At 34.3% G+C, this 288,358-nt stretch overlaps 2 protein-coding genes across 2 annotated transcripts; both read right to left on the bottom strand.

Moving 5' to 3' along the window:
* Positions 1–67,760: 67,760 nt before the first annotated feature.
* Alx1 (ALX homeobox 1) lies at positions 67,761–90,643 on the bottom strand. Its single transcript, XM_048358656.1, has 5 exons — positions 90,257–90,643; positions 89,703–89,979; positions 86,555–86,859; positions 83,631–83,759; positions 67,761–69,682 (listed from the first exon to the last, which is right to left on the bottom strand). The coding sequence occupies exons 2-5, from the start codon at positions 89,926–89,928 to the stop codon at positions 69,362–69,364; spliced, it is 981 nt and encodes a 326-aa protein (XP_048214613.1). The 5' UTR covers positions 89,929–89,979; positions 90,257–90,643; the 3' UTR covers positions 67,761–69,361.
* Positions 90,644–106,731: 16,088 nt separating this feature from the next.
* Positions 106,732–232,037, bottom strand: Lrriq1 (leucine rich repeats and IQ motif containing 1). Its single transcript, XM_048358662.1, has 29 exons — positions 231,902–232,037; positions 230,239–230,449; positions 227,954–228,113; positions 226,320–226,431; positions 223,532–223,623; positions 221,962–222,079; positions 221,207–221,430; positions 219,066–219,140; positions 215,385–217,085; positions 213,223–213,375; positions 211,850–212,000; positions 207,027–207,220; positions 205,952–206,079; positions 201,634–201,707; positions 200,594–200,687; positions 194,991–195,170; positions 191,919–192,356; positions 189,653–189,854; positions 184,975–185,094; positions 176,958–177,047; positions 176,158–176,279; positions 175,583–175,678; positions 175,281–175,363; positions 167,640–167,741; positions 160,093–160,161; positions 132,309–132,441; positions 130,154–130,214; positions 123,685–123,805; positions 106,732–107,236 (listed from the first exon to the last, which is right to left on the bottom strand). The coding sequence occupies exons 3-29, from the start codon at positions 228,089–228,091 to the stop codon at positions 107,094–107,096; spliced, it is 5,214 nt and encodes a 1,737-aa protein (XP_048214619.1). The 5' UTR covers positions 228,092–228,113; positions 230,239–230,449; positions 231,902–232,037; the 3' UTR covers positions 106,732–107,093.
* Positions 232,038–288,358: the final 56,321 nt, after the last annotated feature.

Here is a 288,358-nt window from a genome sequence, read left to right on the forward strand (position 1 = left end):
TTTTCTCTGAACACAAAATTTAGGGAGAATATGAGATCAGAGGAATATACTATGGAAAATCTTATTTTCATAGGCTATTTTTTGCTTAAAATAAGAATGAACTTGTTCTTAAAGACTAGTTTGCATTCAGAAAAAAAAAGAGATGTATAAATGAACTTGGAGAAATAATTTAGAAAGTAGACTATAATGTAAAACTTTCAATGAGTAGAACTAAGGGAAATGGATATGGAGAAAGCAAGGTGAACAAAATCACCTCAGTGATTTTATCTTAACCATGTTTCTTCAACCCAATTCATGGCTTCCTTTCTTTTTTTCTTTTTTTTTTTTTTTTTGCCAGTCCTGGGCCTTGGACTCAGGGCCTGAGCACTGTCCCTGGCTTTTCTTTTGCTCAAGGCTAGCACTCTACCTCTTGAGCCACAGCGCCACTTCTGGCCATTTTCTATATATGTGGTGCTGGGGAATCGAACCCAGGGCTTCATGTATAGGAGGCAAGCTCTCGCCACTAGGCCATATTTCCAGCCCCCATCTTCAACCGCATAAGACATATAACTAGGTTCTACACACAGTAAAAGATCAAGCAGATAAAGCATGTGTGCTAAAGGAACTTTGGATCAAGTAACTCTGATAAATCTTGGAAAGAAATTTAAAAATCAGTGGGTGGGTATGCAGCAAATTCAATTTTTATGTATTTTGAGAGGTAATGGAACTCAACAAAGGTGCCATGTGAGCTAAGCCTTGAATACATAAGGTAGTGAAAAATGTAGAGTCATTCCTTGTGGGGAGTGGGAAAAAGAAGGGTGCATTCATGGAAGAATACCTTTTCCTCTTTGATGTATTTGTGCACATGCATAGGAGAAGTTAGAAATAGAGCTATATGCAATAGTCTGCTGGTAATGGATTCACAAACATTTCTTTAAACAAGTATTCGTGGATATATGTGTGTATATACATATATGAAATTAATTTACATTTTAATACATTATTTGATGGTTAACATGTATAACATTAATATGTAATAAAATATACTATACTTTTATTAAAATTTTATATAGCCAAATAATTCTCACAGAGACCTTTTGTATTATAATGTGCTTTGATTTTTGTTTTACTGATTACTTTGAATTCCACACTGATCACTTTAAATATTTTTCATACATTGTACTTTGGATAGTTTTTGCTTACATTAATGAGGGAGATAAAAGTAAAAAAAAAGTACTGTTGGACTTTTATTCTTCCCACTGTGCTGTAAGAAACTTCTTGTTGAATCAAGTAATAGTTTTGATCACTAAAATAATACTACTCCCAAATTTTGTCCTCATACTTTAGAGCTACTTACATACCATATCTTTAAATATGATCTCTAATATTAACATTGTTGTCGATGACTTTGATAAGTCAAGCCAGTGGTCAACAAACTATAATCCTTGAATCAGATGTGGCTCTCTACCAGTATCTTACAAATAAAGTTTTACTAAACATTTAATGGCTGTTTCTATCATTCTTTGGTTAGTTTCCCCTTGTAATTGTCTACAAACTTTTCTTTAATGGGCCAGAGAGGAAATGTTTTATATCTGGGAGCCACTACCTCTTGCAAAATAATTCTATTCTGTCATTACATTGAAAAAAGCAAACAGTAAGTAAAAAGCCTGGATAAATTCCAATATAAAATCAGGCAGGTAGCCCATAGCCATCCATACTTTACCAGTTTGGCCTCTAGAATAGCAACAAAACAATTATTTTAATTCCTGATATCTAATGTCTTCCCCTTTGATATAAATACTTCAGCTATAATATCCATTTACCAAGGTCACATATTGAATGAACGCTACCATTATGATGTGCTTGTTTGTTTGTTTTTACTATTAATATTGTAAGCTAACTTAATTGACTAAATTAGGATAATTGGAATATTTTTGAATTATTAACTTTAAGCTCCCTAAATAAAACTGTTAACCATGAGAAGTTCTAGATTCCATCAAGAATCCTAGTTTATATATAAATTACACCCTGTACACACAATGTCTCAATTTTATGATGAACTTTATCTTACTCATTGACCTTTCTTGATGGTTATTTACTATTTCTGGATATTTATTACTGTTTGTTTCTAGAATTTAACTTTTTGTGTGTGTGTGTGAATTTGTCATTCATTTTTTCCAAAGAATATAGTTTGGCTTTTTGTCAGTTCCTTTGTACATTTGTTTTTAATTTTACATATTATATGATTTCTTTTTAGATGCAACATGGAAATATATAAAAGTAAATTATTGATCATAATTCATCCTTCAGTTGTGAGTAGTTTATAAAGAACACTTTTGTTGGTGTGTATGTGTGAATTTGTCATTCATTTTTTTCCAATGAATATAGTTTGGCTTTTTGTCAGTTCCTTTGTACATTTGTTTTTAAATTTGCATATTATGTGATTTCTTTTTAGATGCAACATGAAAATATATAAAAGTAAAATTATTGATCATAATTCATCCTTCAGTTATGAGTACTTTATAAAGAAAAAAGAATACCCATAGAAATCATTCCTTATTAATTATGAGTCATATATGTAAAAGTGTATAGTGAAACCTAACAAGAGACTACATTTCTCAAACAAGTTCTCAAGAAAATACCTACAGTCAAGTCTCCATTACACAGTTTTTTTCCTTAAATAATGAATCTGTGCAGTTCAGTGGCTCAAAAAATAAGTTTATAAGAGTAAATGACATGTTAATCACTAAAATGGGAAGCTCAACATATCCTTCTTGAATAGTATCAGCTCCTAAAGTAGTAATACAAAAGGAACAGAAGAGTCTCTTAAAAACTAAAGAACTTGGCTTTAACTCTACAATTTGGGGTGTGTGGGGGGGGGGAGTAGGAGAAAAATGAGCGAGGGGGTAACATTCAGACAAGAAATCTACTCACTACCTTATGTATGTAACTGTAACACTTTTGTGCATTAGCTTGATGATAAAATTTAATTTAATTTAAAAAATACTAAAGAACTTAGGAGCTGACTAGAAAATTCCTAAAGGCTACTAAGAGAAACATTTGATAGAGAAGTCAAAATAGAAATAATAAAGTCCACAAGACTCTCTAATTAACCAGCCAGAAACCAGAAGCAGAGATGTAGCTCAAATAATAGCTAACAATTTTGAGATGAAAAGCCAAGCAAGAGCATGCAGCCTTTATTTCAAGCCCCAGTACTACCACAAAAATATACAAGGAACTATAACATAGATGAACAAGTAAAGGAAAGATACTTCAAAAGAACAAAAAGCGTACAGTGAGGAATGTTGTATGGTCTAATAATATATTGTAAGGAATTCTTCCTGCTGACAGTGACTTCAGATTGAGTCAAGCTTTCTGCTTGGATGACTTGTCACCTTTTACTTCATTACAACGTTTCCTCACTTTATTTTTATCAAAATATGGGTTTTCCAGTCTCTTTCTCAATGCCTAGATCACTCCTTTAATAACTTACTGACATACAACAATTTTGAACTATTTGACTCATTTCTATGTGGCTAGACCCTCCCTGTGCAAGAACTACACACTCCTAGTAACGACTATCTTCTATGTATGAAGACAAGATTAGACACAAAGAACAAAAAGTATAAGAGGAGCTTTGCAATGATGGACAGAATAGTATAAGCCACATGCCAAGGGAATGTGAAAAGAGAATGTTTTCAAATGTTTATTATTATTGTTATTATTACACTGCGAAGTTCAAATCTTCTAATTTTTACAAGTCACCTCTCTGTTAAATTCCAAGGTATGAATACGTGTGATATAAATTGAGATGAACAGAAAACAATCCTTGACTAAGGATTTAGAGTATTGTCAGGCAAAGCGATAGAAATAGGGAGAACAGATTTAATAAAGACAGATAAAAATCATATGGGCAAATGAATGACATTTATTCCAAGTGCTGAGGTCAACTTAAATGGTGAAACCATGGGAGCTGTGGGTCGCCTCCACCCAGTGAGTTTCAGAGGGAAAGGTGAAGAATGGCAAGCTCCCAGATGGCTTCAGTTTGGTTTGGCTCTGAAACACAAACACAATTTTCTTAAAGGGAAAACAGTCTTCAGCATTTCTGTTCCCATGAAAAGAAAAATGGAACACTTGTAAATCTTTAAGAGGAAGTTCATTTTCACCAAGCTTTTAGTTTCAATTCCAAAAAGAGCAAAAATCAATCCATTGATGTTTGTATAAACACTTATGAGTATTTCAGTTCTCAACACATGGGAAAGCATTTGAAAGAGGTTTTTTTTTTAAGCTTGAAGATTTGTCTTTAAGGATTATGTAAATATGACAATTATATCTTAAGCAAATTGGGAAAATAAAGTACCTATGGCCTATAAACTAGATAATGCTTTCTTTCTCTTTGAACTGCCAAATCTAAAATCTCGTTCACAAATTCCCCCAAATTTCTTAAAGTACATGCTGGAAGATGTGTCTAAAAAATTGGCTTCAGTATTTCTAGTTGATGAACAAGAATTACCAATAAATATCCTGTACCTCAATGTACCTAGATGATATCCTTCACTAAGTATGTGGCTACACAATATTCTGCTTACTCTCATCTCACCAATATTTTTCCTAGAGCATAAATTACTTTTAAATTCTTTTCTCTGGTAATAAGCAGCTTGCGATAATAAACGCTCATCTTTTGCTTTTCTAACCCAGGTAAATTGGATGAGATCTTTAAACTCATTGAACCTTTCTTTCATTCATAATATATAAATTGCAATGCTTACCTCCTAAGGTTGTTGTAAGTATTAAAAGCTTGTGAGAAAAAAAATTTAAATACCCAAATGGAAACTCAGGTCCTCTTAGCAATGTCAAAAGCATTGTGGAAAGATAATACAAAGATATACCAGAGATCGTTCCTCAATTTAGAAATACAAAATTTAGCAATGTCCCAAACAGAATCAAATTTAAATTTCTGGTAGAGAACTGGAATAGCAAAAATTTAAATGATTTTATGAGATATCATTATTTCCTATTGGTGTAAAATAGGACTGGGCAAATTTTTAGACCCAAGTAAGAATTCACTATTAAAGTGATTATGCATAAGTATTTACTTATTTTAAAGTAAATGATCTTGGCATTTAAATTCAGCAAAAATGGGCTTTCTCACCTGAGATAATTTGCTATGAAAGAAAAGTATGTAATTCTTGTTTCATTTTTTTTGTTCCTTCAGCCTCCTAATACTTTTTTTTTTATTGTCAAAGTGTGATACAGAGGGGTCACATATTCATATGGAAGGTAGTGAGTACATTTCTTGTTCTACTTGTTTCCTCCTCCCTCATTTCCCCCCTCTCTCCTTGCCCTTTCCCTCTCCCCCCAAGAGTTGTGCAGTTGGTTTACACCAAATGGTTGCTAAGTGTTGCTTTGTGAGTGGTTTGTCTTTTTGTTCTTTGCCAATGAAACTCATTATTCAATGTTCTGAATTATTACACTATTATTTTCTGATTGACTCAAAGTTTAAAGTGATATTGTTATTATTAATTAGACAATTTTTGCTGGAACCATCAGGAATCAATGTGGATACTAATTAGTGAATTTTGGACAGAGAGGATATTCAAACAAGAAGAATTGTTATTCTTAATTTGGTACTTTCAAGAATTGGTAGACATTGGTTGCACATTTTTATCATGTTTTGTTTTTTCAAAAGATTAACTGTCAATTAGATAGCAACTAAACCGAACACAATGTGGATTGGAGGTTTTAGCCAGTATCTCAGCTAATGAGACTTCCTGCTGTGTTGTCCTGAGTACTCTGCTGAAGATGGTGTCAAATATTTGTCTTCCAAGGCTAGTCTCAACTATCACTAAAGTTTGTGGACTCTGTAGCAGGATTAAAGTCAGAGTATCATTGATTCTTAATTCTCTAAGAAAACATTGGAAAGTGGTTTCTAATTAGCTTCATGGGCAGAGATTGCTTCACGGAATGGGCAGAGATTAAGCAAAGGGGGGGGGGAGGAGATGTATTTAGACAAGAAAAGTACTGAAATTAGTTGAATCTAAGACTTCCTGCAAGGATAGCTGTGAGATTTTTTTAAATGAAGGAACAGCTTCCCACTTAACAGACTCTTTATAGAAATTACACCTAGCCCCTGTGAGTGGTTGTGTGTGTGTGTGTGTGTGTGTGTGTTTTATTAGTGTGTACAGAGAAAACAGCACTATCAATAGTTTAGTCTGTTCTACATTCTCTCTACTAGGTATAATTGAATGACCATGACATTTTGATATTTGCACTATATCTTAGTTCTGAATGGACTACCACTCATTCATTATTTTAGCCAAGACTCGTTAGCTCTAAGCCAAGCACACGAAGAAGAAGCATGAAAGTGATGATAAGATATTTAAGAAGTCTAAATAAAAAAAGGAAAATATAGGGAGAAAAAATATATTGGATTTGGATAAATAATAATAAAAGTATGGGAATAAAGAAGTGAATGTCCCAAATATCACAGATGGGAAGTTAAATGTTTACATGAAGGTAGGGAGCTGAAATAGCACTGCATAAGAAACTTTGCTACTTTCCTCTGTAGTGTCCTCAGAACTCAAAATTCTTCTAAAATAAAATCTATGTTTTAAAAGACACCAGAAGTAGAACTGTCTTTTCAGTACACTACCTCAACTATTGTCCCACATCTTTTCCTTTAATCGCTACTCTATACCTGTCCTGGACTGAAATATGCTATCAAATCAAGTGTTTCTTGAAATTATAGAGAGTGGCACAAAAAACAAAACAAAACCCAAAGCAATATTGAACTCAGGAAAGAAATCGTAAGAGTAAAGGTAAGTGAGTTCAGTCACCACTAAAAACAACAAATTCTTTCACACTCATACCAGATCATTCTTTTCTACTTACCTCTTAAACATAATGAAGCACTGAATGGAAGATGTGGGTAGAAATGAAAGTGATGAGAAAACCAAGATTTTAGGGGCTAAAATAGTCTGACAAAAGCATATTGCCAGCAGTGGTAGACAATAAATCAGAACACATATCTCTGATTCCAAATTCAATATTTTTGGCTACATTGCATGGCACAATATTCTTATAAATTTACAGTGTAAGTGATTTTGGCTTAAAAATGAAAATTCTATATTGTCAGTTGAAGTGACAACCTTAAGTTTGCATGTTTAGACTAGTGAAAGAATGGTCATGTTTTCTGTGTATATCAATGAATGCATTGCTGCACAAAATGCAACTCTTTCATTATTATTCTTGTATCCAGCTGGCAAAACGTTCTGTTGGCTGACAGAAAGATAAGATTGGCAATGGGAAGTTTATTTCAGAATACTGTATAGACAGATGAGTCATCATTCTCAGTTACCACTAATCTCTTGATATTTTGCCACATGGGCTCAATCATCTATAAAGAACTAAGAAAAACTTAGGGAAGAATAATGTTGAGAAGGACTGAGAGTCCTTCTTTTTAAATATTAATACAACAACAAATTCACTTTAGTTTTTCTTTCTTCATATACAGATCAAAACTGCTATAAAATCCTCTTTATTGAAAAGGTAGCTTACAATTTTAGAGAAACTATAATGTTTGATTTCTAATCTTTGCTCTTGAAGAAGTTAAACCATCAGAATAAATCTAAAACTTTTAAAACTAGATTTTTGAACAAGTCACATCCCCTTATGTCTATAAATAGAAACACATGACTATGATAGTTAAGCAAAAGAAATAATAGATACGTTTGTTCTGTGTTAAAAGCAAAAGTTGAGGCTGGGAATATGGCCAAGTGGCAAGAGTGTTTGCCTCATATACATGAAGCCCTAGGTTTGATTCCTCAGCACCACAGATATAGAAAAAGCTAGAAGTGGTGCTGTGGCTCAAGTGGCAGAGTGCTATCCTTGAGCAAAAAGTAGCCAGGAACAGTGCTCAGGCCCTGAGTCCAAGCCCAAGGACTGGCAAAAAAAATAAAAAATAAAAGTAGAAGTTGTTTCCTGAGCTTTCAGCATTGGTGATATACTCACAGAACTTGTGCTGAGTATAAATGTTACTAGAGAAACACAGATCTACTGCCTGGTTTGTGTTATTCCATTGAATTTAGAGGAGGTGGTCTGAGGAGACTCTTTTAATCAGCATATTTTCAATATTTTATCTTTCATGAGAAAGGGAATGAGGAAAAATGAACCAAGGGGAAGTGAAAAATGTCATCGCCTAGATGGTACATGAATGTGAATTATTCAACACATCCAAGTACAATCACAATTAGAGAGGGCTGCCAAACTACCAAGAATGTTCTCCATAATGAGGACCTAGACTTTTCCAGATGTTCTTCTCAGAGGTTTGTTTCCCCCCCCCCCTTTTTCTTTTTCCCCTGATAACCTTTATTTTCTTTCTTAAACTCCTACTTGTACTCACCCATACTTCCCCATTCCAGTGACCAAACATGTCAGCAGTTCTGTCTACTTCCCTCCTGGTGAACCAGTATTTTCCCTGGGAAAACTTTTGGTTAATAAATATGCATGGTTTTAGCATCTCTACTAGAGACCATTTTTGTTTATCAAATGAAATGCCAATATATCTCCATTGGAAACAAATCATATTCGTTTTCAGCTAAAATTCTCTTTTCAGATCATGTGAAACCAAAGTCAGATTTGGCCAATGTGTAGAAGGACTAGATCTCTTAAACCTAAAATATGTAGTAGTTGAATTCCACAAAAGGATTTGGCAATGCAGCAATATGCTCCTAACCAGGGCCTAATTTCTTGTTATTACCCGTGGTTTATGGTTAAAGTATTATAGTCAGCACATTATAAAAGACATTTGGGAGAGAAGCTTGTTATGGGCCAAAGTAAAATTAGGATTTCATTCCTGGTAGCCTATCTGCAAACATTCATCTTGAAAGGCATCCTCATTCCTGCCCTGTAATAAACAAAGGCAAAGGGGGAACCAGACAAAAGAAAGAATCTGCATTGGTGGTTTGTTTCTGAAACTTACTGTTCTCTCTTTTTGTCTCTGTGTGTCTCTCTCCCTCTCTCCAGCTCTCCCTCTCTTCTTCTCCCTCTGCTTCTCCCTGTCCCTCCCTCCCTCTCTGCATCTCCCTCTTCCTCTCCCTCTCCCTCTCCCTCCCTTTCCCTCCCCCCCCCCTTCAAATTAGATAGAATATGTGGTGCCCAGAGAAAGGAGTGGAATTTAAGCTACCTTACAGCGCGCAGTGGGCTCAAATGATTTATACTATGGGACCAGTCATGTCAGGATTCTGCCTTTCCTTTTATTTTCTAGTTTCCAGAGCCCAGTAGGCCCATGTCTCTCATGTTCCATCAGTGCTGGTGTTTATTTTGTAAGCATTTATATGGAGAGCCTATCATCTAACAGTTACTGTGCTAGACAACATAAAGATGAATCCATTGTGATTCTCCACCACAGGCACATAGTATCAGTTTAGGAAGGAAATAATGGGAAGATCCAGAGTGTGATAACTGCCCTGATACAAAGAAACAGGGAGTACCAGGAGGAGTGTGGAGTAAATGTACAAATCTGGTCTATGGAGACAAAGAAAGCTTCCTATAAAGTAGACGTAAGTCTTGAACAGAAAGTAAAATAATACACAGGAAATATTCCAACAGCTAGGACCTATTATTATTATTACTATCACTATGATTGTTATTAACTCTCATGAGAAAAAGTTAATCATTTCTAATCACAACCATTATTTTATTACAGATGACAGATGGTACCTTTCCTGGATACACACTGTTTTTCTTTTTTCTGGAAATTACCAAATAGAAGATGTAGAAGAACAGATAATAAATTGTCCCACCCTAATTAATGGTCTCATGAAGCTACTACTGTCACAATGAAATTCTTCTTCCTTATATCAAGGAAGGATATCTTGAGGGAGAAAATAGACTACTTGAATTTTTGCCATGATGTTACAAAGTAAGTTTGGGTCAAACAAGAATTATTTTGTTCCTGTCATGTTATCCTTTTATTAAAAATGTGTCAATCCTGGTTAAAAAAAAGTAATCCAGAATCATAGTGCAAAATATTAAAACCAAGGTCCTAAAGTATGTCTTAATGGTCAAGTGAAACTTGCAGCCCATCATTGTAAATAAAGCTTTATTGGAACACAGGCCTATTCATGTCATGATTCTTTATGACTAGCTATATAGTGTAAAGGAAGAACTGAGTAGTTGGGACAGAATCCTTATGGGCTCCAAAGCCTTAAAATACTTACTTGCTGTCCTTCTGAAAAGTTTTCTGGACCCCCTATTAGACTATCAAAGCAAGTAACTGCTGGTTACACCTTGGAATTATTTTTTTAATTCATCTGGGGGGCAGAAAGGAGAATTATCTCTGAAGTATTTATCTCTGAAGTGTTTGAGTGCAAGGGGCATATTTGAAGTTATTATTTGAGTTATTTTATGTTTTCCTTGAGTTTAGTTTTTTATGTTATAATAATCCTTTTCCTGTTATGATAAGTTTGTTTAATAATTTATTATTCATAAACCTGTCAGAAAGTATAATATCATTCAAAGCCAATCCTTTTGTAAATTTTATAACCTCCTTTTTGCCCTGTAAAATTTAGTGCTATCTTAAATACAATCTTTATTGCGCATGGGAGAAAAGTGCTTAGTGAAATGCTTGCAACAAATCGTGGCTAATAAGAATCAAGACCAAATTAGTATGTATGGAAAAGAGAATTACTGGTTTATTTGTAAGGTAGAATTGTGGTTGTTTTCAGAGTAGAAACCAAATAATATAGTTAACTCTTTAAATACCTTCTCTCTGGGAAGAAATATGAAGGGAATAGAGGCTGTGTTTCATAAGACTTGAGGTTGTTGTGCTATCAGGATGCAACATGATGACACTTGGATAGATGAAAGGCAGAACTCTGTGACTTACACTTCAAAGTGTTAGAAAAGACCTTTGAGGATTACTCCCTGAGAAAGAGTAAAAGTAAATTGGAGTTGGAGGAAAAGCTTATATAAAGTGAGTGGCAAGTGAGAAAAGATTGACTAGGTTTCTTGAGTGTGGACTGGGTAGGTTTACTGATGTAAACTCACTTATCTTAATAATTCTAGTGTTCAGTCAACTGGACTGATTCTAGTTCTCTGATATTTGTCCCTGGATGACTAAGTTGTTGCTTAGCAGCCCGGAGTATGAGAACCTGAAAGGAAAAATAACTAGAGCATGGATTTAAATCTATGTCGTCTTTTAAAGAAAGTAAACTGACTACACTCTAAGTCAATGCCTCAAAACTGAATTAAGACTCAATTGAAAAAATCAAAACAAGTATAAATGCTCATTGTATGTTGGAGTCATACTGATTTGATTTAAATCTGATTCCAAGTACTTGCTGAAGATTGATGCGTAAAATTATTCTGTCAATTTAAGACTGTGTTTCTAGATCTTTAACAAAGAAAGAGCCAGGCACTGGTGGCTCACACCTGTAATCATATCTATTTAGGAGGCTGACACCTGAGGATGATGACTCAAAGCCAGCCAAGGCAGGAAAGTCTGTGAGACACTATCTCCAATTATTCACCAGAAGTGGCACTATGGCTCAAAGTGATAAAGTGCTATCCTTGAGCAGAAAAGCTCTGGGACACAGGCCAAGCCCTTAGTTCAAGCCTCACAACTGACTAAATAAATACATAATTACATAAATACATACATAAATAAAAATATTTTAAAAGAAAGAAAAGGATCATCAACCTTTCACAACTGTTACATGGTGAATTGAGTGATTTTTTTTTCAAGTGTTTGACAGAGCTTCTGGACCCTAGTGAGGACTTCGTAGATAATCTGCATTACTATTATAACGAATTTTCTATAAGCCCAAACTGGACTTACAGTATTATGATTGATCAACTCAGAAAAGATTATTTCATAAAATGGGCTACAATAGACTTTTTCATTATTATTATATTCTTCTTTCCATGTTAGAGACCAGATACATATACAAACTATTTGTAATGCCTAAATTCATTTCTCTTTCTTATAGATGTTCAGGTAAAGCTATTCTGCTAACTATATTCTGTTCAACACAGAGGTTGTTGCACAATGAATCTAAGTCAGTTGGTTCTATAATTTTGAAAATCACCTCTCAAATAAAATTGCCTTTTATTGATTCTTTAAAATATTAAAATGGAATCATGTAATGCAACTCTTTTGCAGTAGCCATAATCATCTACAATGTAAAATGGTACATAGTAGAATCTTTTTAAACTTAGAAAAGATATATTGATTTTTTTCATTGTTCTTTTACTGCAAGAAGAAAATAGAGACTTTGAATGTAAGTAAAATATCATCTGGGAATTCAGCAAATGAGAGACATACTCTTATCAATTCTTCCTGTATTTTCTAAATGGTCAATGTTACATTCCCATACTTACATTATTTAGCCATACTAAAAATTATGTTTTTTATAGAATGTTAAATATTTGTCAGAGAAATAAAGCCTAGAGTTAATAATGTATAAGAAAAAATTTAAAGGTATGAAATATTCTAATATTATTTTATTTAATGAGGTTATTGCTAGCTTTGATTTTGACATTCTTACAGCATCAGTCTTCATCATTGCCACTCCCACTCATATCTTCATGTTTTTCCTTGTTTTTTAGTACCAGTGATTGAACTCTGGACCTCACACTTGCTAGGCAAGTGCTCCAACATGTCAACTAATCATCTAGTCTCTTTTTGCTTTTGGTATTTTTGAGATAGGGTCTTGCTTCATGTCTAGGTCAGTCTGGGCTATGATCCTCCTGTTTTTATTGTTGGAAATGACATCCAAGTATGACTATGAACATACAACCATGGTTTGAGATGGAGTCAGATACACTTTTATGCCCTACTGACCTCGAGCCATGATCCTTTAGTCTCCACTTTCCCAAGTAGCTAGGAAATCAGGTGTAAGCCTACATGCTCGGCTTTATTGGTTCTTTTTAAAATTTCTACCTGGGCTCAGTACCAGTAATTCATGCCTGTAATCCCAGCTGCTCTAGAAACTCTTATCTAGAGGACTGTGTTTTGATGCCTTCGGAGTCAGAAAAACCTGAAAGACTTCATTTACCATTAACCAACAAAATGTTGTTCAGACAGTATGGCTCAAATGGTACGGTGCCAGTAATGAATAAATCAGAAAGTGTGAGGTACGCACTCCAAGCCACAAAATTAACAATCAATCAATCAATAAATAAAATATTCTACAGAGAAAAAACAAGTGTAGACTAGCAATATTTTATGCAATGTAGACAAACATAATAACTTGATTTGTAAGCTTTTGCCTGCACCAGTTGACTGAGCACATAGGCTTTGTATAATATTGCTAAACACATTTTAAATGAAAATAAGTTGTTTTGACCTATGGAACACTCCATCAAAAATGTTAGCATCATGAATATACAACATCTGGGATCATAAACATTTTTCCTTAAACATTTTATTGAATAATACCTTATGAGCATAAATGCCTAAAGCTATTGAAGAATTAAGATTGCCACATTCACTAGTAGTTCCAATTTTAAGTTAACATCTCTAATAAAATGTAAACATTATATGGTATGACTTAGCTGTTTAAAATACATAAGCCAATCTTACAACACAAAAGTAAAGAGTATAAGAATCACCAGGTAAGGGATCCAATCTTAAAGTGTCACTGTTATGAATCTGTGGCATTCGAGGTCTAGGTATGGTGATAGGTTTAAGGCAGTTTTTAAACTGCAGAGAGAAGTGAACTTAGCTCATACAAGTAATATTATCTTCTCAGGAGGCTCAGACCCAGAAGGTAGTTGTTCAAGGCCAATCTGGGTAGAAAAGACCAAGAAATTCAATCTTTAAGCCCATGAGCAAAAAGCTGGGCTGGAATGTGGCTCAAGTTATAAAGCACCAGCTGAGCAAAAAAGCTAAGCAAGTGTGAGTGTGAGGCCCTGAGTTCAAATCCTAGTACAAGTAATAATAATAAAAAATAATAATAACAATGAAATCCAGAGAGATATGTAAGACCAGAGAAATATAAACCACTTGTACATACAGGCTTGACAGTCATCCCATTTTCTTATTTTGATTTCTGAATTTTTATAGAATTAGATCTGATTTAAAATTTCCCAAACTTGAAAGATTTTTTTTATATAATTTCATAGGATAAACACTGGGATGAAGGAGAATCTCAGATTTCATCATAAACATTATGCTTGCAGGAAGAAAAGCTAAGATCAGATCCATGTTGGTTCTCTGGAAAAACACTTCAGGGGGAATGACCAGAATCAAAATGTGTTACTGCTTCATGACCCATATGTTGGCCTTATATCTGCATTGGATGCAAATCCAGATGATTACTCATTCTCAGGGAAGAATGAACTTTTCATTTTAATGTAACATTTCTGTTGGTTGGGAAATTATAAAAAAGGGGTGTGATGAAATTAGGTTTCTTTTGCACTAGTTACATTTTTGAAATGTAGTTTCATTACTGAAAACATACTTTTTTTTTCTGGCCAGTCCTAGGCCATGAACTCAGGGCCTGAGCACTGTCCCTGGCTTCTTTTTTGCTCAAGGCTAGCACTCTGCCACTTGAGCCACTGTGCCACCTCTGGCCATTTTCTGTATATGTGGTGCTGAGGAATTGAACCCAGGGCCTCATGTATACGAGGCAAGCACTCTTGCCACTAGGCCATACTCCCAGCCCTGAAAACATATTTTTGATATATTAGATAAATAGCATTAGTCCAACAGCAATAATCACAGCATATTCCAAAATAACAATGCAGAAGACTATTTGAAGTATGTTTGACTCTTCCTTGCTCTTTGATTTTAGTTGTATTTCAGACAGCTTAATATGTCTCCTCCTTTGTTCAGTGGAATAAGTTGAATAAGTAGTTTTACCTTCTCATAAGAGAAAGGAACACAGATTTCAAAGTCATTTGCCATGTGCTATGTAAAGTCCATTTTTGGCTCATTTCCCCATTGTTTACATATAGGAACTTCAATTTGAACATGCTCTGGTTTGCCACACAGAACGCTGAAATTCTACCAAATTCCTGATACAACAGCTGGAACTTTTTTGAAAGAAGTCACTCAGATGGCTTTTCTATTAACAAAATTTTGCTACTGTATAAAACATCAGGTCTGGTTCCTTTCGAGTTTTTTTTTAAGGGTTATGTAATTGAATTGGATAGATAATAGTGCATTCAGCACATCACATAGATGCTTGTTTTTGCAATTGACAGTAGACTGGGCACCGAGTCAGACTTATTGGGAGATTCATTTGAAATTTGGAACTTTCAGCAAAAAGCAAGAGAATTTAATTGATTTGTACTAACATAGATAAAGAAGCTTTTGTATACTTGAGCACTAGTGAAAGCAAATTTGTCTATGCATGAAACACAGAATGCCTGAGTAATATTGCAATATGAGTCAAAAAGGAGTATTTCCTGTTTTGACATTTCATAGAATACATGGTAAAATGAGCAACTGATAGGAACCTAAACTTCTGAACAACTATTTATTAATCATGTGACTTTTCGAAGGTTTTAAAAAATATTTTGGGCTTCTCATTTTTCAACAGTAGAATTAGGATAATCATGTTTAATCTGCTTCATTTGAAGTTACTTGGTAACTTCATGAGAAAATGATGGAGAACATACTTTGGAAACTATTTATACATATTATTGTAAAAGTAAACCATCATATTGAATCAGCTCCTCAAGTAATATTTACTAAGCTGAAATCATCCAAGTTAAAGGATACTGTGCAAAAGAAGATCATAAAAATCACTGAAATATTTCTATAAGAGCCTAGTGAAGCTAACAGAGTCAAAGGGTATATAAATCACCTCCCACCTACACCATCACTGGCTCTTCTCATGTTGACTTTGGAACTGGCAAGGTTGCCCCATCACTGGGGAAAGTTTTTCTCTGAGATATAAGACAGATGAAGCAGGTTATCAGCAGCTAGTTTGCAGAGGCCAGTTTATAACTTTTCACTTTATGGCAGGATCTTTGCAAATTCCATTACAAATATGAACAGATGTATTTCATATAACTCTACTTTCCTCATATAGCTTCTATTTTCAAGCATCTGTATGAAGTGGGAAGTAAAGTTTACATATACTATTCCATACTATATTGTGGCTATTTGTACCCACTGGGGGCTAAAAGAACAACATATGCTGCAATCAAGACTGTATAAAAATGTGGTCCCAAAAGTAAAACACAAATAATTTTCACATATCTTTTCTGATGTGACCTAGGTTCTTGTTTTTTTCCCAATGATGAGGGGCAGTTCTAACTCCTAAAATACTATAAGCAATTGAATGTTACCCTTCCATCTGGGGTTAAAGTTGTGACCTTAGTGCTGGCAGGAATGGAAAAATCATGTCAAGTTTTAACAGGTTACTCACATGGTAGATTTTACAAAGAAATAAATGCACATATAATTCTGATGACCTCATGTGAGATATAAAGGTGTTACATTATAGCAGAAGACCAGCATGTTTTCACTTGAAATCTTTTTCATGCAGAGTGCTAAAGATATTTCCCACACTATATAAATTATCTCGGGTTACCATAATGTATAAGAACCTGCTTTTCACTAAAGTTGAAGCTATCATAGCTTGCTGCATAAAAAGCAAGGCATGAATAGTGACTTGGCTGAAGGGAACACACTACACACACACACACACACACACACACACACACACATTTGTCTTTATTACATGAATTTATAGTGTTTCTTTGTCAACAAATAGTTGATTAAGCATTTTGAAGACAAAGTAGATATGTAAAAGACAAATAATGGTTTCATACAAGGAAAAATTATTCAGAGTAATGTAATAATAAGCCACCTCAAAAAGGCTTTTCTAGCATAGATGTAAGCAATGGTAAAAGTCTGGAAGCATGCTAGTTTTACTCTCAATGAATTCTTACAATGACTATTCTGAAATCATTCCTTGAGTTAAAAGATATAATCCTGAAACTCATATTCCAATTTTAAACAACCAGCTTCCTCCAAATGTCTAAGCAGTTAAGTGAATTAAAAGTCACTTTGAGTCTACAGCCATACCACCCTGAACGCACCCGATCTCATCTGAAAATTCACTTTGAGGGTCAGGCATTGTGGTATACATTTGTAATCTTGGTTTCATAGGAAGGAGTGATAAGAAAATTGCAGTACCAAGGCTGACCCCCAGCAAAAGTATGAGACTCTATCTTTACCAACAAGTATAGGACCCTGTGTTCAAACCCCAATGCTTACAAAGCTTATAAATGCTTACAAAGAACAAAAATTTTTTTTATGTATACCACAGATGGATGCCAAAAAAAAATGTGAAAAGCCATCAGTAGCATTTCTTTGTAAGTAGCTAATTCACGCATCAGATTGGTCCTGTGTTGTCAATGCTTTATGTAATAGCCCATACATAGTTCCTTTTGGAATTTTTACAATAAAACTAATACTATTTTTAGAAAGAGAACATTCAAATAGACAAAAATCATTTTGAAAAATAGCTATACATATTAAGAAAGCAATGACAAAACTTGTCTGTGGAAAATGGTGATTAGCATACATTTCAAGAGATTTTTTTCTTCTTGTTTTTCTATTTCATTTTATTTTTATTTCCAAGGTGATGTACAGAAGGATTACAGTTACATACATTAGGTAGTGAGTGCATTGCTTGTCGAACTTATTACCTTCACCCTCATTTTTCTCCCAACTTCCCTCCTCCTCAATCACTCCCCCAAAATTGTACAGTTTGTTTACAACATACTGTTTGTAAGTATTGCTGCTGTATTGATTAGCCTTTTACCCCTGGTCTCAGCATTTTGATGTTCTCCTTCCCTTCCCTAATTCTGATAAACATATACAAAATACCCAGGGTACTAAAATCAAATACAGTGACAACAGGCGCTAAACCATAGGAACAAAAAAACAAAGGAAAAAGTCATAATTTCACATGGTACATTGAAAATAACAACAACCCTGATAAACCAGTTATTTCCATAACTTGGAGTTCATTTCACTTAGCATCATCTTATGTGGTTATATGCACATACCTATTGAGCTATAGTGATCATTTGTTAGGGCCATCCTAGGCATTTACTAATTATTACCAATGAGGAAAACTATAGAGTCTATGTTTCTTTGGCTCTGGCTCACTTCACTTAGTATGATTTTTTTCCCAAAGCTTTCCATTTCCTTACAAATGGAGCAATGTCATTTTTTTCTGGTAGAAGCATAGAATTCCATTGTGTATATACACCACAATATTTTGATCCACTCATCTACTGAGGGGCATCTGGGTTGGTCCTATATTTTAGCCATGATAAATAGTACTGCAATGAACTTGGTTGTACTGGTAGCTTTAGTATGGTCTTGCTATGATCCTTTGGGTAAATGCCCAAAAGTGGTGTTGCTGGGTCATAGGGGATCTCTATGTTTAGCCTATTGAGGAATCTCCATACTGCTTTCCAGCATGGTTGAACAAGTTTACACTCCCACTAATGGTGTAGTAGGATTCCCTTTTGGGCAAATCCCTATCAGCATCTGTTGTTACTAGTTTTCTTGATAATGGCCATTCTTACTGGGGTGAGATGGAATCTTAATGTTGTTTTGATTTGCATTACTTTTATGGCCAATGATGTTGAACACTTGTTCATGTGTCTCTTCATCATTCTCATTTCCTCTTCAGAGAAGTCTCCCATGAGATATTTTTGAAAAAATAGCTTCAAGACAAAGACCTTGAAATATTTTTACATTATTGTTCATGGAAATGAATCATAATTATCTCTCTGTTACCTGAGAAAAACAAACAAAAAAGAATAAGCTCTCTTACTGTATTTAAAATGTTATTTTGTTTTAAATTATGGAGGAATAAAGCATTTGCTTTGACCTTGCTTTGCTTTTCTATTTTAAGCGGTGTTATCAGAGCAAAGTAATACTGGGCAATGCACCTGGAAGATCTTGTTTGTGTTCTTGGTTCTCCACTGTAGGCTTTCTGTCTCGATGCATTTCATGACATTGAGCTTCAACTAATTCCCCTCATATTTATTCCAGTTTGTTGGAAACTTAGGCCACTAATTATGCCATCCCTCACCTTTGTCTTCAAAATCTTTCCACTATTTTTCTCGTGTGCTGTTATAAAAAATTCAGATGATTCTTTCTCTGGAAATACACACACACACACACACACACACACACACACACACATACCAGCTGTTAAACTTTCTAAGATATTTTACTCTGTCATCCTATATCTCTCTATTTTAATAATTCTAAAACCATTATGACACTGACTCTATAGGTAAAATCATTTGATATTGGATGACACTGCTAAACGCATTCATATGCAATAATTCAGAATTCAGTTCTTTGGTAAGCACCACAGAACATTTTTTCACAATTGTGCAACAAGTAACATAGAACTATGCTTAAACCTTTATTGTTTTTACAGCAAAATCCAAATGTCCAGTAAATGAATGTGTAAGTTTTAATATCTTCTACATCAGACAACTGTATAACAATGAAAATTAATTTACTTCAGCCATAAGAATCAACATTTTTCACTGAAAGTTCCATGTTAAGTAGAAAAAAAGGAAAAAAAATCCATAAAATAACATTTAAATAAAATTCAAGAACAAAATTTAATAATATATGAATCAAAGGCATATGCACTTAATAATGTAAAACAAGATATAAAATAAACAAAGTAATAATATTGAGCAAGCATTATCTTCATAATGATACAAGTTATAAGGATATATATATTAAATGAATATATAACAAACATACATAAATTCCAGTACATACATTGATTAATGTAAGAAGGATACATAGTATCCTTGAAAAATATTAGTAATGTTCAACTTTGGGGGATTACAATTTACTTTAAAATTTAAAAGTTGTATACATTGGGGGCTGGGAATGTGGCCTAGCGGTAGAATGCTTGCCTAGCAAGCAAGAAGCCTTGGGTTTGATTCCTCAGCACTACATACACAGAAAAAGCCAGAAGTGGCACTGTGGCTCAAGAGGTAGAGTGCTAGCTTTGAGCAAAAATAATCTCAGGGACAGTGTCCAGGCCCTGAGTTCAAGCCCCATGACTGGCAAAAACAAAAACAAAAACAAAAAAACAACAAAAAAGTTGTATACTTTGCTTAATTTACATGACATTGAATAATCCTTGGTACATAACCTATTTTCCCCTGCTTTATTGCTATAATAACATTGCCAAGAGTAATTACCATAAAATCTAACAAATCTTTTAACAAAATTTTGGCTGTAAAGGCACCTTGAATGCTATAGAGTTTCACTTAGGCAGATAGTGATGTTCTTTTCTTTCTCCCTGTCCTTTCACCAATCTTAACCAGCTGACTTACAGTCATTGCCAGACTAGATTTAGCTGTCTTTTCATGAGACCTTTATTATTCACTGCCATTTCCATTGTTTACACCACTTTGTCTTTAATCTCTCTTTACATTCAGTTTACCACCAACTGACTGTTTTCTCCACTGATTTCTAAGCTCCACTCAGAAGCATAGTGCTTAACATGGACTCTCACAAAATAAACGATCAATAAGTAATTCTGAAAGCATTCCCTTTCTGACCAAAATTCTTACAAGGGCGTTTTACCGGACACATAAAAGCTCTCCCACTTCCATGACTCCTCCTTGTTGTAAACTATGACTTCTGCCCCCACATGTCCATTGTGTTTACTTTCACAGAAGCCACCAGTGACCTCAATAATTGCTTTCCGTTATTGTAAGTCCTTAACCACTTTGACCTTTGAGATATTTGATACTCCTGAAAAGAACATTTGCTAATTTGTTTAACGTTATTGAGCCTTTTCTATGGTTACAAAGTGTGAAAATGCTCCCCTTAGATTACATCACTTCAGAGCTCCTCATCTTTTTTTTTTCCCCCTCTCTCTTCCCTTGTTTAACCAAGGATTGTTTTTGTCCTCTGATTCTTCCTTTTCTATGGGTTATTCTTGTGCTCTGATAAATTAAACTGTTTATCATCCTGCTTAGTCATCTCAAAACTTCACAGTGTGTGTATCTTACCTTTTCTTGCCCAAAAGAAATGGTTTACATGGAATTTTGAATAAACCAGTAATTTTATCAGATTGGTCAAGCTTCTCTAATTTCTAATTGTAAGACTTCGTCATCTAGATGAAAATTATAGACATTTCCAACTAATTCTTCAGGAGATATATATGTGAACAACACTACAAACAACACTTGCTTATAAATAACTTATGAGGTGTGATGAGAAACATATATAGTGTGTATGTGTATTTTCAATAAAAGCATGCTATAAATAATCTATTCCAATAAAACATAAGAGATAGTGATTATGGTTTTACTGTGTTGGATGTCAGCAGCTCTGTAAGGGATGGACTTCATTTTCTTTGGGGCAAATACAATATTTGGATGGCTCCAGGTAGTGGTAAGCATACATTCTGAATTTCTCAAAGAGGTCTCTTTTCTACACTTTTCAGGCAGCAGTTTGGAGAAAATGTCCTTAATGCCAAGGGACTAAATACATTTAAGAAGAATTGTGCTCCAGGCAACAGTGACTCATGCCTGTAATCCTAGCTACTCAGTAGGCTGAGGCCTGAGGATCAAGGTTTGAAGCCAGTCTGGGCAGGAAAGTCCTTTAGTCTCTTATCTCCAATAAATGACTTAGAAAAAGGCAGATATGATATTGTGGCTCAAGAGGTAAGCACTAGCCTTGAGCACCAAGAGGCTCAGGAACAATGCTTAGGCCCTGAGTTCAAGTTCCAGGACTGGCCAAAACAAGAAAAAAATGAACAAAAAAAAGAAAAAGAAAGAAAGAGAGAAATGTCCTCATCCATGAACGAATATTTGGGGGATTTTATCCAATATGTAAAGAAAATACTAACTCTCTAACCTGAAGTATGAAATTCAGTTTTTATGTCATATTTCATGTTTTATTGACTACTAGGTATAAAAAAATCCATTTATATTATATGTGGTGAAAATTCAAAGCTAGATAGGAAATAGGAAATTTTCCAAGGAAAATACGATATTCTTATTTCTCTAACATAATCTCTAAGATAACTGCAAATAGTAGAAAACAGAGAAAACAAATATATGATATTCTGATATATTATTCAATTATATATGTTATATCACGATAATTCTATATTACTTAGTATGCTATTTAAAATATATATGCATTGAAGTTATTTTGGCCAAATACTTTTCTATTAATTGGACTTGGGATTTTAAGCAAGCTTATTGCAAAGCAGTTATTTGAAAAAGCACACATTTTAAACAGCGTATTAGCAAAATGCAAGTCAATATATAAAAATCTGTATTATTGATTTCTTGCCATAATTTTTACAGAAAATTACCATTTTTTCTGATTACAACTATTATTCTCTGTGAGGCCTTACTGAAATGTTTTTATGTGTGAGATATGTTAAATCTCTGTTAAAACACTTAGTCAATTATAGATAATCCATTGGCTAAATGAGGTTTTTATTATTGGGCTAACATGGTAGCTCCTTGAAATATAATTGTAGATTGAATCTACTCAAGAAAATTGTTCCCTATTGACTGGCACTTAAAGAAGCTGATAATTTTGCTTTCATTCAGAAGCCACACTAGTATCCTAAAACTCCACTTGAACCATCTTTTATTAGTTTTTTTCACAAGGGAGCAAAAGTGTTACTTCCTTGTAACTGCTGGACAATTTTCAAGGATTACTTTAAGTGTGAATTGTCAAGTATTTCTTCCAGCTGCCTCCTATCACAGAATAATCCCACCCTGAGCCTCGCCAGAGATCACTGAGCTCTTGACTAATGCACTTCATTAGAGGAGGAAAGTAGAATGTCACTCACCACCCATGGAAGCAGACATTCAGCAGAGCTGGGCATTTTAAGAAGTCACACTGAACTTTAAGATCCATGAGGTTTTAACATTTTGAGTACATTGTAAAGTATTCTGATCAAAATATACTGTATCTAATATTTACAACCACTTGATGCTATGGTTTAGTATCTGATTAACTTTCTAAATTAAATTCAAATGATTGACTATGTTAGATAAATTCTTAATAACAAAAAAATAGTTGTTCCAAATAACCTATTTGTTTTTAATAATTGCCCCTTCAAATAAATTTTTTGTTTTACATTTTCAACTTTCTCTTACTGGATAACAGTTATTTCACTCTTTGAAATTTCTCCTGCTGGAAAGTTATTTGCTTTCAAAAAAGGCAGAAACTTTGAAATGGTGATAATTCCAGTTCTTATAGCTGAGAATCTTAGTTATTGCTGTTATTGTATTCTATAATTATAGGAACACTCTTGGAAGACTGATCTTATAGGCATCAAACACAGTAAGAACGGTTATTTACATTGCCAAATTTAAATATTATTAAATTCAAAGTGGGGAATATAACATTACTAAACTATTTTATTTAAATTAATACAGACATTGCTACATGAGAATCAATTATTTTAATAATATAATCAAAACTTTTAATTATGGCTTTCAGAATTACAAAATAGTAAAGAACTATAGTGAATAACTATAGAGTGAAATAACAGTATCTTACAATCATACACTTTTCAGTAATAAATGTGTTATCATTTTGGGAAACCCTTCTTTCAGGAAATTATGCATTCATAACAAATAATTACAGATATGTGTAATACAGATAGGATTTATTTATAAACATAGGTGGCTATTTATGCACCCATGTAAAAATATAAATGTACAAGCACATAGGAAAAACATGACATGAATCCTGGAATATGCACAGTCTGTCTCATACACACCCTCCAATCATGCAGGAATGCTCTCTGTTATAATTCTACCTTCAATGTGAAATAAAATGCCAATCCAGTATGGTCCATAAATCCCAGGAAAATATTACCTTTTGCCATGACCTAGGAAATAGTTCTTAGAATCAGCCTAATCTCTCTCTCTCTCTCTCTCTCTCTCTCTCTCGCTCGCTCTCCCTCTCCCTCTCCCTCTCCCTCTCTCTGTCTCTCTCTCTCTCTCTCCCCACTCTCTTCCCCCCCTCTCTCTCTGTGGGGGCGGGTTGGGAGGGGTGGGGGAGGATCTTTTCCCTTCAAGGAAAACACACATCTTCTGACCAGTCTGGGTTGTTTGTTAGTGCTAATGGTGCATGAGCTAGTCCCCTAGTCCATCACCTGCTGAGTACAAGCTTTCATACTGCTTATATGCCATGTAGTGATTTAAGATGGCACCAGGTTGGATGATCAGTCCCGAGAGAATTTAATAGATCTTTGAAGTTTAGCTGATCTAAAACTCCTGAGAAAAGGCCACAGTCCCTACACTTTTTGTCTTCATTGAGCAATGGACAACAAACCCAGGGATAGAAATTTATGTGTGTTTAATGAAAAAAAAAGAAATTTATGTGTGTATATGTGTATAAAATGCATACACATATGAATATGGATATGTTTTTATCTGATAAATATATCGGATATATCTGAACTATATGTATATAATACATAGATATATATACATCTGATATGTTTGTAAATAACTCTGAGATGTGTGTATATATATAAATCTGATACTTATACAATGATGTATAAATATAACTGATACATAGGCGTATTGATATATATATATAATAAATATAGGTGTAAATCTGATATATATAACTCTAAGATATATACATACATAGACACAAAACTCTGAGCATAAGAAAATATTGCCAAATTTTGAGATAAATGTTTAAGTGCAAATGTATTTCCTCATTTATCTGAAATGACTTGGGATTACATTTTTTATGAAAAAGTTTAATTGATTTCACATCTGTCATTAGGAATTATCCTAGTAGAAGCTAGATTCCTACTTTTGTGGGACTGATTTTGCACAAATGGATCTTTTACAGAAGTGAATGCATTAGTATTTTGTCACTTTTACTTTTATTTATTTATTTAGACCAGTCCCGGGCCTTGGACTCAGGGCCTGAGCACTGACCCTGGCTTCTTTTTGCTGAAGGCTACCACTCTGCCACTTGAGCCACAGCTCTACTTCTGGTCATTTACTACATATGTGGTGCTGGGGAATCGAACCTAGGGCTTCATGTAAATGAGGCAAGCACTCTTGCCACTAGGGCATATTCCCAGCCCTCTCACATTTAATTTTTAACCTCATATTTTATTCATCTTCTCATAGAAATGTTATCTTATTCTCCTTTTCTCTATATTTCCTAACATAGTGGCCAAAAAATGTTTAATAACTTGCAAATATAACACACTATTAATACAAGTCATAGTGCAGACTTAATCTAGCTCTTTCACCCTTTCACCCATATTAATTGCATTCCCAGAAGAAACTGAGAAGTGTGTAATTATTTCTTAACCAGGTTTTATAACTGATTTACTGAACCAGAGCTTAAAATAAGATACTTTATTTTCTCATAATTACTTGAAGTTCTTTTAACTTCAGAGAAAGCCATTAGCTCTAGCGTTGAGTTTTCCTAAAAGCATTTAAAAAATATTTTAAATACTCATCGACACTCATGTAGAGAGAAAATTATTTTGCAACATTCTGATATTTGTCATCACACTTGGCAATAACCTGCAGGACCTCCATGACAGTGGAACTGGATATTTTCATTGGAAATCCCCAGGCTTCAAATTATGGGTTAGAATAAATTCTTCTCAACAGAAGGATCATGAGTCTGAATTTTAATTAAGAGTGTTCAGTGTCTGAAATTTTCTCAGTATTCCTTCTTTCATTTGCATCAAATGAAATTTTATTTCAAAGAAACTATTTACTATTTAACATCACAATTTTTAAACAAGTCAATACTTAAAACTAATGGTTACCCATAGTAAAATGCAGAAGGTAAAATGTAGTATCTTATTACAAACCTGAAAATTACTTGTACTGCAATTTGTATCTAGGTGTGACTGGAATAGAAAGGGAACAAAATGACAAAAGAGGTGAAACTGATCAAGATTAATTGTGCACCTTGACTAGTGACTGTTGAATTGAAATCCTTTGTACAACTACTTAAAGATATTTTTAAATGTGGTCTTGATTGCACTTGAGAGTAATCTTCATGGAAATAATCCAGAGATTCTTTGGTAGACATCCACATATAAAATAACTATTAATAAATCACAAAGAAAAGTTGAAACTTTAAATGTATTTCCTGTCTTACTAGAAGATGAACACACTCTTCTGTTAGAAGCAAATGAACAAGAAACTGTACTGTGAATACTGAGGAAAGTAGAGATATTCTCATGTTCCACAAGCAGAAAAGAAAACACAAAAGCCCAGCAAAAAGCAGCTTCCAGATGCTTCCAAATGCTTCCGGCATTTCAATAGCTGTTACATGAAAATATGTTATCATCTTCTGTGTGATACCCACATATAAAGCAGTAGTAATAAGGATAATTAAGAGAAGTAGACATTTTAAATAATCTCTGAAGCTGTGAACTTCCTGTGGTGGAGAAAGTTAATTGTTGTCACTTAATGGTCCAAGGAAACAATTCATTAGTAAGTCACCAAACTTCTGTTATCAGTGGGAACAAGCTTAATGTATATTAATACTATTTACAATTCTAGAATTCCTTGTTTCTGTTATGTGATTTGTGAAACTCTGCTAACAATGATAAGTTGGAAAAAATATGGCTTGGTGGGGCCTGCTATTTTTTCTTTTTAGAAATATTATTTTTCTAAGACAGAGAATGAAAAAATCCTTGTAATTAAATAACTAGTACATGAAAGAATACATAAATCTTTAGTACATAAACAAATTTTAAGAATACATTTTATGAGAAATTTCAAAATAAATTGTAAAATTTCACACATTTTGGCATTTTAAAATACCATACTTCACTATTTCATTTCTCCTGTTCCTTTATTTTTTTCAGGCTGGAAATGTGAATATTGAAAGTGGATATGGAATATTTTCATCTACCTGCAAGCAAGAGGGGATCTATGGTTGATGATTGATGGCAAACTTATTATCAGTTTTCTCAAAAAATACAGAAAAATATCTGTATATTTCTAATTTCAAAATACCTGTTAACATGTTATGATACTTTGTTTTAACTTGATATATTAAAAAGATGATGGTGAAGTTTAACAACAGATTAATTTATCATTAGTGAGCTTTCTATTTCAGTGAGCATTTCTCAGTTTAGGACCCATGGTTTTCTTCATAATTACTTTTTGTTGGTCATGGGGCGTGAACTCTGTGTCTAGGCCCTGTCTCTGAGCTCTTCAGCTCAAGTCTAGTGCTCTACCACTTGAGCCACAGTGCCACTTCTTTCCATAAATTTAGTACAGGCAAGAAACTTTTGGAAGGAACATGAGGCCTTAGAGTATTATATGTGCATTCATTCAGGCATTGAAAAGAGCAGTCACTTTGAAATAATCAACTAACCCCTGCACATCACTTTTTCAGCCATAAATGGGGTCATTAATACCAATCTACCAGGTTTTTCTAAGAAAAAATATATAAATAACTTACATACATATATTATATGTAATTTACTTAAATATCACTATCCACCCACCTATTCCATCCATTCACCATGTACTTTAGGGACTAGTTTGAAAAAGATATATCACCGGTAACCGGTGGCTCATGACTATAATCCTAGCTACTAAGGAGGCTGAGATATGAGGATCACGATTCGAAGCCAGCCTTGGCAGGAAAGTCCATAAGACTGTTATGTCCCATAAATCACTCAGAAAAAAGCTGGAATGTGGTTCAAATGGTAGAGTGCTTGTCTTGAGCACAAAGAATCTGAGGGTCAGTACCCAGACCCTAAATTCAAGCCCCAGGCAAAATACATACATACATGCATAAATAAATAAAGGTATATCTCTACATACATAAAACTATGATTTATGGAAGTAAATGAATGAACCATATTAGCAATGTAACTTTGAAGGTGAGAATAAGGAAATAAATAATGGATCCTATTGGCAAAATGTTTTGAAATTTTAAATTAGTGCTCAGTTTAAATTCCAAAACTATTCAGTCGCTTTATTAAATGAGATTACTGTAGAAAAAATATACTTTAGAGTAGAACATGTGTGAAATGCATGTTCATGTCATGTGATATTAAGTCCTCATGGAACAACCTAATTTGTGGTATATGTGATTTAAACAAGACCATCTCATACTACTTTATTTAAAAGTAAAACAATCACATCTGATAGTCATTGAGAGTTTACTGTGTACCAGACAATATCCTAAGAACTTTACATATATAACTTATACAATCCTAACAATGGATCACTGAATGAGGTCCTCCCATGCGATATGCATTATAGGCTCTGAACTTTAATCCCCCAACATATTCTTACAGATCTACTCTAATCTTATGACTTTATGACCTTAATTGTTATTTTTTGGCTGAAATCTCTGATTATTTACCACATTGCTTTGAATATAAAATGTTTTTCAAATCACTGAGTTGACATTATCTTGACTATGTTATTTCAATCCTTATAAGCACTAGATCCACAAAGCCTATGATTTCTACTTCCAATAATGTGTCCTTACAATTGCTACCACCTAACCAAGTCCCATCTTAAATTTGTGGCAATTATTTTTTCAATGATCTCCTGAGTAGCCTCCTGCCTTTATGCTTTCCCCACTTTATTCTTATAATACCTGTCAAAACATAAGTCAGAACAAGTCAGTGAAAATAAAATCAAAGTCCTGGAAATTCTTCATCTTATTCCATTACTCTCTTGCTCCTCTATGGTTTTCTTCTTAGCAGGCTCTATTTTTTATATTTTTTTCTCCTTAAGGTCTTTTCTCTATTTCTTCTTTCTTGGTGAGACCTTCCTAGCACCTCTGATGAAATTCCAAATCCATGAACATTTCCTGTTTCTCTTCTACTTTTTCCTCAGAGAGTTTTATTGTATGACCCTCTTCACATTTTTGTTATTGTTGTCTACTATCTGTCTTCTATTATTAGAATAGAAGCTCCATGATGGAAGGAATTTTTTTCTGCACTGTTTCTCATCTTTCCATGAGTAGTTAATAGGGTGTCTGGAATACATTAGGCACTTTAGGAATACTTTGGTTATGTTGGAAAAGCTTGCATTACACACTAAGGGGAGGAGGGATACCAGAGATGAAATTTAGAGAGCCTGGATCCATATTATGTATTCACATTTCTTGTTCTACATTAGGGATAATATCTCAATAATGATGAATAATGACTCAATCTTTCTATCACCTCCAGCACTCAGAACAACTTTCTAGTACTTCTTTGATACTGTGACTGGTGACACAGGCAAATCAAATTATCAAATGAGGAATACTATGGCTAAATAAAAATTATTTTTAAGAGTAGATATATTCCTGGAGGTATTTTGAGCCTTTAGAGTGATACTCTGTCAAAGTGTGTCAAACTGTATAGAGTTCTTCAGTCTGTAGGAGTGTGTGCCTCCTTAAAGACAGCCAGTAAATTCAGCACTTCTATAGACTATCTTTCCATGTACAATGGCCAACTTACTACACTATACACTATGCTGGCACCAATGTTCCATAATATTATGCACTCTAATCAGAGACACACCTGTGTAAGATAGTATCAAAGCCAAGTTGACAGCATGTTTTATGCGTACTGGCTCATTCCTTGGCAAAGATGTGTTTGCTGTCAAGGAGACCTGGCTTTAGAGCTGTTTCTAATGTAACATAATAGAATACATATAGCGAGTACTCAGCCAGTTTAAGAACCAGTATATTGAACACCTTCTTTGTCCAAGAGCAATGAGGTTAGAAAGGATCAGACATTGTGGTGGACAGAAATTTATAATTTGTACACAAGAGACAGAATGCAAACGTAAATAATCAGAGAACCAGCAAAAAAAATTTTGAAATGTTGGAGATAATGAAGATAAAGGGAAACAAAAACAAGGAACCAGTAGTTCAGCAATGCTCTTGAATGAACTAAAACAATGCTTAGAAAGCTCCTTTCCCATACCAGGTGCTTTGCATACCTTGCCTCACATAATCATTGTAACCACATGGGGTCTGAACTATTATGTTACTTTTATAGGTAAGGAAATTGCATTGCGGTCAGTCCAATAAGCATGTACTGAAATATCTTAGCAATACACTTATAGTAAACTTGTATTAGCAAGCTTAGTAACATTCCTGGAGGAAGACACAAAATTATTATTTTATACGTTAGGTAACATTTCACTTTTAATTGCAGAAAATGGTAACAAAATAGGTGTATATAATTTCCATATAATGTTGGAACCTACTTCACGAATCAGCCTATTTTATGAGGGAAAAAGAGAAAGCTTTCTCCCAAAAAAAACATAGGCCCTAAGTTCTTGAGTTTTTGGGGTTTTTTTCTGGAGGACACAGTATCCTTGGCTCAATGCCTAAGGATGACAACGCTGAAACTCCCCTAAGAGAGAAAGGGCTGAAAGATTAAAGTCAGGGCTCCAGTTCTGTATAACACTTGTGTTAGTCAAAGTCATGCTAACTATTGGAACAAAGAAATCCCAAAATGTATTTGGGCTCTACACTAATAGAAGTGATTTTTTTTCTTGTATTTACAGTGTCAAAATGAGTTATCTTGATTTTTAATTCCCCACCCCCCCCCTGGAATTATAGTTCAAGAACCCAGGATACTTTTATCTGTGTCCCTTCATTGTCAATGTGTGAATTTCATGGGTTTCAATTTTTAGCATCAGATTAGTAGAAGGGAGAGAATACAGCTATTCATGTATGTGAAGCTTCTATACACCATTCCTGCAGATAATTTTGCTTCTACTTGCCTAGAACACTGCACAACCATCTGCAAGAGAGGCTAAGAAACTAAATGTATCTTTTTATATAGAAACATAAGAAATTGTTTGAATAAGTACTACTGAGATTATAGCAAGCATGATGCATTTGAAAAACGAAGACTAAAAGCAAACACAGGGAAACCTTTGACCTAAAACTGGCCAGCATTAATTCATTAAAATGGAAAAGCAGAGAGGGAAAATTTACAAAAATGTAAAGAATGGACAGAGAGTAATTAGTGATTTCTAGAAGTTTTTATAGTTATTGTATAAATGATATGCAGAGGGGTCAGAGTCACATATAAGTCAGACAATGAGTATATTTATTTTTGAACAGTGTCCCTCTTCCTCATTTTTTCCCAGATTTTCCCTCCCAAATCCCCTCATCCACAAGGTGTGTAGTTTATTTTCACCATAATAGCTAGTGACTATCAGCACTTCATGTGTTCACCCTTTGTCCCACCTTTCTGTGCTCCTCTTACCCTCTGTAAGGCAGATAAACTTACACACAAGACCAATGGTACAGAAATCACAAACTGGGACAAAGGAAAAAATGAAAAGAAAAATTAAAAGCAACAAGGAGGGAGGGGGGTATGAGGGACAAGGTAACAAACAGTACAAGAAATGTATCCAAAGCCTAACGTATGAAACTGTAACCTCTCTGTACATCAGTTTGATAATAAAAATTTGAAAAAAAATTAAAAGCAACAAACAAAAAAAACCCTCTAATTTCCATTTGTTGGAATTAATTTCAATAACCATCATTTAATATGATCATATGCACATAGCTATTGAGCCTTTGTGGCTCTCTCCTAAGAATATCTCTCTTTGGTCTCATTGTGCAAACGTCTAGCATCCTATATAATTTATTATGTCTAAATGTATTTTTTGTCTATCTTTTGTGTGTAAATGTACCACCTAGTGTTTATTTGTGGATACATATGCTTATTCTGGTTACAACAAATGAGCAAAACTCTGCAACTTGTGTTTCTTTGGGTATGGCCTACTTCGCTTTATATATTTTTTTTATTTGAATGACATGATGACTTTGCCACCAAATAACATACAGAATATAACAAAGATTGAGCTCATGACATAGCATACTATGGTAAATTTGACAAGCTGACTTTGAAATGCCTGTGAAATGTCTTGATCAGAATTACAGATATTAGGTAGACTAAAAAATGGACACCCAAAGATGTCCACATTCTAATCCTTGAAACTTCTTTTGTAGTAAATGGAACTATCATACATGATATTACAAATTAAAAGAGACTTTGAAGGACCAATTAAAGATGTGTGGATAAGAAATGGCCAGGCAAGTTTAATGTAATGCTGACAGTCCTGTAAGACAATGACAGGATGAATAGTAGAGAGAGAAGGCATGAAGGTGAACGCTAAAATCAGAGGACATGTTTGAAGTAGGGAAAGTGAGGATAATGATTTTCTGCTATAATCTAGTGAAGAAACCAGTATTGCCATGAGTTTGACTTCAGCTCAATGAAACTGATTTTATAATTCTTACCACTGGAAATGTAGAAGAATAAAATTGCATTTTGTAAAGCCAATATATTTGTATCTCAGAGTAATAGAAAACTGACATACAAGTTCCCTTTTAAAGAAGGAACATGTAGGCAACTGATAGGTAAAACAAAGAAGATAGGTGTAATCATTCAGAAAAAAGAGGGAAATAGAGAATAAAAATATTGGGAGTTACAAAAAGTTAAAGTATAATCAGAAGAATGATATCTTAGGGGGCAAACCAAGAATAAACATACAAAGGCTAGAAAGTGCAGCACCATGGAACTAATGTTATAAACAGAAGCAGGAAGGAAGTGAGTGGTTAAAAGATTCAAATGTACATTCAAATGTCTTCATAACTTAATGGAAATAAACCAATTGAATGATACACTGAGCAGTTCTACCATGGTAGAGAAATGACAAAAATGCAACCTAATTCTTGCTTTTACCATTTCAATGCCTTTTGTAGTTATTGACCATTAGATATAGAAAATGATTTCTATTTTATGTATCATAATATATATGTGTGCCTGTGTGTATTTGTGTAAAAGCTGGTTCATATATGGCACTATGTTCAATAATTTAGTATTGTATGATCGTTCTGGACCATATATTCTATAAATGCTATAATTATATAAAGTATGCTGAATGTAATGAAAATTCCGATTTCAATATTTCTTAAATATCCCATACTTATTTCTAAATGAAGTGTTTCCTCCACAAATGTAAACTGTTTTATTTATTCCCCCATGTTTTCCTCATTGCAGAGATTTTTCTGCATTTTCACTTCAAGTATTGATATGACTGCAGCTGTGGGTTTTGAGGAGGTGTTTACATCCTTTTTGTTCAGCATTCTCCGTCATATGCTGAAAAACATATTTTAATGATTAAAATACAGAAGAGGAATTGCAAATTGCATTTGTCCTCAGATAGAACTTGAGCGGTTGCAACATACATGAGGAAAAATTGAGGTTAACTAAACCTATATCCAAATAGGAGGGATGTGTCTGTGTAACCACTTGTAAAAATAAACACAATGCTGTTGAAGATTTGAATTCTCAGAGTAACATAACATTGGGTATGGGCACTGTATTGAAAAGTCATTACTGGACAGGGAAAATGTAGAAACAAAATGATTTACTTCTCTTTCCATAAATCACTGTTCTCAGTGAACTGACATTCCCAAATCTTATCTTCTGTCTCCAAAAAATGTTTTTACAACACAGAATTGTTCATTGCTATTGCTTCCCCAAGAACAACATGAAAATGGTTTTATTACTGCTTCTGAAAATTCTTCATGATGGGCCTTGGATTTTTTCCACGATTTATTTTACTTGCATGTGCTCTGAAGGAATAACCATCAGACTTACCATCATCAAACATTTCACATGTAATCACACATCAGTTCACACTGTCCCTGTGCATAATGCCAGTAAGACAAGAAAAAAAACAATCAATTAAAGTCAATCAAAATTGCTTATCATACCGCCTGTGCCTGTAAGTCATGCATCAAAGGCCAGCTCTGATGCTGTCTCTTTCTGAAGCCTTGCTATTTAGCACAGACCTAGCTGTTCTTTCTCCTCTGTATTTCTTCCTTGCTCTCATCAAATCTCCAATGAGGTATAACTTGTACTTCATTGAATGTCTTTGGCTGTATGCCTGAATTTCTCATTGGACTAACTCATATTATTCTTCAAATCTTTAAGTTTCAACATTCTACTGCTAACTTTTATTCCATATCTGACAAAGTCATATTGGCATTCAATATTATGTTAGTTTAGAGAAAGAGTGTGGTGTCTATTATGTATAATGTATAAGACCACAAGTGGGTTTCTGACACTGAAATCTGTAATTACCATAATCTTATTTTTGCAGTGACACATAATTTGGTAACCATTAGTGCAATATACCACAATTTTCCAGTTCTTTCTCCTACCAGACACACAGGAGTTGTGGTTTAGGAGAAGCCCTGTAACTAGTTCTGATGGTGAGGGACTGAAGTACATATTATTTTATCTTGTTAAGTCTTAATTGTTAATACAAAATTCTTCATAGTACCCTCCATTCCTCCTGTGTGACACAAAACACTCAAGATGAGATGAGATGGGTATCAAACTAGTTTCTGGAGTATCTATGTCAAACCACAGTGGACTTGTTTTAAGCCACACTATGTTGAGGAGCTATTGTCACTCCAGTATAACCTAATTCATTCTGACATATACATGCATATAAACATGTGTACCAAACAGAACAGAGGAAATGATTATAATTATCATGTCATTTCAGATCAAGCTTGTAATCAGAAGGGACTTTTGGTTATATTTAGCTTTTCTTCCAAGAATTTACAATATACTCAAGTTTTAGAGATTTTAGAGTTTTGAAAACATCTCTTTGTGCCCTCATCTGTCAAACTAGCAGCCAGCCAGGTACAGGCAGACAGTAGTCAAATGTTTTCTGAGGTGAAGAGGATTCTTCCTATAAACAGGACCATGAGTGTTTTTATATTTTGTGTATTTGTTTTCTAAAAGTTACATATTTAAATAGAAGAAAAAATGAAAAATTAGCAATACTAATATTAGCTTCAGTTTTATTGCTATACTTTTCAATACCATAAAATAATGATAACAGATTTATATGTGATATACAATGAGAAAATTTTCTTACAATTTTCATTCCAATTTCTGTTTTCTGTTTTGTTTTGTTTTTGGCCAGTCCTGGGGCTTGGACTCGGGGTCTGAGCACTGTCCCTGGCTTCTTTTTGCGCAAGGCTAGCACTCTACCTCTTGAGCCACAGTAGTACTTCTGGCTTTTTCTGGTGCTGAGGAATTGAACCCAGGGCTTCGTGCATGCTAGGCAAGCACTCTACTGCTAAGTCACATTCCCAGCCCCCTCATTCCAATTTCTGTACATGAAAATATGAAAATACAAATCTTTGTCCTGTCTATATAGTTGTATTAAGAAAATTTTGGACAACTTAATATGTGCAGACACTATTTTAAACACTTTAAAATGTATTAACATATGGATGAATAAAATCCTTTTATCTGATATAATAGGCACATTTTACAATACTAGACTATGAAATGTATGCAAACAGAAAAGTAACTTGGAAAATCATAGAATTTGTACTTAGATTGTTACATCCAGACAGCCTGACCTTGAAACGTATAATCTTATTGACTATAGCATAGGAAGTTGGCAGCAACTCTGGAACAAAGGAAACAAAAGTACTCAGTAACATATCTTTTACTTCACATATCCTGAGCCTTCAAATTCTTTGATCTGTGTAAGTTCCAAAATTTACTTTAAAAAAAAAGATTCACATTGACATATTGGTATTGTCCCTTAAAACATAATTTCTATGTTGCTCACATATATTAAGTTTACATTTCCCAAAACATGACAAAAATACTTATTTTTTCCACTTAAAAATGCCTCTTTCAGCATACTCCTAAGAGGGAAGTAAAACCAGATATTTTTCATTGAACATGTAATATAGGATGAATGAATCACTGCCATTTCTCATTTTTATTCTGTCATTCTGCCCAATAATTTTTCAACCATTATCTCACAGATGAGGAAATAGATTCAGCACAAATTTAGCAACTTACTTCGAAATATAACTAGTCTTCTGAAGATCAGCCTTTCTTCAAAACTTTTTCTCTTTATTCCATAGCAATAAGTAAATACAAAAATAATTCAGCATAAAAGATTTGAGGGGCTGGGAATATGGCCTAGTAGCCAGAGCGCTTGCCTCCTACACATGAAGCTCTCGGTTCGATTCCCCAGCACCACATATATGGAAAATGGCCAGCAGGGGCGCTGTGGCTCAGGTGGCAGAGTGCTAGCCTTGAGCGGGAAGAAGCCAGGGACAGTGCTCAGGCCCTGAGTCCAAGGCCCAGGACTGGCCAAAAAAAAAAAAAAAAGATTTGAGATTGTTCTTGCTTCTCTGTCTCTCTTGAAAAAGTGCCAGAATAATTGATGTGAAAAATATGTGTTCTGATATTTGTTGGGTAAAATACAGTATACAAGTTCTAGCCAGTCAAGTCAGTTTACAAGGCAGGGTGGTAATTTTTTTACATTAACCTGGAAACTGAAGTTTGGTTTCTTTAGAAGTTTATTTTGTACAATTTAATTTGACAGTGAATCATCTCAAAGAGGTACAGTCATTTCTTCATCTACTTGTATTTCAAAATATAGCCCACATTGGTGTTCTCACTACAAAGAAACATGATCTTTGTGCTTATTTGGTGAGTATATCCTAATCGTTGTTTTCTGTGGTTGATCAGCATCCACTAGCACAATGCATTTGGCACTTTAAAGAGCCTTGAAGACCTTAAGTTTCACATTATTTCTTTTAATTACACATCATTCAGATGTGAAAATAGTTTCGTGGGAAATATGATAGCATTTATGTCAAGAAATATGGAAAATCTAATTTTAATAAATTGTGGTGATTATTTATTACCAGACACTACCTCGTTTCTCTTAGAAATAATCCTTTTTAAGCAACAGCTTCAGAGAAGTTCATGTCTGAGAGAGAAAACCAGAGCTGCATAAAGCCCCTAAAAGAGCAATAAAATAACTTTGCCATCAAACCAAACCCAGATTCCATAGCATAATTCAGGCAGCATAGCCCATCATAAACAAAAATTCATTATGCCTGCCGTGTGGAAAAATGTTAAGCAAGAAGAAATAAACAGAGAATGTTTTAACAAATCATATTAGCCAAAAGAAAAAAAGAGGATAAAGCCACAGTTCTCAACAAGACTGCCAATAAAGCTTAAAACTGAGCCAGGATTTGGGAGAAATCTAAACATCACCAGACCAAGTCTAAGTCTTTCTATGATATTTTATTCTGGGTTTTTCCTTTCAACTATTTCCTTTAGGTTTAGAGGAAAACCTTAACCAGATCTAGGGATGTGATATTAAATGAACACAGGCTGTTTCCAAACCTAAACAGAAGACACAACTGAGGGAAATTTAGAAGCAAAAGAACAGAGAGAGCATCATCCCTTTATAGGAATTATATAGTATAGCAAGAGGGGATAAAAATGTTTATCTATGAATGGTCATTTACAATTTCCTCCAACATTAATATACAGAGCTATGAGTAAATGCACAAACTCTCTCAGAAGCCTAACTGCATATTGAACTTTGTTATGATCATGCAATACAATACCCTTCTGTGTAACCAGATTCAACTCAAATGCTTTCTTATTTGACATAACAAAATAAGTAACTGCTTGAGAAAATCCTAAGAAAAATTGAAATGTTTATCATAAAATAAAATCTGCTATTTTGTAATGAGGTAGTCTTAGTTCTTTTTTTAACAGTTACATTAGATGGACTCTCTCTGACTAAAGAAATTGGGCAAATATAAACTGAAAGCCCAGATTCTTTCATAAGGCTTAGAAAGTCTTCTTCATGTCTCTGTTATCTTGAGAGAGAAGGATTTAAAAAATTAAGATAAAAGAAAGAGAACATAACTTATAGAAGTCAGTAGATTTCAATTGCCTACCTAACCTATGCTATAGATATTATGGGGCTCAGAATATATTTCCTTCTAGGAAAATGTCTCTTATATGTGGAATATAAGACATAGCCAGGGTGTAGAATTAGACTAAATGATAAATAAGCTCTGATGAGTCATCCTGAAATCAAAGCTTCTGTCTTCTATATTGTTTGATTTAGGACAACATTGAGTTCCTATCAAGCCAATCTAGATCTTCTTAAAGCCTCATAACTTTTTTCCTGAATAATTGTTTATTTATTGTCAAAGTGATGTACAGAGGGATTACAGTTTCATATGTAAGGCAGTGGGTACATTTCTCATACAATTTGTTATCTTGTCCCTCATTCCCCCTCCCCCATTTCCCTCTCCCCCCATAAGTTGTTCAGTTGGTTTACACCAAATGGTTTTGTAAGTATTACTTTTGGAGTCATTTGTCTTTTTGTCCTTTGTCTCTCAATTTTGATATTCCCTTTCCCTACTACTAATACTAGTATCCAGGTTACTCAGATGAGAAACAGTGAGAGTGCGGCACAAACACAGGAAGCGGATACAAAAGAATCAACAATAGCAACAACAGAAAAGCTACAGTTTCACATGGCATGTTGAAAATAATTACAACAGTGATATAACACTCATTTCCATAGAATGGAGTTCATTTCGCTTAGCATCATCTGATGTGTTCATAAGGGCATAGCTACTGGGCTCTTGTGATCTTCTGCTGTGACTAGCTTAAACCTGTACTAATTATTCCCTATGAGGGAAATCACAGAGTCCATGTTTCCTTGGGTCTGGTTCACTTCACTTAGTATAATTTTTTCCAAGTTCTTCCATTTCCTTATGGAAGGGGCAATGTCATTCTTTCTGATAGAGGCATAAAATTCCATTGTGTGTATGTACCACATTTTCTCGATCCACTCATCTACTGAGGGGAAAATGGATTGGTTCCATATTTTAGCAATGACAAATTGTGCTGCCATGAACATTGTTGTGCTGGTGGCTTTAGTGTGTTCTTGTTTGTAATTTTTTGGATAGGTGTCCAAGAGTGGGGCTTCTGAGACGTAGGAAAGATCTATGTTTAGCCTTCTGAGTGATCTCCATGCTGCTTTCCTTGTATATCACCCTGCACCAAAATCAATCCAAATGGATCAAAGACCTTGAAATAAAAGCAGATACCCTGAAAACACTATAAGAAGGAGTAGGAGAAACACTTGGGCTCCTTGGCACAGGACAAAACTTCCTAACAAAGGCCCAGAAATGCAACCAATCAAAAATAGGTTGGACAAATGGGACTGCATCAAACTGCAGAGCTTCTGCAGGGCAAAGGGCATAGCTTGTAAGATAACCAGGAAGCCCACAGACTGGAAGAAGATTTTTACTGGCCATACAACAGACAAAGACCTCATATCTAAAATATATGCAGGACTGAAAAAAAAAGAAAAATTCCTCCAAAACAAATGGTCAAAGAACCAACAGCCCCCTCAATAAAAGGGCTAAAGACCTAAAAAGAGACTTCTCTGAAGAGGTAATAAGAATGGCCAAGAGACACATGAAGAAGTGCTTTACATCACTGGCCATAAAAGAAATGCAAATCAAAACAACATTGAGATTCCACCTCACTCTAGTAAGAATGTCCATTATCAGGAAAACTAACAATAACAAATGCTGGAGGGGATGTGGCCAAAAGGGAACCCTACTTCATTGTTGGTGGGATTGTAAACTGGTTCAGCCACTCTGGAAAGCCATATTTGTGGGATACTTAGATAGAATGGAAAGTGTTGAAATATTACCAGTGTACTGACCAAAAATAATACTCACTACTGAGACATCTCAAAGGACTAAAAGAGATTATTCATGTGGAGTAAGTAATTTATTGTGTGATAATGCATTATCTCTTTCTCTTTTATTTTGAACCAAACACTGTACTGTGAGGAACCCTGTTTTCCCTTTTCTTTACACACACACATACACACACATATATATGTATGTATATACATATATATATATACAGGTATATATATTCACCCAGGTGATCCTAAAGAAAGGAGGTGAAAGATGATAGATTAAAAAAGATGTTAGATAGATAGGTAGATAGATGATATAGATGACCAAGTAAGAAGATTATAGACAGGTTAACCATCAATGGAACTCACAAAATAATGAGATAGTACTTCTAGTAAGTACTAATAAGATAGTATTTCTATTAAGCAGTAATATGATATCCATGTTCTATATATATGTGTGTGTATATGTTATGACTTTAATCTCATGTTTGGAGGTAGATAACATTAACTAGTTGATTTTTGATACTAATATTTAATTACTAATCCCTGTTTTTGATAAGTAGAAAGTTGAATTTTTTTAGTGTTCTTTCATCACCAGAAATACTAAAGTATTGAAAAAAGGATTTAAAAATCATTTATCTTATGCCCCTACAATGAGTATATTTACATGTATAAAAGGTCTGAGAGACACAAGATGATTACAACCAACAATAAAACTAAGAAAATTAAGCTCAGAAAAGATGATATATATTTAATTCATAGATATCATGGGATATGGTTTATAGGCATTTTTTTATATAATGACGTCTAGTCCTGTCTTCATACAAAAGTTTGAGGATCGTGGGCTGGGAATATGGCCTAGTGGCAAAGAGTACTTGCCTCATATACATGAAGCCCTGGGTTCGATTCCTCAGCACCACATATATAGAAAAGGCCAGAAGTGGTGCTGTGGCTCAAGTGGCAGAGTGCTAGCCTTGAGCAAAAAGAAGCCAGGGACAGTGCTCAGGCCCTGAGTTCAAGCCCTAGGAATGGAAAAAAAAAACTCACATAAAAAGTTTGAAGATCGTTAAATTCAGTTTAGAAAACTAGTTAATAATTCCAGTTATTGAACAAGTATTGTTCAATTTGACTCATTATTATTGTCATTATCATAATTATTATTTGGCTGGTACTGAGGCTTGAACTCAGGGCCTGTCCTCTGTCCCTAAGCCTCTTTTGCTGGAGGCTAGCACTATACCAATTAAGCCACAGAGCTACTTCTGGCTTTTTCTGTTTCTGTGGTACTGAGGAATCTATACCAGGACTTAATGCATACTAGGCAAAGCACTCTACCACTAAGCCACATTCCCAGCCCTTGCCTCAACTTTTGAAAACATTTTTGCTTTGGAAAAAGCTAAAAGAAATGCACTCACTAATATAAAGCAAAGGCTAAGTTTTCCTTTTCAAGCCTTAAAATACAAAAACACATAGAAAATAAGCAGAGGGCTATTTATTTTTGACAACTACTATTTCATATCCTGTAAATGTTATAGGAATAAAAATTGTAGCCATGAATCTGATTCAGGCTAATGGCAAAGTCATCCAGTTTAAATAGATATCCTTTCTTCTATGTATTTTTCAACAAAAGCTTTCCTTGTATCCTTCTCAAGGCTGACAGCATCTATTTAATTTACTAAAGCTGAAATATTCATATTTACATCATCAATAAATCATTTTTGCTTCCATAGGCCCAGGAATAAATATTTTGCTGTATGATTACATACATTTAGGAGTCACAACTTTCAAAAAACTACAGATTTAAATGATGTTCTTTGCAAGCAAATATTACCAGGAACTATGAGCAAAAATAAAAGGCTTAATAAAAATTTAACATTAGAAAGGTCACTCCTTGGAGAAATTATTTTACTAAATAATCTATATTACTTTAAACTTTTAAGTGTTTTATTTTGGGAAAATATTTCATGTTTTTCCTTTGAGAATTTATATTCAATGCTATTCTTTTGACATGTGACACCAAATCAGTTGTCAGAAGATGTAATTATCCTGTCTGAGTAAAGTTTTATACAATAAAATCTCTTAAGTTTTCTCTTTTGTTCAGTTCAAATTACACTTATATTACAGGTACTAAATTGTTTTTGAAGATTATAATCTGGGCTGGTAACATACATCAAATAATTATTCCAATTAGATACATATTTTAGATAGCAAATGCAACTATTTTAAGCTCATTAGCAATGTGAAAAGCACTTATTACAATTTGACTAATATGTTTGTACTTGATCAAAACTCAAACTTATATGAATTATGTAATTTATCATTGTTGTTAACATTCTAATTGTAATCTTTTCTACTTTTGGTAGCAAAAAATATACTCATTTTTTAAAATTGAATCACATACATAAGCAGGAAGCATTTTAGTCAGAGATGAGATAGGCAGGGAGACATGGGAAATGAGATATAAATATACAGATGTAGTTATTTATATATTACAACATTCACAGATCCACCAAGAATCGCACTTACAGAACACGAATGACTTCACAATGCCTACTCTCACAGGAACATTTCTCTCCTATTTTTTCTCTTCTTCCTTGTTCATTTTTTTCCCTTTACCTGCAAATGTGTATGCCTGATATAGAAAAACATATGTAAATACATTGTCAACATTTTTATGGTTAAAGTCAGAGAATAAAAAACAGAAAAAGATGATTTGTATTATTTTTATATTTTTATCCATAAGTATATTGTGTACACATTCATATTTATAGACATAGAACATATGTTGCCAATTAAAAGTTACATAAACTTGAATCTAAAGAAATGCTTCAAAGCACACATTGCTTGTAATTCCATGAAAAAGAATATTTTCCATAAATAAGCACAAGAATTCTGTTTTTCTTTTTCCTGTAAGTCTATGGAGCAAGGGAGGGCAATAGATAAACGTGAAATATTTCCAATTTTTATTAAATATGTTTCAATAGAAGATCTAACAGTATAGTAGCTATTTCTGAAATCATGTGGCATATTTCTCATTTCCATTTTGGTGTTTATAATCAAATTTTAGTACAGTAATAACTGAAAATTTTACTTTTAAAATTTGCAATGCCTTCACCCATTAATAGAATATATACATAAGACATTTCAAAAAGAAATGTACTCATCTCCTGACATATGTAACTATAACTCTTCTGCACACCACTTTTACTATAAAAATAAGTTTTAAAAATAGACTATATACATAGAGATTTACTAAGTAGAAGGAACTTTATAATTTCCTAAAAATATACAAAACTTTCCTGTCAGGAGTTCACTGTCTAGTAGCCGAGACAATTGCATTTTATGTCAACTATACTGCCTGAAGTTAAGGGGATGTGATCAAAGAGACTGACAAGTTCCAACTGGGTGCTTGAAAAACTGAAGATTCCACAGATATCTTTCAAAAGAAACAGTAGCAGTAGATTTCAAAGAAAATGTCATGAGTTGATTTTTTTTTAAAAAGAAGCCATTTCATGTCATAACAAACAAGACATAAGCCATATAAACCAGACTGATGTTTAGATGACATAATCTATTAGCATCAGGGCAAAAGTAAAAAAAGCAAAACAACAACAAAAGAGGGCTTATTCGGTGATTGACAATTTAATCACACTTGTTTTTGTGTGTAAAGAACTGGCATGTATGTGTGTACACATAAAACAAGTAAAAATAAAGACAGAGAACTGAGATACCCAGAGAAGACAACTATTCAATGATTAACTTCTTTAAACTACAATAAGTCTAGAGAAGAATAAAGTAACAATAGAGAGAGATGTCAGTTCTACTAGAGAAATAGAATTGAGTGAAAAGACATGATTTAAAATATCTGTGTAGATTAACTACCTGTAACTGAGATGTATTATAAAATAAGCTAAAAAAATGTACTTTGTCAGACAGTGTAAGTACTAAAAGGCAAAGTAGGACAAGTAGAGAAACAAATTGCTCTTACTGATATTTACCAAGTACCTACACAATTCCAGCTATCATGATCGCATACTTGTTGAATAAATGAATAAATGAATGAATGGGGCGGTCGCATTTCCAAAATGTTTCAGACACTTTGTGATAATAGAGTGAGGAGATGGGTATTTGCAATAGCAACTACAATATATTGTGATCATTGATATAATTGAAAGCTTGAAGGGACTAAGGGGACAATGAGCCCAAAGACCTGAGTCAATATCAACACAAGATGAGAAAAGGCCTGAAACAAGCAATGTTTAATTTAGAGTCAAAGATGAAAAGACTATTAGACAGAAAGAGACATTATTGTTCCTTCATTAGTGATAATAGGAAAGGCTCGTATCCCAATGAGTGTATAGTACACACAGGAGTAGAACGAGGTTTAGCCTCTATCGATCAAGTCGGGAGGTGACAGCTGATGCCATATCTTGGATGCCCTCCATAACAGGTTTCAGGGGGTTGACTTGACTGAAAGCACCAGAAAATATTGAAAAGAGTTTTACCGGGTTCTAATTGTTTGCGCCTATAATCCTAGCTACTCAGTAGGCTATGATCTGAGGATCCAGCCGGAATAGGAAATTCCTTGATACTCATTTCCAATTAACTACCAAAAAGCCAGAAGTGAAGATGTCTTTCAAATGGTAAGGCACTAGCCCTAAACAAGAAAAGCTCCGTGATCAGGAAAGACAAAGGAGAGGAGAGACACAAAAAGAGAGAGATAAAGGAAAGAGGAAGGAAGGAAGGAAGGAAGGAAGGAAGGAAGGAAGGAAGGAAGGAAGGAAGGAAGGAAGGAAGGAAGGAAGGAAGGAAGGAAGGAAGGAAGGAAGGAAGGAAGGAATTAAACAAAGACGTGACTAGGTTACATGTTTTACACTCTTTATTTTAGAATGAGATATTGACTGCAATAAAGAAGATTAGAGATAGAGTGGCACACTATCACTATATTATATGTAGGTGGAATTTATATTCCAACATAGATAAATTTCACTTTTTATCTTGATTTGCATGGCATATTTAGAATCAGGGTTTTTTTTTTCAAATTATTACTGGTAAATAATTCATGACAAAAACGTATCTAGTATAGTCTGAGAGCATGACAATCTATGTCCTATTCTCTTTCCCTCATACTCACATGCACACACAAGCAAACACAGGTTACATTGAGATGTATTTTAAATAGCTGCTGTTACAACTAGAGAATTCATCTACAAGAATATACCAACACAGATTATTTAGTAATGAAATTTTAGTTTCTTCATAGCTATATGAGGATTTCCAACAACTGAATATCACACTTTCATCATTGAAAATCCAATACATATTGTTTGGTCATGTTTTTATTTTCTTTCGACACTCAAGGTTAATGGAATGGATATCACAGAAGAGTGGTTTTCAAACCTAAAATGTAATCACAGTAAAAGTATCATCCCTAGAGAACCTGCTTTAAGTATGTATTCTAGTATCATCCATGATTCTTGAGATACTGTCTACCACCAAGTATATATTCATATTTTATCATTGGCCATGTTGTTCATACAGCCATTTGAATTAGTTCAATAAATTTTGTATTGGATACTTCCTAGCTGTTATTTATTATGTTATATATCACTGATCACTAGAAATTGCCAGTAAACACACACACACACACACACACACACACACACGTTTTCTACAGATTTGAATTTGTCATACCTGTATCAACAGGTATGTTGATCCGATCAACAGAACTGTGTTAATTATTTTATCAAGATGGAATTCTAACTCACAGAGGTGACTTCCCAGGAGGTGATTTTAGGTAGCATATCAACTGAAAGCAAACACTATTCTAGCATAAATGGAAGCTGTCCTTTCTTTTTCCTAGTTTTTTTTGTTGTTGTTGTTTCCATTTTCTTTCTTCACAACCACTTTATATATCGTGCTTCTCCATGATTTGTCCAGGATCCTAGGCTCTGGTGGCTCAGACTCTAAAGCTCTGTCATGAGGTGTCTCAGCTGGCGATAATCCCCCAGAGGGCTCTCAGAGTTTCCACATCCCCCTCCCTCCCCCCTCCATGAAAACTTGAGACCAGTATTTTGGAAAAGTATTTCTGGAAGACTGCCATAATCTTCCCTGGCCATTAGTGAGCCTTGTTTTTCATTCCATTCATGTAACTTATTTCTCCTGAAAAAAAAAATGGAGTTTTTTTGCTTTGTTTTCCAGAGGTGGAATATTAGTAGGAAAGACAATAGAAGAAAGAATTAAATTTATTTAGCAGATGCCAAAGGAGAAGGTGAAATAATCCAATGTGTTTAACACTCACTCTTCTTTTCCTTGGGGAGTTGTTTCACGTGTGTTTATAATTAATTGTACATTTACTCTTTTAGATTGCTCCACAGTAAAAGATTCTCTTTCCAGGAAACAACCCTTTACACTTTGCTTTATGTTTTTTATGTCATTCTCCTATCATGTTAGCTATTTCATTATCCTTTCATCTCTCATTCCTTATGCCCTTAGATGACAGAAATATCAGCGCACAATAGTTGAATTCAATGTGAACTACCCTAGAAACTGCCCCAGCACCAGTGGGCCTTTCTGGGTCTGAGCCTTTTGAATGGTTCAGGATATCCAGGGTTTCTAAAATACAATAACCACTTCATCCCTGCGAGTTCACAGAGCTTACACAACCTATTTTCCATCAGGTACTAAGGCCTCATAATTCATTCGGTTGCTGAATGAGAGGACCACTTAACACAGCTTGAATGAAGTTTCCTGGACAATGCCAGTGAGCAACTTTCTGTGAGCCATCAAGGCAACTTTAATGTTTAGATTCAAAGTTTAAGAAAAAAAAGGTAATTAAAGGCTTAAAGACAGTAAGTTTCTTAGAAACTTGTGCGCAAACAGCCATGGAAATCAACATGGTCAGCACTTCAAAACATATGTTAAAAGTGAAAGGTTAGTCGAGGGTCAAGAGGGGGGTGACAATTTGCCTCATGTCCTTCCAATGCGGTTCACAGGCAAAAGCACCTTGTTCTCGAGGTGACCTAAGTTTCTTCCTTTATCTACAGAATCAAAAGTAATAATCCAGAGAAGATCTCTTCCTCCTCTAGTCAGGAAGCTTCCACACCATGCCACTCATGTATTCCTTGCAATTGATTAAGATTTCCTTAGATGTGGGGAAGCTGTTTCTGATCCCCTTATCACTGTGTAAAGTAAAACATGCTTGACTGGTTAATAAAAATGGAAGATGGAGTTACAAAGAGGAAAAAAGTTCACTTAAAAATCTTCAAAGATTAAAGTCCCTTGGTCACACCCAAAAAAGTCAGATGTGCACACATTTTAGTAATAGGAGGCTTAAGGGTCTTTTGCAATATTTTTCTAATTTACTATTAATTATAAATATGACTAAGAAAAAGGACACTTCGTGCTAGACTCCTGAATTCAAATACCCAAATAAAAACAAACAAACAAAAATGTTTCGATTTTCAGTGAGGTCTACGTATGCGACTGCCAAAGACAGAATCTGCAAAAGCAATTTTTTCCATGTACAGCACAACACTAAATGAGTTCACTGTATTTCAGAGGTTATTAATATGTATGATCTTAACTTCCCCCTTTCATAAATCATTCATTCTTTCTAGTTTTTTCCATTTATAGTATAATCCATTTTGGACACTGAACAAGTAGTCACTTCTCTATGGTTTGCAATAACAATTAGAGACAGTCATAAAGCATTTAACATTCAATGGGTTTTAGGAGCCAGGTAGATTGACTCCTCATTTTCCAGAACAGGAATTGAAAATAAATAAAAAAAAATAAATGTTATGGAAGAGTCAGAACTGGATTTCCCATCATGCTTTTTCCACAAGAGATAGTGTGTTGCATAGTAACTACAAATGCTACTTGTGGGATTATGGATATGCCTAGAAGTAGAGTGCTTGCCCACCATTTGCAAGGCCCTTGAATGCACTCCTCAGGACAACTAAAAAAAAAAGGAAGGATGGCAGGAAGATTAAATTGAAAGTAGGGAGAGAATGGAGGAGGAAAGGAAGGAAAGAATAAAGGAGGGAGGAAAACATGAGAATGTGGAAGGAAGGAAGGAAGGAAGGAAGGAAGGAAGGAAGGAAGGAAGGAAGGAAGGAAGGAAGGAAGGAAGGAAAGAAGGCAAGTTGTGGAATAAGACTGGCGGGGTTTGAGTGTTACCTGTACCTGTATAGACTGAGGGTTTCTGTAATGGTTGATGAACTATTTATTCTCCCCTAGTCTGCAGAAAGGTATAGTAAGAAAGAGTATTTCCCAGAATGCTTTCCTAAGTGACTGTTGAAGTATTTAGTAGAATAATAATTTACTATATCAACCTTGTAATATACAAATGGATATTAATAATGCTATTCCATTTGCTCTGTAACCAATAAAAATAATATTTTTTTCTTGGGGAAATTTGCTTGAAAGGAAACACTTGAAATTAAACAACCACCAGATATATTTCTTGGTTTCTGTACTCCAAGGCCTCTCAACAGCCATGTGTGATGTCATTCTATATCAGTTCTTATTAATATCAATCTACATAGTCACTCAAAAAGATATTGCAGAAAGAATCAAGAGGTCTGTAGTCAAGTGGAATTTATGTGAAAATAGCAAAGATAAATAACAGTAAAGGTGAATACAACTGGATGTATTCCATGTATGTAAGTGAAAATGTAATTTAAAAAAGTAATTTAAAGGGCTGGGGATATGGCCTAGTGGCAAGAGTGCTTGCCTCCTATACATGAGGCCCTGGGTTCACTTCCCCAGCACCACATATACAGAAAATGGCCAGAAGTGGCGCTGTGACTCAAGTGGTAGAGTCCTGCCTTGAGCAAAAAAAAAGCCAGGGACAGTGCTCAGGCACTGAGTCCAAGCCCCAGGACTGGCCAAAAAAAGAAAAAAAAAAAAGTAATTTAAAAATTTTATCTGCTAACACCTATCCTGTGCTTGTTGAGTAACCTTGAATATACTTTCCTAAAGCACATCCTGTCTATGGTTGACAAGGTAGAAAGAAGTTCCTTTTCTTTCTCCATCTTTCTGTGAATAACCATCTCAACACTGTACTGAGTACTTTAAGGAGACTGGGTAATATGGTTCCTTTTAGTGCTTGGAAATTCTTCATGGTGTTACCCTGAACTCAAGCAGTCTATATCCTAATTCTTTTAGCATTAGGAAAAATGATCACATTAGTGAAATTTCACATTAGTGAAAACCATCACATTCTGTTTAAACCTTTACAAGCAACGACATAGAATTTGGAAAGCATCATCTGTAGCAATCAGAATTTATCTTTAAATGTCTGCAACAGATCTGCTGGGAAGGTGAATCTGCTCTTTGGGGTTCCTTCTATAGCCAAATTGGATGTTCTTCTTACTCAGGACTCATGTTAGAGGTCCTGCTGACTCTGGCAGTTTTCCAAAATGAATATCTGTTTCTCCACAGTGAATCCTATGCTCTTATTCCCTCAAGATCTTGGGCAAAGTGAGTTTATATTCTAAGCCTATTTGCTCTATGACAAAAGGTGTTAGAACACCTGCTTCAGTGTTATGCTCAGAATATCTCAATTTGGAAACGACAATAGTGTTGTGGTGTTTTAAGAATGTGCACTAAAGATCAGATTGAGATAATTCCAATCCTGTACTATGCCTGTTTAGTAAATCAATCAAGAGTTCTTATTCTTCCTGTAATCTTCTGTAAAATGCATACAATAGGAGATCTAATTCAAAGGGTTATTATGGAAATTAAGTGAAATATGCAAATGAAGATCTTAATAGTGTATGTAGCACTGTAAGTGATGATAAATGGTGACCACAGTCATTTTTACATGACATGACCCCACAGAATTGGGCATAAGTGGTTGAAAACTTGGTAGCTACTAGCAAATATAACAGTAATTAACCTTTAGGTATTGATAACAGTGTGCCATCTTCTATAAGCAATAGCATATATACATATATATATGCATGTTCTTGTGACATGCATACTTATTCAGTGATGGTGCTAGATAGGACTTAGAAGGCAGATAAATGATTCAGGTCTTCCCACTGCTGCTCGCAGGTGGCCATGTACTCTGATCACACATCAGACCTGCCTTGAATGGTCCCTGTAGGGGCTTCAGGCATGCCACATGTGCTTTCCATTAGTGACAATTGTATTTTATCTTTGAAGTTTTTGTTTTAAAATCCAATAATACCAAATGTTCAGCACTCACACTTATATATAACCACTCAAGGATTTTTACACACTTCCTATGGGTTTAATAATTTCTGTGTGGAACACAAACTCTTTTAACGTTTACTAAATTTCAAGGACCTTTATTTTGGAAACTTTGTGTTGTAGCATGACTTAATAGAGTAGGTTGTTTAAATGAATTGTATAATTGCATCTGAGTAAAGCATTAAAGCAAACCTGTATTCCACAATAAAAATCTGATTAATAGACATACCTACCCCAAAATCCTCAATATATATGGATTTTTCAAGTTAACTGTTAAGTAAGGGGAAGAATTTGTGGTTACTTAGACACAGAAATCTTTCATACACAACTTACTGGAGTTTCAGTAAACAGATTAAAACATGCTAAAATTTCTGAGAATTTCTACAGAAGTTTTCTAAATTATTTTGCCTAGCTGATAAATACTCTTACAATGTGTTTCCTTTGGTGAACACCTGTTTTCAGTTTAGGAATTAATATGCTTCAAAATATATTGTGGGGGAGGGGAGGATACTAGTCTAGATGACTAACACCAGAAACATTCTGGTTCTCCTCCATCCCAGTTTAAATAGATGAGCAATGCTTATCATTTTATCTGGCATTTAGGGTCCCTAGGAGTGAGAGAAACCCAGCCTTTTGTTATAGTCTAGGAAAGTGACATGCTTAACAGACTACAATTGAATTTTGCATAGTTTAAAAATTGTACTCAGGGGGCTGGGGATGTGGCCTAGTGGCAAGAGTGCTTGCCTCGTATACATGAGGCCCTGGGTTCAATTCCCCAGCACCACATATACAGAAAATGGCCAGAAGTGGCGCTGTGGCTCAAGTGGCAGAGTGCTAGCCTTGAGCAAAGAGAAGCCAGGGACAGTGCTCAGGCCCTGAGTCCACGCCCCAGGATTGGCCAAAAAAAAAAGGGGGGGGGGGGCTGGGGATATAGCCTAGTGGCAAGAGTGCCTGCCTCGGATACACGAGGCCCTAGGTTCGATTCCCCAGCACCACATATACAGAAAACAGCCAGAAGCAGCGCTGTGGCTCAAGTGGCGGAGTGCTAGCCTTGAGCGGGAAGAAGCCAGGGACAGTGCTCAGGCCCGGAGTCCAAGGCCCAGGACTGGCCAAAAAAAAAAAAAAAAAAAAAAAAAATTGTACTCAGAGGAACTATGGTATGATGCATACATTGAACAAAGGGTGAAACAATGTAACAGTGAAATTCACAAAAAAATATGTTGAAGTTAACTGTACAACTTGGGGGGTTGAGGGGAAAGTGGGAGAAAAATAAGGGGGAACTAATGAGTTTGACAAGAAATGTCCTCACTACCTTATATTTGTAATTGTAACCCCTCTGTACATCACCTTGACAATAAAATTAATTTTTTTAAATATATTACCCATGGGCTGGGAATATGGCCTAGTGGCAAGAGTGCTTGCCTCGTATACATGAGGCCCTGGGTTCAATTCCCCAGCACCACATATACAGAAAATGGCCAGAAGTGGCGCTGTGGCTTAAGTGGCAGAATGCTAGCCTTGAGCAAAAAAGAAGCCAGGGACAGTGCTCAGGCCCTGAGTCCAAGCCCCAGGACTGGCAAAAAAAAAAAAAATATATATATATATATATATATATATATATATATATATATATATATATATATATATATATATCCCATAAAAAAGAAAGTAGTCCTTTAGTAGATAATTAGGTCATAATGGTGGAGTTTTCAAAAATAGGATTAGCTCCTTAATAAAACACTAAAAAGACCAGAGTTTCTTGTCTTCAAAAAAAAAATAAGGAAGTATCACATATAAACCAGGAAGACTATTATCACTAGGTTCCAAGTCTGCCCTGCCTATAATTTGATGTTGCACTCCCCACTTTACAGACCTGGGAAAAATTCATATTTGATCTTTATAAGTTATCTATTTTGTGTGCATGTAATCTACTTTCTTGGTGTAACTACCTGAACAAATTTAGACTACATTCCAGCACTGGTGGCTCCAGCATGTAATCCTAGCTATTCAGGAGGCTAAGATCTGAGAACCACAGTTCCAAGCCAGGCTAGGCAGAAAAGTCCATGAGAATCTCAGCTCCAATTAGCAACAAGTAAACCAGATGTAGTGCAATGGCTCAAAGTGGTAAAGCATGAATCTTGAACTTAAAACTCAGGCACAACACATAGGCCCCAAGATTGACAAAAAGGAAAAAAAATCTAGCCAGGAAATATTTGAGGATAACCTATATTGTTTCAAAAATAATAAATATATCAAGAACTTAAAAAGTTAGTATGAAAATATTTGTTACTAAACACAGAGAACTGATGTATGAAACCCATATAAATAGCACATCTAGTCATAACCAAAATGGCTAAGAGTTAAAATCAAAGATACTTAATCTTTATATTAAAACAACATAATAAATATTTACTGAATATAAAATATTGAGTTTCGGGGGCTGGGGATATGTCCTAGTGGCAAGAGTGCTTGCCTCCCATACATGAAGCCCTAGGTTCAATTCCCCAGCACCACGTATACAGAAAATGGCCAGAAGTGGCGCTGTGGCTCAAGTGTCAGAGTGCTAGCCTAGAGCAAAAAGAAGCCAGGGACAGTGCTCAAGCCCTGAGTCCCAAGGCCCAGGACCGGCCAAAAAACAAACAAACAAAGAAACTTGAGTTTCGGTATGCCATATACATGTTGCTAAACAGATCCTTTTTTCTCTCTAAGTAAGTAATGATAGAAGAGATAGATGTTTCATAGGAACTGCAGATAAATATGTGAATGTTGGATGGCATATATGTAGGTTGCTATGGGAGCAGACAGAGAGGCATTAGACACATTTTAGGAGATGAGACTTCAGGGATAACTCCCATGAGACTGGTTTGCCAAATAAAACAGAGGATGCCTATTTACATTTGATTTTCATAAACAATGAGTAGTCTCAATCTGATATTTTAAAATAACTTTTTGTATTTTTTTGCTCAGTATAGCAAGTCTACTAGAACATAATATTCAAAATGCAATCTGAAGGAAAAGGATGAGCTGTTGAAGAGGCAGAGAAAAATCAATAAAGGAAAATCTAAGTGTATAAAGAGCCCAATTTAAACATGGACATGGTGTTTAAATAACAAAGTATGAGCAGATAGTTATGGTAGCAAGAAAGGTATGGGTCAAGAGGACTTTTTTGAAAATATTGGGTTATGTGGATCTGTAAGGTGAGTCTTTGTTCAGTAATAACAGATTTGTGCTTTAAAAAGACCTATTTGGAGTGATAATGTACTGGACACAAGAAACACACATAATTTTTTTCATTGCTAATCTTAGTGAGGAGTGAGAATGCCTGGTAATTAATAGTGCCAATGAATATGAAGATATTTTTAAAACTTCAAAATTACTTTTACGGATAACTGCAATGTTTGAAAGTTTTACTCCAATTGCTCTGCCACTTATGAGTTCTGTGAGATAATACATGACAAAGGTTAAGAAATAAGTTGTTTGCAGTCTATTTTTGTAAGTTAAATCAATCCGCAAGCCCCAGTTCAACTTAATGTGGACGTAGTTGAAAACAAAATTGTTGTGGTATGAACATAAACAGTCCATTGGTAATGTTTAGCATTTAGGACTTTGTAGCAGCATGACCATGAGGAAGAACTAACTGGTTTAAGTAAAGAGTATTCCTCAGAATTCCATTAGGGAATTCAGAACAAAAGGGAATGAAGTGGTAGATTCATTCAAAAGCACACATAGTTTGACAAGAGAAAAGAGGAAATACAAGGGGAAAAGAATAACTTTCTCAACAAGCATTTCTGAATAATTGGACATCCTCATGCAAAAGAAAAGAATTCAGACATGGGCTTTATGTTCTTCAATGAAATCAACTAAACTTGTGCCAAAGATCTATATGGAAATCATAAACCCACAATACTACTAGAAACTTACCTATGAGCAAATCTAAATGGCCAGTGTATGATAATATAATACTAAAAGCAGATACATGAAAGAAAAAATGAGTCAATTGGATTTTACTAAATTTAGCTTTTGACTCTATGAAAGGTATGTTTAGAATAAAAAGACAAGCCATAGAATATGGAAAATTAAAAAAAATGACAAATGACTTCTACCTAAAATGCACATGGATCTCCTAAACTCAATAATAATAACAAAACAAAAACATAATTTTAAAAGTGGACAAAATAGCTAGTCACTCCATCCAACAAGATAGGATGATGGACCAGAGACGGATCAGTGCCATATTATTAGAGAATCAAAAATTAACACAAGACTGTGATACTACCACAAACCTTGAAGAGTGTCTAATGTTTAGAGCACCAATACGCCAAATGTTGAAGAAGATGTAGAACAACTGGGACTCTCTCTTTGCTAAGGAGAATGTAAACCTGATACGATCATTTGGAGGATAGTTTGGTAGTTTCTTACAAAATTAAACATACTCTTACAACATAATCTAGATAATATGCTCTTTAGTATTTACCCAAGTAAGTTGAAAAGTTACGTTCATGAAAGAACTTGCAATGAATACTTATAGTACCTTTCTTTAGAGTTACCCAAACTTTGAGAAACATAGATTTTTTTTAAATATAATAAACATCCTTCCAGACAATTGAAGATTTTTACTGACAATATAAATGAGCTATTAAATCCTGGAAAGATGCAGAGAACTTAACTGATACTAAGAAATCAATCTGGAAAGGCCACATACTTTATGACTGCAACTGTGGGACATGTTGGAAAACTCATAATACAGAGTATTTGTGGGGCAGCAAAAAGGTAAGTGATTGTAAGAGGTTCAAGGGAAAAGAGACAGTGGTGAATTGGTATAATCCAGAAGACTTTTCAGCAAATAAAATTATGCTGTATGCTTTTATCACGATGGTCCTATGCCATTATATATCAAAACTTACTAAATTTACAGCATGAAGAGTGAACACTGATGAAAACTATACATATTGGTTAACAATAATGTATCCATGTTGGCTCTTAAAATGTATCTTAATCCAAGATGTTCATTGGTTGGAGGGAGTATATAAGGACTCTGTATTTCCCAATAAAAGATTCTCTCATATTCCCTTCCAGTGGTTTTACATCTGCTATCACTGTATCTGATCTTAGTACCCTGGATACTGTATATATGTGTATTAGAACTAGGGAAGGCAAAGGGAATGACAAAATCAAGAGACAAGGGATCAAAAGCCAAACTATTCCAAAAGCAATACTTGAAAAACCAATTGGTGTAAACAATTGTACAACTCATGGAGTGGGGGTGGGGGGAGGGAAGAAGAAAGGGGGAGGGGCAAAAATTAGGGCGGAGGTAACAAATTGGATAAGAAATGTCTTCACTGCCTTACATATGAAACTGTAATCACTATGTATTTCACTTTGACAATAAAGAAAATATATATACAGAAAAAATATTCTTTTAATGTAAAAGTGTATACGGATTTTCTTTATTTTCCAATAAAAGATTCTTTAAACATAAAACTGCTCCACAAATGAAATGTATTGATTATACTTAGTAATCTGAAGGTAATTAGATAAATATTGTTCTTCACAAAAGAGGTCTGAGGTGAGATTTAGAACACAAGAATTGCAACAAAATCTCCCATTTAAAATAAATATACGAAGTAAAAAAAGGAAAAAGTACTGACAAACTGTTCGGCCATGGAAGATGAACAGATTGTGGAGAAGTTAGAGACGGAAGAGAGTATCTAGGAGAATGTGTGCCATTGAAACAGATGCAAGAATCTACCTGGAGGAGGACGAAGAAGTGGAAGCCCAAAGAATTATTTGGTTCTCAGAATTTGTACAGTGTTAGTTTCTTTGGCTGCTCTGACAAAGTACCACAAAAAGATAAATAGGGAACTTCCTAATCAAATATAATTTTATATTAAGTTTACTAAACCGACAAAGACTCTATTTTTGAAGAAAAAGAAATTTCATGCAATCGTGATACTTACAAGACAATTTGTTGTAAACTAATTGTACAACTGTGGGGAGGACTGGGAAGTGGGAAGAAAAATGAAAGAGGAGGTAACAAGATTGACAAGAGATGTACTCATGCCCTTATGTATGTGACTGTAACCTCTCTGTAGGTCACCTTGACAATAAAATTAAATTTTAAAAAAAGTTCACATTCATGGATACTGGAGTTTTTCTTCAAAAAATCTTTTGCAAGATCACAATACAAGTCAATATCGAACACAAAAGTGACCAACAGATTTAGATTGATGGTATTTTGAAAAGGAGGGGGAAGGTTTTCTATGGATTTGCATGACCTGAGCCCTCTTATAGAGGTTTTAGATATAAGTGGGAAGGCAAGACTGAAGACAGGAATGTGGATTCCTGAAGTACAGAGGATGCATTCAGGAAGATGGCGGCAGGAAGGGGGGGAATCATAGTAGTGCAGAGGCAAGATGATTCTTTTTTTCACATTCATCATTGCTTCTTTTAAATAAAATTGCATAAATGGTTGAAAGGGTAAGTTGGATAGAGAAGTTAAGCAGTGTGATAGAGGTGAAATTGATTGGAATGCAGTTTAACATATGTGGAGACTTAACAATGAATTCACCTCCCATATAACTAATATAAGACAAAAAGAATAAGCTTAGGGCTGGAAATGTGGCTTAGCAGGAGAGTGCTTGCCTAGCATGCATGAAGCCCTGGATTTAATTCTTCAACACAACATAAATAGAAAAAGCCAGAAGTGGTACTGTGGCTCAAGTGGTAGAGTGCTAGACTTGAGCAAAAGGAAGCCAGAGACAGCTCTCAGACCCTGAGTCCCAAGTGGCAGTACTGGCAAAATAAAAATAAATAAAAATAAATAAATATATATATATATGAGCTTAAACACAAAAGAGATGCCACAGAACTCTGAAGGCATGTAAAAGCTGTAATACACATCATGGATTAAAACTAGAAGAGAAAGGAGAAAACATTGATAAAGAAGAAGGAAGAAGATATAATGTGCTGGGTATAGGTTATTCATAGATAGCGTGGCAGAGTAAATTTAGGATATTTCTTGATTTGTGTGAAGATGGATGGTGTGTTGGGGAGCATTAAGTAAGACACCTGAAGAATGAAGAGAAAAAAAAACTTTGAAATGTTTATAAAACAGGAAGGAGAAATAACTGAAAGGCATTCAGAGTCCCTTCAGACACTTACAACTCACATGTTTAGTGGCATTGAAAATAAAAGTTCTTTCCAGGTGCTAATGGCTCACACCTGTAATCCCAGCTTCTCAGGAGACTAAGATCTGAGGATCATGGTTCAAAGCCAGCCAGGGAGGAAATTGCTAAGACTCTTACCTCCAATTAACAACCAGACAACCAGAAGTGGCACTGTAGCTCAATGTGGTAGAGCTCTAGCCTTGAACAAAAGAGCTCACAGACAGCACCCAGGTCCTAAGTTCAGGCCTAATGATCAAGAATACTCTTTTAGGGGGAGTCATCTACACTGAAAGGACAGGTCCTGGCCATCTCAGAGGAACATGCTGAGATAATCACAGACAAGAGAAGAAGGTTCATAAGGAGGTTTATTAGTGGGGTCATAGTTCCCATGGGAGAGGGAACTACATGGCAGCTTCTCTCTTGGGGGTAAAGGGGAATAGGTAGGTAGTGAGAAGGAGTGGCTCATTAGGTATGGGTGGATCTGGGGCTAGTGGGAGGAGCTGAGGAGCTGAGGCTAGGGAAATGCTAACATACACACTTTACTGAGTTTTTGCTTGTCTACTTGGTTGTTGTAATAATTTTCAGTATCCTGGATGGAAATAAGTGTAATAAGTGGTGAACAGCAAACATAGGAGATGAATTCTAAAATTTTCACATGAATAGTTGGAAGAGTGAGTTGTGATGTTTAGGCTGGATGGCAAGGGAAGTAGTGACTAAAAAGAATGTCAGAGAGAATACTTAGAGTCCAATCATCTAGAAGATTTGATGAGATTATGTAATAGGTACGCCAAGGCAATGTGTAGTACTGCTAGATAATAGAAACTTCCAATATATCACCATTCGAGGTCAACTGAAATGCAAGTGTATTATCAAAAGGGATACAGATGTCTAATTTCTGGGGCAGCTAAGAGTGATGCAAGACATTTAACATGTTATAATCTGTGTACCAAATGTTAAACTAACATATTTTAAGGGAGACAAAATTTGAAATGTAGTAGAACAGCTTCATGAGTACATTTGTTTTAAAGAAATTCAACAGCCTGTACTTTAAGTTCTGATCTGGTGGCTTTTCTTTCAAAATATTTTCTTCCATTTTAGCATTTGCTTACTGCTCCTCCTTTCACACATACTCTCCCTCTTATGGACATTTTCTTGCTTTCTTTGCCATTATCCTCATGCTTCTAGAACATCTCTGCTTTTCTGTATGTTCAGTATACCTGTATTAATACTTCAGATCTTCAGATCAGCTCTTTTAAGAACATTGGCTTGATGAGCAAAGATTCACTTTGGTGAATTGAGAAGAAGCAAGGCAGAAATAGCCCAGACTTGATCACATTCTTATACATAATTCTAGACTAGTCCTCACTAACTAGATGCTATGAAGGGATCCTAACCAATATATAGTTCAATTTCTTACCTATGAATGAGAATCAGAAGATGTATGCACTTAGCCATTACAGTTAAGCTCTGCTTAAGCAATTGGTAAATAAATTATGGTTATGATTCTCGAATACAATTTAATTGTTAGACCTATCTCTAGGAAGAGAATTTCACAGTTGTCATTATAGTTGATGATTCTCTGATTCTCAAATCACATTGAGCATTCAAATATTGCTTTTAAATGTACATTGCCATCTACTGGTAAAATATTTATATAAAAGTGGAATTAATATCTCCCTCATTAATAATAAATTTTCAGTAGCTTCAGAATTTTTAAAACTATGTTCAAATTACCAATTTCTTTTGGCTAGGCTGATATATCTCTACCATCTTTTTTGTTTGTTTTTGTAAAGGTTAGACATTATTAGATTGTAAAGTGAATTAATATATCCACATTCAAAAACAATCAAAAACGGTTGTCTTTTTGATAGCCTTGAAGTGACTAGATTATTTGGGGTATAAAATAATCACTTCTAATCTTAATCTGAATTCTAAATTGTTTATTACATCCTTAGTTAGAATGACAAAAGAAAGAGCCAAGACTAAAGTACTACATCTTTGGGAGATGAATAGCTGCCAGTGGCTTATCAGCTGGATTGATTGAGATCATGCCCATCAGTTTAATGGCATTAGCTAAACAAAGACCTTAGAGAACATAAGAAATCTACTTATTTACTGTTATTGTGTTAACCAGGACTTGGCCCTTGCTGTTTCCTTGAACACCAGGAAAGAATTGTAGAATGGGCTTCACCTAAGTACAGAGTCCAAAACAGGATATAGTAGATTACAAGATTAACAAACAAACATGAAATAGATAAGTAGTAGAAAACCCTATTGAAGACATATACTTATGCAGAAGATAAATACATTAAAGAATCTCATACAGTCAGTATGAAGACAAATCATTATATAGAAGATAAATACATTAAAGAATACCAAACAATGAGTATGACTGTTGAGTATAATATACTTTATTAGGTACTATAAAACTCTCAAGTTGTTTTCATCATTGCATAACTACTCTAATCTCGATGTCTACTTTTGTTTTTCATAGTGGTTTCATGACTTCTTTAAAAGTTTCCTTTACTAAAAGATATTTTGTTAGTACATATTGTCATGCAAAGGTGAGGGCTCATTGTGACAATCTTATGTAATAGCATATCCTGATCAAAACACCTCTATCTCTCTTCCTTAGCTCCTTTCCACTTCTAAAATGTCCACAGGTGTTATTGATGCTTCCATATATGTAGATAAAATATTTTGATATATTCATCCTCATTCTACCTTTACTAACAACTAACCATGTTTTCACATAGTAGTGGAGGATAAAACCCATATGATATGGGCTTTTAATTTTTTTTCAAGTTCTCTTCAGAGAAAAGTTAAATTGTAGGTGAAATTTGGATTTAGAATCGCACATCCACAGGTTTATCAGCACCACCACAATCCAATCTTAAAATAATATGTATTAAAAAAAAAAAAGACCAAAAGAAATATTCCGTTAGAAGACCAGGAAAAAGGCGATCTGCCCAAAGGGGTTTGTTTGTTAATTGCTTTGGTCTACTTTACAAGGTCAAATCCATTCTCCTAATGACGAATCTCATCTGTTCAGGCAAAGAAAGAAATGTTTTCTTTCACTTCTACGTGTGGCAAGAGCTCATTCATCTCAGTAAGTTCTGAGGGGAAAAATCGAGCTACATCAGAGAGAGGAGTATTCAAAGGGCAACTGATGGCCAGGAAGATATATGGAATTCACTTTCCTGAGACAGACATTCAAATGGTAACAAGTGATAGAAAACAGCTCTATATTTCAGCATGATGTGTGTTCGCTCCTGATGATTAAGCCCCTGTGAGCCATCTGTGTTTAATGGGTTAGAACTACTTTGTAGCTGCAGCTTTTTCCTTCCACTGCTTTCTTATTTATTTGAGGGGAGACTGATCTCCACTCTTTAAAAGTTAAGCATGTAAGAAACCCTGCCAAGAGAATCAGAAAGAAAAGGCAAATTTATAGCTTTCTGTTGTTTTAAGCATTTAGTAGTATAAATAAGAAGTGTAGATAAATGTGTACAAGTTAGACGCATAAGTGACCCTCTGTTTATCTCAGTTACATTATTTGCCTACATTCCAGGGCAGAATTAACCCAATTAGTTTATATAATGGCTAATGCTCTTCCTCAGCTAAGCTATTAGAGATCAGCATACCTAACACTAGAATGGGGCATGGTACCCTACAAGGAAACTTTGCATCTACAATTTGTATGGAATGATTTCTACAGATAAAAATCAGACCCCAGTGTGGAAATGATTGTACCTTAAAGCAAGGTACACGATTGGTGTTATTAATGCAATTGAATTGAATTTGTGTTTTAAAATGGCAGTGATCCTAATGGCTTTCTGTATATGTGGCTGTCTTACTCGAGACATGTCACATTTTACTAACATCTCATTACTTTTCCCAGACTTAGGAAAGTCGGCAGCTATAAGCACTCAATAAATATTTGCTGAATTGAATTGAACTCTGAGAACTGGGAGGTGAGATGGGACTGATTGTCTCATCTGGGATAAGAATCTTGATTCTTTTCTGCCAAATCATTAATGATCTTAGTCACAGCCAATGACATGAAATAATTTTTGTAACATTTTCACACAGCTACAGATGCTAATCCAGGCCATACAACTATGTCAGACTATCAGGTTCTCACTTATTAATTTTCATTCAGAACCCATTGACCAATGTCAAACATTTTTCCCCTCTTAAGAACACTTAATTATCTTCTAACATCTTTAAATTTTTATATAAGGTATTTCCACAAGTAATTTTTTTTTTTTTGGTTTAAAAGAGGAAGCTCCTTAGAGCTTTTAAAACATCAATCAATTTCACAGCTGGGAAGGGAAAGATCTAGATAAGAGAAGAATTCCTCCATGCATAACTTTTAGATAACAGTTTTATATAAAGTGAGACAAACATTGGCCATACAGAGACAAAGAGGTAAAGTCCCAAAGCACCCAACATCCAGTTCTCTTTTCTTCCTAAATCCTGAAGTAGAGAATATTTTCTTTTTCTGGAATAATTTTAGAACCTTCTCTCTCTTTGTCTGGTTATAGATAAACATATTATGGGGTGAAAACTCCTTATTACACATTTGCATCAGTACACTACAGATGGTTTATTTTTTATATCTGTACTTATACTTTTCTTTCATTTAATTTTATTTAGATTACATTATAATGTTAAAAATATTTTCACATCACAACAGTTTCAGCAACTATCAACCATGGAACACAATTACTTTTTGAAGACAAATGCCAGTACTTAAGTTTATTCATAATTCAAGTTGCTGTCATAGCTCATAGTGTTATGAATTTAACACATGTTCATTGAATTATTTGATAGTAGAAGGTTTTAAAACATAGTGAGTGAAATATTTTTATTTTGAACCTGAGAACTCTATGCTGATTCACAAACATAATCATATCAAAATAAGGAAACAAAATATTTAAAATTGGACAAAAGTTGTGAATGAGGAAATTAAATTAAGAAGCACAAATAACTAATATGTATATTGCATTTCAAATTTTGCTTGGGTTCTGTTTCCAAGATAAAGAGGTAGAAAGTTATTTCTGTAAGTTCCCATTCATCTTTTAAGGTCAAGCTCAAATGTCACCTCTTCGCTGTAGTCTTCCATGAAGTATGAGGGCCTTAATTAATTGCTGTCTTACCTGAATTCCTTTGGTATTTTGTTTGAGACATTTCCAGGTTGTATTATAATTATTTCTTTTATTCTTTCCTTTCCCTAACCACTCATATTAGGTCTTATCACAAACAGGGTTTTCAGTCAATGTTTCAAAAATAAAATTCAATGTAGAGATTTACAAACAAAGAGAACAAATATCTAACAATGATTCAATAGCAGAAAAAATTAGAACTTATCTTTTTAAAAAATAGCATGTACTTCACATACTAGAATAAAAGAATTGTCTTACTATTTTTTCCTTTTATGAGAAAAGTGATGCAGACATAAATTGTTCTTCCTTTGTAACTTAAGAACATTTTTCCTTTGTAACTTAGAAGAGAACTATTTTTATATCATCTCATCATAAGTTTCCTTATTTGTAAAAATTATAAGTATATCCACTGACTTTCAAAATCTTGAAAATCAAATGAGAAAATAAACATTACAGTGCTGTGGCAAAACTTTGTACCATTGTTTTGATTTGTTTTTCAATTATTGATTTAAAAAACTATGCCTTTAAGGGACTGAATGACCTTCCTAAAGTTTTATGTCCCAAAGATGGCCAACCTGTGATTCTTATAACCTTATTCCAGTGAGATACTGCCCAGACCATTTCTCTTCAACCTTAACGCTCAACCCCCACTTCTACTCCTTGTGTGCAGGCTCATTCATTCAGATGAATGGGTTTGAGATATCTTCATTCTCTTTTATCCCTACATTCTTCGGGTAAAAGATAATCTAATAAATTACATATATTTCTACTTTTATAACATGAGGATCCTATCGTGAGCAAATACTCAATCGGAAGATATGCTTTTATGTGGGTTTCTTAATGACCCGGACCTCTAGCCGTTTGCAGAAGTGTGTGTATTTTTTTTTTCATTTCTTTATTGTAAAAATGATGTACAGAGGAGTTACAGTTGCTTATGTAAGGCAGTGAGTACAATTCTTATCCAACTTATCTCCTCCCTCATTTCCCTTTCTCCCCTCCCTCCCCCATGAGTTGTATAGTTGGTTTACACCTTTGTAAGTACTGCTGATGCATTGGTTTGTCTCTCCATTTTGGTATTCCCTTTCCCTTCCCTAGCTCTAATACATGTATGTACAATATCCAGGGTACTAAAATCAGTTGCAGTGATATCAGGAGTAAAACGGCAGGAAAAAACGTCAAAAGAAAAAGGGCATAATTTCACATGGTATGTTGAAAATAACAACAATGATAAACCACTTGCTCCCATAACTTAGATGATGTTTGTTTCTTTTTGTCTTCTGTTACTGGAGTCCCATGCTTGCTAAGTACTTTACCACTTGAGCCATACCCTCAGCCTTATTAGACCATTTTTTTAATACAGTGGATGAAAATGTAGAGGCTTAAGATGGAAACAATTTTTACTGAAAAATAGGCATCCACAAATTTGCAAATTTAGGTTAGAATAAAACAATATCTGTACATCCTTGCAGGCACTTACAGACAAGCTAACTAATTTAAACTAGGGATTTAACTAATGGGATTTCACTGAACTAAAACCTTCCCTAATTTTTAAGGTAGCTTGAAAACTATCTCAATCAATTATTTGTAGTTTTGTTGTAGCTATTTGAAGAACTCTCTTTCCTTTCCTTTCTTTATTGCCAGTGCTGGGGCTTGAACTCAAGGCCTGAAAGCTATCCTTGAGCCTCCTTGTGCTCAAGGCCTCAGCTTTACCACTTGAGCCACAGTGCCATTTCTAGCTTTTTTTTTTTTTTTTTTTGAGTAGTTAACTGGAACTGAGTATCATGGACTTCCTGCCCCAGGATGGCTTCAAACCAGGATCCTCAGATCTCAGAATGCTGAGTAGCTAGGATTATAGACGTGAGCCACCAGCACCCAGATTTCAAGAGCTCTTAAGTAACAGAATAATGAAAATATCTGTCCTATTATGACAAAGTCACACATACTGTTAATACTAGAGTGAGTAGTTCCTGGGTATTCCAAGTGAGTTTGCTCTAGGATCTAGATTGTCATCAAAATTTAAGGATGTTTCTCTTCCTCTCTCTCTCTCCCCCTTCTCTTTCTCTCATACTGGCCCTTGGGCTTGAACTCAGGCCCTGGATATCTCTCTGTCTCTCTCTGTCTTTCTGTCTCTCTCTGTGTGTCTCTGTCTCTGTCTCTCTGTCTCTGTCTCTCGCTCTATCACTTGCTCACTACTTCTTGGGCTTGAACTCAGGGTCTGAATCCTGTCCTTGAGTGTTTTTTGCTAAAGTCTAGCACTCTGCCACTTGAGCCACATTTCTTTCTTTTATGCTGGTCAACTGTTGATTGGAGTTTCACAGACTTTCCTGTCAGGGCTGGTTCAATTTGTAATCCTCAGGTCTCAGCCTACTGGGTAGCTAGGATTACAAGCATGAACCACTAGCTCCTGGCTCCTTTCTTCTATAAAATAGTATGGTATTTTCATATAACTAAGGCACAACCTCTTCTCCAACTTTAAGTAATCTCTAGATAACTTTTAATACCTAAAAAATGTAAATAATGCATAAATGGTTGCAATACAGTGTTACCAGAACCCACAAAACAAGAGGGCTTGTGGTAATGAGCTCTACTTTCCACATTCATAAATGGAAGAAAGTGCTATGTCTCATTCTAAAAGTTAGTGGAGACTAAGACTAATTATTTTTCCTTCTAGTTTATGGGCATTTTGAATGATTATCAGAGCTGTACCTTCCTCATTCTATACTGTATGCTAAATAACTCTGCTCTAGTAAAAGTGAGATGTTTTGAGCATTTAAATATTTTCATACCTACCAAATCAAGACTGTGTAAGCTACCTGTAGGGGGCCTCTTTTGTCTTATACTGAAAGGTTATGTTACCAGTGTTGTCAAGTAATCTGGATTATTCTCTTAAATCTTTAAAGTACATATCCAGGTAGATAAGTGGGAATACTACATGTAAACACTACATGAAGTGGTATGAAAAGAAAATCCAGTATATAGAGCTTCATTTTAAATTCAAAGATGTTGTATAAATAGTATTGTGATTGTGATGAAATTCTCAGGTGAAGGCATTCATTTGCCCCTTGGACTTAGAACATTCATGATGTGCATTTTATTTCAAGGGCTTCAGCTCTCTACTATTTTACTGAGTAAAACTGAAAAATTCGGGCTGGGGATATGGCCTAGTGGCAAGAGAGCTTGCCTCGTATACATGAGGCCCTGGGTTCGATTCCCCAGCATCACATATACAGAAAACGGCCAGAAGTGGCGCTGTGGCTCAAGTGGCAGAGTGCTAGCCTTGAGCAAAAAGGAAGCTAGGGACAGTGCTCAGGCCCTGAGTCCAAGGCCCAGGACTGGCCAAAAAAAAAAAAAAAAAACTGAAAAATTCACAAGCTCTATTATGTAGCCTTATCCAGTATATTTGCAATACATTTTCAGGATAAATGATAACAATGTTCATTTTAAAAAGAGTTACTAAAACTAAAAAAAGCATTTACTATATTACGTACAACATCACATTTTGGAAGTACTGTTTCATAAACAGGGTTCTACTGCTTGGCATTTGATTCTGGCCTCTTTTTCATTTGGATCATTTGTTATTACCTGGATTTTTATAGAATGCATACAATATGACTTAGAGGCTGAGAACAAAATACTAGTTAATATTACATTACATTAAATAGATCCTGTTAACATACATTGTTCAATAGAGATATGAATAGCTAGTGCCTTTAATCCTAGTTATTAGGAAGCTGAGATCAAATGATTGAGGTTCAAAGCCAGCCAAGGCAGAAAAGTCCATAAGACTCCACATCCAATTACTCGCCAAAAAATGAAGCTGGAGAAGAAAGGGAAGAAAGGAAGGGAAGGAAAGGAAAGGGAGGAGGAAGGAAGGAAGGAAGGAAGGAAGGAAGGAAGGAAGGAAGGAAGGAAGGAAGGAAGGAAGGAAGGAAGGAAGGAAGGAAGTTAGAAAAGAAGGAGGGAGACTTTTATGACTATAAAATATGCAAGGGTAATAGTGATGCGTATGTAACAATATGAACTTGAAAATTCCAAATATACTTTTTAATATCTTCATTGGTCATGTTTCTCTTTTTTTTAACCATTCAACAAATAAGTTTAAGAATACAATGAATTTTGCTAAAAAATGAATAGCTATCAGGAAAGAATATGTGTTAGAATACTAATGTCTAGTCTCCTCTAGCAGAGATATGTTCAAGATAGCAATTGTGATTTAAGTAATAACAGTGTGTTTCTATATTCCTACTTGATATTTAAACCTAAGGTTATTACTATCTCCTAAAATAGTAGGTAAAAGTGATTATTTTTTAAAAATATTGCAGATATTATATCAATAGAGTGTCATTTCTACTCTCATTTAAGGTGAATGAAACCAGCAATAAACTGACCACATTTTCAAAATGTATATGTCCAGTTTCCATGAGTTTCTACAAGTTTAAACAAGTAATTCTATCATTCTTTTGAGATATGTTTTCAAGAATAAAGGTAGGTGTTTCAATTGCTTTATTTTGTACTTCCATACCATGATATACAAAAAGAAAATTTTGTTTTGCATCCATGAAAAAAAATCAAATACCTGCTAAAACTACAAGAAAGCTATAGAAATATCATTTTATAATTTAGATACTGCAAATCTTACCTAATTCTCTCATGTATTTCTCTTTTATCATGTCCAATCCCTAATCAAATAGCTCAAAAGGGCTCATAATTTTTAAAACCATTCTTACAAGAAAAATAGTAGAAAGGGCAAAAGAGATTGATATAGTCATGAGAACAAATGAATATAAATAAGCCACCTATTGTGCCAAAACACCCCAAAATTCATACTGTCAATAAAAAGCATAAATAAAAGTTTGAAAATACTCGTTAGGTATATAATTTCTGATATATATGTATATGCATACCTACATGTGCACCATTTCTGTGAGTGAATAATTCTATTATAGGAAGTTTAACCAAAATTAAGAAAAATCGAGATACATGTTATGCACTCTTTATTTTTGCCATCTTTTATCCTATTGCATCCAAAGTTCATTTTATTTCATTTGAACCAGTATATAATAAAATAAATATTTCAGTAAATAAAAATGTTTACAGGTTTTAACACACACAAAAATAATTGAACATTTCTTTCTGTCCTCATGAATGTTATGTACTTATTGAAGAAGATAGTGAGTGAGTGTATTCTGTATTTTATTATTTTAGATAGTTTTTCACACTTTGTCAGTATTAAAAACTTTCTGATGAAATTATATTTATACAGAGGACATCAGATGTAAAAACCTTATCTAGAAAAGTATTTTGAATTTGAAAAGGCTGAACAGCAGAAGCTTCACTGAATTATGAAATATGAGGTATAAATGTAAAAGCACAAAAAATAAGAAATAAGGTAGAATTCAAATTTCATGATTTTTTCTTTTAAAAATACAACATTAGCTAATAAAATTTAAATAATGAAAGCAGAAAACACAAAAATCGTATTATGAAATTTGTGAAATCTTGAAAGACTGAAATTTACATTTCCATTATAAGTTTTAATTCACAGATTGCTACAAACCGTGTATAATAATATATTTAAAGAACATACTGAACAGCTTTCTACAATCTTTTATTAAGAGTTCCTGCCTGTAAGCATAATGCTCAAGGTCAAAGTTGAAGAAATTTTTTCTTGGGAGCAAAACTAAGAAGAAAGAACAGAAAAGCAATAAAGAATAGAGTTATTACAAGTCAGGGAATGTTAACTTAGGACATCACTCATCTCCATCATCTGTTTGATTTAAAATTTTTATTACAAATGATATCTAATTGCTGTAAATATTTTCCCACTGAGAGGAGACTAAAACAGATAAAAGTAATTTTCCTGAAATTTAATTTTCACAATTCATCTATTCCTGTCATTTAACCATTTGGGCCTTTTGAGCAGATCCCTGAAGTCTGGGAAACCATAAGAATATTCCAAAAGAACAAAGAGCAGCCCTTTGCTCTGATCCCCTCCATGGAAGTCATCTTCATTTCAATTAATTTACTTTGCCTTTATGAACTTAAGAGACTTTCAAGGAGGCTGACATTTCACTCATCTGAAAAAGTTTGGAATGTGACAGGGGAAAGGGAGGAGAAGTAAATCAAAGGAGTTAGCAATTTTCCAGATGCAATGGATTTTTCTTCTCTTTATTCCAAACAGAAATTTTAGGCATCATAATTCTTTATGCAAAACCACAGTAGCAAATACTGCTTAAGGCTTGATATGTCAAGAAACAAACCCTCATACAAGAAATAAACCCTCATACATACATCAGGACATGTATGTTCCTCAAAATAAATACAACTTTAAAATAGATGTGCCTGTCACTGAAAATGTCACTTTCATTGTATTTACTAGGTATTTTATGGGTGCAGGTCAATGAATACAATTTCAGTTTTAGATGTTGGGTAATGTTTTCCTTTTATTTTGGTTTTATATGCCTTGTTTATTTTAACTAAGTCATTGAATGCATTCATGCCAGCTTTTTCATTAAAACATAGTATTTATTAAGACTGTCCTCATGAGTATAATTTCAACCACACCGGAATATTTGAGTTATCGCCTTCAGCCTCGTGGTTTCAGGAAACTATGCCCAGATATTTCACGCAAATGCTGCTGGTCATTTCAGAAGAGATCTTCTTTCACTAAGTGGAAATTCACTAAAACATATAAAAGTTTTTTTAAAAATCTTTGAGGCTTGAAGATAAATTCTCAGCAACAGGGAATATGATCATTGCTTCTGGGAGCCAGAAACAGAAATGGCAGTTAGTGCCACAAAACACTCCGGGTCAATATTTCCCTGACAGCTTTGGTATCTTGACATTTTCCTCAGTGTATTTCCTCCTTTATCAGGTATCATTTTACAAGGGATTTCTTGTTAAACAGAACTAACATAAATCAATCTAGAACAGAGGAATTTGTTTAATACATTTATTCTTTTAAGAAGTTGCATGACCATATTTCATTGACTGGTACAATAGGGGAGGAAAAAGTCATACTACTAAAACAGAGTTTCTGGAACCTGGTGCATGGTAAACCTATTTAGTTTCTTCAGAGTTTCATTCTTAGATTTTAATGTTAAATAATAACAACTATTCATATAAGCCGGTCTCACTGTATATCCTGACCTTTAGCAAATCCACACACAGCAGCTTATTGTGGTATCCTTTAAATATGAGAAATAAGAACGATTTACTTTGCTATGAAAAAAAATAAAAGAGTACTGTATGTTACATGGCCCATGAAATATTGGCAGTGTGCTCTTTGGCTTTCATTCGAAGAACTGCGATACTAGAAGACCTCCTTTCAAACTCTGGCTTTGTTTCAAATGCATGTCCATTGGTAGCCCCAGTAAGAAGAGAGTCAGTGAAGAAGTTGTTGAGGGGCATGTGGCTGAACTGATTCTGGTGGTTTGAAAACCCTGTGTAACTGGAATCTGTCCGAGGCGAGTGAGAGTAAGGCGTCATGCAGGAAGACGTGTCACGTGGTAACATGCATGACGTAACCACAGAACCACCACTTGCATTTCCTGCCCACAAATTGTTCTGAATCTGGAATAGATAAAAAACAATAAGTATTACATTCGCACTTTCTCACTTGTGTCTTCTGTCTTAAATGCAATTTACTAGGACGGGTAAGCTACTCATTACTCGTCCTCATTCAATAGTCTGTAATTACAATCTAAATACATAAAACTGTGACTGAAAAATAATTATTCAAGAGATTTTGCTGTCTGTGTACTGGAATAGATCATCAAAGACCACATACCACATAAAACACTCAAAATACCACGTCGAACTCTTCTATATTCTATTTACAGTCATGATTTTTAAACGAACCTGGAAGATTTAGTCAATTTAATTAGATTTCTGAGTTCAGAAAAGGGGGGTCTAAAATGTGGCTTTAAGTCGAAGGATCATGTGCACTTTTCTAAACAAGATGTATTTTTTGCAGGTTCTCAAGTTGGACTCTTGGTGCAGCAGTTTTATTGGAAATAGCTGAAATTAGGCCGCTTAGTCTGTAAAGACATTTCTGATTAAATTCATTTTGGAAAAGATTTGCTCTCTGATTTTTTTTATATCCTATGGACTTAAATTGTTCTGAGATTATGACAAAAATAACTATGGGTTTTAAGCATTTATTTTATTATTCATATATGACACAGTGAATTTGAAACAGACGTTTGACATGTAAAACAAACTTAAATTCTAAAACATAGACATTAGCAAATGTTGAATGTGTAACTGCAAAAAATAGCAACAATACGATATCAGATGAGAATAATTTAAAAACACATTCTAGAACACATTCTAGAAAACACAATATATGTGCTGTGAAACTTAGAAAGTTATTTCCCCCAAATTCTCAGTTCATACTATTAAGTCTTCATAGAAAATAATTTCATATAGTATTATCACTAAATACAATTTCTCATAAATTAGCTCATAAAAGCAAAATTCAGTAGAATTTAGAGGATATGAGCTTTATATAGACAGTATCCCAAACAAAAACTCTGACCACCAGTATTACTAAAAAGCACAGAGAAAATAATGACAAGTGGCAGGAACTGTCAAAGGGGAAAAAGGAGGAAATGTAGCATGGAACAGCAATTCAGAATGATATAGCCTTAGGTAATGAAATAAAATTGTATGTTTTAAACTTTGGTTTTATGTTTACTTTTGGGTTTGAGATCTTACTAAGTACCCTAGGCTGGTCATCAACTGACTACCTTTCTGCCTTATCTTCCTCAAAGCTAGGATTACATGCATATCCCACCATACCAGAAGACATGTTTTCTACATCCTGATTATAATACATTTCAATTAGAATATGATAGTAATACATATGTTTCAAGTTCATAAAAACAAAACTGGATTCAGAATTTTGACTACTAGGTATGTTTTCTTAAAATGGATTTTTCTTAATGACTTCAGGGTAATGGAATCGCTGATGCAGTCATACAAAACCCAAATTTAATCTGCACTGGTGGTGATACCTTGTCTTTCATTTATAGTGCAAAATATGTTGGTAAATCTAACAATGATAGAGGTCATTCTGTCACTCAAAAAGGATGGTTTCACCAGTTTCAAAGCACAACAGGAAGCATAAACAAACCATATGTGTGTATGTACATGTATGTATGTGTGTGTCACAGTATGTTTGCCAACTATAGGAAAAAACAAAACAGGAAAATAGAGTTGAGGAAAACAATCCATTAATGCACATAAACAAAATTTTCTATCAAGAAAGAACATTACTGATCAGTAAACTGAAAAAAAATATTATAGAGTCTACTGTATTGAAGCATTTAAGGGGCAAAGAAATATTTTAATCTAAACTTCTTATCTGTATTTGATCAAGCATTTGATGAAAGAATTTCTAAGACATGAAAATGTTTTCTAACCATAGCAGATTGAATCTCATAGGTAGAAGATCTGGTACATATTTAGTAATATGTTCTGTATCTGTAATATCTCTTTCTCCCTCCATCCTTTAATCCCTTCATCTCCCTCTCTCTTTTCCCACCCTTCATCCCCTCAATATCTTTCATTTTAAAATGTTTGACTTGCTTTCAATGGACTTCAGCGACCTAGTAAATTTCCATAGGTTTAGATGCAAATGCTAAGACAGTTTAACCAATGAATTGTAATTTTAGCTCCTTTCAAACAATTGTTTTGGATATCGAAACATTTGATGAAGATGATTTTTATTATGCATATAACAATTGTCATCAACACTGCAAGTCAAACCTGATCCTGGAAATATAAAGAAATTGTGTACTACCATACACAGTTCTATGAGTTGCAATTGCTTTTTTATCTAATTAAAATCCCCTCTGTGTAAATGGTGGCAGGATCTACTGTGGAAACAAACTCATGATTAGTAATCACAACTCTTCCCTTTACTGGAGGGCTAAGAGAACACACAGGTACTGAATGAAATCTACAGAATAACTGATAAATCCATGAAAATATGAAATTTGGACAGATATATTTTACATCAATAGTCAAAATTTCATGGGAAATTTATGCCAAGGTACCTACAGTTAGTGACATAATTTCAACTCTAGAATTGCTGTGCTAACAGAAATAGACCCTGCTGTGTCTATTTATCTGGATAGCTTTTACTTTCTCTATCAAAACACATTCCCCATCATAGATTTTTTTTTTTACTTTATATTTTTTATGATTCACTAGGTCAGCTTGGGGACTATATACCAAAATGATGATGGTGGTGGTGGTGATAAAAATAATGATAACAATAATACTACAGGCAATCTTGAAATCTACTGCAAGGAGGAAATATTTTCTATGGCCTCTCTTCCAAATGTAAAAATCTTCTACTACACCTATCATTGTATTTACTTCCCATGATAAGAAGCAATAGTGTTTACTATAGTGCTTAAAAAGAAAGAAACAAAAAAGCAACATTCCATTTTTTTCTGGAGAGCTCTATAAAGGTGAACTATCTTACTCATGTGACTTTATTTCCTTAAACAAATGATCTCTTTCAAGCATGTGAACATATGAAAATCTTTTCAGGCAGCAAAATCTTCATGTCTCATTACTCCAGATACACCTCTTTATTCTTTTAAACTGTATGATATGACTTCTGAGCTCCATAATTCATGCCATGTCCCTCTAGCTATACTTGAGTCCTCAACTTTCACCCTTGTCAACACATGGTATCTATAATAAATCATCAGTGTAGAAAAATGTGGCAGGTATTATCTTTGCTGTAGATCACCTGCTTCTATTAACATTCGAAGGAAATACCGGATTAACAAAAAAAGTTGTTTTCTTTAAGCTTAAGTTGATGATGGCAGGTTCTCTCCTGCTACATTTTATTCTAGGTATGCATATGGAAGAGTAGTAGAGAGCAAGTTTTCAGTTAACCTGCATGCAAGCTTTAACAAATTGCACTAGGCAAAACTACAAATTACTTCTCAAAAGGTAAGCCCATGAAAATCTCACACTCTGAACTCAGTCAAAAAAATATTCCTGTTTCGGGGTGTTTTATAGATACTACAAGGTTAGTACCAAACAACAAAAGATTTTTTTTTGAACTCTGAAACTGTACAATATTCAGGTTCCTTACAACCACATCTTTCCCTTGTGTGTTCTAAAAAGAAAAAGTAGGGAAAATAGCCTTCAAATTTTTTCTTTTGTTGTGTTTAAAAGAAATGAAGAACTTAAATAAAACATTTCATTTATTAATGTGCTTCACAACATTTTTTTTTAAGTTCTAGGGGAATGTTCAAAGCACTGTCCAGGGAACTTGGCCAAATACCACCCATTAGCATGAATGGAAGTTAGCTGACTCACTCCCCTCCACTTTGAACATGTGCTCCTCAGAGTTTTCCTAAGCAAATAAAAAACGGAACCCTTCACTATCCTATAATTTGGGGATTGGTGTGGAGGGTGTTTTTTATTTCATTTTTTCAAGCTGAATTCATTGACGTTTTATTTTTCTTCAAGAGATTGAAAGCAAGAGAAAAAAGGAGAGAAAAAATACACGTATCTTTTAAGAGTTCCTCATGCTGCGCTAGATTCCCCAGCACCACATATACAGAAAACGGCCAGAAGTGGCGCTGTGGCTCAAGTGGCAGAGTGCTAGCCTTGAGCAACAAGAAGCCAGGGACAGTGCTCAGGCCCTGAGTTCAAGGCCCAGGACTGGCCAAAAAAAAAAATAATAATAATAAATAAAATAAAATAAAAATGAATTGAAATATTATGATAAATCATGGCTATGAAATGATACAGCTCATTTATCTTAGAAACTTGTTATGAATATGTTCTTTATGACCAAACTGCATTAGTATCCTAAACATGGTGTACATTTCTAATATGTCTGTTTACTTTAAGTGTAGTGGTTTTTAATACTTTTTAAAAGCTTTTAAAAGAAATATGAGTTGTTTGTCTTAGTTGTAATGTAGTATGGCGTAAACTACAAATCAAATAGTTTTATGATAAGATTTTATATTTTACATCCTAATATTAGTACTATGTAGAAGATACTAGCCTTTTGTATTTACTACAAATAATAAACACCATGAAACTATGTGCCAAACAAGCTTTTCTAATTTTAAAGCATCTACAAAAATTATTGCTTACTAAAATTAATTTATTTAATATGAATGCTCAATTAAAAAGACAAAGTTTGGGGACTTAAAAAGAGGTACTTGTAAAAAACAAAATTTATGGACTGTAAAAGAGGTACTTTTGATAACCTTGTAGCAATATCTTATTTACACTAAAATTCAAAAGTTGATTTGTTTTTCCTCTTTGACAATGTTTACATTGACCACGCTATATTGTTCAAAATTTACCATATACATTAATTTCTACATAATCACTATGTAATTTATGTATCAGAGATGGTACAATCTCTTAACAATTCAAAGCATTGATACTTATATTAGCAGAATAATTTTTAATGAAATTATTATATACTTTACTATCAAGTCCCTTAAAAGTTTTAGGGTGGAAAAATATGAATAAGAATCAGATGCTTAGTAAGTTTCAGATATTTTTACTCATTGGCTGACTTTAGAATCTTACCACCTTTTCTCATTACTACATTCATGAGTTGCTAGCAAGAAGAAAAAGTCTACATAGTGAATTTGCTACCAGTGACTAACATACACTGGGTTAGTTTAATTTATAATTTTTATTTTTAGATACCACTTCTCATAAAAATGAGATCAATTCAGTATCTCTACATATCAGGCCTTTTTTTGGTCAAAAATACTTAAAATGGTATGTGAACTATAAGGATTTTAAAGTCAATTTACATTTCAAAAATTACTGAGGTAATTTTTCAGTAAAAAGTATAAAACTGAAATGATTAGAAAGCTTGGAAGAGAAAGATCTTATAATAACTACAGATTGTCACTTAAAAATTCATTTTAGGAATATATTGAGAAATTTGAAACAGGGAAGAATGTTTTTTTGTTTAATTTAAAATATCACTACTAGATGTAAGAGTCATAGGAGAATGACAATTTAAGAATAAAACTACTTAACAGAAAAGAAAAATCACTTCTGTTAAAGCAAAACTAAATCTGTTTCGTGGGAAATGAAAATACCTGGAAATTTTCAAAATAACATCATATAACCTTCTGTAAGTGTTTATTAGTCAAATAGTACTTGAAGGATCCTCTAAGTCAAAGCTGTAAGACCATTAGTACATTTTTTTCTTTTCTTTTACTGTTGAATGCATTCTTTACTTTCATAGTAATTGTCATCATTAAAATGATTCTTTTACAGGAAATCTCATCAGATAGACTTTGAAAGAAATCTTCCCAAGTGAACTTATTTCAGAGGGAATAAAATAACAACACCCAGTCTTTGCTATTTTATTACTATGAAGCAACAAGGTTCGTGTGGAATGTTTTCCAGACATGTGTGACATTGTTTTTTAGGCATTTTAATATGTGCATGATAACAACTGCTGATTCATCAGTGCTGGGTACATTACTAATGACAGCTTCCCAATTACAATAAATCCAAGCATACAAGAAAAATATTTAAAAATATAAATACATAGTTTTGTGTTGTACATTCAAAATGGACAGTGCCTAACCCATATGAAAATACATTAATTTGCAGAAAATAATTTAATCTCAGCATTCCTACTTAGAGTTACACATTAGCTCTGAACTTTATCATAATATCCTGCCTAAAGCTATTGATTTTATTCATCTTCAAATTATATTAGCTGCAAAGTTGGAATTTTACTTTTCTGAGTTTTTACAAATCAATTGCATTTGTATAAAAGATTGTTTATTTAAAATTCAATATTTGTCAATAAATATATCAAAATGACTCGTATGTTCCAGACTGAGCAGCATATCAGAGGGGAGGCCGATGAATTCTGGAGTAAGCAACATAGTGAAATCTCATCTCAAAAGTAAATAACTAAATAAAAATTACAAAGAAGTATGAGGTATGTAAAATTCTTGATTAAAGGATCTCATAAGTTCATACTAACAAGAGGCATGGGAACTGCAGAATTTAACGTGTGTGTGTGTGTGTGTGTGTGTGTTCACTGACTTGCTTCCTTTAACGTCTTTATCTTGTATCGGACTCTTCTCAGTTCCCTCAAGATGTAGCTCTTATATTCATGTTAACCTTGGCATTGTGTAATAATTTATTTTTATACCTCCTTTCATTATTTTTAATCATCTGTTTCAGTTATTGCTTTACTTTCCTCTTAAAACATAAGATGAATTTTCAATGAATTACAAAAAAACCCCAAAATATTTATAAAGATGTAATGAATCCAGAGCTTTAACTGAAATCACCCATTATAAGCAAAGAAAGAAAAAAATTTAAAGATGCTACTGCTGGGTACTTGTGGCTCACGCCTGTAATCTTAGCTAATAGGGGGACTGAAAACTGAGGATTGGGTTTCAAAGCCAGTAGAGGCAAGAAAGTCCATGAGACTCTTATCTCTAATTATATTAAACACCAGAAAACTGAAAGTAGAGTTGTGGCTCACAGTGGTAGAGGGCTAGTATTGCACAAAAGAGCTCAAAGACAATGTCTAGGCCCAGAGTTCAAGCCCCACATCTGTGTAACAACAACAAAGAAAGCTGACACTGTGTACATAATTAGGTAACATTAAATTAGAATATGTTCTTTAAAAAAAAACCTTAAGTTTAATTATTTCAAAATCTTCCCTAGAATATTCTTTACATCTTTAAAGTTATAGGGGCAAGATATGCCAATGTTGAAAACGCTGATCAAGATGCACTGTATAAACCTACATAAAACTTTCATATAATATGATTGGAGAGACTGTTGAAAATTGCCTTTCTTTTAGGGGAAATAAGAAAACACAAGAGCAGCATTGGTACGACAGCTGTGTCTCATCCAACTAAATGAATTATTACAATGGAAATATTAATAGTATAAAAATGTGTAATTGTAGTAAATAAAAAATTAAATTTCAAAAAAATAAAAAAGCTCAATGCTCAATGTATTTAGGAGTGCCTGCACTTACTGGATGCTGAGCAAATGCCTCATACACTCTGCTTAGTTTTAACATTTATACACATATGTAAGATTTCTTTGTTTGCTGTTCAGTACAAGATTGTTAACGTGATAGGTAAACATTCTACATCCTCAGCTGAAATATTCTTTCTTCATATCCATATCAAATATGTATATTTTGTACATTTAGTTCAAATGTATGCAAGCACAAAAATCATCTTAATTGAGGAATGCAGATTCTCTTAAATTTTTCTATGACTTTATGTACTTTTATTTACAATTAGTTACAGACTGTGTCAAAGCAAAATAATTTAACTAAATTGTAGTAACATTTTTATTCCTTCATCCAACAAAGGAGATATATCATGTGACCACCTCATAAGTCACATTCATTACTCAGTGTACCAATTATTGCTATATTATTAATAATTTTTAAGCCAAACTTGTGCTTATTTGTTTATTTAAATATTTTGGAGAAGTGGGAACCAGTAGCTCATGCCTGTTACCCTAGGTACTTAGGAGGCTGAGATCTGAAGATTGTGGTTCAAATCCAATCCATGTAGAAAAGTCTAAAAGACTCTTACCTACAATTAGCCATCAGGAAACCATAAGTGGAGCTGTGACTCATAGTGGTAGAGCATTAGCCTTGAGCAACAAAGATCAGGGACAGGGTCAAGGCCCAGACTCTTAGTTGAAATCCTATGACTGATGAGAAAATTAAAGTATGTATGTGTATATATATATATATATATATATATATATACATGTATATGAAAAAGAATAAAAATAATTTGCAAAATGTTCTCCTCCAGTCCTTAAACTGTTACAATGTAAGGGTGAAATGTGATATGTTCTGCATTTCTTATTCCTTCATTTGTCTTTATGCAAATGTAATTTTGAAGATTAATACATAAATGGAAGAAAGGTAGGGAGGGGTGGCTCCTACCACAATCATATGGAAACTAACTTCATTTTTAAAAATTATACAATTTCAATTTTTGGAATATTTTACCTACTCATGACATTGAGTTTTAGTGTGTTTTAAATTATTCCAATGACTTACAAAATATATATATAACTTGAATCTTCCTCTTGATATATTCAAGCTCCAAATGGGATATAGTTCTATGTATAAAACCATGAGTAAAACAACTGGAAACAAGATACTGTGTTAGTCCCTCTACACATTTGGATTTAGTGATGATTCTGTGTGTACTGAGTAAAACTCTCTTCAAAATTCAAGTGAGAAAAACATTTAACCTCTTCTCTGAAACTTCTGGAGCAAATATTTTTTATTGTGACAATATAACTCTGGTGACTTGTAACTATACCCAAGATACTTAAGGTTGACCTAATCTAACCTTCAAAGTCAAATTTGACCTTTTTATAGATTCTTAAATAGTGAATTTATTCAGATGAAATGAGTTTAAGTGCTACAATATAACATAATATTTAAACTACATATCTACGGAGATGTAGATAGAATTAATTAAGACTAATAGATATGATATAATAATCACTTTTTATTGAATACTAGTGTACAAGGTAAAGTCCTTTGAACTTTGCAGAAGTTATTTTGTAGAGTACAAACATCATGTGAATTTTCATCCCCACAATTCTCATCACATTTCCACAAATGAAAAGTGCTATTCCAAGAAATTAATTCATTTGCCAAAAATCTGAAAGCTAAAGTGGCAGAAACATATTTGAACCATCTATCACACTATGAATCCTAGAGCTAGGAGCTTCCAGAAGCTCCTAGACCTTATGTTAATGCCAGGCTTTCCTCAAACCTCATGACTCATCTACATAGACTTTAAATACAGGTCTTTTTCATGCAGATATATTTCTAATCCTCACAACAGAAAAAAATATTACCATCTCCATCAACAACATTCAATTACCATTTTACAAATAATGAATCTAAAAAGTCACAAAGCCAAAGGACTTATCCAAAGCCACTTAGCTAGTACAAAATAAAATTAATGTTCTTTAATCCAAACCTAGCCTAACAGCATGGAAACAGTAATCATTATCAGAATGAAAGCTGTTTATTATTTTCCAGAATTACAGGTTAACAGAAAGTTTTTCTCACCAAAAATAGTTTAAGATTTGGTTTTCCTTTTATTATCTTATAAATGAGTATCAAATGTAACATACTTTCTTTTGCTTTTTTTAAATTCATAGCTAAAATCATTTCTCTCAGTAAGACTGGTCTAGTTTGATCAAGGAAGTGGGCACAGAATTGAGTATAAAAATTACCTAATTTGTGATCTATTTACAAAGCAGAAGGTTTTCCTTGGATGTTTTATATCTTCTGATCCAAAATCAAAATCTAGCAAATATTTATTGATAAAATAAAAACAATATTTAAAGAAAATAAAATTACACTGAAAAGAATCTGCAAAAATCTGTCAGAGAAGGCAAACTTAATTGCTTTCGCTCACAAGGCTGGTTATAAGAGTAACTCAGCTGTTTATTGAAAATTGATTGTTTTTGCTGTGTAACATACAAGTGAAGAAGTGTTTGAAGTAAATTTATGCTTTTGTTTGCATTTATTCAGTAGTTATGTAAGTCACTTAAAACTGCAGTGATTCGAGGGTGGCTAAGAACACTTCACATTGTAAATAGAAGGAAGAAGTCGTGGGAAACCTAATGCAACACCGTTGAGAAAATGATGGGCTGACTGAGGAAGGAACAAGAAACTCTGAAGAGAATATATGGGTTGGGCATGGATAGCTTTAGCACAAGCAACTAATGTACTGTTAAAATGTCATTTAAAAAAATATTACTTCAGTGCTAGGAATTGAACTCATGGCCTCATACATGAGAAGCAGGTATCTGTAGACTATATTTCAGCCCGAAGTTAGTGTTTCTTTTTCCACAGCACTGGAAATTGAGGTCAGGATTTTTCACTTGCTAGGCAAGTGTTAGTCCACTTGTGCTATATATCCCAAGACTCCAAATAAGTAAATAAATAAGTAAAAATCCCATGTGCTGTGCAACAGTGGATCCTCTGATTTAGCTGAACCATAATGCTGCCTCAAATGGCAAGTCATATCTTGAATGCATCAAAATTTGCAACCTTAAAGTATCTCATATATTTATCTATTTGCTATCTAAAATGAGCAGAGTTCAAAAAGTCTAAGAAGTACCAACACTTAAAATACTTTTATACATTTTAAAAATGGAAGCAGTTTTGCATCCTAAAATGATGCAATGTTTTGGGGGTCAAAATTAAATTGTTTCATTAAATGTGGAAATAAGAGGCAAAATGGCATGAAGAGTTGTTGACTATGGGACTTAGAAAACCTGTGCCTCAGAAGAAGTGGAGTAATTGCCTGCCTTGAAATAAATACCCAGTTGCTAGCTGTTGTTTTACTGTTATTATTTCAGTGCTGTTGTTACTACAGTATAATGAAAAACAGTTGAAACAAAATATTTTAAACATGTTATGAGCATTAATCAATGTTCCTAAACAAACATGTGTTGTATACATACACCTTTATGTGAGGTACCACAGTTGCTTATAGCGATTGGGATTGAGGAGAACATATTCTAAACCTCTGTTTTTCATGAAGTTCTGTGTATGTTTTTGTTTTACTGCCAAATCGTTAATTCTTTATTTCTGTCCTGCCTCCAACGTTTTCTAGTTTCCAACTTTTCTGTAGTTAATAATTTTCTTCTGTAATTAGTAACAGTAACCAAATTCAATGTCTTAATGCTCTGAGTTGTTGGATTCTATTTCAGTTCCTAATTCTCCCATTATACTTTTCTATTTTCAAGCCACATGACAAAAAACAAAAAAGAATCAGTTTCTCTAGGCTGAAGCCTAGGAGACATAATCTTGATGTAATTATATTTTTCAAACAATCTAAAAAGTTTGCCACATATTTTTAAGTTAAAGGAGGATTCTCTCCTGGATTTATCCAGTATCAACAGCAAGATATTGGACACAGTCAATTTCAGAATTTTTGGCAAGCAAACAAAATGATTTACCAATATAGAAGAGTCCTATTGTCTTTTCAGTATTCATTTTATGACCATTTGTGAATTTCACTGTCAAAAATAAATTCAACATAATTTCTCTATATTTCCACATTTTGATATAGAACTGATGGTCATGAATTATAGGGAAGACTTAAGGAAAATTGATTCAAAATTCCTATACTTTGTGGGAGGAAATGTTTAAATGAATCATTTGTTAGAGTAAAGACACTATCAATGTATAATTTAAGGTACCATTTCTTTTCTGTTTAGCTACTAAGCTGTTTCATTTTTTTCAACTATTTTTTAAAACTGTGAGGCAAAGTAACAGAATGACAAAATAATCCTAGAAAACAGTGATCACTAGTCAGCTTGTGTGAGACTTACATAGATACTAATTAGTGCCAGACCCTACTTTAAATGTTTTATTAAACATTGAAGAAAGACAAGTCAGAGGTAAAACAATGAATATCTCAGAACACAGGAGTAGAAACCAAAAACAGGATTGAAAGGAAAGGAAGAAAGACTGAAATATAAGGAAAAACAACATGACATATCATAGCCAAATGCTATTCATTGAACTTACTGTTGGGACTGATGGAAATTCATTTCAAAAGAGCTCATAATTTGTTGTATTGTTTTTCCTGAAGTGACCACAATCAGTAGTTCAAAATGATGTGATTTACATACCTACTGTCTCAGGCATCTCATTCATTGTTTCACTGGCTATGGATATATTGTCTGCCCCTCTGAACAGAATTGTAGATTCAAATAATGCAATGCAAACAATGCAATTCAAGCCTTAAGCTTTTTTAAAATGTAACTGATTAGTGACTCAAATGTTTAAATATACTCACTGTGAAAAATTGTTTTATCTTACACATGGGAATCAAATTTGATTCTGTGCCTCAATTTCCTTATCTGAGAAATGAAGCTATCTAATCATGACATAACACATAAGATCATTTTTTTGGAGGTTTAATAAATTCTATGTGTAACCAGATCATGGGGGGAGGGGGTGACAACATTGTCCACAGCTTTAAGGCACTGCAATCCTTGTCCTCAGTGAGGACACAGGAGAAGATCCTTAAGGCAGTTTATTGAGAATTCAGCCAAATCACTGAACAGTATGGAATTAACAGATTTTCACTAGCCTTATAATAAGTAAGCAGAAGCATATTTGTGCTTTTAAATAGGAAAAAATAAGATGATTGCTTAAAGGTAAGTCTTAAAAGAGGAACAATGTTACAATCAGCATAATACACTTATTCAAATAGTTGGCTTAATGTTGATTCCTTGGGAAAGGCTCAGTGGTAAATGGTCTTTATACACCTCTACGGAAAGAATCACTGATGTGATCATAGAACCAGCTCTTAAGCTCAACTAGGCCTTGCTTTCCTAACTTAAAAAGAAAAGAAAAAAAAAGAACTTGAACAAGGTGCTCTCTAAAGACTCTTTCATATGTGAATTGCCTCAAGAAATTTGGTGAATTTATTTGGAAGAGTGAAGGTACCAAAATAATATTTTACGGAACACTAGAGACATAGAACACAGGAAATTAAAATATTAAAGCATTAAATTCAAACTTATGGACTCTAATTTACATTTTAAAAGATTATCTTTACAACTGGGTGATGTGGTTTCAAAGCTATCAACATATTTTGGCTAGCAAACAAATTTTCTTTGTGTTTTTAAAACAGTATCTTCAATTGCATAAAACATTGATAAAAGAGAAATAATGCACAATATACATGTTTCTACCCATGTATCCACCACACAGACATTTCTATCATTATTACATACCAGGAAAAATAACATAAAATACATCAGAAAGGCAACACACACACACACATACACACACACCACACATACACACACACTCACACACACATTAAGTTATGAAAAAGAAATTAAAATGAAATCAAATTAAAATGAAAAAATTAAAAGAAAAGAATTATTAGTGTTTCAATACAGGTAAGAGAATACTGTGAAGAGAAATCATTCTTATGCATGATTAATTTTTCAAATGTATACACATCATAAAAAAAACTAAATCCCTAAGCCAGAAAGCAGTATTAAGCCTGAAAATTTTTTAGTGGAAAAAGATATTCTTAAATAAAATTGATGGGCTAATGGCTCACATTTAACTATATTTTAGCAAAGTCCACACAACACTAGCTACAAAGGCCTTAACAGGCAACACAGTATTTATTTCTACAAGCGAATGAAAGAAGAGTCTAAATAATGTGTACAGTAAAATTTAAAAGAATTTTGTTATTAAATGATGCTACCTCATTAGTTCCAATACATACAACATCCAAAAATACTTTTTAAGTGAATGAGTCTGAAAGGAAAAATAAAACAAAGACTAGCAAAAATGCAAAAAATTGTCTGAACGTGAAAATCTTATTCTTGACTATTGTAGAAGGTATTAGGTACCCTGGGACTGTGCTAACCCTCCAGGCTTATACAAACCACACCTACTTTTCTGTATCAGCACTGTCATTTACCATACCTGTGGGTAGCTGTCAGTCCTTGGCAAAACTGAGATATCATAGGTGGCAGCAAAATGGCTTTTAGCTTGCTGTATTTGACCATAACGTTCCCTTTTTCTCCACTTGGCCCTTCGATTTTGAAACCAAACCTAATTTTGGGGAAAAAAAAAAGATAATTTTATCTGAGAAATACTTTAAGAAAGCAAAGGTAACCGTAAAGATTTCAAACCAGGTGGGAAAACCAGGTTAACAAAACAAGTTACAAACTTCATGTTAGAAAAGAATACCAAAATTTTATTCTCTCATACCTGATGTCCCGATGTGTCTATAAGGTAATATCATTTAGCAAACAGTCAAGAGACTTTCAGCAAACATATTAGATACATCAGTGTCTTTAACTATTTGTGGATAATGAAAATTATTTAGACTATATGGTCTCCCTTACATTTGCACATGATAATGGGTAATCCTTTCCTAATATAAAACCAAATTATGATCTGGGCCTATTAATAATTTTGAAACATAGCTCAAACACTTTTTTTCTGAATCATGCCTATATTTAAATAATAGCATAAAATTAAAATATTAAGGTTAGATGTAAGACATATGGCAGTAGATACTTATATCTTGACCATTGAGACATAGAAAAAATAAGATTCTATATTATATTGAGCCTGATAAGAATTAGGTAAAGTGACATCAGTGTGAAATTAATCTCTACTTTTTAAAATTCATAAATATAATGATGACATGAACTCTATCATATATGGAAAATGCTCAGATACTTTCACAATTATCCATCTAGTTTAAGTACTCATAATTAATGAAATAATTTAAAAACAAAAGTAATATTTTAAAATTACCAGGAATTCCTGGGGGCAGGGAGCACTATCAGTCCACTGAGCTGTTTTCTATAATTTCTCTAATTAATCTATTGGAAATATTGATCCTAAAAAATTTCTCAGAAGGTTCCTTAGTTCATACTTTTATTTCTCAAGAATCTCCACTGTAATGTTGTGACCTATTAAAAAGCACATACTGAGAACTATGTTCAATATGAAAAGTTTGATTTGTTTTCCATGAACATGATCCAAGCAGCTTTCAGAAATTATTTTAGCATTGTTTATACAACTATGTACCAACATAAAATGATTAGGGAAGAAACAGGTAATCAAGTATGAAAATGAGCTCAAAACTTGCATACACTGTTTCTCATATTTAAGTCTAACTTTACCTACATTACAGAACTTTAGTTACATTATTCCTACTCCGTATAAATCTATATTGAAAATTTGGGATGGAAACTTTTAAGAGTCTTAAGGAAAAACACAAGAGCTACCTGTTTAGTATGCACTCCTACTACTCTGCTGGCAATGAATAATATTTACACCCAGGACTTGAGGGGGCAAGCAAAGTAAAGCTGTTTCCAGAGACAGGCACCAAAAGCACACGAAGAGAATTTAGTAAGGATGGATTTTACCCTGTAGGTTATTATTTGTTTTTCACATTGACAACAAAGACTAAGAATCTCCTTAAAAAGAATGGTTACCTGCACTCTCATGTGAAACGCAGGATGGAGAACAAGCTGAGAAAATCAGATTTAGATTGGCTCTCTACACATGTCCTCAGATAAAAATTAATCAGGACATAAGAGGGAATATGCGTGGTGCATAGCTGATCACTATATGTAAACACATTTTTCTATGGTCACAAGTATAACTAATTTAAATAAATTTGCACAAGACAAAAATAACACATGCAGGACTGATGTTAATGTTGGACAGTTATAAAATTCTTCATTAGGACACACTACCTATATATTTACTTCCTGAACTAAGATAAAATAACCATTTGCTTCTACAAACTCTAGCAAAGATCTGCTGCTTGTTAACTCTGAACCACCAGATGTTGTTTTTAATGACACACGGGCCTTATGATGGCATGATCTTAAAAAAGGAATAGTTATTACACTTGGAAGAGCATTTGTCACCTTTTATTCATTTTTCTCTCTTGGCTTTTTAGTATTTTCCTAGAGTAATAAAAATAATCCCTAAAAATAGGCCATTCATTCTTTTACTTCTTACTGTTGCATTTGACACTCTTCTAATAAACTAAAATAAAGGTCAAGAATATCAAACCTATCCAAAATAAAATATTCTTGTAAAAATATTCTTACAAGAATATTTTATTTTTACCTTGTAAGGGAGAATTTTATACAGTATATTTTCATTTTTCAGTTCTTTTTAAAAATCTAAGTACATTGCACCTTATTTGACAATTTGACTACTTTTCATAAATGATTGAATATATGAAATAATTACTTTGGGCATCACTTGGAAAAACTAAAAATTTACCTATAACTTAGAAAATAAAACAGGACAGTATGTAGTGACAAAAGCTGAGAACAGAAAATTACAAATGATCTATTTAGTGTTACTTGTACTACATTTATGAAGGTATCTTTTGATTTTGATATACAGAACGATCGAAAGTTTTTTTTTCTTTTGTTAACTCCTCAACCTAAATAAAACTATGTATGCACTACTAGACAAATAATTTCAAATACCTGGTATATAACCTCAAAAATCTCCCAGCAGTTGAAAAACTGTTTAATTTAATGTCATGATTACCGTATAAATTTGGTTTTGACCTCTTGGAAGTTTCTTTTTGAGACCAGAACTATGTTATTACTTCTGTTTCTTTGTAAATGACTTTTAAGCTTTAAAGTTACATAATGTGACTAGACTTATTACGCTTTGTGAAAGTTGTTAAAATTTTTACTAATAAAAAGGAATTTTGATAGCCCTACAAACATATACATTCAGTTGTTCTATGCATTCGGTGGGGAATCAGATTCTTCCTTGATGACCCATTGCAACTAATAATTTACTAAGTCCTGCCATCTTTCCACACCACCCATCCAGAACTTCATTTGGCGCCCTACCTGCACCCTGGCTTCAGTGAGTTCTGTTCGCAGTGCGAGTTGTTCTCTGACATACACATCCGGGTAGTGGGTTTTCTGAAAGACCTTCTCCAGCTCCTCTAGCTGCAGGCTGGTGAAGGTTGTTCGGTGTCTTCGCTTTTTACTACTGGATACATTGCTGTCACACTTATCCCCAAGTTCATCCAGGTCGCCTTTCTCTGGCATCCCTTTCACGGGCGACATCCGGAGGCTGGTGCAGTTGTCCATAGCTCTGTTCAATTCGGTGTGAAGAGGCTGTCCCTCTACTTTGGTGATCCCATAGTTCACTGCACCCAGAGGGGGAAAGAGTGGTGCTCAGAATTGTGAAAAACATTTCAAGAAAAGAATCGTGTAGAAGCAATTTAGAGCATAAAGAAATAGATCTGCTAAGGATTGACTGTGCTAGTGTAAAAGCGGCCATCAGAGTACACAGAATGTACTATTATTTATTTACTGTGAAACAGCCTTAAAATAATTTTAAAATGTGTACATCCAACTGGTAATTTGTCAACATCCACAGTATGACTAATGTATAGTATATTCACATAACATATAATCATCTAGTCTTAAGAAAGTAAACTAAGTGATCATGACATTTGAAAATGAATGAAACATAACGTGTCATATAAAAGACAAAACTAATCGACTCATGTGGCTCAAAATATATATTTCAACTTTAAATACTACCTGTACACCAATATCTTCATCTTCCACTCAAAAGCTATTAACTAAATCTATGTGGGACATTATTTTGTTACAATTTTAATATTTTTAATTGAGAACTGTCAGAATTCATAAATTCCTTGAAAAAGCCACATATTAAATTAAAAAATGAATCTCATCAATTTCTCGAAGTGTTTTTTAATAGAAAAGAATACTTTTTTAAACAAACTACTTTTTAACTCATCTCGCAGATCTTTAATTATTTCATTTCTGTGTAACTCAGAAATTTTAGGAAAGAAAGTTTTAGTGTTTACATTATGAACGCATAGAAATTAAAGCATCGATTAAAACGTTACAAAGGCTGACATCTGGCGTTGTGTTAAAAGGTGTTTTAATTTTGGTAATTTCCTTCAGATTTGATTGCATGCTTGCAACATGATATAAAACAAAAATGAATCCTACACGCACATGAATACACACACACACACACACACACACACACACACACACACACACACACACACACACATGGTTATATACAATGAAACCGAAGTCATTTTTGTTTTGTAACAAAGTAAAGTCAGTCTTGTCAAACCAACAATTTTCGGCAGAGGGATCGTACTTGTACTTTTGTTTTCATTTGCCTCTGCTTTGTAAATCAGTCCCCGGAACATATTTTAAGAACCCGTTGATGGACAAACATGTTCAGCTTCTTGTCTATACAACGCGAAGTCCTTGAAGCTTGCTTGTAAAGGAAGGTGCTATGCAAAAAATAAATATAAAGAAGGAGCGGGGCTTAACAATACGGGCTTGTCTCTGGACGGAGTCACCCCGGGAAGTGCGGCAATTAGGAGTGGGGGAGGGGATGCCGTGGAGCCGCAGAGGGCATCCCAGGAGAAAGACTGGATCTTTCTACAGGAAATAGGACGTTTGTCCTAGGGCACACAATTCAATCCCTCCCGGTTTAAAAAAAAAAAAAATCAATCCTAAGCGTGTGATATTTGCTCAAACGTTAATAGAAGTTGATGGTAAATAGAATCACTCATTTCTCTTCTCACTTCGGGTTTCCGACAATTTAAAATAGGACTAAAGTCCATCTAGCCGGTACAGCAGGTCATTAAAAATCCATTAAAGATCCCCCCTTCTAATGACTTTATACATACACTTGAAAAAATCCCAAAAATACGACACTGTGGTCTCAAAGGCAGCAAGAAAGTCCAAAATTTAGAGTACTGAAAAATTAATGGATCCACTTTTCTAATTAAATGATTGATAAAATAACTGCTTGTCGCTCGCGTCTTTGATACAGTATTAGTGTTACAAAGGTAACTTTGCTACTCGGAATGAAGTAAAATATGAGCTGAATTTGAAGCTTCTATAGGACTTTTTTTAGTAAACAAACTCTTTCCCACAAAGCAAGAGTGTTTGGCAAGTTGTTGTTTTTTTAAAAAAAACTTCCATTAAAATAGGGGGTGGGAGCTTGTTGTAAATACTTCACACTTAATTCGTTTGTTATTTTAAAGCAGTCCGCTCCTTACAGCTTAACTGTAGAATATATACAATGATAAGGAAAAGGACTCTTGAAATTGTAAACGTGCTTTAGCTGTCGAGATCTGAAATAATAGGTTTGTATTGAATTACAAGATAGAAAAGATAGATGGTTTGTTTTGATGACATTTGGACTTTGAGATACTTCGGCATTCAACGTTGAAGATTTCACCCTGAAGCCTTCTGAAAGGCTTAATAGACGACTTTTAATGTGGAGTGAGGAAAAGACGCGGCAGAATCCGAAAGTGACTGATTGCCTCGGAGATTCTTTGCCCCCTACGCAATTGAAACTAATTGGTGGAGTTTTCAACAAAACTTCAGGTGTTTTGTTGGAAACTCAACCATAACAACAAAAGAAAGCAGAAATCACAAATACAAACTATCCAGCAATACGTCCAACTTCAAAATTTGAAAGAGCGTCAGTCCTCGGACAATTAATTTTTTTTTCACCTAAAACACTCAGATTTCTTTCTTCCCCCCCCCCCCCCCAGATGCTAGGGACTTCTAATATGGACACCCCAGGTTCCCCCGCCCCGGGCGTCTCGCTCGCTGCGGGTGGACACGCGCCCTCCGCAGCCCACAGTCTTCGATTTAGCGCTTATCAGTTTCCCCCGGAGTCCTAATTACAGCTTTCCTATCTTGACTGCGAAATAAGAATCGCGCTGTAGCCACTGTGTTCAGGATCTTTCCTTTGCACCCCACCCTCCAACCCATCGCCGCCCCCCCCCACACCCCGCAAGTCCACTACAGGGGTAAAGATCGCCCTACTGTGGCACCGTTCCGCGGCCTCTCTCTGCCCAGCTCCAGCCCCTCTGGCTCCCGCTTTGCTTCCTCCCGCACCCGCTAACGACACTGAGCTGTGAGAAGTTCTAGAGCGTGGAAAGGGCTGCGTGGCGGGGCCGGGCTTCTGGGGACTCACCACTGTTGTCCTGACAGGGCGAGGTCCTCTCCAGGCGCACGTGATGCTCCGCTCTCGGCAGCGGCCCGAAGGCCTGCACGCATTTGCCGGCCGACGCTTTGCTGTAAAAGGACTCATTGTCCAGCGTCTCCATAACGTGCTCCAACGCGCCGCCTGTGCCCATGTAGAAGTCACTCGTTTTACTTGGCGGACTCTTAAGGGCAAACTTCTCGCTCAGAAACTCCATAATCCTGGATGGCTTGTCTGGGAGTTGTCCCGGCGAGGAGTGGAGAGTTCACTGGAGGGGGGGGCGAGTGGGCGGGAGGAGGGAGGGCCACGGAGGAGGGAAGGGGAAGCGAGCTTGAGCTGGGCGACGCCGGGAGCTGCCCGGCTCCGAGCTCCTTAATACGTCCCGGCTGGAAAAGGGGGCACCCGAAGTTGCTTTTATATCTTGAAACTCAGCTGGGCTCCTCGGGCAACCTCCCAGTTCTAATGAATATGAAAATAGGCAGTCGACTTAACTCCACCCCGGGGCCCCCCTCCGCCCCCACCCCACCCCCATCTCCCCCACTTACCCAGGCAGGGTGCGTCCAGGCCTAGGTTAGACAGACAGTTCCATTTCAGACAAATGCCAGGAGAGACAAGGCCCCGACGCCCAGAAACATTGTCGCCTCAAACAGCGGATTGGCATTTTGGAAGACTTTTGGTGAGATCGCAGCGCAGTGAACCCTCCACTCCCGGCTCCGTGCGCCCGCCGGGGGCACCCGCCCCACACCCCATGTCCACCCCGCCCCCAAGCCAGGCACTCACCACCAGAAAGATTTACAGAGGTATCTTAAGAACTTGAAAGGAAGTATTGGTGCAAACGGCTTTTATTTCATCTGTAGATGGTTTACGTGGAGCATCCACATTAATCCGAAGCCCAAAGAAGCCGGATCCGTCCATTGTGAAGGAGAACGGCAGGCTTTATAAAGGGACAGAGCTTCGCCTTCTAAGACAAACCAGCGCCCGGGGTCCGCGCCATGTCAGCGCCTAAAGAGGCCAGGCAGGGCCTTTTCCTTTCTCTCTAGAATGCGGCAGCGTGGGGACATCGTGGGCATGGGTGGGTGGGAAAGGGAAATAGAGCAAGAGCCACTGAAATGATTGGATTATTCCACTACCAAACTGTTTCCCCGACTCCTCTCCACTTTTCCTCTTGGGCCACGATTTTGATCATCAGACCCATGTTATTTTAAGACAAATCTCTTGTGACAAGTGCCTCGGAAAAGCCAGAGGAAGATTCCTTCCACAACCAGGTTTAGGGAAGAGGTTGGGCCTTCAGCTTGCTTGGTGAAGGGGACAACCGTTGTACTTGGAGAGTGTCGCAGCGCAGTGACATTGCAAAGCGCTGTCGGGGTGCGGGGGCGGGCGGGGGCGGGCAGGGACGTCTTGTGCAGGGGACAGACAGGGAAGGGCAGGGGCTGGTGGCACAGGACTTCGGAATTGAAAGGTCTGGGTTTAGGGTGACCTCCAGCTTCCAAGGAGCCGCTGGCGCATACCCGAACAGCTTTCATTGCCTTGGGCGCGCGAAAGCAGTCCTTGGCAATGAGCCCTTTAACCGACAGATTTGATGAAAACCCCACAGGTTGTGTGCCCGGGAGGTCTCGGCGCGTGTGTCCTGACACAGCGTTTCTTTGCCCTGCGGGGACCGCCCCCCCCCTTCTCCAAGCAACCTGGCAATTACACGTGATCGCTGACATGCTGGGTATCCCAGATTTGGGAGACGGGAAAGCCAAGTCTAACACAAGCGGGCATCCATTTGGGTTCGAAAATTTCACTACTTTTCCGCGTCTTGGCTGATCCGCTCTCCACCTAGTAGATTCCTCTTTGAGACTCACCCTGGCCACAGCCTAGGGAGGAAGAACAATTCAGGAGGCAAAGCATACCCCACAGCCGCAGCTTAGCACTGCCCTTGAAGGCGGGGCCGACGAGAAAACGCAGATCCCAAGAGTGAACTGAGCGGAAGGGCCAGCAAACAACAGCCCTGTGAGCGATCCAAGATCCACCCGAGACCGTCGTCCTGAAAAGCGGCGCAAGCTCACTTCCCGTGAGTCTTGTTTGGCGTGGCCTTGAGCGCTCCTGCTCCGACGAGTTGAAGTTGTCCCTGGCTTTGCATTGCTGTATTATTAATGGGAGCAGGACAGCTAACACCAATAAGAGAATTGTCCCATTTCAAGACCGTGCGGGAGGGAGAGGGAGAAAAGTGTTGGGGGTGTGCCTGTATGGGGCCTGGGCTCCTTGAAGGGGAAACGGATAGCCTCTCTTCTTTGAGGATAGACCTCTTCCTTTCACCTTTCAAAAGGCTTGGGGCAGGCAGTTGGCAGGGTACCCCTCCATCCCAGAGCCGAGCTGCTAAGTTCTTAGGAGACACTTTCTAGCCGATTCCTGCGCAAGCTGTGTGGGAACTTTGGGGTGGACTTTGACTCTCAAATCTTGGATGGCTTGGTGATTTTTCAATACTCTCCCATCATCCTTCCTATTTGTGTTACTTTCAGGTATTCTGAAACACTGACCTTCTCGAATAGACACAGGAAGAAACCAGAGAACTAGTCATTTAATAGGCTTTTCAAAAATTGACAGCAGCAAGAACTCCTTTTGCTCAGTGAAGGAGACATACAGAGAATTCCTCTCTACATACTAAGTTATGTCGTAGAGTTCTGTCCGCTTGTTTATAAATATGCGTTTTAAGAGCCATAAATTCCTTGAAAAACATTCGATGTCTTCTAAATGAAAGACATATGATGCAAGCTCTAGAGTACTTGTATGCCAATAAAGACAAGACTAGGAGGAAACTGCAGGAAAGCAGCTGCCTTATAAGCCCATTTCTACTCCATTACCCCAACTCACTTTTGATGGTAGTGGTTATAGGGACGGGGTTCAAGGTATCACCAGCCCCTCTTAATATCCTAAAGCCCCTTGGAAATGCAAATCTATTTACATGGAATCTCTTGTGCATTGTGACATGTAACCACATATGCCCATTACAGAGGGAACAGCTAATGGCAGACTCCCATAGCAAATGTTTAATCTGCAGATTTTGGCAAGAAGCTAAGACTGGTTGCCAAGAGCTGCATTAAAAGGACTTTGAGAGGTTGAGATAGAGTTTATAGTAATGACACAGCTCTAGTCATTGGAACATTAAGAGTAAGTTAAAAATAATACTAATTAAAACAGTAATAAACGATTTCTGAAAGTCAGAGAAAGGAGAAAAAATCAAATTGGAAGGGCATCTCACCTTTCCTGGGATCTACCTGTGCCTTTTCTGCTTGATGGTTTGGAGATAACCTTGTTAATCAACCATAACACTCTGGTAACTGCTTTCAGCTACCCTACTCAGATCTATTATGGAGTTTAACTACTTGGCAGATTTTTAAAACTGTTCATATGGGTCTTGTCTGACTCCTTCTCTGATTCTAACCAATCTGCCCCTTCAGCACAAAGGGTGATTTGTTGGCAAGGAGAAATAAGTAAGCTTCTAGTTGGGATTTCATCTCTGCTGGATCAGCTGGTCAGTTACAGGTTATCAGTTCTTCCTTTGCTCCTCCTTTCAATTTTATCATTCAGTCATATTCAATGATTTTCATACTTGAAATGTAAACCCAGTATTCAGGTTGCTTTCCACTTCAGCCAATAGTTATACATGAAATAAGTTGCTCCATCTCCTGTTGTGATGTGCTTTCTTCATATCTGAATTTTTTTAGTTATGGTCACTAGCACCTACAGTTGGTGGTCCAAGTGAAAGCAGGGGATTAGGAAAGGTGGGGAGCCACTCAGTAAAGCCTTAACACACTTGGGGCATCCTTGAGTTCCAGCCCTTTGGACTTTCTGAGGGCTCTGATGTGTCTTTTCACATCTTGATGGGAATGAAGTGCAGTGACTCCGGAGGTCATCAAAGAAGGAAGAGTGACCTCTCTGTACATCCGTTTGATAATAAAAATTTGAAGAAAAAAAAAAAAGAAGGAAGAGTGAAGGGTAAAGCCTAAGGAGACCTATTTCAGTTTAGATCTCTTCTGCTTTTTCCTTTAACAATTTAGATGTGTTGGAGTGAACTACGTCATTCCTCTGGCACCATCGGATACTAAGACTAGAAAGGCTATTTTGTGAAGATGACTGGTATTCTTCTCTGAAGATACATCTAACATTATTTCCACAGTGGTGGTTTTGGTTAGGTGTCAGTTCCCCAAAACAGTGATTTATGGTGTTTAAAATTTTTTATTTAGTAATATTTAGACCACAAGATTAAAATAATTCAGTAAGTTAAAACTATTTGAAACATCCATTGAAATGGCTATTTGACTATTTTGACTATTTGATTATTTTCCCTTACCTCTCCCAAAGGTTCATTGAAAGTAATATTCAGGTAAGAGTTGAACAGTCCAGGACATCTTGACTCAGTTTACATGAAAAATATATTCTCATGGACTAGAATGTGCTTTTCGTGCTCCTTTCATGATGGCAAAAGTATCTGGGAAATGAAAAATATTTCTATTTCTAAATCAGAATAACAGTCGCAGCAATGTGTACATAACTTTCTAGTTTCTTTTCCTCTCAACTTATTGAAAGGAGGGTCACATTTGTATAGCAAGGTAAAAATACCAACACAGGATTCTAGTTTTAGTACATTTTCTTCAGGGATTTGGGAAGTTATTGTTAGAAAATCTAGAGGGGAAAATGCATGGTGACTTAAGAAATGTATGCCAATGGAGAAAGTCAGTGGCGTTCTGGTGAGGGGAGGAGGAACTGTTAGAGGGAAACTTTCATGAAAAAGCACTAAAATAATTGAAAGTCATGTATCATGGCAAAGAGCCAGGTGGTCTCGTTTCTGGCTTTCCCTCCCTGGCTACAACTATCTCATGCTCTGCAGACATAGCACATACAGAACTATTTTTTACCAAAGCAGTTCCAGCAGAATATACATATATATATATATGATTAAAATATATATGTCCCAAGCCGTCGTCATCTACAGACTAATATGCAGATAAAAGTTTGACTTGTTCAATATTTGTAAAGATTCTTTCCAAAAACAATCACTTCAGTGTTAAGTGAACGTGTCCTACCACAAGATTCTCAAGTGTAATGGATTAAATTTACCTTGATTTCAACAATACTATTTTAATATTCCCAAACCTCTAGATTCATCTTTTTTCCAAAAAGATATATTTTTGAGTTACAAACTTGGTACAGTAACTTTTCCACTTAGTGAGCTTTTGCACAAAAAAAGAAATAGATTTGACTTTGGTTCTTCAACCTATAGGGTTTAAATGTAAATACCTAAGGTCATTATTTGCCTGGGTACACGTATTTCTTTCTACTTATTTAGCTATCAATCTCTGTAGGTATCATTTAATTCATCAAAATGTATTTTATTAAAAATATAAAAATAATCCTTATCTATGATAATTTATTAACTTTTACTACCTAAGGGTATTTACACTGTTTCAGAGGAGTTTCAAGCATAGTTCTTCTATGACATGTATACCTTTAGATAGTCCATAATCATGCCAAACCATACTCAATTCTTAAATCCAGATTTCACTATTGTTAATCATTTATCTAAAGCGCTAATATTCTATCTGCTAAGAGAGTGGTTAAAAGCTTTATATATTTGAATATACTTCCTCCCATTCCTCTCTCTCAAAGACAGAGCTGTTTAAAGATGTGCCCCCGTATCCTGCCTTGAGCTTTCGAGTTTCAAGGGAAGACTTCCTTAATGAGAATATCAGAGTAGGCAAGAAGGCGAAGTGACAGATATTTCTCCCTTGGACTCGAATTATGCAACTTTAACAGTAAAGTCCTAGGACATGCAAATAAAAGCCACTTAGGTAGGACAGCAGACAAAATCAGGGCAGTTCCGTCAGGGAAAAAGATCCCTTCTCTCCTCACCTCGGTGCCTCACCCTCATCCATCACCCTTTAACTGGAAAAGAGAGGATGGAGTTTGTGAGCTGGGATGGTGCGAGTCGTGGGCTTGAAAACGAGCCCAAATGTTCCTTAACTTCTTTGCCTTGGCGCTTATAATTTCAACAGGAAATAGAAAAATCGCAAACACAATTATTGTATGAAGGATTATTCAGGGGAGAATAAAGAACAACTTCTTTATTTCGAAGAATCATTGAAGAACATTAGAGAAGAGTAAAGATTAATATGCACTCCATTTACCCTTCAACCTGACCTGGCACAGCTCAGTAGATTCCTGATGTGAAATACGATAAGCAAATTTCACGTGCAAAGTGTCCTAAGCAGACCCGTGGAACAAAAGGCATTGTGCGTCCTCAGAGGCAAGCCCAGCGGGGTGCAGGACCCAGAGTTGCCAGTTGAACCCTAGTCTGCGCTGAATGCAACCGGTTACAAGCCCAATTAAACGACTCATGGTTTTTCTAGTCAGTAACTTCGGGACAGTCTGAGTTGAGAGCCACCTTCCGTGGCGCAAGAAGGCGCGCCCCTTGGCTTTGTTGGATCATGACCTGGCGCGCCCCTTGACGGAGGAACACTCCCGGTTGCCAGCGTCAGGAGCCTCGCGCCCCGCCGGGCTGGGAATCTAGGTTGGGGCTCCGTGTCCAAATCCTGCATACATGATCTCAACACGCTAGATAAAGAGACCCACAGCCAGAGACTCCACTGTGTTTAAGGGAGCCTAGGAAGAGGAGTCTATTCTGAGCAAAGAGAACGAAGTTTCACTTCGAATGCAAGCTTGAAAGAGCCTGGGCGAACACAGAAAAGAAGTTAGTGGTTAACCGATTAGCTCTAATATTTCATCAGTGGTGCTTGCTTCCTTTTAAAGTCTAACTCTTGGAAAAACAACATATTTTAAGCTTTCCATCCAAATATTGATGTTGGCAAATAGATCGTCGATCCCTTCCCTTGGTCAAACACAGTGGCCTTTTTGTTTGACAGGTTGGGAATCAGAATTATTCCATATCACAAATAACTGCGGATTTTGAAGAGCAAAGCAGGAGGTTTTTTTTTTCTTCTTTTTTTAACAACAACGCCCGTGTGTGTGTGTGTGTGTGTGTGTGTGTGTGTGTGTGTGTGTGTGCCCTCGCGCCTGTGTGGGAGCAGGATCTGTATAATGTGAAAAAGCTCTCATTCACAATTACCTGTCCACAACAGCGAATGATCCGCACCCCCTCCCCCCCCCCGTGTTTGAGTGTCTGTGTGTGTGTGTGTGTGTGTGTGTTGAGAGTAGGGTAGGGGCCAGGTTTCAGTGTGACTGGAAGATATTCCTAAAGGGTTTGTTAAACACCCTGCCACATACCCCTCTCTTCAAAGATCTTGCTCCAAAGTAAAAATTCCTTCACCTTCACTGAATTTTTATGTGTTTAATCCAACAAATCAGGGACGCTCTATCTTCCTTTAATTGCACCCACCCCACTGGAAGGCTTCTACCAAAAAAGCATGGCTTCAGGACCTGAGGGGACTATCACCTTTCAAATCTCATCTTTGTAGATTCTCAGGGACAGATGTTTGGAAATGACAGTTGCTATAAAGTCAACATTCAACACCTCTTACTTTCTCAGTGGCTATAAAAAGAAATCACAAAACTTTGTGAAAACATGTATTTTTTAAAGAAGGTTCAGATGTAGTCAGCAATTAAAACACTTGCTGTTACTTTGCCAACAGTAAAGTGAGGATTTTTAAGATAAAGAGAATGAAGCAACGTCATTTACACCACTCATTTATTGCAGCTTGGATGGGGTGCAAACACATGTGCAACATACAATAATTATAATAAGCTAAGGATTTAAAGTGGATATTGTTTGAGGTTTGAGAGGACTTTGTTTTGGAGAGAAACCTCTTTAATGAAGTAAGTTGTAAGGAATCTAAATAACTCCTATAATGTGCTTTTCTGATTGATGTTCCTGAAATTTGCTTTTTCATACAGTATTTGATTCATATGTGCTACTTTTGGAGGAGGGAGAAGTAGAGTTATTCTTTCTCTGCATTAGGGATTGCTCAATAATTGAATTGAATTAAGCAAAAATCTAAGTAACTCATTATTGTATTTTGAGAAAGACTGCCCTTTAATCTTGCATTCTTTCTAATGCTAATAAAACTCTGAATACTGCCTTACAATCTACAAAGAAATGTAAATCTTGGGAAATGAATTAAAGGAAGAAAGTTCATTAGAGTAATTCTATTTCTTTGTGGAATAGTGAAGACATGTGGGTCATGTCTCCTTTAAACTATCTCAGTTTCTCTGGGTATCTCTAGCTGCTGGCTGTATCACAAATGAGACAAATCATATAGACTGTAAGGATATCACTACAGTACAGACAACATATAATTCTTTAGCTCCACAAGTAACAGGGGAATCCTCCAAATCATTGATAAATCTGTCATCCAGTATTATTCATTAAAAATAGACTTTATTCAGTATTTTCACACTACTGAAATGTGGACCAAATTTTTGTACAAAAAGTCCTATTGCTAAGGATTTACAAATTATGCCTTCTTAGAGAATTAGTTAAAATTTTAAAATTCTGCAAAATTGAAATGCAAATACCTTTAGAAAAGAGGCAATGAAGGGAATAATTAATGGATATAAACATGAAGCCATAAATTAAGTTTGCAAAGTATACCAGGGGAGGGGAACAGAGCTGTGAGTGCTTTTATTGAATGGTATTGGCTTCTACTGTTTTAGTTGCTAAGGAAGCTTAGGCAAGTTTAGATTTCAGCATATTAACATAAACAAAATACTAGTGTTAAAGAAAGATATGACTTACTATACATTGTACCTTGCACAAATTTTGAGAACTGATCAGGGCTTTTCTTGTAAACTTTCTTTTTGCCCTTCATACCTTTTATCGCAGATTTAACTTCAACTCACTGTGGGACTCTGGCTGAGATTGAACTTGTGACCTTGTTTGCTTTAGCCTTCCAGGTGCTAGAATTACAGGTGGGTACCACCATAACTAGCTTAGATATTATCTGGACTGAGAGAAAACAACAACAACAACAGTCTTGAGCCTTTCTAGTGTTTAGTGGTTGAATCAAAAAGAATTTGGAAATCATATGAAGTGAAGCATGGTTAGGAGTTAGTGATTTTTAGCTAAGAGACTGTAAAAACAAGGAAGTTTATTTAGTTTAGGCCCAGAGGTGGAAATGGATTGGGTCAGAAAATGGGTTTTGCATCCTAACGGCAAGGTTTTTAATATTGAAACTTGTCTATAATTAAAGTGGACTGATTAAAAAAACTGCCTGCTTATTGGTCAAGAGATATTACAGATGAAAACTCTGTCCATGAAGTCATTCAAATAGAAGCATCCAAATGGTGTCTTTATGTTTAAAAGAGTTCACACCTCTTGTTTCCTTCACAAGATTAAAAGAAGAGTAAGAAAGAATAATAGTGCAGATGGATATGATAAAAATGTACTACATGAGAATGAAGATACCAAAATTAAGAAGTACAATTGTATATTTAAAAATTAATCCAAAAATAAAGTTACAGTATTAGCATTTTCCAATTTAGGATTAATTTTCCTTAAAGATAAATAAATTTAATATATTTTGCCTTGAGATAAAATGAAGTAACAAACACTTAGTGTCTTCTATTAAATAACTATTTTATCATTCTACCCTGCCATTTTTTACATTTTATTATTACAGAAAATTTGGTAAACTTCATAAACTTCACAAGTAACTTTTATCACAATAAAGATTTTATATACATCTACTACATCTTTGTAATAACATATAGATCTCTAGACTCACTAGTGTTTAAGCCTATTTCTACCTTCTATTAGCTGTTGTATGGTTGAGAAAGGATATAAAATGTATGATTTAGTATCACCAGTACACAGAGGATCAGAAACAATACCAAGCCCGGGGGGTGAAAATTAATGTGAAGAGAATTAAAATATCTAACATATTTAGGGTAACACCTGGTCATAAAACATATGCATTGTTATAATTTTTAAATTTCATATTGGAAAAGCATATAACAATGTTATGGTGATAGGAAGAATAAACTAATATTCTAAGAAATGAAAAGTGGCTAATAAACAGAAAATTTTCAACTATCAATATAAGGAAATGGAAACAAATTATGATTAGTTAAGAAATGGGGAGAAAAGAAAAAAGGATCACATCTGGAAACAAATCTCCCTGAGGATTCTAGATCCTGAGGTCTGTGTACTAATTTAAGTTAAAGGTACATACCCTTGATTGCTTTTCAGTTAAATTACACATATAAATCTTTCCTCTAGCATATATATTATTTCATTATTAAGAAGTTGTATAAAGGGGTTACAATTCCATAAGTCAGGTAAATAAGTACAGTGCTTCTTAGACAACATTATCCCTTCCTTTCCTTCCCTCCATTTCCCCCTCCCGTCCCTACCCATATGTTGCATATTCATTTAACATATATTTTCAAAGACTTTTGAACCTGAGACAACTATGGATGTATTCCTAGCTTTGCCATCACCTATTGATAGAACCTACAACAAATACAGTTGCCTTTTCCAAACTCAGTGTCTACCGTTAAAATGTCATTTAAAAAAGACAACATTAGAGTCTTTAAGTAGTAGTATTAATTCCATTTTATGATTTTAAAAGGTTGCTCTGGGCTGAATGTGCCTCTCTTGCATGGACACATTCAAGTTTGGAAGGAACTGAAATCACAACAAAATAGCAGGTGAGGTGGTATTTAGTGGGAAATTGAGGTTAGATTATGTCAGGATGGTGTGGGCCTTGTGATGGGATTAGTGACCTTGACAGGTGCTGCAGAGATAGGAGCTGTCCCTTCACCAGGTGTGAAGAGTGGCCAGGAAACCAGGGAGAGGGGCCTACTCAAAAACCAAGTCTCACTGCTACCCTAATTCTCAATCCAGCCACTAGCAATAAGAAATCTTGGCTGTTTAAGCCAATTTACAGTTTTCTGTATTTGCATATTGTAGATTAAGACACACTTCCCATTCTTGCAATTACTATTGGAAGTTCTGGCTTCTTTCAGCCATTACTTGACTTAGAGGGCTCAGCATGCTGATAATGATAATGACACTGTGTAGGCCTGGAAGTAATTTACATGATTCAAGATGCAACAGAATGTATAAAAGTCAACTGTCAACAGACTCTTAAAGATAACGTCTCTTCAGGTCATTTGTGTTTTCCGAAACAAACAAAAAAGACCCACAAATCTGTATACCCATTAAGTATGGCATTTCAGTATACATAACTTTTCATTATAATTTCATATCTGAATTAAATGAACATATTCCTCAATGTCTACTTTTATTTCAAAAATATCTTCACAAATACTTGTTATTAACATTATCTGAGTTGCACAACATTTCTGGTTTTGAAAATTACTACTGAGAGGCTTCACAAAAGACCTAAAGTTTACTGCCTGGATGGATCTCAAGATGTTTTATCTGATTCTAATTCCCAGCTATATTTCCCACTCATTCTCTATCCCTCTCAACAGGCTCTCAGCCATACCCAACCAGTGTTTAGCTCTACTCTCCATTCCTTGGATATGCCACTTTTTTTGTTTCAGGTATTTATTCCAACTGCAGCTTTTGTCTGTCCATTCTCATTTAAAATTAGTCATCCCATCCACAAATATTTTTAATCCACTGTCACATATTAGAATAAAACTTCCCTATAGTATCGATTATTGGGTATAAGGTAATATTTATATATTGCTTATGAGAATAATGAGGTTTCATTTTGTTTTGTTCATAATAGGGAAGATAAATGAAAAACTTAAACACTGAAAAAATTAGGAAAATTAAGAGTGAGGGATGAGTTCTTTCCTTGGGGTGCTTAGAGAGATTAGCCAATATTTCTACTTGAAAGGGGGTAAAAATCAGAGGATCTGAGTCAGACAACTCCATTAACTAGCACACTCTTTGGGACAGTGGTGGTGGAAATAATTTATGGGCATAGTTTGGGACATAATGTATTTATTATCTACAGAGCTGTGGTGCTAATGTTCCCACCTATACTCTAGAAATATATAACTTATTTCCTCCTGGTTAAAAAAATAAGTTAGTGAACTATCTGAAATGCATATATCTTAATAAATTTCAAAAGTGTAAAAACCCTCACATGGTGTATAGTCAAGATATATTTACTCTAATCATTGAATTCTATAGTTAATCTCAGGACAAATCTGCAATAGTCAGTTCCAAAACTTGTTTTCCCATCATTCCATGGAAATAGTTCCTAGATAAGATATGAAAAATCAATCTAGTTTTAACCTGCTGACAAATATTTTGGTTAAATTTTGGAAGATTGTTCATGAAAGGTTTACTGTGTCAAGTTACTATTTATTGAGTGTTTATGACACATCCCTAAGATATTGAGCCTGGGGCTGACTTCTCATACCCTTTGCTATTTGACTTCCCAGCATTCCTACACATTACACTCTTAATATAATGCCAGACAAACAGTTTCAGGGAGTTTGTCATTTTGTTTAAGATGACTCATTAAAGTGAGGATTATAACACCGGACAGTAACATTACAAAAACCATGTTCTTGTCACTTTTTTCCATATGCTTCCTACTAAAACATGTAGTTATCAGAATTCAATTGCTGGGTTGATTTCTTTCTGGGTTCTCCATATCATATTGAGTTATTTTCAACATTGGTTTCATTTTGAAGTTCAGAGAAAATCCATGGTTAGACTGAATCTGAACAATGAAGAGATGAGAAACAGACCCAGACTTACTTTGTCTTCTAGTAACTTTCTGTTGATTCATGAACACTGGTAGAGAAATCTTGAATTCAGTAAGAGAAAAGAAAGCTCAAACCCATATCAAGATTTAAAATGGTAAAGTTATATTTTCTTTTATAAATGTGTTGTTATACTTTTGTCTCAAAGTTATGGAGTATTCAAGACCAATTTAACAGCTGTTTTTCCTTTTAAGAAAATACCCTTAAAATTCTCTTTGTTAAAGGAAATAAAGCTATCATTCCATACATCTAGAACTGTCATATATAGAGTTTATTTAGAGAACAAGAGCATCTGATTTTATCAGCAGTAAGGTCCTACACACAATCCCTTGAAAATATGAAGAAAAAATAAATATATCAGATAGTTGAAAGAAAATAAAATATTAGATGAAGTTTACCTATTTATTTTTACATTTTTAGCATGGCTACAAGAAACTTTAAAATTACAAAATTACATGCATATATATGACAATATATTTTGAATATACAGTAGGATATAGATCAACTCTAGAAGTTTCTCTAACTAAGCCTTAGTAGCAAAAAATACATTATACTAATTCCAGGTATATGCATATGTTTAAACACTTTATATCTATTGGCCTATTTCCTGCTGGCAAAGATATCAAGCCTCCATAAGGAAAATTATGGCCTTACAGTGGGTTCTTGTCTCAGTGCATTGCAATGTGGAAGAGATTATTATAACATCTCTTAAAATATGAGGGTGTTAATGAGGACATTATTCTTTCAGTAATGGCAAATATAAGCCACAGAATATTAGGAAGATGTTTTCTGTTATTAATTGATTTGGTTCATGTTTCTCAAAATTTCATAGAAAAGATTTCTGTAGCACTTTGGCTAGCTACTAACATAAAGAGAAGATGACAAGCAGGCCTTAGAAGGCCTTACTCACACTGACCTTGCTGTGATATAGCAGACATTGTTAACTGTGTATCTCTTTCAGATATTCCTGTGCAGTTCTTTACTGAGTTTAACCAGGTCTCTTTATTCTGTCCTACAATTCCAGATTTTGTAGTGAAGGCTCTTGAAATGCATTTGTTTCTGGCCCTAAAGAGCCAGAATGTTCATGACATTCCTTATAAGAGATTTGCTATATTATTACATTATAAGGAAAAGTTTTAATCTTCACTTTGATTTCTGAAACATTCTGGCACTTAGGAATGGGGATAAAAAATACATTTGGAAAAGAAAGAGTAATAATGGCTAGCTGGAAGTATCACACAAGGCACAGGTTGATGAAAGCTTGTTCCGAAATTAAGACATTACATTTATAGTCATTTCAAATGTATTATATTCATTTATGTGACTGTGTTTAGGCTATATGTACATATTGAATTAAACTAGATTTATGATGTATTAGGTTGTTAACCTGAATTCTTACTAGAATTCACTTATATCACATATGCCTCACCTATGTAAAGCTGAGATAACAAAGAGTATAAAGAGATTGCTAATCCTTTCTCAGCAGCAACAAGGTGAAGGGCTTCAATATGACTTCATTAGATCATCTCTGATTAAAGTAAACTAAATTTAAGTAAATATGAAAGTTGAATTCTATTATGGCAAAGATAAATTCAGATCCCTCAAAATCTACAAACACAAGTGTTATCTCGCCCTTTCATTTCAACATACCCTCCATGTCTACCAGAATCAAAGTTCTCTTCTTTAATGAAATAATTTTACTTATTAAAGTACTTTAACAAAGTAATTCATTAAGAAAGTAAAATTTGGGTATTATAACCTCTATTCTTCCTGTAATTCCATCATTTATTTCCTTCGTCAAAACCCAACTTGAATCTATGTATAGAGCCCCCCCAAATCCACGATACCCAAGTGAAATATGTAACATTAATTATAAATGTAATACAAAACTTTTTGGTACTCATATTGAAGAAAGTAAAAGTAAACTAAGTAGTCTTATCTTAATATAATCAACATAAAATTATAAAATGATTTACATTATTTTTCCATATTAAGTCTTTGAAAATTTGTGTGAATATATGTGTTCATATACATACTATATATGTCAATACCATAACCACTTTCAGTGCACTCTGTAAGTGCATTTTGTTAGTACAATATTTATCCCAAATAGACATTATATTTCTTGATCTGCTCATAACATTTCTCTAAATCTCATACTCATTAATGAAAAAAGCAGTTCTATCTATGTAAATAAAATAACATGAAGGTTATAGATTTTATCATAAGCACCAGTGCCTAACAATGTCTTTTGGTATGTTCTTCTGTCTTTTCTGTCTTTCAAGTGAGAGAGGTGGATTTCTAATTTACAAACACAACAAGAAAAGAGAATTCTCATCTTGTAGTGGGTGCAAAATGCTTTGCAACACACAAAATGAGATCTGTACATTACACACTATGTGGACAAAGATAGTGGGTGGTAGATCAAAATAGCTGATCCTCATATCAAAACTCTCTGCTGTCTCCAAACAGAAATTCTAGTACTTCTGTAAAAATATTACTATTTCTCTCTTTCTCTCTGTGAGTGTGTGTGTGTGTGTGTGTGTGTGTGTGTGTGTGTGTGTGTGTGTGATTAATGACCCATCTTACTATTGTTACTCAAATAGACTAGTGGTAGCAGTCTGTTATGGCCTGGGGTGGGCATGAAAGTGTAAACTGAGTTGAATAGGAGTTGGAAATAGGACACAGTGTGTAGAGAAGAACAAGAAGTTATCTGGGGCCAGGCATTTGAATTGCCCAGTTGCCTCAGTCATCACTGTCAATATAAATTTCATGTCAACTAAATGACAAGAAAGACTCCATATTTGCATCTTCCTAAATCCTACATACAAGGAATTCTTAAAATGTTCCCTCAAGAGGAAAAAAAAAAGAGAAATACATTTCTTGGTTTGAATTCTTTTGTTTAAGTTAGTTTAGTTTAGGTTTTTTTTTTTTTCAATTTAGTTTTTCTGTTTCACAAACCAAAATGTACTAGTACTGCAAAATGACTGACTTCAGCATGGATTATTTCTTGAGATGATTCTTTGAGGCTCAAAACAATAAACATCACTACAAAGAACTTTCCATTCAAACTATAATTAGAGTACAGTTTTATTCAGGCGTATATCAGTCATCATTTTTAAATTTAGGAGAATCAACATCATGTTTTTCTTCACAGTTTTATCAAACAATTACACAGGTTACAGAACAAGCAAACTATAAAGTTATATTTACACAATCAGAGTTTAATCATAAGCATTTCCATCCTTATACTGGCCTTTCTACTCCAAATATTTTAGTACATGAACCATAAAATCCAGTGAATATCATCTGTAAAATGGTTTTCTACTACAGAGATGACAATAGGTGACATACAATATTACATTATATTGATTTGTGGATGTTAGTGAAAAATGACATAACTGTGTTCATAAAACTTCTACTACACATGCAGCTCAATTTCTGTGCCGAAACATTTGAATCTCATATTTTCATTATAGATTGACAGTTCAAGGCTCATTAACATTTCTATCTCAATTAAGTTAAAAAGAGATTTGCAGGTTTGAAATGCAATAGGATTCCAAAAGCAGATGGGGGCCAAACATTGGGGAAAAATGTAACTCTTAAATCTGTTTAGTCATCTCTAGAAGAAATATTTCAGTCAAGTGGAGGAAAAACAAAAGGAATATCTGAAGTTCACTGGATCCTATTACATAGTAACTCAGCTAAGGAAAGTCACTAGAGAACCATGAGTTTAACTTTGTGAAAAAAGTGCCAGATTCTGGAAACCCACAGATCCTTTGTGCATCATGTTAAATGGAACATATTGCACATTCACATTTTGTAAATACAAAAGAAAAATTGAACTGTCTCCAATTAAAGAAAAATCATACTAATCTTAGATAATAACAGAATAGAGCCCAGAATTAAGTTCTCAGCTTAACATTTAAAATGACTAAATCCTTTTGAATCAGTGGAATAGTGGAATAGTGTTAATGAACCAAATTTAGCATCTACCTTTTTTGTTTTTTGAAGAAGAAGAATAAGAGACACTGGGATGAAACATTACAGATAAATATTCAACTTATTAGGGTGACAATTATTTAAGTTGTATTTCACTTTCTCTTAAACTGAATCTATATTTTCTTATAAAATTGCTAATCACATTTAAAATTTTAAAGGAAAATTATATTTTCATGTTTACTTTGAATTCTCTTATGTATTAGTTTAACTTTGAAATAGCTAGCAAGCTATTACTTAACTATTACTTGAGTAAATAGTCCAGATAAATTCAAGTTTATGAACGTATTAATCATTCTTCGATATTACATTAAATAATGCCAAAAAGTTATATTCTTTTGTTTCAGTGAGTAGAATTGAAATCTTTACTGGTAAGTAGAATCACCTTGAACCCATGTGTCATAAACCTGTAAACTAAGTTAGAAGAGCTCTATAAAAATTCCATCTCAATATTTCAAGTATTTTATGGAGATCATTCCATAGGAATACAGGAAGAATTTCAAAGTCCACTTTATAGAAGAGAAATAAGATGCTTGCATAAGACATCAAAATTGTGAAATATGTAAAACTCTATAAATTATTAAATACAGTACTCAAAAATCTTGTGCCCAGTTGGTAACATGACCAGACATCCACAGATTTCTTTTGAATGAAACATTTTGCCACCTGTTTTGAATGCTGAAGCTTGAAGGATTACTTGGAAGTTTTTGACTTCTTTTTGCCACCTCCCCATCCACCACTGAGCTGTACAGGATTGTCACGGAATGATATGCGTTCTCTTTTAGAAGGTCTTGTATTTGTTATCACTGGTGCACATACTCCCTTAATTGAATGACCTAGACAGTGACATCAAATGTACACTTTCACTTAACATGACCCAAGTAAAACAATATTTTAAAGCAAGAAATATACTTAAATCAACAGCTTGCATTTGAAAACTCTACCATCTCTAAGTTTAACACAAGTATCTTGGTTGAGTTTTTGTTTGCAAAGTAATATAATCAAAGCGTGGCCTTTACAAGTGGAACAAAACAAACTGATTTAAAAAATCAACTAACTATAACAGTTTCCTTTCACTACAGATAGATCAAAATGCGATGTTATAAAGACTACCAAATGATAAAACATTTTAATATATTTATATTTATCTTTTTTTTTTTTTTGACCAGTCCTGGGCCTTGGACTCAGGGCCTGAGCACTGTCCCTGGCTTCTTCCAGCTCAAGGCTAGCACTCTGCCACCTGAGCCACAGCGCCCCTTCTGGCCATTTTCCACATATGTGGTGCTGGGGAATGGAACAGAGAGCTTCATGTGTAGGAGGCAAGCGCTCTTGCCACTAGGCCATATGCCCAGCCCTATATTTATCTTTTCAATAGGCTATTTTAAATAATTATTTATTTAAAATAAAGCATACCACACATATTTGTTTTAGAAATAGTTTTACTGAATTATTTAATTAAAGCCTTTAAGAGAAAAAGTAATTTGGGTAAAATGAAAAAAAATACTTTAGATGTACAATGTATTATGCAGAGCCTTAGTTTTATAAATGGAGTTATGTAAGTGCATTATAGACCCTTGTAAAGATAGCCTTTATGGTTGTATTACAATGACAGCAAGATTTGAGAAGTTTTGTAGTATGAGAGGGGAAAAAAAGTACTCTTTATTATGAATGAAGTTAGAAATTATCCATAGAAAATTAACAAAAACTATTAGTGGCTAGTGGGTTGGAGTGTTTTGCACATCAAGACCGCAAGTTGCCATACTACAATTAGTATTAAAGAATTATTCTCATCTGCCTCAAATCTCCTAAGAATGAAGCAAAAGCACAGGGCTCTCTGTGGGGAAATGGTCTGAAAAGGAGCAGAGTGAGGTATTACAGGGCTTCCCTAGAACTGGCTTCAGGCAAAGGTTCAAACCACATGCCTATTATGATGCTTTTGTGCTTCAGTTTAGAGAAGAAGAAAAAAGCCTCCTTAGATTAATGTATGTCCATCTAAAATTTAAATATGAAAAAATGTATCAGAACAGAGAAGTAAGCAAACGTTAAACCATTTGCCTGTGATTTTTAAATTTGTTTTAACATGATGATGAAGATGGGTTGGAGGGGTTTATTTTCTGTTTTAAATCTACACAAACAAAATACTGCATTGTTTTTCAGGCTTAAAACCGATTAAGAAAACAAATCTAAAGGAGTTCAGGAGCCCGCATAAAGGGAGTGTACTTTGTCATTTAGTCTACAAAGAGATCCTGACTGAAAAGTAGGAAAAAGTTAAAAGCTATCACTTTAGGAATGGGCATGTAGGAAAGAAAGAGGCAACTGTCCATGGCTCCAGGCCGAAGTCTGTTGTATTGGAGTGGAATAGAGAAGAGGAGTTTGGAAACATTTGCCACTGGAACGAATGAATGCGATCTTCATAGAGAAGCTAACAGCCTAGACAAATGACAGCTGATGGTGGATTCCTCCTCTGGCCAGACTTACCCTACATTGAGCCACTCTCTTATTAGTCAATGAAGGGAACTGCCAAGCTGCAAGAACTCTTAAAAGCAAAAGGCATGTGACTGGACACAAATCAAGAACTAGAAGATAGTCAGTGGCCTAAAAAGCATTAATGAAGCTTCCTGAAAGTTTATCTTCCTCTGACTATTTACATATTGAAAAAAACAACCTAATTTCTTTCTTTTTTTTTTTTTTTTGCCCAAATAGTAGCATGAAATGGCTAGTTTGGTCTGTTGAATAAAACAACAACAAATTGTCACTGATGAACAAATGTTTATGAGAACATGGTACAAGGGAAAACACTAGAGCTGAGGGTAGAAGAGCAGAATGTCTCAGAAGCAGTGATCTGTTATGATATCTTTATGTTAATACATACCTGTTCCAGATGAAAAGAGTTCAGTAAGAGTAAGTAGATTGTCACAAATGGATAGCACAAATATTTAGTTGTGACAGAGAAAGCTGAGTTTTATGTGCAAGCAATATTCAGGGTAGTAAGTTGAAGTCAATATGTATGAATTTAAAGTTCATTCAATAAAGTCCTTTATTGGTTAATATTGCTAGTGAAACTATCTTAATATAAAATGTATTACTTAAAGACTCTGTTCTTAATATAAGTTTTTGATCAGAGATGACAAGTAACTTGTGTGTGGGATAGCACTTTCTGGACACAGTATTGAAATATTCAGTGATAAATCACATATTTCTAAAATAATTACTTGAAATTAAATAGATTGCAGGTCCTAAAACAGCCTGAAAATTAAATATTAAACTCTAACTTTTAATACTGTTTCTGCATTCTGACTGGTTTCCCTACTGACTAGAAATTCACCATATAGTATATTTTCCCCCTAATTGCATTTTGTAGTTTTGTTAGTTTGGAGCTGCTGAGAAATCCTCAAATCTTATTTGTACTTATCCACAGTATACATCTATATTTAAAAAGGCAGTGTGTAAAATTTTACTTGTCTAGTACAGTTTCTTTAATAAATAATAATAATTTTTAAAATTACATATTACAAGACAGCTTTATGGCAATTTTTGAAGTATATTCTCAGTGGAATTAAAGTCCTATAGGAAATTATTCTTTGAGATAGCAAACACATAAGTCATTACACAGTATACATACAGTGCTTTGGCTAGAACCAAATTTAGATGCGAATAAAACCTTTAGTTTTATTCTTTTGCTATTTGTAAATAAACAATTTTGATCAGCAATCAATATAGGGTATTCTCTCATTGCCTTAGTGAGAGTCTTTTTATTTTCATATAAGCTCTCAAATCACTAGACCTAGAAAACCAATTGGGGAGTAAAACAACATATCTATTAAGGAACCATATATTGGCGTTTTTTGTAAAGTCATTACTTTGTTCTATGATTACTCTAAAAATGAAAAAAGAAAATTAAAAGCAATTTAATACAATCGATATATAATCATTCTAAAATTACCCACATGAAAATAAAATAACAAGAGACTCTTACTTCAAAAATGATATTAGTGTTAAATCTACTGATGAATTTCTTAAAAAGAAAAAATATTACAACCAAAGGAACTTTGACAACGAGTGTTTTCTTTTCTTCCTGCAACATCGTTATAGACTAAAACAAACAACAATTTTCTGTTTGTTTGCAGGTTATCACAGAAATGAAGCAATTGGACTCATCCATTTGTGCTGAAAGTATGACTATTCTCCTTTTTCTAAGAAGTCACTTATTCCTCTACATAATCTATGTTCTGCTCAAGATTTGTTCTGGTCCCGTAAAAAAAAATGTTTTTACCCCTTTAAGGCCTTGGTCCTTTAGCAAATGTCAAGGTCTATATAGGCTGTGTTTGGATAAGTAATTTAATATGCAAAATGCTTTGAATGACTTGAATGACTCTCCTGTTATGTATAAAAAAACCTGTTAAACAGGTCAAAATAGAAATCTCATGATGTATAGTAGGGAATACGTCATTGGATTTTCATCAGTGTACCCAACACTATGTGTCTGGATATAAAAACTATTTCAAAGGACTTCCCATATTGTATTACTTAGCAGCAGATACAGAATAAGTAAAGCATGGAAGAAAAAAATCCAACATTTTAATGAAAGTGACCAGAACAAATTTTTAGCAGCAAAGCATTTACATCAATTTAAGTGCTATGAATTAGTTGCATTGGGCAAATTTGGGGTTGAGGTAGATAGTACAATATTTAAAAAGCAGTCACTTTATAAGACCACTTCTGTATTCAACCTTGAAGCAAAAACACCATTTAGAATGAATATCATATGGATTATTTAAAAATCTAACATTAAGAGCAAAAGTAAAATAACCCATAGGCTGTTGGAACTATATTTAGATTTCCTCAATGTAATTTGTTTGTTCATGAGATTTTTTACTTTTTGTAAGTTATAAAAATATTAATAAAATAAAAAATGCTAATAAATATAAAATATTCAAAATGATAGTGCTCACTGTTCAATTGAGATTGAAATTGAAGTGACAATTGCAATTGCTTTTCTTAGCATCTATGAGGCAAATAAATGAGAAAAATTGTTGTTTTACTTTATCCTAAAATATCCACAATATTTGTTATCAGTGTTAGTAATTGAGGTGTCTATTTTTAGTTTAGTTTTCATTTTAATATTCAATTGTGTTTATTAAAAAAACCTAACACATATAACATATCTGATGACGCACATTTATTTAAAAAAAATCCTAATGAGCATAAAAGCTAAAACATACCATATAGAATTGGGAATTCATTTTGCTAGACAGTATACTGATTTTTACTCTTCTATTTTGTCTTTTTTGACCTTGTATAATAGCTACCATTTATATTTGATCTATACTCCTTGATGCAATTATGCTCCCAGGTTTATTATTTGTAACACACTCATACTGATTAGTTAAGATACCTGTGGTTCGGCTGGTACAGACAAGACTGTGTCTTAAAAGAGTGTTCTGCTAAAAGTACTATCCTGTTCCTATAAATTCTGTGGTTTGTACAACTGATATTGTTCAGCATTTTTTGTGATTTGTTTGGGGTTACATAAATCAAAATGTATTTTATCATTTGTTTTAAAACTATGCTGCCCTTCTCTAATGTGGCCTTTCTGCTGAAAGTTATATGAAACTGACGGTTGTGGCTTTCTGAGCTCTTGGTGATACACAGTTTCTGGGCATTTAAAATTTGTTGTCAGTTCTTCCAATACTTTGTTTTAAAGATCCTCTTTCTATACCATTTCACTGTACAAACAACTAAGTGTTCAAAAGCATCTGTAATGAAGGAACAATGGCATAAATAAAAGCATTTTTTAACCCTAGAGTGATTTGCACATTCATTTGAAACAGCGTAGTTGTGACAAAACACAGCATTTCAACTTTTAATTATCCCCTCTCTCCTTTTGTTCCTTGTCAGTTAATTTTGCCAAAGTAAAATGTTAGCAAAACTGTATATTTGAAAGAAATTCTAAAATGTTTATCACATCCATTAAAATGTAAACATTTAAAACCCAAATTGGATTTTCAAGATCACTTGGTGTTTTTGAAAATTTTAGTTTGTACTATTCTTTTTATTCCCATAGTCATTCATCATGTATTTTTTTGTACCTATTATATGGCAGGCACAAGTCTTTTTCTTTCCTTCAATGGAGCTATCTTGTCAATTTTCTTCAGTGAGCCAAAATAGTATTAGTGACTGTCATACAACAGTTACTTTCCATGTGATTCTACTCACTAGATTCCATCTTTACAGTCCTCATATGGAACTTGTATAAAACAAATACTTATTTCCACATTCCCAGATAGTGAAGACTTGTGGATAGACTTCCCAAATTTTTTCATGGAAACTTTCATTATCCCTTTTCATGCTTATTAATTCTTAGCAGGGAGACATTTGGCAACAATAAACATGACTAGCCTGAGGATTTATTACATTATTATACTTCAGTTTCATTCATTTGACAAATGCATTTCACATTTGACCATACCCATTTATTTTTGCACCACATTATTAGCTAGTGTAAGAAGTTGGTTTGAAAGCAACAATAACAACAACCAAAATTGTTTTCAAAAAGTCAAAATAAAGCACTTTATTTAAAAAGGAAAATGGTCATGAAGGAAAGGGGCAAGAACTAATAAAATATCACTACAGTTAGAAACATGTTGATTTAATCTATTATCAATAGAGCATGCATATATGCTGTCCTCATAAATTTTAATTTTGATTTTTAAAAAATAAATGTAGCTGGCATACGTACAACTAGTTCTCATTTATACAGACAAAAAATTGTCCTCTGAATGTCAGTTACTGTTGAAGCTATTATTTTAAATCTGTAAACACTATTCTTTTTTTTTTTACTTTTTTCCACCCATTTTTTTTTTTACTTATTTATTGTCAAAGTGATGTACAGAGAGGTTACAGTTTCATATGTTAGGCCTTGGGGGGAGAGGGAGAGGGGGAAGGAGGAATGAGGGAGGAGGTAACAAACAGGACAAACAGTACAAGAAATGTAAACACTATTTTGTGGTTACTAATAAATGTTATATTTAACCGTGCCTGAAATCATGGTTGTTTCATTAAAATATCTCATTTAAATCAATAACTATTTATTACAGGAGGCTACAAGCCACATTAATGTGATATTAGTGTGATTGCAATTAATATATATCATCAAGCTTTAATCACTAGACTATTTTAAGGAAATAATGGTTAAGATTTGCTTGTTAAAGTTTGTTAAAGTCCCTGGCCAGTAACTTTAGACCAAGAAAAATTGCACTTAATAGTTTAAGCAATAATACAAAAGTCTTAAAGTTCTCATTCTACATTGTAAGAGATGAACTTTTGTTAACCAAAAGCTAATGTAATAATCCAATGAGACTTTGATGTTATTATTTAACTACTGTGCTCTATCAAATTGAATACCTCAGACAAAGAGAATGAGATTTTATAATTTTGCCTTGGCTACAATTTTTTTCTTTTTCTCTTTTCAATCTCAGGGAAAATATAATTTCTATAGTGGATTGAAGTTTCAAATTCTGTGTGTGTGGGGGGCGGGGGAACGTTGAATACAGGGTGTGGGTGCAGTTTCTGAGCTTGTCCTAAAGCCTGGCCCTCTACCACCATTTGAGTCACAACTCCACTTTGGCTTTTTTTTTTTTTTTAAAGTTAATTAGAAGATAAGAGTTTCATGGATATTCCTGGCTGGGTTAGCTTCGAACCAAGATCCTCAGATATCAGCCTCCTGAATAGCTAGGATTAGAGGCATGAGCCACTGGATCCTGACTTACTGGTTTCTGGCTGAACTTATAACTTTAATTGGAAAATATGAAAGTTAATTTTTTTTTTTTTTGGCAGTCCTGGGGCTTGGACTCAGGGCCTGAGCACTGTCCCTGGCTTCTTTTTGCTCAAGGCTAGCACTCTGCCACGTGAGCCATAGCACCACTTCTGGCCATTTTCTCTATATGTGGTGCTGAGGAATCGAACCCAGGGCTTCATGTATGCGAGGCGAGCACTCTACCACTAGGCCATATCCCCAGCCCCTGAAAGTTAATTTTGACTTCTACAATGTAGGAGAATTGAAATTGTTTTTTGAATTGCAATTATCATAGATGGCAAATATTAAGCAATTGTCCCCATAGAAGATTTTGTAGACTACCACTTGCAAATGTGCCATGAATTTAAAATATTATGGTATATATCCATATACACATACAATGTACATATATGTATACACATATATGTATATACCATAATCAATTGTTTTTGCATACTTTTTGTATAGCTTATATTTTCTTATGATAAATTTAATCTTCAATTCTCTGCCAATGTCATTTCACATAACTACTAACAATATCGCAACAAAATAATACTAGAAACTGGAGAGTTTGTTTATTCTAAGCTGAGACTACCATTTTATATTCACTATGGTTTTGGTGTTCTAACAATTTTGCAGAAAATAGATCACAACTCTCAGTTTAAACCTGAAGAAAACTGAGTACAACATAATATTTTTATAACATGAATTATTTGCCGTAAGCCAAGAAAAAAATAACACAACTAAAATTTGGCCTATCTTTGAACATAGACATGCATATCTCTCATCCTGGCTACTCAGGAGGTGGAGGCAGGAGGGCAGAAGGTTTAAGACCACCTAAGTCAAGTTATAAAGATTGTCTTGAAAACAAAATAAAAAAAAGCTCGGAGTGAAAAAAAATGGTAGAGCACTTGGCCTACAAGCTCGAGGCTCTGGGTTCAATTTGCAGTTCTGCAGGAAAAAATCCTTGTGGCTTTGCATGAGTAGAATTTGTCTTATTGAGGACAGCATCTTATTTAATAGTTAGGCATATAATAGTTTTACAAAAAAACTTGGCCTTCAAAAGTAAAAATGAATACAAGGTATCAATTTTAAAGGCAAACAATTTCCTTTAATGTATTTCTCCCTTCTCTTTCTCTCTCTCTTCCTTTCTCTCTCATAGTCTTAAACGCAAAGTTTTAAATCTAGGAATTATTTCACCTACAGCCTTTTTGAAGCTGGGTGCAGATGGTTCACACCTGTAATCCTACCTACTCAGGAGGTTGTAATCTGAAAATCACAGTTCAAAGCCAGCAAGAACAGGAAAGTCTGTGAGGCTCTTATCTCCAAATAACCATCAGAAAACTAGAAGTGATGCTGTGGCTCAAAGTGATAAGCGCTGGCCTTGAAAGTAAAAGCTCAGAGAAAGCTCTTAGGCCCTGAGTTCAAGCACCATGACTGACAAAAAAAAAAAAATCCCTTTTAAACCAGGCTCAGTGGGTTCACTCCTGTAATTCTAGCCACTCAAGAGACAGAAATAAGGCTTACTGAAACCAACCTGGGCAGACAAATCCAAGTGACTCCTATCTCCAATTAACTAACAAAAAGCCAGGCTTGAAGGTACGGGCTCCAGTGGTGGAGTATGAGCCTTGAGCAACAAAGCTCAAGGAAAACACCCAGAACCTGAGTTCAAGCCTTAGAATCGACATAAAAGTAAGTAAGTAAGTAAGTAAATAAATAAATAAGACCTTTAGAGACTTAAATTACTTACCTCACAGGCTTTTTGTGTACCCTCAGCATATCTGTAAAATTGTTGTTGCTAGGAATTCTACAACTATTCAATGAATAATGCAATCTTTGAATGGAATGAGTTAATTTCTTTAAGATAATATTTGAGGAAACGGCATCAATTTAGAGTCTCACAGGGATTGGGTACAGGTAAAATATAGTATTAACCTATTTTTAAAAGCATGTAAGTATGGAAATGGTTAAGTATAACTTATCTTCACTTGAAATGTAATAGATTTCTAACATTCAAGAGAAAATAATTTATTTGTAAATTTAAGTTATGGAATTTAAGGAATCAGTAGGAAGTAGATGAGTTTTACAAATAAGATATTCAAATGTCAAAAATAAAGGATATTTTAAGAAAGATATATGCCTAGAAGAAGGAGGTGGAAAGCTTGTAGAGTCATGCTCCCTTAGTATACTATAATTTTCCACTACATATAGATCCTTTTCTCTAAATAAGTTTATGTTTCTAATTAATATTCTATGTAACTGTGAATCACATTTAAATTAAAAAAAAAACAAATCGCAAAGCCATCTTTCTTTCATACATTTCCATAAATTCAAAACCTGACATTTCTCTTAAAGAGGATGGTTATCTGTTATATTATTCCTTTCTTCCCATTGAAATATTTTATATTCGTACAATAATTCATAGACTTTAATAATTACTTCAGGATGACTTATTATTTAAATTACCTCATATTTATCAGTTTTAGCTAGATTTCTCTTTCATTTCTTTATAATTTATATTCAACTTCTTTCTAAGAAATTCACATCTAAGAATTCAGGTATAGATAATTTTTCATTTTATGAAATCTGGGATATCTTTTCAATAAGAAATAGTTTTTCTCTTTTCTTTGAACGTACATTGGGTCATTTACATGTCAACTACTAAATATGGTAGAATACTTTTCAACCAATACATTTCAGTGGATTGTACAGTTTGGTATCACTTCTAGCTTTCTAAAATTCAACTTGATTTTTTTTTTTTTTTTTTGGCCAGTCCTGGGCCTTGGACTCAGGGCCTGAGCACTGTCCCTGGCTTTTCTCAAGGCTAGCACTCTGCCACTTGAGCCACAGCGCCACTTCTGGCCGTTTTCTGTATATGCGGTGTTGGGGAATCGAACCCAGGGCCTCATGTATACGAGGCAAGCTCTCTTGCCACTAGGCCATATCCCCAGCCCTCAACTTGATTTTTATAAAATACCAGCTATTTCTCACAGATGGTAGAATTTTCTAATTCTATATCAGAAAATATTTGAAGAAAATATTTTATTTTTCCTCTCTACATTAATCATTTAAACAATATTTGAAGTCAGAGTCATTTAGACATATTCTTACATGGAGAAAAACTTTTAGTTATAAACACAATTTTTATGAAACATCACAATCACTTCTGTTACTTTTCTTTGGTTGAGCAGTTATCTTATGTAAAATGTTGCTTTTGTTGTAGAATAACTTAATTAGAAAACTATATGCATTTTTTTATCTCTGTCACACTTTATGATTTTTCCCTGTTCTCATCAGTCCCATATATATAAATATATACTTATGTGCATACACATATATATTTATCTAATTCTCACTGCAATATTTGCCTAAATCATAAAGCATACTTAAATATTTAACTTCACAAATATCATACATATGAGAAAAAGATTTCCCATTTAAATTGAGTTTACTCCTAATTTTCTGTATTCTAAGCTAAAGTGCTTTTGATCTCCTATATTAACATAGGAGTTGCAACTGGTTTAACAAAGATCACAGGCAGGCTGGTGAAGAGGCAAATACATATGATGTATTAGATTGCAAATAGATATTCTTACTGTGTTTATACTTTCACTGAGTTTAAAAATGAAATTGGCACATTAGTAATAAGTTACTTCTTTGTATGCCATCATTCCCATGAGATCATTAAGACATTCCTTACTTTATAGCATTTTTCAATTGATGACATGATTTAATGGGATGGAAATAACATTAAAAAATCCACAAAATTATCTGGGCATTGGTGGCTCTTGCCACCAGCTGATATCTGAGGATCACAGTTTGACAAGCCCATGATACTCTGACCTCCAATTAATCACTGAAAAAGCCAGAAGTGGCGCGGTGACTCAAGTTGACAGAGTGCTACCCCTAAGCAAAAAAGAGCTCAAGAACAGCACCCAAGCTTAGAGTTCCAACACCAGGACGGGAAAAACAACAACAAAATCAACAAAGATGGAACAATACGAATACTCTTTAGACAATTTCATTCAGTATGTTTGTGTGTTTGTGTGTGTGTCTGTGAGTGTGTGTGTGTGTGTGTGTGTTACTGGATTTTGAGCTGAGGACATTTTACTTGCTAGGAAGGTACTCTACCACTTGCACTATGTTCCCAGCTTTCAAGCATTCTTAGGTTTTCTCTGTTTCATTTAGACACATTTTATATTTTAAAATGAAATAAATAAAATGATACTAAAATTTCATTTACTTTCAATTACAAATCTCTCCTATAGAGGGGGAAATTAAATTAATTTTCCTGTAGTTATTTTTCAATATGTACTTCTGTAATTAATGAATACACATGTACACATTACTAGTGTATATATTATGATCAGAAAGCAGTTTAATAAATATAGGACTTAACCAGACTGGCTTTGAATGATAATTCTCAGATCTCAGCCTCCTGAATAGGTAGGATTACAGCAACTAGCTACAGGAGTCTGGCTGGTATCTATCTTTTGACTGGACTTAACCCACTATAGTATGTATTTATATAGGTTGAAAACTTCATGATGCTAGAAATACGGTGATGTTACTTGGTGTCCTCACCCTGCTTTATGTATTTATTTTTTTTCAAACTGATGTACAGAGAGGTTACAGTTTCATACGTTAGGCATTGGATACATTTCTTCTACTGTTTGTTACCTCCTCCCTCACCCTGTTCAGGGACAATGTCTAGGACCTGAGTTCAAGCCCCACATCTGGACAAAAAAAACAAAGAAGAAGAAACTCTGCTACTTATTACTGAATATATGCCAAATTTTCTAGTCTTCCTTCGGCTCATATTGCCTTCCACTAAGGAGTAAAAAACAGTCAAAAACATACTCTCTCTTTTCTATCTTTTATCCATCTAAAGGATGAAATTATCCTTCCTTCTTTCCTTTTTCCTTCCCTTCCCTTCCTTTCTCCTCTCCTTTCCTCCTCCCTCCTCTTTCCCTTCCTTCCTTCCTTCCTTCCTTCCTTCCTTCCTTCCTTCCTTCCTTCCTTCCCTTTTTTCCTCTCCCCTTTGTTTGTATTACACATGTATATGTATGTATACATACACACACACACGCACATTAAGTTCCCTGACCTTCTAGAAATTGTTGACTGAATTTCATCACAAGAGTGTTATTTCTAATGTATGACAGTCTTACTTTAACATCTGTAACCATTTATCAGTTTAAATCTCATATATGCAGTTTGGAAAGAAGGCCATAGAGAGTTAATGGAAATGGTCTTACTTGTTTTAGAGAATAGAATGACTATTAAAAAATCATTTGACTATATGACTTAGGAGTACCGAATAGTGGTTTATATAGTCATCTAGATTCTCTTAATGAAGTTTCTAGTATGTGTTGAGCACATACAAATCATCTTTTTGTTTTCCTAACCATTTGTAGCACACTGTGGACATGTGATTGCTTCCTATCTCTATGTATGATTCCTCAAAAAAAGGTGTGGTGATGAGCTTTATTAAGTTCAGAGACTTGTACTTATCAGACAAGTACTGTGGCACCTGAGCTGTGTGAATAGCACATTTTGATTTTACTAGGAGATAACAAAATACTCAGGCCACCCTTGACAATGATACTCTTATTTATGCTTGCCATATAGCTGTAATGACAGACAGAGACACCAAGCCTAGCTCTTTTACTAGTTAATTTGAGGTTTCATAAACTTTGAGCCTAGGTTGGCTTTGAAACATGATCTTTATGATCTCTACCTACCAAATAGCTAGGGATACAATCGTGATATATATGCTTCTTATAATAACCAAAGACATATACAATGACATTTAATTCTGAAAATACTAAACAAAAATGGATGAGCTGAATGTTCAATAAACTTGAATGAATGACAAAAGTGCATAACTTCATGTTTTACTCTTTTACTAAACTATGCTTAGAAGGGAAAAAAAAGCAATGAATCACTGGATTTGGAATAAAAGACAACGGATTTCCTTTGATAATTTGTGTGCATGTGTGAAAGACTAAATTCTTGAACTGTATCTAGAGTAACTAACTAAAAATAATCATAAATTCAAAGACAATTAAATATGATTTGTTATTAGTTCCTCCTGCAAAAATTCGTACTTTGAATTATTAAATGGGGAAAGTGACTGAACTCTTCCTTAAATATTATGTAAATGAGGAAATTTCTTTGCATTCAAGCATTGATAAGAATAAAACCTTGTCCATTACTTTGTAAAGCATATGATATATTAGAATTCTCCACAGTAGAAGACTGGTTTATAAGGGACTTAGTGAGAACTACAAGAAAAACATATACTAACTTAGAAAATTCTCTATGAAAGATATTACTGCTTGGCGCTGGGAATGTGGCTTAGTGATAGAGTAGTAGAGTGCTTGCCTAGCATGCATGAAGTTCTGGGAAAAAGCTGGAAGTGGTGCTATGGCTCAAATGGTACAGTGCGCTAGCCTTGAGCAAAAGAAGCTCAAGGACAGTGCCTTGTCCCTGAGTTTAAGTCCCAGTACTGGCATATATATATATATATATATATATATATATATATATATACTGGCATATATATATATATTACTGCATGAGATGGTTAGTGTTCTTAAAATATGTTGATTCTTGTTTTATTGACACAGAGAAAAGGAAGACAATTCTGCTTTGTGATTGTTCTAAAGTCATGTCACAAGAACCCAAAACATACAACAAAAAATGAAAACATATATTAATCTTTAAACTGTACAATATTCTAGATAATGTATCACAGACTCTATATTTATATTTTTTACTTATTACTTCCTCACTAATACCTCATGAGATAAACCTTATCATTCTTATTTTCGGGGAGATAATAAACTCATCCCTAAAGGTTAAGCAATTTACACAAGGTCACAAAACCTATCTAACTATGATGGTGGAACTAGGATTTTAATTTTGATTTTATCTGATTATAAAGAATACATGTTATAGCATTATAGCAACATTGAAAGAGAAATATCTGGAAAAGTTCAAAGGCTCACAGAGAATTTTACAGCTGTATCCCATAAACTAGTCTCTAGGTTTGGCTAGCAAAGCAAAAAAGAAATATTTTAGCTTTAACAAGGTGACAAGTTTTGAAAGAGAGAAAGCTAAAGGAAAAAGCTTTCAAAATTTCAAAGCTATAAGTGGTTGGCCTACAGCCATGGGAGTCTAGGATCTCAAACCTTTGAAGGTTAAAGGATTTCTATATACTAATAGGATAAACTAAGTATTTTTAGAGAGTAGGTTTCTTATAAGTTGAGCCAGTTAGCTTGCGTGCTTAGATACTTGGATCTTCAAATCTTTACTCAGCTGATCTATATTTGATTCCAACAGCAACTTTATAATGTATGTATTCATTTTTTCAGTACTTGGGTTTGAATTCATGGTCACTCACTAGCCTGGTACTCTACCATTTGAGCCATGCCTACACTCTTGCTTCTGCAGATGGAATCTAGCAATTTTCTGCCCAACCCTCTAGATCTCAGTCCCCTAAGAAGCTGGCACTTCACGTGTGAGCCACCAATGCCTAGCCATGGTAGTTTTTATCATTTCTTTTTTAAAGGAATGAGTCATGATTCATGTCAGCTCACACTCTTTAACATTATAGAGTGCTGATGTGACTGGCGTAAATAGTATTTTAAGCATAATCATTTGTTCTTGAAGAAAAACTATTTTTCTAAAGTGGCTTATCTTACATTGTCACTTACTAAACTTTTAGAGATCAGTAGTACTTGCAATGAAGCTATTTATTGATGACTAGTTGAAATTACATGTAGTTTGAGTTTCCTAGAGAGTTACCTAGAAATGAACTTTTTCTAATGATCTCATATACTTTAAAATATATGATTCAGTGTCATTTAAGTAGAATATAAAGCTTGCCTGTTGCCACATAGTTGTTGATTTACAAAGCTACTTACGTTGAAAGTTCAAGATAAGAGTTTACAAGCAGAGGCTTTTCATTTACTTGTTTTTGTAGTGTTAGGGAGGATTGAACGCAAGGCCTTGTGCATGCTAATCCAAGCCCTTGACCACTAATCTAACCCCAGAATCCTAAAAAGAAGTTTTTATATGTTGTATGGTGAAAGGACAATATTTTAATTGTTGTTTCTGCTTTGTTAATTCTTACCTAAAAGACTCCAAAGTTTCTAATATAGTTATAATATGCAATACATAGGAACTAAAAGGTGATTGCTAGTGTCATGGAATATATATTTGGAAAATTCATCTAAGAAACCATTATATCAACATTCTAAAATTGATATTAGTGAAATGATTTTATTTAGGGAAAGAAACCTAAAAAAACTCAAGTACTTCAAGATTTTTAAAGCCTAAGATGTATGTTTAAGTTAGATTAAGTATCTAAATAGCCCACTAAAATTGATTATAGAAGACTTACTCCTGTCAATGAATGTAAATGTCTGTACTGTAAATAAAAACAACACACAGTGCCCTGTACTTTAAACAGACAGCACCTTTGGATTACTAAACTTTTCATGTTCAATCAAATATTGATTTTGTATAATATAATTCTAATGTCAGTGAGTTAAAATTTTTGTCAAGTGTAAGTGAGTATAAAAAATGCCCATATGCTGACTTTTTAGTGTCATTTTAAATTGAGAAAATGAATAAAATATCGTATCAAAACACTTCTCACATTAATGTGCAGTTATGTTCTGGGAGATATTTCAAAATTCTAGGGTGGATACTAAATAAAACTTTGTAGAAAATTTGGTTTAATTTCCACAAATTCTTGTAAGATACATTTTTAAATGTTTATGTTCAGTTTATAATTTGAGTGCAATTTTGTAGAAGCATGTATGCGTGCATGTGTGTATGTGTGTGTACATGGGTGTGGAGGTGTCTATATACACACAAAAGAAAACTTTCCTCTCCTTAAATGAAAGATGGTAGATGTGGCAGGTTTATGAAAATGAAGTCACCATTAAGAAACAGAATCAAACTGTTATCTCTTCAACAGAAGTAGCTTTTAAAACCATGATTTTATCACATTACCAAAAAAATCTACCAGATTTTGATTTTTTTTCCCTTGAAAGACAAGTTTACCTACAACATCCTTAATGAGAAAAAAGCGAAACAATGCTAGTTTAATATATAAACCCAACTTAAAAAATTAGCTTAAAAATCCTTTTAGAAACAAATGATCAAAGAATTCAATATGATCCACAGGATGAAGTGGGTGGGGGCAGTGAGGACCACTGAATCGCAGAATATAATTAAATAAAAACTAATGCTGTTAATTTTAGAAATAATTTAATTTTCTCATATCAAAGGAGAAGACAATTAAAGAAAGAGAGAGAGAAAAAAAACAAACCCCGAGAAGCTGAATCCACAGTTTGGGGGCAGGTCTGGTGTCTGGCATCTTACCCCCTATCTGCAAAAGAATGCCTGCTGGCATTGGGGTCCATCAATTCATTTGTGATTTCTAAATTAATTCTGAAGGAAACCACAACTTACTTGAAGATCCTGCTGAGTGTTTGTGTGCCTGACTTTTTTTCTCTCTTTTCACAGACAAAGCACTTCCACTGGTCATAGAAAAAAGGTCTAAATCCGTGTCTTCTCTGCTTACAAGTCTTGCCTGGAAGCAATGGGAGAGAATGTATACAATCATGAAACAAAATATGGCATTTTCTGAATGCAGCTCACATTACCCCAAATAAACAAACAGGCTCTGTCAAACAACCTTCTTCAAAATGATACCACAATCCTTTACTGTTGCCCAGGCAGAACAAATGTACTATGTCAAAGGATTTTTTGCAAATAAGAGCCGATTTTAAAATTGAGGTTTGCTATTTGACTCTGTACAACAAAAGAAAACATTTTAGTACTGTAATTTTGATGAGAATCAATCTTAAAAGCAGCTGGTGAAACTTTAAACAGCTTAGCGTCACTTACTTACATATTATTTAATTTCGAATTGAATGTTAGAAGTGTCATATTAGATTTTCTGTCATATTTATATTGACCACTTGTATTAGTCTTATTAACAAAATTCCTTGAAATGCATTCTACACATTTATGTACTCTGAAGTCACAGATGATCACCACCTTTTCATTATAACTATTTGACAAATAAAATTATTATACTGGAGGTCTAATTTGGGAATAATGTTAAATGCTTAGAAATTTCAACATATATATTGTTTAGGACAAGGATTAAATAACTCATTTCATCTGAAATTATGTCTGCACTTTCATCACTGTTGTAGACAGAGACTGAGTTAAAAAAAGATTCATTCTTACTTACAAAATAATCTTGTTTTATAGAATGTCTAATATCATTATGCGAGGATTTATCAGAATTCAGTTCTCAAGTGGGGAAAAAATGTCATTATGGAAAGTAATACTGCCTCTAAGTGGTTGGGATTTAACCCAAACCACAGCATGCTTGAAATCCTGTGAAAAAAACGTTACCCTAAATGTTTGATGTGAGGAAAATTTAAATACAGCAAATGAAAGACATGAGCTACCACAGTGGTTACAAAGCTATGTCTATGTGATGAGATACAAAGACTCAAGCATCCTGACCCTAAAAGGCAACCTATCTGTAATTCAGATATTTGTTCTTTATATTTCTCTTCCCACCTCCTTTCTCCTCTCCTACAAAGGAATGAATAAATTAATTTGTATTCACCTTAATTATTATTTTAATGAGAGAAAAAATCAAATAGCTTCATAATGAACATCTTGAGTAGTTGAAATATGAATGGTATAACTTCTTATTTCTTATTTATTTATTGCCTGTTCTGAGGCTTGAATTGGGATCATGTGTTACTATGCTGCTTTCATGCTCACAGTTTGCACTCTACCTCTTGTGCCAGACTTGCAGTCTGGTGCTTGGATAGTTAAGATAGACTCTTCTGGAGGTTTCTGCCCAGCCTAGTACTGTACTACAATCCTTCAGGCTAAGTAGCTAGGATTATAGGCTTGATGCTTGGCTATTTATAATTTTTAAATAAGTGTTGTTATTGCTGAATTCAGAATAGAAACTTTTTTATATGTAGTGTGTGTGTGTATGTGTGTGTGTGTGTTGTATGCATGGTCTTAAAGCCTGAATTCAAGGTCTGAGTTCTGTCCTGAGCTTTTGTGCTCAAGGCTAATGCTCTACCCCCTGAACCATAGCTCCACTTAAGGCTTTTGGATGGTTAATTAAAAGTAAGAGTTTTATGGATTTTCCTGCCCAGGCTGACTTCTGACAGTGATCCTCAAATCTAAGTTTCCTAGGATTACAGGCATGAGCCACTAGTATCCACTCATGATGGTAGTTATTTTTAATGGAATTTATCAAATGCTGTAACTGTGTTGTCAAAGATAACTGTTTAAAACAAGATAAAAAATGAATGTTACAGATGATTTTTTTTATCAAAACCACTACTGATTCTTCTGAAGTTTTTTGAGTTAACAAGATATTAAATGTGTAATATATTCTCATTAGAATGGCTCTGTCAATGTTAAGACAGTAAAAACAAAAACAAGAGTAAAGCAATGCTTCGATTTAGGTGAAAATAGACAACTAATATGTACAAAACCTTAACTACATAGGAAACACTATGCTCACCAAGGAAAGTAGAATTTAGTACTTAATTAATGAGATTTATTCCTTCCAAGCTGATGGCATCCTATCACTATACCTATTAGAAAGTAGAAATCCCATCTTCCCTCAAATAGGATGGTAACGACGTTATTTCCAGAGCACACCTCTACTGACCCACTTGCTCCAAATAGGCTCCACTTCTTCACCACTTCACCTTATTTCCTAGTATTATGAATCCATTAAGGGGTTGATGTGTTGACAGTCACAGTCCTCAGTATCCAATCAGTTCCTCAAAATCCATCCTTTGGTAGCCAAGCCTACAAACCATGGGGCTTCTAGGAACATATTAACTTCAAATCATCACACACAGGGGATAATATTCACCAGCAAATTTAGGAGGAACACACGACTTCAAAATGATACCACCTTTCAGCTTAAATGAAAACTTGGACATTTTAGGGGGCTAATTATATGTCTATCAGTTCATCTGGTATAGCTATACACGTCCACATTAATATTCTATTAAAAAAAACTGGCTTTCAAGCTAGCATCGTACCTTTCTTATGGTTAACTAATTAAAATATTATCTTGTCTACTATATCATGGCTATGGGTTGCATATGAAGTGTCCAAACAAATGGCCTATGTGTTGAATGGTGTTGGGAGATCCAGTCTTCAGAAGTGACTGGATAATGAGGTCACTAAGCTAACCAATAGATTCATCTATGGACAGATTTATGATTGATGGCATTATTAGGAGTGGTGGAAACTTTTGGAGGGACTGGTTGGATGAAGTATTCCAGTAGGGACATGCATTTGGGGGATGAGTTTTGTCTTGGGCATCTTCTTTCTCTCAGTGTTTCCTTCCTACCAAGATATTAACAGCTTTCCTCTGCCATGATCTATTGTCTCATCATAGGCCCATGAACACAGGACCAAATAACCTCAAAATAAAGTATTGAAAATATGAGATGAAATAAATCTTTCTTGTTATAATTCATTCCTCTCAAGTACTTGTTGCACCACTTAAAAGTTAACAGAGATAATCCTACAAAAAGAAACCATTGTTTCTTGTGTCATTAGATTCTAGTTACTTCATGGTCACTGAGGGTGTTAAAGTCTCTTTTGTAAAATCACACAATATCTTTTTTTATTATTATCAAACTGAATTACAGGAAGGTTACAGTTTCATACCTTAGGCATTGGATACATTTCTTGTACTGTTTGTTACCTCGTCCCTCGTTCCCTCTCCCCCTACCCCCTTTCCTTCCCCCCCCACCATGAGCTGTTCAGTTCATTTACACCAGTTTTTCAAGTTTTGCTTTTGTAGTTGTTTGCCTTTTTTTTACCCTGTGTCTCTCGAATTTGGTATTCCCTTTCAATTTCCTAGTTCTAACACCAGTATACACGGTTTCCAATATACTCAGATAAGATACAGAGATAGTGTAGGTACAACCACAGGAGGGTTCAATAATTGAAGCTACAGTTACACATGGCACGTTGAAAGTAGTTACAACTGTGATATAACAATTGTTTCCATAACATGGGGTTCATTTCACTTAACATCATCTTATGTGTTCATAAGGGTATAGCTATTGGGCTCCTGTGATCCTCTGCTGTGACTTGCCTAAACCTGTGCTAATTATTCCCTATAAGGGAGACCATAGAGTCCATGTTTCTTCGGGTCTGGCTCACTTCACTTAGTATAATTTTTCCAAGTCCTTCCATTTCCTTACAATGTCATTCTTTCTGATAGAGGCATAATTCCATTGTGTATATGTACCACATTTTCCTGATCCATTCGTCTACTAAGGGGCATCTGGGTTGGTTCCAGATTCTAGCTATTACAAATTGTGCTGCAATGAACATTGTTGTGCTGGTGGCTTTAGTGTGAAAATCACACAATATCTTCTTGTAAAGTATACTCAATCATCTTTTCCACTTTAAATCATCTATACATTACTTACAACATCAAATATAACAAATACTATGTAAATAATTTTAGATCATATTGCATGGGTATTAATGACAAAAAAATTGCCAAATATCAATAAGACACATTTGTTTCATTTATCCTTTTTCCCTTTGGCTCTTCCTTCCTTCCATTTTCTTTCTTTCTCTTCCTCTCTTTCTTTCTTTCTCTTTCTCTCTCTTTCTTTCTTTCTTCCTTTTTCTTTCTTCCTTTCTCTTTCTCTCTCTCTTTCTTTCTTTCTTTCTCTCTTTTTCTTTCCTTCCTTCCTTCCTCCCTTCCTCTTTGTCCTTCCTTCCTTCTTCTTTCTTTACTTCCTCCCTCACTCTATCAAAATTTATTCTGATTATTTGGGCATTCTTTCTTTCCTTCCTTCCTGGTTCTTTTTAGTCCTTCCTTCATTTCTGCCTCCATCTCTCCTTCCTTCCTTTTCCTTCTCCTTTCATCCCTCTCTTCTTCCTTCCCGTCTTCCCTCCCTCTATCCCTTTTTTTCCCTACTACTGCTTGGGAAGCTTAAAGTTTCCAATTCAATCACCAGAAATGGACAAAAAGAGAAAAGAGTATAATGAATATGATGATTTTTTTTTTATTATCTAGTGGTCTCATAGCCATAACTGCTGCAAATGCATTGCTAATTTGTTTGTGGTGATGTAAGAAATTCAACTGTATTCTCTATCATATGAAAGTACAGCAATATGATTATGTACAGAACTTGACAATGTTAAGAAGATTATGATAGTTATTGCTTTATATATTTTCAAATCTATACCTTACAGCACTTTAGAATGAACTTCTATTTATAAAAATAGAGGCTTAGTGCCTCACTAGTGGCTCACGCCTGTATCCTAACTACTCAGGTGGCTGGATCTGAGGAACAAGGTTTAAAGCCAGCCCAGGAAGAAAATCCCTTGAGGCTTTTAAAGTGGCATTGTGGCTCAGGTTGTAGAGCACTAGCCTTGAGTGAAAAAGCTCAGGGACAGTGCTATGCCTTGAAGTTCAAGCCCTACCGTGACTGTCAAAACAAACAATATCAAACACACACACACACACACACACACACACACACACACACACAGACACACACACACAGAAGATTACTGTAAAACATTCAAGTGTCAAAATCTCAGAAGATATTTTCTGAATAACCTGAAATGAGACTCATGAGTTTTGGTAAATGTATTTAATTCAAGCAGAGTACAACTGTCTGTACCCTTGACTTGTATTCTGATATATTTTGGAATGCAATAGAAATGATGTTTTCCCATAATCATTTGACATGCTTTAGCTTCTGCAATACCATATTATTGTCCATTATTAATGAATAGGAAACAGTATTTTAATGGTATTAATATTTATCTTTGTTCTTATGAATAAAATTTATTGTCTTTTTAAACTACTTCTGATATGAAATCAGCTAAAAATCTACTTGTAGTTCTTTGGTATGTTACTTACTAATTTACTAACTCTTGTATGTAGTTTACATTTAAATGATAATTTTTATTTCTAGAATTTATGCTTTCTTCATTTGCAGACCATCTGGGCTTCATTCACATTTGATCATTTTTATTCCATGAAATTTTTTTCCTTTTGCTGGAGCCAGTGGCTCACCCTTACAATACTTGCTTCCTACTCAGAAGACTGAGATCTGAGGATTGAGGTGTGAAGCTAACCTCCACGAGAAAGAATGTGAGACTCTTATCTCCTATTAACCCTAAAAAGCTGGAATTGCAGCTGTTACTGAAGTGGTAAAGTTCCAGCCTTGATTAAACTAGCTCATGGTCAGCAGTCACCCACTGAGTTCATGCCACAGAATGGACATAAAAATATTCATCTTTTTAACATGGATATTGTTTGCAGAAATTGAAATCATTTGTGTTCATTTTTCTCCTTTAGTTAAGACCTGGTCCCAGCTGGGCAAATACCCAGGTCCACTTTCTTGGAGCAAATGAAGAAAATGGTACTTTTATTTTCTAATATCTTGTAAAAAACTTTCTCTGAGTCTCCAGTTAGCCAAGGCACTATATATTTCTTAGAATGGTTGAACTCAAATTAATATTATTTTTATTTGACAATTGGGAGGATACTTTGCTGCTTTCTGAAAATCATAGTCTACAAATTCTTCTCTGAAAAATTCCTTAAGCAATTTTCCATTCAGACTAACTTCATTTAAAAATGGTAGTATGCTATTATTTTTACATCTGTCAAATAAAATTAATGCTTTAAACACAATTTCATATTGTAAAGTTCTAGTATGAGTGAAGAAATGGTGTTCTTATTATAATGCATGATATTTTAAAAATTACCCTACAGAGACAGAGTTGTGATATTTTCATGGTTCAAATTAATGTAGCCATATATTAAAGTGCTACTTATTGAGCACTGGTGTCAACAACCTTTTTCAATAACTTTCAACACATTTCTTACCACAAGTTGAACTCTTCCACCATTTAGTACATCTGGGTCTAACTCAGGCAAGAAGTGATTGCTACACAGTGAAAAAAAACACATTATAATGTTAATGTGAAGGAATATAAAAAGATATGTTCAAAGGGAACAAATGAACTATTTATATAGTTCTTTATAAATTAGATTATATACAAGGCTAAGCAAAAATTCACATCTTTCCATAAACATCTACATAAGAATTTGATACACCTCCCCTTCGTTTTTTTGGTACTGGTCCTGGGCCTTCCTTCAACACAGAGCCTCCCCACTGTCCCTGTGATTTCTGGCTCAAGGCTAATGCTTTACCACTTGATCCACAGTGCCATTCCAAGCTTTTTTGGTGCTTAATAGGAAAAAAAGAATCTCATTGATTTTCAGGTCTAGGCTGGTTTTGAAACTCTATCCTCAGATCACAGCCTTCGGAGTACCTAGGATTATACAACTGAGTCAACAGCACAAACAATGCTATCCTTCTTTATGAAATATAACCATATCAAAGAAAATATGCTGCAAGATGTAACAATTACAGTTTTTAAATAGGAGAAATTTGGAATATTTCGCCTCTGCAAAATATTTGGGAAAGATAAAACTTCTTACTTTAAAAATAGCTCTAGGTTGTTAATTGCATTTAATGAATGTAATGAGCTCCTATTTAAAAACTGAATAGCGATATTTGACTTTTGTTTTTATTTTCTTTCATTTTATTTTTTTGCTGGTCCTGGGATTGCCTCTGAACCTCTTTGTGCTCAACACTAGCACTCTACCACTTGAGCCATAGCAGCACTTCTGGCTCTTTCTGAGTAGTTTATTGGAGATAAGAGTCTCACACACTTTTCTGCCCTGGCTGGCTTTGAACCTCCATCCTCAGACTCAACCTCCTGAGTAGTTACGATCCAGGCATGAGCCACTAGCACTGCTTATGGTATGTTTTAATGATGGTTAAAGTGTTACAAAGAGATGGGTATAGAATACATATAGAAGATGAGAAAGGATATATATATATACATACATATAATATTTAAGGAAGGAAAAATAAAATATAACCCTTAAAATTTACAGATTTTGATGAGCAGTTGAGCCCCAGATTAGAACTTTACCTATGCTTAATATATAGAAAATACCATTATAACAAGTGTAGTTTAGTTAAAAGCATCTCTGCCTTTTGTTGCAAAAAATGACATTTAACTATTAAAGAGCATCTTTTTTTTAAAAAACTTAAAAGAAATTAAAATCTATCCCTTAATTTATTATACATTCAAAATAGAAATTCTATGAACAAATGATTATTGTTCCATCAGTTCAAATACAGGATTCTTAGTAAGTGACATTGGTAAATGTTTGGGTGTATTTGAAATTGATAGTGAAAACTGTGATCTTATTTTTCATCATACTACATGTATACTTTTGGCTTTCTGCAGAAAACCTTATGGCTTAATATAGAAGCTTACTGATGAACTTTATAATATATGTTTATAGTTCTAAGGGTGATCTCCTTATGAATTTTAAGCTAAATTGCTAACTATCTACATAAAATAAATCATATTTGCATTAATTTGAATAAATAAAATTGTATAAATAAATAAATTAAATAAATAAAATTGTATATGAAAGTAAACATTCCCCAATACTAATGACTTTATTTCTACATTCTTTTTCAAAATAAAATAGGATATAATTCAGATTATAAAATGATACAATGCTATTTTTATTTTTGCTTTCATATTGTTCCCAACTTTTAAGAGGAGTCAAATGGATAGAGTTCATCATATATAAATGCATTAATCTAAAATTTTAACTGTTAAATTTATAAATAACAAAAACAAATTGAAATATAATACATGTATACACTTAGAAAAATTGAATAGTTATCACTTTTACTTTATAAATCAAAATAATATATGTAGCTCATCTTTTGGTTTTATGCATTACAGAAGTGAGCTCTTCTCAAATATTTCATGGTGAAAATACAAAGAACAATTAAATTGATTCTATGTGAAAAGCCTTTTTATAACGGCAATGTGGTGTATTTGCCTTTGGCTAAAAAGTCTTGTTTGTTTTAGCACAATTAACCTAGGTTTCATTTTTCAAGATATATTTACAATACAAAAATCTAATTTAAAGGAAATGACCTCACCATTTCATATTTCTAGAACTGGTTGTTCCATGAATCCCAACCTGTGTGTGAAGCCACTGGGATGTGTATTCTCTTCTCCGTTCTAATCTTTCATTTGCAGAGGTGTCCTTGTGAGTCAAGTCTTCTTCCTTAGCTGAGGAAGCAGTATGGTATATTTGTTATTTGAGGAGAGCAAACCTTCACTGACCCACTGGGGATAAAAATTTCATCCTAAGAAACTGACTAAATCATGGTGACTAAATCTGCCATAAGGAAAAGATTGTCAATCACTTCAAATTACTTTTCCTGCTTGAGTTTAAACCTAATTTGAAAAATGAAGGAAGTGACTCAATATAACCATCGTTTAAGAATTCTAGGGTTTTAGTTCTCACCTAGAAATGCAGTTATTTTGATAGACAGTAGAACTCTTCTCATATGAGAAATATATGTATATATATATATATACTCATTAGCATGTCTTTTTAGGCTAATCATAATGTTCACTGTTTAATTATCAGTCTTAATTAACTACATGTAGAATTTACAGATTTTATTGTATATATTTGAAACAGAATTTAAATTATACATACCATGAAGCTTGGTTTATGTAATGTAATAATGTAATATAAGGTATAGTTATTATTAGTAAACATTAATTATACAAAATAATGAGCTTCACTCTATGTCACTGTGGCATTTTCATATATGCCTAATACATGGGCATAATATATGTCACATTTTAGGGATCATTGCTTATGGTATGTTTTAATGACAGGAATAGTGTTACAAAGAGATGAGAATGGAATACATATAGAAGATGAGAAAAGACATATATATATATATACGTATTCATACTATATATAATATTTAAGGAAGGGAAAATAAAATATAACCCTTAAAGTTTACAGATTCTGATGAGCAGTTGAGCGCCAGATTAGAACTTTACCTATGCTTAATATATAGAAAATACCATTATAACAAGTGTAGTTTAGTTAAAAGCATCTCTGCCTTTTTGTTTTTCTTGGTTTTTTTTCTGCCAGTTCTGGGGCTTGAACTCAGGGCCTAAGCATTGTCCCTGGCTTCTTTTTGCTCAAGGCTAGCACTGTATCTCTTGAGCCACAGTGCCACTTGTGGCCTTTTCTACATACACGGTGCTAAAGAACTGAACCCAGGGCTTCATGTATACAAGGCAAGCACTTTACCACTAGGCCATATTCCCAGCCCCATCTCTGCCTTTTGTTTCAAAAACTAGTGGCATTTTCTACCAACAGTTACTTTTTAAAGCACTTGTGTTTTGTATATTTTCTTCAAGTCTACAATAACACTTCATAAGCCTTTCACATCAGAACTCAGACAACATACTGAACTAGTCCCAAAGTAAAGAGGAGAGATTCCACTATAAGAGTCCAATTCATATTAATAATTTTATCCCATAAAGCATAGATTGACGTGTTGGCAGAAGTTCAGTGTAAGAGACAGAACAAACATAGAGGTGATGCTGGCTAGATGCAAATGAGAATTTTTGGGGGAGGTAATGATATCACTGAAAAGGAGGAGTTCATGAAGAAGTCTTTCTGGCTTTGTGTGTAGGAAGAATACTGGAGACCTGGATTATTTGACAAATGTTCATTTAGTAAGGCTATCTAGTAAAGCTTTCCTTTCAATATTAAAGAAACCATCATTCAGTATGAAGACTGGTGAAGCCTTTACCTATGTCCTTTCCTCCTTCTCTGTTTCTTGCTTCTATTCCCTCAATCAGGAACCTGAGACAAAAGTCATGCTGTGTGTGTGCCTGTGAGTGTGTGTGTGTGTGTGTGTGTGTGTGTGTGTGTGTGTGTGTATAACATGCCAATATTAGGGCTTGAACAGGGCCTAAGCATTGTCCCACAGCTTTCTCACTCAAGACTTGAGCTCTGTCAGTTAAGTCACAACTCCACTTCCAGCTATTGGATGATTAATTGGAGGCAGAATCTCACAGATTTTCTATGTGGGCAGGCATTGAGCTGTGTGTGATCTTCAGATCTCAACCTTCTGAGTAACTAGGATTACATGATAAGCCACCAGCAAATGCCTTTCTTTGACTCTTGACATCTCTACTACAGTTTTCTTTATATATGCATGCTTCTTTATTTTAAAGCACACATTATTTATTTATAAGAAAGCAATTTTTTTCAAAACTTATTTTCCATATTTCTTAAACCCGAAAGACTCTTAACATCAATTAGTTGTACGAGGTGCTTCTATGTTGACACATCCATTTATCGTTACAATACATTTTGAGGTGAGCACTTTACCAGTAGGCCATATTCCCAGCTCCCATATACTATATATCTATATCTATATCTATATATCCTCAGTGCATCATTGTTTGTAGATGGTTGGATTATGAGGGCTCTAACCTCAATATTTGACTATTCCATTAATTGATTCAAGCTGATTGAACTATTAGTATGATTTGGAATCAGAGGAGGGAAGTTCTTGTGGGCTATCGAAGGCTGTATCTTGTCACTTCCTATTTGCTCTTTCTGCTTCCTGCCTGCCAGAAGGTAAGCTGCTTTGTTCAACTTCATGCTTTCCTCCATGATGTTTTGCCTGACTTTGTACCCAAATGAATGGACTGAAGTCTATGAATCTATAAGTCAAAACAATTTCTTCATCCTTTGCAATGATATTCTCAGAAATGTTGTCACAGTGATGCAAAATGACAAACATGGCTCTTCTCAATTCTTGAAGTCTCAGCTTCTCCAGAGGCTAGAATTTACAGATGTGAGACACTAGTACCACCAAGTTTAATATATGTTCTTGATAACACAATAGTGCTCAGCAAACATTGCTGAAATAAAGGGTCTGAATTGATTAAATCTCTTTGTATTCTTAGAAAAGTATGGCTAGGTAGTAGAGATTTTTAGCATGCAGACAACTCTGTATTATAGGTAATAACATGTCTAAATATTGTTAACTTACTTTTTTTTTTCTTAGTCAGTTTTTGGGCTTGAACTCAAGGTCTGGGGGCTTCCCTGAGCTCTTTTGCTCAAGGCTAGTGTTCTATTACTTTGAGTCTCGGCACCACTTCTGGTTTTGTGGTGGTTAATTGTAGGTAAGAGTCTCTTGGACTTTCCTGATGGCCTGGGTTTGCACCATGATCTTCATATCTCAGCCTACTGAGTAGCAAAGATTACAGGCGTGAGTCACTGGAGCCCAGTGATTAACTTACAAGCTTTAGTTTTTAAATTCTCAATTAGATTGGATAAACATGGAAAATTAAATGTAGCAAACTAAAATATAGAACAAAAAGACTATTTCTTCATAGGTCCACAGTGTACATCATCTTAGAGTTAGGCACATTAACTTTAAGAAGTTCACAAAAAAATGAAATAATTTTAAAGTTAATGAAAATGTTACTCTTTTCTTCATGAGAAGCAAAATAAAAGTATTCACTGAATCCATACCTTCAAATAGCTCATTTTACTAAATTTTAATGTAGCATAATATTCTATAATGAGGATGATTAAGATTTGATTCTCATTTAAGGCACACCAAAAATAAAGCTAAGTATTTATATTTTTAATACATATGCTAAATTTCCCACGACTATTTCCTTTTCCCCTAATGGCTTTTCTTAGTAATATAATTTTTAAGTATTTTTGATTTCATGGATAGAAATGAGTTAATTTCTTTATGAAAAGCTTTGGGAGGACATGCTTGTCGCTAAACAAAATGTGTCTTTATGTAAGGGAAATCTACATTTTAAGTTCTGATAAACGATTGAGTCTGTATCATAGGCTGGAAATACTAAAATTTAATTATAAAATATACATGATATAAATATGTTTATAAAAAGACATTATTGCATCATACCTCACAAATAAAAGCTCAAGTAAAACTGGAATTTGGCAAAAAAGTGATGCTAAGAGAATTTTAATTTATTAACATCTATATAAATACTTGTTGATAGGCTGTTTATGGCATCTTCCTTAATCATTCCAATCTGCTGCTGGAAAGTTGGCAGGCCTGGCAGGAAATCAATAATTCTCTGAGAGCCATTTGTGTGTGACAAGCAACATCCCTATTCTTTAAAAAATACATTTAAGTCTATGTGTAATTGACCACTGAGGAAAAATGACTTCATGTGTAAAAAGAGGACTGTCAGTACTAAAGTTTAAAAACAGAAAATTTGGGACTACAGCCAAAAGCTAGATGCAAGGTCAAAGGCTAATTTTAGCATTCATCATTTCTTTACATATTTCACTTTATTTTATGGCAGGGAGGATAAAGAAAGTAATAGAATGAAAAGGTTGGTTAGTTTTGACATTTGAATTATATTTTAAAAAGGTCTGTTTGGGGTGGAATAGTACACAATAGTACATGAAGGACCCTTAGGAAAGTAAAATAAATGTTAAGCTAGCAAATTATCTTTTAAAATATTTGGGTTGTGAAAGCTTATTTTCAGTATAAAATCCCTAGGTTTTCTTGGATTCCTCTGAAATAACAGGAATGTCCTTTAACAAAGTAGATGAAGTTGTGTTTATCCTGTAATTATAATGTGCTCTGTTGTGTGTATTTATACCTAAAAGGTAGTATCTTTTACCATTTTTTAAAGTTTGATTTGAGTTGTAGCTCTTTGTAAATATCTTCCTAGTATAACACAAGTAGTACTTCACATTCTCCCATGACAGTCACAAAATTCAGGAAAAAAATAAAATTTTAGGTTATTCAAATCATATGTAAATGAACATATCTCTATTCTTGCTGTCACCAAGTGGGACAAATGAGGCACTTGCTTTAGGAACAAAACTGAAGAGGGTGCCAAAGGACCCTGTGATGAAGACAAGTCTCCTATTTGACTGTAATGTTATCAAATCAAAATCAATGCAAAAATCCATGAGGAACAAAATACCAAAGTGAATCAAGACAGCAGCAGTAACAGTGTTGTGTCAAGCTTCATCAGAACCTTTAGACTCTACCCTAGTATGCATTCATTTGTAAGTAATGCTAAATAGCTAAAGTATCCACAGAATATGGGTTTTAGAATTACTCAGTAATCATAAACTATAAAATTGTTCTCTATTAAATCCTATGAATCTGTCACAACACTGATTTCCCATTATAAAAAGTTGAGAATAAGAAGTTTAAAACAAACTGACTTAGTCCATAAAAGGAGGTGCTTTACCTCATCCCTATTTGTATTGGCCTGGGAAATGACTTCCTAAGATAGGTTTTCACTCACAAGCTTTGTGATGTTACACAAAGTATTTGCCTTCCCGCTCTGTCCTACTCCTCTTATCTTCCAATAAATATAGCAATACTATGAAATAAAGAGATATAATACAGTATCTAATAACTGTAGTCTTTTTTATTCCTTTTAAGGAAAATGACATTTTCCTTTATGCCATCTCTCTTGGCACAGGCTAGCATTCAGTTTGTCTGAAGGAGAATCTATCTGTATGGGTAAACTGCAGTAAGCTCAAGAGTCTCAGCAATCACTGGCCTAGAGGGAACCATCACAGAATTAACCCCAAACCTAGGCAAAGCAGTTTTGTGAAGGTGAGTGTACAAAGATCCTAAATTTGGAACAGATACTTTTAAAATTGTATGCTGTTTCGTAATATATATGGAGTTTTGTATTTCTTCCATAAAGTAAAATCAGTTTCTAAGAGATACGACAAGTATATGGTCCTAATTGTCTTTATTTCCAATAAGCAATTGCTTACTAATAACCATGAAGGAGGTTTCTTTGACACGAGTCTCTCTTGTTTCACCTCTCAATTTAATTATCCTTGGAAAATAGTCCTCTGTCTAACCTAAACTCCCTCAGGGAGTGTTAATATGATGGGTCTTCCAAACTTGGGTCCACTCAACAAAATAATAGAGTGATGATGTGAGTACCTTGGTTATCAAAATATGGTCGCATAAATACCACTGCCATCCATTTTTTGTGCAGTTGTAAACATTATAATCCTGGCAAAATAATTTTAGCGTTATTGATTCTAGACTTTTTCTATTTTTCTTATAATATATATGCTTTTGCTATTGCATAATGTTTAAAATCCAGCCTGCTTTCTTCTATTTGATTTTTTCCAAGTGTGTTTTTTGTTTCCATCTGAATGAGGATTTTTTCCCCCATTTATCTAAGTGTCCTGCATTTGTACCATTAAATTCAGAAAATGCACTACACTAAATCTGAAATCCTTGGGAAAAATTTGAGACATGTTTTGTGGTCAGGGTAAGTTGAAGTTTGACAAGTGGTGTTTTTTTTTTGTTTTTTTTGTTTGTTTTTGTTTTGGTTTGGTTTTGCTTGAGATAGAAAGTGTTCAAGCCTATATCATTTTTAATATTTATTCTATAAATTACTAGAAGCAATGGTGTTAAAAATCTCCCTGTATAGATTTGGACATTTTTCTTCTCCTTGGTACACCATTAGTTTCTCTTCATATTATTTTTGAATCTGCCATACTACTTTGTAAGTATCAAAAGCATTTTATCATCATTGTAACAAAAATCCTGATATAAAAAATCTTTTCTTTAAAAATTTTAAACTTTTTGGTGTTATTGAAACTTGAATCCACTGTGCTTGTCACTCATTTGCAGCAAATGCTCTGCTACTTGAGACATGCCCCTGGTCTTTTTGCGTTGGGTATTATTATTATTAATCCACCTCCATTAATTAATTATTATGAATCCTCCTACATTTGTCTCCTGAGTACTGACATGAGCAACTCAAAGCAGGAAAGATACACTTTGGCTCATGGATCCAGTGTTCAGTCCATAGATGCTTGGCATATGTGGCTGGGAATAGTAACCGAGCATTGTCAACCAGTGACAGAGGCATTTCTTCACTTCATTTTTGTTTTTGTTTTGTTTTGTCTTTGCCAGTCCTGGGGCTTGAACTCAGGGCCTGAGCGCTGCCCCTGGCTTCTTTTTGCTCAGCTAATTCTTCAAGTTTCTACAACCTCCTCAAGTGGCACTACCAACTAGGGACCTAGAAATGAATACAGAAGCACGTGAGGATATTTAATTTTCAAAGCATAATATTCTGCATAGACCTTCCAAAGACTTAAGACTGTCTCATAATCCAGAATGAATCTCCCCAAGCTAAATTGACTTTTAACATTCTTCAAAACACCAAGTTACTCAGAGACAAGGCTGGGGCCTGTGTAAAAGAAAAAAACAACCAAACAAGGCTACATTTGTTCACATACATGACCTTTAGCATATGTTCCCATGGAACAAAAATAGGAAGAAATTACTGGACAAACTTAGATTGGCTCACTCCTATAGCTCATGTCTGACATCCAGAATGTGTAGTGCATGTGATGTGAAATCCAAAAGGCTGAAGAAGTCGTGCCATTATGCTTGCTGTTGGCTGCCCACAGGACCTCTCTCTTGTAGTCTGGGTACATTCATTGCCTATAGGTACCCTGAGCAAATATTCTCAGTTCCTGGCTTCACCAACATCTTGGCGCCTCTATAGCAACTTTGACTTCAGTCACCTTCAACATCATTCTCCCAGGAACTACTTTTGATTCTGACTCAGTCACACATTGCCTGGTCTCTCAGGCTTCCCTTTGAGTCTCAAAGACCCTTTAACTCTTAATTTTACAAGTTTAGAAATCCAACATGATTCCAAAAAAGGTGTTCTGTCAGCTACGGCAGTCAGTAGGCCCTCTCAGATAGTGGGCTGCAGTTTCTGCTCAGTCCTAGGAAAGCTGAATCAAGTGAAAGTAATTCTGGGAAATACCATCTCAGGCAACCCAGTGTGACCAGGACGGCCTGGAGGCTCTGTCTCCATACAGGAAAGTCTTTTCAATGAGTTTTCATTTTCATAGCCTCCAGCTGTCAAATCAGATGGTCTTCTATTAGTTGGTCTAGTTAATTCCTGAGGATTCTCTGTCTCTGTCTGTGTCTGTCTCTGTTTCCCACCTGTCCCCTCTCTTTCACTATTCTGTTGCTCTACAGTGGAGACATGTATGTAACCTATTTGTTTGCATTTTCTTTGGGGGATAGGATTTGTCGGGGCTGGTCTTAATTTAGGATTTCTTGTCTCCAACATCTGCCACACCACACAGAGCTTCTGCTCATTTACAGAACTGTAAACTTGGCTAAAGGCAGCCAGCAACAACTATTCAACCAGTAAAATATTGAACTGTCTCTAATGTTGGCCTTCACCAAATTAATTAAAACATTTCCTTTAGAGTCATCTCTTATTTGTTTGTTTACCATGCCAGTTTTGGGCTTGAACTCAAGACCTGGTCACTGTCCTTAGCTTTTTCCACTTGAGGCTGGTGCTCTACCAACTGAGCTATAGTTCCATTATGGCTTTTTGGTGGTTAATTGGAGATAAGAATCTCATGGATTTTCCAGCATGTGTTTTCTTTGAACTACTATCCTTCATGTCAACCGCTTTCAAAATTCAGGATAGACATAAAATACAGCCATTTTCTTTGCCAGCATGTAACGCAAATGGATATTCATCCAATTTCTGATTAATTCCTTCATCTCATCTGAAATCTCATGATCACAGTATTTCCTGTTAACATTTCTGTAATTTAGTTTCAGGAACTACCACTAGAATTACTAAGGTGAATATTCAGCATTCTAGGATAACCTGTGGTCCACATCCTAATACTTCCCAATTACTCATACAAACTAGCCGAAAGGCTTTAGACCCACATGGACAAGTTTAGTCACAGCGAAGAAAGGCTCTTTTCTCAGTATCAATATTCTCATTTACTTTTCTCATTGATGCAAATGAATAGGTGACAAAAACAACTTAAATGAGAAAAACAATTGATTTTGTCTTATGGTTTCAGAGAGTTAAGCCTGTAATCTCTTGATCCCATAGCTAGGGCAGACCATCATAGAAGCAGGAGATGTGAACAAGAGCTTCATTATCTCACTGTGCCTAGGAAGCAGAGAGAGGGGAAGGGACTGGGGATCAATGATAATTTTTGAAGTCATGTGATAGTCATTAAACATATTCACTTAATTTTTACCCTAAAAATTACAATGTACGTGTCAAACTTAAAAGAATCTAAAATTATCAACTTTCCCCTCTTTTTAGTGAAGGGCTCATAGAAAATCTAGACTCAACTCAGTTCCATCCTATTTATTATGTTAGTATTCTTCATATTGTTAGTGCATGCTTTATTTTACCAATGTATTTTCATCTCTATGAATTTTTCATTTTATAGCATTCCAGATCATCTATCTGTGATATTTTATAAACTAGAAACCTACTTATTGTTTTTTCTTTAACAAGGACCAGCTAGTAGCAAATACAGATTTTGTATTTTTTCTCCTTTTTCTCCCTTTTATCTACTTTTGTTACCATATCTAAGCATGAATTCCAAAATGAAATCTTATATCTATCTTATTATGTGCCCTTACTAGTTTTAATATTTAAATTATTTGCTTTATTTTTGGTATTTGCTGTCGCTGTTGGTTCTTTCCAATTCCACAAAGTATGTAGAGGTAACCCATGTTACAACATGCACAGACTGTTAATTTGTAAATTATACTTAGAACATAACGTTCCAATGAAGAATTGATCTTTTTGACAATACTGAGATTTGAAATAGAGATCTTGTCCTTGATAAATAGGTGCGCCACCACTTAAGCTACACATAATAATACTATTTTCTATTTTGTTATCTTTAAAAGAGGGTCTCACTAAACTAGTCTGGTCAAGTTCAGACCATGGTCCTCCTATTTCTGCCTTCCCTACTGCTCAGATAACAGGTATGTACCTTCATGTCTGGCTTTTTATTGGTTGAGATGAGGTCTTGCCCACATTTTACACAAGGTAGCCTCAACCTTCAATCTTCCCATTCTCTACTTCCTAAATAGCTAGGATTATAGGTATAAATTATTTTTAATCTATTCTAAAGTTGACTTTTCTGTTCAAATTAACCTTCCCATGTCAGAAAATTCATGTAGTATTCTTTTCCATATATTCTACATATTCAAAACATTTATTACTATATTTCTTCCTAGGGTAAGACTTGTCTATGCTGGTTCACATAATGCCTTCTTTAAAATCAGCCACTGGCAGAAAAAGTTAGAAACATCATTATAGTACTAAAATATTGTACATTCATATTATAAAAACATTTTGTAGTTGGTAATTATGTAACTATTGGCTACTAATACCATTCTATAAAATGAATCAACAAAAAGATGAGAACTAATGTACATTAGACTTCAAAAGGTTCCATAAAGCAAGAATGATTAATTGAAAGGTTGAATGAATTCACTTTACAAAGGTTTAATAAAAAGAGATATGTGTACTAGCATGGTGAGACTGTATCATAGACGGGAAACACTTTTCTTAGGGAATTCATATCTTTTATAATTTTCTGTAAGTGGATACACTTTTCAGTAGAGGAAAACATTGTATATATCACACTAACAATAAGCTACAAAGGATACACACTTATTTTTTAAGGCTTTCTGGAATATAGATCTTTTCAAAACATGTGGAGCTAGGGATACAGACTCAGGTGACAGCCAAAGAGAATTTTCTTCAATCCCTAATTATAGGGAAAATTTGAATTAAAAAAACAAACAAACAGGTGATTTCCGGCCCTAGGAATATGGCCTAGTGGAAAGAGTGCTTGCCTCGCACACATGAAGCCCTGGGTTTGATTCCCCAGTACCACATATATAGAAAAAAAAAAGTGATTTCCATGGATTAGGTTCAGTCCATACTAAGATATGTAACCACAATTAATGTAACCACAATTTTAAAGCTCATTTACGGTCTATGTTCTTGAATGTTCTTTATATAACAAATGATGAAAAAATATTTTCCTAATTTAAAAAGCAAACAAAAACCCATTACATAGAAGCATTTCCATTTAAGTTTTAAGAGGAGGAATCAAAAAGGGCAAAAATGTTCTATCTTTACGTCAAAAACTTTGTTTCATAATACTTTGCAACATAGAAACATATGTAGCCAAAATCTATTTTAGTTTGCACTGAATATTAACAAAACATATGCTCTGAATAGTCACAGATAGTTATTCTCTGAAATGTATGAAAAATCTGTTCTTCAGAAAGTACTTGCCATAGGAAAAGCACAGAATTATGGAACACTGTGGTTTCTAACTGGTTCACATGTAGTTTCCTATGGCTAGAGTGCTTATTGTGTTTTGTCATCCCCATAATTTAATGTCTGAATAAGTTTAGAAGAAATTGACAAAATCCTCTGAGACCAAATACAGAAAATTGTACCTCAAAATTATTCCATATTTTCCAAAGTTATCCACAGGAGAAAAAAGAAATTCTGTGTTATTTCTGCAGCTGGTATATTAAGTAAATTATAGAAGGTCATTCCTTTCCATGTTCAGAAATGCATTAAAGGGCATTTCATGGGAGAGTACAACTTCTTACTAAAGTAGAAACTCTTTGGACTTCAGAGTCAAAGAGATGGTGTAGGTTTCAAATTCTACTTATTCTTTCCCATACATTCAAAACCTCAGTTTCATTTTCCAAAAAATGATAACTATATTTTTCTCTCAGTGATGTTATGAACATACAGTGATATAGATAAAAATTTCTAAGTGGCATTCCATTTGCTCAACAAATGGCATCCCATGTTATTTTCTCTTGTAACAGCTACTCAACAAATTGAGAATAAACTTTGGAGGCCAGAGTCTGGTGGCTCATGCCTGTAATCCCAGCTACTTAGGAGGCTGAGAGTCTGGGCAGATAAGTCGAGATTCTTATCCTCAGTTAATCTTAAGGAAAACTGAAGATATAACTGTGACTCAAGTTGTAGACCACTAGCCTTGAGTGAAAAATCTCAGGGACAATGCCCAGGCCCTCAATTCAAACCCCAAGACTGGCATATAATATACACATACATGAGTGCATACAGAGGTATGTATTGTATTCCAACTTATCTACTAAGGCATCCAATGATACAGTTTAAATACCTCATTATGGTAGAGAACTTGATTTTGTACATTTACTATAGAGATTGTTACAAATTGCTATAATTTTCCAAATAAAGTGATAATATACAATTGTTTTCTTTTTTGAAATGAGAAAAACAAGATATAAAATTGAAATGATACATTCAAGTAGTCTGTTGCAAGTCAGAAACCATCTTCTGGATCTAAAAAATACATTTTTTTTTTTTAGAATGCTAAGGTGCCTGGAGAATTTAAGTTATTTGAGATTGTAACTGAAAAGTCTCTGTGCTTATAGGGGTAACAGATGTTTGTTTGTTAATGTATATATTTATTTATTGTTAGTTACTTGGCAAAATACAGGAAGAATTTCTTAAATCTCTGCAGAAAAATGTCAGTATTTTAGGTCAGGTAAGTAACAAGATTTTAATAAATAAAAAACAGTGTGTTGCCTCTGGAATGTTATATATCATATCACATAGTAACATATAACATCAGTAGACCAAGTTCTTTATTTTTATCAGTTTTCTTTATGCTGTCTGTTGAGTTTGAAATATCAATTATAGTCTTCATTTATTTACTGTTTGAAATTTCACAAATTTACCATACTTTTACTGCTACATTATATTTACCATCAAATGAAAGATATGGTTTATACATTATTTATCTGATAAACTCACTACCTTGGTATTCAATGAGAAGATAGAGGAATTATTTTTCTGTTGACTTTTTTCTCTGACTTGTTTCTGAGGTATTCAGTTACTACCTTACTGTTTCAGTTAATGTTTTAAAATCTGTATTAATGGAAAATTGTAGAGCAGTGAATTTGAACTCTTAATTAAGAAAGTTTTTTCTAGGTGGGAAATGTGGCTTAGTGGTACAGTTCTTGCCTAGCATGCATGAAGCCTTTGGTTCAATTCCTCAGTACCGCATAAACAGAAAAAGTCGAAAGTGGTTCTGTGATTCAAGTGGTAGAGTGCTAGCCTTGAGCAAAAATAATGTCAGGAACAGTGTACAGGTTCTGAGTTCAAGTCCCAGGACTTCCAAAAACAGGAAGAGGAGGAGGAGGAGGAGGGGGAAGAGGAGGAGAAAATGGAGGAGGAGGGGAAGGAGAAGGAGGAGGAGGGGGAAGGAGAGGGGGAAGGAAGAAGGAAGAAGGAAAAGAAGGAGGAGAAGAAAGGAGGAGAAGAAGAAAGAAGAAAGAAGAAAGAAGAAGAAGAAGAAGAAGAAGAAGAAGAAGAAGAAGAAGAAGAAGAAGAAGAAGAAGAAGAAGAAGAAGTCGTCTTTTATCTTTTTTCTTTTTATTAGGGTATATTTGAGGTTTCATTGTGATATTTCCATACATGGAGTACATGAGTATCTCCTCATCAAATTCATCCTCCCTCTCACTTTCCCTCATTCCTCACTTCCTTTTCTTAAATATTCAACAACCTTGGCCATAAAGGAAATGCAAACAACAATGTCTTCTCACTGGTTCTCCCAGGAACCCAAGTGCACATTTCTCCCTATAATGGATAAGTAACTCCTTAGCAATCCCCTTGCTACCACTGAGCAATAGTCCACAGCACACTCTACCCATATTTCCAGTTTTTCTGTTGTTCTAATTATCTGTTGTTAATGGGGTTCCAATTTATTGGGAAATTCTAGAAATAAATAAAATATAAATTTCAAATTGCATGTCATTGTGAGCAGTATGATGGAATCTCTCACTGTCCAGCTTTAACTCACCTAATTCATCCAAGACAGGAGTCATCTCATTGTCCAGTGTATTCAGGGAGTATACATTGCCCACTCATTATCTCTGTTACCGGTTAAATCTAGGGCCTTATTCTTGCTTGGTACTAAATTATTTTATAGATAAAGATAGAGATACAGAAGTAGAAGACAGAGATAGATGATGATGATGATGATGATGATGATGATGATGATGATGATAGATAGATAGATAGATAGATAGATAGATAGATAGATAGACAGAAAGATAGACAGGCAGACAGACAGATAGATGATGGAAATCAGTTTCTATCAGTTTTATTGTATTCTGTCAATCTGTTTCTATAACTTGGTTATTGTGAATAGTGCTGCAATCAATACATGTGCCCTTATTTTATCCTGACTTACACTCATTATGATAAGTGCCCAAGACAGCTAATACTGGATCATAGTTAATTGTCTTTTGTTTGTTTGCTTTAAGGAATTAGTTTACATTCCCACAAACATTTTATTAGGGTTACCTTTGACTTGCAACTTCACCAGTAGTTTTTGTTGCCTTACTCTTGAAGATGTTCATTATAACTAGAATGAGACGGAATCTCAAAGTTCTTTTTGGTTTGCATTTCCTTTATGGCCAGGGATGTTGAGTACATTTTTATTTTTTATATGTATATTATTATTTCTCTTAATTATCCATTGGTTTCTACTTACTTTTTATTCATTTTATATTTTCTCCAATTATACTTCTATTCTTTTCCCCCATTTATTCTTGCGTGTTTTCCTCAGTGAGAACAGTATGGCAATAAAAGAGATTGTATCTTTAAGACTAGAAAAGCAGCTTAGTTACAGTGTGTAAAAACATTTCTTCAGAAGGTCATTCCATTAAGAATGATGTCACTATTCAGAGAATAGAATATTTAATATGTGGCAGAGTATTCATTCCAACCATTTCGCTTTCCCTAGCTTTGGTGGTAGGCTACAAATGACTGGATGTGGACTATACTGATAACAGAAGTAGGCTTATTTTTGAAGCACTTGTGTTTTTACTTTTTCTGGAATTTCAGCTTACTTTACTTTTACATGATATTTTTAATCTTACAAATGCTGTGCCTATAATTGATTGAATTTGAGATTCTCTACCTTTCCCTTAAAATAGCAGTTGAGAGTGAGGTTCACACAACTGCATAGGTAACACTGCCTTCCTGAACCTAATTTATCTCTGAAACTTGGAGAGCCTAGCATTTCCTCTGGATCATCTCATTGTTGAATCAGATAAAGTTTTCTATGTAGAAGGGGATTCTACTTCAGAAAAAAAAACACAAAAACATTACATTTCATGACATGGTGACTGCTCAATCAGAAAGGCCAAAGGGTATTAAACTCAATGTCCCCTGCTGGACAGGGTATGACTTTTCTAGTATTCAATGTCACAAACTTGGGAGTGAGTTTCCAAGGGGGAAGCTCAAAAGACATAATTACAACCAATTACCAGATAAAAAATATTTTTTCAAGAGGGGTGCCATAGGCTTATGCCTATAATCCTAGCTACTCAGGAGGCTGCAATATGAGGGTTTGGTTTGAAGATAGCCCAGACAGGAAAGTTTGTGAGACTCTTCCTCTTCAATTAACCATGAAAAACTGGAAGTGGAGCTGTGGCTCAAGTGGTAGAGGGCTAGCCTTCAGCACAAAAACTCAGAGATAGCACTGAGGCCCAGAGTTCAAGCTCTGGGACCAGTAAAAACAAAACAAACAAAACAAAACCATTGTTCAGTAGATTAACCACTTTAGTTATACTTATCCATTTCAAGGATTTGTCTTTTTGTTGGGAATTACTGTAAGTAGTGAGAATCTTATGAATTTGAATGTGAGGTAACATATACAGAAAAGACATTTTAGTTAACAGCTACTAAACTTATAAAATTTGAATGTGATAAGCACTGAGGGTAGATATGTTGGCTCTAGATGCAATAAAAGATATAGGAAAGGGATTATTCTTTTGTAAAGTAATATTTGGCATATTGTTTTCTTTTGTTTGTTTTAGGACAGTAATGGGGATTAAACAGAGAGCCTTCTTAATTTCTTTGAGAAATTCCAATCTCATCAAGCTAGCTGATTATAATCCTTTTTTTCCTCTACTTTTGGTAGTACCGGGGATTGAACTCAGGGCTCAATGTTTGCCAAGCAAATGCCTTACCACTTGTGTCACATCCCTTCTTTATTATTTTAAGGTTTTTTTGTTTGTTTGTTTTGGAGATAGAGTCTCATGCTTTGACGGAGCCTCAGACTGAGAATCTCTATCTTCACTGCTTGAGTAGCTGGACTAAAAGTATGTGCTCAGCTCTAGGTTACATGGGATTTAAATTTTGCTTTATGATGTCACAGGAAGGATGACAAATTTACCCTAGGACTTGCTATGGGGAGTATCTTAGTGGTCATACCCACTTTCTGTATCAGAACACATTTGTTTTTATTAAATAATGTCACATTGAATTTTTGGTAATGTTTAATTCGAAAAAATACAAAAGGCTTCAGATAAAAGATAAAATTAAAAAATCTTGATCTGGTGGGCAGTAATAAATCTTAACATGAGAATACTTAAGTTTCCAGCACTAATGCCCATTTGTAAGTTGACCTCATATACATAGACTATATCTAAACACTCAGCTGCTAATATTCACACGATTCCAAGTTATCCTGATCACAGTCTCCACTTAAACTGAGAAAGAACTCTTATGTACATTATTGTTTTTTTAGGCTAGTGTGTATGGGACAGCAGTGCTAACTCCTTACTGTGATGGGAAGCATTCTGGAAAAATCTTATTTCTTTTGGTGTGTGAGTTGCCAATGTTTTTCTCACCTTTGGGTGGCAAGTAAAAAGAAAAAAAGTATGACTATAGATTAGATATAGATACAGATGTAGATATTATCAGAAGAGCAATTATAATATATGGTAAGAGGATATTAATCCAGTTGTTATAAAAACTGCAAATAGTTCTCTTGATTTTTCAAATGAGAAAACAAAGAGCAAACAATAGAACAGTTTGCTTCTGATGACAGTTGGAAAGCTTCAATCTGAAGCCAGCTTATGTTCACTATCCTCATCCAACTATGCCATGATATCTTTCTATATCATTCACTCTTTGACAGCTATGGTAGATTTAAGGTGATGGAAGATGGGAAGCAGCATAGACATCTGTGAGGTAAATTAAGTTATATAGGTAAGACCAACAAAACAGGAAACAGGTATTCAAAAGGGGAGGTGGAATCAAGGGAGGGATTGGATGAATGAAAGAGAGAAGGGAAGGAGAATGCAGTCTTATGACTGTTTATGTGTATCTACAAGACCATGAAAACTAGGAGTAGGGATGGGGTTTGGAGGGATAGAAAGAATGACGAAAGGGGTAACATTGACAAAGATGCATTGTCTTTATATACTTTGTTGAATGGTAACTCCTTTGTATGCACTCCTTAAAGATGAATCTAAAATAATGAAAATACATTTAGAAAAGAATGATGTTAAACTTGTTAGCACATCTCAACTTGTCAAATGTGCTCTAACAATAAAACAATTTTGTATGAAAAAAGGTGCTTGTCTATATTTCTCTAGGTGTAGGATGGCAGATGAAAGTACTCAGGGAGAATATATAATAGCCCAATACATGTCATGACAGAAGAGAGAGCATATGCAACTCTCACTGAGAGGACTGGCAGATCTGTGTAAGCAGACCCACCTTCCTGGCTAAGAATAGGAGTTACGCTTGTTACATGCAACTCTCAAGGGGCTGGTGCAATCAGAGGTCACAATCGAGGCAACAGAAGCAATGTCACCATATCAGAGAATGGGCCAATTCAGATCTAGTCCGTGACAGTCACTGAGGTCAAGGCTTGCAGCAAGTAATTGTATTAAATGGGAATATTCCCTGTATACTTTTAGAATTGTCATCTGAACAAACAGGCTCAGGTCATCTATAGGTGAAACCAGAGTCCTGTTCCTGGTACTTAAAAGTTTACTTTCCAGTCATAATCCCTCACAGGTTTTTACTTTTAGAACTGAAACTTGGTTGTGTCCAAGAAGGTGCTTCAGAAAGATGATGCAGTAGAAAATGAAACAAAATATTGTTATGTAAGGGTGTGCATTTGTCTTTTGAATGCATTTGTTACCATTCTCTAAATGATTTCTTAAAACATACCACACAGTAACCACTCTAAACTTACTGGCTTTGGTACATGATTACATTGTATTTAAAATAGTAAAGAAACAGTTTGTATAGTCAAACTCATGAAATTTTATCAACTAATAACCACTTATATATCATTGCATGCATTTTATTTCTATGTATTTATGTTTAGAAAACTAATTTTTGAAGAGATAAAACTTTCAAATATTATTTAATATGTAGAAAAGGTCTAAGAGTGGCTGAAATGTTATTTATGTCAACTTACAGTGATAGAATATATGTGGAAGAGAGTTGTACTTATATTTATGAGATTCATAATGCACAATATCTTCACATTTTTACCAAAACACCTTCCAATTTATTAATCATCACCACTACATTTTCAGAAACTTTAGATGTAAAACTACACTATATACTTTAACTATGAATATGTAAAGCATTCTACTATAATCTTATCTATTACTGGAATTTAAGTAGCAAAAACTTAAGATTATTATTTTTAGTATAGTATCCTTTATCAGTGCATAATTACCACAAATGGAGATTGAAATGGAAGACTTTCAAGGAGCTGTCTTTTACCCAAGAAGTAAAAAATATGAGTTTGATGACTGGGCATATTAATTTATATTTTATTTTTGAAAGTCCTTCAATTTATCACTCAAAGTAGACTTACATGCTCACAAACAATTCCATGAAATAGTACTCAATGAAGCATATAATAAACTAAATTAGAGCTTCTTAAATGATACTGAATATGAATGACTTTCTTTATTTTCCTCTCTTTAGTATTTTGGCAGTGATTTCTAGGAGTAATATGGTATCAAAAGTGACACTTTCTCACTGCTTAAACATCCCTTTGGTAACTACTAGTTTATTTTTAAAGTCATTATTTAGGATGTCTTACAGTAAAACTAAAACTTTCCTTTGATAAATTGTGATCCTTGTAAAAAGTGCAAACCTCTGCTTGAACAGTTTTAAGAGTGTCAGTTTCAGGTACTTTTAATATTTACTTAAAATAACTCTTTAATATTTAGTTCTAATATATTTTAATCTACAATTTTTATTAACAGTACAAGTAGTATCAATCATATGTTAAACATTAATACTGTTATTTTAAGGAAACATTTCTTGACCTCATTAAAATAATTAACATTTTCATAACATTCTATTTCACATCCAAAAAGCAAAAAAAAAATTATCAAAACAAACTGTAGTCCATTACATTTTCAAATCAGCAAAATGCGCGTGTAAGAGTCTTCCTTCTCCTAATCCAATTGCCAAAGATATTTTAAGAGCTCAAAGAGGTGGTTAGAAACTTGCCTGCCCCACTGTCTGAAATGTGCATGTTTTTTTTCTTGTTGCTATTATTGTTCTTTTACATCTTCCAACTTTCTGTAGTTACAAATATTAATAAAGACATATGAATTCATACACAAATGCATATACATTTATAACATCACCTGCAGGACCAATTGTTCTGGAAGTTATTTCAACAGCAATATAGTTATATGTGTTTTTTTAAACTTAATTATTTTATATTCTGAGTTACCTTTATTATGCTGCAAAAACCGGAACTTATAAGAAATCAGTTAGTATACATTTGAAATGCATGAGAATCTCATTGCAATTTTTTTTAAATTTTAAATTCAGTGTCTTTTGGGGATGAATCTGAATTCTCTTAATGGAATGAAAATGAATAATTGAACTCCCAGTTAATCATTTAGAAGTACCTGTTAGTCTATAGCCCTAATGACCTATAACTCCACTGATTTGGTAGTTTTAAACATTATAGGTAAATAGAAAGGACTATATATTCTTTTCCTACTTTTGTATTTAAGGCATGCAATTTCATTTTGAAGGGAAGAATTTTGCTCAAACTGCTTCTGCTTCTCTAAGGTATTTGACTTGTTTCTAAAATTATCTGGGTTTCTCACTCTAAGACCTGGGTCACAACCTTATTTAGGAACAGGAAATACTTATCAGGTCACCAAGTGGTCAAATGAAAAAGGATTTGAAATGCTTCAGCACTTAGGACCCTATTCATTGAAATGATTGACTTCTATGTTGTCTAAAGGTTGAAGTTTCTTTACTGAATCTAGCCAGTTTGTGCCTTTATGATTTCAGCAATATTCAGAAAAATCTATAGAAGTATATGAGCATACAGTAAGAAGATGAGTTTAAATGAAAGCTCTGTATGTCTATAAAAATCAATTCTTTGGGGACATGCACAGATACTTGAACAACTTATTGGAGTTAATTTACTTCTCAGTTGGGAGTATGAAGATTAGATGTATATATAACATGGACTCAACTTTATTTCTATATTCTGATTTTTTTTCTCAAGTAGATGGAAACTTGTCATGGTAATTTTATTTTCTTTCATCATAAAATCCTATAGAATTATTCTATCCTCACAATGATTCCCTTAAGCTCATGAAAGATTTTTTTTCCTGCTTTTCTATTCCTATGATATTATTTCAAGTAAATATAATCTATCTTTGAAGATGAAACTATGGAAAACATGGGTTGAGGCAAGGACAGGAAATATTTGAGTTGAGATATTTAACACTGGATGTTTCCTTGAAGTTCCTATCATTATTGATAATCAAAATTGTCTTCCTTCCCAGTCTCCAGGATATGTCTCAAGAATTTTATGTAAGAATAAACTCATAGCCCTGCATATTTTTGTAAGAACAAGTTCATGGCAATATTACCTCAAACACATGAACATATTGACTGGAAAACTGATCTTCCAATATTCAGGAGCATAAAAATAGAATAGTCTATCTAGGAAATGTGCCCTAGGTAAAGGTATGACAGTTATAAATACTTCTCTATCTAATCACTAAAACCTAAGAAATTGATGTTTTCTTCTACAAATGTAGAAGGCAGCCATCTTATCATTGATGGACAGACAGTTGGAAAATGAGGCCCAGATTTTATTTTTAAGTTTTATTTTATAATAAGAAACCGGGCCATTAAAACTATGTAACCAAAGCTGAAGTGCGTTCACTGGAAGGCCCCTGCAGTCTTTTACAACTTTTCAGAGGCCTCGGTTGTGAACTGGGCTTGCACTCTGCCAGCAGAACAGAGCTGACCCACGGAGAGCACTCTCAGATCAACACTGCCTCAGGCCTTTCTGCTTTCTCCAAGAAGTCTTACATTTCAGGCATCAAGTTGAATTTCTTCTGGAGATGATTAACCCAAACCCATGACAGATTTTTTCCAAGATATCCAACCCCTTATGTTTATTTTATCCTGGCTCTTTTTTGAATGTACTGGACACAAGTAACTTACTCATTTTACATGTTAAAGGGCTGGTGGAGAGCCATTAATTCCCTTCAAAAATGAGAAAAAATTTCAATATGCATGGCTCTATTGTGTGAGCTCATGTAAGCTCCATGATTTGGAACTTTAAGAAAGATATTTCTTCTCCACTATAGAATTTTTTAAAAGCATTTCATCACATCTTGAGATAGGGATCTTACACTTTTGGGGTAATGCATTCTTGTGATGTATTAAAAAATACAATGTTAGAAGGATCAATTACTGTTTCCATAAGCTTAGTTTGTAGGGGGTTTCAACTAATCTAAATCTTGGCACACATACTTTTAGTTAATAGTCAAATAAAAATATATGAAGAGTCTCTTCTCTTTCTAATATACTAGCTTGTGTCATTCTTCCTATTCTCCAAATTTATTCTTATTCTGGGTGAGCTGGATTGTCCCCTCAAAGCTAAATATTTTAAACTCAGAGATGACTAGATGAATTTGTTGGAACATAACTGTTAGTAATTTTAAACAAGAACACTATTTTCTTTGAGGAAACTCAGTATAAAAAATAAGATTTCTATAGATTTTTTTTTAGAACATATTCAAATCTTTTGGAAACTAAAATCCTAATAGCATGAGATTTATGAGGGGTGTGTGTGTGTGTGTGTGTGTGTGTGTGTGTGTGTGTGTGTGTGTGTGTGTGTGTAAGTCTGCTAGCCAGTCCTAGGCTTGAACTCAGGGCCTGGGCACTGTCCTTATTTTACTCAAGGTTAGCACTGAACCACATGAGCATGACTTTTTTTTTTTTTTGTAATTAAAATAGCAATAGAAGTCACACAGATTTTCCTGATAGCATTGAATCACGGTCTTCAAATCTCAGCCTCCTTAGTAGCCACATTTACAGTTGTGAGCCACCAGTGCCCAGTGGCAATGAAATTTATATTATAAACAATTGAGCTACTTATGATACTTTAATCATGAACGTACAACACAATAGGTATTAACAGTACAGTTAACAGAAATTATTACTGAATTTCAACATCTATTCTAATGTTAACAGAAATATATGAAAAGAAAGGTGAAAAGTAAACAATCTTCTAATGTGAAATCCCCAGATTTCATAGAGAACATAATGAATAGATAAACAAATTACGAAAGAGGTATAAATTCCAACTTAACATTAAATAGTAAGAATTCATTTAATTAGATGGAAGTATATGTGAATATATTTTATATACATATACACTACATATATGTATATATATGTAATTATACAAATATAAGAGAAATACAAAATGTGTATTCATCACAACACAAATAAGCCCATTTGAACATGCATGTCCTTCTTTGGTAAACTAGTTCTGAGAGATAAGTGACTCTGAGTGAATATCTGAGTGATGACACAAGTTGATTGTGTAATACATGCATATCAATTCATTTTAGTTCCTTTGTATTAAGTCCAATTTTTTTCTATAATGTTTTCACATAACTAGTCTTCAAAAGTATTTTGATACAATGTTTTCTTTTTAAGTAGTAGGATCTTGTATACAATTATCGATCACTGCTATAATAAAAACTACAAATGATATTTTCATCTATTCATAATATTACTACCTTAAAAATTATAAGTCTTAAAATTATAGGAATTACAGATAAGAAATTCACTACTCCTAAGAAACAATTCTAGAAGTGTTATTTTCTGTTTCAAATGATGTGGCATTGTAAAAATGAATAGAATGGCAACATAAATTTTCTCTTTATAAAACATATACCCATATCTGAATCAAAATATTTTATCTCCTAGTAAAGGATAAAAACTAAGTTAACTTTTTCTAATTAGATTTATTACTGGAATGTTTAAAGCTATCAGTTTCTCTTTTAGTTCCTGCTTCAATGGGCTACCTAAGTTCAAGATGTTATGCTGGGTAAAAGGAAGAAATGACAAGGGATACCATATATATTAGGGTTGGTAGGTTAATTCCAGGAGTTTGACTGATTGACTGATTGACATCACCTTAACAATGTGTACTAAAGCTGATATTCAATTTATCCAGATAAAATTTAGAGTAGAATCACAGTGACGAGTATCTGCATTTTGCCAATTCACACAGACTTGTGTTTACCAACACTTGAAAAAAGTCTTTTTCCACTAAAAACACAGGCTATACAAATACATTTTCAGAATGCACAACCACTTATACACATGCACTATATTTCAACATTTTTGACATTTCAAAATGTATCCATTTAATCCAAATTCTAAATGTTAGCACATTTCATTGAAAATGGTTACTGGTTCTGATAATTATAGTTAAAATGCGCTGACATTAGTATACCGCAGGTGTTGTTTCCAGTATTTTAACATGTGGGAACGCTTACTACACTCTGTTAATTATGCATTATTTTTTCTTATTATATCAATTTTTAGTAAAGAGGTAGACATAAAGATCTTATGGGTGGGGTGTCTGATTAAAGTCATATCCCTTAGCAAGGAGCAGAGTTGAGATTTAAATCTAGATAGTTTGACTGCATAGCAAACCCTCTTAACTATAAGGCTAAGGTTTCATATTTTTTAAATTAATATATCAATTTTGAAAAGAATCTTGCAGAAGTTAGTGAAGTTCTGTGGAAAACCCATGGGATCTTAGAGTTCAATTAAGATATTGTGAAATCTCCATAGAACAATTGAGTTTAAAAAACATAAAAACACACATTGATTATAGTCTTTTATCCACCTCTTTTCTTTCAGAAAATATTTCAAAAGTCATGAAACTTAATTTGAAGGGATAATGCTTGCAATGAGTTAGGTTTTCAGGATCTATAACCTTACAGCTGGTTGAGCTTCCATAGGAAATGATTAAATGAATTCCGAAGTTTGCATAACTCTATCTCAGGGGTTGCTGAGACAGTAGAACTTATAAATTGAATGTGAACACTGAATGAGTTGTAAGTTTAAGTTGGGAATAGGCCAATATCTGACTTTGAGTATTAGCAATTGGCAGGAAGAGTGTTTCTAAGAATCCAATGATTTTTAAAGTCAGAAAAGTTTGGCAATTCAACAAACATTTACTGAGTGCCTAGAGTAGATGAATCTAATGCTTTTGCTAGTTTCTAAAGTTGATAGGAAATGGATATGTGCCTAAGATTTGACCTCTCCCCTTGAAAAGGGTAACAGTGAGGGAGGAATTTGAAAATAACATATTTTCAAGGACAAAGTTACAGAGACATGGACAAAGACCTGTGGGTGGTAGGAGGGATGAATGACAGATGAAATACTACCTAGGAATCATAAATGATAAATGGCAGTCTGACACTAGAAAGGTGAGGGCATAGAGAAAAAGGAAAGAGAATAACGGCATGAAGATAAGGCTACATTTTTGTAAAGAAGTTCAGTATAGTTAGGGAATATACTATCCTGGTGTGTAGGGAAAGAATAGCAACAGATGATACTAGACAAGTCTGAGAACAGTAGGTGAAGGAATTTTATATGAAAGCCATTGAAATTTGTACTCAAGTTAAAAAGCATTTATTTTCAGTAATGAAGGACTCTATGCAGCTATGATGGAGCAGGGCAAAGTGTATAGATACATACTTGTAATACCAGTTCTTGAGAGGGTGAGACTGGAGAATCATGAATTCTGGGTCAGTTGGGCTACATAATGTACATAATAACACAGTGCCAAAAAGCAACTTACCACCCCAACGTAAAAAAAGCAAAAGAAAAGGAAAAAGAATTAAAGTTTAGAAAATCATTGCAGTGTAGCTATAGATGATAGCTTTTGTTATATAGAGAAGGCTTGAAGATTTAACTATTGTGATATTATAATATTTCTAAGTAAGATCCATGAATGTATTTTACAGAAACAATGAAATATAATTAGTTAATGCTTGCAATGAGGAAATGATACTAGAATTGTGAATAATTTGTATTTCTCTAATACAATGACTAGAGATAATAATAATATAATTGAGAGTAAGAAAAATCAGATGCATGTGCAGAATAAAATGGATATAATGCACTTCATAGTAGTAAACACCATGGGCTTAAAATTCCCTAGAAACTCAGACATGGTAGCTCATGCTTGTAACCTTAGCCACTTCGGAGACTTAGATATAAGGATATCTGTTCAATGCCAGCCCCAACAAGAAAGTCCTTAAGACTCTTACCTCCAATTAGCCACCAAAAAAGGCAGAAGTGAAATTGCCTCTAAAGTGGTAGAGTGTTAGTCTTGAGTGCAAAAGATCAGAGACTGCACCCAGGCTGGTCCTGAGTTCAAGTCCCTATAGTGCAAGTGCGAATGCATGCACACACACACACACATACACACACATGCACACACACACAATCAATGAGAAATAGAAGAAAGAGAATTGGTGTGGCTACCTAAAACTATGAATTACAGGACAAAATTACATAGTCTATCTTGATCTTCAGAAAATCCTCAGAGGGTATGTTAAAGTCATATCTCCTAGCAAGGAGCAGAGTTGAGATTTAAATCTAGATAGTTTGACTGTATAGCAAACTCTCTTAACTATAAGGCTGAGGTTTCATTTTTTAAATTAAAATATCAATTTTGAAAAAATCTTGCAGAAGGTAGTGAAGTTCTGTGGAAAACCCATGGGATCTTACAGTTCCATTAAGATACTATGAAATCTCCATAGAACAATTGCATTTAAAAACATAAAAACGTACATTGATTATAGTCTTTTCTTCACTTCTTTTCTTTCAGAAAAGATTTCAAAAGTCATGAAACTTAATATGAAGATGATACGTTCATCAGCATAACATCTGCTATGTTTTAGGTGTGGTTTGTTCCCTAAACTCTCACATTTTTTAAAGCCAGCTCATCAGTGTGGCAATGTAAGTGGTGGTGAAAATCTTAAGAGTTAGAGCCTTAGTGGGAGGCTGTTAGGTCATTGGGGGTAGTCTTTGGAAGGAGTTAATGTTGTCTCTCATAATAAATTAGTTCCTCAGTGGGTTGATAAGGCAAAGCAAGACCTGCCACCTCTTGCTCCTTCACTTTCTGTGCCTCCATGGCATCTCTTCTGCATATGTTCCCACCCACAATGAATTCCTCATCAGAGGTTGACCAGCTTGGACTTTTAGCCTCCAAATCTATAAGGTAAATAAACTTCTTTGCTTTACGAACACCTAAGGTAATTTGCTATAATAATAGAAAACAGATTAATAGAACATCTATAGCAAAGATAAAAAGTCTAGCTATGAAAAACAAGTTCATCTCATCAAAAGTAAAAGAAAGCTACAGGAAGTTTGGGATGTTAATAGAAATCAAAATAAGGATCACTGCCACATACTGATAACTATGAGGCAATATCTTACTCTTCACCGTGGCTCTGTGGAAAAGGGATTACTTTTCCCATTCAATAGATGAGATATAGTGGGTTTAAATAATATTCTGATTCATCTTTTATCAATTTTCTTTTTACCAAGTCATATTTAATTCAATTTACTCGATGATATTATATTGTATATATCATTTGCTTCAAATAGTTGATGAAGAAAATCAAGGTTAGGAAAGCAAAATAACTAAAGCAAAAGTATATAAGCTCAGCATGTAATTCAAACTAAATTCTATATAATTCTAATCTAGTGAAATGATTTTTGTTTCACAACTGGGGTAGAAATACTAAAGAAAGGAATTTAAAACTCATTCAAAACAAACAACATAAATAAAAATATACGGCTGGTGTTGGTAGCTTATGCCTGTAATCTTAGCTATTCAAGAGGGTGAGATCTGAGAATGATGATTCAAAGACAGCCTGGGTAGAAAAGCCTGTAAGACTCTTACCTTCAATAAAGTACTCAAAAAAGCTGGAAGTAGTGCTGTGGCTCAAGTGGTAGAGGGCTAGGTTTGAGTGCAAATAGACTCAGGTACTGTGCCCAGGCCCTGAGTTCAAGCCCCAGTACCGGCAAAAAAAGAAAAAGAAAAAAAATGTATATTCTATCTCCAGGTATATGTAAATTTGGTCCTAAGAAACAAAACAAACAAACAAAAACCACAAAACTTCTACTTTCATTATTAGCAGAGTCTAAAATTGTTTAGATCCTTTGTACTAAAAAGGCATAATATAGTATGCATATGGTATTCACATCCTTTTATACAGTTTTAATTACTCATAAGTTATATATTATACCTATAAAATAATTATTAAAGTATACTACTTAGGGAATAATGACAAGAAAACATTCTGTACATGTACAGTATTGCTACATACTTTAAGATACTTTGACATGTTTGACTGGAAAGATAGATACACAACCTACAGATATATGAAGATTACTGTTGATTATATGACAAGTGCTGATGGCTCATGCCTATAATTTTAGCTACTCAGGAGCCTGAGATCTGAGGATTGATGTTTGAATTCAGCCTCAACAGAAATGTCCTCAAGACTTTGTTTCTAGGAATATTATAAAATACCTTGCCTGGAGAAATATTATAAAATCTCCTGCCTGTAAAATATGGTGACAGGGACTAGAATCTGTGTCCTAATGAAGTACATATGCTGAAACTTTCATTCTCTATATGATGATTTTGGAATGGGGTTTCTAGGGTAGAACTTGTATTCAGTCTTGAAGGTGGGATCCCTCATAATGGGATTAGTGGCTGTATAAAATATATTCTCTTCCTTCACTCTCTTCCTGCTACCTAAGGTCTTATGCCAAGTAAAAAGCTTGTGCGGACATAGTAAGAAGTTGTCTACAAACCAGGCAGAAAGTCAGGGCCAGAAATGGAATGGACTGTAACTTTGATTGCAGATTTCCCAGTCTGTAAAACTGTGAGAAATAAGTTCATGTTAAGATATGCAGGCAGCAGCGTTTCTTCATGACATCAAGTGCTCACCAAGAAACATGATTATCAGCTAAGCATGGTGGTAGCAGCCCTGTTCTATCAGCTCCCTGGGAGACAGAGGTAAGAGGATCGTGGTCTGAAGTTGGCCCCAGAGGGAGAAACATGTGCAACATAACTATTTTTCAGGTATTTTTGACTGCCTGAAAAAATAAAGCAAAAATGGGCCATAAACATGGGGTTTAGTGATAAAACACCTGCCTAATAAACACAAGTTCCTGTGTTTAAGCCCCATCAGCCAAAACGAAAACAAAATCAAACCTCACTAAACCATGATTATCATTCTGCAGACTTGATATTTAATATTTAATATGTACACCTACGTACTCATCTTTCTCTAGAAAAGCATTAAGGATATTGAAAAAATAGTGTTTGTTGTCCAGAGATTTTATTTATTTAATTACCAGTGGCGCATGCCTATAATCCTAGCTATGCAAATGACAGGTCTAGAGGATCATAGTCTCTGAGGTCAGCCTAGGCAGAAACGTCTAGAAGATGTTTAGACTCTAGTACTAGCAGAAAACTTTTTTTGTGGTAGGTCTTGAACTCAGGGTCTAGGCACTGTCCCTGGTCTGTTTTGCCCAAGGCTACTACTCTAACACTTTGAGCCACTGAGCCACTTCTGGGTTTCTGGTGGTTAACTGGAGTGTCTCATGGGGACTTTACTGCCAGGGTTGGCTTTGTACCATGATCCTCAGATCTCAGCCTCCTTCGTAGGTAGGATTATAAACGTCAGCACTGGCAGTTCTAAGATCAACGTGCCTGCAGGTTTGTTTTGTTTTCTCCTGAAGTTTCTTATTCGCTTGCAGCTGGCTACTTTCTCCCTGTGTCCACCTTTGACCTTTCCATGGTGCATTTGGAGGAATCCTGAGATGTCTTCTTATTAGCTCTGTCTTCTCTCAGGGTTTCACTCTTCTGACCTAATTTAGGGCTAATTATCTCCTTAAATTTATGTCTTATTTTCAAGTACAGTCATTGTAGAGGTCAGTATTTAAATTCTGAAATTTGGGAAGATAAAAACCACTCTATAAATATTGTCTTCTAATATTCATTGTGTCTGTTAAGAAGTTAGCCTTATTTTTGTTGCTTCTTTGAGGATAATATGATTTTTTTCCTGTGGAGATTATTAAAATTTTTGTCTACAGTTATTAGCCATTTTTCTGTGTTGTTTTGATCATCTCTGTTGACATGGAGTTTCTTGTATCCATGGCATTACATTTTCCCCTTCACTGTTGGTAAATTTTCAACCACTAAATTATCAGGTGTTGATTCTTTAACACTCTAATATTCAACTTTTTTGTATAGACATATGGATTGACAAATTTCATTTTTCCCATATGTATCTTTTTCTCTTCTATATTTTCTATTTTCTCTCTCTTCATGTTCTATTTTGGATTTTATTTAATTCCTGGCATGTAGATGTAAGTAACTTTACAGTATCAGTTCTAGAAACAATGATATTTAGTCTTTTTTCCACCTCTAAAGTTATTGGAAAAATGCCTTGCAAAAATGTTGATCGAAGAGTACATTTCAGATAAGCATAAGGAATTATTTTTGAGATCTATTTGTGTAGTATTCACCATAGTAAATAATTATTATATGGTAAATATAATGGTAAATGACAGACAAGTGTAAAATGGATATGGTTTAATGTTTTCTTGGGATAATATGGAAATACAGTGAGAAGAGTACCAAATTAGAATCAGGAAAATCAATCTGAATGATTAATGTCTGAGATGACAAGAATTAGCCAAGTGAAGAGATTTTCTGGGATGGGCGGGACAAGTCATCCAGTTTGTCACAGGAAGCAACATATTGAAAAAGGTTATATCAGCACATTTTAACTCCATTTGTATTTATCTTCCAGTCCTGGGGCTCGAACTCAGGGCCTGAGCATTGTCCCTAGCTTCTTTTTGCTCAAGGCTAACACTCTGCCACTTGAGCCACATCGCCACTTCTGGCCTTTTCTATATATGTGATGCTGAGGAATCGAACCCAGGGCTTCATGTATAGGAGGCAAGCGCTCTTACCACTAGGCCATATTCCCAGCTCCATCTGTATTTTAAACTATTTTAAAACAGCACTCTCTGGGTTCCCATTTACTCATTAGATACATTCATTAAGCATCCAATACCCACTAAGCGCTAAGAGCTGTAAATGCCAAGGGGATACACAAAACTCAAAATTTAGATGCAAAATAGCAATTCAAACTGCAATAATTGGTAGACACTGAGATACAGATGAATGGAATTCATAAACCTCTGTCTATATATATTCAGACTAATACTGCATCTTATTTTCTAGAAAGACTATTATGAAAATCTCTTATAAAATGCATCATGCACCCCTCCTAGTCTTTAACTCCTCATACCCTATGCCATTTATTCTGCCAGCTCTTAATACATAGTCACTGCACAGTATTAGCCAAACTATATACAGCTATGGAAATATAAGAACTACTTTAAAACAATATACATAATGTGATTCTGTGCTCTAAGCTCTCATTAAAAGGTAGAAAGCAGAAGAAAATGCTTGTAATCATAAAGTTTAAAAAATATACCACAAAAGAAGATGGTTTGATTAGAATGCTCTGAAGTAAAAATTACAGAAATTAAGGTTTTTTGGATGTCTTCATTACCTAAAAATTTAATACAAAAATATTTGAACAGCTATGACATTTAAGGACATATGGTATCTGTAAATCTTCTTTTTTATAAGAGGACAAATAGGAATCATGTTAGTGATGACAGCACCATACTGGGAATTAAGAAAACCTGACTTTAAATCAAGTAAAATTGTCCCAGGCAATAAAGGGCTAAGACTAAAATCTGTCTTTCTGAGAAAGTTTTCTGACTAGCCTCAATTTTTTTCTCAGCTAATTTTTCCCTCCTGGCAAGCTCCAAAAGTCTGAATTTGGCATTGGCTTTAGAAGTCTCAATTTAGAAGTTTCAGTAGATGAGGGTAGGAAAGTCATTTAATTTATGTGTAAATAAATGAGTAAACAGAATAAAAATGCTGTAAGAACATAAATATGAAGTAAAAAAGTGGAGGTTTCTATATATCTGAAACTTAAAATATATAATTTTAAATATGGTCATTATTTTAATGAGTATGTTATAATAATAATGCAAATCTCATCATTTTGTACTAGGCTGGTTTACTTTTTGTTTTGTTTTGTTTTGACTGCTTTTGGTAGAACTAAGGCTTGAACTCAAGGCCTTGCATATAGCATGCAGGCATTCTACCACTGTGTCAGTCTGTCAGCCCTTTCTGTGTCAGATTTTTTTTTCAGGTAGTGTCTCACTTTGTGCAAGCTGTGGCCCTCCTCTTTATGTTTCTCCAATAGTGTTAGCCAGTATGTAGAGAAAAAGGAGAAAAAGTTAATCTTAGCAGGGAATATAAGTCAGTACAGTGGAAAATACTTTGGAAGTTCCTAGGAAAACTTCTAGAACTGACATTTAATTCAGAAAGGTCAACTCTAGGCAGTTTTCCAGAAGGAATGAAATCAGTACATTAAGATAACAGTATTTCTACATTTATTGCAGCACTATGCATAAGAGCCTAGAGATAAGGACAACTTAAGTGTTCACAGATGAATAGATTTTAAAATATGGAATATTGCTCAGCCTTTAAAAAGGAGGGGGTATGGGTTATCTATGAAAATTAATGAATCTGGAAAACATTAGGCAAAATAAAACAATCTAGGTATAGAAAAACAACTACTACACGATCTCCCACACATGTAGAATCTAATAAGGTTGAACTCATTGAAGTAGAAAGTAGATTGCTGGGGGATAGGGAGTATAACTGAAATGTTGGTCAAAGAGTACAGCATTTCATATAAGCATAAGGAATTGTTTTTGACATCTATTGTCTAGTATTAACTTTGGTAAATAATTATATACTTCATGTTATCTGAGTAATACATATTTCACTCTGAAAAGTTACAGATAACAAGTTGATGGATATGTTAATTAGCTTGATTTAATCATGCCATGCATTTCCCTTTGTATATTTTGGGAAGCTTTATCAAAAATTGATGGGCCACAAATGTGTGGGTTTATTTCTGGATTTTCTGGTATTTTCAGTCCTTCTGACCACTCATGTGTCTGTTTTTATGCCAAGGATATACTGTTTTGCTGGCAGTTGGTTTTTTAGTCAGGGAATATAGCATGATCAACTAAAGCTAATTAACATATACAGTGGTGATAGAAAATATCACATTGTACCCCATACATTTGTGCAATTATGATTTCTCAATCAAACATTATAATAAAAATGAATTAACTGTAAGGAATTTTTATGAAATGGTGTGTAATGCTCACTCCATGCACGCTTATGAAAGTCAAACTCGCAAGTTTCTTTAAAAAAATTTAATAACACATTAAATAAAAATTGAAATATGCATGCTTTAATTTTCTAGTTCAACTGGAAGTTGATTTAACATATAATTTAAGAAGTGCTGAAAAATAAAGATTTGAACTGTGCTAGGTAAACTCCTGAGTCTATGTGGTATATCTGCATATAGGTTTTCACCCATGCAGCCCACCTTTCTCTGGGACCAGAGGAACACACAGAAGAGTGTTATCAAGGTCTCACACTTCAAACTGAACAAAAGGAAATGTGAGATGTAAACTGCACAGGTGTTTCAAGACTTAAGATCAGATGTGCAAAGACAGGTACTAAGAAACAATTCTAGGTAACACAAACGCAACCTAAGGAAGGTACTTGACTACAAATAAATGAATAGGAAATGGAAATCAATGTTAAATCTGCGAAGTTCCTAGTCTTAAAGAAGAAAAAATTAATGGCACAAGCATAGTGTTACGTTGGTACAGGTGTGCTTTCAATGCTGACTAGATTAAAGGTTGAAAACTGTCCACACTTCATCAACATATATGACACATAATTAATGTAGTCTTTGCCTTTCATAATTTAATGTAATCTATTTCATGTCAAGTATTCCTCAACTATAAGTATAGGTTTTACCCTAGACCAACACAGACTATGTCCCCATCCTCTCTGTTTTGCCAGTGACATCCAGATAAAAGTCACAAGAATTATCAAAGCATCTTGAAACAGAATTTATAATAAGCAACAAGATCATGTGATCACAAGTGACAAGTAGAGATGTTCTTGTAATTATTTTTTTTTCCAGAGAAGAAAATAATGCTGCTGCAAAACAAACTGGATTATATAATATGAACAAAATCAAAGTAATGAGAAGACAATCTGACACACCATTTTCCTGAGATACCATTATTCATGGAGTTACTCAGTGTGAACCTATCTACAGTAAAATTTAATTTTGACGTCCCCCATTATTTGGAAGTGGGGTTACATGATTGATTATTCATTTTATTTTATTTTTAAAGAAACTTATGTAATTTTGAAATTCAGTTGTGTTTAAGAGTACTGTATAATATGTACATTGTGTCATAAAAGAGCTGTTTTCAAACTGTATACTCTGTCCTGGACAACTGAGTGGGGGGTCTCTGACATCAAAAAATGAGTGTGGGCCCAGGGGGTGGGTGATACCAGAATAGCAGGTAAATATAACATGGCTATATGTTAGCCAAGAATAAGAAAATCATTTTTAACTCACTCATTTCTTAAATCAGAAGACAAAAATAAGACCATTAACTGGAAAAAAAATCGTCCCAGTACAATATTATTTGCCAAGCCCTAAAACCACTATCATAAGTACTCATTAGGAATCAAATCTGGTGCAAATATAAAGCTCATTCCGTGAAATAAAATGAAATTCTAAGTGTACTATGAAACTGTAACCTCTCTGTACATCACTTTGACAATAAATAAGAAAAAAACAGTAAAAACTACATACATCGTACATAGGAAAAAGTAAACAAACAAACAAAAAATCCCAACAAACCTCACTCATAAAGCTTATATAGAAATACTTATGTCTCAGAGGCCACTTTCTATCCAACTTTGAACCATGTTTACCATGGTATATGATTTCTGAAATCTGTAGTGTGAATATAATATACCGTTCTAGGTAACAACATAGGTTCGTTCACCTTTCATAGAACAAAATAGAATGCAATAGAACATGTTAGGATAGCTCACTCCTTTATGATTCTGAGACTCATGAAAACTAAGTGTTTTATGCCCATTTCCTGACTACAGGAACAAAATTCTATTTAACAGGTAACAATTGTAGAATTACTGATTATAACAAAATTTCGACTCTTTCTTTATGACCTGTAGAATAGTGAAGATAAGATGAAAACAAGGAATATACCCCTGATTAAAGGTCAAACCTTATTTTCATACTGGAAATTCACTATAGTTCTATAAAATACAAACTCATGAATATTTCTTGAAATAATATTGAGTGTTGATACTTTTTATTGCTACCATATTTTAAAAATGTTTTACTGTGGAAAATGTTAAATATTGAAAAATAAAATAAAACAAACAAACTTACATATACCCTCACCTTTTGGTCTAACAATTCCAACAAAAATTGCAACAGTTTGCTCTACTTGCAGTATTTGTTCTTCTATGTGTGTGCTTTTTCTATTTACTTTTAGGAAAATTTCACACACACTATCTTCTACCTTAACTTCTGTATTTATCACTAAATAGCATAAATTTGGTAGCTACCAAGCTTAGTTTCAGATATTTCTAATGGAAATGTATCTGTTATATGTATCAAATATATCTGCTTTCAATCAGGCTATAGATTCATAAATTTAAATTTTCTTGAAGGTTTACACAGGAACTTTTGAAAGTCCTCAATAGCTGCTTTCAAATATATTTCATTTTATTTTCTATGAGAAATTACTATCTTAAAATATAAGTTAAAAGTAAAATCGTAACATTAAAAAGAAAGCAAATGCCTAATCTTATTTGTGGTTCTATTACATTTAAACATTTCTGTTTAATAATACAAGCCCATAATTCTATGAATATAAAAGTAGGAAGGTGAATCTGTCACCTAAATGTGCAAAATCTCCATTCCAAAAGTTTGTAGGGTAACTTTCAATGCTGCACTTTGTTTAAAATGCCAGAGTGTTATTTATAGTATTTAATGTAATATACTAGAGTATTATTTTAGGATTATATTACTGCAACATATAGGCTAATACTGTTTTTCTGTAAAATATACATAACATTAATAATGATATGCTACTGTTTAAGATTTTCACATGAAATATTCACAACTTAATATATATGCATTGATACAAATGCTGTTACTATACTAATGTACCAATTCATCCAATTTCAGACACATATCTCCGTTTTATTCAGGTATATGTATATATGTTTTCATATTTTCAACTTAGGTCTTATTAAATAATAAAATAATTTAAGTACAACTTTATGTTATTATTTATCTTTCTCTCATATTTCTGTCTTATCTGTTATGAAATCTTACCTTCAAAGTAACTTTCTCTGTGGGGTTGTGACTTCTTTAATGATTTTCTAGCAGAAACTTTATTTTCACTATTTTTGAATAATGCTAGGCGCAGAGTAGGATCTAGACCAAAAGAGAAAGATAAGAAGAAAGAAGAATTCTGGGTCATACCTTTTCTGAAATGACAATGTATTTCTTTTGTGGTGATATTTAAAAACAACATCTATACTATAATGCTCTATGAAATTACATTGAAATTATGTTGCATGTTTTAAACTTGATAAATATAAAAAGGTAGCCAACCTTGCATAAATTCTTTGTTATGTGATAGAACACATACCCAATACTTAGCATAAATGATAGAATTACAAATAATGTATAAATTCTATGTAAACATTCCAGCTATGACTCATCTTTCCATTTGATGAATTGCTTTATTATTTTAATGCTTTCTTTATATTGCTGATTTTTTTAAACCACAAAACTAAATGAAAGCTATTATTATAAGAAAAACACCCTACTTTTTGCTCTCTAACCTATGAAGAGTTCAGATATAAGGGATGGAAACAAGACCGATGAAGAAACTAAGAAGCCAGAGCAAAAAGATTTACTTCAGTTATTTTAAACATAGGAAAAAGGTTTCTCTTTTGTCCCAATATATCATCTGGAAATAACAAAGAAGATATGTGAATGTTCTAATTTTAAAGTCAGAAATATTCTAAGTCTATTTATTTGATAAATAAAACTATGTAAATATAAAGTCATATAATTTTTGGTTGGTAGTAAATGACACTATGGAAGGTAAAGATAGGGCCTTGGTATAGTTTCATGGACTTTGAGCTTAAGAACTACAAGAAAAGATGATAGTGTTGTTAAATGCCAATGAGTGAAATAAAAAATGGAGTGTTATGCATTTATAGGGTTAAATAAAACCACAATTTAAGGTGGTATACATTTTCATAGGCTCTTACAAAAAGTAAAATTAATCTTAGAATCTTTGATTAACATCAAAGGTACTATAATGTAAATGAATATGAGAACTGGAACAATATTTAAAATATAAACACCAAACTACATATTTTAATTTAGTACTAAAGTATGGACTTTTAGAAAGCATATTAGAGAGTCAGAGGTAATAGCATTTGCTGTGATAATTTATGAACAATCTGATGATTATTTATTAGTCCCCTAAGAGTATTTTATCCTTCTTAAATATGATTGATTTATTCACACATATTATATTTTGGGAAGATAGTCAATTTGGGGGCACAGTCCATATATATATTTGACTTACGGTGCTACGGTGTAAGGTTTCTATATAAATCCAATACAAATGATCAATAATAATAAAGTATGTGTATACATTTTATAGAACAGGCATTAATGATCATCTAAGTCACTTTTATAATATATTAGGATTTCAAAAGAAGCACTAGTCAATCAGAAATATCCTTATGTCGTGGAATGGAAAAATTGTGCCGGACTGTCCAACTTACTGTGGTACCTTATTACTATCTTGATGCTCTTCTGTTCTTTTTAACTCACTGTTGAGTCTACTTGTTTTCTAAGAATTGATATTACAATTCAATGAAGGTTGTATTCTTTTCCAGTTCCAACTTTTACTGGCTGAATGACTCTGAACAGACTGAACTCACTTTCTGCTTTCTCTTTCCAATAGAGATAAGATTGACTTGGCTGCAAGCATGGCTTACAGGGCAAGAGTGCTATGCAAAGCTTTGAAGGAGGAGGTAACAAACAAGAAATGTATCCAATGCCTCACAAATGAAACTGTAACCTTTCTGTACATCACTTTGACAATAAATAAGAAAAACAAAGAAAACCCAAGATAGAGAAGGAATAAAACTTACTTTTTAAGTATTACTGTGAGTTAATGAAATGATACAGACAGAGCATGAAGCCTCATGTCCACCTAAGTGTGAATCTGGAGCAAACAGCAGATAACAGAGGTAATTACAACTTAATCACTGGTATTGTTTTCAACTCTTATTATTGGAAAACACCATAAATCTATATGTATATATATGTATATGTGTGTATATATGACATATAACAAAGTGATGGATGGACCCATAATTGGCTTAAAAATAAAACATTACGAACAAAAGCAATGGATGTTTTTATTTTTTGGCATTTCCTTGGATAATGTTTCCATGACTTAAGTTCTTTAAATGTAAAACAGAAATGACAGGAACACTTTCCTCATATTACTATCAAGATCAAATAATTCAGCACATATATAAAATATTTAGAAAAGTTGTCTGGCCTAATTTACTCAATAAAACAACTTTATTTCAATAAGGCACATGGGAAGTGCTATATTATAATATTATTTTATTTCAAAACAATCTGATTGCATCATCTTAAGCTGATATAATACAAAATTCAAATCACAAAAGAATAATGATAAGAAAGAAAGTAACTTAGAGGGGGGAAAATAACTTGATGTTTGATAGTCCCCAGAAATACCACTGTGTATAAAGCAGTATATATAGTATCTAGGACAAAGTCAGAAGATAAGGATATTAAAGAATGTCACTTATATATAATTTTTGCAAAGTCATATTTTCTCATTATGTTTATACATCTGTGATCAGCAATAATAGGCCCATATAGATTAAAAAAATATTGTATCTCTCTCTAGTACATGCCCTTTACTAGGAAGCAGGTATAAACTCAACTTTAAAAGAAGTATTTCAAGAAAACCTGAGGTAAATAATCTAAGTTACTATTGTACATTTTTTTCTCTACTGTCTTTTTAAGTAACATTTTTGCAATAGAATATCAATGACAGCATTGCAGCTTGAATGATCCTTTCTTTGTTTCTAGAAGTTTCGTTTGAGTTAATTTATATCATATCTATAGCTTTACATATAATTATCTGCTGCTGATACTGGCACCAATGACTCATGCCTGCAATCTTAGCTATTTAGGAGGCTATGGGTCAAGATTCCGTGCTAGCCGGCAGGAAAGGCTGTGAGACTCTTCTGTGCAATTGCCCAGTAAAAATGCTGGAAAAAGAGTTATGGCTCAAGAGGTAGAGTGTTAGCCTTAGGCAAAAGGAGGTCAGGAACAGTGCCTAAGCACTGAGTTCAAACCCCAGGACTAGCATACAAAACTGAGTTGGTATTACCCATTTACAGCAGAGTTCTCAAATTTCATGCTAAATGGCACCAATGGCTCACACCTGTAATCCTAGCTACACTGGAGGCTGAGATCAGAATATCACTGAAGTGAGCCAGGGACAGAGCGCTCATGAGACTCTTATATCCAAGAAACTATCAAAATGTCAGGAGTGGAGCTGTGGTTCAAGTGGTAGATTGGTAGCTATGAGCACAAGAAGCTTGAGAACAGCATCTAGGTCCCAAGTTCAAGCCCTAGGACCAACACCAATAAACAAATAAATTTTTATGCTCAGGTTGAATAATCAGTTCTCTTTTTCATAAAGCATATTGTTTACTGATTTTAAGTTCAATTCCCTAAATATAAACTTATACCTATACACTGTGAAAGGATATTAGTAACTTTTATCCAGTTTAGTCAGAAGTCATTTATTGAATGTGTACAAGCTAGAACTGGGCCTGGCAGTAGAATCTAGGATTTCAATGAGAAGAAAGTAGAGTCTCAGCCTTCTTAGTTCTAATGTATTTTATTACTTTTCATTTTGCTTAATTTTGCTGACATTTTCCATATTGTTCCTTTCTGATGCCTTCACTCAAAATCCTCACTTTTGAAAACTGAATTCCTCCAGTGCATATTTACAGTATATAAAATACACATCAGCTCTTACGTATTCTCTACCTGACTTAACACTTAGCTATGATTAAAAATAGCTCAAACTATTCTCTTCATTAAAATAAAATCAGAATATCTGTATAGAATAACCACCAGGGACTAGACATTGTGTCTGTAGCCTTGCCTTCTCAACGAAATTGACCTTTTCTGTTCAGTCCTGCCTTCTCTTTTCTCTGTGGATATTTGAATTTGATATATATAAATACAAGAAAAGCATATTGTGTCCACGTTCATCACCTTGAACTACTTATAGCTTGCTCTTTACCATTAATCTCCCTCATTCAGACTTCCCCCCTGTAAAGCATGCTCTACTTCAAAATCAACCACCAATCCCTTTCCATATCCAGCTCATCTTAAGTCTTGCTACCAATTATGCACAATACCCTTAGGTTATTGATGCTGCATGTTTTCAATAAGCCTATAAATCTTGGCTTGTACATGATGATTTTCAGTGGAATACTAAAATCTACATTTGTCTCAGTATCTACTAAATTCCAGTTCAGGTCATCAAATGCCAAAAATCACTTTTATGCATCAGGGACCCCAAACAAACAAAACAACCCATAAAAGGAAGACTGATCATTATTGGTTCAAAGTGATGTCAATTAGGAAGGGAAAAGCAATTACTTACTGGAGGGGGGGAATAACTATAGCTTATAGGGAGGGGGGGCGGTAACTATAACTTAAACACAAACTAAATAAAGCACGATAAAGTCCTGGAAACTTCTTACTTCATCCTTTGAATTCCAATTACTTCTTCTTTCTTTTCTTCTTGTCTTTAAAGAAAATGGCTTCCTTTATGCCAATAGAAATGATCTGTCCTGAATCTCTCTCCCCTCACAACGGTCTATACCCCCGTTTCCTCAGGCCCTTGCTTCGGGCAGTTTGGTTTCTGAAGACTTTCTTTCTCTACATGCAGATCCTTCCATTATAACTTGCTTTCTCAAACTGTGTGGATACCTTTTGCTTTATTTTCACTCTTACTTTAAATGACTGTTGTCTCTTATTCCTTATTAAACCAAAAGGTTAAATAAGAAAAGGTCAATATTAGTAAGGGTTTGCTATTAAGTAACTGTTCTATACTTCTCGTGGCAGATAATTTGAGTTAAGCTTCCACACTGTGCATTCATTCCCAGGATTCACTGCTTTGTTAAGATTATGTCTAGTCCTTCACCCAATTTAATTAGTAGCTTATATATCGCTTCCCTCTTTTTGCCTCAAAGGTATTGACTACTCCCATATCAGTATTGTAGACAACACTGCCCCCTCGTGGCCTGAAAATTTGAAGGGGACAATTTTTCCAAGTAAGGTATTTCATCTATTTTTAAAATTTGCTCGTAAGCTTTTACATAATTGTAAATTTTCTTGTAAGATTTCAAACATTTAAACATGCAGTTTCAGCCTATTAGTACATATAAAGCTTTAAATTTGGACTTATCTTGGATAGGTTCAAATTAGCAATACAAATTGAATTATAAAATAGAGAAGGTAGTAGAAAACTTTTAATTTTTTTATAAAAAAGAAAACACAGTGAAGTTTTCGATGATTTACTCACAGATCAAAGAAAAAGACATAAATGCTACAACAACCCAAATTACTAGAAGATAAATAAAATTTGATAACCAGAAAGGGTCCCTCAGATTTTATTCTCCCTTTCATCTTTAGTCATCTGTTAATGTTTATAGTCTATGTTGTGAGTAGGGAGTAGAGGAGAATAGGGAGGAGAATACAAAGCTGTCATTAAATTGTATATTTAGGGATTCAGATGTATTTTTTAATGCTTTGTTTCATTAATCTTACTTTGTTGAAACAAAAGCAAAACAAAAGTATAGAATAGGGATTCAAAATCTCACATACTGATAAGGATGTGATTAGTCATGTAGTTAGTAATCCCTGCCAATGGTAAAATTGCCATGCAGGATTTTTCCTTAGGTTGAAAGTTGGTTATCTTTTTTCATTTGTTACCCAATCATGCCCCCTTGTGACTGATGAAAAGAAATTTTATGTCTAATTGAATCTATCTGTGACCATTAAAGCAACAGTATTTATACGTGGGCATCTATTGCTATTGAATGCTTTCCTTAAATGTACTATTCACTACATTCATTTATCAAAAAAGTATTTAATGAAAGCAAAATAAACTTTCAATTATAAGAATTAGCAATGAAGTCCTATGTATTTCCAAAGAGAGAATCATGTGGGATGACTGACAAGGTATTTTATTTTTCTCAGTCTTAGTCCTGAAAACTACTGAAAATTCTAACAAACAGATGTTAAAATAGATATAGAAAGTTGGGTGACTATAACTAAGTAAGAGTTATGCAGAGAACATTGGATGAATCACTTCTTAAAATATCTTTTTTCTTTTGGATATTTGAATTTGTCCCAGGAAATTCAGAATTTTCTCTTCTTTTCAGAACAGCTATGGTTTTGACTGGTCTTGACGATGGGGAGAAGTGTATGTCAAAGAAATAAAGGAATTCCTCAAACTAGCTTGCCTTGCTATTCTGAACCCCATATCCCAGAACTGATAGTGTTTCAGTATTGCTAAGTCTTTCAGGTTGAATCAACAAGAACTGCATAGCACTCATTGCACAGAGCTCTGGTGAATTCAATAGGAGTTTGTAAAATGAGAGCATAGCAGATAGAAATGAGTTTAAAAACACACTGATTATTTATGTTTTCTTGTAAAATGCTCCAAATTTTCTCTATTTTAATTTCAATAAAATGTTGGTGCACAATAAAAATCAGTTATCTCAAATAGTAGAACAGTTATCTCAAAAAGAAAAAAAATCATTTTACAATAAAAACGTTATCTTAAGCAGATTAAGATCTGTTGTATAAAAACATGGAAGGAATGCCATACATTTATGCAAATGAATCACTGGAAATTTATTAATAGACAATTGGTGAGAGGCCACAATTATAAATTAGTCGTTGGAAATAAACATTTTGTTTTATATCCTTTAGAAACTAACATACATACAAATATATTTTTAGAATTACTGAAATAGTAATTAAAAATAATAGAAAGCTCAATAAGGATAAAACATTTGAATACTAGGAATGTAGGATGAGTCAATTAGTTTTTTGATGAATAAACATATTTTTAAAATTCATGTTACTTATATTGAGCTTATGTGTACATGAGTTTAGAAAGGTAAAAGTAAGTAAAAATCTTTTGCAATATGTAAATACTTTAAAAAGTTTTGATATAATATTCAGTAATAACTTCCCATTCTTTGTCTTGACAAGTATAAACTACTCCTCATATTAAGTAATTATCCTTAAATGATTAGAGGTGTCCAAAGAAAGTAAAATGCTTTCAAGTGTTACTTGGCAAGTAGGATAGGGGAAAGGGTGCCTTTGAATGTTTCCCAAATTCTTCATAATCATAAAAGACATAAATTATGCTTCTTTTCCAAGGTATCAAGTTGTGAAATCTTTATAGCAAAAATCCATGAAACTGATGTATTTATTGAATATTGAGGCCATTTAAGAACTCACAATTAAACACATTAAAGAGATGCTTTCTAGACTCAAAGTTTTCCCAAATAAACCGATTTGGAAACTAATTCTAATATAATTCTCACAGCATGCAGCAGAAAGAAAAACCCTCAGTAAAGTAGATAAGAGAGGGATTCGTTTTTTAAAAAATTACTGTATAATAAATCATTGAATATAAAAGGGTAGTTTTCTCTAAATGTTAAGGTTTTTCAAATCATTATCTTTAGACTTAATCATCTGTGCATTCATTTCTACTCTTACTAAACATAATCTTAGAATACATTTTAGAACTTATCTTCAATATAGCAGACAATTATTATTTGAACAGCATTAACTACTCACCTAATTTTTTCTTCACTTTCTTTGATTTCATCTTCTGTGCCCTCTTCAGCATTTGCTGTGCAGTAGAAATTTCCTTGAAGCCCCTAATAAAAGATAAAAATATTGAGAACATATTTAGATGTGGTGATATGTGTCAGTGTACGCGACAGAATATGCTAAAATAAACCTACACTCTCTTCAAGCAAACCCCGTAATTAAATCAGATGACTAGCTTCTTAAATAGTATAAATATTCTTTAATCCTAAAAGTATATCTACCCTGGAACGATTCATTATATTTTTGGTGTAAAATAAGACACATACCATTCTTCTGAAATTTTTTCTTCTTTTTCAGATTTTAGCAAGCTCTTCCTAGTTAGTCTTGATTCAGGTGTCCAGGATAAAGAAGTGTTTTCTGATCTGGCAATAGAAATAAATGACGTTTAACTGAATCAACACAAGCATATCAGCACTTTTTAAAACTACAAGCTGTTTATGTTGTCTCAAACTTGGAAATAAAATCCATGTAGGTTTCAGAAGAACTTTATCTTGAAAAGTAATAAAAAGTCTGTCATTAATTTAAAATGTTTACATTGCAATTACTTGAGGCATATTTCAATCCTTTTGCTGAAAGCAATGTAGTACTGAGATTTTTATTTTAATTTTTATCTCTACCTGCAAACCAGTACAGTTCTACTTGTTTACACAGTGACTTGCATTAACTTTTTCCAAGCCAAAAGTTTTGCAATTGCTTTAGTGCATCAGTTTCACACATTTCCCTTACACTTCAAATTCCACAAAACAGGTATTTTAACATTTAATCTTCTTCCATTTCTAAACATATTTGTGTCTGTTTTTGTTATAATACAGTTGAACCTTAAAAAAAAGATTCAACTTACTTGGTGTTTAAATGTGTGTGTTCCAGTGAAAACACATTTTCTTTCTCATTGCATAGCCATGCTTCTGCGGGATAACTTGGAAAATTAAGGGACGAATCATCATATTTCAAGGCTCCAGAATTCTGGTCAGAAAAAAATAATTATATGGATAAAATAGCATAAAGCAAATTGAGAAGTTCTAGTATTTATGTGCTATTACTTGCATATTATCAAGATCCTCACGAGAAATGTCATAAAATTTAGATGATATAAAATATAATTTCTGGATTATACATAAATGGTCATTGTTTTAGGGTAAAGAAAAAAGCATTTTTTAAGTGTAGCTCACATGTATAAAATGAGTAATGGCAAAGATCTTGAAAAATCTCAGAAAACAAAAACTTCAAAGATTATCAAATAAATCACAGATATTGCAGCCCATTGACCTCTGACTGAGAATCTTCAGCTGCTGCCCCCTTAATGCATATTTTGATATTTTTAAAGTGCTGTCAACTAGTGATTTTAGTCTACTGCCAACTATGCAGCTGAGGCATATCTTTTTTTTTCTTTTTGCTACTGTGAAATAAAGTGTTGAAAGAAATCCAAAATAAAGAAAAGGAAAGGAAAAAAAAAAAAGCCCTAGAAGCAAATGAAAGAAAAGCTACATGAAAAATTACATCTGGGATGAGGAGGAAGTCCAAAGCTTCTAAAAGTAATTATGTTTTTCAAGTCAATAAATGATATTATTAATCATTGCAGCACAGCATAACCTTAAAAAATGAGCAAGGATTGAGCCCTCAGAAGTTTCCATGACATGTTACCTTTGGCCAGTGCAGCTGGTTTGGGAGGAGCAGTGTTTGTGAAGGGAAGTGGGTGGAATCTGCAGCGAGCCATTCTTTCTCTAAGGCAGCCTGCATAAATAATGACAACAGAAGGTTCAAAATTTAGTTTGCATCCATTTTACCAACCTTCCTTTTAATTGTCTACATACCATACACATTGACAAAGTACATGAGAGTTTTCATTTATTTGACATTATTACATTGCATGTATCTATTTAATGCACACACACTACAAAATAGGTTGTCTTTTTTTTTTTTTTTTTTTCATCTCCAAGTCTGGGATAAAGTGAAAACTGGATATTTGAGTACTCTGAAAAATAAGGTGCAGATTTTCCTGTGTATTTAAATGTTAATTACTCTGTGAGTCAAGTCTAGAGATAACCTTAAAAGTCATCAATTAGCTTTTTATAATGCAAGTTATTGATCACTTATGCTTCAACATTAGTTTCAATTTTTCTTTAAACGCTGAAAATAAGCTAGATTTTCTTAGTTTTCTTCCCCACAACATTTCTCAGTGGATGGAAACAAGACTGTGGCAATGAATGAAGAAATATATTCAAGATCATTCCTGATATTATTCTTTGTAAATGTGAGGATGACAGTATAAATAAATTTGAGTTTAAAAATTTGAAAACCCTGCTTTTCAATCTCTTCTCCTTGAAACATTTCTATTCCATTTATAAATTTTCAAATTAATTCTGCCTTTTTATAGTCAGATTACTGTTGTATGTTTAAGGTATAATCATGAATTTTATTTAGGTATAATGTCTAAGCCTGTAATAAATTTTTGTGCATCTTTGTGAAAAATGATAAACAGCTATTTTGTTTTTAAAATGGTTATAAGGGTAGCAAACATATTTTAACATTAAATTAAAAATTGTGACGTCACTAATTTTCCATTTTATAATTTCATTATTTTTAAAATGCCCTTTGAAAGAGCATTGGAAAGAGAGAATTAAGAAGCTGTCTATAAATATGACTTGCAAGGACAGACTTTTACTCAAGGCATTAAGTCTCAGAGATGAAATCAAATTTGTGTTATTTGAATATTATGAAAATAGGAAACTCCTAACTAGTTAATTAGTGAGGTTTTTTTTTCTAGTTTGGAATTTAACATATCTCAATTATATCTCATTTAAGATTTGCAAATAGTCAATTAGATAAAAAGGATAAGTTTAAAAGCTCTGTTGCATTGTATAATAACTGCAGTTACTAGCAATATATTTTATTCTTAAACATTGTTCATTTACCACAGAAATAAGCAATAATAATAAGTAAGAATATGTTATTTCATAGGAAAGTAGATTTAGACAGTTCATCAAGGCTAAGTATATCAAAGTGTGTTGTACACAAAAAGGTTACAACCTTGATTGGCCAAGTATAAAATTTCGAAAAGTAGTATTTGTAAATTGAGCATTAGGTAGAGGAAAAGAGAATGAGAGAGAGGGAAAGAGAGAAACAGAGAAAGAAAGAGCTCCCAACAGAACCACTACTATTACTCTTTTCTCATCCTCACAGAAGAAGAGAAAAGTTTTGAAAATGGTAGTTCAGAAACAGTGGCTGTATTTTAGGGTTTCACTACAATTAGGGAAAACAAAATACTATTTGTCATATTGGTAAATGAAAAAGTTGACATGAAAGCCACTTTCCATTTTATTTTGGAGAAACTTGTAAAAATAATGAAAACAATGAATAATAAGAAACTCATGGTGCAGGTCCAGGTGGGAAGTTGAAGTACTTTATATGCCCATATGTAAATTTAATGTCAAAACAAGTTGAATTTGTTTAAAAAAGGAGAAAGGATATGAAAGAAATTGACCAAGGGAGTTAGTGGGGTCAGGGTAGGTCATATGCATGTATGGAAATTTCACAATGTAATCTCCCTTCTATAATTAGTAGAAGTTAATAAAAGTACATCTTTAAAAAAGATATTGCAGGACTTGGAGGCATGGCTACGTTGGTAGAGCACTAGCTGATGACTGAAAAAAGCAAGTACCAAGTTTGAATCCTGATCTCTGGACCAAACTGAAAAAAAACTTTGTAAATTATTTGTAATACATTTAAGTTGCAAATGTTATCTACCTGGTAAATGATGCCATGAACCCAGTAAACTCCTACTTGTTTATATGCTCTGTTTAGCTTATGATGGAGATAAAATAAATTTAGCTGAGTTGTTTTCTTATATTTAAAAAAATGCCATCTGATGGGAAGTGACAAACAGGATTCAGGGCTCTGAGTTTTAATTAAAATTTTGAATGACAAATAACTGACAATGCAGATTTAGTCATGACAATATTAGCAGGCATCAGCTGCAATAAAACTACTATTTTTACTATGATGAAGTCATGGAAATTAGAAGGAAGCAGTACAACACAAGGAAACATGTTGCCTCACAAGTTACTGTGGCAATGGACTATGGTTGTCAGGCAAGGAGATTGGTTGTCAGGAAAGGAGATTGATTTTTTTTTTTAATCTGGAAAAATAAAATCTTAAACACCTGCCATACCACCTTCTTTATAAGTTCTGTGAAAGGCAGATGTTTCCCTTCTGCAGCTGGACAAGGTCTACAGTGACCTCCAGCACATTGACCTCACCCTTATCACACAGATGGAGGAATAGTTTCCCTTGAGAACCTTACATAAAGTGCAAAATTTTGCTTTTGTTGTTTTCATTTTTATGTGCAGAAATGCACAGAAAACTGAAAATAGATCTCTTTGGGTTTGTTTGTACATAAGGCCACAAACTTTTATAATTCTTTAACCACAGTATCTTAGCAATTTCTAGAAACAGAAGGAGGTTTAATACAAAAAACAGTCTTAACAAAAAATATAGCTAATACCATGTATCTATATAAAAGCAAGCTTACTAATATTAAATATACTTGGCATTACCTAGCATATTGAGGGAAATAAAATCTCAAATGTCAGGAGGAATTGGCTAAGAGGTATAAACATACTACTGTTCTAAAAATATATGTTAATACATTATGCATGCCTCTGTACATTCATACAAATTTTAGTTATTGCTTAAGAAAACTGTCTGTCCAGGTTATCCCTTAATTTATAACTGTGGGTCTGGAAAGCAATCCATTTCAGAGAGAACTGCAACCAGATTTACTTATATATTGAAAATGAACTTGAATAGTTGTATAATTCTTGGTTCACAGTTGAGCATGTGATCAGAAATATAGACATATAGCTTCTGATCAGAGAAGAAGGCATCCTTCTATTATTCAACTTGGCAAGACTAGAAACAATGATATCAAATAGAGAAGCTGTCATAGCATTGTTAATGTGTAGGTCTATATGCAAAATTGCTGTATAGTATAGTATATAATTTGACCCAAGAACCAGGCTTGTTTCAAGCCTCAAATCAGTGCTTGTTGAATAAACCACAGAAATTCTGAAAATAATAACTTGATCTCTCTCCTACTATGCTCACCTTCCCTGCCACTCTCTCCTAACATTTTCCTTTCCTGCCCAAACTGACTATTATATAAAAATGAACTGTTTTAATATTTCTTCATTCCTTTTGTTCATTATGAACCAATAAAAGCATAACTATACATATTATTGGAGACTACTCCAAAGCCTATCTTTTTCTAGTAAAACTTTAACCTTTTACTTTTCCTCTTCTGTAGTTTTGGTCTGTTTTCCCAGGATGTATTGTAACATCTAACACTGTATGAGGTTAATTTGAGATAAGAATCAAACATAAACCCCAGAAAAAAATTGCTTGGCTTTGTACAATTTTATTCCTTCTTGAAAAATATGACTCCACATTTATTGAACTAGACTCTGGGTTAAGGCAAAAAAAATGTGGCTGCTGTGTTTTTCTGTATTTAAGGTAAGATATTAGCTTTCTGCACTTTTCCTGGATTGAGGTGCTCATTAAATATTTGTTGTTTAAACATAAGGACAGTTATATTGAATCTTTTTATGTTTGCTTCTAAACAGCTTAAGTAAAAGTGAAGTCAAATTCTATCCAATTAAATCCAAAAACAAAACCATTGGTTAAATTTTCATAATTAATTGGAAGTGATAATACAAGTTACTATCTCACATTTAACTACCCATACATGTTATTTTAGATAATCATCTAAATATTATAGATATTTCATGACAAAATTTTCCCTACAGTAAGTTGAGAACAAAGCTCCTGGACTTGCTTCTCAAATTGTCAAGAGGCAGAGATATAAAAATTACAATTAAAAGGCAGCACAGGAGGGCAAATTTGAGTGGGTCTTATCTCCAATCATTTGGTGCAAAAAAAAAAAAAAAAGAACTGGCGATGTGGTTCAAGGAGTAGCATGCCACTGTCAGTGAAAAAATGTTGAGTGAGAGCATGAGGCCGAGAGTTCAATGTTCTGTACCAGATACACGTTTTAAACAATGGCACAAGAGCTATAAAATCAAGAAATTCATTATTTGATTTTATATATTATTGGTTTTAAACATTTCCTGCATTATTTCTCTCCACAGCACTTAATGGCAAGAGATAACATCTCATGGTGTCACACATCTGCATGTCTGGTAACATTTTTCCCCTCCAGATTATCATTTCAGGGATGTTTGCAAAGGTGACAATCTGGAAGCATGGAGAAAGTGTCACAGAGAGAAGTGGGATGTAGCTCAGTTGTGGACTCAGACAGGCCCTGAGTTTAAACTCCAAGGAAGGAAGAAAAAAAAAAAAAAGGACATGTATAATTCAGAACACAGAGATTCAATTGCTGAGGCTTGTACCTCATTCACCACAAAGGAAGGAGCTAATGTTAGCTTGTAGGATCTTTCAGGCAATGTAGTGTACTATTGTTGTTTCTACATCTTAGTACCAGAAGATGATTTGTTAACAAGATTGTACTGTTCCATTCTTTAAGTGCTATAAGTGCTCTAAGAGAGTACTTAGGCCAAAGTCAGGAGAATGACTGGTGGGGCAGGGTTTGATGTGAACCCTTTTGTTTCCATCCATATATAAATGCATCTGCTGTAGAAGCAGATATATATATATATACATATACATATATACATATATATGTGCATGTAAGTATATATATATGTATATATATATACACACATTCAACTAGATAGGCCTGAGTGGAAAACCAGTTGAATATGAAAAATTGGCTGCTATCCTTCAGGAACCTATCTCTTCCACTGCCTGAACCAAAGCTACAAATGTAAAGGGACCCCAGTTACTCCAGGGTCTCCTAAATTCATGTACCTGTCTCAGTAGATGGTTGAAGCAGAAATGAGATGTTCTTTTGGCTGTTGCTAATGACCTCATACCAACCAAAGACACACCAATCAGGCCTTCAACATTTAAAGCTACTCCCTGGTTTGCCACACAGATGTTAATAGCAAGGACTTCATACCCTGATAATAACAGGGATAACTGAGTCATTGAGTTGGCTGATACTTTTACTGGTGTGGAAGCTATCAATGTGTGACAATTTTGTGATACTCTATGAATTTGTTTTATAGAGAAGTTCCAATCTAGTGTTTTCTACTGTTTGCTTCTGAAAATTGGCATAACTTTGATCCTATACCATTGTGAATATCTTTCAGATTGCCAATCAGTTCTGACAGTTTAGGTAAGTTTGATCCTTGAATTAAGACTGAATAATTTTTCATGATATGGCAAATTGAGTCTGACCAACAGATATTTGTCTTGAAAAAAAAAAAAGCTACTTAATTAGCCAGGATTGAGTGACTCACACCTTTAACCCTAGCTATTCAAGTGGCTGAGATCTGAGAATTGCAGTTGAAAACCAGCCTGGGAAGGAAAGTTGATGAGATTCTCATTTCCAATTAACCAACAAAAAGTCTGAAGCAGAGTTGTGGTTCAAATGATAGAGCACAAGCTTTGAGCATCAAAGCTCAGGAAAAGTGCCCAGGCTCTGTGTTCAAGCCTCTGGACCAGCACAGAAAACAAACAAAAAAACAAAAATCCTACTCAACTGATAGTCTGAGTCTATAATTTAAGTCATTTCCATTTATTTACTGAGAAGTTGATCAAGAGATCAGGAGATGGTCCCAGATATTGTATCTCCCAGGGAATACACATCTTGATATTTGTACCACCTCAACTTTCAATGATACCAGGGGGTGGACAGATGTCCTGTAGAGGGTGCAATGATCATAAGACACCTTCAACTCTTCAGGAAAACTCCACAGTGACCATGAAGCCTTCAGATCTGTTCTGTTTCAATGGCCAGTATCACTTTGAAAAGCAACTTGTATTACATTTCCTTTTTTCTTTTTTTGCCAGTCCTTGGACTTTGACTTGAAGCCTGAGCACTGTCCCTGGCTTCATTTTGCTCAAGGCTAGCACTCTGCTTCTTGAGCCACAATGCCACTTCTAGCTTTTTTTTTTTTTTTTTGAATCTATATGGTACTGAGGAATAGAACCCAGAGCTTCATGTATGGGAGGCAAACACTCTACAATTGGGCTATATTCCCAGCCCATACATTTCCTTTTTTGGTGGGGATAAAAAGATACAATCTGTGATACTTCTACCTACATTGAACTTTCAAGCCCAGAAATTTAAAGATAAGACCTGAGCTATTAATAGTAAGCCTAATTAAATGCACTTCAAGGTGAACCAAGCAGGTTTTGTTCCCATTCATTTGTTAATCTACTCAAAGTAGCAACTGCAGTGATATATATTCAGAAAATGTATCTCACAGAAAAAAAAGGGATAGATATGATTGCAAGACAATTCGCTTGGATTCAGGGCCTGAGCACTGTCCCTGTCTTCTTTTTGCTCAAGGCTAGCACTCTGCCACTGGAGCAACAGCGCCACTTCTGGCCGTTTTTTATATATGTGGTGCTGGGGAATTGAACCCAGGGCTTCATGTATAGGAGGCAAGCACTCTTGCCACTAGGCCATATTCCTAGCCCCGGTCTCTTATTTTGTGAATAATTTGTGGGACAGACTATCTTTTCAAATGTGTTCATATAGCTACCAGACTAAGAAAATATAGAAACACTAAGTCTCCTGATTAAAATTTGAAAAGTACTTTTGCAATTCCCACTTATATGACACATATGCAACTATACAGCCATAAAATTACATTTCATGGCCTGGGAATGTGGTTTAGTAGTAGAGTGCTTGCCTAGTATGCATGAAGCCCTGGGTTCCATTCCTCAGTACCATATAAAAGGAAAAGCTAAAAGTGACACTGTGGCTCAAGTGGTAGAATGCAGCCTTGAGCAAAACAAGCTCTGGTAGAATGCAGCCTAGAGCAAAACAAGCTCAGGGACAGGGCCCAGGCCCTGAGTTCACACCCCAGGACTGGCAAAAAAAAAAAAAATACATTTCACACTTGCGGCTATTCAGTGTATCTAATTTTTAAGACTTCCTATGCATGATTGAAATTTTGAGTAATATCAAACCCCAGGCACAACTAAAAATGATCGTATAGGAATTCATCATGTTACTCAGAGGACTGTGTGCCATTCAAAATTTATCAATTATTCACTTGTGAAATTTTCCATTAAGTAAAAGGAACTTCTATACTTGCTAAATATCTCATAAAATACACAGAGAAACTGAGGAATTATTCTAATTTAAAGAAAATAAGGAAAGATTAAAATGCAACATGTAATCCTGGGTTGAATCTCCTACTAAAAGAAAGTGTGATTGAGAAAAGTAGCATAATCAATGATAGTCAAGTGGACCAAGGAAATGTATCAACGTGAATTCCTTGAGTTTCATAATTGACTGTGATTATATGTCATCTTTACTTCTGAGAAACCCGAATGAGGGGTGGGTAAGTAAGTACTCTCATGTTCTATACAGGTATCATGTATTTATGACAACTTTATACACTGTATGTGCTTATAGAGCAAACAAGATGTTGGGAAAACACTGGCATACTTTTCCAAGTGCAACTTGAGCCGCAAACTATAACAATAATAATTAGGGTAAACATTTCCACATAGAATACTAAGCATATTTAAGGGGAAATATTTGTTTGTTGTAGTTGCCACTTACTTCATCGAATGTAAAGTCCCCTAGATCTATTTCTTCATAGTCTTCTTCTGATTCTTCATTCTCAATTGCCTCCAGGGCTGTTGTCAGTTTCTTTCGTAATATAAAGCCCTTCCAAACTGCCTAAACAAAACATTTAAACTATGTTATAAGGGGTTATAGATCAAACCTCAAACCAGATTCTCTGTGTTATCCCATTAGGAAGATAAAACATCTTAAAACTTAGTTTAATGGCTCAATAATCTGTTTTTTGAACTTTATGTGACACTTAAAACAGCAAGATAAATTAAATGACTGCATGTGTCTAAATCTCAGGAGACTTTCTTTGTGGTAAGCAGAAAAGAATCTTCAAAACTCCCTCAACTTTACATGTAAGGTCAACCAATCAATTATCTGGCAATTCCTTCTGGATCCATTCTAAACTAAGAAGGAAGAGATACACAGAAAAGCCAATTTTGCTGATTTTCAAATGATTACATATATAAAACAAGTCAAAACCCATTTACAAAAATGACAGTATATAAAAATGGCCAAATAACAGAGGTACTAATGTGGTTCCTCATAGTTAATTTCATTTTAAAGTGAATTTAGCAGATAGCAATGAAACAAAAATCTTCAGATTAAAAAATAATCATAGATTGCCAAAGTGGCTTTGGAAGGGAGGATGCAGAGAGAGTGAATTTGATCAAGGTGTATTATACTCATCATATGGACATGTCAAAACACTTTTACAACTGATTAATGTCAATAAAAATGTGAGAAATAAAAAAAATAATCCTACAGTAGGGAAGTTCTCTATATGGTAACTCCATGTACAAATAACCTTTAAAAAGTAGACAACTTTATGAACTGCTATAGAGCTGCAGTATATATTTATGTATACATATGTAATATAAAGATAAGTTTTGCTTGATATTCTTTGAGGATTTTTATACAAATACTTAAGGAACACATACATTAAATAAACACATATTGAAGTATATATGCATGACACTTAAAATATAAGTATTTCTGAACAATATCAATAATATTATTAAAAACAAAAGAACACATTATTAATTTAATTTAAAAGCTAAATTTTCAGAACACAAGAACTGAACCAATGAGAGAAGCTTGAATTCTCCGAATATACTTCACAATTTCCTCCAAGAGAAACTCTCTAGAGAAGTAAGAAATGTTAGTATAGTATTATCATCTCAGAAAATACGTTGGCATCACACTTCATCCACAGACATATTTCTTCCCTGGAAAAACATACGGCAAGTCTAAGGAGACAGAAGGGACTGTCTTCTCTAATCCTCTTACTACTCAAGGTTTCTACATTCAATGACCCCACCTTCCTTTTTACTCAGCCTATAGGTTTCTAATTCAAATTATGATATTGTATCACTTTAAACCAACTACAAAATCTTCTATAAGAAGAAAAGTTAAATATTGTACATGAGAAGGATAAATGTCATGAAAATACCTGACATGTATGTATGGAAATGTTACAGTAAATCCCATTTTAATACACTTAATAAAATACATTAAATCATATGTTTTCAATATAAATTAGAAAAATATATGCATTGATAATCACCTTACAGTCATATAATGGGCTTTCGTTAAATATTATTTCCACTGATCTCTCCCTCCTTTCCACATGGGCATTTATTAAATTTTATTTCTCCTTACTCCTTTAATTCCAGCAATTCTATTTAGCAGTATCGAGATATTCTTGATAATGAACATTGTATAAAATTAAAAACACAGGTGGCAGGTGATAAATTCTGATAAATCTTGAAAATGAATGTAAGTATGTTTATATACATATAAATATAAATACATTTGCTACTTACATTTGAAATTCCCCTCTCACATACTTATAATGATCTCTATGCATTTATGTAAAATATATTTACATTGATCTTTGTAGAGTTCTCTAATGCATCCTTTCTATTACAGCAATGTGATTTCAGTAATGGATAAATCCAAAAAGCACATGCTCAGTTTTTGGTCACATAATAAACACTAACATTAACATTATGTGATTCATGTATCCAGATTTTCAGACACTTCAACCTCAAAGATGACCCCGAGGCTTTCTTTTTTGGGGCCCACCAGAAAGAAGACACCATGAGGGAGTATGGGAGGTTTTTTAAGGAAGATATAGGAATGGTGTACCTATCATCAACCTACATTTATTTGATCAGAACTGAAAATGGGGGAAGAAAAACAATGCAAGGAAAGTTGGGAAATCTAGTTAGTCTTTCAGTCAGGAAACAACAGCAACAGCAATAACAAAAATAAAATGTGATGAACAGTTTCCAGCATAATATTTTTTTGAAATTTTTATTTTTTTATTCCTAAATCTGTGGCTCTATTCCCAGGAAGCTTAGGCAGCCTAGAACTTATGTTTTAGGACAATGGTTTAAGAGAATGGATGACTATGCACAGCAGAAAATAAAATTAAATTGAATTCAGTGAGTTGACAATCATGATACAAAAGACTTGCACTAGATTACAAGGAGAGACTGGATTCTGCTGCCTTTAATTACAGACCCAAAGATCAACTAAACGATATCTAACAGAGATATGTGTCACCAAAGAGACAGTTTTACAAAATAATACACTTCTTTTTCAAAAGGAATGAAGCAAAATTTGAATAGCCATGAACAATAAATGCTGGAAAATGTACTCCTTGTTCAATAATGGTAGGCAGAATTTGAACTGCATAATATGTATATTCCTTAGGCAGTAGACCTAGATTCTGAGATAATATGTAAGGTATCTTTCTTTTTCTAGCAGTTTTCTTGAATCAGTTGGCCCCCTCCCCAACCCCACAGCTAAAACTATAAATGCACTGATTTCAAGAAGAGTACGTTGCAAACTAATTAAGCAGAGTCAAATGCTGGCTATTAGAACCATAAGATCATTCTTAAAACTATGGTTTTAAACTGGGCACTGGTGGCCCACACCTATAATCTAAGCTAATAAAGGAATAAGATATAAGAATTGAGGTTCAAAGCCAGTCCAGCTACCCCCACCCCCCCGCCAAAAAAAAAATCCATGAAATCTCCAATTTATCAGTAAAATGTCAGAAGTGGAGTTTTGGCTAACATGGTAGAGAGCTAGCTATGAGTTAAAAAAAAAAAAAAAAAAGCCAGTGAGAGTGAGCATCTCTGAATTCAAGTCCCTGTACCAGCACAAAATAATAGGAAAAAAAAAACAATAGGGAAAAGGAAAAGGAAAGGGAAGGGGAAATGGAAGGCTAAGTGAAAGTAAAAGTAAATAAAACAAAACAAACAAACAAAATAACAACAATAAACCCTAAGGCCTTCATGGTAAAATCTAGGAATCTGAAAGAAAAGGAGATCCCATCTTTTTCCCCCTTAATTTAATGGTTTCAGTTTTATGTACTACACTGCCAAGCACGCTCAGCATCTACTTCAAACTGTACACACACACACACACACACACACACACACACACACACACCTTCAACAGAAGTCATTATGCAGTCTGCAATGTGATATTCTTACCATATTCTAGTCTGTGTGACTACTACTCCACACTCTACAGCTAACACTCTTGTCCATGCCATTTCTACTTGTCAGGATAATGAAGTAGATCCTACCTGATGGTGTCAACCTACATTAAAAATCCCTCTACTGTCTTCTATCATCAGAAATATCAATGTTTTATGCTATGACTGACGATTGTAAATCCTTTACATCCTTTCCAGCCATCCTGGTCTTGTTCCTTAAACATTGTGGGTATGCTACTAAGTCCTCTGATATTGCTTTTGCTGGGAATATTGTCACTCTAATGAAACCTTTCATGGGTTTCCATATCCATCCTAGCCAACATGGAAAACTTCCTTTTGACATCCCAAGCCCAATTTTTCATCCTTCTCTCATCACTGACTAACGTATTTATCCACCACACATCTCAACAAAATGTAAGTTAATTAGGTCTTATGGATGAAGAATATGGGGACATTTGAAATGCTTATTTAATTTGCTACTATTATGTTGAGGCTTAGTACTTTCTGTAGATCTTATTTTATATATTTATTTCATTTATGTTTGCCTCAATCAAGGCAGGAATTTTGGCTGTTTTGTTTGTAGCTTTATTTCCTAAAGTTAGGACAGCCGCTGATACATTTAACAAAAATGTAAAAAATATGAAGAGTTAGTAAGTCAAAATAGGAATATAATCCAGGTAAAATTCACTTTAAAACCTTGTCCTGGCAAAACAGACAACTCCATTTACTTCTTGCTTTCTGATGAAATAAGTATTGAAAGAATTCTAGCATTTATTTTGGTAGATTTTTTTAATGCAAGTTCCTAGAAATAGCTATCAATAAGGGCAAATAAGAATTGTCTCACTAGCCAAATCTTAGCCAGTTTGATGAATGCCACATTTGAGAGGTTTTAAGCAGGATTAAGTGGTTAGCCTTGATACAGTCATGAACACACATTTTATATTAAAATACTGTTTCCTCAGTCCAGATTCTAAGAAGCTCGCCACTAACCTATAGCGAACCTATGGCCTACATGTCCTTGAAAACATTGAACAGCTCCATGTGACTGTAAATCACTGTACTGGAGCTATTTTTTTTATACAGAATAACCTACTAAGAGACACTTAATACATCTTCTATGACTAACCCATATTATGCAAAATTAAAATTGACCTGAATACGAAGAGCGGCCTTCTCCCTTTGTTCTTGAAGAGTTATAATATTTTCTTTTTGTCTTTTCTTTAAAACAGCCTGGTTACTGATGAAGGAATTTCGTTGAGGTACTGTTGCAGCACAATGTAGCTTTGTAGAGAAATGGATTTCTCTACGTGTGATGTAACCACGCCAGTGAGCCTGGATTATTACAGCCGCTGTACTACAGAGTAGAAAAAAATTAGTATGTGTGAATATACAATTGTAAGAGATTCTATATTTAAACAAGAAACACAGAAAAAGTTATTTAAAATTAACAATAACACGTTTCCCTTTGTTTAAATACAGTTATGGGAATAAAAATAGTATGAGGACCTTCACATCTGGGGGTGGGTAGGAATGGACATGTAGCTTAAATAGGGATTTGGGTACAAAGGAGTTTTATTTCTTTTCAGAAGGGGACATTATGGTCAGAAGTTTTGTTTCATATTGAAGATGCTGGTCCAGAAAGAAGAAAAAGAAGGATGACAAATGTTAACCAATGCAGAGTTTGCAAAGAAGGATGAGATTCTTGTCATTGTAAGGAATAAACCTTATCCTAAGAGAAAGGACCTTAAGAATTCCTCACTAGCTTCTCTGTCCCTAAATCACACTCTTCTGTATCTATTGCAGGTACTGAACTTAATACTTTAGTTCTTTGTATCCATCTATGATAGTAGGATTAGAATAAAAATGTACAGTGTGTTTGAGATCTCAACTCTTGGAATACTTTCCTCCTCCACAAAGAGTAGTGGTCCAGAATACTGAAGAAGATTATGAAAGTAGAGGACAGTCAACCTGCAACTGTTTTTCTTCAAATTCCTAAATTTGGCTTAATAAGCCAATAGAAAAGGATTATGTTAAGCAATGCTCCCTTGAAAATGTTTTCAATAATTCTGTAAAATTCAATAAAATTTTTCCTTCCTCATGCCATTCAGTTTCAAATTAGAAGGAATGAGTTTAAAAAATTAGATATGGCATAAACTTTTTGTTTCCATATTAATGTATTTATTTGAAATTCATTACCATCATTGACTTTTAATTATTTGGCAAAGTTTATAATTCCAAAAAAATCCTTAGCATGAAAAATGTAAAGCATGCTTGGGATATTTCTATACAAATTTACAGTGAATCTTCCTGAATCACAGAATGGAAATAATCAGCAATGGGTATGCACTTTCTTTTTCCTTTTTTTCCCCCTTAGGATCTTTAGTGTACCTATTATCAGCTTTTATTCTTTAGTTATTAATATCATTTGGCTATTTTATCAATCATTAAGCAAATGTTCTAAGTATGTGCATATAAAATTCCAATGTGCAACTTTTGGATTATTTGCAATAAAGGCATTGGATAAGTAAGGTATAAATCAGAAATTATTAATACTAGTTTTTTACATTAAAAATAAATTCAGCTCTAGTATTAAAATAGTTAAAATGGCTACCAGAAAAGAAACACTGTTTGCACTAACAACTTCTAAAATCAGGAAGATGGAAAGTAACAATTACTTGGACTGATGCCCTGGTTAGTACCAGTCATTTTTGGGGAAAACTAGATTGGATACTTTTTCTGTTTGTGAATTGACAGTGATTCTCAAGGAACAAAAGAATAAAGAATTGACAGAACACCAATTTTTTTGAGTTTGATAACTAATTAAAGCTAGCCATTAGTTTTCTAAAGCTGTTTAATAGTTGTAAGGAGATGTATGCAATTAATCAAAGGTAATACTACTGGTTTACAGAGTTGTTGGGACAAATAAAGTTATAGCACTCTCAAATCCTTGCATACATACATAGTAAGTGTTTACTAGTACAATTAGCAAATACTAAACACAGATAAAGGCATCCTTTAAAAAGAGAAAGTAAAATCTTTATTTAGAGCATAGTTTTTCAAATGTATATCCTCCTTGTTTAAAATAACTTGAATTACCTGAATACTTAGAAATTTGAAAGCAGAAAAATTATTACACATTTACTCATTTTAATTAATGTAGACTAAGAATTAAACGTGAATGGGTTAAAATGTAACAAAATTACTATGTAGTAATTAATAACTGTAGTAATTAATACTCTGTAGTGATTAATAACTGTAGTAATTAATACTTTGTAGTGATTAATACCTGCACATATTATGAAAATATTTTCCAGGGATTTAATATGAAATATAGTGATTTAAATTATAAAACCATTATTTGGTTATAATGACTAAAATCGTCTAACATCCACAAGGCAAAGTGATTTATAGGTCTTACATTTTTGAATCCTGTTCAATATTTTGATGATTACTCAGCAGGGATTTCTTCATTACTGTTTCCATGAGTGGAATTTTTTTGGTGGCGATGCTGTCTATCTTGCTGTCTTCTCTCTTCTGGTCTATAAATCTTTCCTTATTTTTTCTTTCCATATTTTCACCCAAGAAAGAGAAGCTTGAGGCTGAGTGGCTAGAATAAATGTCAATCAATTTCTTAGGACTCTCTAATGCTTCTGCTTGGTGTTCATTTGCATGAGACTGAGAGAGGGTCCTGTCACTGTTCAGAAGGGTGGGATGACATGGAGGAGTTTCTGATTTGTCTCTCTTGGTCACATTAACATCTCCATGTTCATGTTCACCTCTGAATTCATTACTTAGTGCCATCAACTTGTTAAAGGAAAGACAGAGTTGTTCTGCAGCATCCCAAGTGAATATGTCCCTGAACAAACATGATAACAACATTTAATAAGAAGAATTATATCTATAAACATTACAACTTGTATATGCCACAGATAAATGTTAAAGTAACCACAACGTTCACTCACAGTTATTTCTAGTTATTTATTTTGAAATTGATCTAATTAAGAGTTTTGAATTATGTGTTAGGTTTATTTAGATGTCAATCCAGACAAAATGTCTGGAAACTGTAGGGCCATTTTTATTTAAGATATTTTTGGTAGAAATGAGAAAAAATCATGCTTTTATTATAATAAGCAGCAGAAATCATGGTGGCCTAAATTTAGAGACTTTACTTGTAAAAGTATACTTTCTACATTGGCATTTGCCACGCCAAATATTTGTATTGGACATTTAAACAAAGAGCTTATATTATGGGAAAGTTTTTATTTCTATTTTGCTCTGGAAAAACAATCCATTGCAAAAGTATTTGAAATATTTCAAGACATAAATGAGATTCTCTTGAACAAGTGTTTAATCCCTATCTTTTGGATTCTAAGACAAGCAACTGAGTAGATGTTTATGTTTCCCATGGAACTCTCAGATTCTTGATTACATTTTCATGTTCTTTTATTTCAATTTATTATAGTTTAATTTTTACTTATTTAAAGTATAACAATGCTGTTCAATGGTGAATGGCTTGCCTAGCATGCATGTGCCACTGGGTTTGATCCCTAGCACTGAAAATTTTATTAATAAATGAAACTTTACTTATTGCAATGTTATACGTTCTAACTATATTAACATATAGCCAAACACTGGCATATTTCCTCTGAAGTAATGCACATTTATTTAACCATAGTAAATAAAATGGAAGTTACAATGATTTCCTAGAATAAAGAGATAATTTTGTAATCCCTAATTAAATCATAACAGCAATTATTACTTAAGAGGTCTAATCTTTAAATCACACATTAACAACTGTATTTGAAGACAAGTTATACAAAAGGTTCCTCTGATATAGCCTTGTGCATTACTACATACTCATAAGGAAACAGTAATGTAGATTTGCACAAAACAAATATAAATAATTTAGTTATCATTAAAAGTGAATATTATTTCTAGAATAATTTAAATTGATTTTCTATGGGAAATATTTTCTATATGAATTGATTTAAAGAATTTAAACAGCAAATTATTTCATTCAGGATAAGAGTGTATGACAGTATAAACAATAATAAAGCACATTATTCTGTAATTAACTTTAGACTTGAAGAGACCCATAATGCAGTTAAATAGTTATAATATGTAGTCACTTATTGGGTACATGTGAGAAAATATGAATAATTTTTCTATTTTATTTGCATTTTATAGGGCAATGCAATTTTAAAGACTCAGTTATAAAACATAAGTTATAGTTCATTCATTATAATGGATTCAGAGTTAAGACTGGAGAAAAGATATATTTATTTCTTCAATACTAGATTATGACTACTCTCAGCTTCTGTCCTCTGGATATAGAGAAACATTGTTTGCTTTTCTCTACAGTGTACCCATAATACCAGGTAGAAATGCAATATTTGATGAATAGTCACCTTAACATATAAGAGAAGTGTCATGACTTTTAACTTTATGTTGATCTATGGATTCTATGGAGATATACAATCTTGAGCATATAATGGTTTACTGAATTTATGACGTTCTTCTACATTCAAAGCACATATTGACATTTTCCTAAGGATAAAAATATGATGCCAGAAGATTTCCTTCCTTCCTTCCTTCCTTCCTTCCTTCCTTCCTTCCTTCCTTCCTTCCTTCCTTCCTTCCTTCCTTCCTTCCTTCCTTCCTTCCTCCCTCCCTCCCTCCCTCCCTCCCTCCCTCCCTCCCTCCCTCCCTCCCTCCCTCCTTCCCTTCCTCCCTCCCTCCCTCCCTCCCTCCCTTGCTTTCTTCCTTTGTTTTTTTTTGTTTGTTTTTGTTTTTGTTTAAACTGGTCCTGGGGCTTGAATTTAAGGCTTGGGTGCTATTCTTTAGACTTTCCATGTTTGGCTGGGGATATGGCCTAGTGGCAAAAGTGCTTGCTTGCCTCGTGTACATGAAGCCCTGGGTTCAATTTCCCAGCACCACATATATAGAAAACGACCAGAAGTGGCGCTGTGGCTCAAGTGGCAGAGTGCTAGCCTTGAGCCAAAAGAAGACAGGACAGTGCTCAGGCCCTGAGTCCAAGGCCCAGGACTGGCAAAAAAAAAAAAAAAAAAAAAAGACTCTCCATGTTCACGACTCTCCAAGATTTACCCTTTGAGGCCAGGGCTGCGTCAGGCTTTTTTCTTTTCTTTTCTTTCTTTCTTTCTTTCTTTCTTTCTTTCTTTCTTTCTTTCTTTCTTTCTTTCTTTCTTTCTTTCTTTATCTTTCTTTCTTTTTTCTTTCTTTCTTTTTTCTTTCTTTCTTTTTTTTTCTGAGTAGTTTATTAGAGTTAAGTCTCATGGACTTTCCTGTCTGGGCTGGCTCAAACTGCCATCCTCAGATTACAGCCTCCTGGCATCAGATGATTTTTAAAGGTGGAATGCCTCCCCAAACAAACCATCTTTCATCAAAACTAGTATGATTTTGATAATCAGAATTGTCTTTGTTTTGTATATTCACTATTTTATATATAACAAGAAAAAGATAAAAAATTTACCTATTTCCAGTGATACAGTTTTCAGTCAGTGAAGTGAGTTCTTGAATCTGGCGCTGACAAAGATCGAGGAAACACATGGATTCTAGCTGGTGGTGTTCTACACTGGGGATTTCTGAACAAGAGGTCAGCATATCACCATTCAGGATTCTTAGAGTGGGTAATATTTTAAGTAGGGTTTGTCTAATGGAAACAGACACATAGCAAAACTTGATTAGACGACAGTTGATTGGAAGATTTTAAGTGAATCTCCCTAAAATGTTAACTTTTTCTTGGAGGAAAATTATAAAATACTGATAAAATATAGTAAAGAAGAAAATGAATGGACAGACCCAAGGATAGGAATGCAGCATTGTTCACAGCCAGCTCTTCACAGATTCATTTGGATCAAACAAGAATCTCAGTAGAGGATCTTGCATGTATTTCCAACTGATTCTAAACTTTTTAGAGACAGAAGACCCAGAAAAGCTAACACATTTAAGGAGAAAAATTAGAGAACTGACAATCTTGTTTCAAGACTGATTATGAGATTGTGATCATCAAGACAAGGAAGTAATGGGGAAAAATTCCAAAATAGATCGGGGAAGTAAGAGATAGGCTAACATAAGTAGATCCCCATAATCATTGATTAAATACTACATGCAGGCAAAGGGAGCAAAGATAATTCTTTTGGAAAATTGTGTTAAAAATGACTGAATCCACAATAAAAAAGAAAAACAATGTAAGTGTTGACAGACCTTAAATAATTCACCAAACATTAGCCCAGAGTAGACCATAGGCCAGCCTTGGTCACTCATTCCCATAATGCTAGCCAATCAGGAGGCTGAGAGATGAGGATTTACGTTCAAAACAAGGTTCAAAACCAGCCCACACAGGAAAGCCCATGAGACTCTTACCTCAAATTAAACACCAAAAAGCCAGAAATGGAGCTGTGGCTCACATGGCCCAGTGCCAGCCTTGAGCAAAAGTGATCAGGGACAGTGCCCAGGTCTTGAGATCAAACCTCAGGACTGGGACTCAACTCACACACAAACCAAACATAATACACAAAACTGTAAAACTTCTAGGAGATATAATAGTGTTATTGAGAATGTTCCAAGTGGCACCACATGGTAATCACTCATATAAAAAGTGACACCATACTGGCAATGGAGAAAACTGTATTTTGTTATCAAACATTTTTTATTTTTGACATGACTATTGATACAGATATCTGTAGGTAAAATATTTTACTTTTAAAGAATACTGATGACAAGGGTTTAAAAAACTTGGATTTTTCCACTGGGAATATTTTGGTGTGTTATTTACAACCTTCACAAACAAAACTTCCCAGTTTACTTTTGGTAAGGTTATTTTGAATATATTTGGATATAAATATGTGCTTGGACCTTCAAGACTGTAGCAATATGTTGATATTTGTAATTTACACAATCAATTCCCAGATTGGATTCAAAGATTTAATTAAATGTGTTCAGATTCTTTTTTGTTTAGGGAGCAGTCTTCAGAACCCAAATAAAATAAGTTTTGCTGAAGTTCCCAAGTTGGGATTTACTGGAGTTTCTGATGAACATGCTAGAAAGTGCTGTTACAAGTTGATTAATGTTGGGAATGAAGTAAAAGAATACAGTTAGATCTCAAGATTAGTTTTTCCAGCTGAGCTCCTCCTAGACATGGACTGAATCAATATTTCATTTAGTGAAAACTTCCTGGTGCTCTTCTGTCACTTAAGAAACATTATTAATCATTAATGAGTGAAGGGAATTCCCATAGGAGATTTCAAACTGAATCTGAGGATTATACTCTAAAAAGAGATTTTTTTTTTTACTACATCAGTTTTGGTGGTGTTATCACTGGCTAGACATTAAAGTAAAAAGTCAACTGGGAAAATCTATAACTAATCCTTTGGTTGGCATCAGGGGTGATGTAAAGTTCATTGGAACAAACAGCTTAAAGTTTGATTTGGTCCTTTCATTAACAAATTAATATTTTATAAGTTTCTAGATTTAAATCTTCAGAAAATATGTATCACTTTATAAGGACAATTAAACATACATCGGATTAAATGATCTATGTAAAAACTGGCAAGTATGATTTACAAGTTGGGATTACTCTCGTCTAGCAATGCTCATGTAAACACAGTATTTTTAATAGCAACTTAATTGTATGAATAAACTAGTCATAGAAATACTATTCATTTTCTTTCATGATTGATGATTTCCCATTAAATATTTTAAAAATTATAAAAGTATATATGTTATTAAGGGCAAATAGTGAGGACATTAATATCTATACAGTTAAAAATTATATCCTTGCTTATGATGTTTAGGCTAGATGCCCAGGAGTGGTAGGGAACAGTTGTAGGGAATGTCTAGGTTTAGATTTTTGAGGAACCTCCAGACTGCTGTATTGAGTTGTTATAGATGAAAGTGAACTATACAACTGTGGGTGGAGATGGGAAGGAGGGACTGGGAGAGAATGAGGGAACAGAAGACATTTTATGACAGAAAACGTACTCACTACCTGACTCATGCAATTGCAATCCCTCTGTATATCACTTCTATAAAATAATAATAATAATAATAATATAATGTATGTATAATATAAAATTATTATAAAAACAGGTCAATATATTTTCTGATGATCATATTTTACAAAATTAAGTTTATATACCATATAGACAAAATAATTCTTTAAAAAAATCCAAAAATTATTTGTTACCACACTTTGATTCTAGTTGTATGGCTTGTAATGTGCCAGCTGTGTGGTTGTTTAATGGAATATAACACCTTTGTCAGGAAAAAAGTGTCCTATTTGACCAACATAGAGTATAAAACCATATCCAATATCGTTTTCACATACTCAAGTATCTGAAATTTTTAAATTAAATGATGCTCTTTGTAAAAATTAAAGGGTATCAGTAAACTCTCTCAATTAAACATAACAGTGAAATGATAGGACACACATGTGAGAACGAAAATTCTAAGTTGGACATAGACCAATTATTTTTGTATGTTAGGGTAAAATTCATGTACATATAGCAAAATTGGTACTGAACAAAGAATATATGAGAAAATTATCTAAAACGAGTAGAAAGGTACAGGCACAGTGATTCCAAGAACCTGGGTAGGAAATGGCTTCTCACAAGTTAATGCTGAAAGGATATACAAGGTGGCATCTGGGAGACAATTCAGAAAACAGGCATCAAAGCAAAGGGGCCAAGTGAGTAGTGGTCTAAAGGTTTCATTGAGATTGTCCTCACATAACCTAAAAGCAAGCACTTACAGCATGTCACTAGATGCAGGTAACTTAGGTACTGAAGACCAAACAAAAAAAAATCAATCCTAAAAGAATATTACAAAAATAAGCACTGACAGTGGAGATTTATATAACTATTAAAACTTGAGCAGATGTACAAAAAGAAAAAGAGAGTAATTGCACCACAAGTGAGAAAACAGTAAATAAAAAAGTCAGAAAATGAGAGGGATGATAGAAATAACTGAAAAAAATGTTAAAATATCTTTAATTTTTCCATATTTAAGAAGATTCAAGGAGACAGTAATATAATTGAGAACAAACATATATGTATATATATATACATACACACACGTATACACACACATGAATTCATGAGCTTAAAAACATTTGAAAAAATAAAAAAATACTCTAGATAAGAGTATCCATAAGAAAATTGTAAGTACCTGGTGGCTCATACTTGCCATCTAAGCTAGTCAAGAGGCTGAGCTCTAAGGGTTACAAGCCCAAGCAGACAAATCTAACATTCTTCATCTCCAATTAACCAGAAAATATCTGGAACTAGAGACATAGATTGAATGGTGGAGTAACATTCATGATCAGAAAAAGAACAGCATGAGGTCCTGAGTTCAAGCTCCAATACCAACACACACACACACACACACACACACACACACACACACACACATTAAGAATACTTGAAGATACAGTAACAGAATCTATTTAATTAAGTGAAGTACAAGGAAAAAAAGAAAAGTAAGTGGAAGAAAGAATACAGGAACAATGTTTGCAGTAGCTTAAAATTTCAATTTTTATTTTTTTGAAAGCATGTCTAAATATATAACAGTCAAAATGTTTAAAAATTTCATGAAAACTATAAGTCTATATATCCTAGAAGTTCAGACAATTTTAAGCAGAGAAAATCTAATAAAAGCACACAACTCATATGATAATAAAATTACTAAAACATCAGTGGTGCAGAGAAATTAAAAAAGCATCCATTGATTGAGCGACAAACACAAAAATGTTAGCAGATGCCTTAGCAGAGACCATGCTTATACTTAGAAAGCGGAGATATGTTTTCAAAATACTAAGGAAGGGAACTGTTTTCAAAGGGCATGTTTAAGGTAACACAAAGATGCACTGTCTTAATGGTAATAGTTTTCATATGCACACTCATGTACAAAACTGGTAAAACAGGGCTGGGAATTTGGCCTAGTGGCAAAAGTGCTTGCCTCGTGTACATGAAGCCCTGGGTTCGATTCCTCAGCACCACATATACAGAAAACGGCCAGAAGTGGTGCTGTGGCTCAAGTGGCAGAGTGCTAGCCTTGAGCAAAAAGAAGTCAGGGACAGGGCTCAGGCCATGAGTCCAAGGCCCAGGACTGGCAAAAACAAACAAACAAACAAAACTGGTAAAACTTATTGAATATAAATTGTCGTTAAATGGCTGGTTATTTTTAAAAGATGTTGGCTAGTCTAATGAACACTTAATTTATCTCTAGTTTCCATTTTTTAATCGAACCATGATAATTATATAGATCCATGGGTTATGCTGTAATATTTTAAAATATATGTGCAAAATGTAATGATCAAACAAGGGTAACAAACATGTCTATCAACTCAAACATTTCTCATTTCGTTCATATTGGAAACACTTTAGGCTCATTCTTCTAGATATTTTGAATGCCCTGCTCAACTTCATCCTTTAAATTTAAAGTGGTAGTTTTGGTAATTATCTTGATTTCATCGGTAGTCATTGTATACTTGAATCTAAATGTATATTTCCTAAGTTTGTAAAGCTACATTTCAATTTAAATATGACACAAAAGAGTTTAAATTACAAGACATAGGACTCATAAGAAGAGTTCTCAGCAAAAGTCTTTCTTTCTTTCTTTTTTTCTTTTTCTTTTGCCAGTCCTGGGGCTTGAACTCAGGGCCTGAACACTGTCCCTGGCTTCTTTTTTTGGTCAAGGCTAGCACTTTACCTCTTAAGCCATAGCACCACTTTTGGCTTTTTCTCTTTATGTAGTGCTGAGGAATAGAACCCAGGGCCTTGTACATGCCAGGCAAGCACTCTACCACTAAGCCATATTCCCAGGGCTCAGCAAAATTATTTTTTATAAAGACAAAGTCCAAGGTATTGCCAATAAATTTCAGTGTTTTTCGATCATTATTCTATTTTTAAATTTCTGTTAGTTCATTCATAATTATGCACAAAAGTATTTCAGGCTAAATGATCTATGTTTGCAAAACCTCATAAAGAAAATTTTAATTATTAAATTTAATTTTTCTTGACTATTTCCAATTTTTGTAAGAAAAAAATGACCAGTAGTGAGAAAATGCTTTATTACCTCCAGTTTGTTTCTTGAAGGAGTGGGTTTCCAGTGAGAGAGAGTTCACAGAGAGAATAGCATCGATCAAACCATTGTTTCACACTTGTAAGGTCTACAGGAAATAAAATCATTATGAAAGGTATCACATATAAATACCACAAATTAATTACCCTATTAACATTTATTAGCTACTAAAGTGAAGTGATAAATTTGTTTCTTTGGCAGAAAACTATATGCTTTGGGAAGCAGACGTTCTGAGATTAGAAGACAGATTGCTGTCAGACATGTTTCTAACATTTACCAGCTGTGGGAATTTAGGAAACACTACTGTATAGTCTAGGTTAAGAACGATTTCCTAGAGCAAGGATTATATAAGGTATTGGGTAAGGTTTAGAATATTTTCTGTCAGATTTTAAGCACAAAACATCAAAATGATATTTAAAATAATGGATTAGTGTGGAAAATTGATTTTGTACCCAAATATAATTTCACACACGTTACAATTACAGAATTAAAAATAGTTAATAAATCTGGGCATGTCAACTTTGGTGGCTTATATAAAAATAATTAATAAAGCTTTGCCTTAAACCTTTGATGGCATTGATTATAGGTAGTGGCTCATACATACAGTCCTAGATACTCAAGAAGTTGAGAGCTGAGAATAGAGATTTGCAACCATCCTGGGCATGAAAGTTCATGGGACACTTAAATACAATTAACCACCAAAAAACCTTAAGCGGAGTTGTGACTCAAGAGGTAGAGCACAAGCCTTGAGCACAACAACTTAGGGACAGCACCCAGTCCTTGAGTTCAAGACCAAAGCCAGGTACTAAGAAAACCAATCAAACAAAAAAGTTATTCAATCTAGATTGTATTACCCTAGAATACCTTAATGAATGCTCTCCTATGGAAAATCAGCATGACACTAACTACAAATATATAAATTATTATTTATAAATGACATTTAACACATATATTCAAGACAACCCCTTACCATATTAGAAATAGAAAGTTAAAACCCTATTATTTTAAAATTCGAAATATTCTTCTAAACTTACCAGACAGACAATTATTGCTGACATCTAGCTTTTCCAAAGAAACAAAATGAAAAAGTGGAACAATTTTTGTTAAACTGAAAAGAAAAACAAGAAAATTAACAATTTTAAGTGGGCCTATTCTTAACCTTATTTATATACCTATAACAATTCATTTGTGTCACACAATTACATAATTCTGTAAGATTGCATGTGATTACATATAATTTAATTGTATAATACAATAGAACGTTTACTACAAGTACTTATTAAAATATAGTCTTTTAAGAGTTTAATCCAATTATGGTAGATTTCTGTTCATTTTTAAAAGAAATTACCACGAAATATTTCCATAATGGGAGATTTTAATTCATTTAAAGGAGAAATAGCCATGAAATTTCCAATTTTAGTCACAAATACCATTTACTTTGATGTATATTTGCTACTCAGTTTTAGCTATTTCTTTGTTTTGTAATTGTTACAGTTACACAGACTATATTTCTTATTGTTTTCTTTCTTGGCTCAAACATGACTCGAATTTATGGAATAAAAAATCACTTTATAATTGGATAGTTTCATTGATTTAGGTTTTAATTAAACCACTTCTTTGTTTATTAGACAGAAAGTATTATAAGTAGTTTAAGTATATAACGTTATATTGGACTAAATTCTAAATTAGAAATTTGCTTCATAAATTATAAATCTAAGAAGAGGATTAATATAAAATGCCTTATATCAAAAAAGCAGATTTCAATTTTGCAGGAATACATTTATATTTAATATAATCTGAATAATTTGTGTTAAAATTCTAATGATGAAATTTCCTGTGTTTAGAACTTAAAAAGTCATTTTCTCAGTTAAAATTGTTTCAACAATTCATATTCTAGCAAAACATATAAATGGTAAAGAAAATGTTCGACTCTTCAGAAATAAAAGCTCATAAGGAAAATTGAACTTAATTTATATTCATATTTTCTGTGAGTTAAGTCTATACTTACTCTGCAACATGATTGTGGGTACTTTAAAATTAAATCAATGTATCTGAATCTTTAAACATGACAAAACAGCGTCATACAAGAGAATTAAAAAGTCTTTTAAATTAATTTATCTCAACAATGTGGGAATACCCTAACTATTTAAAACATGGTTAATCTAAAGGAATATTTCTGATGGGGAAAAATACAACTGTTTAATTTCCATTTCTATTTTTTTTCTATCACTCCATTTGTTCTTGCAGAGTTTGTCTACTTCTGTGAACTCTTTGAAATTATTTATATTGTCATTTGGGGGTTTTACATTGTTGTTATTTAGAAAAACTATTATTATTCTAATGCCAGAATCCTCAGAAAAACTTTGTGATAGCAAAACCTCCTGGGATTTGAAAGTTTCTGACTCCTGAACACAAGAGTAACTAATATATTGTATATATATTATACCTAAATCTCTGCCCTACTAATTAAATTTGAACTGTTAATGACATGTTAAACCATAAGAATAAGGATCTTTTATTATTTCAGAATAGTTCATATTTTTATAGAATCCATGTTCTAATGACATTGTTGGAAGACATCAAAAGAAAATAATGATTTTGAAATTTTTAATCAATAAATATTCCTTTTGGAACAATCAATAGGCAAACATGTATCTGCTATAAGAAGTTAACTTTGTAATGCTGAAATCTTATCCTTTTAGATAAAATCATTTTTTTCATTTTTCAAAAGGTTAATTAAGAAAGCTTGTTATTCACATTTATGATTATTCATTAGAATTGCAGAAATTTAATCAAGGAATCCTTTTATTTATTTATTTTGTTTCCTCAAACCTCTACAACTTTTCCTTTAACTGGCATTCTGTGTATACTTTTTTCCAAGAAAATTCAAACCAGAAATACAAAGGACATTAGTGAAAACCTAATACCATTTGACCTTGCCACATTAGCCTTGGGCAGAGAATCGATATAAATTTCAAAGACGACAAAAAGCATAAGATTTGTACAATGAGCAATAACAGTTTCCATTTTCTGCTCCTACTTAGAGCCTCACTGGTAGTCAAAGAGCTGATGAAGCCAGAGAGGCCTCTAGCAGAGAGGCTCTGCTAGGTCAAACCTAAAATAGTCACAAGTTCTTATTAAAATTTAAAACAGAAAACAGGATGAAACAAATATTCAAAGCAGTATTCACTATGTTTCATTTGTTATGTCTTCTGTTTGTCGGGGGGGGGGTAGCATATGATATGATTCTTGCTTATGATGAAAATATTAATCAAAATTTAACAGAAAAAATATATTCTAAAATCCATACAACCACAAATCCAAATGTGGATGCATGTTTGTATATATGTGTATGTATGCTAATAAATATATAAATATAAAAAGCTCATATTTGTAAAATATATTCACATTCTTCGTTAAGTTGGTTCACTGTTACAATTTTTTAAACATGGGGAAATAAAGCAAATATAGTAAGAAAATCATTTGATCAACATCAGTTCACTGATAATTCATTGTTTCTAAATCCAAAACAGTATCTGCTATGAGTTTTATTTATGTCTTGAAAATGTCAATGTGAATAGCACACTGTGTAAGATGTATTATTTCTACAGTTATCAGTATATAAAGCTTCTTGTGGAAAATCGCAATCAGGAGGTTACTTTCATCTTAGGATATCTTGTAATATCTGCACTACCCTATATTTCCATTCCACACATTACAGTTTATTGATGCAGGTAGACCATTTCCTTTCATGCTCTGAGTAACAGTGGAAACTTACATGAGAAGAGAGCTTTGAAAAGATTCAAAAACAACATATTCAAACATGAATGACAACACTATTAACATTTTAAAGCACTATGTATCATATAATGTACTTTATACAGATAGGCTTAAAAGATTACTGTTTAATCTCTTAAGAATTGAGAATAAATGCATATACCCTTAACATTATATTCCTCCAAAATAGAAAACCACATTTCAGTATTCAAGTGTTATAGACAAGCAAAATAACAAATAGAGATAATTTGAGTAATTATTCCAATTACTACAATCAGTTGTAAAAATATTAATGCTTTTGTTTAAGAAATTACCTTTTTATTACAGATTGAAATGTACAAATGGGCCAAAGTTTATCACCTAATACTAATTTTTTTAGAAACAAAATAGCTCTTCAATTAGCTCTTAAATTATCAAAGAAATAAAAAACATTATTATTTTAAAGGACTTTCATTTAAATATTTTCTAATCTCCTTAAATATTTTTATAATTTCTAATGTGATTTGAGATCACTTGTATAATTGATTAAAGATCATTTTTATAAGCAATTAACTACACAACTACAAAAAAGCCCAGTGTTTCATTTTGAAATTGTATTTCTGTGAAAAGTAGCATGAAAAGATTTAGTTACTTAATGGATGACAGATTACTTTCACAGTATCACTGATTTAGCAATCTTTAACCCTGAACAATGTCCTTTTAAACTCAAGCAAACATCAATATTTTAGATATGATTAATACAACCTGAATGTAGATTCAATTTTCAATTGTCAAAGTTAAATCACTTAGTTCCTAAATGCTCAAAGAATGAACTATTGTGATACAGATTAACACAGTGTTACATGTTTTTGGTAGAATTGTATTATCTATGTTATTTATTAAACATATAGAAAATGTTTTACATTTAATTAGTCTGCTCTTAACTCACTTTTAAAGTCATCATTATATAACCTCAGAGAAATAATTTCTTGTTAAAGGTAGTTCTTTTATCCTACTCCATGTGCCTTTAATGAACAAATTAATCATATTAGTGGATAAGTCTCACTGAAGGATTAGGCACAGAAGTACATGCGTTGTGCTCCTGTTTTGGTTTTAGACATTCTCTGCAAAGATCCAGATGTTGGTGGTCTCAAATGGATCTTCTAAAGGAGGTACCTATTTCAACTGCACATTAAGGTATTTTCAAATGTTACTTTATATCCTAGGGGAAATCAAATTTAAATCCATCTTATCAGTTACAAAAAGAACATGCAAGTTGAGAGCAGATTAAAACTTCTTTCATGGCTTAATAAGTACCATTTGAGAAAAATGAGACATCTTTCTGAATTTAATTAAATGCCTTGTTTATTTTCCAAGGACTGTATTCTTTATAAATATAAACAAACCTGTCCTGAAACATTTCTACATACATGCATCATTAAGAAGAAACATAATGAGGAACATAAAATAACTAAAATTACTAAAATTCTAGGCTATAATTGAGGTCTCTTTATTTATTTTCTTAGTTATATAATCAACTATCATTTTAAGTAATCATTGTCCATATTTATCACTTAACAAAAAATACATTTTCACCTGTTTTGAGAAAGCGTGAGGTTTTGAAGTAACGGCAACCAATAAGAAGAGAATGCTTCCACAGTTGAAATGCTGTTATCATCCAGGTGAAGTTCTCTCAGTAGAACGTGATTCCTCAGGGACGGAAGCTGGGTTTAAATATAGTACACTACTTTATATCAGGCAGTATGGCTTGTTAAGCAAATTTACAAATAAGAATATCTATTAAAAATTACAACAAATATATTCTGCTAAACCTCAAATCTTAAATCAATGTATGAGAGTTTCTATATGAATACTACAGCAGCTAATTTCATGATTTTTAACATATCACATAGAAGTTATTTCATGGCACAAGGTAATACAATAAAGAATAGATACATTTGGTCCATATATATGTACATATACACATATATGACAGTTTTATTATAGTTTAGGATTATAAGATCATAAAATAAATTTACAAGATATGAATGTATGTAACATATAAACATAATTGTTGAACATTTCATTGTTTAATGATATTTTATTGCATACTTGAGATGGGCAACAGGGAGCTTCATTGTGGCATTTTCATATATGCAAATAAAAATGTTACTCTGATTAATAACCTCATCTATGCCTAATACTGACTTCCACTTCTAAAACATTGTCCATTGTTCTATTTTCATATGGCAAACACAGTACAGTGATCATTGTAACCCTCAAGCACACTTTGGTTTGCCCTCTACCCTCTTACTGATCTAACACTTTCTTGATCTAACACTTACTTACTTATTTTAAAATATAATTTAGTTGAACCAAGTGATTTCTTCATGGCAAAGAACGAAGGGAATGGAAAAGTGAACAATTTCAAAATGCATCACAACTATGTATGAAGACGGTATAAGGAATCTCAATGAAAGTAGTGGATTGAGATCAGGTTAGGGACACAGAAACAGAAAGCAAATCAGATGGTTATTCTGATTAAAGTAGGTGATCATTTCTTAAATAGAGAGGATTATGGGAGAGGTCAAATTAAGTTGAGAATCAATGCAGATTAGTTAAAAAATCACAAGTGCAACATTATTCATGGAAATTGATTGAAAGGAATTACCTCACTTAGATAATTTCCCTGTAACTTCAATATCTGAAGCAACCCACAATTTTCAATGCCTTCAACATCGGTAAGATGATTATATGAGCAATCCAAGTGTATGATGGTGGGTGTGTCACAAAGGCCTCTGGTACTAATTAGCTGATTGTGGTCCATGATTAGCTGTTGAAGATTTTTCAAAGATTCTAAACCACCTGGAAGAAAAATCATTCTAATTTCACATATACATTCTTCCTTAAATATGTTATTTAAAAAACTAATATATGCTAATAATGCCATATTCTTTTTTGTTGTTGTTTGAGGGAGAGTCTCACTATGTATGTCTCACAGCACTAACTTTGAACTTAAGATCTTTCTGCCTAATTCACACAAGTATTGGGAATACAGGTGTGAGGCACCACAACTCACCTGAGGTGTATATTTTTAAATGACAGTTACGAATGGAATGGAATGTTTTAAGACACTGAATATTTTATTTCCATACAGTAATGGTAAATGAAGAGATCTCTTCTGACAGGAAGTCAGCTATTCTATACTGCCATAGAACTTTCCACTAAACTTGGAGCAAGAAATACACTAGTAGAACTCTTCAAGAGCCAACCAGAAAAGAAACAAGAATGAAAGTTAGGTTACATGAAGAAAGATGATTTTGCGGAAGCCAGCAATACAAAGCAAAGGAACCATTTAGAGAAGAAAGGAAAAACAATTCTGTGAAAAATGAAGGAATCATTGAAAGAACATATGAAATAATGTACAGGTTTAAAATCTGAAAATTGATTTCATCTTCACTATGTACTATGCATAAGAAGTCATTGTTTGGCCAAGTGATAGTGTAGCAGCTGTAGCTTTGTTTCTTTGACTGACATTGATTGCCAGGGATGTTAATGCAGTGCTGGGGAAGTAGAATTAAGATGTGTAGCCTCAACTTAATTAACATGCTTTCCTTCAGACATGATGGACATGCTTGAAAAGTTAGTCTTACCAATTTGTATCCAATTAAAAAAACTGCAGTATACTTAGAAAAGGATGGGTAGCTCTCTGATTTGAAAATGAAGTTTATGAAATTCATAAACATGGTAAAAAAGAAAAAAAACTTGTTTCTATATCATTGGTTTATCTAAATTCAGGAGAAAGGTGCTTTTGAAAAAAAGTAAATTTTGATTACATGATTTAAAATTCAACATAAAGACAAAAAGAAATAAAAAATTATCTTTAAAGAAAACAAACAGGAGCTGTGATTATGGCCTAGTGGGAAGGGTGGAAGAAATGACTGATCAAAATGTTGTATGGGGCTTGGGAATATGGTCTAGTGGCAAGAGTGCTTGTCTCATACATGAAGCCCTGGGTTCGATTCCCCAGCACCACATATATAGAAAACGGCCAGAAGTGGCACTTTGGATCAAGTGGCAGAGTGCTAGCCTTCAGCAAAAAGAAGCCAAGGACAGTGCTCAGGCCCCGAGTCCAAGCCCCAGGATGTGGGACTGGGTTCTGCCAACCCACAGAAAACTTAATATTCGTCACACTTGTTTTAAATATCTATTTCATGGATTTTTTTTTTTTTTTTTTTACAAAAATGGTCTAAAAAGACATTGCTGCTATATGGAAGTAAATCTGAAAGGAACAGCAAAGAAGTTAAACTAAGTTAGAGGTTTTCACTAAGAAGAATGTGTAGTAGATGTGTAGTTCCATTAACTGCTCATCAGTGGCTGTATCTGATGATTTATGCATTCATACAAATGTGCTAAGTTGAATGGATGGTTTTCATATCAACATAAAATTCGTCAGTATATAAAGGTTGCATAAAAATAAGAATACTAATTTAGGAATTGGGAATGTTGGATCTTTGCCACTTCTCTGCCATGAAGTTGAAAACTCTCTGAGTGTGTTTTTCATATGTAAACTAAGGATTCTCTCTACTGGCAACTCTAAAATCCTTTTTGCAGTTTTACACTGCCATTTTGTTCTTCCAAAAAAGTAAACTAGCACCACCTAGTGGACTAAAAAAAAATCACGAATATATACAGCATTATGCAAAAATATTTCCACAAGATTTAGGTCCACAACTTTATTTTCTTTTACTTCATATGGTCTCTTTCTCAATTATCCAAGATAATATTTTGAAAACTCATTAATTTCATCATTCCACAGGCTGAGGCAGGACAATACCTTGGACCAGCCTGGGGAACATAGGGAGATTCTGTCTCAAAAAAATTTTACTAGTCCAAGATTATTCCCTTTATGAGTCATTACACAGTAGTCAGGATTGGATGAAGGCATTTTATTATGTTAAATATATACTGTATTTATAATAACAGTTTCATTTTTCCAGAAAGCATCATTATCTGGAAAATAAGCCAGCAGAAAAGAAACACTATAGTATCTCTCTTTGCCATTTGAAATTTATAGCCATAAATTGCTGAAATTAAAAAATTATGGCTAGATTAAGGTTTTCCAAAAATAGTAAAAAAAAAAAACCAGAAACTTCATGAATGAGAACATAAAGTAACTATTTGCTCTTACACATTACCATCACATTTATTTTCTTTTTTTTTAACCAGGAAGTCAATAAATAAGACATAGCAATAGCAATTTACTACAATTCTGTACACATGCATGTAACTGTTAACTTTAAAACTATAAACTTTAGTTTTATAAGTACCTCTTACATGCAATTAATCATGAGATTTTACATTGTCTCTATTTCAACAAGTAGTTTAATTTCTAATGAATTAATAGTTATTTTAATTGAATTACTTATAGATTGACCTTTAGTATCTTATTCACTTAAGCAAAAGAAAATGTATCAAACAAAAACATGTATGGTAGGTTTCTAATTTAAAAAAAATTAAGTGAAGCTGTCAAGAGCCAAGGACTCTTACTCAGGAGGCTGAGATCTGATGATCATGGTTCAAAGCCAGCCCAGGAAGGAAAGTCTATGAGACTCTTATCTCCAATTCACCACCCAAATCCCAGAAGTAGAGTTATGGCTCAACTAGTACAGTGATGCTCTTGAGCAAAATTCTCAGGGAAAATGTGCAGGCACTCAGTGCAGGCCCAGAAGGAATGTACACACACACACACACACACACACACACACACACACACACACACAGAGCCAAAAAGTACATATTAACTACTACAATGAATATAGCTTAGCAGAAATTAGCAAAAAGTTAAAACATGAAACGTCAAATATAAAACATGTTATTGCTTCCAATTTTACTTCACCTCTTTAAGATATATTGTAGCACGGAATAGTAACCAATTATAAAGCCAAGTCTATCTTTGTGCCCCTTCATGAAATCTCTTAACATCAATATATCACTGAGAGACAAAAATCTATGCCTTTCACTTAGCACAACCAGAACCTCTGAGCAGCTTCGTAAATATAAAAAACAGACTACAAGTGGTCTTCAAAAAAATCCACTTTCTCATGTATGATCCTCTCACACTCAATAAATATGTATTTTCTCTGTACCTAACAGACAGCAAAGAAGTCTTTCATTTTGCTTCCTCTGTACTAGATTTCTGCAGTTCATCCATTAATACTGGCAGTTTTAACATAAATCTTGTAGATATCCTATTGAGGAAATCCACTGCTCACAAAAGTTCCTATATGCCATTGCTGGCATTAAAAATGGAAGTTAAAGCATTCCTTTTAAAAAGAAGTTTTTAAGTTTACCAATATAGTAATGAGAATTATGAATACACTTTTCAATCCAGAAAACAACAGAATTATCTCTATGTATATTTATATTAGAATGTAAACATAAAATATATCAAAGGTTTCTTATATTTTGAATTGGGAGTATGTGGAGTGATTCAAAGCATGTGCCATAAATGTAAGTAAATTAATACATTAAAGAATATTTAAAAATAATACTCCCAAAAGTTTGCATTTTTAAATTGTAAAATCAAAAACCTAAAATGGGTGCTCCTGGTTTCATGCCTGGAATCCTAGCTACTCACATGCTGACATTTAAGGATTATAGTTAAAAGCCAGCCTTGGCAAGAATGTCCATAAGAGTTATCTCAAATTGGCCACTAAAAAGGCCAGACATGGATCTATGGCTCAAGTGGTAGAGTGCTAGCCTTGAGCGCAAAAGCTCAGGGACATCATCCAGGCTCTGAGTTTAAACCCATGACTAGAAGGAAAAAAACAAAACAAAAACAAGTTTTTTTTGTGTGTGTTTTGTACTTGTTTGTTAAAACAAGTACAATTTTTTCTTCCAATATTAAATAATATAAAGAATGAAAAGACAGTGATATATCAATGTATACTACTTAAATTCTACTGTCACATACTTCCTTCAGAAATACATAATGAGCAACAAAAGGAAAAATATGCATAGGTCTTACCACTATTATAAGTGAGAGATAACAAAATATCAATTTTAAAATTTTTTAAGATGGTGATAAGTACCAAAAAACAATGCAATTTTGTTTGAATACCCATCTGTGGACAAAGAATCTTTTGGAAATTAAATGGATAAAAATGGGGCACCCTACAAGTAACAATTGTTCAACTAGGCTTTCTCCCAAAATGAGAGGTGACTCTAAATGGGTTGAGAGAAATGAAACCACATATCTAAGATAGATTTAATAAATGCAAATGGCTTGTAGGACAGAAACATTAATTTATTTAATTTAGTAAAGTATACTAAACCCCAAATCTATGCTGAATAAATGGACAAAGTGAGACTAGTTCTGTAAGACAACACTGGTTCTAACAAAGCAACAATAACATAACACAGAAATTGATCATGAAATAAAACTAGTTATGAGAAACAAATGTTTCAATATTAAAATTCCATTCTTCTCACCAATACGAGTGATCTTATTATGTGAGAGTTCGAGATTTCGAATATTAGTGCAACCATCCAAGCCATGAAAAGACGTGAGTTGATTTTTATTAAGCAGAACAACACAAAGATTGTCCAAGTTTTCCAAGTTGATTGTCTCAATATGGTTTTCCTGGAGCAAAAAACAATTAAAAATAAATTTTATTTCAATGACATATTAACAAAGTATTTGAAATCTGCAACATGAGGAAGGATGAGATATGATCTGCAAATGAATATTTGAATCTTTTAACTTCTCAAATGATCATATAAACTGTATGCTTTTCATATAAAATATTGTTATCTTATATTAGGTAGCTTTTAAGTTAGTAGCATCTCTTTACATTGGAACAATGACAGAGGACAATATAATGAAGTATTTCAAACAATCTACATCAACAATGGATATTTTGGGAATAGCTACTATAGTTAACTAGATATGTATCAACATTATGTATGATTGTAGAGCATGGGTGATATGTGGGTTATGCCGTTCACTTTTTTGCAGGTCTCTGATTTGAGAGGACAAGATTGCACCCTAAAGTTGCACTGGGACATATTCCCCCCACCCCCCCGGATATGCTTTAGGTGCAAAGATTCTGTGCCTCAAACCTGTGTGTGATGCTACGGTCAAACTTTGGGTCCTTTGGATGTGACTGTAATTTTCATATAGGAATATAATATAAATCCTTAGGAGAGAGGAGCTGTGAGAGGGCTGTTACTTTGGTAGTCTGTCCTAAACCTCAGAATCAGTATTCACACATTCTTTTATACTCACCCTCCCACATGAACTCAGGTTTCAGCCACTGACAGTGATATAGACAGATGCTTCATAGGTGTCTACATATCTGAGCTTGTTTTCATGGAATTGAACCTTGATATCGGACCATTTTGAAAAGAAGCCCCCTGACAAAAATCACAAAAGCTTCCTAGATAACTTCTCAAGGCAGCAGATTTATAAGAGAAAGATTTTGGATCCATGCAACCTAACTTCCCTCTAACCATAACTATGTTAGAGACCCAGGCAATACACTAAGAAGCAACAAAAATGCTCAGCTAATCGGGAGAATACAAATATATTTATATATATATGTAATTATTTTATGCTATTGTATAGTGTTGTCTTTATTGTGCAGCAACAAAATCAGCAATAATTCATACACTATTTACAACAAAAATGACAGGTAAAATTCAGGTTAAAAAATAACTGGATCTCACAAACTTAAGTCTTTCAGCTTTTTAGATCCTGAGTGATAGCTTATTTTAGTTACTGATTCTTCAAAGTTATCACTGTTGAAATGTGAACATGAGTATTAAATATACTAGGATAATGTCCAGTAAAACAAAAGACATACCTGTGCATCTATGTACTTAAGTTTTTTACAGTTTGTCAGGCTATGCAAAGAAATTAATCCACAACGCCGGAGAGATAGAAATTGAAGATTTATACACTCTGCCAAAGTGGACAGACTACAGCCTGGTAAATCTTGAAATGTAACTGTTGTAACCTACAACATTAAGAAAATTGTGATGGCATGATTATTTAGTAAGAGAACAAACTGCATTAGCCTCTCAAAATCATTTAGAAAATTCAGTTAATGCTATACTCTAGGTCTCATATTTATTAACAGTTCAATTTGAGTTTTACTTGATCTCTTTTTCCCCCCACTTCAAAAGACAAAACAACACTCTCATCTATGACAGTTGAAGTTCAAAAGTAGTACATATAGCCGGGTGCTGGCGGCTTAGGATAGTAATCCTAGCTGCTCTGGAGGCTGAGGTCTGAGGACTGTGGTTTAAAATTGGCCTGGACAGGACACAAACGTAAATTCTATAACTGGAAAAGTGATGATAGTACAAAATAGAAATGGTATTAAGAACTAAAATGAAAAGTGGGAAAATCTGGCAATTTTAGCTATCTGGTACCAAATATTACTTAACATTATATTTTGTCTGATTTAATTACATGCTGCTTTCATTCAACTTTATATGCACATTTAAATTCTAACTATTCACCATGAGGAAATGTATCTAGTTCTTCTTCATTATACTGCAGGAGAAAACATATTCTCTCCTGTCCTTGTTGGAAGTATCTATTTTAACATATTAGGAGTTTCATAGTAGTTCTTCCTTTTGTATTGAACATAAAATTTCTTAGGATGGCTGAGCACTGTTGGCTCATGCCTGTAATTCTAACTATTCCAGTGGTTAAGATCTGAAGTGCACAGCTCAAAGCCAGACAAAGCAGGCAAATCCAGGAGAGTCTTATCATCAGTTAAACAACAAAGAGCCAGAAAAGAAAATGTGGTTCAAATGGCAGGATGCCAGGGTTGAATAAGATGCTAAGCAAGAGTGCTGGGCCCTGAGTTTAATCCTAAGTACAGGTGCACACGTACAGATAATATCATATAATAATGTACTCTCTGCCCTTCCTTTGATTTTTCCAAACATGTATCAAAAGAAATGTTTACATTCAGTCAGGTGCTAGAGGCTCACACCTGTAATCCTAGATACTCTGAAGGCTGAGATCTGAAGATCGTGGTTTGAAGCTAGCCAGGGCAGGAAAGTCCATAAGACTCTTATCACCAATAAACAACTCAGAAAAAGCCCAAAGTGGCACTGTGGCTAAAGTGGTAGAGCACTAACCTTGAGTGCAAAAAGGCTCAGGGGTAGAGCTTAGTCTGAGTCCAAGTCTCAGGACCAAAAAACAAACAAACATAAAAATAAAAACACTGAACCTCTTAGAAGCTTGGCTCAGGTGATAGAGCACTAGAGATGATAGGGAAAAAAAAATGAAGAGTGTGAGTGTGAAGACCACAGCTCAATGTAGGTACCAATACATTCCTGAAAAACAGAAAGAAAGAAAAAGAAAAAGAAAACAGAAAAGAAAAGAAACCGAAGTCATCTCAGCTTTGAGTCTTAGAGCAAAAAGGCTCAGAGACAGAGCCCAGGCTCTGAGTAACAACCTCACAAGCAACAACTAGTTCACATTCATGCAAAACGATAAACACACACCTAAAACTGCTTTGTGAGTCAAATATTAAGAGTAGTGTCATTAGCATAGTTCCCAGCATTGTAGGATCAACTTAAAAAAATTAAACAAGATGCATTTACTCATAAATTTACATGTCAATTAAAATTCTTTTGTACAATGACTTAAAGATAATGAACACACAAACACACATGCAAATCAAGAATTGGGGCATGGTTGGTGTTGGCAAACTATATCTCATGCAAATAAATGAATTAATATGAAACTATGAGTCTCTTACGCTAATTCCTATCCTAAATGTCCAGATCTTTCTATTCTTAGAGGCTTAGTAATGGAAACAGTGTCTGATCATAGGCTTTGTTTTATATTGATAAATATTAATCAAAGATTTTTTTGTACTGCTTAGGGAATCAATGCTCCGAATAATGTTAGTAGAAATAATAATTTTAGTTGAAAATTTAAGACTATATCTTCTTTTACAAGGGAAAATATTTTATTTTAGAGAAGTTGTAAAATCTTAAGTACCTGTGGTAAGGTATGCCAAGGGCCACACTGAAGAATTTCTAAAGTATTCAAAGGGGGCATCATATTGACAGGGCATTTTACAAGTCTTCTTCTCTTAATAAGTTTCTTTTCTAGATTTTGCTTGAAAATATCAAACCAAGGCTTAAAGGATTTTATCCAACATAATCTCTTTTCCTCAACTGCACATAAAAATGTTGATTCTGTTATAGAGCAGGTGGTGGTGCTTTCACATTCAGACCTCTTTTCCTGGCATTCTTCTGCAATTTCTTTGATTTGAAAGTTAAGAGTGTTTACTTCCTTAGCAGCCAAGAAGGCTGTTGCATTATAGCCACTCAAGTCTTCACAAGTTGCCTGTGTATCTAAAACAAAGTCTTGCTTGTTTATGTCACTTTCTGTGTCCACCTGGGTATCAGTGGTGTTAATTACCACAATGCCACTATTCAGACGATTGTTTTTGAAAATTTGTTCAGTTTTCTCAGAGCTTAGATCAGTTCCTGTTTCTTGTAGTCTTATATTTTCCTCTACAGCTTCAGAAATCTCTAGATTTTGTGACAGTTTGTATTGTTTCATTGATAAGGTTGACATACTATTTTCATCATAGTGTGAAACATTCTGTTCCCGTACCTCTTCTTTTTCTATTCCTTGCACCATCTCCTGTTGATCATCTTTGATTATTTCCTGTGTTCCGTTGTTTTTCATCTCATTTTGTTTTGCTATCTCTTCATTTTCTCTTCCTTGAATCCTCTCCTGTTGATTGTCTTTGATAAATCCCTGTGCTTCATTGCTTTTTACCTCATTCATTTCTTGTCTATGTCCTGACACTTGTATTTTTTGTCCGATATTCTCATTTGCACTGTCATCCTCTTTTTGTGTCTGAGACTTTAATTCTTGCAGTTGAAACTGTTCATTCACATTTTCTTTCAGATCTGAGTTGTCAAATTCAGTTTTGTCCATATTTTCATACTTTATTTCTTCCCTCGCCGATATTTCTAGAGATGGATGTTTTAGTAGATTTTTATGTTTTTCTTCCATGTTTAACTCTACAAAATTTGCTTGGTTTGATTGCAGTTGTGTAGATTCTTTCAAAATAAGATCACTATTCACATTTTCTCTCTTATTTGATTGCTTGTCTAGCCACAAAGAAGCATCTTCCCGATTTTCTGGCTGTGACTCCATGGGCTGTTTGACTACATCACCTTTATTCTTTGACATATCTGCAACTAACAAATGTCTGGTTTCACATTTCCCAGTCTTCAGTGCACTAGATACTATTAGCCGTTGACCTGCATCTTCCTTGAGTCTTACTTGCTCCTGACTGTTTAGTTCCTCTCGTTTTTGTCTCAGAATATTCTTTTTGTCTTCATATTCCTTTTCTCTCCTTTTCCTTGCTTCTTCCTTCTGCCGTTTCATCTCTTTCTCTACCTTCTGTTTCTCTTCTAACTTTTTCCGTCTTTCTTCCTCCCTTTTTCGGATATTTGCTTCCCTTTCCTTTGATTCTTGGGCTTTCCTCTTCTTATTTTCGATTTGTCTTTTTATGACTGGGTTATATTTTTGATAGGTTACAAGTGCTTTGTATGCAGCCTGGATTTTTACGGCAGCACTGTGCTGCAATTTTAACAAACGCTTTTTTTCTTTTTCCTGGAACTCATTAAATTTCATTCGTTCCTCTTCCATTTGTAAATGCAAGTTTCTTATAAATTCCTAAAATAAAGGATAATAAATAGTATCATAAACCAAATGTGAAAGGTTATTAAAATGTCATAGACCCCAATAAATTTAAACCAATGCTAAACCTAAAATTATAATACAATTACTGTAATATACATGCAAAGGAACTAAAGTAATTTACTGTAAAGAATATTTAAAATATGTAAGACAATGGATTGTATTGATAAATTAATAACAGTCTACCATTATCAGCCACCTATGTATAAATAAAAGAATTCTCTGATGATAAGAAAACATGAAATCAGTTTGTCATGGTGGACACATCTGTAACCCTAACTACGAGGAAAACATAATCAAAAGAATTTTTAAGGCCAGCCTAGGAGAAAGCTAATGAGATATTGTCTCAAAAACAAAGTAAAGGAAAAAGAGCTATAGATGAGGTTCAAATGGGAAAGTCACAAGGTCCTGGATCCAATCTGTAATATTCCCCCCAAACACACCCTCCCACCCTGCCCCCCCACAGTAGGGGGGGGAGAAGGAGAAAAAGAGAGAGAGAGAGAGAGAGAGAGAGAGAGAGAGAGAGAGAGAGAGAGAGGTGAAGTCAGCATGACATAAGAAAAACTCGGCAAGGAAAAATCAAAGGTCAAATCCATGTAAAAGAGGTCTTCATAATTTCTGAGACTAAACCTTTGATAAAGAAGTTCTAGTCATAGGACAACAAGAAGGTCAAGTAGTCCATACATACAAGTAGTATTAAGAACCCATTATTTCACATATCTAACCTGTTCTCATCTCAACAACTTGTAAGTAAAATTTGAGTTAGAAGAAAAATGTCATAAAATTAAAATAAATAGGACAATGTATTCAATAAAGAGGAGGAATAACCAATTGCTGAGAAAAAAGAACTAGAAAACTAGACAACATTTTAAATGCAAATATCCTCCGAACAAAGATATTCAAACAGCAATAATCGCATATAAAATAAAATCAAAGGCCAAGAATAAGCATAACACTTGCTGTTGGCAAAATAAGTAAACATATAATGGTAACACATCTTTAAAAGACATAGAAACAAATCTGAATCCTATAATTAAATAGAGTAAATATTCAATTTAGAAGGGAAAAATGAACATTTTCAGCTGTGGAAAGACTGAGAGAATTAGCCATTGAAAATGTGGTTGAAAATAATTTAAACAGATGCTCTAAGAAATGTAAAACTATTCCAGAAATCAGAAGAGGACTCAGGACTCAAAAAACAGTATGACCAAAGAAGCTGTAAACACTCAGCACATAAATTCCTTGTTCCATTGTCTTTTTCCTTCCACAATTTTACTCATGAAGTGAGCAAACAATTTCCCTTTCATCTTGTTCCTTTCTAGGTTTCTTTTTCTTAGGGTGCTGCTTGAATTTTAGTAGATTCACTAGTAAATATTTGACTATAATTTTGTTGTATCTATACCATTTGAGGATAATTTATCTTCTTTGAATATCTAGCTTGAGTTTTCTTTTAAAAAATAAATTATATCTGTTTTGTTCATTTCTCCTTACCCACTATACCTATTCCAATCCTCCACTTTTCTCCTTGCAAGATTACAGATATATATATATATATATTTTATGTCTTTTAACTATGTATCATCTTTCTTGGAATCTTGTCTTCCTTTTCTATTTTGTCCTGTATATGGATTAATTCAGGTATTTTCTATTGAATTATTCTTTTTTTAACTAATGCTCTCATTTGCTATGTCCAATATGCTATACAACTCATCTGCATATATATTAAGTTTCACATATATTATTTAAACTCTGAAGAATGTTTCATTATGGATTACAGTTGTATTTTTGTGCTCTCAGTTCAATTATTTTGTCATTGCTTGTTAAAGTTATTTTAATGGCTTCACTTAATCCAACAGTTGGATTCTATAGCACCTAGGTATATATAATTCAAACAAAAATATATCTCAAAGAAGAAAGACATAATGTACTCAGTGAGAACAACCAATAAATATCTACCTCATGCTGTTTAAATTTCTCTTTCCACATTTTCTCTTCTTCTTGAAGTTCATAATTCATCTTGTCCTGCTCTTCCTGAATATATTAAAAGTGAATTACTATAACAGTGAAATATTAACAAGAATTATGGTAATTATATATGATACTCAAAACATATATTTATAAACAACACTAAATATGTTTGAATTTGAAGAATATAAGACAAAAAATAGGAGACCAGTTACAAAGCAGAGGACATATTTTAAATTAGATACTTTGAAAACTACTTGAATGTACCAGGAAAGTATAGAGGAGAAATGGATTATACAGTGATAATAAAAAGAAATGTGATCTTATTATTTTGGTTCATTAGTGTGGACTAATAATAACAGTTTTGTTAAAATTACAGGTGAATGAGGTACACAAAGTTGTGAATTCTAGTAACAACTACAGAAGAGTTACATAGTCTATTTAATTTTTCTATAAATATAGACTTGGGACTGAATAACTACATATATGGACGAGATTATCAAGAAAAAAGTTTAAGAATATATGAAAGAAAAATGGATTACAAAATATGAGACAAAGGTTTTTAAATATCTAAATTTATTTCTAGGAAAAGTCTGGGAAGATAATCCAGACAATGTGATTCAATAGAAATCAAAGAAAGGTAAATAGAGGGGAAAAAAACCCTACTGGCACAAAGTGTACCAAAGCCAAAAATAAGAACCAACAATCAATCTGTGGATATAATATTTAGAAATAATTATCTTTCTGAAAGATACGATTAGTCAGAAAACCGGTCTATCAACTTCAGGATAAGCGAAATAGATGAGGGAATTAATAAATTCTTTTTGTGTCAAGAGCATCTAAAATGTAAAACAAATGTGATCTACTTTTTTTTAGGATGCAATACAATTGAACACATTTTTTTAAGTGGGAGAAAAAAAAAAAAAACGAGGGAGGGGATAACAATGCTCGACTAGAAATACAGTCATTACCCTGCGTATTTAACTGAAATTCTTCCATACATTACTGCCACAATAAAATTAAGTTTAAAGAAAAGGTGGGAAATATATAAAGATGTTTATGCATATATTAAAAAGTAGAGTATGTTGAAAATAGCAGAATATAAAGTAGAACAGGAAGAAAAGAACACTGGAAGAAGTAAATAACTTTTCTTCTTGAGAGAAAGCAAAGCAAATATAAAGTATGAATGCACATGATGATGCTAGGTAGATATGGACATCAAAAAAGGAAGCCTGTAATTGATGCAAAAAAATAGGGATTTGTGGGTGAAATTCCTATGATTTATGGTAGCATTTCTTATAATGGAAAAGACAGTTAACAAAGAACACAAAAAATAACTGGGAAGTAAGTATACACAGAATAAGTATATAGAAGTATATATAGAATACATCATAAAATCATACACTAGCCCAATTGGAACCCTTTCAAGAACCAAGGCAAAATACAGTGCACTTAAGAATTCATTAAATCTGGTAATGTCTCAAATTATTATACTTAAATTATAAGTCTGTGACTAATATAACATAATAATTATTTGACTTAAAAACAATTATCTATGATTTTTGTCTTGCCTGTATGTAGACATTCTATGATCTTTTAGACTTGCAAATAGCATCTTAAAATTCATAATTTGAACATTCTCCCTATGATGACTTGACCTCAGAAACAGAAACAAACTCCTGATAGCCCAAGGAATTAGCTGAATTCAGCACCAGGACACAAAAAATCACATAAATGACTGAACTACTGCAACCTAAAATGTTTTACATAGTGGGTTATTTGCTGATCACAAAGGGATGATATTGCATAATTAAATCTCTGTCATGGTTCCCTATGGTGAGAATGGTATAAGAAAGGATACAGTTTATGTTATAAAAGTCAGAGTCTAGGATGACCCTTGAAACTCTATGAACTATGGGACTGGGAAAGATGTAAAACAGTAATGGCAAATCAAAAAACAATTTATGAAAACAAGTCAAGCAACTTAATTAACAGTCAACTTCATTCATTATCTTAAGTATTTAAAAGCTGTCACAACCTCAAGTCACATCATAATTCAAATATCAGTACTCTTCAGTAGCTGTACTAATTTTGACAAACAGGGCAGGGGGTGGAAAACAAAGCAAAAGTACCTTCTGAATATTCTCTAGTTTTCTCTTTTCAATCTCAAATTGTTCCAGCCAGCAATGTCTCTTTTCTTCATCTTCTTCAAATTGTCTTTTGTCTCTGTCTCTCTGAGCTTGGAGAGTCTCATTCTCTTTGTTTTCAAGTTCTTTCTGTTTGTCTTGCCAAGCTTCGAAAGACTGTTTACATTTTTCTTCCACTTCAAAGTATCCAAAACTTATATCCGCATCATCTACATTCATAAAAATATAAAAAAACACTATGATCCTTAACATAAAACTTGTCAAAATTCATCAAGTCTACTGTGCAGCAGTAATGTAGAAATAAATAATGTCAGAAAATTTTCAATGGAAGAGTAATAATATGTAATAAAAGAAGACCTTGTTGGCTGCACATGGAACTTCTACTGTAGTCAATACAGAAGTTAAGTCACTTGCTTTACATATTTTGTAATTATAAATATAAACTCTGTGTATAGTTAAGTGATATAGGAAAGTGATACTTAAGCTCAGGAGGAGCTACACAATTTCAATCAGTTGTACATGTGTACAGGTTTAAACATATTATATCAAGTTAATTTGAAAGCATAAAGAAAATTACAAAACCATGTAATGAAGCAAAGCAAATACATAATGACGATCACACATGTAACTGCATTTTCATAAGTGTCCCCAAGAAAGAAATGTGTCTAAATGTTTTTTTCAAGTACCCTTGGTCAGTTATATAAATATTATCAAAAATATTATTAAGTAGTTTAGCTGACCTGGTAAAACTTGTTCATCCAAAGACAAGTCACAAGGCTCAGGCTCAGAAACAGTGTCTAAACTGGAACAATGGGTTTTACTTCTCAAGAATTCTTCCTTTTCTATTTCAGCTAGCATCTAAGAGATTAAAAGAGTAAAAATGAAGAAAACTAAAACAAATGCCAGACATGGTGGCACACAGCTGTAATTCCAGCTACTCAGGAAATGGAGGCAGGAAGATTGTGACTTCTAGTCCAAACCAATCAAAATTAGTAAAACTCCAGCTCAAATATGAAATTAAAAATTAAATAAAATTTCTGGGGAATAAGTCAAATAGCAGATCACTTGACTAGCAAATGCATTGTCCCAGTCTTATTATACAGAACTGTTCAATAAATAAATAACAGCCAAATTTTAATTTTAATAATATGTTATGCATATGTTGAGAATTTTATTATAAATGGGTGTAAAATTCATAGCACACTGGTAATTATTTTTCTAATGAGAAAAATATTTTCTCACGTAAACAGACTTTTATCCTCTTAATGTTTTGGCAAACTACACTCATTCTTTAATATTAATCTACTATTTTCAGTTAGTTTGTTTAAAAGATAATTTCAAAATGTTTCTTCTAATGACTGTCATCCTCCTAACTCATTTGCATTGTTCTTGTAATTATTGTTCATGTGTAAAAATTAATATGCTCAGTATGATCAAATAAAATCTAATAATCTCAATTATGCTTCTTGATTTGATCAATATTTTTCCATTATTTTATTTCCATGATACTCTAGTTAGGAAAATATGAAATATTTGTTCAAATGAAGTAGGAATATAATAATTTACAAATATTATTTCAAATAAGAGACATATATGTAATTTTCAATCTACCCCAAATATCTCCAGGAGCAGGAACAGAGTTAAAGAAAAAAAATATTGAGACAAAAATTAATTCAAGAGGTGAAGCTGTAAGAGACTTTTCCTTTAATATATTTATGGCACTTTAACCTGATAAAAAGCTAAGGTTTCCTTTGCTCTGTTTGAAAAGCTTTTCTTCCTTTATCTTCTTTACAGCTGATACACAATATTCTGAATTTGAAGCTTTTATACAATTTAAAATCTCTAGGAGCACAGTACAATTCTAAGGAAGGTGATACCTACTACAAAGTATCCATTCATTACTGACTTGGAGAAAATATTATGTAGAATAACTATACAGTTTTACCTTCTGAACATTAAATTCCCAAATACTAAGGGCTCAAGTTTCCATTTTCCATATTCTTTCTTTTTTGGTAGTGGGGCTTGAACTCTGGGCCTGGGTGCTGTCCCTGAGCTCTTCAGATCAAGGCTAGGGCTCTAGCACTCTACCACTTGAGCCACAGCGCTACTCCCATATTCTTAAAGACTGAAATTTGTGCAGTTTTGTATGCTATTTGAGAGGAAACCACAAAAAAACATTTAATTCTTTTATTAAAATCATGAAAATTATCATTGTAAATCAATGAACACACTCACATGTTGAACTATCACATGAGAAAAAGAAGTCCTAACTATAATATTGAGTACTTCAGTCAAGTATTGTACATATACCTTCACCAACTGCTCAGAATTTTCTTTTGATTCAGATGATGATCCTAGCCTGAAGTGCATGTGATTATTAGACACCGGTCCATAACTGCAGCCTAGAAAAATAGAAAGTAATATTGAAATTCTAAATATTAAAGTACATGTCAAAATTCCAAACCTACTTTAGTTTCAGTTTCTATCTGAGTACTTTCTTGGTCATTAACTGTAGAACAGAAAATAGGACAGAACAGAACAGAATATTTTTCTGTTTGAATAGAAAAATATGGAAGAACAAAGATTATAAAAAGTTTTCTACCTTTCTTTTCTTTTATTTAATGAATGTGTTATATCATGGTAACATTTCCTGCTAGCAAATTACCTTCACAGTGGATCATTCTGCTGGTGAGCTATTTGCATTCACATGGTGAAGTATGTTTTTTTTTTTCTCAACCTTTCTCATTTGGTTTGTTTTACAATCTTTCTCATTTGCATACCTGAGTTTTTCATTTGAGAGTAGATCCCCTCAGTCCTATTAAGAATTATAATATTTATTATAGCAGCGAATCTCCAAAGAAGGATGTTCCAAAGAACAGTAACTCCTGGTTGGATGCCGTGTATTTAGCTGCCTCCTACCTAGAATCAAATCTGACTCGTGCACACATCACATTATGGTAGATGTGCTGATGTGTAGCTTGTGATAATCAGTCATAAGACATTTTATCAAGTGTAGCATCTGGTAGTTTGTCTTGGGATGGATGCACTTTAGAATTCAAGTGTCATTCTCTAAAACATATTCCCAAGCACTGTGCAGTACAACATGCCAACTTAACAACTAACCACTATTACTCAACTGCTACACACTGTGCCTTTTCAATAGTCAGTTGCTTTCCTGTTTTCTCCGGATTACTCCTGTGTAAAGATGCCTTGTGCGGAAACAAATAAGGCTGTCCACTTTATTATACTTGACAACTGCACTTCCAGTCACCAGGGCCTTGCATATAAATAATGGAGAATACAGTGAGCATATCCAGCTGATGATAAATACATTTTCCCCTCTCCCTCCCCCAAAATTGTAAATCTAGTCATTATCATGTATAAATTGAAAATAAGGAAAATGTTACGGAAAAAAAATGGTTGGTAACAGTACGTACTTGAGACATGGTGTAACCTTTTGCTTATGAATATTCTGTACAATAACCATTGCTTTTATAGCACAATTAAAATGTTTTCTTGGGGGCTGGGGATATAGCCTAGTGGCAAGAGTGCCTGCCTCGGATACACGAGGCCCTAGGTTCGATTCCCCAGCACCACATATACAGAAAACGGCCAGAAGCGGCGCTGTGGCTCAAGTGGCAGAGTGCTAGCCTTGAGCGGGAAGAAGCCAGGGACAGTGCTCAGGCCCTGAGACCAAGGCCCAGGACTGGCCAAAAAAAAAAAAAAAAAAAAAAAAAAAAATGTTTTCTTGGTGTTAAAAAATAAAACATATACTGAGCAAGAGAGGTGATATGGAGATGCACCCCATTGCTAGCTATACCTGAACTTCACAAGGCACACAAAATATCGAACTTTAAACCACTCAAATGAGCAACTGGTAATTCCTGTTGAATCAAGTCATCAGATGACTATAGGCATACACAACATCCACTGTAAGTGCATAAAGAGCTTTAGGAAAAAAATAAACTGCTCACTTTGATCAGTCAACTCAAAGAGCCATACAGAAAATATAAGTTATTTCTTAAGCCACCAATTTGGTTTCACAGCAATGAACATCCAGAACATTTACTTTATTCAGACACAAAAAGGAGAGATAGGTGAGAATGTTGAAAGGTGTGACATTGATCAAGCTGCACTGTGATGGTAAACTTCTGTTACATGGCAACTCCTTTGTACAACTACTTAAAGATAATTTTTTTAAAAAAACTTAATACTTAAACTGGCTGAATAGCTCTGTTAATTATAATTGAAAATGCCAATCCATATGTGTTTATTCATAAGCAAAATTAGCCTTCAGTTTCTTAAATGGTTTGCTTTCATACAGTTTTGATTTAAAATATGTAGCTTTCTGTGAATGAGTTACTTAGTGTGAAGTTTCTGTTCTTGATTCATTGTAAGAATCTAATTACAAAAGATTTTTTTCTATTTTAACAATGCTTCTCACAAAACTCATTTTTATCTTCCATTTATATCAGTGATTTGCTCATGTTCTTAACTTTCAAGAAAATTGGGAAATTGAACATTCTGGTAAAAGTATTTTCTTCATTGATATCATCCAACCTATTTGGTTGGACCTCTCAGGATAATTGTCATAAGTGTAGCTGTACCTCCTTCTCTGTAATTTTCTACAATTTTGTTTTCTTTAGTTTATTATATTTTAGTCCACTATAACTTTAAGTATATTTACAGTATGTTAGCCTCAATGAGAATAAATCATTAGAATCACATACAAATCAGATATCATCATTACCTACTCAAAGTACAATCAGTTCCCTTGACTTGAACTTTTTCTTTCATAGCAGTTATCACTGCTGAAATAGTACAGATTTATCTGTTTACATTCTGCCTGCAGAGGGACAGGAGAGTGGGACTGCAAAGACTATTTATTGCCTGGTCATTGCTATTTTTCAGTGGCTAGGAGAGATTCTAATACGCAACAATATTGCTTATGTAAATACCTATGAAAATCAGCATTATAGCCAGTATTTGAATAAGTTAAACAAAAGGTAAAAATCTTTAAACAAACTTGTTTTCTAAATTATAATATATTCATATTTGCAGAAATTATATTTGCCAAGCAGTTGAACAATATGCTTACTTAAAGCATTGGAATCTTCTACATCCTGAAGAATGAGCTCTTCAGCAGTCTTACTCTTTTTCTTTATGATGTTAATACAGTGAAGAACTGACTCTGGTAATTCATCTAAACCCTAAAATTTGAATAATCAAATAAGCAATTTAAGAAATCACCATCTAATTTATGTGTCCAATATTGCATGATTCATTTGACAGCAAAATTTGGAACAAAATGTGGAAATAAAGTAAAAGCTCTATACAGACTCGAATTTGTTTTAGAATTTCAAGTGATTTATGTTTCTGGAAAATTAAAAAAAATTAAGTGTTACCTATGTACAACATATACACATACATATGTGTAGTGTATGTATAATTTTCATTATATTAGTTGTAGGTTTTTTACATGCCTACAGTAATTGTATATGTTTTTAGATTACAACTTTCAATAAATATGGCCAAATATTATTGCAAATGCAGATTTTCTTCCAAAATAAATGAAAATTATACATTAGTACTTTATGTAACTACCAAATTGTATGACTTTATTTATGATTATCATATATAAAGTTATTAAAATTTACAAATTATTATGAAGTATGTACCAGCATAATGTATCTAAATCAATTTGTACACTTTCTAAATAGTTAAATATAGATATGTAGCTTTTTCCTCCACAACTACTATAAGTAGTTAGAAAATATAATGCAAGGTGGACACAAGTAGCTTTCATCCAGAAAGCTGAAATGAAAGGGCTGTGGTTTGAAGCTAGCCCAAGCAAAAAATTCCAAGAAACTCCATCTCTAAAATAATCATGAAAAATAAGATTGGAGGCACAACTCCAATCTGTGTGCTGTGTACTGTTAGCTGTGTGCAGGAAAGATAAGTGAGCTCAAGGCTCTTGAGTTCAAGCTCCAGTAGCAGAAAAGAAAATAAGAAAAGAAAGTGTAAAAAAATAATATCAATAATAATAAATACTTAAAGATATCAAGGAATGATTTTAAGAATAATCCAAAAGCTACTCCTTCCTATTTCTATATGATTAAACACTCTCACTGAAGGACCTAAAACCTTGTGATCAAATCCCCAGATGTTCCTAGAGAAAAATAGTACATGTGTTTGATTTCATTAAAAGAAAAATACTTTTGCCATGATTGGTTTCCATTTATTAAATTTAAGATCTTCAGCTAGTTTTTTTCTCTATACATGAATGGCATTCAATCCTTGACTTTTTATGTTCATTTTATAGTTAACCAAAAATTTCTTTGCCTTAAATGATAAATGATCATTTTAAAAACAGCTTTCAGTTTTTATTCTTCTATATTTTTTGAAGTTATGGTTGTATACACATTGCTATTAGCATCACAAATCAACTATTCCTGTAGTTTTGAATTTTTCACATATTTTATTTTTATGTGATTTTTTCATTAAAATGCACACAAGTTAAAAAATAAAACTGGTACAAATATGCAAAACATATAGTCCAATTTCACAAAATGCATGTCTATGTGTAAATATAACCTTCTAGCTTCAACTTATTTTACAAATTTCAGTATGCATCAATGTATATTTATTTATAAGTCACAGCTTAAAAAAGTATTATTTTTCCTGAAAATCTCACTTGTGTTAAAAGATGTAGAAGTAAAACACAACACTCACAGTATCACTATCATCACTCAGGCTTTCTGATTTTGATTCACTCTCAATCTCATAATTTTCTAAGGTGGAAATGCTGATTTTATCCAATTCAGCTTCTATTTCTTCTTTGAGCTTTAAATCATCATCCTCTTCAATCATTCTTCATAACAAAAGACAGAATCTCTTAAAGAAACACAAAGAGGATAATATGTCTCTAAAACTAATATTTTTTTATGTCAAGTCAATCCAATATATACTAGGTAAACGTGTGTGTGTGTGTGTGTGTGTGTGTGTGTGTGTGTGTGTCCCTGGCTTGAACTCAGGCCTGGGCAATGTCTCTGAGCTTGGTCATATAAGACTGGTGTTCTACCACTTGAGCCACAATACAACTTCTTGTTTTTGGTGGCTAGCTAGAGATAGAAATTTCATAGACTCTGCTGTCTGGGCCGGCTTTGATCCTCAAATTTCAGCCTCTTGAGTATCTAGGATTACAGGAGTGAGACAATAGTATCCAGGTTACATGTTTTACCTTAATAAATTTTGGTTAGTCATTACTATGGTTTCATAATACATTTGATTACACAATGACAAAAGCTAATGTTATTATACTTCTACAAGGAAAAAATACATACAATGGATCTACTTACCTGCCAGAATTAGGAAGTTTCAACATAAAATTTCTCCTCATATACACAAATTTTCATACAAGTGTTTGAACCATGTGAATATTTACATATTAAAATACTCCTAATAAACAACTTAATCAATGACCCACACCTGTAATCACACATATTTGAGAGTTGGAGGTTGTGAGGGTCATGATTTGAGGCTAGGTCAGGAAAATATTCACCAGACCCATATCTCATCCAATAACTGCGGTGCAGTAGTATGTGACTGTCATGCCAGCTACCAGCCACAAAGGAAGGTAAGATTCGAAGGATCATAGTTCCTCATCAGGTTGGGCACAAAAGTCTGTGACCTCTATTTTAACAACAACGAAAAAGGCCAGCAAAGGTGGAATATAGGATTGTTGTCCAGATAATTCCAGGAAAATAGCCAGTCTCTATCTCAAATTTAGGCATAACAAAAAGATCCAGAGGCATGGCTCAAGTAGATCACCTGCATAGCAAGCGGGAAGCTCTGATTTTAAGCTTCAGTACTCCCACCCAAAAGAAAGAATAATTTAAGTGCCTATATGGGAAACATATATGTCTAGTTCATATTTATTGATTCATTTTTAGTCATTTTCTTATAAATGGTCAAATGCTTTTGGTTATATAACACATGACATAATATATGACATTTAATCTACAGTCTTATTGTATTTAAATACTTAAATGCTTGTAGGGGACATAAGTAGTATATTTTGTATCTCTTCACATCATCATTATGATTTTCATGTCACTGCTACCATCATCCTTAGTTACCATGTACTCAACAGGCATTAGAGCATAAAAATTAGGTGACTTATAGTCTTCAGAAGATTTTAACGTGTAAAAAACTACTACCATCATGCATGTACGTATGCCTGAGAAAAACAAGTTTTGGAGTAGTTACTGGTGTAAACTGTTTGTGCTAGTTAGTAAAAGGGACAGGATCTTAATACAGAAGTGTGGAATCCAAGTTAGTGCTCTTTCCATTACACAGGGTCTCTATATTCAATCAAGTTCTGTACCTGTCCAGCAGTTCCACTAAGCATCAACTACACCCAAAGTCTTCAAATCATTGGTCTTGACATGTTAGTTGATCATAAAGATTTTATTGTTTCCTACTCAGCAAGTTTAATGATAGGAAAGAATGAAAAAATTAAGGGAGGATAGAGAAGTGTGTGTATATGTATATAAGTGCATAAGTTGCAAAGTAAAATACCTTTGGCCTTGCATGCCACCTGCAGATACTGTTAAAAATATTAATAAACTACAATTTTATTTTCTGAGATATTCTTCCAAATATTCATTCTTTTATAATGTCTTTAGAGTTTTGTTGTCTCCTTGTTCCTTTCTTTCTTACTCGTTCCTTTATCTTGCTTTCTTTAATGACGTATTTTACTCATTTGATTCAAAACCTATGTTCTGAGATCCTGCCACAGGCATTCTACATTTTCAGCAGTATCAGGTGCTGTATTCAATTTGGTGAAATGAAACATTCTCTTAAAATTTACTATCTAATTAAATAAAGACTACAAGATACCCTTGTTTGCCTATTTCCTTCATGAAACCCCTTCTTACCCTACTAGTAAAGGAATAGCCTCTTGGCACTAGGAGCCTGAATCCTCTACTTATACTTTGAGGCTGACAGCTTCTCACCTACTGAACTGTGGTCCACCCTTATTCTTTATGCTCCATCCATTGTTGCCTCATCATGCATTCACTCCTCTGGCCTCCACATAAACATGTCGAGTCACTCCCATGTTGAAAAATGAAGTCTGCTGGGATCTCCTCTAGCTGTAGACCTGATGTATCTTTCTTTCATACACAAGTCATTTAATCTGATGTATTCCTATGTGTTGCTGAACTCCTGAGCAGCTATGCAAGAGAAATGAAAACATACATTTACAGCAAAACTCGTACATGAAAGGACAACAATCTTAGTCATACAAATTCTAAAATGACAACAATCATAGTTTCCCCAGTAGGTAGGCAATTAAATGAACTCTATTATAGCCACTCTACAAACATTATTCACCAATACAAGAAATAAATTGTTGGGCAAAGGATGTAGCTCAGTGGTAGAGCATTGCCAAATCTGCTAAAAGGCTGATTTTAAAAAATTTTCAGTACTACAAAAAGAGAAAGAAAAAAGCATGAACCACTGATGCATGTGACAACACAGGTAAATCTCCATGAATCTCTCTAAAAAAACTGTGCCATGTAAAACCAGAACACCAAAAGTAACATATTGTAATAGTCTATTGATATAACATTTTTGAAATATTAAATGAATAACAAAGTAATGATCAGACAATTTTGATTGTAGGTATGACAGGAAGGTGGAAGTTATGTTTATGAAAAGGCAACAAAGAAGATTCTTGTACTGTTAAAATTATTCAGCTAAAATACCTATACATAAGCAAATATATTTGGGTTATTAAAAATTTACAGAACAATGTGAACCTCACAACTTGTGTGTAGGGACAGGAGGGAAACACTTGGAGAGTGAGGGAAGTAGTAATACTTTCCAAAAAGAAATGTATTCATTACCTGACTTACATAACGGTAACTCCTCTGTACATCACCTTAATAATAATAAAATTATATTTAGAAAACAAGTGAAATATACAGAATATATAAATGAATAAATACATATAAATGAGTAAAAATAAAACTGAAGAAATCTGAGTAAGACTAGTGTATTTTATGAATTCAATATTCCGGTTATATCATATTACAGTACAAAATAGTATCACTGGGCGAGAAAAGATAAAGGGATTAAGTGCATATGGATATGCAATATTCTTTCTTAAAAAGCAAGTTGAATGCAGTCAAAATAGATTATTTGAAACTATGAAAATAAGCAATGAAGGCTGTTGAAAGTTTGGGGAAGGCTAAAGGGGTCAGGGATAAAACAGGATGCACAGATACACAAAACTTTAGGTAGAAAGAGGGGCAAACGGGGCACTGTAAAGATAAAAATCTCTTCCTATGTGTTTCCCTTTGCTCATCTACTGACTCTTTAGACCAGCTCCTTTCAATGTTTCTACATTTTCCCTCTAACATAAGCTTACCATTTCTAGTAATAATATTCCCAAACAGAAAAAGTAAAATTACTTTGATGTGTTTATTTAACCCAGTATATAAAAATATTAATGTTAACTGTGAATATAGCTATTCCCAGTACTCATTTCTCCACAGTACAGAGGATCAAACCTAGGGATTTTGCACTAGGCAGCCACTCAATCAATAAGCTACACCCCAACCCTAAAATCCATTTACTATTAAATTATTAATGCAAAAAGTTAGTTTTGCATACCACTTCCTCTCAGTCGGATGTGTACTTTGTACCTATTACAAAACTCGATACCAGTTGCATATCACCAGCAATGACCACCTGCAGCTGGCGTTTTCACTACAGGACAGCGCTGTACTTCGGGATCCCGTCCTGGCACACTGGGGTCTACTTTTACGTGGTTCTAGCACAGCAGGGTCCGGCTGAGTACATAGTTCTTCCTCCTACCCCCGCCCCAAGCCTAGACTCTCCAATGCTCTCCAATGCTCACTCACCCACCTGCAGGAAATCTCTCCAGCTTCCCAGAGCCTTCAACAAACCGTAACCATGGCAACAGCCAATCCCAAGGAAGACAGAGCAGTTCTTCCCTACAGGTGCCCCAGAAGGACAAATGACCTGAGTCTAAATTGAAAGGAAGACTGAGCTCCACGAGCTGGGTGGCAAATTAATCCCCGCCCCCACCCCCGCGAGTCCAGTCACACACGTAGTTTGTAAATATTGAAAACAGAAAACAATTTTTTTTAAAGGGAACTGTCAGTTACCAACCGATGCTGGTCTAATCTATAACCCCAGGGATGGATGGAGTGACATATATGAAAAATTATTTTCTGGAATTCTTTTACGTAAAATTATAAATAGAAGCCTGCTATTTCAGTAGAAAATCGGAGGCTCCATCTTACAAATTTACCAAATTTTCTTTCACGGAGCAAATAGATGATAGTTCATAAATTATCTTTATTAAAAATAATTTGTCATTAATCTTTTCTTCCTCCCTTTCTTTCTTTTACAGATTAAAAACAAGGTATTTAATTCCATGATGAAGTGGTTCAACAACACTGTAAAAGGCATCAAATATTCAATATTGTCATGCTGAACATTACACTAAGTCCCTGAAATAAATGGACTGTATTTCCTGCAATGAACTTGAACTGCATCAATTCAAGGACTTATAAAATAGAGCGATGGATTTGACAATATAAACATACATTAGTGCTTCTTTCAAGAAAGGTACATTTTTAAACAATAAAAATTCATTGAAAGATAGCTCGTTTGGGATCTAATCAAAGTACTTTCATTAACCAGGCTAGGGTTCAAAAGCCATTTCAATGTTTAGTGAAAGTACAGTCAATTGCAGGCTTTCTAGAAATAATAGCTTGAATCTGAGTGTTAGTTTAACCTAAGAAAGTATATTTTTTCTTTTGAATTAAAAACTTTGCTTAAACTTTTGAAAACCACTGAAATAAAAAAAATTCCCTTTGAGGGCACATAATAGACATTTATTGAGATAATAAAAACTTAGGAGAGAACACTTTTGTGCCTGTTACGTGGCAATCATATTTCTTTAAAAATGTTAATAGTGAAACCACTTTAGTTTAATTTTTTTGATCCAAAATATGATTTAATTATATTGTCAGATACAACTATGAAAATATAATACATTGTCTTTTAATTGTAAATCTCCTTAAACTATTTTAATAAACTTGAAAAATAAATGTAAAGGTATATTTTATCTCACTGATAACAAATGATAAGCAAACATTAAGTAAATATATCTTAAGGCATATCTTGTACAATTATGTACATTAAGACCAATGTCATATAATTGTTTTCAATCAGTTGAACATTATAAATAATATGAATTTTTACACATGCATAAAATTTTACATTACATAATTCATAAGCTCATATAGATTTATCTGTGTACAGTCTTCATTTTATCACTAAAATAAGTTATAAAAGAAGGATAATATTGCAGTAAATTGCTTAGAGGATTTCTTTAGAGCCCAGAAATGGCTATAAAACTCAAAAAGTGGGAATATTAATTAATATTAAGTTAAACGCATGACTATCTAAAGAATAACTTTTGTTTCCATTGTACAATACTTGTTTGGTTCCTTATTTTGTTTATTTCACATTAAGAGGAGTTATGTTTTTAGTTTAATTTTTTAACAGTTATGTTTTTCTTCATATTAATGTGATAAAAGTTGAAGCATGTCAAAATAGCATTGTGCTCACAATAGCAGCATAGTAGCTTTGATTTCCCAGGATATGGTGGTTACTGAGTAATAGTACTTTTAACATGGTGTTCAGAGTAATTTGTAAATCTCTGTCCCTCCCACCCCAACTTGTCCCTCTCTACTAAAAACAATTCCAGGCTGGACACTTGAGGATCACTCTTATCCTAGCTATTTAGGATGCTGAGATATGAGGATCAATGTTCAAAGCCAGCCTGGACAGGAAAGTTTGTGAGACTCTTATCCCCAATCAACCATCAAAAAACCCCAAAATAATAGGAGAACTGTGGCCCGAATGTGGCAGAATGCTAGCCTTGAGCAAAAGTTGTTCAGGGACAGGGCACAGGCGTTGAGTTCAATCCCCATGAGTGGAAAGAAAAAAAAAAGATATACACCTTCAGAGATATTCTCAGACCTTTTGGGTCCCCTTCTTGTAGCTGAAATAACCAGTTACTGCAGAGGAAAAAGAAGCTCATCACTTCTCTTCATACCTATTTTCTCTTTCCCAAACACTGGACTAATCGTTATCAATATATCTCAGATAATTTTAACAGTATTCTTTTGAGATGTGCATTGTTCTAATCTGCACATACAGATGAAAACCATGAGGTTGGAAAGCTTCTCAAGAAAGTGTATCTCAGCTTTCATTCCATTATTAATTGAGTGACCTCATGGAGATTTTTTTTTTCTTTTGAAAGTCCTGGAGCTTGAATTCAGGGCCTGAGCACTGTCCCTGGCTTCTTTTTGCTCAAGGCTAGCACTCTACCACTTGAGCCAGAGAACCACTTACAGCTTTTTCTCTATATATGTGGTGCTAAGGAATCAAACCCAGGGCTTCACGCATGCTAGGCAAGCACTCTACCACCAGGCCATACTCCCAGACAGTTTTTTTTTTTAAATTTTTTCACGTTCCTAAACGTCTATCCTCATTGGCAATACTGGGCATAATAGTATAATAATGCCTTCTTAGAAAAACTTTAATGATAAAAAAGAAAAACTTTAATGATCTATAGAAGCAATAAAAATAATACATTGCAGGATATGGAATGACATTAGTGCGCTTAATTATAATCATTTATGATCTGTAACCTTTGGTTTAAGTTTCATCTTTCAGTCTTTTACAATCCCATTGCTGGCATTTGTACTTCCTACTATGTCCACCATTTTCTGGCACTGGTCTCTGTCACACACATCTTTATTTTAGACCACATTCATATCTTTATAAACTAGAGCAAAAGCTGAATAATTGTCTCCCTGTCTTAGATTTCTTTTCTAATTTAACTTTTACATGAGTGTCAGAAACATGGCTCTGATTACCTTCAGAAATAAAAAGGGAAACAGAATTTGATGTGTAGCTCAAGCAGTATAACATCTGATTTTAAAGTGGGTTTCATATATATCCACTTTTTAGTGTATGGTTCATTTCACTAAACAGATTTATTTTTTCCTATTCATGTAGCTTAAATAATTTGTATTGTCAAACTGATGTACAGAGGGTTTACAGTTCCATACATAAGGAAGTGAGTATATTTCTTATCAAATTTGTTACCTCTTCGCTCATTTTTCTCCCCTTTTCCCCCCTCCTTAATCACTCCTCACAGTTGTACAGTTCATTTACAGTTTATTGTCTAGTAAGTATCAATGTTGCATTGGTTCACCTCTTACCTTTTGTCTCACCATTTTTTGATGGTTCCCTTCCATTCTCTTCCATTAATCATGTATACAATACCCAGGGAACCAAAACAGATGCAGTGATATTAGGGGTAAAACCATAGGGGAGAGAAACAAAAGAAAAAGACACAATTTCACATAGTATGTTGAAAATGACAGCAATGATAAATCACTTATTTCTATAACTTGGAATTCATTTCGCTTAGCATCATCTTATGTGATCATATGTACATAGCTATTGAGTTATTGTGAGCATCTGCTAGGACTATCCTAGACATATACTAATTATTACCAATGAGGGAAACCATAGAGTCTATGTTTCTTTGGGTCTGGATCACTGCACTTAGTATGCATTTTTTCCCAAGTCTTTCCATTTCCTAATGAATGGAGCAATGTCATTTTATGACAATCTTTTCGTAGAATTCCATGGTGTATATGTACCACCTTTTTTTGATCCATTCATCTATGGAGGGGCATCTGGGTTGGTTCCACTTTTTAGCGATGGTAAATTGTGCTGCAACAAACATAGTTGTGCTAGTGGCTTTTGTGTGGTCCTGCTTGTAATCTTTTGGGTAGTTGTCCAATAGTGGGGCTGCTGGGTCATAGAAGAGTTCTATGTAGCCTTCTGAGGAACCTCCATATGGCTTTCCAGAGTGGTTGAACAAGTTTACACTCCCATCAACAGTCTAGTAGGGTTTCCTTTTGGCCACATTCCCACCATCATCTGATGTTATTAGTTTTCTTGGTTATAGACATTCTTACTTGGTAATGTGGATTCTCGATGTTGTTTTGATTTGCATTTCTTTTATGTCCAGTGATGCTGAACACATCTTCATGTGCCTCTTGGCCTTTCTCATTTCCTCTTCAGGGAAGTCTCTCTTTAAGTCTTTAGCCCATTTGTTAAGGGGGAAGTTGTTTCTTTGAGGCTTTGTTTTGGAGGAACTTAATTTTTGGGGGTTCTAACTACATATAGATATGAGGCCCTTGTCTGTTGTATGGCCAGTGAAGAGCTCCCAATCTGAAGGCTTTCTATTAATCTTGCAAGCTATGTCCTTTGTCATGCAGAAATGCTGCAGTTTGATGCAGTCTCATTGTCCAACTTCTGTTTGATTTGTTGTGTTTCTAGGCCTTTATTAAGAAACTTTTGACCTGTGCCAAGGAACCCATGTGTTCCTCCTATTCCTTCCTGAAATGTTTTAGGGTTACTGCTTTTACCTGGAGGTCTTTGACCCATTTGGGACTGATTGTGGTACAGGGTGATATATAAGGATCTAGCTTTCACTTTTTGCAGATGTTTAACTAATTTTGCCAGCACTGTCTTTGCCAGAGACTGTCTTCCTTCCATTCTATTTCATCAGTTCCTTTACCAAAGTTCAAGTAGCCACAGACCTGCAGGTTCATTTCTGGGTCTTAAGTTCTATCCCATTGGTCCTCAGGCCTGTTCTTGTGCCAATGCCAAGCTGCTTTTTTTATTACTATTGCTTTGTTATAGAGTTTGAAGTTTGATATTGATATTGCTCCAGCACTATTGTTCCTGCTAAATATATTTTTTGATATTTTTATTGTTTCATATGAATATGAATTTTTGGATTTCTTCCATTTCATTAAAGAATGGTGTTGGGATACTGACTGATATAGCATTGAATTTGTATAGATAGTCTTTGGCAGAATTGCCATTTTCATGGTATTAAACCTCCCAATCTGGGAGCACAGAAGATTTTCCATTGCTTTAATTTCCTTTTTCAGATTTTTAAAATGTTTATTGTAGAGGTCTTTCACTTCTTTGGTTAAGGTTTTCCCTGAGTATTTTTTGAGGTATTACAAAAGGAGTTACTTTCTTGATTTCAGTCTCACGCTTTGCATTTGTTGACATACAGAAAAGCCAGTGTTTAAAATCATTCTTTCATCATATAAGCTAAAGAATCATATTAAAAATTGTACACTACAATGCTATAAAATATAGAACTAAGTAGAACTACAACTGTCAAGAAAAAGGAAGACTTGGAAATATATCCAATAAAATATAAAACTGTAATGTCTAATAAACAAAGGATTAAACACACTGGGCAAATATTGATCCTCCCCCCCCCCCAAAAAAAAAGTGTTTAAGGTAATGGTGGCACATATAAGACATTAATGAAAACTAAGCCTTAGGTATCTATTGAGGCTGTCTTTGTTCATGGGATTTGTTGCATGTCTTATATTGCATGCAAATAATTTCTCAACAAGTTTCTATACTTATTATTTTTTCTCTCAGTGACATATACCACATACAAGGTGGTTCATTATAAAGAATGACATTCATGTTTTATGCAGCAGGTGGCAGTATTTCTCTAACATTTCTCATTATGGGTGGTTTGGTAATTCCCTCAAGGTCTTTGTTAGTAGAAATTGCATAAATATCTTCTAAATGAAGACGACCTATATCCAAGATCATATATGAGGGAAGTTATCAGGGTTAGGAAGTAGAGAACTGTTGCAGGGAAAGGAAAATCTATAGTTCTACTCTCTACACATTTTACACACTTGTCCATTTGAAAACAAAAAATACATTAAGATTAAAAAAATAAATGTGGTTACCAGCTATTAGCCATCACAAGGTTACAAGTAAAATATAATATTCTAAGTTCAAGGATATGAATAAAAAATTGAATACCTTTAACTTTAAGAATGTGATGTATGGTGGTTACTCTGGCCTAAAGTTTAATAACAAATAAACTAAGGTTTATTTTCATATGAATATCCTTGGTTACATAGAAGGAGGTCATATTTTAAGTCCCGCTTAGCCACTCTGTGTCTATGGGCATTGGCTAATATATCAGAGAGCACAGAAACAGAATTCATGCATTCTCTTGAATATCATTACTAATTAGTTAAAAAAATAGCATAACCATAATTTTTAGTGGATATTAAAAGGAAAAACATGCAAGGAAGAAGAAAAATAGAAATAATATATATATGGGTGTGTTTATATATATTATATATATATATATATGTCCTACAAAATACTGAATAATGTCGTAAAGTCTTCCTGTACTGAATGTCTAGTGTTTTCATTCATTTTATGTTTGTATATTTTGCATATGGAAAAGTGCTAGTGATGTCTGGTAATGTTAGTGATTTTTCCCCCCATAATGGCGGTGTGAAGATCTTATGACAAGATCTTCATCCTTTTCTTCCTCAAAATAATGACATTAGTTTTCATATACTTAATGTTGATTGTGAGCCAAGCACTGGGAAAGAAAGACTTCCCAGGAAATAGCTAACTTAATAATATAGCAATTATGCAACATCAAATATATTTTCTTTCTTTTTTCTTTTTTATCAATGTGAAGTACACAGGGGTTACAGTTTCATATATAAGGTAGTGAGTACATTTCTTATTCAACCTGTTACGTCCTCCCTTATTTTTCTCTTTCCCCTTCATTGTGGAGTTAGTAATTAACACTCACTAACCTTTGGTCTAGTTGCTTTTCAAAATTTCTGAGAAGGTAGCCAGAATTTAACGTGAAAGTTGTATATTGAAAAATTATATATTCAAAAATATTTAATGAAACCTAATCATTCAGTATGAGCTGAGTGCTGGTGGCTTATGTCAGTAATTCTAGCTATTCAAGAGGCTGAGATCTGAGCATCATGGCTAAAACCCAACCTAGGTAAGTGTCTACAAGACTATTACCTCCAACTAACCACCAAAACCCTGCACGTAGAGCTGTGGCTCAAGTGGGAAAATGCTACCCTTGAACAAAGACATACTCAGAGACAGCAACCAGCCTCCAGCAGTGGCTGACAAAAAAGTTCTTATCCAGCTTGAGTTCCAAAATATTGGAGCCTTCCCTCTTATTCATCTACAACTTTCAATTAATTCCCCCATTTTGCTTAATTTGTTCTGATATTTTCCATCAGCTTTGATATCTTATTTCTCTCATCATTGAAATAAGTAACTAAAGAAAAAATATAACTAAGTAATTTTTCTATTAAAACTCCTCTATGACTAGTCATTGCTATTACTTACCCTTTTGCATGAGATAAAGTAAGCATTTCCTTAGTAAGCATACAGTAAGCATTTAATAAGCACTTATTGGCAGTGTCCTATGTAATGAGGATAACAATAGCGAATCAAAAGTTAACTTGTCTTCATGGAACTTATTTAAGTGAGGAACTTGGAAAGTAACACACAAAATACCTATGCTAAAGCATTTATGGTTTCTCTGTGACAGACCTTCAATGTCCTCATTGCTAACACAGTTAGCTGGGTTTCCCACTGTACTTTGCTGTTGAATGTCTCATCATCATTTTGCATTTCTCAGTATTGCCTAAACCCTAAGCTTAAGTATTACCTTTTCCAACAATCTTATCCAAACCTTTTTATCTTCTCCTCCCTTGACTGGACTAGATGTTTCTGTAAACAGAAGTGTGTGGGTCAGTCTTTAGAAATTTGTTCTAGAGGTTAAGAGCTGTGTTCATGGCATCTGCTCATGACTGCGGCTCCCACAGTCTGATTGCACGTTTCCAGTGGGAATAGAGTTGGTTTGCAGAGTTTATGAGGCAGTATGAGCAGCTCCATCACAGCATTGTATTCACTGTTCTTCCATAAAGTATAAACCCTATTGAATTCAGCTATTTGTCTTTTCAAAAGTAAACACTTGTTGGGCACTTATTGTTCCACAGTTTCTGCCAGAGCTTAAAGCATCCATTATTCTGTTAACAATGCAAATATATATTCTATCTAGCACCAAGGACAGTTATACAGGGACAACATAAAATTTAGTTTTACAAGAGTCATTTTACCAATAAATTCAAGATACACATAATTAAATATTAACAGTTGGTTAGTGAATAAGTAAGTAGATGAACATTTGAATATACATCTCTCATAGAAAATGTCATCAAAGGACATCATAATATGCCTTTATGAAGACAAAACAAAAGTAAAAATATATTTGAGACTGAAGAAATTGTTATGATAGAAAGATTTTTTTTTCTTAGAGCAAGGAAAAAGAGCTAGGATGAGGTAAAAAGAGGGAGGAAACAATCATAGATATTTAGCTATAGCTGGCTCTGTTTTTGCTATTTGTCGGTTTTACAGATGAAAATAATCACTTCATAGCATACATTTCTCAAATCTTGATTGGAATGGGATTTGCTACTGTTCCTGTTGGTTGGGTTTGGAAATTCACCACAAGATCATATGCCGTTTACTTTTGGTTTCACATCAATAGCCTGATAGATGAGCTATTATTATATTATAGTTATGTGTGAGCACTTATCAGGTAGCCTAACTGAAGAGCTTCCACCTAAGAAATTTGCCAAAAAAAAAAAAAAAGCTTTTGCGTAAGTTTCCTTCCCATAGATCAAATCTGTACCTCCCCTTTCAACCCTTACTTGATTGTCAATACAGAGACAATAATAACCCATCTCCTAGAGTTACCAGGTAACTATCTTCTAGGGTTACCAATTTCAACTAAATTTAGCCAAATTAAAACAAACGAAACACTAAAATCAGAACAAAGAATATTAAAACCAAAGTAGAATGGAGCTTAATATAATAATAACAACAGAAAAACATGTCCTACAATCACTGTTTTCTTTGTGTCTATGTGTGTGGAAGACTAATGTATGATAAAATTACTGTTTATTTTTTACCAAAAGAAACAACTTCAAAAAAGGTGAGACTTTCACATTGTTTCAGTCCATTGTTACACCCTAAGCATCTAATATGTTAAGATAAGAAGGATTTTGTGAAGATGGAAACAAGACACTAGCCACCAATGTAGTATCTGTGGGTCCTTTTTCACACACTTGGACGAAATATAGCTCTTACATTTTTATGCTCTTTGTTTTTGTTTGTTTGTTTGTTTTTGTACCAGTCCTCAGCTTCAACTCAGGGCTTGAGCATTTTCCCTGAGCATATTTTTTTTAATTTTTATTTTTGATAGTACTCTATGACTTTGAGTCCTAGCTCCATTTCTGGCCTTTTGGTGGTATCTCACAGACTTCACTGCCCAGGATAGCTATGAACCTACATCCTCAGAACTCAGCTACCTGAATAGCTAGGATTTTGCCTTTGATTTCAAGAATTATATTAGTAATTGTAAAGACAAGCAAATTCAAGAATATGTTTACATGCTTTAAGGTAGTATATTTCATATGATCTGTATTTTCTCATTATTATAGCACCTGAAATGTAAATTAGATGCACAATTGGCATCTTTAGTTTTCCTGGTTTTAGCATGCTGTATTGTTAGTGATGGCCTTAGGTGTTCAGTTTATATTTCCAGCCCTCATCTTTATGAGGAAAGAAGAGGTAAAGAAAATGAATTCTTGCCTCGTGCTGGTGGCTCACCCCTGCAATCCTAGCTACTTAGGAGGCTAACATATGAGGATCACGGTTCAAAGCCTGCCCAGACAAGAAATTCCATGAGACTTTTCTCCGACTACCAGAAAATGGGAAGAGATGCTACTGTTTAAAGTCGTAGAGCACTAGCCTTAAGCAGAAAAGCTCAAAGATATTGCCCAGGCCCTGAGTTCAAGTTCTACGACTGACAAAAAAATGAATTCTCATCAATATATCATTTTATTTCAAATGTAAGCATTTGAAATTTGATTAATAATATCTTTGTCCTCATGTTAAAAGCCAAAAAAAAGGAAGGTAAATGTCATTGAGGAAAAATATTCAAAGAAGGGATAAGAATTATATATAGCAAAGAACCAGGAGTGTGATGGGAAAAGTGGATTAAAGAGGTTTGTTTTCAATTCTGACTATCTAAGATTTAGAAAGTAATTGTAAATAACACATGTAGGGAAAGAGGAGAGAGCTCTGAGCTTTAAAAATCCAAATCTTAACATTCTTTCCCCATCATTCTTGTACCAGTTTTTGTTACCATTACCAATCTAAATACTCTGAAATATACAATATAAAATATTGTGTATACTATACATATTATGTATAATGTACAATGCTACATGTATGGAAACAAATACATTTATATTTTAGTAGAAATTATATTGGAACCAAATCTTATATATTTTGAATAGGTATCGTCTTTAGATATAGAATTAAATAGAGAAAAATTTTAACTTACCACATTAAGTAAAAAATGCTTGTATTTTCTGAAAAATTCCTTTCTGTCTCTCTCCTTTCTCCCTCCCTCCCTCCTTCTTGCCTTCCTCTTTCCTGCTTTCCGTCTTTCCTTCCTTCCTTCTTTCTTTCCTTTCTTCCCTCCTTTCCTTCCTCCTTCCTCCCTCCTTCCCTCCTTCTTGCCCTCCTCTTTCCTGCCTTCCTTCTTTCCTTCCTTCCTTCCTTCCTTCCTTCCTTCCTTCCTTCCTTCCTTCCTTCCTTCCTTCCTTCCTTCCTTCCTTCCTTCCTTCCTTCCTTCTTTCCTTCCTTCCTTCCTTTCTGTCTCCTTTTGCCTTCTGGGCACAGGCCAACTCCATTCCAATCCCTCTTGCATATCCCATCCCTTTTCTCTCCCTCTCTTTAATTATATCTTGATTCAATTACACTAATAAGTAAGAACTTTTGTCATTAATCAAAGTGCAGATTCGCTAATCAATAGAAGACTATTGAGTATAAAGTTAATCACAGTTACTCTAGAATGGATGATTTTGAGATGTACTGTTTCTTCAGTTACTTATATACCCATTCAAGAATCACAAATGAAGTTGGTAGAAAAAGTCTTTCATTAGAGAACCATTTGTAAAAAACAAAAACCAAATACAATGAACTAACAACATGTGAGATGTGGTTTATGCTTGACCTTTCCCTTGCACTTTAGTTTACTATATCATCTCAATAAAGTAACAAACAGTCTGGCTTTAATAGCTTGAAATGATATATATACACACACACACATATATATGCATATGTGTCACACACATACATATAAACACACATACACAAAAATATCCTCATTCTTTTTTGGTGTACAATGTGTACAAAGGCATTTGATTTTAATTTGCAGTTGTGTTGTAAGTATAAATACTTTCTGACCTACATAATTTCTTTGGGATAGCTTCCTCAGCTCTGGAGGAAGTGCTACCATGGCAACATGTCAGCTGTGTTGTCCCCTTAATGGCTCAATTGTCTAATCAACTCAAAAGTTTAAAGCAACTTTCGGTGAAGTTTAGTGGCAAAATCAAGTGATCTGCACTTCCTGTGTCTCCTGGAATTATTTGTAGTCTCTTGGTCTTTTCAATTATATTTTTCCTCAAATAGAAAGGGAGCATATTCTAAATGTCACAGAAGTTTTGTCTTTTATTTGATGAACTTCTGCAAGAAGGAAAATTTTCTCTGACATAGTTTTGTCAATCTTTTCCATCAGACGCCGAATGATGTACTACTTTCTAAAATTTTTTGTTTGTTTTTTTTGGCCAGTCCTGGGCCTTGGACTCAGGGACTGAGCACTGTCCCTGGCTTCTTCCCACTTAAGGCTAGCACTCTGCCACCTGAGCCACAGCGCCCCTTCTGGCCGTTTTCCGTATACGTGGTGCTGGGGAATCAAACCTAGGGCTTCATGTATGGGAAGCAAGCTCTCTTGCCACTAGGCCATTTCCTAAACTTTTAATTTGCGACTAAATTACAACAAAGTGTGTTTTTAATCCCTTGATTTTCAGAATAATTTCACTACTAACCTTAAGATTTATTCTTCATCTTGATAGTTCATTTTACAGGGAAATATAGCTTAATAAATTCATATAAGTTAAAACATACTTAATATTTAAAAGTTATATTTGAATCCAACCGCTGGGTTTTCTCATAGGTTAAATGAGGCTTCATTCCATTCCACATCACATATCTGTGTTTGTAATCTTCTTGACTTTTGGTTTTCTTTTATATAATTGCCAATTTTGTAACACCATATGATTGTTTTTTCCTATCCTTTGGGATTCGTTTTCAACTGGAGCTTCAAACATTAAACTAATGTCTTCCTAAGAAATCAACAACTTATTAATTTTTATACTGTAAATGCTATTTTGATTACTAGCTCTACTTGACTGTGTACATTTCCTGGGACTAAAGTAATGAATGGCTTCTTTTTCACTTCATAAATTGGTATCAGTGGCCAAATACCCAGAGCTCACATTTATAATCAGGAGGCTGAGATGAAAAGAATCACAGCAAAAAGACTTGGAAGAGTGACTCACATGGTGGAGTGCCCGCCAAGCAAAGCAAGCTGAGACAAAAAGAAAGGTGTCATACCCAAAGAAACATGGACTCTATATTCTCCCTTATTTGGTATAATTAGTACAGGTATAGGTAAGTCACAGCAGAGGATCACAAGAGCCCAATAGCTATACCCTTATGATCATATAAGATGATGCTAAGTGAAATGAACTCCATGTTATGGAAACGATTGTTATATCACAGTTGTAACTACTTTCAGCGTCCCATGTGTATCTGTAGCTACTATTATTGACGATGTTCTTGTATCACCTTCCCGTGGTTGTACATACACTATCTCTGTAATCTTATCTGAGTATATTGGAAACCATGTATATTGGTATTAGAAATAGGAAATTGAAAGGGAATACCAAAATTGAGAGACACAGGGTAAAAAAAGAAAAACAACTACAAAAGCAATACTTGCAAAACTGTTTGGTGTAAGTGAACTGAACACCTCATGGGGGGAGAGGGAAAGGGGGAGGAGGGTGGGGGGTAGGAGGGATGAGGTAACAAGCAGTACAAGTAATGTATCCAATGCCTAACCTATGAAACTGTAACCTCTCTGTACATCAGTTTGATAATAAAAATTTGAAAAAAAAAAACAAGAAAGGTGTCATAGAACATCACAAAACATGCTCCCAAAATTCCAAATGGAAATATTCTATATGTGAAGGAAAATGCAATATTTAATCAGGATGTGTGTGTGTTTTGTGTTTGTGTGTGTGTGTGTGTGTATATATATATATATACACATATACAAAGCCAAGAGTAAAATAGCAAACTTGGAAACTGAGATTGAGGAACTTTCACTTGGAAAGATCCGACATGAGGAAAAAATATATATATATATATATCTACACACAACACACACACACACACACACACAACACACACACACGAACATCAATTTTCTACAAAACAAATCCATTCACTGAATATAACCCCTAATAATTCTAGTTACATGTAACTTTTTCTCCTCACATTCCCCTGAATCTTTTACAGCTATTCTTTACTTTTTACTGTTTTCCTGGTATGCTACTTGGCATGACTCCAAAACCAAAAAATAACCCAGAAACAAAAGGTATAAAAACTACTGCAGTGGAAAAGGAAAAGGTGATAATAAGTGTTAAAGCAAAAATCCTGTTTACAACGAAATCTCAGTATAAATAAACTGGAAAATACTTCATTGAAAGTCATCATCTATTGTTCTGCACACGAGTGTACAGCTTTTGAACTGTATGAAGGAGGCTGAAAAACTTCTAAGGGCTGTCACCATCTTTGTTTATAACCTGCAGCTTGAGATGAATTGGCTTTACCATTCTAAATCAGAAACCACCACGTGTGCATCTAATTCCTTTCCTCAATTTCTACTCTGAAAAAATTCATAGCCCCCTTTGAGGCTAAGGTAATGACATGACTTTGAATGGAAATGAGTTTTTTTCAACAATTGGTCATGCTCACAGAAATAGAAAGTTATGCCCTTCTTGTCTCCCTTTCACTTTCCAGAGATGAAATGTGGATGAGAACTATATTTCCATACAAGATAGAACGTATCTGACTCTGTTACATAGTGGAAATGACATGTCAGTTCAACCACTGACCCCCACTACTGAGTAACAGAGAAAGTGCCACTGTATTATAATACCATAATTCTTAGTCTAACTTTTAGTCCAAACAGATATAATTGCACACAAATTAGTGTATTAAGGTTTATGTGGAGGCAACAAAGTCAGGAAGCTTCACATGTAGACACTGTCCATCCCACAATTTAGGATAACAATAAGTAACATCAAATGGATATAATGGGCACAGTACTAAAAAAAAAATCCAGTTTACTTGTACTATATCTATATGTGTGGTTTTGTTTAGTTACACTTACATACATATCTAGAGGAGTGAGGAGGTTGAGGGAAAGAGTTCTCACTATTGCTACTTTTAAAATTTAAGCTGCATTAAGATGAGTATAGTATAAGGTTCACTTTCTAAGATTTTAGTAGTATTTTTGACATTTTCAAAGGTGTTTTTAACAGTGTTTCTTAATTAGTAAAATTTTATTAGCTCTGTGAAATGAATGAGTCAATACTTGTTCTTCAAGAAAGAAAAATCTGGGTTTAATGATGGTTAACTATGTGTAACTGAGGTGAAAAATATAGGATACATTTTACAACTTCTCTCTTGGACATTCCTCAACTATAAGGATATACAATATCTTGTTTAATGTTTGCAAAACCATTTTCTACAGACTTAAATGTACTATTGCGCTCATGCAGTTGTATAAGGCATAACATTGAATGTGTGTGTGTATGTATGTGTGTGTGTGTGTGTGTGTGTGTGCATAGTTCATTCTCTCTAGGTGGATTGATGGGGAGCATCAATAAGAGATAAGATTTGAGAACAAATACAGTCAAGTACTGAGCAGTAGCCTTGGGGAACTAATACAATAAAGTTTCTAGAATCTCATGTGCAAAGTGGAAATAATATCAAGTACTTTCTTCCACTTTTGCAAGAAGGAAGTACAGAGGAGCTAGCTTATTATGAATGTTCCATATTTGTTGATTCTTTACTCAATTGATAATTCAGGAAGTCTAACGTTCATACCTTCTGTCTGCACTATACAGTAATGATGACTCTAACATGAAGTTTTTAAGATTTGTTTGCTTCACCACAATTCTCTTCACAAGATGCTTGTTACAAAGAGATTATTAAGCATATTACAACAAACATTGAAGGATTAAATAACATAGAAGAATATTGTCTGCAGGACTCACATCTAGCAATGACCTTTCTCTTGTCACATCGGTTTATTCATACCGGTTGCAGATATATAATTAGAGCTCCTTAATAAAGATAAATTTCAATTGTTCTTATTATTGTCCTATACATAAATGTGACTAAACTAAAAAAATTATATTTAAACAATAGTTCTTCACAAGGCATCATTAATATTGTTTTAAGAACTGCTGAAAAAGATCTTCTTCTGAAATTTATTTCTATCCATCCCCCCAGCCAGTCCTTTCATCTCCCATGGCTGAAATCGAGCCCAGAACATAGTTCCTTCTAGGTAAGCATTCTATGACTAGGCTCCATTACTAGCCCTTTGGTCAATTCTTTTTTTTTTTTTTTAAACGATCCCAGTAATCAATATAATCTTCATTTTCTTTTCCTGATTGTAGTGCCAACACAGAATAAACACAATTTAAATCCAAATTTGTAGTAATCTGGAAAATATACCACTTTATGTTACCATAGTTTCTCATTCAAAATATTTTCCTCAAGTAATTTTCTCTCTTCACTTAGCGATCTGCACTAATGCTTGAAAATCCCGGTTATTTAAATAAATAATCCTGTCTGTTGAATGAGTTTTCAATGAACCTGAAATCTCCAGTTAGTTAGATCAATAATTTTGTCTGTTTCACTTTTCATAAATCCTTCTTCACACTTTTGCAGGCCAGCAGAGTCACATAAGCACTGTCACATGCTTTTTGTTGTTGTTGTTGCTAAGGGCAACACTACAGATGGCATAAATTGGTTATTGTACATCACATGTTACACATGGGAACACATGATGATTTGAAAAAGCTTAAACTGTACAAGGACAATTCACATTTAAGTATTATGGTTTGACATGCTTTTGATCATGTAGTTTTTAGAGTATTGTTGAATGTAGTGTAAAAATATTTCTTCCTGTTATAGTAAAATTAACTAATTTCCTTTCTGACAATTAGAATAATGAAGAACCCAAAAGAAATTTATAGCAAAGGAATCCTTTTGCCTAAATAATGAGGACAGACTGGTAAAAACTGACTTTATATCATCTGAAAAAAAATTCATCCGTTGCTACTTCTCTTGATGTTAGATAGCAACATATACTTAGCCTCATAGCAAAGACAATACAGACATAAAGCATAAGGTCTCAGGGGAAATGTATAAATTAACATTATATTAATTTTAGATTGCTAGTGTTTGTATTTCTGTATAATATGTTGTGTATGTTGCTTTTTGAGATGGTCACTTCAGTTTTCAGGTTTAGGAATATCAACTCTCTTTTGAAAATAATTACTGTTAAGATTATAAAATACCATATAAAATAGAAATATATGTAAGGAGTAGGTATTCTTGTCATAAATATTGTGTACATAAAGTGATGTGGATATAAAAATTATAATCTAGTTTTGTATTAATTTTTTCTTCCACAGTAAAAGAAAATTCTGTTCTATTCATGGATCAGTGATTCTAAGAGCACAGCTTTGTCTGGATTTTGTTCATTCTGTGCACTTGTCAATCATTTTAGTGAACAAAATTGAACAGATTATCTTGGAAAAACTGAATGTTATTTTTATGCAATGAAAGTCAAAGAGAACTGAAAGTCTGCAGCAAGTTTTCAGCTAATTAAACTGAGAGATGAAGCGCATGCCCTTAATTATCAAGGCATTTCATAATTTTTATATGGTACACAGTGCATATATACTATAACACTGCTATTTAAAGAATCAAATCATCTGAAATTTCTGTGTATTTGGCATAGGGAAAACAAATTTGGTTTTCAGATGCTATCTATCTTCATCTCCATATATCCATGCTCATTATTCTCTTTTCCTTTAGTTAGGAGAGAACAAAATTAAGCTATTAGTCAGAATTTGAATTCTACTCTCTTACTATTTTGGCAATGTGACATTAGACATGGCTTCCCCACTCGGAGCCTCAGTGACTCCATATGTAAAAGATAAAAATGCATGAAATTAGAGTACTTACATGTAGATACATTTCTATGTGATATAATTTGATATGAATGTGTTGTGTTGTTACTTGTTATTGATGCATTCTTTTAGGACCTTGGCAGAATTTGGAAATGGAATGTTGGCTATCAATACTAGATGACTCTTGCCAATACCTGGTTAGAAAAATGTGAAGATACTAGGTTTGGCCTACATTTTATGTAGGTTTAAGTTCTACCAAATGATTCTTGCTTAAATATGTATTTCTTTATTTAAAATTTGATTTGGATTTTCCTTGACCACTACCAAAGTCTTTTTATATGATTGATTCAGTCTTGAAAAGCTAAAGTTGATGAGAAAATAAATAAAATAGCTCATAATACTTTTTTATGTTAGGGGAAAATGTTGTTAAAAATAAATTTGATTTCTTGTTAGAATTTCCTCTAAACAAATTGTTATGCATTGATAGATTCATTTATGTCTGTTAAGAAGAAAATAAGCATAAAGTAACTAGAAGACCAAGAACTTACTTAATATTTATTATTTGATTGCTTATCAGCCACCAGCAGTGATATTTTCAATTTCTCCCTTGTGATTTCTTTGGTCCAAATTTTGTTTGCTTTTCTGTCATTGAATTTGTCTCAAAAGGACAGTTTTGACTCTTCACTTACATATCATTTCAAGTGATACATATTTCTATCTACTTTGACAAAAATATGTGCTTTCTTGATAATTACTATGCTATAGGAATTCAGGAGAAGACATTGTCTCTGATTTTAAAAAGAAGAAATAAGATATGAAAAATAAAACCTTAAACAGAGCTAGAGAAGAGTAAGTAAAAAACTGTATCCAGAGAACAAAGTAGGTGTGCAAGGTTTTCAAGCCATGAAATGTTTGTTGAGTCTCTAGTTGGTTGGCTGGAACACAATGCTGAAATATGTAGACATATTGCCAGCTGCAAAGACAGAGAGTGATTAAAATCATCACAAGCTTTGGAGAGAAATGTGTCAGAGAATGCAAGCCTCAATAGCACAGGAAATGATCCTCCTAATTCTACTCAGGAAAAAAAATATTTACATCGACACTGACATTGCAAGAAAAATAAGATGTGGAGGTTCAAAGAGAAGGAAGCCATATAATGGAAGGATGTTGGATAGTAACAATTATAAAAGAGGTTTAGGACATCACAGCAAAAAATGTTAGAGAAATTGTAGGGAGCCAACAGTGATGATTATCTCAAGGGTGTGCAAGGTCATGGCTTAGGGAGCCAAAAACGAAGTTCAATCTAACCTCTGGTATGTTATCTCAAGGGCGTGCAAGGTCATGGCTTAGGGAACCGACAACAAAGTTCATCCTGACCTCTGGCTATGTTATCTCAAGGATGTGCAAGTGTTATGCCCAAGTCTGGAGATGACCTCCAAGAAGACCACAGAGAGCCAGACATTCCAAAATGCAAAAGCAAGGCTTTATTCAGGCAAGCTGCAGCTTGGGTCTCGTCCCATTCACCGAAGCAGCGGAGATAGGGAGGAGGACCCTGAGCTGAAATCTCACAGGGTTTATAAAGGCAAAAACCACAAAGTTACAGTAACCAGGTGTTTACAGATCTGATTGGCTCTGGGGTTAAAAACATTCCAGGGTGGACAGAAGTTACCAAAACAGTCCTTTGGCCCTCTGGGTTCTGACAACCTGCCCTGCTACATGGAGTATTTGGCGGCCTGGGCGGGCTCACAGTGCCTGCTTATCTTTGGCTAGCATGGCTATTTCTCAGAGCTTGTGCAGGCCCAAGGTTACAGGCACATTGTGGGGCCTGGCTGGCTTTAAGATAGCTTTGTTTAAGGAATTTACAGCTCAACAGTTTCAGCACAAACAAGTCTAGTTTTTACAGTCCAACATAACAAGATGGCTGTGGTTTCAAAATGGAGTCACTGCTGCCTCAAAGTAAGATTTACCTTCACTCTTCACAAGGACATGGCTTACTTGAAGGACACCACTAATCCGGAGATGTTTTATTATGTCCACAAGAGTCTGTTTTATGTAAACCATTCAACCTTATTTTGTTTTACTGCCTCTTGTTATTTACCAACTTCAGGGCCTTCTTGTTTTCTTAAACTTTAGTTAATCCTATGCCACTCCCTGGTTCCTAAACTGTATATAAGCTGAAAGTTTAGAATTATCTGGGCTGCAGTCTTGAGCTGAAGTCTTGAGCTACAGTCTTGAGCTGCAGACCTCCCGAACCCCATCTTTTGTCTTGTCTTTTGTCTCTTGTCTTGTATCTTTCTTTTTCTTTAATCCTCGCCCCCTCAATCAGGATTTCCTTTTACTGCTGGCTGGCTCTGGCAAGAAATGGAGAGAGATGGTGATGCAGAGCAGCCAGATTCTGTAGGATACAGTGGAACATATAAGGGAGTTTGCATTTTATCCTAAGAGCAATAAAAGTTTATTGACAGGACTTTAAGCAAGAGAGTAAGCACTGTGGTCAAATATATCTTTTATGAATGACATTAAGGCTAAAATGTAAAATTATGTATAAATTATGGGTGGTGAAGGTAAAACAGGATTAAGACCTAGTCTGGAAAATAGGCAGTGTTAATACCAAAAAATAAAGGAATTAAAATGGGAATAGAAATTGAATTGAGAACATTTTGTTATGTCTCATATAATAAAGTGTAAATTTTTAAGATTAGTACTTAAATAAACATTAAATTAAATATGGGAAATAAGAAATATAATATTTTAGGCTGTAAAATTGATAAGTAAGCTGTGTGCCAGGGACTCACAGCTATAATCCTAGCTGTTGAGGATGCTGAGAACTGAGGATGTAGTTCAAAGCCAGCCTGGAAAGGAAAGTTTATGAGACTCTTGCTCCAATTAATCAAAGAAAAGGCTGGAAGTGGCACTTTCACTCAAGTGGCAGAGCTCTAGCCTTGAGCAAAAAGGAGATTAGGGAGAGCTTTCAGGCCCAAAGTTTGGGCCCCAGTACCCACAAAAAATATATAAATTAGGGAATGATAATGCTGATGATTTCAAAGGTGACAACACATAATCTTACATTACTGGTACTAGGACAAAATGAAATACAAATATTTTAATAATTTAAGTTTTAATGTTTCATACTATTTAAAATCTATATTACCTTCCATCATTCTCTTTAAAAAATAATATTTTCAAAAATATAGGCATATATGTATACATATATGTGTGTGATATATCAGTGATACAATGAGAAATTAGTAAATAAATAAACACATTATGGGCTAAATATAAACATTCTTGTGAATTTGTGAGAAAGTAATACATATACTTAAAATCAGGTTTTATAAGAAAAATGAAAGTGGAGCTATAGCCCAAGTGATAGCATATCAGCCTTGATCAGGTAAAATGAAGCACCTTGGCCTGAATTCAATCCCCAGTACCAATACAAAGAGAAGTGAGAAGCAACTGCATATGTACACAATAAAATGAAGCCAACATCCTAGCTTATAAAACCACCAAAACATATGCTGTAAATCATTATATTTTATTATTTAATTTTTGATTGTTTTTGTATAGTCTAAACTTCTAAGGATCATACAAGTGGTCCACATTTTAACATATCAATTTTTGTTTTCAGTGTTTCTTGGTCAGTCACTTCTTCTATCATTCTCTTCTAATCACATCTCCCTCTCTTCCACACTCATGTTTTCCAATTTTTATCACATGTTAATTTAATTAAAAATAAAAGCATTTACTTTAAAAATGATTGCTACAGTTTAATACAAAATCATTAAATCAGATGGAATAGGAATAAAATAATAATAGGAATAAAAAGAGGGAAAGAATAATGAGTACTTTCTTTCAAGGAGGAAAGAAAGAATAAAAGTTAGTGACTTAATAGATTAGCAATAGAATGAACCAGATTTAGTCTTTCTTTTTTGGTAGATTTTTGAAAATTTTATTGTAAAGATGATGCTCAGAAGAGTTACAGTTACATAAGTCAACTAAGGGGTACATTTCCTTTTGTACAGTGTCACACCCTCCCTCGTTCTCTCCCAGTGTTTTTCTCTCCCAATGTTTTTCTCTCCCAATGTTTTCCTCTCCCGACTATCTCCCCATCAAATTGTGCAGTTAATTTCCAGTATAATGTCTAGTGGATTTCACTGCTGAATCGGTTCACCCTTTGTCCCACTGTTTCTGTGTTTCCCTTTCCTCTACAAAAATCAGAAGAACTTATATACAAGACAAAGGGAAAGCAACTGAAGGACACAAACCAAAGGATAAAAGAAAGAAGAATGACAAAAAAGAACCACAAAGAGTACAAAACAAAAACAAAAACAAAACCCTTGGGTTATACTCTTGAGTGATGAGAAAATATGAATGCTATTTTTTTTTTTTTTTTTTTTGGCCCAGTCCTGGGGCTTGGACTCAGGGCCTGAGCACAGTCCCTGGCTTCTTTTTGCTCAAGGCTAGCAATCTGCCACTTGAGCCACAGTGCCACTTCTGGCCATTTTCTGTATATGTGGTGCTGGGGAATTGAATCCAGGGCCTCATGTATAGGAAGCAAACACTCTTGCCACTAGGTCATATCCCCAGCCTCATGAATGCTATTTTTGAAGAATTAAAGTTACGTGCTTTTTTAGAGGAAAGATAAAAATGTTTCTGCTAGAAATGTTCAAACAAAAATTACATTTAAAAATAGTTTAACTTTTTTTGTCTTTAGAAGAAGATGGAGTTTAGGAAAAGAGTCAGGTGGGCGAAATTTCAGAAGAAAAGAACTGAGAATGGAGGGACAATAACTAAGGCCTGTATTAAATATTCTTTAGATCAAAAGATTGCTCTGAGCATTTCAATGATAGTGATAATAGGATTTGCATTTAAAGGCAGTAACTAAAGGACTAATATTTTTTGACAGTTGTATATACACTTACCAGACAAGATCATAAATTAACTTGCTTAAAGTCTTTTATTTTAGTTATATCTGGCCACTGTGGCTTTACTAATGAGATATGCCAGATAGAATTTACATTATGTTGGTATTAAGAATACATCTTGTGATCCTGTTGGCTAAGGTTCAGAAAAATACAGATTCTTTTTAATTTAAAAATGTTGGATTATACTCCTTGAAGATTATTCCACTAGCTTGTTTTTGATTAGTTTTATAAGTGTCTTATGATTTTACTTGAATGACATAAAGAATATTAATTCTACATGACTTGTCAGCTATGAGGATATTGGTTCAAGACAGGAAATAATGTAAAATCTCTTCAGAACTCATGTTCATGATAGTTTATTATGATAAACATTTCAAAGATAACATTATTCAAATAATATTAGAGATTTTAGAAGAGAATTAGACCTGAGGCTTGAACTCAAGGCTTGCTCAAGGCTAGCACTCTACCACTTGAACAACAATACAACTTCCAGCTTTTTTTGTTTATGTGGTATTGAGGAATTCAATCCAGGGCTTTCTACATGCTATACAAGCACTTTACCACTAAGTCACATTCCCAACCCTGGATTGTTTATTAAATAAAATTGAGTGAATAAAAAACTTTCATCATTTTAGTACACAATAAAACTATGAGATATTGACCTTGTTTTATAATTTTAGAATTATGCTATGTAAACACTGTCAGAACTGTATAAAGTAGTATACCACTTTTCATTTCTAGGAATAAAATATTTTATCCTCAGCTCAAAATGGATTTTGACTTAAAACTCCTATTTTGAAAATTACCAAGTCTATAGACTTGTATAGTAAATGAATATGTACCCATCAACTAAGTTCCATTATTAAAATTTGAACTTGTTTGATTACATAATAACTAATTGAACTATTCATATTTTAATCCTTCTTATTTCATACATGTTTCCAAATAAATTGCATATATCAATGCATTTCCCAAATCTTTATATCAAAAATTTCCCCAAATATTTAAGGAAATTAAGTAGAGTGAAGCATTTTGGAGTCAATTTTTTCCGAGAAAATAAATTTCATAAATAAATCAATTATGAATTGTTTCAGCATCTTATTTTGTGTTTTCAGGAACCATGCACAGTAATTTCTCCTATGAAACCCAAATGTCCATCAACATGCACACACACACACACACACACACACACACACACACTCACTGTAACCTCAGGAGGAATTTTCATGTATTGCTCATCTTTGTGTCTACTATCCATACGAAAGTAATGTTCTGCAGTGTTCACCCCAAGGATCATATTTTTCTTTTCTAAGATTTGACAAAAGTCATGTAGAGTATGTACTTTCTGTTGTATTCCCGTTTATTGTTGAGAAGTATTCACTGGCCTCAGTCTGCCATGGTTTACCAGTCTTCATTTACTGGACATCTGGGCAATGTTTAGGTTGCAGCTATTATAAATAAAGTGGTGGGAAGATTTTTATATATGTTGTATGTGTAAGTAAACATGTATTTTGTATTTTCTCTTCTCTTGAGTAAATTCTTTTTTTTCCACTTGAACATGTTTATTGACAAATATTTTCCATATTTATACTTGTGTTTTCTTTTTTTTTTTTCAAATTTTTCTTATCAAACTGATGTACAGAGAGGTTACAGTTTCATACGTTAGGGATTAGATACATTTCTTGTACTGTTTGTAACCTTGTCCCTCATACCCCCTTCCCCCCTCCCCCTTACCCTTTCCCCCCCTGAGGTGTTCAGTTCACTTACACCAAAGGAGCTAAAACGATAGTATGGAAGAAAGATATCCTCTTTAACAAATGGTGCTGGCAAAACTGGCTCAACACATGCAACAAACTAAAACTAGATCCTTATATATCACCCTGCACCAAAATCAATTCCAAATGGATTAAAGACCTCGAAATCAAAACAGACACCCTGAAAACACTAAAGGAAACACTTGACACAGGACGGAACTTCCTTAACAAAGACCCAGAAAGGCTACAAATCAAAGAAAGGTTGGACAAATGGGACTGCATCAAACTGCAGAGCTTCTGTACGGCAAAGGACATAGCTGGCAAGATAAACAGAAAGCCCACAGACTGGGAGAAGATCTTTACCAGCCATTCAACGGAAAAAGGCCTCATATCTAAAATATATGCAGAACTAAAAAAATTACCCTCTTCCAAAACAAAACCGCAAAGAACCAATAGCCCCCTCATCAAGTGGGCTAAAGACTTACAAAGAGACTTCTCTGATGAGGAAATGAGAATGGCCAGAAGACATATGAAAAAATTCTCTACATCACTGGCCATAAAAGAAATGCAAATCAAAACAACATTGGGATTCCATCTCACTCCAGAAAGAATGTCATATATCAAGAAAACTAACAATAACAATTGTTGGAGGGGATGTGGCCAAAAGGGAACCCTACTTCATTGTTGGTGGGAATGTAAACTGGTTCAGCCACTCTGGCAAGCAGTATGGAGATTCCTCAGAAGGCTAAATATAGAACTCCCCTATGACCCAGCAGCCACACTTTTGGGTATCTATCCAAAAGACCACAAACAAAATCACAGTAATGCCACCAGTACAACAATGTTCATCGCAGCACAATTTGTCATAGCTAGAATCTGGAACCAACCCAGATGCCCCTCAGTAGATGAATGGATCAGGAAAATGTGGTACATATACACAATGGAATTTTATACCTCTATCAGAAAGAATGACATTGCCCCATTTGTAAGGAAATGGAAGGACTTGGAAAAAATTATACTAAGTGAGGTGAGCCAGACCCAAAGAAACATGGACTCTATGGTCTCCCTTATTAGGAATAATTAGTACAGGTTTAGGCAAGCCATAGCAGAGCATCACAAGACCCAATAGCTATACCCTTATGAACACCTAAGATGACGCTAAGTGAAATGAACTCCATGTTATGGAGACAATTGTTATATCACAGTTGTGACTACTTTCAACGTCCCATGTATATCTGTAGCTTCTATTATTGATGATGTTCTTGTATCACCTTCCTGTGGTTGTACCTACACTATCTCTGCAATCTTATCTGAGTATATTGGAAACCGTGTATACTGGTATTGGAACTAGGAAATTGAAAGGGAATAACAAAATTGAGAGACACGGGGTAAAAAAAGACAAACAACTACAAAAGCAATTCTTGAGTAAATTCTGAGTGACTGTAAGTGTATGCTTAATTTTTACTGTTACTAGTGGGCCTGTGTTTCAAGTGATTGTATTACAATTTCCAAAGAGCTCAAGTACAGCTTACAGTCTCACTCATATTTGGTGTTGCCATTCTATTTTCATGTTAACCATTATGGTAGATTTGTTTTAATTGATATCTTTGTGTCTAAGGTATTTTACACATCATCAAAAAATGTTCCATTCTGATTTAAATGAATTCCAAAGTACACATAGTCCAAATAAATGGATGATGTTTTGTTTCTCTTCTTCATGCATCCATTTACTAGACTTCAAAGTGTGTCTGGAAAGTGTCTTGCTTTAGCACTCAGAAGGCAGCCGGGAATAAAAACAGCCACATCTTCAGCCTCTACAGATACCACTAAAAGATAAGTTGGGACCAAAAGATGTGTCTTCCTAATAAGGCCATATAGTATTGACTTCATTTTTCTCATTGTCAAACAAAAAAGGAAGTCCCAGAAATCTACACACCAGTGGCAAATGTTCTTTTCCTTTCCCAAGCATTTTACACAGCTTCATGATTGTCTGTCTGGAGATGTCTGGATCTCATTTCTTATGCTGAAGAGGGAATTACATCTCTCATGTGTTGATGAGGACAGGCTACCTTGAAATCCAAATACCCCGTGGTCCTGTGGGTAGAAAAGCAGCTGTAAAACTTAAAGTGTATTCTGATGATCTGGACTTTGGACTTTCTTCCTAACTCAAAACATCTATAATGAAGGAAAACAATTTTGTTTTGTTTTTTTCACTGCTGTGTCATTAGTGTATAGAGTACCTGGCTACAGTAGAACACAGAAACATAAATACTTGTAAGAGAATAGGACTTCCAGGTATGTTCCAAAAGATAAGAAATTTAGAAAAAAAGTGGATAAATTAATAGAAAAATGTTATTCACCAAGACTAAATTACAAAAGCAATTACAAATTTTAACCAACCAATGAAGAATTAGGGAAAATCCTGGGCCAGATGATTTCCTGGCCTAATTCTATCAACTAATTTTTTTTTAATGCAAGTTCTTTTCAAAATATCCTAGAAAGCTTTGAGAAGTGAAGCTGGAATTTTTCTAGGCTGATTTTACAAAGACCGCTATGACCTCAAACCAAAGTCAATGAGACTGCAAGGAAAGTCCAGATACTTATTACTCATAAAAAATGGATGCAAAAATCCCTCTACAAAATACTAGAAGTTCACATTTTGTAGTTCATCAAATGATTGTTAGTCTTGATTGAACATGGTTTATCCCTATAATAGAAGATTGGCTCAATCTTCTATTTTACATGAATGATAAAGAAATTATTTGAAAAATCTAATCTTCCTTTATGAGTAAAGTTCTCAACAAATAAACTATGGAAGAAATGTGTCACAAAAGTATCAATATCATATGTGACCAGCCAATGTCTAATGTAGCACTCAATGTTCAAAAGAAGAAAGCTTTTCTTCAAAGATCAGGAACAAGTCAGGTGATCTCATAGCTTTTGTTTAGCATAATGCTGTATAATTCAGCCAGAGCAATTAATCAAGTGTAAGACCTAAGACATTCAAATAGGAAAGGAAAAAGTGCAATTGTCTCTATTTGCTGATAACATGATCTCTTTCACACAAAATCCTAAAGCATCAAGGAAAACATTGTTAGAACTAAAGGTCAAAGGACATAAAATCAAGATATGAAAATGATCAATGTTTCCACAGCTTAATAATGAACTAAGGAAGAAATTAAGAAATTCTCACTTACAATAGTATAAGAAAATGTAAAGGTGAAAATACTGAGTCAGAACTTAACCAGACAAGTGAAAAGTCTGTACACAAAATCCTATACAACCTGTATGTGGAGAAAAATCAATATCCATACCCACTGTGCTTCACTGTTGTTTTATTTGCACAATCCTAGGGTTTGAACTCAAAACCTTATGGTTGCTAGGAAACACCCAATCGCTGGGCCATGCCTGTAGCCCTCTCTTGTGCTGGCAATTTTTGATCCAGAAAGAGTGTACTTGGACTGCAATCTGCCCATTTTAGGCTTCCAATCATTGCTAGGAGAACAAGCCAAACAGCCACCACTGCAATGAAATTATGAAGTCATTATAAACACCAGTCAAGTAGGCTATGTTATGGAATAGGTATTTGAAGTCAGCAAGGATAAGAGTGTTAGGGTTTGAAGATGGAAAACTCTGTGCCAGAATCAGTGACTACCATGTTTTTCAGATGCCCCAGTAAGATAAATGGTGCCGAAGCATTCCAACAAGGATATAACTAAAAGCCAGTAACTCTCATTCTGAAATGCAAAAGGATTTTTAGCACGAAGCAGGTAAATCTATTTGGGTGCTGTAAGATTAGACAAGGAGTTTTAAGAGTGACACGTTGACTTGGATTGCAGGGATTGGACAGGAGTACAAGTCTTATGTGAAATGTGCAAGCACAATGGTTAGGGACTTCCTCAGATCTAAACACTGTCTTGTCCATAAAACATTAAAGTCAGAGTGTAAGAGTACTGCTAAGTATCTTTCCTGTCTTTTCCTCTCACTTTCTTGCCTCCCTCTATTTCAACTTTGATGTATCACAGTTTGGGTTAAAAGACAGAGCAGGAGAGCTTGCAGCCGAAGGTAAAAGGATATTGGCCATGTCCTAGAGTGAAATAGAGGTTTTTGTCTAGGGCATAAGATCAAGCATTGTGCTGTTGAACTGATACTGTTTTGTGATTTAAGGAGGCTAATGATAGAAGAGTAATGCTTTAAATTATAGAGATACCACTATTTTCACCCAGAGGCATGAAATAACTTCTGTAAAAAGGTGAAACCAAATACATTTTCTGGTTATATGTCCTGACACTCACTTATTCAATACCATGATAATAGGAATGATGTCTCAAACCTGACAATTACAGAAGCTGTGACCCAGTCCTTTATCCTAGCCATGTGGGAGATGCAATCTGGCTTTCAGAGAAAATCAAAAGAGGGCATTTTAAAGATCACTTTACTTTAGAAATATGAACATGGTACATCATTCCTTGTTGGATGATTCAAAGAGATAATTACATTCAATAAGATGTGGATTGTTACTATTGAACAGATTTTAAACAATTTTGTATTATTTTCTTATTGTGGATGATATTTACAAAGCAAGAAGAGACAGCACGTAAAATAATTTTAAGTGTTTTTTTAATTATTGAAAAATAGCAATGGTAATTTGTACAAATGATTATATATTAGAAAAATGAACGTGGGCTTCTTTACAATATGTTTTAAATTACATTATTCCTTTTTTTTTTTTTTTTGCCAGTACTGGGCCTTCGACTCAGGGCCTGAGAACTGTCCCTGGCTTCTCTTTTGCTCAAGGCTAGCACTCTGACACTTGAGCCACAGCACCACTTAAGGCCATTTTCTATGTATGTGGTGCTGGGGAATCAAACCCAGGGCTTCATGTATTTGAGGTAAGCACTCTTGCCACTAGGCCATATTCACAGCCACATTATTCATTTTTTTTTTTCACACTAAGCGTCTTCAGATTTTTTTCTGAGGGCTAAGAATGTGGCTTAGTCGTAGATTGCTCACCTAGCATGCATGAAGCCCTGGATTTGATTCCTCAATACCACATAAACAGAAAAATCCAGAAGTGGCACTGTGGCTCAAGAGCTAGAGTGCTTGCCTTGAGTAAAAGAAGCTCAGGAATAGTGAGTGCCCAGGCCCTGAGTTCCAAGCCCCAGGACTCGCAAAAAGAAAGAAAAAGAAAACAGGAAATTGTCCTGAGTGTTTAAATTCTTCTCCATAGGTAGGAAGTAAGAGTAGAGAAAATATAAAATGATTTCCCCATCTCAAGTAAATATCAGAAAAAAAGTAAACAAATATTAATACAGAGTGATAATTTCTGATGGTGTGGCCTTAAGAAAGGAAGGCCATTTTAAAGTTGTTTCCATTTGATTAACAAAATCCACTAGGAGATGGGAAATAAACCTTAAAATATATAACTCACCCATCAAAGATTATGATGGCTCTAGTATTCTTGTACACACATACACACACATCTAGTGTGTGTACATATATACATATACACACACATATATAGTATGTATGCATACATATGTATATATGCTTCTGTAGTTAACCTTCCTTTACTGTTCTGATTCTCTAGGATAGGTGTGTGAGCATTCTTTTCATATCACATTCTTTTCACATCTATGAGGTACTTCAGCTAAGTGAGAAAGAATGCCTGTACTCATATGAACCTACCAGTGTGGGATAATGAGACTTGCAACATTTGGAGAATTGATAGATGGGTGGAAACAGGATTCCCAGATTTTTTTTCTCTGTCTTCTCCACAAAACCATTGAATATTCTTCCTTTAGGTAAAAGTATTTAGATAGTACTGGATGACATTGGCATGCATTTAACTTCATAATACCAGAAAGAGTTCTCTAGCCCGTTCTAAATGATGAATGTGGTAGCCAACTTCTAAAGCTAATTCTGAAGATGCTACTGCTTCCTGTAAGGAGAGGAACTTATGTGCCCTCCCAAGGAAAATAGGTAGGATTTACAACTGCTTACCATAAAAAAGATAACAAATGATATTCTTGTGAAGCCAGGGCTACACAATACCTGCTATTACAACTTCCTCTAATCACACCCATCTGTCCATGGATGAAGTTGAGGTGAATTTCCCAGAGAAAAGTGGGTGGCTGCCTGAGGAGTAGTGAGGAACCAGACATCAATTTGGATGGAATCAGTGTTAACTAACACAGTGAGAACACTATAACCCAACCAGCAAAGACAGTAGCAGTTTGGGACCTGAATAACACACAGAAGTTTGAGATGCTACAAATTGTTTGATGTTGAATGCCACAGTGGGGAATGTCTATGTTGTATTGCAATTGGTAACTGACACAGTGTGATTTCTCTAACTGACACTTTCTCTACAATGTACTGATTTTTCAGTATCCGTCTGTTTTCAGCCAAGCAAATATCTTTCTCTGCTAAGGTCATTGAATATTAATTATGCTTGGGATAGACTATTTTTATCTCACACATATGATATCTCATCTATTGGAAGAAAATCACATGAAAATTTTATGTCCTGTGCATTAACCATGTTCCTTTGTGCACAAATAACTAAATTAAGTATTTATGCCAGTTAAAATATTATGAAGCAATGCCATGTAGAAAACTAGGAGAGCGATGTGGGGTGGATATGTGTGCCTTTCCCTTTTGTTCAAAACTTCAGTGCCAGAATTAAAATGTAATATTATATAATGATCTTTTGTGTAGATATACAGTATTGAAATTGAAGCTGGTATGAAATAAAATACTGACTCATTTTATGATATAGATCTCATTAATATAGTAAATAACTAAATATAACATCAGTTACGAGGTTACTTTCTATGTTAAATATAGTTACATTATTTTCACAGTATGGTTCTACATTAGTAGGTAAGATAGATATAGATATAGATATAGATATAGATATGCCATCTTCAGAATCAATAACCTGGAGCTGGGAATTGTTTCAGTGACATAAGTATAAAAGTGAATTATATCTCTCAGAGTTTAGAATATGTTATCTACTGTAGTGAGGTTGGAAGGATGATCAAGTAGGAATGATCATACATTGTTTTGAAGATATAAGAAACTATCTGTTCATAGAACTACAGCACAAAGTTTGAAGGCATCCCTTAGGATAGGAGAAACCTGACTTTAAACTGGAATCTAGCACTTGCCAAATGAATACAATGTCTTATTTGTCCCCTTTGTAAGTACTTCGAAGATGATACTCTTTTATTCTGGTCCAATCATTTGCTCATTCATTCAATCTGAACAATATTGGAGTGTCCTTCATGCTCTAGGCACTCTACAATGAGAATGAAAACAAGAATGCTTCATGATTGTTGGTGCTATAGTGCTACTAACACCTTGGAGAAATAGAAACACAGGTAATAGGTCATTTACATATTTTTTAGTTCTATAATGGTAATTCTACTTCATGTTAACATTCCATCACGAAACTCTGTAGAAGAGACAAGCTACATACAAATTTTACTTATAACATCACTTTGAACCAGTTAGAGATCAAGCTATGTTCATGTAAGACAGATTTTTTTTAAAGACAGATTATTTTGATTCATAAGCACATTCCTGTATAGGTTTGAAAGACATAATGAAATGGCATCTGATCTATAATCAAAACAATAAGATGTATTTCTCCTGTAATCCTCTGCTGATTTATAGAGTAGCCTCCAGATAAATGTTTTAAAACCGAACAGATGAATTGTAGCCCTGTAATAACATCAAATTTCTCCTTGCTTCATTTCTGGGAGCCAGAAAATTACTTTTCATTCTTTCTGTGCAATCTGAAGGAAATATTGACTTGGGGATTTTCAAGAGGTAAAAGGGACCTTGGCAACAATGTTATGTATTGTCAGGTTTTTGCAGTGGGATTTAAAGACTACTTGATTCAAAATCTCAAGGAGTTTCTTTTAAAAAAATCAGATGTACTGGCTTATCCAAGTTCTATTAAACACACAATTTTTAAGCTGGCCTCCAAATTTTGCATTTTAACAAGTTTGCTACATTGATGTTACACATTTCTTAAGATAGTGGATGATATATGCCAATTCTCCTACTTCATTTTGCAAACTGAAAAAAAAATCCTGAGTGACTGAGAAGTTAAATGGCTTGCTAAGTAGCCTATTAAACTTCTTTCTAGTACCAAAGAAATGATGAATATGTCTGAAACTAGACAAAAAAGAAAATGGAAAGAGGGTTGTGAATTCTACCAAGGAAAATTTCCATGTTTGAACCTATGAACCTTATCCCTTTCTATTCTTCTTGGAAGCTTCCACCTGCTGTTCACTCTTCAGGTGGAATTTTAAATAATTCCTACCTCAAGTTGCCTACAAAACATTTGACAAGTAACACAAGTAAAGCCCCTATAAGCCTTATTTCTCCTCATATATTATCTTACACTGAATATACAATCAAAACTATAGAAAAGGAAATAACATTGAATAAACACCTGAATGTATTTACAAACCACCTGTCTCATGGTTAAGAACCCAAACCACCATCTACAATAAAAAAATGCTGGGTTCTAATTTAGTCTATACAGTCTATAGTTTGAATTTTTAAGGAATTCACACACATATACTTCATAAAGTAGACACAAAATGAACATAAGTGTCAAAGTGACGAGCCTTATTTTGTTCCAACATGTTTTAATAGTTGGTGAACTTGTATAAATGAAACACATTGTTATCACTGCTAATCTATTGGGTGTTCATGCATTCTTTTAGTTTATGAACTGATATGAATAATTTGTTGCTTCACATGTAGATAGTTTACTCTCATGCATTAGCTACTTTCTAGGAAGATATAATTTTACAAGTGTTGCTCTTTGGAAAATTATCTTTTCAGAATGGGATGTCAGTTGTTTATAATATTTCCTTCAAAGGAAATGAAAATACATTTTAAAATTAGCTTCAGGGTAAGTATGATGTGAAAACAGGAATATAGATGATAGCAATATCATCCTGTCTTCATTGGGATTTCAGGTAATATTGCCTCCAGGATTTAGTTTTTATTTGACATTGAATTCATGGTGAAATTTACCTTGTCAGGAATGATTTGCTTATAAGTATATATGTATACATATGATGAAATTTTATTCAATTAAACCTCATAATGCTCTAGGTATTTTATTGTTCTGAGAAGGGGCTCTTATGAACATGTTGTTTCCTGTACCCCCAGGCTAATCCTCAAATTGCACATTCATAACTGAACATTAGCCTACAATTTTATTATAAATCCTGTGGTTTTCATTAGTTAAATATGTATTATTTCCTGCACAATGAAGCTTTTTTATTAACTCATGTTTTCAATACAAAGGAAATTAAGACCTTTTTATATCCTATTTTTAAATTTAAAAACATAATGAGATGATTTTAAAAAGATTATAGTTTATCAGTAGAAATAAACTTGCTGGAAATATTTCATTCATCTCCCATAAAATAAAATGAATTATTACAAGTAAAAAATAAAACAGTAGGCAATTTTTCAATATTACCTACTTACTCCTTAAATCTAAACATATGCTATTGAAGATATTGAACCCTAGTCCTTAATTAAATATGACTCAAAATTTGGCACAGATGTTTCAAAATCAATAATAATTGTTATCTTCACATGAAGTATTATTACTATTATTTATATGTATTGAAAGGCTGTTGTATTTCAGACAGTGTGCTAAATACCCTATACATTTTTATTTGTCTTAACCTCACAATAGCTGTGCATATGCCATAGAAGAAAGGGGCAAAGCTGATTTTTTTTGTTTGTTTATTTCAAATATTTTTTTTATTGTCAAAGTGTGGTATAGAGGGGTCACAGATTCATATGAAAGGCAGTGAGTACATATCTTGTTCTACTTGTTACCTCCTCCTTCATTCTCCTCTACCCTTTCCCCCAAGACTTGTGCAGTTGATTTACTCCAAATGGTTTTGTAACTGTTGCTTTTTGAATGGTTTGTCTTTTTGTCCTTTGTCTCTTGATTTTGGTATTCCTCTCCCTTCCCCATTTCTAATACCCATATAAACAGTAACCAGGGTATTCAGATGTGATACAGTGGTAGCAGAGGTACAACCACAGGAAGGGAATACAAGAGAAACAAAACTAAACAAACCAATCAAACAGACAAGGAAAAAGAGAAATAAAAAGTACGAGTTCACATGGTATGTTGAAAATAATTACCATAGTGGCATAATTCTTGTTTCCGTAACATGGACTTCATTTCACTTGGTATCATCATATGTGATCATATGGTGTAGCTACTGGGGTATTTTGATCTTCTACCATGACTAGCCTAATCATGTACTAGCTATTCCCTATGAGGGACACCATAGGGTTATGATTCTTTGGGTCTAGGTCACTTCACTGAGTATAATTTTTTCCAAGTCCTTCCATTTCCTTAGGAATGGGGCAGTGTTGTTCCTTCTGATGGAGGCATAGTATTCATTGTGTATATGTTCCACATTTTCCTGATCCACTCATCTACTGATGGGCATTTCAGTTCCATGTTTTAGCAATAACGAGTTGTGCTGTGATGAACATAGTTGTGCTGGTGGTTTTAGTGTGGTCTTGCTTGCAGTCTTTTGTTTGTTTTTTTTTTTGTTTTTGTTTTTGTTTTGGCCAGTCCTGGGCCTTGGACTCAGGGCCTGAGCACTGTCCCTGGCTTCTCTTTGCTCAAGGCTAGCACTCTACCACTTGAGCCACAATGCCACTTCTGGCTGTTTTCTATATATGTGGTGCTGGGGAATTGAACCCAGGGCTTCATGTATATGAGGTAAGCACTCTTGCCACTAGGCCATATTCCCAGCCCATCTTGTAGTCTTTTGGGTAGATGCCCAAAAGTGGGGCTGCTGGGTTGTAGGGGAGCTCTATGTTTAGCCTTCTTAGGAACCTCCACACTGCTTTCCAGAATGGTTGAACAAGTTTGCATTCCCACCAACAATGTAGTAGGGTTCCTTTTTGGCCACATCCTCTCCAGAATTTTTTATTATTGGATTCCCTGATAACGGACATTCTTACTGGGGTGAGGTGGAATCTCAATATTGTTTTGATTTCTTTTATGGCCAGTGATGTAGGGCACTTTTTCATGTGACTCTTGGCCATTCTCATTTCCTCTTCAGAGAAGTCTCTTTTTAGGTCATTAGTCCATTTGTTGAGAGGTCTATTGGTTCTTTGATTATTTGTTTTGGAGGGAATTATCTTTTTGGTTCTCTGTATATTGCAGGAGGAATATCAATACCAAAGTTAAAGTTGTACTACAATGCTACAGTAATAAGAACAGCTTGGTACTGGCACAAGAACAGACCCGAGGACCAATGAAAGAGAACTGAAGACCCAGAAATGAACCCGCAGACCTATGGCTACCTAATCTTTGACAAAGAAGCTAAAAATATAGGTTGGAACAAAGACAGCCTCTTCAACAAATGGTGCTGGCAAACCTGTAACAAAGTAAAACTAGACCCCTGTTTATCACCCTGCACCAAAATCGATTCCAAATGGATCAAAGACCTGGAAATAAAATCAGACACCCTGAAAACACTACAAGAAGGAATAGGAGAAACTCTAGGACTCCTTGGCACTGGAAGAAACTTCCTCAACAAAGGCCGAGAAACGCAAAAAAATCTAAGAAAGGTTGGACAAATGGGATTGTATCACACTGCAGAGCTTCTGCAGGGCAAAAGACATAGCTTGCAAGATAAATAGAAAGCCCACAGATTGTGGAAAGATCTTTACTAGCCATACAATGGACAAAGGCCTGATATCTAGAAAAATATACAAAGCTGATTTAAAACAAATCTAAAGTTTGAATCTAGGCCCAATTCCAAATTTCATGAAGACAAAGCTTTAAAACAGAGACATTAACTCTGATGACAATTTGAAATAAAAGCTTCAATTCTTTATATTTGTGTTTGTTTTTCCTTGAAAAAAACTTTATTATATCACTAGAAACTATGCTAATGATAAAAGTGAGTTATAACTTAAAGTAGAGTATAGTAGGACAGTGGAAAAACACAGGGATGGTTGCCATGCCAGGTTTTTGGAGTCTGACAGGCTAAATTAAAATCTCACTCTCACAATTAGAACCTGCATGACCTTGTACAGATTACCATTCTGTAAGAGCTTTGATTTTATTTAGGCATTCTAAAAATCCCTTCTATACATTATTAAGTTTCTGGAGAATTAAGTGCATTAATACATGCCAAGTTCATGACACTGAATACCAAGTAGAGGAAAAACGAGATGAAAGAAATTTCAAGTTGAAAGAAAAAACCAGAATGTGTATTTAGCTAAACAATTGGCTAAAGAATGAAAAAAAATTAAACCAAAGATTAATGTAGTCAGTGAGTTTATTGATATTCATGGTTAGTCTGTTTTAAATCTAACTCATACAATAACTAAAGTGTGAATTTGCTTTTAAGCATAATGTTAATTATATGAAATAGTACTGAAAGAAAATGCTCTCTTTCTGCCTTTTTTTCAATGACTCTGTCTTAATTCAATCTTTTTTTTATCTGGGTCTACATGTATCAAAGCATATATACTTACACTTATTCATAGGAAATATTTTAGTGGTTAATGTCAGCTTTCATAGTGGAATCCATAGATAACACAAAAGAAAAGTCATTTGCTTTCTTGTATACTCACACTGATACATCAAACACAGCTTATGCAGCATAACAAGGTCTCAGACAACTTATACAAAGCAAAATAACTGAAAGTAATTATTTATAAATTCATATATGATATTCTATCTGCAATGTGAGAGGAAAACACGCTGACAAAAGATACCCATTAACAAGAAAAAAGGTTCTGAGGAAGTGCCAATACCTTTCAGCTGTTTTCCAGAAAACTATCCTCAGAAATGAATATTCTGTAGCTTATGTTTCTCCTGTTCATGTAGAAAAAGCACAGCAGCTACACATTTCCACTTTTCAGCTACCACACCCGAAAAGTTAGTGTATTTTACAATGATCCATGTATCTTCATGTATCAACCACAAACTAAGGATGATTCCAGCTTACACACAAATATTTACACAGTGTAACTTCTAAGGAAAATAATAACAAGGCATACAAAAATTGTTTAAATAAATAAATGTGACCAGAAAAGAAGTCACAGTACTCAAGCAATGCAAAGTTAAACCAAATCTTATCTTTGAATTGTATCTTTTAGTTTTCTGTTAAACTTTTAAAAAATGTGTTTTTTTAAAATATGGTTAAGGGGATTCGTAACAAGGTGAAGAGCCTGAGAATGATTAGCTTCACCGCTAAGATTTCAATACACAGCATACCAATTTAGAGATTCAACTTATCTATTCCAAGAATCAATGTTTGCACTGACAATGTGATAAGGAGGTTGCCACAGATTACCTCAAAAACATCCAAGCTGTTACAAAGGATATAAACTCAGTAGTTTACTCTTAGAAAAGATGTTTGCCTTTTAATGCACAGACTTGTAGCCAGGCTCTGGTAGTTCACATCTGTGATCCTTTCTACTCAAGAAGCTGAGATCTGAAGATAAAGGTTTGAAGTCAGCCTGGGCAGGAAAGTTCATGAGACTCATCTCTAATTAATCACCGAAAATCCAGAAGTAGTGCTTTAGCTTGTGTTAAACAACTAGCCTTGAGTGAAAATGATCAGGGACAGCATCCAGGCTCTGAATTTAAACCCCTGCACCAGATTATACACATACAGAAAACTACAGACTTGGATCAGTAACTAGGTTCAGCTCAAGTCAAAACTTCTTTCTTTTTTTTTTTTTGCCAGTCCTAGAGCTTGGACTGAGGGCCTGAGCACTGTCCCTGGCTTCCTTTTTGCTCAAGGCTAGCACTCTGCCACTTGAGCCATAGTGCCACTTCTGGCTGTTTTCTATATATGTGGTGCTGGGGAATCGAACCAAGGGCTTCATGTATATGAGGTTAAACAGTCTTGCCACTAGGCCATATTCCCAGTACAAGACTTATTTCTTAATGCAGCAACGGCATGATGAGGCAGTAGTGATGTTATCATCTGTCCAGTATTAAAGTTGTCACTTCAATATTGAAGTTATCACAGCTGTAATATCTTATAAAGAAAAACATCATGTTAATTAATTCTCAGTATTGCCAGGTGGCATGAATCTACCTGAATATATCCCTCCATAGATGTAGGAAGGCAAGGGAATATAAAGCATACATACAGACATACATTTAGTCATATAGCAATTAAAATGATAAAATGTTGAAGTATTATCAGGTAAATTGTAGAATACCTGTAGTTCACTTTACTTCCATTTTTAAAAATTGTATCTATTTTCAAACTTTTCCTACAACATAAACTTATAATTATGTCCATTTCAGTGATTCATAAAGAAAATATTTACCAGGCACCAATGACACATTCTTATAATCCTAGCTACTCAGGAAGCTGAGGTCTGAGAATCATAGTTCTAATTGAGCCAGAGCAGGATAGTTTGTGAGATTCTTATCTCCAATTAGCTACTATAAAGCTGAAACTGGAGCTGTGGCTCCAATAGTAGAGTGCTAGTCTTTGGCACAAAAGCTGAGGAACAAAGCCCAGCCCCTAAGTTCAAGCTCTAAGACAGGAAACAGAACCAGACACAGACACACACACACACACACACACACACACACACACACACACACATCAAACAATTAAAAAAATCAGTATTCAAGCTATATTCAATGGATGTTTAAACAGTTGTAGTAATTACTGATTGAGAAGTAAAAGCCTATGAATCCTGTTTTGATGTGAACCAATGCAGTGGAAAATAATCCTCCCTATATTTCTGAGTAGTCTTTAGTAGCTTAATCAAGGTAGAATTTTAGCCAAATAACTATTTAAATATTTCTCGTGACGTGTGTCAATTTGGACTAGGCACTCATTTCTCACTTCTCATAAGACAATCTCACTTCCACCCTGTCAAATAAGATATGTTTTAAAAAATTTGGCCATCACCTAAAAACTAAACATGTCACTTGCATTCTAATGAACATTACAGACTGAAAAACTATTTGAGCATCTGCAGTGAAATTCTAATTTTGTGTCATGATTTGATATGTAAGTTACTTAAATATGCGTTTATGTATATATTTAATATTTTTTGCAGTTGAAATTCACTATTAGCTTCCAGTACAGTAAGACTTCATTACGTTTATTGGCTTATCATACACTGTCTTAAGTGATGCTATGTTATTTTAAAGGGATTATAAAAACTGCAGGGAAACAAAAATACAATAAGTTTTCATAATACTTCTTAATATTAACTACTACTTTCCCAACCATTATTAGAAAATTATAAAATCACACATTTTGTTCTATAGCATCTAAGTCATATGAAGAAGTTTACAAGAATCTAGTTATTTTCATAAACTTAAAATTCAGCTTGAAAGAAATGAAACACAAGCAAAATTGATATAACTCCTTGATAAACATTTGTAGAATGTAGAAGAGTGGGGGAAAATGTCTTAATTCACCCCACAAGATCAGTATTACAGTGATACTATTATACTGATACTAAAGTCAAGCACAAACATCCTGCAATCCTCAAGAAATCATTTACAAACCAAATGCAAAAACATATATGAAGAGTTACACCCCATGAGTACCTAAGTAAAAATAAAAGAAGCTACATTGCTATATCAAGGAATGTAGATAAAACATTTGACAAAACCCTACATCTTTCACTAATAAAACACTCACTGAGTAGTAAAAACAAATGTATCTAACTTGATGAATCTCAAATTCAGTCTCAAACTTGACGAATGTTATGTGCAACAATCCCATAGTTAAAACCATAGGTAATGTTGAATGCACAATGAATAATTTGTCTCTTACATTTTTTTAAAAAAATAATAAAGATTTCCAGTCTCATGTTTTTATTGCATGCTATCTCAGTATGTCGCATCCTTATGGAGAAAAAGAAATGTAAGATATGCTTACTGAAAAGAAAGAAACTGGTTGCACATGGAATTACCTTGTTTGTTTGTGTTAGTCATGGGGCTTGAACTCTGAGCCTTTGCTCTGTCTTGGAGCTCTACAACCCAAGGCTAATGCTTACTACTTTGAGCCACATAGCCACTTTTGGTTTTCTGGTGATTTATTGGAGATAAGAATATCACTGACTTTCTTGGTCCAGCTAGCTTTGAACTATGATCCTCAGATCTCAGCCTCTTGAGGATTACAGGCATGAGCCACCAGCATCCCACTGAAATAATATTTTATATAGAAAATTGTCAACAATCCTGAAAATGCCATGTAAATTTGCAAATGAATTCAACAGAATGAGAAGACATAGGATTAATAAAATATCCCAGTTCTCTTCTTATAGACTATAATAAAATATTGGAAAAGGAAATGGTGAAAAGATTCCTTTTATTATTAAATCTAAAAGAATAAAGGAGTACAAGATTTGCATCCTGAAAACTCTCTAATAGATTGGACAGAAAGGGCAAGTGTCAGAGTGAAGAGAAGATATATTTAGGGGAACAGATGGGATTTAGAAGATAAAGAAATTCCATGTTGTGATTAGACATAGTAAATCAAATCTCAAAAAGAAGGTCTAAACTTGACATAAATTAGTAGAAGAGGATGAAATCAATAAGCTCTTTAAAGAGGACATATTAAGAATGAAGTTATGTTCAAGAGAAAATGGAGTTACATAAGGCAAAACCTCATATGACAAGACAAAATGAAGAGTATAGAGCACTAGGGCCTATTCCCTTCATGTAGATGTAGAGCTTAACAGGTATATTTTGGACATACTAGAAATTATAGTAAAAAAAGACACAGAAATGTCATTGACTCTGAAGGATGATCCTCTGGAAAAGAGATACATGATTGACCAGTAGAGTGCCTACAATGTAACAGTACAGCCATATACCTTTGCAGAAATAAACTGATGAAGGATGGTTATGATTTCTATTGTCAGGTATCAAAACCTGGTTGAGAAAACAGAGAAGAAGGAGCAATGAAAATTGAACTTCAAACAAATCCCTTTGTAAGCCTTGTTGGTTGAAGAAAACTGTGGGATATCCAGTTGCAGATAACTGGTGAAAATTTGAGTATGACTCTGAAACTGAGAGCAACATCATGGCTTAGGCCAGGTACATGGTAAAATTAACTAGTTCAAATGACTCATATGCTGTTACACTATGGTAGAAAAATAAAGAAGTTGAAGTATAACAAATGGCACTTTACAATCATGTTCAGTCTCAATTATGAATGAGACATTAAAATTTTTTACAAAAACCAAGTATATAAATGCACAATTTAGGGCTGGGGATATGGCCTAGTGGCAAGAGCGCTTGCCTCGTATACATGAGGCCCTGGGTTCAATTCCCCAGCACCACATATACAGAAAATGTCCAGAAGTGGCGCTGTGGCTCAAGCAGCAGAGCGCTAGCCTTGAGCAAAAAGAAGCCAGGGACAGTGCTCAGGCCCTGAGTCCAAGCCCCAGAACTGGCCAAAATAAATAAATAAATAAAAATAAATGCACAATTTGTAAGGACTAGAATGAAATTCTCAATGTATTAGCTTAGTGCCTCATTCTTTACAGCCCTTATTAGAGAGAATTATAGCACTTCTGAGTTTCATGTTGTGAGAAGAGTAACTTTGCAATGTTATAATGCACAGAATGAATAGTAGGATAAGAGAAAAAGGCAGATATCTGGGGGAAAATATTTATTTGTAATTTAATTTTATTGTCAAGGTGATGTAAAGACGGGTTATCATTACATATCAAAGGTAGTGAGTGTATTTCTTGTCAATGTGTTACTACTTCCATCATTTTTCTCTTGGAGAAAATATTTGATGAAGTGTTGACTATTTCACAGTGCTCTAATTACATACAATTGCTAGACAGTGTTTGTATATGACAGTACTTATTTAAGACTGTTTGATAATCATGATTTTATATTTTCCATGTGACTTTGTTTCTCATGACTATGTCTTTACTGAATCTTGAACATTTTAATGAAATAAGTATTAGGCTGTACTTTTCATATTTCTCAAATTATGAGTTATTATGGCTTAATCTGGAAGAAATACCTTAAATCATTTTAAAAACTAATAAAAAGATTTGAGATACCCATAAAGACTAGTTATCAATGCACTTTATGTTTTCATGGTCTTGTTATCGCTAGTGTCATAACCTAATCTATGAAAAAGTAGACAGGAAACGTCATGAAAGGAGTAGTAAGGTCTTCTAAATCAACCCCACCATTCTGAGCCATGTGTAAAATCCAAAATGTGATTCATAACAAATCTAGTGACATAACCTAAAGTCAACTGAAGGGAAACTACTTATATTCTTAATAATACCTTATTTTAATGTACATTTATGTATATGTATGTGTACACACATACCTATATGTCATTATATCTGACTGTCCCTCTAATCACACTACTATCTACACATCTTTGTTGAAGACATATCTATGCAATGCTATACTAAACTATGCCAACAATGTGACATTAGAACATGCAATACACATGCTATTTTTTTAAAAATATGAAAATAATCATGAGACACTTATTCTAAGCATTTTGGATAAACAGTTATGAGCCCAATATGACAGTGGACTCATGCTCTCTCTGCTCACAGCTGGTGCTCTATCATCTGCATAATTTCCCTTCATGTTTCATTGGGCTAAATTATCATACATGCTGTACAACTTCATAGAAGGGGGGGTAGAGACATAAAAAATCACTGACCAATTTCACAGATATTATAATGTATTATAATAAAAATATAAAGCAATCTATTTTCTCAGAAGTTTAGTGAGAGACATGTTCTACCCAATATCCAAGAGTCATAGCTTCTAGCTATATTTTAGCCAAATTACTGGCAAAAAAAAAATCTGTGCAGTCTTTCAGGTTGTACCAGGTTTTGAAGGTGGACTTTGGCTTAGAGAACTCCCACTGTGGATAGCTTGGTCATATACTCACCTCTATAGTGAAATATATGATTCAGTTATAGCAACTGTATCATTAATGAGTCCCCCTATGCAAAGATACACACAGTGTAAGCAAAGGGAAATTCTGTAAAAGAAATGGAAGTGGGACAAAGAGTTATTCTCTAAATTTCATTATTTAAAAATAATTTAGAACTTCCGGGAAGATGGCAGAGGAGCAGCAGAGCCCTAGCTCAGCTCCCTCCAACATCGCAGTTTTCTCACCCCATAGAAACTTTTACTCCTAGAAAGACAGCCAAAGTAAGTTCTAACAGTACAGGGATTCTGGCCAGGAAGGAAAAATCGACTTTGCTCGTCTGAAAACACAGATTTGAGCTCCAGGCGGCATCCCGCCGCCGCGCCAGTGCCGGTGCCAGCACAGCGCCCAGCACAGAGACCCACACTCCACGCAGCTAAAACACACAGCATAGACCAGGGAGAAATCCTCCAGATGGCGGCTGAGCACGGACAGGCTGAAATCGCAGAGAAAGGTGAGTACCCCATGAAAGATATTCTCACTCGTGCCAACAGAGCAGCTTCTGGAAGGCAGCCCTTCCCCTACCGCCAGAGCAAAGTGCCATCTTTGACACTGGCATAGGGTCAGACCAGACTGGAACTAAAGTGGGCCTGGGGAAAGCGAGGGCAAAGGAGCCATCTTTGGAAAGGGCAAGAGGGATCTACAGTGAGAGCCAGCTCCGCCCAGGAGAACACCCCCCGCCCAGGCGGGAGGCTTAGGAAGAGGTGCCCCGCCCTGCCCGCTGGAATTTCTAAATTTAAAGCAAAAGCAGTGAACAACTACCAGCAGCATGGAAACACCAGATGGGGGAACAAACAGTTCCTGAGACAGTTAAACTGTCCCGTCACAGAGGAAGCCCAATTCCCAGCCCCAAATGGAGCTGAATTCCATAGCCAGCTCTGCCAGGTGGCTGCCACGCCCAGGAGGGAGGAACCTCCCTCAGGCAAGCAACTCTCAGCCCAGTAAAACAGCCCAGAGGCGCCCCGCCCTGCTGAATACACATCTTATTCAAAGCCAGGCATTAAAGGCCGGGGCCCCACAGCAGACAGAGGAGCCATGGTTCCCGAGACTGCTTATGTCCCCACCTACAGAGGACGCCCAAGGCCTACCTGCAATCTGTGTGAACCACAGAGACCCAGGATTGCACCAACAGGGGAGAAGGGTCAGAACAGATCCACCCCCAGCAAACTGAAAGCAAGTCAAACCAGCCAATCAGGAAAATAGACTGCAGACCATCGCATGAAAACCAGAGACTGGGGAAAGACCACCCAAACAAGGAGGACTCCATTTTTTTTTCTTTTCAAACATTTTTAAACTTTTTGTTTAATTTTTTTTAAATTTTTTCACTTCTGAAATGTTGTTGGTTTTTTTGTTTTCCATTTTTACCTGTTTCTTTTATCAAAAAATTTTTTTATTTTGGTTGTTCGTTTTTCTGGTTTTTTTTTTCCTTTTTATTTTTTATTTTTTTTAAATAATTTTTCTCTGTTTTGTGCATCTGTCTTCCATTTTCTTTATTTCTCTCTTTGTGTTCTCTTTCTTTAAAAATTACTTTCCTATGAATAACACCTCCACTCTTTTCTGCTAACTCTCCATTGTCTATCATTTTAACCTTGTTCTTTCTACTGATTCTACTCTTCTCCACATTTCCATGTCACTGAAACTAAACCAAAATCATCACACACTCCCAAAATATTTTACTCTATTCTCTTTACTACCTCTAACTTTCCCTCCTGACTTACTGCCAGGACCTCCAGGTTCCATTGACTCCTGGTTATTGGATAGAGGGTATCCCTGCTTAATTCGCGTGAATCAAACGAGTTCATAGAGGAAAATAGTCCTAAAAGAACTTAATATAAGAACAAGAATTGCTCATAGGGTTGTAACAGTAAATAAGTAACTACTGAATAAAGGACCCAGGATTGTTTGTTATATTGAAATTGTATTCTTTAGGAACACCAAATATAATTTTATAGACAGGTATACATGGTATCTGTATATAATTGTGAACATATAAGGTTTACACAACAGTGCTTGATAAGGTCTGCTTTGGGTCTTAAATGGTGCTCACAGGTGCTTGTAGATTGGCATTCCGAATCCAAATGGGCAGAAGAAACACAAGAAAGATGGCAAACAATGGAGTCTTTTCTCCCACTCAAAACAAGCAGGCAACAGAGCAGTCAAAGACATAGAAGAGAACCCTCAAAATGCTCTACAAAGTCTACTGATAAACATGTTAAATGAAAAGTTTGAATCAATACAGCAATCCTTCCATAAAGTAATAGATGATTTCATGGCCTCAACAAATATAAAGATAAATGAAATTCAAGAGTCAGATGAAAAGATAGCTACCCAGGTAAAAGATTTGAGAGACAGCACTCAAAACCAAATTAATGAAGTAAAGAAGTCCATGCAAGATCTAAGAGATGACATGGAAATCATCAGGAAAGACCAGTCAGAAAGAAAAGAGAGTCAAAATCAAGTAGCTAGCCTACAGTCCCGACTAACTGAAGCAGAGGATCGAATCTCAGGAGCTGAAGATTCCCTAGAATCTATGGAGAAAGGTAAAAAATCAATACAAATCCAGTCCAATCAACAAAACAGATTGCTACAGGAGATTCAAGACACGATCAGGAAGCCCAATTTAAGGATAATAGGTATTGAGGAAAACTTGGAGAAAGAAGTCAATGGGATAGGCAACCTATTTAACAGAATATTAGCTGAGAACTTCCCAAATATCCAGAAGGATAGGCCTATACAGAAACAAGAAGCATTTAGAACCCCAAACTGACCAGACAAGAATAGGACATCCCACTGACAAATTGTGATCAAAACAGGATCAGTAGAGTACAAGGAAAGAATCCTTAAAGCTGTTAGGGAGAAAACAATCGCAATAAAGGAAAAGCAAACAGAATTACCCCAGACTTCTCAGCAGAGACCATGAAAGCAAGGAGAGCCTGGAATGAGGTATACCAAACACTAAATAAAAGTAACTACCAACCAAGAATACTTTACCCAGCTAAACTCTCATTCATAGCCGAAGGTAAAATAAAAGTCTTCCACAGTAAGGAAAAACTGAATCAATATATCTCCACCAAACCAGCTTTACATAAAATCCTCAAAGATGTACTATACAGGGAAAATAATCAAGATCCCAATACAGACAGAGAAATGAACCCTAAATAGTAGACATCAGATCAAGAAATGGGAAGACACAGCTTTTAACAAGATAGTGATAATGAAAGGAACAAACTATCATCTCTCAATACTAACTCTCAACATTAATGGACTTAATTCTCCAATCAAAAGACATAGGCTCATAAGTTGGGTCAAAAATCATGATCCATCTTTCTGCTGCCTCTAAGAACCACATCTACCCAGCAAAAGTGAACATCTTCTAAAAGTGAAAGGCTGGAATCAAATCTATCAAGCAAATGGCCCTCATAAGCAGGCTGGAGTTGCAATCCTAGTATCAGCCAAAATTGACTTCAAATTAAAAAAAGGTAAGAAGAGAAAAAGAAGGTTACTACACACTAGCAAAGGGATCGATCCTACAGGAAGATATAACTATGCTAAATATCTACACACCAAATGCAGGAGCACCCAAGTTCATCAAACACTACTGACTCTAAAAACACTTATAGACCCAAACACATTGATAGTTGGGGACTTTAACACTCCACTATCACCTCTGGACTGATCAACATGCTGAAAACTGAACAAAGAAATCACAGAACTAAATAATTGTATAGACCAACTAGACTTAACCAACATCTACAGAATATTCCACCCATCAACAACAGAATACACATTCTTCTCTGCAACACATGGAACATTCTCCAAAGTAGATCACATCTTAGGGCACAAGGAACATCTGTACAAATTCAGAAGTATCAAAATCATTCCCTGCATTCTCTCAGACCACAAAAGAATAAAATTAGAGCTCAACTCAAACAGCCACCACAGAAAATCCTACAATTCATGGAGACTCAACAACACACTGCTGAACCATCAGTGGGTCATTGAAGAAATTAAAACGGAAATTCAAGTTTATGGAATTCAACCAAGAAGAGGACACAAAGTACCACACAGCAAAGGCAGTACTCAGAGGAAAATTTATATCTCTGAGTGCATACATCAACAAACTGGAGAAACAGCAACTCAATAATTTAAGGAAGCACCTTAATTTCCTTGAAAGAGAACAACAAGCCAAACCCCACGTCAATAGACGGAAGCAAATAATTAAAATCAAATCAAAATTAAATCAATTAGAGACGAAAAAAAAACATTGAAAGAATCAACAAAACAAGAGTTGGTTCTTTAAAAAATCAACAAGATAGACAGACCCCTGGCAAACCTGACCAAAAAACAAAGGCAGCACACTCAAATAAACAAGATAAGAGATGAAACAGGTAGCATCACCACAGAATTAACTGCAATTCAGAAAATAATAAGGGACTATTTTGCAAACCTTTATGCCAACAAATTCGAGAACTTGGAAGAAATGGATGATTTCCTAGAAAAAATTAATATCCCCAAACTCAACCATGAAGATTTAAACCTTCTAAACAGACCCATATCTAGTATTGAAATAGAAAAGGCAATAAATGATCTCCCATCCAAGAAAAGCCCAGGTCCAGACGGATTCACTGCAGCATTCTACAAGGCCTTCAAAACAGAACTCACAACAATATTTCTCAAACTCTTCAATGAAATTGAAAGAGAATGTTCACTACCAGACACATTCTATGAAGCCAGTATAAACCTTATCTCCAAACCAGGCAGGGACTCATCACGGAAAGAGGACTATAGACCAATTTCCCTGATGAACATAGACACAAATATTCTCAATAAAATTCTTGCCAATCGACTTCAACAGGTCATCAAAAAAAATCATACACCACAATCAAACTGGATTCATCCAGGGATGCAAATTTGGTTTAATATATGCAAGTCAATTAATGTAATCCACCACATCAACCAGAGCAAGGTAAAGAACCACATGGTTTTATCTCTGGATGCAGAAAAAGTGTTCGATAAAATCCAGCACCCATTTATGCTAAAAGCTCTGGAAAAACTGGGATTCCAGGGAACATTCCTGAACATAATCAAGGCAGTTTATGACAAACCAACAGCAAGCATAGCCCTAAATGTTGAAAAACTAAAGCCATTCCCTTTAAAATCAGGAACAAGGCAGGGATGTCCACTCTCTCCCCTGCTCTTCAACATATTACTAGAATTCCTAGCCAGAGCAATTAGGCAAGAAGAAAAAATAAAGGGGATCCAAATAGGAAAAGATGAAGTTAAACTTTCTCTCTTCGCAGATAACATGATCCTATACCTAAAGAACCCCATAGACTCTACCCCAGTGCTACTAGAGCTGATCCAAAACTTTGGCAAAGTTGTAGGATATAAAATAAACCCTCAAAAATCAACAGCCTTTCTCTATGCTAATGACCCGAAGACTGAGGCTGAAATCAGGAAAGCAACTCCTTTTGCAGTAGCCCCCTAAAACATAAAATACCTAGGAATAACCTTAACCAAAGAAGTGAAAGACCTCTTTGATGAGAAATTTAAAAGTTTGAAAAACGAAATTCAGTCAGAACTAATGAAATGGAAAAACCTCCCATGCTCCTGGATTGGGAGGATTAATATAATCAAAATGGCAATATTGCCAAAGGCTATCTACAAATTCAATGCAATACCCACTAATATCCCAACACCATTTTTTAATGAAATAGAGGATGCAATCCAGAAATTCATATAGAACAATAAAAGACCTAGAATAGCAAAAACAATCCTAAGCAGAAAGAACGATGCTGGAGGAATTACAATACCCAACTTCAAGCTGTATTATAAAGCTATAGTAATAAAAACAGCTTGGTATTGGCACCGGAACAGGCCTGAAGACCAGTGGAACAGAATTGAAGACCCAGAAATGAACCCACAGAACTACGCCTACTTAATCTTTGATAAAGCAGCTAAAACAATAGTTTGGAAGAAAGATAGCCTCTTTAACAAATTGTGCTGGCAAAACTGGCTCAACACATGCAGCAAACTAAATCTAGATCCTTATATATCACCCTGCACCAAAATCAATTCCAAATGGATTAAAGACCTCAAAATCAAAACAGAAACCCTGAAAACAATAAAGGAAGGAGTAGGAGAAACACTTGGGCTTCTTGGTGCAGGACGGAACTTCCTTAAAAAGACCCAGAAAGGCTGCAAATTAAAGAAAGGTTGGACAAATGGGACTGCATCAAACTGCAGAGCTTCTGCACGGCAAAGGACATAGCTGGCAAGATAAACAGAAAGCCCACAGACTGGGAGAAGACCTTTACTGTCCATTCAACGGACAAAGGCCTCATATCTAAAATATATGCAGAACTAAAAAAATTACCTTCCTCCAAAACAAAACCGCACAGAACCAATAGCCCCCTCATCAAGTGGGCTAAAGACTTACAAAGAGAGTTCTCTGATGAGGAAATGAGAATGGCCAAGAGACATATGAAAAAGTGCTGTACATCACTGGCCATAAAAAAAAATGCAAATCAAAACAACATTGAGATTCCATCTCACCCCAGCAAGAATGTCATATATCAAGAAAACTAATAATAACAATTGTTGGAGGGGATGTGGCTAAAAGGGAACCCTACTTCATTGTTGGTGGGAATGTAAACTGGTTCAGCCACTCTGGCAAGCAGTATGGAGATTCCTCAGAAGGCTCAATATAGAACTCCCCTATGACCCAGCAGCCCCACTTTTGGGTATCTACCCAAAAGACCACAAACAAAATCACAGTAATGCCACCAGCACAACAATGTTCATCGCAGCACAATTTGTCATAGCAAGAATCTGGAACCAACCCAGATGCCCCTCAGTAGACGAATGGATCAGGAAAATGTGGTACATATACACAATGGAATTTTATGCCTCTATCAGAAAGAATGACATTGCCCCATTTGTAAGGAAATGGAAGGACTTGGAAAAAATTATACTAAGTGAAGTGAGCCAGACCCAAAGAAACATGGACTCTATGGTCTCCCTTATTGGGAATAATTAGCACAGGTTTAGGCAAGTCACAGCAGAGGATCACAGGAGCCCAATAGCTATACCTTTATGATCACATAAGATGATGCTAAGTGAAATGAACTCCATATTATGGAAATGATTGTTATATCACAGTTGTAACTACTTTCAACGTCCCATGTGTATCTGTAGCTTCTACTATTGATGATGTTCTTGTATCACCTTCCTGTGCTTGTATCTACACTATGTCTGTAATCTTATCTGAGTATATTGGAAACTGTGTATACTGGTATTGGAAGTAGGAAATTGAAAGGGAATACCAAATTTGAGAGACACAGGGTAAAAAAAGACAAGCAACTACAAAAGCAATACTTGCAAAACTGGTGTAAGTGAACTGAACATCTCATGGGGGGGAAAGGGACAGGGGGAATGAGGGACGAGGTAACAAGCAGTACAAGAAATGTATCCAATGCCTAACGTATGAAACTGTAACCTCTCTGTACATCAGTTTGATAATAAAATTTTGAAAAAAAAAGAATTCAATGTAGGACATAAGAAAATCAGTAAATATCAGCTGATGACATAGATAAATAAATGGATGTATTTTTTACTATAAATTATTAGTAGTAGTACCAAGCATATACTTAAATAAGAAGGAATATACCTTGTTAAAAAAAAGTAAGCCATATGATAAAACATTTCAAACATTTCAATCCTTTCCAAAGTCTTAATTTTGTTTCACACAAGTGTCTTATAATAGGATATGGATATTAAACTTATTTTACTCAACTAGAGCTTTCTTTAATTCTCTCTGACATTTGATTGAAGCTTTTAAACTTGTCAAGAATTAATTTTGTTTTAAAGGAAATGAAATGTATACCAGATTTGTTGGAATGGGCGCTTTTTTTTTTTTTTTTTTTTTTTTTTTTGCTAGTCCTGGGGCTTGAACTAAGGGCCTGGGCACAGTCCCTGAGCTTTTTTTGCTCAAGGCTTGCACTCTACCACTTGAGCGACAGAACCACTTCGGCTTTTTCTGTGTATGTGGTACTGGGGGATAGAACCCAGGGCTTCACACATCCTAGGTTAGCACTCTACCACTGAGCCACATTCCCAGCCTGGATTGGGCTTTTTAAAATAACACTTAAAAAGGGACTTACAAAATGAAAAATAAAAGTGTATAAGTCCAATCTGTAAAACTCAGTATTGATTCTTATTAATTTTGTATTAAATTTGAAGTGAATTCTTTACCTGCTTATTCAGGTCAATTATTTCAAGTACTATTATCCACTATCCATTGTATAAGCTATGATAAAATTACTGAAAATGACTGCCTGGGTATATTTGTGATATGTAGTTTTACACGCATTCATGTAATTAGTGTACATTTTATGAAGATGCATTGCATTCTGTAAGGACTATACTCCTTAGCGATGAATTCTCAAATTATTATCCAAAAGCTTAATTTACAAAATAAAAATTACAATTACATTTTTCAGTCATTTGATATTTTATAAGGCAAGATACAGTGTTTTTGCAAAGCTTCAGCATTCACTGACAAATACTATGCATTGACTGCTGAAGAAGTACATGATGACCCCAGGGCTCATGGTGGGGCATATAATTTGAATGGAGATAATTGTTGTAGAGATGTTGACTATTAACTACTTTAATAACACATCTTAAGCAATCCCCTTATTTTTTGCCCTTAGTTCATGATCAATATTCTAACTTGTTTTCAACAAATATCAGTCAGAGTTTTGTTTCTAGTGGACACTGAATTTGCTTACCAAAATGCCATCAATGAACCTACTACTGTGAACACAAAAAACTCTGCCATGTGTATGAGAAGATATGCATGTGCCCTGATAGTAACTCAAAGACAAAGACTGGTACTAAAAATGTGTCAGTATCAATATAATTCCTAGATAAATAGCATCTCTCTAGTGCTAGCCTTCACACACACACACACACACACACACACACACACACACACCCTGTAATGGAACTTGAACTCTCTGGGTCACTGTCCTTGAGCCTCTATGCTGAAGGCTGGTACTCTACCACTTTAGCCATAGTGTCACTTGAGGCATTTTTGGAGATAAGACTTCATTGAAGATAAGAGTCTCACTGACTTTCCTGCCCATGCTAGTTCCAAACCTCAATCTTCAGGACTGAGCTTCCTGATTTGCTAAGATCACAAAGGTCAGTCATGGGTGCCCAGCTGCTAGCTTCCATTTTTAATTCTATCTATTAACACCTTTATATCAAATTATACTTATGGGGTCAAGAGTTTGGCCTAGAGATAGAGAGCTTACCTAGAATGCACAAAGCCCTGTGTATGATCCCTTGGCGGCATAGGGTACTAGCCTTGAGCAAAAAGAGCTCAAGGGAAGTGCCCAGGCCCTGAGTTTAAGCCCCAGGAATAGTAAAAAATATATATTTCATCCAGTTTTAGGCAATACTTATGTTATAAATGGGATCCTAAAATTTCTCTTGCATTGGTTTTAAGGCACAAAATTAGGAACATCGAGACTACAGATATTTCTCTTCCAATTGAATGGTGAATGACGAGAATTACAAATATAAATGACAGAGACTTTAGAGAGCACAAAATTAATGTAATTAAAAAACAAAAAAAATTACTTCAGGAATTGATTCATACTATTTTGTTAATCATGAATGGAATTTTGAATGCATTTTTTCTGTATTTGTTTCTTGCCACACCTACACAATCCAAAATATGTCAGACATCTCCACAATCAAAATATTTATGTTGGACCTGGGGCTTGATCTAATGATAGGGGCACTGTCCCTGATCTTTTTTTTTTTTTTTTTTTGATGTTTGTTTCTTAGGACTAATGTTGTACTATTTGAGCCTCAGCTCTACTTCTGGTGGTTAATTGGAGATAAGTCTTGCATACTTTCTTGCTCAGGCTCCCTTTGAACTGTGCTCCTCAAATTTCAGTCTCCTGAGTAGCAAGCACTACAGGCATGAGCCACTGATACCTGGCCAAAGTGACTATCTTTAAAACTAAAAGGATGTGGTAATGTTATTTGTTCTTTATTATAGACCCATATATACTCTTTAGGTAATTAAATCTATGTTGCAGTATATTGCACATATTCCTACCTTCTCCGAAGCTTTTATCATAAAGGAATGTTAACTCTTGTCAAAAGCTTTTTTCTGCATCTATTGAGATGGCCACGTGATTTTTTTCCCCTTGCTTCTGTTGATGTGCTGTATTACATTTATTGATTTACATATATTGAACCAGCTTTGTAGCCCTGGCATAAGTTCCATTTGATCATAGTGTATGGTTTTCTTTATTAGTTATTGGATTCACTCCCCCAGTATTTTGCTGAGGATTCTTTTTATCAGTGCTCATTAAAGAGATAGGTCTAAAGTTATTTTCTTTCTTTTCTTTTTTTTTTTTTTGGCCAGTCCTGGGCTTGGACTCAGGGCCTGAGCACTGTCCCTGGCTTCTTTTTGCTCAAGGCTAGCACTCTGCCACTTGAGCCACAGCGCCACTTCTGGCCATTTTCTGTATATGTGGTGCTGGGGAATCGAACCCAGGGCCTCATGTATATGAGGCAGGCACTCTTGCCGCTAGGCCATATCCCCAGCCCTAATGTTATTTTCTTGATATGTCCTTATTGGGTTTTGTAATGAGTGTAATGCTGGTTTCAAAGAATGAGTTTGGTAGTGCTCCCTCCCTATTTCATTGAATAGTTTTAGGAGTAGATCTTAGCTCTTTAAAGGTTTTACAGAATTTGGCTGTGAAGCTTTCAGGTCCTGGATAGGGTTTTCTTTATTGCCAATTAAATTTCATTACTTCTGATGAGTCTGTTTAGTTGGTTTATATCTTCCTGTCTCAATTTTGATATACTTATTTTCTCTATCCATTTCTGCTATATTCTCCAATTTATTGCCATAGAGACTTGTAAGTATAATTTTATACTATTCTTAATGTTGCTTGAATCTGCGGTGATATTTTCTTCTTCATCTCTGATTTTATTTGAGTGATTTCTCTTCTTTTCTTAGTTAAGTTTGCTATCAGCCTGTCAATTTGTTAATTTTTTTCAAATAACCAACATTTGTTTTTGTTCATTCTCTGTAGTTTTTTTTAGTGTGTAATTCATTTATTTCTGCTCTACTTTTTATTATTTCTTTCCATCTACTGGTTTGGAGTTTGGCTTCTTGTTTATCTCAGAGTTTCTTGGGTATCATTAGAGCAGTGGTTTGAAATTTTTGTAATTTATTGCTGTAAGAAAGCTTTTTTTTTAAAGCCATAGTAATGAAAATAGCTTGGTAGTGATACAAAAATAGGCTTGGGGCTGGGAATATGGCCTAATGGCAAGAGTGCTTGCCTCATATACATGACGCCCTGAATTCGATTCCTCAGCACCACATATATACAAAAAGACCAGAAGTGGTGCTGTGGCTTAAGTGGCAGAGTGCTAGCCTTGAGTAAAAGAAGCCAAGGACAGTGCTCAGACCCTGAATTCAAGCCACAGGACTGGCAAAAAAAACCCAACAAACAACAACAACAAAAAATATTGGCCTGAGTAACAGTGGAAGAGAAGACACAGAAATGAATCCACAGCCTAATTGCCACCTTGTATTTGATAAGGAGGTCCAAAACATAGGCTGGAAGGCAGCCTCTTCAACAAATATTGCTGGGAAAACTAGATATCCACATCCAGAAAACTGAAACTATATGGCCATACATCACCTTGTACAAGCATCAAGTCAGAATGGATAAAAGATCTTAGTGTAAGACCAAAAACCATGACACTTTTACAGGTAGGAAATGTTATGTCCTCTCCCTGAGGGCTATATGCAGATGCCCACACCTCATTAAGTCTCCACCCAGTTACCTGGGTAACCAGTAGACCTGGAGGCAGTTACCTCCCCTTTCCCTGAGGTCACCTCCTAATCCACCTGGCCACACCCTTTGCCCCTGCCCTAAATAAAGCAGGGCTGGGTGGGGGTCGTTCTCTCTCTCTCTCTCCCTTCTCTCCGGCCATGGATCATCTTGGCCACAGGCCAGCAGTTCGGTAATAAACGTTCTCTCCTGCCTGAATACCGCGTGGCGTTCTCCTTTACCGGCTACCTACTTTAAAAACCTAACATATATGGTGCCATGACTCGGATAGGGCTTAACAGTCAGGACAGGTGGAATTCCCATCTATTTTTCTTCTTTTTCTGGGAGTATCCCCAGTCCTGACGGCCCTTTTTCCGCGAACCGAACTGCTGCGAGTAGCCACGCGGCATTTTTCACTAATATCATTGCTGGCCTCCACATCCACATCCACCTCCACACCACTTGTCTACCCTGGTGAGTGAAACTGCTGCTGCTCGGGTTCTCTGCCGCTCCGTCCGCCGCGTCTGCTTCTGCCTGCCGCTTCTGCCCGGTAAGCTCATCCACTCACCAGGTGCCTCTCTCCCGTGCTTTTTGGGTTTTGCATCACAGTCACACCGGAGCCGGGACACTGCTAGCACACCTCTTGACAGTGCAATGAGGCCTGCTCGAAATACTCGCTCAGATACAGTTTTGCCACTGCAATGGTAATTGGTTAGAAGTCACTTATATTCAGGCTCTCTCTCTCTGTCTCTTTTCCTCTCTTTCTCTTCCTTTTTCTCCCTCTCTCTCTCATCTTCCTGCTTACTTGCTTACTTTATAAAATTCCCAAGTTGTACCATCGTTGTGTGCCTTGCTCACAAAGCTGCCTCTTTTCACAGACCTCTGAAACTGAGGCTTGACCACCAATGTGCTTTGTCAGCAAAGATATCTAAAAGTTCTTTTCTTTAGCATTGACCACATGGTTTTAAAATATTGGGCAAAGAAAAAAAAGTCATTTACTATTGGAATTCCAAAAGAGTCTACTGCTGCATTTGTTAGTATGTCCATATAGCTATATATCTGTGCTAAAACTTATCACATCTACTGAGTTTTTGTCATTGCAGAATTCTGGCAAGTATTTGGTCAATTCTTGACAAGGTACAGGTAAGCTCTAGTCCCCTTGGTCTCCTTGTTGTTTTAATTGGAAATAAAAAAGGGCTTTTGTGACAAAGACTCCTTGGACTGCAGTTCGAATCCAGCCAGGGCTGAAAATCTCTCTCAAACTCCAACTCCCAATTAATCAGCGAAGAGCCAGGCTGGAAGCATGGCTGAAGAGACTTATCTCTTACAAGACAAATGCTGGAAGTGGAGCTCAAGTGGTAGAGTACTAGCCTCGAGCA

Source organism: Perognathus longimembris, chromosome 1 (genome assembly GCF_023159225.1).
Source record: "Perognathus longimembris pacificus isolate PPM17 chromosome 1, ASM2315922v1, whole genome shotgun sequence".
NCBI classification, from domain to species: domain Eukaryota; kingdom Metazoa; phylum Chordata; class Mammalia; order Rodentia; family Heteromyidae; genus Perognathus; species Perognathus longimembris.

Bases quoted from the DNA above. Each gene is read 5' to 3' on its own strand.
- Alx1 (XM_048358656.1), bottom strand. From the start codon at position 89,928: ATGGAGTTTCTGAGCGAGAAGTTTGCCCTTAAGAGTCCGCCAAGTAAA. The intron at 86,860-89,702 runs GTGAGTCCCCAG...CTCTGGGTGCAG, and splicing joins GCCCTGTCAGGACAACAGTG to TGAACTATGGGATCACCAAA. The intron at 69,683-83,630 runs GTATGGTAAATG...TATCTATTCCAG, and splicing joins GGACTGACAGCTACCCACAG to ATTCAGAACAATTTGTGGGC.
- Lrriq1 (XM_048358662.1), bottom strand. From the start codon at position 228,091: ATGATTGAAGAGGATGATGATTTAAAGCTCAAAGAAGAAATAGAAGCT. The intron at 219,141-221,206 runs GTACTTTTGCTT...TAATATATTCAG, and splicing joins AACTAGAGAATATTCAGAAG to GAAGAGCAGGACAAGATGAA. The intron at 200,688-201,633 runs GTAAGTTTAGAA...TATTTCCTGTAG, and splicing joins CAGCAATAATTGTCTGTCTG to ACCTTACAAGTGTGAAACAA.